Below are 268,264 nucleotides of genomic sequence, written 5' to 3'. Positions count from 1 at the left end.
CCAGTTTTACTTTGCAGAATGAGAAGAAGGAAGGTCAGAAGGAATGGGGCATAGCTTTCCCACACTGCTTTCCCCAGCCCTACAGTGAGGATGGGGGTGAGGAGTCAGGTCCAGATTGCTGGTGGGAGCGCAGGAGCGCCACCTGCAGGCCCTGGGAAACCACACCCTGGGGCAACTGAACCACCTCTTTTAACTGACTATCCTCCCCTGCCTCTCCCCAGGGTCCTCAGATATGGTCTGTGTTTTCAGAAACAACAAAATTCCTTTAGTTTGAGTTTTAGATGGTAACTTAACTGTTTTAAAAAAATACATCCATGGATCTCTTATGTTATTAATCCATTGCTGCATAGTTGGGGCATTGGAACATATTCCCTTTATCAGGAAAGATGTTTTTGCCATATATAGAAAGTCAGTGCTGCTCAATCCACTAAAGAAGCCTGATTGCTAAGAGGAGTCAGAGTTCAAAATAGAGTAGTGAATTTATTGAAAAGTTTAAAAATTGGCCGAAAAGTTTACACAGCGTATTAACAGTGGTTGTCTCTGGTATTTTAATTTTCATCTGCATTTATCTTTTTCCCCCCAGTATGAGCAGGTGTTATTTTTGTAAACAGGAAAAAACAGCATTAAAACATTTACAGAACAAACCATTTTATTTTAAGCAAATGCACTTCAGTGAACACCAGCACAATGAAACCTTTTGGGAAAAAAATCAAGAATAAGTTTGCAGTTGAGAAGACGTTGCACATCCATTTTCACAGATCTGCTGCCCAAGAATTGTGAAAAATTTTGCCCCCTTGAGTAAAGCTTACATCTCACCTCAGTGCTGAATAAGATATTTCCTTATCACATTTGGAATATTATTAATTTTATTACTTTTTTTTTTTTTGCTTTACATAACTCCTTAGAAACTAAATATTGTATTAAGTGGGACTTAGTTTGCAAATTGTTTTCCTTATTAGGAGAAACCCAATTTCCTTGAAATAATAAAGCAATTATCAGGAAAAAGAAGAATATATTATTTCCGACATTACTGTGATATAGTTATCTTCCTTGCTTTGGCTCATTTATTGTAGAATTGTCTAGGTGCCCAGGATTTCCGATGAGTTCAGTTTTACTGTATACCAAATTTCTGAAGATGGTAATAACAACAAGGACATGTGATTACAACAGCAGTAACATGTGCTTAGTGTTTTACAGTTTACGGAGCACTTGTATACATATTCTCAGATGATCCACAATATCGTTATGTCCAGATAAGGAAACTGATTCTGAATGGTCAAAAGGTCGGCCCAGTGTCAGCAATGCATGGTGGGCTGAAAAAAGATCATGCACTTTAGAATCAGACAGACTTGGATTCAAAACCAAGGCCAGGCATGGACTAACTGGCAAACAAACCATTTCTCCACTTAAAGACCCGTTTTCTTCCTTTTTCCTAAGGACGTCTTGAGATAATCAACATGAAGTGCCTACAGTAGACTTCCAGGCACAGAGTGGGTTCTTGATAAATCTTAGCTCTCCTGCCTCTTTCCTTTTACCAACTGCATCCTGGGTTCAGAGCATCATTTGGGAAATGGACCTCTTGGTCATGGAGTGTCTGGCCTCTCTGTTCTTTCTTGTTAATTATGCTGAGGGACTCTTGGGCACCTTCATGCTCTGGTAGACCAGGACCCTAGGAGAACCAGGTGCCTACTCTCAGCACCTTGCACAGTACCTAGCACATAGGTCGTTGATACACGTTTGTTGGGTGAATTATTGAGCTATTGAGCCAATGCATGTTTAGCTCCTGGCAACAGCACTTGGGACACCCTAGGGTGCCTGACCCATTTAGGAGTTTGCTCTGGCTCGTTAGTTGCACAGTGGCCTGTGAAGCAACCCCACCCCCTTTCTGCCTGCTTTCTGCCTTTCCAGTAGAGGTCAGATAATTTCTGCTCTCCATTCCGTCTCCATTAATTTGAATCTCTGATACTGGTGACAACGGCCCTCTTGCCCATGCCCCAGGGGTGGTAGCCCCTGACATGGTGGCAGAGGTGGGATAGATATGAATGTCCTCCATTGGAACAGTCATGAGCAGGAGCTGTAAGAGTAGGGGTTTCTGAGGGTATGTTTCTTCATCCAGGCCTGTTGCCCCTTGTGAGCACTGAGGAAAGGAGAACGTTTTTTGTTGTTAGTTCAATACAAATCTTTCTTCATTTGCCAGTAATCTCCTCCCATTTTCCACTTCAGGACCATTTTATCAGTTTTGAGACCTCTAATTGAATTACGTCTGCTTTCAGCACAGGGCAAAAGGAGTTGGCACAAATACTGATGGAGTCTTGACAGGGACAACCCAAGAGAGAGACCACTAAAGAGGACAGGCTTTATACCACTTGTTTCGAGATCCTTCTGTCGATGTCTTAAATCTTGCCTCTCTATTTAAAAAAATTTATTAAGACTTTTGGAACCACTTTTCAGGCTTCTGTATTTAAATATCTATCAGAATAACAGATTTCTATAGCACATTATAACTTATAGTGTACTTTCATATACATCATCTTGCTTATTTTTTCACAGCAGCCTTATGTGTTAGGTAAAGCAAGTGTTACAAAATCTTCACGTCGTAGGTGAACAATCTGAGCTTCAGAGAAGTTGGATTATTACCCATGCTCATTCCACTATTTTGTAGTAGAGCTTAAATTTGAGTTGAGGTATTTTGCTCCTAGAACCAGGATTACACATCATGCTGTCTCGTGTAGTATATAGTACTCATGATGCATTATCTGTGTTGTTTTGAGATGGCCACCCTTCCTTGTCTTTCTGCCCAAAGTAAAACTAAAGAAAAGTGATAGAACTTTTGAAATCATAGAGAACCTTGTGGAGGAGTTCTGAATCTGGGGGGGCTGAGTATGTGAATGGGAAAAAACTGCAATTTTATATTCACTCACTTCAAACTGGACAATAAGCATTTCCTTCAATTATGAACGTAGGCAACACACCTCAGGAGTTAGCCAAACCTATGATTTTGTGATCAATAGAAATCACGGATATTTTCATGTCATATTACAGTTATTGGTAGATCTTTCAATATATCACCTATACTCATCACTGCTTTGAAGTGATGATTGTTATTTGTCCTGCCACTAGATCTTATTATTTAATGTGTTAATACAGAAGACATATGTTGCCTTATCACAAATTTGTTTTTAAAAAATATTCTGTATTTTAATGTGAATGGTATTCTTATATTATTTTTTCTTTTTAGGGGGTGCAGAGTTGATCCCTAAACCAGAATTCTACCTCCAAGTAATGTTTACTGTCATATATGTGGGTGAGGATATGCGTGTGCATTCACATACACAGGCATGTATGTTGTAGCTTTCCTATTCTCCCTAGAAATACATTCCATGTATTTCAAAAATGCATTTAAGAATATTCTTCACTGGCCTCCCAAAGGGGTGCATGATCCCCAAAAGATTAAGAGCCCCTGCTGCAGTCTGAATGTTTGTGTGACCCTCCAAATTCATATGTTGAAGCCCTAACCCCAATATGATGGTATTTGGAGGTGTAGCCTTTGGGAGGTTACTAGGGTTAGATGAGGCCTAGAGGGTGGATCCCCTGTGATGGAATTATCGCCTTTACAAGAAGAGGAAGATGGCCCTCTCTCTTTCCACCATGTGAGGAAACAGCAAGAAGGTGGCCGTCAGCAAGCCAGGAAGCAACTCTTACCAGACACTGAGTCTGTGGGCGCCTTGATCTTGGACTTTTCAGCTCCAGAACTGTGAGAAATAATTGTGTGTTTCTTTTTAGCCACTGAGCCTATGGTATCTTATTATAGGAGCTCAGAGCAAGACAGCCCCTTGCACCAAAAAGAACTAGTCACACAGGCGGAGTTGGTGGCACAGCGTTCATTGGACGAAATATCCTGTATTCAGGTCTCACAAGATTCTTGTAATACTACTTAGCAACATTTTGATATCAGAATTGTTCCCAACTAGCTATTAGCCCCATATCAGACTCAGCTAGTTCTAAGATATGAGAATTAATAGGTTAAACTATTAAACTATTTAACACAACAAATTAAAGTGCTTTCTTGGGAGCAGGACTCTAGAAAAACTTAACCGAGACCCATTGCCTCATAGGCCTTGGCGCCTTGACAGATAATTCCCCCCTTTGGTAAAGACTCTAAAGCCACAGCGAATGGCTTATGTCTCACTATTTTTATGTCCTGTGGGTTTGTGGGGAGGGATATTTCGTCCTTTAAATGTCATTTTATTTATTTTTTTCTCCACACATAAACATTTCTCTTTGGAGAGATCAAAAGATATAAATTATTATTGATTTATTTACATTGAACGCTTTTATTTGGCCTTGTATTCATGCTGAGTGCTTACAGAAGTTATTAGATTAATGAGTCTGGAGACTAAAGTCTTCTGTTTATCTACGTATTTGGGAAACAGAAGATCTCTAAGACATTTAGTGTAAACTTGCCTGCACTATGTAGCTAATTGCCTCAAACTCGACCCAGGAAACTCTAGAGCTTCATCTATGAGTCTGTCATAGGGCCATAAAAACACTAGCTACCACTCTAAATCATTGTATAAGGAGGCCCTTCCTTTTCCTGTCATCCTTTTACCCTCTCCCCTGGTGTTACCAGGAGGCCACAAATGGGTATTTTGTGACTTTCCCTCTCCCAAATACTTACGGTGGCCATAACCATCTCCTCTCCAGCCTTTCATAAATTCATTTTATTCTTCCCTTTACCTCTTCTCTTAGTCCTTATGTACCTATTTTGCTCTGTGTTCATGGTACTTATCAACTGCTTCCTGAACTAAACAGAAAAGTAGATAAGTACCAGCTTACCCATAATAATAATAATAAATAGTTAACATATGTTAAAAAAAAAAGTAGATAAGTGGATTTCCAGTAATCTTCTGTGAAGCTCCTGTCTTCATAATCTGATCCAGGATGAGGAGTCCCTGGTCCTTCTAGCTCCACTTCTACCAGAGACACTTTTATCCATTATATTTGTCTGAACACTCCTAGTAAAACTTCATTTGAACAGAGGGTTCTGTGGGTAAAGGAGTTTAGAAACCATTGAACTAGAGAATGTTCTTAGCAAAGTTTACCACTACACTTTGGCTCTGGCACAGGCTAGGGGAAAACTTCAATTGTCTAGTTATCCAATGATGTACACCATGATAAGTGTGTAGTAATACCTATTATGTTGGCCTCTGAAGCCGCATGTCTATGTGGACAAAAGGACAGAGCTATCTGGTTAGTTATTCGTCTTTGGGGACTGTACTGGGCTGAATAGTGTCCCTCCAAAATCCATGTCCACCAGGAACCTCAGAGTGTTACCTTATTTGGAAATAGGGTTTTACAGGTGTTATTGAGTTAAGATGAGCCCATACTGGATTAGATTGGGCCCTAATCCAACAACTGGCGTCCTGATAAGAAGAGGGAAATTTGGACACAGACACATAGACATACAGAGGGAGAACACCATGAGAAGTAAAGATTTGGGGAAAGAAGAAGGTGGATGGGCCTATGAGTGTGGGCACAAAAATCTTTGGACTTATAACGATGTCTACTAGGAAGCATTTATGGCAGAGAAGGCACCGGGCAGTAAGGTGGACAAAATGATGCATCTGGCGGATGTCAGCTAGATGCTGTTGGTGCTTGTGCACTGGGCCCATGAGTGCAGTGGCCATGTGTTCCAATGAGCCTTTGCAATGTAACGAAACACACCAAAATTTAAGGGCTTAAAACAACGATTGTTTTGTTTTTTAATTTCTCCTGATTCTGTGGATTGCATAGCTGGTTCTTCTGCATGATTGATTCTGGTTGAGCTAGGCCTATTGTCTAGGGAGCTTCGGAGCTCTTCCACAAAGCCCCTTGCCTTAGCCAGCTTGGGCTTCCTCATAGCATGATGTTCTCAGAGTATCTTCTGGCTTTTTACATGGTGGCTGGCTTCTAAGAGAAAGCATTCCCAAGAGCATGAAAATAGAAGCTACTGGCTTCTTGCTGCTAGTAAGTCATCCCAAAACTTAGTGGCTCAAACTAAAAGTGATGTATCGTTTTTTATCATCCTGTGGGTCAGGAATTTGGGCCAAGCTGTGATGGGTGGTTCTTCTGCTCCCTGTGGTGTCAGCCATGCCCTCTGCTGCATTCAGTGGGAAGCTGGTCTGGTTTTGTGGTCCAAGAAGTCTTACTACTTGTCTGGCACCCCAGTGCTTTGGTGCTTCTCTGTGGCCTCTATTTTAGTTCAGGCTCATCATTCATTCACCTAGATCAAGTTTTGTTTAGCAGAAGATGGGTTTACATTCCCTGCCATTAGTAGTGTCTTATGACCTACGGTACCTGATTTACTGACATGGATTCTCCATAACATTGCCTTGGACCAAGTGACCTAATTTGGGGGCAAAGGACGTGTGTCCATGGGCTTATGACCATAAGATCCATGAGTACTACAATAGACCACATCACTGGGAAGCAACGGTCTGATAAAATGTTGGAAAAATCTATTAAAGGATCAGATAAGATGAGAGCTTGGAGACAACACCCTGTGGGCTTGGGGCACTGTCCCCCAATTCTGAGATGCATAATACCAGGTTCTTCAGAGGGTCTCCAGCAGGACCAGATCCTAGTTACCTACAGATGTCATGAGCTTAAAACAAACCATTTGCTGACTTTTCTTTTTTAACTTTCCATCTCCTATATTATGTTTCCTAGAGTCACCTGTCAAATAAGCCACTTGTCCAAGTCTGTGTCTCAGGCTTTGTTTTAGAGGGAAGCCATATTCAGACCCTTCTTAAGATGTATTACTTTTTGCTAGCATGAAAAAATGGAAATTGACATTGTTAGTATACAACTTGCTTTTCAGATAATTTTTTGGGTAGATTCCCAGAATTGGATCAAGATGTGTAGATTGCACTTAAGGCTCTTGCTATGTCCATTGAAAATAGTGTTATTTCTAGAACAAATTTGATCTGTTATGTCTCGCTTTCCTTGTCAATTTTCCTTTCTGAAGTTGCAAGAAAAAAGCTTGGGAAATCACTGGCTTGTTTCAAAATCATGAAGTAGGAGTGACTTGAAATAATGGTTCTCAGGGCATGTTTCATTAGTCAAGTCCATTTCTCACTAATTGACAAAATACAGCTAGAAACAGCTAAATACAGTTGTCCTTCACAAAAGAAAATTCTCAGAAAAAAATATGTTCATGTGAAAGGAAATTCTGGGACTCTGAACACTTTCTGATAAATCATTTCAATAAAATTGCTGTGGGTGTTAGGGAAACAAATGAAAGTCTCTTCTCACTTAAAGGCTTTACCAGGTAATAAAGTATCACTTAAACCTTTCATCTTTTGATGGGGGTGGAGTTTATGAAGATAGAAAGCAAAAAATAATAAGCTAAATCAGAAAATTCCTTTCCCCCCTCAGATTTATAGTGTTCATTTATCTCTCTCTATATAAACTACATCCTTTGGCTCAAGAAAAATGGACCTTAAAAATAGTTGACTTTCCTGGTAAGTGATGTTTGTTTGTTCAATGGAAAACTCCACTAACTTTGAAGACTGAGAACTTAATTGATATCAAAGTTGTTTTTAATATGAGTTCATGTAAGAAATAATGTGAACATTTTAAGGGGAAGTTCACAAGTGCCCCAGAAATGTATTATTTTAGTGTGTAACTTAAGCTCTGGTGGCTATGACTAAGGTTAACAAATTATAGGGGACCAGATTGTTTTAAAACCAGTATACCACTCGCATATTTCTGATTACGTAAACATTTGTCATTAAAAGAAAGCAGATTTTGGTTCAAATGGACACTAATTCCTCTTCTTCTCAAAGTTTCAAAATAATAGAAAATATACTTTAGAAAAGAATAAGACCAAAAAAATCACTGGAAAGTGAGGAAAAGTACCATTAGCAGCAAACTGGAAGATCTGGAGAATTCCTGATTGAAAGCAGAAGGTGTTTTATTGATGGAAAAGGCACAACAGAGGAAAAACAGAAAAATGCAGTGGCAAAGAATTTAAGGATATTTATTGGTAGAAAAACCTGGTGAAATGCCCAGTGGGGAGTCAGGGCTGTCTCAATGGGCATGTGACCCGCACAGTGGCAAAGTGCCTATGCTTAGAAGAGACCTCTACTTGGTTTAATGCTCTGACATTGTCTTGAAATCCTTAATAATTTTTAAACAAGGGACCTTGCATTTTTATTTTGCACCAAGACCTGCAAATTATATACTGGGTCCTGTTAGTATTGTTCTTCCACCCCCTAAATTGGGGCTGTGAGGAGCAGTTGCTTTACTCTTAGGCCCAAGTTAACAACGGCTTTTAGTTAACAATGGGTTTGCATGAGGCTCCTAGAGAGATTATTCAGAACAAAAAGTAGCACAGAATTTAAGATAACTGTCGACTTGTGAAACAAAACAAGAAGAAGAAGAATGAGAAGGAGGAGGAGGTGGAGGAAGAAGAAGTTTTCTAGGGGTAAAATACACTAAAAAGTCCTTCATCATTTGATACTTGAAAGTGTTCTTGGCTCCTCACCCATATTGGCTGCCTGGAAACACCCTTCTGTCCACTTACCTGCTGTCAGATTTCAAGGGAGAGCCCACTGGAGAAAGGGACCCACATAACTAGAGAGAAAAACTGTCTCAGTTCCCTATGTTAACTAATATCATCCACCATTGATCAATATGAACAGATAACAGCTCACCAGACACAGGAGGAAAGCAAACAATGGGCAGTGGAAGACTAAAGTTGAAACAATAACCAATCCTGGAGAAAACAGATAATTCAGGGAACAGAAGAGAATTTTTAAAATTCTAAAGACTATCCTCAGAGATATTTAAGAAAATATTGTGTCTATCAAAACCAGGCTGCTACATAAAAGGAGAAAGCAGAGTTTAAGAAAGAATACATGGAAATTAGAGAAAGAATGCCCCCCCCAAAAAATGTATGGACTAGCTGAGTTATAAAATTAATGGGGAAAAAGATCACATTGATAGTTTAAGGATAAAATGAGATAAGCTCTTAGAATTTAGAACCGAAAAGAAAAAGAGATGGAAAATATGAGAAATCTTTTCCTTTAACTCTTATGCCCTGCTTCCTTGAGTAAAATAAAAATACAAGTAAATTATAATTAATACATTTGCCTGAATCTTAAAAGACTCTAGTTTTCAGATGGCAAGGGCTCACAGAGCTCCAAGCAAAGAACAACAACAACAACCAAAACAGAACAGAAAAGAACATTAATCTGTTTTGTTCTCAGCTATATTGCTTGCACTCCTATATCACTTGTTTGGTAAAAACTTGTCTAATGAATGAATGGACAGATGAAAACATCCCCATAAAGCCTCAAAATTCCAAGGGAAAAGAGGAAAATCTCGACTGTGACCAGAGAGAATAAAAGAACATCTTACTTCAAAAGAATAAGCATTTGATTGTTAGTAAATGTCTCTTCAACATCTACGGATACTGATGACACAAGCGATACCTTCAAAATTTTGAGGGAAAAAGATTTTGTACCTAGAATTCATTACACAGCAGAATTATCATTCCAATATGAAGGAAAAATAAAGACATTGCCAATACTTTCAAAAGAAAGACATTTTCTCCCATCTGAAAAAATTACCTAAGGATATTCACTAGGAAAAAAAACAACAACTTAAGAGGAAGATAGAGAATCCAGAAGCAGTAGAAGCCAAGAGTTCAATGATAAGTGATTGCAGGATGGCACTTGTATAGAGGCTTAGAAAGAAATAATCCATAACAGAACAGGAAGACAGAGGCTCTGTAAAGAACATCTTTAAGAAGAAAACTATTTCTAACCACAACTGGTGTGATTAAAAACACAGAGCATCTTAATATCATGAAAGCATATTTCTCTTCAGCTGTCAAAATAATGAAAGACAATTAGAAGGTAAAATGCCTTATCCCATACATAGTCCAAATATATACCGAAGCAAATTTTACTCCTCTTTTGGTCTGTAGGGCAATTTCTAGATAGTTCTGCCTGGTCCCATCTTGGCTGGAAGAAGAGGCTTTCTCATTATGTTACTGTCATCCTACAAAGTATTAAAGTCTCCAAAGGTTGATGAGCATTATTGCAACTGGATACTCATTGATGATGAATGGTGCATGCTCCTCGGTTCATGGCCTGAGTGAATTCATTTTGCTAATATTTTGTTGAAAAATTTTGCATCTATGTTCATCAGGAATATTGGCCTGTAGCTTTCTTTTCTTGTAATGTCCTTGTCTGGCTTTGATATCAGGTTTTGCTGGCCTCAGAAAATGAGTTTGGAAGTGTTCCCTTCTCTTCAATTTTTTAGAAGAGTTTGAGAAGAATTGGTGTTGATTCTTCAAATGTTTGATAGAATTTCACCAGTGAAACCAGCTGATCCTGAGTTTTCCTTTGTTAGCAGGGTTTTGATTATTGATTCAGGCTCCTTACTTAGTATTGATCTGTTCAGATTTTCTATTTCTTCATGATTCGTTCTTGGTAGGTTGTATGTTTCTAGGAATTTATTCACTTCTCCTAGGTTATCCAGTTTCTTGGTATATAATTATTCATAGTCATCTATAATGATCCTTCACATTTCTGTTGTATCGGTTGTAATGTCTCCTCTTTCATTTCTTTTTCTTTCTTTTTTTTGGCCACACTGCAAGGCATTCAGGATCTTAGTTCCCTGACCAGGGATCGAACCCGTGCCCCCTGCAGTGGAAGCATGGATTCTTAACCACTGGACCGCCAGTGAAGTCTCTCCTCTTTCATTTCTGATGTTATCTATTTGAATCTGCCAAAGCTCACTCTCACTGCTGCTGTGAGCATGCACAGGGAGCTGGCCATGGGGTGGAAGGTGCGTGTGTGGGTGAGGTGTGTGGCGTGAGGCATGCTGGGGGTGTCTGAGGGCCACTTGGGGACATCTGAGGCAAGGTGTCCCCAGGTGCTTGTGGGCGGGCTTCCTGAAGGAATCTGTGACATGGGTGGTAGGATCTGCTTCCCTTTCATGCCCTCTGAGAGTGTTATCTGCCTCTCTTTCTGTCACTCCCCACTGCCCCCAGTCGTGCATCTCACGACTCAGTACGCTTTTGGTGTGAGCAGGAAATGGGCCTCTTTGGCAGCATCCTGCACAGCTGGAGAAGCCAGGTGCTCACCCACACATTCCCTCCCCCTGCACCGTCCCCCCCACCCCGCCCCCTTGTGGGAGGAGGCACAGCCGAGGGCTCTCAGGGCCTTAGGCTGTGCTATTTTCGAGGAGGGGTGGTGCAGATAAAGTCAGGCTGTTCCTCTTAATCCTCTCCAATGTGTCCAAACTCGGATTGTTTTTTTTTTTTTTTTTTTTTTGGCTTCAGTGGTGTGCTGGCACTTCTCTGCTGAAAACTTGGACTTCCACGAAGACTCTCCCATCTGTGGGTGGCTGTCGAAGACAGTGTTCTCCAGGGGCTCCCAGAATGTGGCTGAGAGTAGCTGGAGCTGGTTCATGGGCCACTTCAGGGTCTACAGCTGGGACCAAGATCTACATGCCTATTACCCAATGCAAAGTGGTGGGAGGTGGGGCAAGAGTGTTCCTGGGTCCCTTGGCCTATGATGCTGAATCCCACAGCTCCCACAAAGGTACTTTTGCCTGAGGATGAGTGCTACCTTGTTGTTGGAGTAGGCACTAGGAGTGGGGGATGGGTTGTTTGGCAGTCTTGCTGATGTCATTCCTAGTTTGAATACTTTTGGAGAGCTCTGGGGCTTACGGGCTGTCCCAAGTGGTTTGGTACTTGGCTCTGGGGTAATTAGGGCAAGGAGTTAGTGTCCCTGAGTGCAAGAGCCAGATAAAGGTGGTGGTGGAGTGTGGGCTTGGGATTGGTTAGCTTGCATATGAAAGGTGTGCTTTGCAGGCCAGTTGTTTGCTATTTTAGGAATTAGCTAACTCTAAGAGGGGCAGTAGGAGGAGAATAAAAAACCTCTTCTTTTATTTTACCCAATTAGGTTCATCCTGTTTAGTAAACTGATGAATTCATATGGTGTTGTTTGAGTCGTGGGCCTGGGTTGGGGAGGAAAGATAGACTTTAATTTTTCCTTTTATACTTTCATAATTATTATCATGTTCATGTATTCCTTTTATAAACCAACAAGTATCATTTCAAGAAAAAAGATAATCTTGCAAAAGAAAGAATAAGAAAGTGAAGAAAAAGGTTGCAGAATCCATATTTTTGGGTTTCCCAATGCAAAAAACTTCATAAAAATTGCTACTGTGTGTCTTGGATGAAAACTTTGCATCTGATCTTTCACCGCTATTTAATTTAGCATTTATCAAACTCTCTGCAGGATGGAAACTAGTTCATTTATTTCGCTCTCTCTCTCTTCCTCCCCCCCTCCCCCCTCCTTCCCTCCCTCCCTCCCTCCCTTCCTTCCTTCCTTCATTCCTTCCTTCCTTCCTTCCTTCCTACCTTTTCTGCTATTTTTCACTTAAGCAGATTTCCAATGACCTGAGTACCATTGGAAGTAGATCTATCATACCTAGAGTGATAACTAGGGTTATCGTTCTTAACCGGGACACATTTGAATGTGAAAACGAGCACTGTTAATTAAGAATTACCCTGGGGCAACAGGCATAAACTGGAATAGTCTTGGTCAGACTGGAACATATGTTCACCCTAAGCAAAGCTCTTCTTCATTGGATCCCCTTGAGTGGAGGAAGAAACTTCAAACTCTACAGAAAGGCACACAGCCCTGTATGATCTGGCCATAGGCTATCTCTCATGTCACTCCTTGCTTCCAGTGCCTACTTGGGCATCATATAACTGCTTGTAGAGCCATCTCTGACCATGTACCATCCCCACCTGCAAGCTACACTCAACTCTATGCTTGCTTTGGGACTTTGCCCATGCTGCGCCTCTCCTGGAATGACCTCTCTCTCCCCACCTATGATGCCTTTTCCTACTTTAAGATTTTGTTAATTTCCTTCATAAAAGCTTTGAGTGCCCTCCTCCATGCTACAATGTGCTTATTTATTTATTTATTTTTATTATTGTCTGCCACATTGTTTATACTTGTCTTTTTGATTCTTTGTCCCTACACTAGAGTATGAGCTCCTCCAGGGCCACAGCTGACTTTGTCTGCTCCTGACACACTATTAGACACTTAAATATTTGTTGAATGAATGAATGAATAATACACTTCAGATGCACTTTCTTAAAAGCACAAGAGTCTTTAGAAGGCAGTGTGACTTATTCTTGCCCAAAAATCCATGGCTGCATCCACCTATAACATCCTTTTTACTTTTTCTTTTGATCTTAATGATATCATTAATGTAAAACATGCTACTCAGATTAAATAATTACTTTGGGAGGATGGGTATTGGAAGCATTGAGATTTGAGACCTAGTTTTCAAGGTCAGTTCTTTCTTTCATATATCTGTGTTCTTTTCTGGTTTCACTTTTTTTCTTTTCTTTTCTTTTTTTTTTTGGCCACGCTTCGGAGCATGCAGGATCTTAGTTCCCTGAACAGGGATTGAACCCGGGCCGCCTGCAGTGGAAGCGCAGAGTCCTAACCATTGGACCGCCAGGGAATTCCCTGGTTTCACTTTTTCTAGAACCCCTTCAAACAGGGTGACTCAGGGCTGGGATTTTGAGTTTTAATTGTTATGTTTTTTCCTGACATCTAGCAGTTTGAGTTGCAATATGCTACCCAGAAGCTGAGTTAGCTATGCATATATATGTGGACACTTCCTGGATTTAAAAGAAGAAGGATTAATGATTCTATAACTGCTTATGGAAGTTGTAAATATAGGACAGGAATTATCATAAGAAGGGTAGAAATAACTACCTTCAGTTTAGAGTAGGGGGAATATTGCCATGTTGCCTAGCCTCTGATTTGGACTCAGGGAAATTAAAATTCTGACCTGATAGAGTACACAGTCTCTAGAAAGAACAACAACCTAACTATCCATCAGTAATGTGCTAACTAAATAAATTATAGTAAATCCATACAGTGGAATATTATGGAGTCATTTAAATTAATAAGCTATATCTTTAAGTGCTGACTTAGAAATAGGTATTAATACAAAATATATTAAATGGAAAAATGTAGATAATGTAAAGTATGACACAATTTTTGTTAAAAATATATAAATGTGACAAGATACAAACATTTAACTCTTCAAGTTATTTTTGAAACATTTTCATTTTTAGGTTATTGTAGAGTCTTATGCAGTTGTAAGAAATAATAGAGGGGGACCCCATATGCACTTCCCTCCATCTTCCCCAATGGTAAAATCTTGTATAACTACAGCACAGTATTGAAACCATGACATTGACATCAATACAATCCATTGACCTTATTCAGATCAAACTATTTAAAATTAATTTCTATTTTAATGAAAATTATACATGTACATTTAAAAAATTGGCATTAAAGACTCGCTATTCTTTAGTACTAAAAAACTTAGGTTCTAGTTATCTATCACTGTATAACAAACTACTCCAATATGTAATAAGTTAATTCAACTAATTTTATTATGTCTCATGATTTTGCCCATCAGAAATTCAAGCAGGGCTTGGCTGGTGAGTTTTCTGTTCCACGTGGCGTTAACTGATTGTGGTCCTCTGGTCTGGGCTGGTCTGGCAGTTTGAAGACAAGCTTCATTCACGTATCTGGTGTCTTGGTGGGGTGGGTAGAAGGCTGGGCTTAGCTGGTTATTTCTCTCTTAATGCCGTCTCAGGGCCTCTGTATGTGGCCTCTCGAGGGAGTGGTTGGTCTTCTTACATGTTGGTTCAGGGATTCATGAGCCACAGTGGAAGGTTCTAATCAGTTATAGGCCAGCCCAAATTCATTCATGGGGATGCGAAATAGACTCCACCCCTCCATGGGAAGAGTGTCAAAGAATTTGTGACCATCTTTAATCCACCATACCTAATAATGAAGAAAAGAAGCTCCCTGCCCCATCCTTTACCTCTCCTGAGGCCTGCTCCCCAGAGGCAACCACTTTCAACTTTTTAACTGTTTTTACAAGTATTTAACTCTGTATTTTTGAACAACGTGGTTACACTGCATTTCCCTAGATTTGTCAAATTTATACATTATTTTTTGGCTTCTTTTCAGGGTAAATGAGATCTTACCTCAATCAATCTCCCCACCCCCACCCCACCCCCATCTTACACACACACACACACACACACACACACACACACACACACACACAAACACACCTATATTTTTCCTTTCTCTGATTACTACAATGGAGCAAGGTCATAATTTGGACAATATTAGATCATCTACTAATTCTGTCTTTTTCCTCTGGAGACAAGACCCCCTTCCCAGAACTTTCTGTCCTCCTACTCTCATCTGGACTGGTTGCTCTAGGCCAGCTGCTGCTCGGCTGTCATCCTGGGACTTCTCTTCATCTTATTCTGGGAAGTCTCTTTGTCTCTCTACTGTGTTGGAGCCTCTGTTTTTCTGGATCCCGCATTTTATCTTTCTTGATTAACCATCTTGTTTTACTAGCGTCAATCTCTCTTGTTCACTAAACTCTCTTAGGTTTATCTTTTCTTTTTGGCATTGGTAGAAGTCATTTGTCTTTCTGGGGATGGGAATGTTTGCGTGACCTTCTCCAGCATGGGAAGCAAAGCTCTCTCTTCCCTTCCAGGAATGGGCGATCTGGAAAAACTCTTCCTGCTCCTGAAAAAAAAGAACTGATGCTATGGGACCTAGGTTCAATGGATGATCATGACTCTACCTATTAGCCATTAATACTGTGTTAGAAAAAGAGAAGAGAGAACTTTTTTGTAGTGGCAACAGGAGAAGAGGGAAATAGGTTTAACTGGGAGAGGCTAAGGAAGGGGGAAGAAGTATATGGGGGGTGTGGAGGTGAACACAGGGCTTGGAGAGCCCTGATCACTGCCAGAGAAGTTCAAGGTCACGCCATCAATGGTTCTGGTCATTGGAGAATTTCATATTGCCGGCCTCAAGTGTCCTGCCCGTAAATCACACAGCCACTGTGGGTGTGGAAGCAATGCCCAGCTGAGTCTCCTCTCCTTGACTCTACAGCACATAGAAGAAGCAACTCTCTTATTTGTACCGTACCTCTGCCTCCAGGACAAGTAAAGATCAAAGGAATCCTCGGGCACCCAATGAGAAGGTTTGTGAGTTGGACTAAGCATGCTTGAGCTTCTCAAGCTGGAACGTTAGGAGGGGACACTTGCACTGTATATACAGAGTATGGTTAAACTGGAATCAATCTAAAGTCACTGTGTGACAAGTTTAGCTTCTCTGTTTCTGTACCTGACTTTGTCTTCCTCTGCACCTACTTAAATTGCTGGTGATTGTAGAAAATCATTTTTTAAAGCTTACAATCAGAAGGTAATTTATACTCATATTCAAGCAATTTAAAATTCAAACTCCCTCCTAGAGTTGTTTCTCTTCTGGAGAGTTTCCCTTCCTTCTCCTTATGCCCAAGATGGTGTCTGGGTGCAAAAGGGAGCTTGTTTATCTTCATAGCTTTGGGGAAGGTCTCCTTGCCCAGGTGTTACCGTTCTCTGTTTTCCTGTTGCTCACCAGTTGAGATACAGCCTTACCTCTGCAGGGAGTGACTTCTGTCTTCGCTGCATCCACTACTGAAATGTCCAGCCTTGTCCTCCTGGCTCTCTGGCAGACTCTGTCTCACCTGTGGTCTTCAGTGTCATTGCAACTCTCTCTCTAGTGACCCAAGGGCAAGCTCCCTCGTCTTGACTCTTGGCTAGCTTTCATGACATCCTCTGGGAGCAAGTGGAACTTCTGTATCCTTTCTGCACTACATAGGAAAGTATGGGAGACTTGAGGATACTTAGTACAATCCTCTCTCTCTAATAACTCATGCCTATTCCTCCTTTGCTGCAGACACCCATGTTGATTTAGGTCAGCAGACACTCTGTGAGGTGGCCTGTTTATGTGTTCCAAATAGGAGGTGTAATGCGCTGGACCTTTTTCTACATAGGGCACGATTCACCATCCTGAGGCTTCTAGCTTGTCTCTCTTGGCCTGGTTTCTGTCTCCATAATCAACAAACCCCTCAACTGGCTAAGTCTTAGGAGTGTAGGGTAGGAGCATTGAAACCCTAAAGAACCCAGGTGGGATGCGCACATAGTTCCCCCCAGACTTTCCCACTGCTCATCAGAAGAGCGTGTATTCTCCCCACGCTGGTGGATACTTCTCTCATTGTGTCTTCCACATGGACTTTTGTTCTAGATGGTATCTGCCCTCCCTTCCCTTCAGGTGATTAAGACTTAATGGTGGAAGGAGCTTCAGGGACAAAGGAAAAAAAAAAAATCTGGAATACTAAAAAGGAAAATGTTCTGAGAGGCATTGAAAATGATTTCTCTCATTACCTCTTTTTAAACCCACTCTGTAAGTTCAGTACTATACCTGTTCTGCTGAAATCTTGGGTCAAGTCCATAATTTTTTGGGTCACTCTTCAACAGTTAAAAAGCCCTTTGTTAACAAGAACAGTCTCATATCAAAGTAAAAATGAACAGGCCAGTGTAAAAATCAAAACCTTTTTCTTTTTTTTGGCCACACTGTACGGCTTGCGGAATCTTAGTTCCCCAACCAGGGATTGAACCCAGGCCCACGGCAGTGAGAATGCCGAGTCCTAACCACTGGATCGCCAGGGAATTCCTGTATTCTTATCAAATTGTCATTATATAGGTTTTAACTCAAAAATCGTCTCCCCAGAAAGACCTTCTCTGACCATCCTATATTAAAAGTAGCCTTAAGGTGGCCTCCTAGCCAGTTTTTATTGTTTCACCTTGATTTAATTCATTTAACATATACATACTGGGGGCTTCCTCTGTGCCATCCAGAATTATTCCAGGCACTGGGTATACTACAATAAACAAGATAGACCAGGTTCTTTATCTAATGGAAGGGACTAGACAGTAGACAACCTTAAATGAGCAGGAAAAATATCATTCAGCGATATGTGCTGTGCAGAGAATTAAAACAGAGTGAACGATAGAGTGAGTGGGTGACTAATTTACATCGTGCGGTCAGGAAAAGTCTCTCTGAGGAAGTGGCCTTTAAGCTGAAATCAGAATGACAACCTTTTTCTTGTTGCATTCTGTGTAATCAACAGAGGCAAGAGCTTGTAAGATCGTACGTCATGCAGCATAAATTTCAGATGAGAGTACTCGAGGGTTACCACACAGTGTTCCCTGGAGTACTGGGACAACCTGGTGGAATGATGACTAATCCCAAGTGTGGTCAGAAGTTACGCCATTATTTTGCCTGAACTAATTCATTGTTCAGTAGAATAGTAGGTTCCCATGACCCTTCAACTTTTTGATTGAAAGAGACCATGGGATGCTGTGCTGATGACAAAAGCCTGTGGCTGGACCAACTAACTAAGCCCAAGGCATTGTGCAATTTACAGTATAGAGCAATTGCTGAATACCTGCAGGTGATGCGGAATCTGAGAAACAGTGGGTCAACGTGGAAGAAGTACTGAACTCCAAGTTGAATTAATGAATTGTGGAAATGGAGCATTCAGTGGAGTGGGAGGACTTACAAAAAGTCTAGCATTTTATAGATTCTCCATGGATACACAGATGAAGGGGAGGAAAATGTGTTAGACCACTTCAGGGCTTAATCTCCACCAGCCATCCTGACTGATCGAATTGGAAGACTGAGAAAGACTCTTTAATGTGGAATAGCTATGAGAGTAGGAAATGTTTGTAAAATAAAGGCTTTAAGGCATAGTTATATGGATAGTATTATTATCCAGCTTAATGAAAATTTATTTTCCCTGATAGATTCTCTGAGAAAGCATGTAATAAAATGATTTTGATTTATCTTAAATACTTATTGCATAACTGTGATGATTAATTTTATGTGTTAATTTTATTTTTACTTGATTGGACTAAGGGATGCTCAGATAGTTGGTAAAATGTTATTTCTGAGTGTGTCTGTGAGAGTGTCCCTGGAAGGGATTAACATTTGGTAGACTGAGTAAAGAAGATTGCTGTCAGCAACGAGGGAGGACATCACCCAGTCTGCTGAGGGCTTGAATAGAACAAAAAGATGGAGGAAGGGTGAATTTGTTCTCTCTGCTTGAGCTGAGTGATCCATCTTCTCCTGTTCTTGAACATTGGAGGCCCTGGTACTCGGGCTTTCAGACTCAGGCCAGGACTTATGCAATCCCCCTCGATTCTAGGGGCTTTGCACTTGGACTGAATTACGTGACTGGCTTTCTTGGTTCTCCAGCTTGAAGTTGGTAGATTGTGGGACTTCTCGGCCTCCATAATCATGCAAGCAAATTCCTGTGATATATGTAGCTATGTATATATGTTCTATTGGTTCTGTTTCTCTGAAGAACCCTGACTAATACAATTGGTACACTGAAGAAAGTTTAGCACTATCATCACCAAAAACCAAAGATAAATTTTCTCTCTTTCTATGTATATGCTGTTTACAGAGCCACACATGTTCATTACAGGGAAGTCATACAGTTTTGGTTTCCACTGGCATCTATGGACAGCCTGGAGTGTGGATGAGATGGTCTGACTCTAGCTATAGGTCAGTCTTCCCTGAGTCCATCTAGCGAGGAGCTGACCTAGCTAGCTGAAGAGTTCATTCAGACAGCGCACTTGGGTGGGTATCTTCCCAGGATGTTCCTGTAAGGTACGATTTAAAAGGGACACTCTTCCACCTATAGTACAAGCAGACCTTTTCTTGTTCTTAATATGGGCAAAGGACATTCATGAATGGAAACTCATAGGAAATCACATGCCTGAAGAAACAGATGTTGTTGATTAGTCAGTGAGGAAGAATCCTTCTTCCTTTCCAAGGCTGCCGTTTGCACCTCCTCTGGGACCTTGATCCATCAGTTATCTTCTTTTTTTCATCCATCTGTGATCTCTTCCTATCACGGGGCTAATTCTACTGTTCTAAAAATGCTGAGGTTGTCTTTCTCTTGAAGAGATAAAAACCTTTCCTTTGGCCCTGCCTTCCTCATGCTGTCATCTTAGCTCTTAGTACTCTCACAGGCAAACCCTTTGAAAGAGTGGCCTGTGCTTGTGACCTGCACTTCCCAACCCACAGCTGACTAATCTTGTTACCCGTCTCATTGATTTCCAGCTTCGTAAATGACCTAAACCTTCATTTGGCGGCCACTTGGGAGAGGCACGTTCTTCTAAGGGCAATAGCAGTGGAATTCTGATATGAGGAATGTTTGGATACACAGAAAAACTTAACAGCCATGCTCCAAAGAGCCTGAAATGGAGTTCCTAAAGTGGTCAATTGGGGCTTCACAGAAAATGGGACTCAGGCTGAGGAAGTCTGGATTGCCAGTTAGCAGAGAGCTCTCATACACACTCAGCTGCCCCAGACAGAGAAAAACTGAAAGAGTGGTTTCAAATACCAGATGCCATTTAGTTTGCTAAAGAACCTGACATGTTCAAAGTCTGCAATTTGCCATTTAAGTTCATCAGTGAGATAGAAATGTGTGCTGTCTTTGGTCAGGTTCTTCCAGAAGGAGACCTTGAGCCAGGGTTTTGGGTGTCAGTGGTTTGTTAAGGCACAGCCCCCAGAAGAAACCAGTGAGGGAGTAGAAGAGGCAGGCTGGGGAAAGGGAATAAGCTTCCTCACCTTTCTTAGGGTGAGGTTTCAGGTGAGGTTGCTCTCCGGGGGTGCCTGCTGTTTACCCCACCGGAGACACAAGAGCTGGGCTTTTGCACTCACACACTGGTAAGTCCTTGGCCACAGGTCATGGGTGGTGATCGAGGTGGATATAAAATTCCCAGGCTCCTCTTCTTCTCCTTCAGGCTAGAGGGCTCCAGTGTCCAAAGGCAGGCCACTGAAAGTTACAGGAGCAAATAGTAGCAAAAACACTGAAGGTGGGGATGGGTGAACAGAGCTGGTATAAAGGATCCAAGAGAATCTGGTCAGTTCTCCAACAGTATCTGCTACAGAGACCTAAAGGTATGTCCCCCTCCAGTGTGATGGTGCCCGTGTAAAGAGGAGCAATTTCAAGGCACCCAGAGCCCTGAAATCTTTAATAATGGATCAATCCAAGACTGGTGGGGCCATTGTGGAGACAATCTGGCAGGATGTATGATTCAGCTGCAATCCTGTTTCTCTTTAATTTTCCTAAAGAAATCACACACGTCTCCATGGAGACTTGTAAAAAGATGTACAGTCAGTGCAGCTTGGTTGTGGTAGCAAAGAACTGGATAAATTAAATGTAAGATATTGAAGTGTAAGACATTATATATATATAAAATGCCCCATGTAGAGGGATTTCTCCCCTTGCATATATGGATTATTCATTAATTATTGTTTTGTTCTGCAAGGACTTTAAATATATCCTACATCTATTTTATATATTATTTTTTATAATTTGAAGAGCAAAAATTATTTTTAAAGAAAAGAATAAAAATCAAGGAATTAACTGAGCTAAAAATGTGAAAAAGCAGCAGAAAATAAGAAGGAGCAGGATATATGAACAGTATCCTTAAAGATGGAGAAAAGAAGTGGTGCAGCTGTTCTTCTTTCCCCCTTTTTCAAAATTAATTAATAATTAATTAATTTTTGGCTGTGTTGGGTCTTTGTTGCTGCACGGGCTTTCTCTAGTTGTGGCGAGCGGGGGCTACTCTTTGTTGCGGTGCATGGGCTTCTCATTGTGGTGGCTTCTCTTGTAGTGCAGTACGGGCTCTAGGCACGGGGGCTTCAGTAGTTGTGGCATGTGGGCTTCAGTAGTTGTGGCTCGTGGACTCTAGAGCACAGGCTCAGTAGTTGTGGCACACAGGCTTAGCTGCTCCGCAGCATGTGGGATCTTCCCGGACCAGGGCTCGAACCCGTGTCCCCTGCATTGGCAGGCGGATTCTTAACCACTGCACCACCAGGGAAGTCCCTCCTTTCCCCTTACTAAGGCCACATGGGTTTTCCTGTGGGAAGTTACTCCCCCCACCCTGCCCCGACTTCAGCTCCAGGAGTTACCCCTTCTTGGCCTAGGCTGGTCAGCAGAATTCCATCCCTCCCAACAGGGTCTTGATTGAGAGTGAGTGATCCAGGCCTAACCCCATTGGGTTGCCTAAAATAGAGAAAAGACTGGACCTGGGAGATCAAATTTTCATTATGTGCGAATGTTTGCCCTGAAAAGCCTAAAAAGGCACATATGTTCCCCTTACTTGATCACGTTTAGTAGATTTTCTCATTTCAGGATACTTTAAAAAGACAAGAATTTAATTGTAGTGAATCCCAATTGTCATACTCTGAGAGAAATAGAGAGGTATAGGTCATGGAGAAATGGCTTATTCTGTAAAAACTTGTGTAAATGGAGGGAGACAAGCTGTGCCTTGTAGGTGCCTGGGGCCTGTGGTTTGGCCTGATCATGTGATACTGCATAGTCTGGCCAGCATCCGTTACTCTCTCCCATCTGGGACAAATCTGTCACACAACACCAAGCACACAGTTGCATCCACTGTCATGGAATCAAATTCAAATAAAAGATGATCAGTTCCATGTACATAAATTAGGTAAGGAGACTGTGAATTAGGACCAAAAAGGAAAAATCTGTGGAATTCTCTACATTCCCTTAGGAAGATTCATGACTCTTCTGATTCTATCTAGGGTGGCATTGCTGTTCCTAATTTATTACCTCCCAGGAAGAAACACAGAATCAACTGAATATTATTGATGCTAAAATCTTGGGAAACCATGAGCTATTAGGACTTCCAGCTTCATCAGATCAAAAGTGAACTCTGTTAGCATGCTTCATGGGGAAAGCTGGCTTTGCAGTTACAATGTTATTTTCAGTTCTTGATTATTCCCTGATTCTAAGAGCTGTGGCCTGTCTCCTTTCAGTTTTAGAAACAAAAATGTAGACGTATCAGTGCTGACCAAATATAGATGCTGGTTTTTCTTTGTTACTACTTAGAGAAGAGTGTGACAGAAGCTTCTCTAATGTAGGATTATTAAGAAACACTGGGATTTTTCAATGTGAAGACTCCATTGGAATTTCAGAAAAGATCAACTGCATGTGGTAGACTTGTACCTTGATTTAACTTTGCTTGTTTGAAGTATGGAGAAAAATCAATAAGTACAGTACTGTGCTAGGTTATGTTATAGACAAAGGAATCAGAATTTCAGGCTTAGAAAGGTTTTGGAAGACTGACTGAATTTTCTTCACTCTACACATATATAGTGTTTAATACACTCTCATGGACTAACAATACTACTAAAAATAACAATAGAGGTAATAGACTAGTGAAAGATTCACATGTGTCTTGGCTGTTTCTTGGACTTAATCTCCAATTTGTTTCACTACTGTAATAATTTAAAATTTCCTGGGTGGGTTTATTTTTGGATGGTGAATAACGTGTATTTACAGACTTTTAAAATCTCCTAATGTAGAGACAATGCTATATTGCTTATTGTAATGCCATTGTCTCAGCAGTGACCTGATTATATTGGCTAAAATAAGAACTGTAGAAGCAAGAGCCCTCACACTGTACTCATTGACGTCACTCGCTGAAGTTTAAAGAATTTTGACTGCTTTTGCCTTTGTGCTATTACTGTCCCCGATGCTGATGGCTACAGATTCACCACTAAGCACTTCAGTGCATGTATTTATTTATACATCCGGTTTCACATTCCCAGCAACTAGCATAGGGTAATATGCTGTTGCTACATCTGTGTTGAGTGAAAAGATAAATCAAGAGGGAGGGGACGAGGGAAGGGACGGTGGAGCACAGGGGATTTTTAGGGCAGTGAAACTATTCTGAATGACACTATAATGGTAGATTAACTGTCACTCTCCATTTGTCAAAACCCATTGAACGTACAACACAAGGAGCAAACCCTAATGTAAACTATGGACTTTAGTTAATAATATCGTATCAATATCGGTTCATCAAATATACCACACTAATACAAGGGGTAGAGAATAGGGGGGACTGTGTATGAAGAAGCAGGGAAAAGAGGGCATATGGGAACTCTCTGGACTTTCCAATCAATTTTTTTTTTGTAAACCTAAAACTACTCTAAAAAACATAGTCTATTAATTTAAACAACAGCAATAAGAAGAGATAAATAAAAATAACTTAGATGAGCTGTTCTTAGACCATGTGATTGTAAGCAACAGAAAACCAAATTTAACTAGCATGGGCACAAAGGTAAATGTGTTCGTTGGCTTACTCAAGTCATGGAAAAGCATCAGGGCAAACTAGACCCAGGGACTTAAATGTGCTTTTTCATCTCTGTTACACTCTAGACTGACTTTCTTCACAATGCCCACCCTCCCAGGCTTGCAACAGTAAGAAAGGGCTCTTTCTTACTTTAGTTGTTAGTAGAAAACTCCCCAGGGGTTGCTGATCAGCCTAGCTTGGAAATGTGAACACCTTTAGACCACTTACGGGGGTTGAGAGAGAGGCTCCAGTTAGAGTATGGTGTTCCCAAGGCTGGAAACAAGTAGGCATGTAGGGTCTGATTGCAGTAATCCTGGCAAGAGATGTTGGTGGTTCAGAAAAGGGAGGTGGGGTGTGTGTGTGTGTGTGGCGGGGGGGGAGAGAGAGAGAGAGAGAGAAAGAGGGAGGGAGAGGGAGAGTCAGATTCTGGAGATAGTCTGAGGATGCGCCTGTCACAATTTATTGAGGAGTTGGGTATAAGCTGTGAGAGAAAGAAGTGGGACAGGACTTCAAGGCTTTTGTCCTGACACCTCAAAAGATGGGCTGTGATGGTTCATCTTCTGTGTAACTTGGCTGGGCTAAGGGACAGACACCCTGTAGCTAGGAATACATTCTTTCTGGGTGTGTCTGTGAGGGTGTTTCTGGAAGAGATTAGCATTTGAATCAGGAGACTGAGTAAAGCAGATATGCTCTCACCAGCGTGGGCAAGCATCACCCATCGGTAGATGGCCTGAAAAGAACAAAAGGAGGAGGAAGAATGAATTTCCTCTGTCTCTTCTTGGGCTGGGACATCCATCTTCTCCTGCCTGTGGACACTGGTGCTCCTGGTTCTCCGGCCTTTGGACCCTGGGACTTACACCACCAGCTGTTCACGGTTCTCAGGCTTTTGACCTCAGACTGGGAGTTATACCATTGGCTCTCTTGTTCTTCAGGCTTTAGGATTTGGACTGAATTATATTCCTGGCTTTCCTGGTTCTCTAGCTTGTAGATGGCACATCATGGCATATATATCTCAGCCTCCATAATCATGTGAACCAATTCTCACAAAGAATCTTCTATGTATGTATGTATGTATCTATCTATCTATTCATCTATCTATCCTATTGGTTCTGTTTCTCTGGAGAACCTTGACTAATACATGAGCAGAGGAATATTACAGCAGCACAGGTTAGAAGGATATCAGGACCTTAGTTTCAGATATAGTAAGTCTATTAGTCATCCAGTTGGAAATGTCAAATAATCAGTTGTATGTAGACGAGTCTTTCCTCCAGGTATCCACCTGACATATTGTTTATTGATCCTAATTGTTTATTGTCCAACTCCTTCTTCTAGAACGCAAGCTTCATGAGAGCAGGCATTTCGCCTGTTTTGTTCCCTGCTATATCCCCAATACCTAGAAGAACTCCTGGTGCATAGTAGATGCTCAGTAAAATTTACAGGAAAGATGAAGGAAGGAATGAATGGGAGAGTTAAGTGTTCAATACAACAAAGTTGGTTGAGAGTAGAGTACAGTTAGGAAGCATCTGTTTGAAAGTAAAACTGCTCACCTGGCTATTACTAGGGAGAGGTTTGCAATAGGTATTGTGTAACAAACATTTCCTACATAGAACTATATACAAATGAAGAGACACCTGCAAGGCTTCTGTAAACTTTTATTTTATATTTATGGGCCACTGCCAGTGCAGGGCCTTGGCTTCTGGCTCATTTCTACAGATTTACTTGAAAAGATGTGATAAAGGTAGAAATTGGAAATATTCCTACTAGTCAACCACGGTCACTTACTGGTCCATAAACAAAATGCACATGGAAGCCTGTGTGGTTATTCAGAAATCTATGACTTTTTGAACTTGTAAAATGCATTTTTAATATGCAAGAGACAAAGCATCTTTAAAAAAAGACAACTGTCTAAACAAAATGGTGTGAACATATGGCTTACATTATAGGGATATTATCACTGCATGTGACACACCAGTGGGCTAATAGAATTTGACTGCTAACACGTAAAGGAGCCCTGCAATTGGATGACTGGAACCTGATATCATTTTATACATGACTGTGCTAAAATACAGCCCAAAGGATCAGCTGAGCTAATTTATCATCAGCAATCTTTCTGGCGAAGTCTGATAGAAACATCTGCCCACTTGTCAGTCTCATCACCACGTTGAGTTGGGAATTGGGACAATATCATACTTCAAATGTTAATGACTTTTGCTCCAGCACAGGAAAAAAATATAACCCCAAATACTGCTTTTTTCTAACCAACCAACCAACGAACCAAAACCCCATTGTCTACCCATGGCTCCTCCTTTCTCATGCTGCCTGCCACGTTCCATTTGTAATGGTAACACTGTCACAAGATTTATGAACACAGATAGATTAAAACTGACTGAGGCTGGCGGTCGAGAGGAACATCTACCTAGATTCCACTTAGAGTGTGTGCTTTGGCACAACTGCTGGGCATTAGTATTAGATTACGTGAAGTCCATACAACCGTCCCACCACGTGCAAATACCACACCCACGAGTGCATTCCATAGAGACAATCACAGAAAATTTGGCTAAAAGAACTGTATGGTTGTTTATATATATATATATGTTTATATACACACAGTAAAAGATTTTCTGCTGTACTCACAGTCTGTAAACATCGTGGAAAATGCCCAGCAGAAATCACCTGTGGGCCTTTTGAAATGGTGACTATGTGAGGAGTTGGGTTGAGGGAGGTGTTTAGGTGCATCCTGGAAATCCAGAGAACCTTAAGTTCATGGTGGCAATTATATTTCACTGACATGACAAACTCAGCTGGCCTCTTTGAAATTATGTTTCCTATATTCCTATATGAAAAAGGGAATGACCAAAAAAGTCTTACTGCCAGTTAACATTTTAAAAGCAATCAAGAGACTATGAGGTGACTTGTATACATATATATGTATATATGTATGTACATTTGCATACATATACACACGTATACATGTTACTAAAACCAAAAATAAACCTCAATGAAAATTTCCAAATCTTCTGAAAATACTCAGTCCTTTTCTCCTGGCTGTGCTGTGGACTTCTGTGCATTGCACTGAAAGTCTTGGGCATAGTTAAATGACACATACATTTAAATTTTAGTATATGGTATTGATTTTACATAACATGCTTCCATTAAAAAAATTGGGCTTATGAAAAATAGAACTATTTCATTCAAGCATTATTTTTAAATTTAACATAAAAATATGCACAAGGTCTCCTGTAATGAAACACCATTAAAAAAGAAAATATAGATTCTTAAAAATTGTTTGAATAGCAGCTATTAAACTGCCATATGTGGATATCGGTCTGTGCTTTAAGTTCTTGTAAGCTCTTGCAGCTTGAGAATTTATGTTTTAAAAATAAGCCAGTGACGTGAGAAACATTAACCTAATTGCTCACCTGAAGTCCATTTTATGTCTTCTTCTTTTTGGGGGGCAAAATATGTGTAAATAAGCTCAAATCATCATTTGTATAGGCAACTATGCAGTTAAAAAATACTGGCACTGAATGACATTTCAAATAAAGGAGACTTAAACCCATACCGTGTTTGGCCAAAAAAAACAAAATTACTTTAAAAAAATAGAAAACCTTGTTATAATTTCTAAGCTTTTTATGGTGACCAGTTCTTACGGAACATTCTACAGAACCGCCACGAAAGCTAGCCACGTACTCGAAAACTCTATTTTCATGCAAAGATAGTATATATCCTTCTGGTTTAACTGAACAATCTCCTTCCCCCCACCAACTCCCACCATTTTTTAGGGCTGAATATAACATGCAGACTATGTAAATTAGATAAATCAAAGTAAGATTCGTTGAATTTGTGGGTATAAACCAGTCAACCCTTCAATGTTTTGGAAAACATTTTTCCAGGGGGTGGTACTGAGTCATGGGAGAAGGATGGAAGAAGAGATTTCTGGAGATGCAGTTGCTGTGTTGATTTTTTTTTTTTTCTCCAATAGGATTTGAAGTATATTGATGAATGTTCCTTAAGATGTTTAGTTTATACTGTCCTTATGGCTGCTCCTCTCTGTGTTATGGTTGTTTTGTTCATGGTTCTTCCATTGGATGCTTGTTCCATTCATGGGGACTGAGGTCATCAGACTCTTGGACTGGTAACAGCAGCAGCAGAGGCAAGACTGGGAGAAGGAATAGACTCGAATTAAGACGAGGCCACCAGGGCTTCCCTGGTGGCGCAGTGGTTAAGAATCCACTTGCCAATGCAGGGGACACGGGTTCGAGCCCTGGTCCGGGAAGGTCCCACATGCCGCGGAGCAACTAAGCCCATGCGCCACAACTACTGAGCCTGCGCCCTAGAGCCCGCGAGCCACAACTACTGAAGCCCGTGCACCTAGAGCCCGTGCTCCACAACGAGAGAGGTCACTGCAACGAGAAGCCCACGCACCGCAAAGAAGAGCAGCTCCCGCTCACCGCAACTAGAGAAAGCCCGCGCTCAGCAATGAAGACCCAACGCAGCCAAAAATAATTAAAAAAAAAAAAAAAAAAAAAAGATGAGGCCACCAACCTATTCCCTGCAGAACCTGGAGGCCTACCAACAAGGGGTGAATGTCTGTAGGCATTTGAGGACAGAGTGTGAGCCTTACTAGTAATGTAGGGTAGAGAGTTTGTAACTTCTAGGGAGAAGTTAAGCAGTTTATTCTAGTGCAAAGCAACAGATCCCTTGTTTCTTGTTTTAATTTATTCACCAAGTCAAAGAGGAAGGGAAGGCAGTGTTGGTGGAGGGAGAGTGTTCAATGATTTGGGGTGGGCATGGGTGGAAAGGGCTGGGAGGGTCCTGGCATTTCATTTTTTTTTTTAAGTGTTTTTAAAAATTATTATTATTTAAAAAAATATCTATTTATTTGGTTGTGCTGGGTCTTAGTTGCGGCACACAGGATCTTTCAGTTGCGGCATATGGGAACTAGCTCCCTGACCAGGGGTCGAACCCAGGCCCCCTGCATTGGGAGTGTGGAGCCTTAGCCACTGGACCACCAGGGAAGTCTCAGGCCTGGCATTTCTTCAGTGTGTACCACCTACTTGGCTCTCTGCATTGGCCACCTCATCTGATGCTCTTAACAACTTTTGGGGGTAGGTGCTATTTTCCTCATTTTATGAATGAGAACAGGGAGGCTTAGAGAGGATAATAAGAGGCAGAACTGAACTTAGAACCCAGGACTCTCTCTATTGGGCTCTTTCCCCTGGGTATGCTGCCTTTTTATGAAGATCAGTCAAAACTGTGTTTAATGTCTGAGAGTTTGCACCTTGATTTTTTCCCTTCCCCTCTAGTTAATATGTAAACTAATTAGCAACTGATATTAACTCCAGATTACATCATGTATTTATTAATGACCTGCATTTTAGTCAATCTTTCTTAGGGCAGAATCTTTCTTAGGGCAGAATCTTTCTTAGGGCATTTCATGACTTGTAAACATGACCCAGTAGACTTCAAAAGTGTGGCAACAAGAACTTCCACACCAGGTTTCATCGATTTCTATGATTTTTTTTTTAATATTTGTCTGTTTCCTTCTAGATTTTAAGTTCCACAAGGGCAGTCGCTTGTGTTTTTTCCTCTCTTCTATCCCTAATAATAAGAAACTCATACTGAGCACTCTCTGTTGTCTCAAGCGCTTAACATATATCAACCCACTGCATTCCACCTTATGAGACAGATACAGTGAGCATCTGACTTTACAGATGAGCAAACTGAGGAAGCAGGAGGGGTACCACTTGGAACTGATAAGACAGTTAGCTAGTGCAGAGCTGTTATCTAAATCAAGATTGTTGGCTTCCAGATCCTGCACCCTTGAACTCTATGCTACTCTTTCTAATACGTACCATAAACTGAAGTTAAACATCCTGGCCAAAGATAACAGAATCCAGTTAGCATTAACTCTATGCTAAAATCATTCTAGGAACTGGAAAAATGACACCTCAATAAGAAGTGCTTGGAGCTTTGGGAGGACATGGGTTGGCTTCGCTACAAGGAGCTTTGAAGAATGGAAGGAAACTGATTTCCAATTAAATTACATTAGTTCAGATTTCCAGAGCCATAAACATTTACTTTCCTTGAAAAGGCTATTATTAAGTGTACTATTAAATAGCATTTAGCAAGAGATTTCTTAACAATGAGTTTACGTTTTGTTGAGATCATGTAAGGCATGAATAAGTTTTATCTATTCTGTTGGCCTAGAGCTCAAGTTGGAGTATTTCTTTTTAAAGCAGGATACTAAATTGGCATGTTATTAAGTTAGTTCTTTTTGCTTTAACCTCTGAATATGTTGTTGTCTGAATAGATATTGCTTTTCTGTTATGCTGACAATTTGACCCTCTTTCTGGGTAACAAAATGTGATTTTTCACTTCTCTACTGAAAAGTACAGCTAATGAGAGTGATATTTACAACTGGAATGAACCATGCCTGTTGGTTACTTAATATACTCATTTGGTTGTTCTTAAAAAATGCTTGCAAAACGTCTTACCTGGAAACAATTTTTAAATTTCTTGCTCACAAAATATAGAGCTATTGGGTTTATACATGAATTCATGGTTGCCAAGTTAATACCAATGTAATCCATGAGCAGCAAGAAACTAGAGCAAAAGAAAATAGAGGAGATAAATTAGAACATGTTTTCAAATCTGCTAACTAGCATTTATCTCTAGAATAAGCATTTTTCTTGCCCAGAAGCCATTTCTTATAGGTGGCAGTCAGAATTTTTTGTTTAAAGTCTTTGTTTAAATGGTAATTTCAGTTCTGCAGAACATTTACGCATATACCCAGCACTTGGTTAACCCAAACTATTATGCACAGCCCCAAGAGGGGAGCAGCAGAATTACTGATACGGCTTGCACAAATTTTTGAGATCAGTTATGGGCTATGTCAGCTAAAGAAAAATAATCAACTTTGCAGTGTTAATTTTCAGGGCTATTGAGAATGTAGAGTAGGTGGTTTTGTAAAAGTCTGATAAATATGAAATCAGAGAAACTCCAATTTCCTCCTGAGTACAGAGGATCATACCTAAGTAATTCACATCGGTTCGTGTCCATTTCATCATACACGGTTTTCTTCAAAATACGGCTTAAATGAAGAGGGAACCAGCACAGAGCGAAAATTACAACCAAACAGAAAACTGTTTTTGCCACTTCTCGACGCTAAAGGAAAGTGAGAAAAAAAAAAAAGACAATAAGTTTAGTGTTTTCCTACTAGAGGAAAGAGCTGCACAAAAGGAAGTAGTAAATTGGGGAAGAGTAGCTCGAAGAAATGCCAGAGCAGCCTGCCCCTCACCATGCCTCCACCTCTTCAAGATTTGGAGTCCAGGGAATTCCCTGGAGAGCCAGTGTTTAGGACTCTGTGCTTCCACTGCAGGGGGCACGGGTTCCATCCCTGGTCGGGGAACTAAGATCCTTCATGCAGCACAGTGTGGCCAGAAAAAAAAAAAAAAAAGAAGAAAACATTTGGAGTCCAATTTCTAAGCAAGGAGTTGCTAGTGATTCTTTTGGGGCAGCTGCCAGGAAGGATGTTGGTCTCAGGCTGGTCATCAGGGCCAAGACAGAGGTTCGATGGTGGGCAGAGGTGAAGGACTGGCTGGGCTTGAGCCAACACTGTGGCTGGGTCTGTGTGTGTGTGTATGTTGAATATGTGGGATGAGGGTTAGTTAAGAGTCTCAACAGCAGTTAATTTGCCAGCATAAATGACAGCATGGCAGTCAAGGTGACTGACCCTAATGTGATAAAGAATGGACAAATCTGGGGAATTCCCTGGTGGTCCAGCGGTTAGGATTGTGTGCTTTCACTGCCGAGGGCTGGGTTCAATCCCTGGTTGGGGAACTAAGATCCCGCAAGCCGTGCAGCATGGGGGAAAGAAAAAAAGGACGAGTCTAAAAAGATATTTGGAAAACAAAACAGGAGTAGGAAACAGAAAAGAAAAAGGAAGAACAACGTGTTTTCTCCATTTCTTGATCTTGGAGAAACCTGGCATTGGGATTTTTTTTGCTTTTAAAATTCTTTCATTAATGACACGGACATGTAGTTTCCAAGGATATATTGTTTGCAAATAGAGGGATGAGGGTAAAGGATTATCAGCAATGACGATTAGAAAAACTGGGACATGTTGACCCTGGCTTGACTCCAATGGCAGGTTTACATGCTTTGGGGTCTGCATAGGATCAGCAAAACCATAGGCTAAGAATTATCTGCAATCAGTCATTTGTGTGCATTGTACTTGAGTATTACAGGGCATGCGTTTGGAAGCCCAACTGGGAACGTAAAATGCAACTTGTCTGTAACTGGAATCACTTAATGTCAAAATAAAACTGATTGAAAACAGGGTTTGGAAGGGTAATGCTGGTTCAACCCGAAGCATATAGCGTTAAGTATGGGAAGCCTACAGTAAACCCACATGATTAATAGAGTCATTTATAAAGATTTCAGGGCAGTTGTCACAAATTGTGGCTGTAGTCCCAAGAACTGGGAGTTCTTTAATCTTTCAGAGTTAGCTGGCTAGTTAGCTGGGCTATGGCTTCAGAGAATGTATAAACTGAACGATGATTGAGAGAAATAAAGGATTCCTTTATTTATTAATCTACAGGAATGGGGGATCATTTTAAAGGGCCAATTTTGTGTACACAGAAAGACAGTGTGCCCAGAAAAATAGAAAAGGAGGGTATTGGGGAGAGGTTATATCCCCTGTGCACATCCTCAAAGAGGATAACTTTTTAAAAGGTAATATTAATACGTTGCCATGGGCTTCCCTGGTGGCACAGTGGTTAAGAATCTGCCTGCCAATGCAGGGCACACGGGTTCGAGCCCTGGTCTGGGAAAATCCCACATGCCGCGGAGCAACTAAGCCCGTGAGCCACAACTACTGAGCCTGATGCGTCTGGAGCCTGTGCTCCGCAACGGGAGAGGCCGTGACAGTGAGAGGCCCGCGCACCGCGATGAAGAGTGGCCCCCGCTCGCCGCAACTGGAGAAAGCCCTCGCACAGAAACGAAGACCCAACACAGCCAAAAATAAATATAAATAAATAAATAAATTTATAAAAAAAAAAACTTAGAAAAAAATACGTTGCCATGACAGTCTGATATTTGGTTAATCAATATCCATTCTTCTGTTTTCCTTATTACTATCAGTCAGATCCTTGATCTTGTCATGGCAGCACGAGAGCCTGGCCTCCTCATCTGCATAGTTCTTACCAATTACATTAAGTAGAAATCGTTGTGTGGAGTTTCTGGAAAAGCTACTTAAAAGTGGGGGATAGGACTTCCCTGGTGGTCCAGTGGTTAAGACTCTGATCTTCCAGTGCATGGGGCACGGGTTCAATCCCTGGTCGGGGAACTAAGATCCCACATGCCGCGGGGCGTGGCCAAAAAAAAAAGTGGGGTATACTCCTTTGGCGCACACACACTAATGTGATCTGTGTTCTTCCCTTTCTTGCTGCCTGGATAGAAGATATAATGGTAGAGCTATAGCGGCTGTCTTCCAATAAAAACGGAAAGGTCAGTACACCAGCAGAACCCTGGCTTCTGAGTCCCTTGACCACTGAGCCAATGACATCTGAACTTCTTGCCATGGGAGAAAGATAAACCCCGACTTGGTCTACTCCCTGTCATTTTGGGTTTTCTGCTACCAGCATCCAAACACAATCCCTAACTGATAAAAGGTATTGTTGGTATAATGAAGAGAAATTCGAGAAAACCACACAAGAAGCAAGACCAAAAGCCATATTGGATATTCGACAGGTTGGCAGGTCTTTCTTTCACTCTGAGCTAGCTCCCCTGCCATCCCACTTGAAGGCCTTCCAGCCGGGCTTGCTCTCCTGCTGTTAGAACCTGCTCTACCTTTGAGTGAGACACGAGGGAATGTCTATTGCATGGGGACCAAGTCTTGGGTTCTAATCTCCATTTGGTTGAGTCAATCTCTTAAACACCTGTATAATAAGGGTAATGCCTGTCCAGCTTATCTCACAGGGTGTTTGGAGGAATCAAATACCAAAGGGACATGGAAATGCTCTTTAAAAACTTTAAAAAATGCTGTGAAAATGTGAAGCAGCAGCATCTTATTACTGCTCCCAAACCCGCTTCAATTATTTTCAGAGCAGTTGCCACTCATACCTTAAATAGGCTCAATCGTGGTGCTAGTGCAAAGTCAACATTTTAAAACACTGTTTTTCACAAATCTATTCTAATTAGTTATCTTCATTGCAGGAATGAGCCATAATAATTGCTTAATATGTTTCACATCTGGAATACTTGAAACATTCATGCCTGGATGATGTCATACATACTAAAGTGTCTCAAGATAATTTTCCTGTTAAATTATAATAGAAGATAATAGCTACCATTTGTATAACATGTTAGATTTTATAAAGTATGTGTTTGCACATTAATTCCTTTGATTCTCATAATAACACTGATTCATATATTATTATGTCCAATTTACAGATAGGGAGCTGATGCTCAAAAAAAATCAGTCCTCTAGCTGAAAAGAGTTGCCGATGAAGAATGATGCTTGTTGTATGGTCATCATACAGGGCAGATTTCCAGGCTCCATCAACAACTCACATTAACTTTTGGTGTGGTTCGTCCTTACATACTTGTCTGTTGAAACTGAAAACTTACCCACAGTCCTAGTTTTACTCTTTGAATTAATATATATCAACATTTTCTGACTAAACTATGAGTTGGGTTCTATTAGACACTGCACATGCATTAGGTCATCCCTTTGATGTATTATTATATACATTTCATTAAAAAATTTTAAGACTCAAAATTAAGTTGGTATTTGTACAGAAAAGTGCAGGTATTATTATATACATTTTCTGAAGAACTAGAAGTTCAGAGAGATTAAGCAATTTGCCCAATGTCACAGAGCCAGCAAATATAAGCGTCACAGTTTTATCTGTTCTGTTTACTGCCTGGGAAGGACCAATAGCGTCCTAATGACACTTTCAGATTTCTTCTAGAACTTTGGGCCCTCCAAAATGTGGCTTCTTATGTACCCAATCCCGTTTCCTATCATGAGTCTTACCTTAGATGTTGCTCTAATGAGGTCCATCTTTTTTTCCAGTTCCCCAAATGCATGGTGCCCAGGCTGTGTTCTACTAGACCCCTGTCCACCCACCTGAAGTGCCCTCTGTCCTCTTCTTCTTCCCCATGGAACCCATTTATCCTCCATGAACAGTTCAATCCCCCTCACACAATTTCTCCATGACTTTATCTCATATCCTCCTTGGCTTTCTATAGCAAAGGCTACTTTTTACCACAACTTGTGATTCTATTTTCCAATTTTTTCATGTTTGTGTTTTATTTCCACAACAAGACTGCAAACCCTACTAGTGGAGAAAGTCATATACTTCATTTTTGGTCCTGGCACAGTTCCAACCCCAGTTCAACGAACTGCTAATCACAAACACGCATGTTTGATACACTCTTGGCAAAATAAATGAATAGTTTCTCTCTGTTTGGGCCCTGCCCGCAGGGTCACCTGTTTCACAGGTCGGATCCCTACTTCACAGAAGAAATGCCTAATACTCTAAAGAAAACAAGACATACAGACAAACAAGACAGTATTTTTATTTTTAGGAAATCAGGCTAAATCTGCGAAATACAGTATTCATAGGCCTTTTGTTGTCAAGGACAAAACAGTCTTGGCCACATCTTCATGATCTTATTAGATTTACCTGTTTCAGGTGTTCACTGAGGGCGATTCTCAGGCTGCCGTTCCTTCTGTTTAGCATCTCACAAGTCATGAGGGTGTAGAAGATCGCGGTGCACACCAGGGGCATGCAGAAGTAGAACCCAAACAGCCACCAGTCCTTAACATCTTGGTAGAACTGGAAAGAGAAGAGAAGGGAGAGAGGAAGAGGAGCATTATAATGAAAATTAGCTGTACAGCGCCTCTGGTGGCTTCAACATTTTCATGCTTGCAGATATGTTTGTATATTCATGCTCTCTGGTTGTGGTAATGGGCTTGGAGATGGTAGTCAAAACAACTAAATTGGAAACTCCAGACATTATCTTGGCGTTATAATAGCACACAAAGAAATTGCATTAAAAATTATCCTGACAAACAGCGCTATTCACCATAGCCAAGACACAGAAGCAACCTAAATGTCCATTGACAGATGAATGTACAATGGAATGTTGCTCAGCCATAAAAAGAATGAAATAAAGCCATTTGCAGCAACAAGGATGGACCTAGAGATTATCATACTAAGTAAAGTAAGTCAGAAAGAGAAAGACAAATATCATATGATCTCACATGTGGAATCTAAAATATGATACAAATGAACTTATCTATGAAACAGAAACAGATTCACAGACATAGAGAGCAGACTTGTGGTTATCGGCGGGGGTGGGGAGGGAGGGATGGATTAAGAGTTTGGGATTAGCAGATGCAAACTCATATATAGAATGGATAAACAATAAGGTCCTACTGTATAGCACAGAGGACAATATTCAATATCCTGTGATAAAACATAATGGAAAAGAATATGAAAAAGAATGTAGATATATGGATAACTGAATCACTTTGCTGTACAGCAGAAATTAACACAACATTGTAAATCGACTATACTTCAATAAAATAAATTTAAAAAATTATCCCAACAAAGATATTTTGGATAAACTGAAGTTGGTTTTAATGACACAGTGCCAGAGCCCTAATCAATAAAAAGGGTTCCCTTCCAAAGCTCATAAAACATGATTTTGAGACATACAGACTCTTATCTTTGTTGGTGATTCTCAACATTTTGCTAGTGCCTGGTTTGCTTCTGACTATTTTGGTTACAGTGTACTTAATGTGCCTATCTACTTTGGAAACAGTGAGGGTTATGAATGGCTTATCTGTGGAGTTTTGGTTACTGGGAATTAACCCTTTTTCTGGTATGTCTGCTATGTGACCTCGCAGCCAGCCAGTTTGAGCCATCAATAACTGTGCCCTTTCTTGCTCTCTTTTAATACTTACCACCTGGAAACTATTGAGGCAGTGTAGCTTATCTGAAGGCATACTGAGCATTATCTCCCTGAGGACAGGATTTGTAAATACCAGGATTACTCAGTTTTATGTGTTCTTGAAAGAGAAAATATAATACCCAGTAAAAATGGAAATTAGACAATTACATCTAAATTCTTCGTCCCACTAAATTAATCACCAGCTTGGGAAGAAATGCTGTTCCTTTTCTTATGCTGTTTCTCCAGATTGTTTATTTACTAAGGATAATGCAGCCTCCTGTAATATCTCAGTTCCCACAGTAAAAAATAATCACACTGCTCTGTGAAAAACTGGAGAGTTTCTGAATATAGAAAGAGGCCCAGTGGGCTGCATTTATAACATGTCTATTAAAATATTCTTTAAATGGTTCCTGAGGAAAAAAAGTTCTGGGCAGGGGTTCTTAAATATTTTTATGCCATAGATCGCCTTCTGGTGTAGACTATAATTCTTTCTGAGAATAATACTTTTATGTGCATGAAATAAAATATGTAAGATTACAATGGAAACCAATTACATCAAAACACAGATATCAAAATATGAAAAAGAAAATTCTGATGTAGTAATATATGTGTTTATTAACAAATTAAATCACAGATCTAATGGTGGTTCTATCAGAATGTAGAAGCAATGATGAATGTAAACGATATTTCGAGATTATACAACTGTTATGTGGTATGAAATGTCTGTTATTTCTATTAGTGAAAAAAGCATGGTACCGCTAAATACTACTGTGGTTTGTTGCCTACTTTCATATTAGAAGGAAATGATAAATTTCAGTTAGAAGTTAATGAAACTAAACATGTAATTTCCTTTCCATTCAAATTTACAAACCTCTGAATTCTAGCCTCAGGTTAACTGCAGACTCCCAAAGGAGTTGGTTTATTCAAATCTGTTTATACAAATATTTTCCTATTCACATCACACTGTAGAAAGATTTTAGTAGTGAACTTAAAAAATCAGAAGGACTCTCTCTTCATTTAAGTGCAACACAAACACTCCTTGGAGGACCCCCTTCCTTTGTACCCCCTTCTTCTGGGTGCATTGCTGGCTGGGTGTGACTGCCTGAAGCAGCTGCGGAGGGCCTGGAAGCTGACCCTACCTGGAGGGGACTGGATGGAGGTCCCTGCCCCTTCCATGGTAGAAGCCTGTCGAGAATGGGGTCACGCATTTCTTTTGAACTGATGTCACCAGCAAGGGTATGGAGGGACCTCCCTCCAGTCTAGGTTAGAGCAAAGTTGAGGAGGAAAGAGTGGAAAAAGAGGGGGAATCACATTAGAAAAAGAGAACAGGAGGGGAAAGAGAATCCTAAAACTTTAGACTTGGAATGAAATCTTCAAAATCATCAGTTCAAACTCATACCCTGTACTGCAACCCTCCGGGTGCCCGCCGGCCACAACACCCCCGCCAGCCTGAAGGGCAGCTACTCTTAGCTTCATGTCTAGAAAGGAGATGCGTCCTTGTGAAGAAACCCATTTCATTTTGTCCAGCTGGAATGGTCAGTAAGTTCTTTTTTTTTTTTTTTTGGCCACACTGTGCGGCTTGCGGGATCTTAGTTCCTTGACCAGGGATTGAACCCATGACCCATGACTTCCATGAGTCCTAATCACTGGACCACCAGGAAATTCCCAGTGAGTTCCTTCTTATGTTGAGCCTCTTCTCTCTAATGTTTTAGTCAGGGTTTTCTAGATTGCTCATTCACACTGCCCAAATTCTGATAGCCTCCTACTACTTTGCTTTTCACCGTGGAGGCTGACTTCATAAAAAAGTCAGTAGATCAGCAGAAGACTTTAATTTTAAGGTTGCTAGTTTGGCTGTGTTCATGAGCACTTTTAATTTTGAAACAAGAATTTCCAAGCAGGATAACTGGTCAACTGTAAAACCACTAATTTTGTGAATTTCCATGGAAGGAAAACATACCTTAAGATGTCTGTAAATGATTAAATGTGGAATCTGAACTGCATGAAACTTACATCAAAGTACTAAATTATGCTGATTTAAGAGAAATAATTATTCTTGGTTTTCCTCCTCGTTCTACATGTGACTAGTTTTGCAGAGGAAATATGCATTTTAAATGTGTTTCCTAATACTCTCAGTTATGTAATTAAGCTTTTCAGAAACATTAATGCGGTCAGGTGTATTAAGCAACAATTGAATTTGTTACACTAAAATGCTTTTTAAAAAAGTTCTGCAAATTTGTATTATTTGGGGCTTCCCTGGTGGCGCAGTGGTTAAGAATCCGCCTGCCAGTGCAGGGAACACGGGTTCGAGACCTGGTGCAGGAAGATCCCACATGCCGTGGAGCAACTAAGCCTGTGAGCCACAACTACTGAAGCCCGCGTGCCACAGCTACTGAAGCCCACGCGCCTAGAGCCCGTGCTCCGCAGCAAGAGAAGCCACTGCAATGAGAAGCCCGCGCACCACAACGCACAGTAGCCCCTGCTCTCTGCACCTAGAGAAAGCCCGTGCGCGGCAACGAAGACCCAATGCAGCCAAAAATAAATAAATAAATATTTTTAAAAAAGAGAAAAGAATCCAAATAAAATAAAATAAAAAATTTTAAAAATTTATATTATTTGTATATTAGACAGAATCTGTACTAACATAAGCACACATGAGAATGACTTCCTACTTTGAATTAGTAAATCTGTCTTTAAAAACTGTGTGAGCAATGCGCATTTCCCCAAGTAACATCAAATAAGCATCAGCGTGTCTGTCAGATGGAAATTGTGCTGTATTCCTTATTATCAAAACAAATAGCACTACATGCATACACATCAATCTCTCTTTCTTAGTAAATCTGTTTCAGAATTCTGAGTTGTTTGGTGCAGAGCAATAGTTGTGTCTACAGTTGTGCTATAATACAAAAGTCAAAACAAAATAGTTGTTTTATTGAAGAAGCTAAGCCCTGGTTTAACATCTGCTTTTCATGCAATTAAAGAATATTTGACTGAACTAACAGAGTAAACCACACTCGGCAGTGTAGAGATATCAACAAATCTTGGTGATGGTAAATGAAGACCTTCTCCCCTCCCCAATTAATTTCCTTTAAACTTTTCATACCTCCATGAATTTTGACGTGGCATTGAGCATACAGGTTTTGTGCTGTTCACCCTTGTATTCAAAGGGCACCATGACAAAGCCGATTGCTTCGGGGATGGCCAGGATAAAAGAAAGGATCCAGATGGAGACAATCTCAATGGCTGTGACCAAGGGAATCCCAATTCCCTGAACACGACTCCAGGAGGCAACTGCTCTGTACCTAAAAAAAAGGGGGGGTGATGGCACCAAGTGGTTAGGAAATTTTAAGTTTATTTCAATTAAATGAAAATTATAAATGCTGGAAAGATCCTTCCTTTGGCCAGTGACCAACCATTAGCTTTTTAGGAATTTTCTGTGAGTCCTGGTGTGAAAAACAAGTGGGGCTATTAAAAATTCTACCCATTTGGAGTTCAACTGGCTGGCAGGCCTGAGTCTGAGATCTTCACTTGGGGCCTATCGAAATCTCATGAGAATTTAGGATGTGGCAGCAGAGATGGGTGTGCTATGTTTATTAAGCTGGGGGGAAAATTGGATGATGGAAGGGGTAGTGAAAGCTGCTGGTACTTGTTATGGTAATGTCTTATTTCTGTTTCTATATTAAAAAAAGTGAAATATTATCTATGAAGTGGATCTAGATATCCTTAAGTGAATAGTGACCATAGATATTCCATTGTTTTCCCCCTTCCTCTACCCTCAAAATATGATCACAGTGGGCTTGTACCAGGTGGCTGTTTTAGTAAATAAATATTTATAATAATTATATTTGAAAATGTCAAAGAATAACTATATCTCTCCCATATGGCCCTGTGCTAGACTATATAAAACTGAGCTAAAGATAGCTTGGTTCCTAAACTTTAGGGTTTACAGTTTAATAGAAAAGAATGGTTCATACAGAAGCATAGGATATAAATATAACTGAACAATCATGCCAATCAAAGCACTAACTGGCATTAAGAAATTGTGTTTGCCTTATATTTTACATTAATATTTTATGATAATAATCACATTTAAATGTTAAGTCTGAAGAACGTTTGGTTTCAGAAACTCTGTGTTCTTTGACCTGAGGTGATGGTCTGGTGCTAACTGCTTTCAGACTTACTATTAAGAAGGGACCTGTGGTACAGTATTTTTGTGACTTCATTCTTGAAATTTTTGCTGCTGTTGTAATGGAAAGGAAACATTCTCTTTTAATAGCTTTCATTAGATAGTGCCAGAAGAAGGCTGTAAAACAGACCGAGGCATTGAGACAGGTGCACATGGGTTTGCAGGCCAGGCAGCTTAATGGGAAAGATTAGTCAGCAACGCCAAGGCAAGATACAAGCTACCTATAGCCACCAAAATGAGCCCCTATCATTTATAGTTAGTGTTCTGTCTCAGTACAACTAAAAGGTACACCTGTGAAAACACAAGTCCTAGGAATTATGCTACCTTGTTCTTCACTGTAGATTAGAACCTATAGTTTTGGTATGCACAATGATGCCACGTGGCATATATACAGCACACTTTGCTGGAGAAATGTTTTGCAAAAGATTTTTAGGGTAAATAAGATTGGTGTACAATAAGAATCTCTGAAAAAGTCCAGATTAGTTCAGAATGGAATAAAATACAGCTATGCAAACAGACCAAGAAAATCCTTTTACGATGTAGCCAACATTGCATTTTAAAATTTATGGTTATTACCAGTGGGATGAAGACTGCTATATATTCTGCTTTCTATTTCTGTTTACTTTTCTTTGCTGCCTTATTAGACTGGCAGCCTGATGTCCAGTAAAAGCTAAAAGGAACGGAGACAGAATGTCTATATCCCAAGGCTGGCGGTGAGTTATATCTGTTTCTTCTCCCCTCCTCTTATCAGGAAAGGTGATGTAAATAAAACACTTTATCTCTTAAGAGAGAAAGCCAGATTTCTTAGGCAGGATTGGAGATAGAAGGTGGTTTAGAAAGAAAATGTGATCTACATGTTCTAATGATGAATATATTCACAGACCAGCTTCATTTTATAATGTGCCCATGAGTTCCCAGAATATTACATATCTATAATCCAATGTGAATTCAACATTTAAAAATAAATAGAAGTAATTTTTAGTGCCTAGTTGAGCAAATGATTCATAATCAGTCTGCTCCTTCATTAACCCACATGACTGAGAATTAGAATATTTCCCATTTGTAATCACACTGATCTTGATAACATCTCCATGAGATGAGAAAACAACCATAAGAGCGATTAGAAACACTCCCTTGTGATGATGGAGGTGCAGAAAGGTGTGGAAAATAAGAAATACTGGATGTTCCCAAAATAATTTCTATTTGGGTGATAATGACACAACAGATAATACACAATATGTTCTCCTTACTAGGTGTGATTATGAACAGCCTGCCAACAGAAACTTTTCCGGAAATAATCCCTCCTCTTTGAAATGCTTTCCTCACTTGGCTTTGACCACATTCTGCTGATGGGATTGACCACTCCATCTCATCTCCTTGGCTGGATCATGGCCATGCCTCAAATTCTTAGTGTTGGATTTCTCCTTAGTCCTCGCACCTCTTTTCTTTTCTATCTACACCCTCTCTCTTTGTGATCTCATCTAGTCTCATGGCTTTAGTGTCATTTAAACTCTCTATATGCTGATAATTAATTCTCAAATTTATAACTCTAGCCTAGAGCCTCACCTCTAACTCTAGACTTGTATATCCACCTGCCTACTTGAGGTTTCCACTCGGATATCTAATAGGCACTGAAACTCACCCAAACCAGACTCCTGGTCTTCTTCCTTGCCCCCTTCCTTGCCTTCTCTCTAGTCTTTACCATCTCAGGCCCAGAACTTTGAAGTTAGCCTTCCCTCCTCTTTTTCTCTTCCACCACACATCCAGTTCTTTAGCAAACCTGGCAACCTTTTCCTTCAAAATGTATCCAGATGCAACCACTTCTCACCATCTCGCCAGTTACCACCTGCCTGGATTATTGTAATAGCTTCCTAACTGGTCTCCCTGTGTCCACTTCGCCCTCCTGCAGTCTGCCCTGAACACAGCAACCGGAGTGAGCCTGTTAAAATGTAAGCCAATCATGTCACCCCTCTGCTCAGATCCCCCAATGGGTTCCCACCCCAATGGGGATGCCTACAGGTGTCCTCAGAGCTGCCTCCTCACTTCCTTCAGATCTTTACGCAATGGTGTCTTTTCACAGAGGCCTTCCCTGAATACCCTATTTAAAACTGCCAGATTCCCCTCCAGATGTACCCTGTCCCACTCAGCCTGATTATTTTTCTCCATAGCACTTACTACTATGGGACCAATCAAATATTTTACTTATTTATTTTGTTTATGGTCTATGCCCACCTCTCCCTTTTGAATATAAGCTCCATAGGGCAGACATCTTGCATGTTGGTCACAAGACCTACAACAATAGGTGCTGAATAAATATCTGTTGAATTAAGCATCTTTCTTTGTTCGTTTCCTTACCATGCATTTGTCTTTATTGGCCAAAGCCAATATACATTCCAAAGAGTTTCTTATTTTTCAAGCCAGTCCTGAATTAGGCAACAGAAAAAGAGCTAATACTTTCAGAATCCTAGAACACAATAATTTAAAACCAAGCAGGACCTCTGGGCTGATCTTTCTCCCTTTGTGTTCTCGTTGGGAACCTGAGGAAGGGTGTGTCACCAAGTCCTCTGCCTGGTCTCCAGTGAATGTGGGGCGCCTGGGCCGGGGCTCTGGTCTGCCAAGTCCCAGGGGAGTCTTTTCCCATGACACCACTGTGAACTCTGTCATGTGACATGCCAAAATACAAGAATAAATTACATGTTTTGTTTATGTAAAGATGTTTGTTACTGTATATGGCTATAAATAGATTTGTACATGTTTTCAAGGCTAGAGGCATTTAATGCATGTCTTTGAATCTTTAAGGTATGATCTGGGAAACTCATTAAACTGAAAATAAATATTGTTGAATGTACTGTAAAACAGTGTAAAAGAAAACTTCAATTCAAAAGATCACTTCAGCAAAATCTATTTTCATTTCTTCTTATTCTTTGCCCATTTCTATTCTCATAAGTATCGTTTGAATATAATTATATTATAATCTTGTCAGTTACAATTTTGTTTTTGGCTTTATTTGCTTTTCATGTTTCTACACAGGCATGGCATTTATTAATTTCATGGCTACCCAGTATAACAAGATATTGATACAATTTACCTAAATCTTCCTCCTATGGTCACATCATTTCTAGTGTTTCAAGGTTGTGGATAACATGCCTATAAATATGTTTGCACATACAGATTTTTTTTTTCTTTTTGAATGATTTTCCTGGGTTAATTATCTTGAGTGACATTACTAAATCAAGGGAATGAAAAAGTAGCTTAAGTACCTTTAAAAAATGTTTCTCCTAAGTGCCTGTCAATGCTTGCCTTCATTAAAATTTATTTTTCTTCAGTTTTGCCACTTCCATAAGGTAAAGTGGCACTTATATCTTTATGTCTGCACATCTTTAATTGAGCAAATGTGACCCTTTGTAATGTTTGTTTATGATGTGTGTCTCCTATGTGTTAGGCAAACCAATTGCCATACAGAGGTGTGGGGGCAAAACGCCAGCAGGAAGAACTTTAAAGAGAAGCCAGGTGAAGTGGATTAAAAGATAGCTGCAGGAAGGAAACCATAAACAAGACGAAAAGACAACCCTCAGAATGGGAGAAAATATCTGCAGACGAAGCAACTGACAAAGGATTAATCTCCCAAATATACAAATAGCTCATGAAGCTCAATATCAAAAAAAACAAACAACCCAATCCAAAAGTGGGCAGAAGACCTAAATAGACATTTCTCCAAAGAAAATATACAGATTGCCAACAAACACATGAAAGGATGCTCAACATCACTAATCATTAGAGAAATGCAAATCACAACTACAGTGAGGTATCACCTCACACCAGTCAGAATGGCCATCATCAAAAAATCTACAAACAATAAACGCTTGAGACGGTGTGGAGAAAAGGGAACCCTCTTGCACTGTTGGTAGGAATGTAAATTGATACAGCCACTATGGAGAACAGTATGGAGGTTCCTTAAAAAATAAAAACAGAACTACCATATGACCCAGCAATCCCACTACTGGAAATACCCCCTGAGAAAACCATAATTCAAAAAGAGTCATGTACCACAATGTTCATTGCAGCTCTATTTACAATAACCAGGACATGGAAGCAACCTAAGTGTCCATTGACAGATGAATGGATAAAGAAGATGCGGCACATATATACAATGGAATATTACTCAGCCATAAAAAGAAATGAAATTGAGGTATTTGTAGTGAGGTGGATGGACCTGGAGTCTGTCATACGGAGTGAAGTAAGTCAGAAAGAGAAAAACAAATACTGTATGCTAACACATATACATGGAATCTAAAAAAAAAAAAAAGGTTCTGAAGAACCTAGGGGCAGGACAGGAATAAAGACGCAGATGTAGGGGCTTCCCTGGTGGTGCGGTGGTTGAGAATCTGCCTGCTAATGCAGGGGACACGGGTTTGAGCCCTGGTCTGGGAAGATCCCACATGCCACGGAGCAACTAGGCCCGTGAGCCACAACTACTGAGCCTGCGCGTCTGGAGCCTGTGCTCCGCAACAAGAGAGGCCACGATAGTGAGAGGCCCGCGCACCGCGATGAAGAGTGGCCCCCACTTGCCACAACTAGAGAAAGCCCTCGCACAGAAACGAAGACCCAACACAGCCAAAAATAAATTTAAAAAAAAAAAAAAAAAAAAAAAGACGCAGATGTAGAGAATGGACTTGAGGACACGGGGAGGGGGAAGGGTAAGCTGGGATGAAGTGAGAGAGTGGCATGGACATATATCCACTACCAAATGTAAAATAGATAGCTAGTGGGAAGCAGCTGCATAGCACAGGGAGATCAGCTCGGTGCTTTGTGTCCACCTAGAGGGGTGGGATAGGGAGGGTAGGAGGAAGACGCTAGAGAGAGGAGATATGGGGATATATGTATATGTATAGCTGATTCACTTTGTTATGCAGCAGCAACTAACACAACATTGTAAAGCAATTATACTTCAATAAAGATGTTAAAAAAAAATAAAAGATAGCTGCAGAGAATGAAATAATGCCATTTGCAGCAACATGGATGGACCTAGAGATTACTAAGTGAAGTCAGAGAAAGACAAATATCATATGATATCATTTATATGTGGAATCTAAAAAAAAATGATACAAATGAATTTATTTACAAAACAGAGACAGACTCACAGACATAGAAAACATATTTATGGTTACCAAAGGGGGAAGGGGGGGAAGGGATAATTTAGGAGCTTGGGATTAGCCGATACAAACTACCATATATAAAATATATAAACAACAAGGTCCTACTGTATAGCACAGGGAACTATATTCAATATCTTGTAATAACCTATAATGGAAAGGAATCTGAAAAAGAATAGATATTTATATATGTATAACTGAATCACCTTGGTCTACACCAGAAACGAACACAACATTATAAATCAACTATACTTCAACAACAACAAAAGAAAAATTAATAATAATAAAGAAGAAAGATAGCTGCAGATATTTGGTCATTTCTTCAGTTGGGTCCTTCATCTGGGCTGGCCTGTGGCTCCTTTGACCAACTGAGCACAGCTGGAATGATGCTTTGTCAGTTTCACGCCTGGCCTCTGAATGGAGCAGCAGGTCCCACCCTGGAGCCCTGAGCCCGCTGGAGGGGTGTTGAACAGCCCTGGACTTCACGGAGAGGGGGATGGGCTCCGCTGAGCTCAGATGTCCAGCTGTTCTTGCCAAGGGGCCAGTCATGTGAGTCTTGGACCCATGAAGCAAGCTCAGCGGCCAGCTGAACTCCACCGTGAGACTGCAGTCGAAGTAACAAGGAGCGGAAGAACCGCCCAAGTCCCTGACCCACAACATGGTCAGATAATAAGAAAATGGTGGTCGTTCTAAACCACTAAGTTTGGGGGTAGTTTGTTATCAACGAGAAATGAGGTAGCAAGATTAACCAGTCACCTGATCTTGACGATAGAAATAAGAGAAAAGAACGAATAACTATGTGCGACAGGGAACAGACCCCCAAATGAGATCACAAGTTGCCCTACACCCAGCGTGAAAGGAAAATCATAGCACCAGGAGAATAAGGAGAAACCAAGCCCAAGTCTAAGTAAAAATGAAGTTTTTTAGAAAATCACTTCCATGCTTTCCTGAGTTAGGATAAACCTTTGAGAATGTCATAGAGACCACTAAGCAATTACTGGAAATGAGGGATGAAGAACTGGCTTTGAGTTTGAGGCAAATCAAAGTGCGTTAGTAATGGATCCTTACAACTTTCCCAGGTATCTAATTACACATCGTCTGGAGTAGTTGTTAAAAGAGTTATATCTTTTTACAGCCTCTTTCCCTAGGCAACTTTTAAGTACAATCTGGAGCTGTACCCAGACCTTTTTTACTGGTCTGACCCCCATCATTTTCTACTTTAAACATGACTGTTAACCTCACAAAGAATAGCATTGAATTCCTCTTCCCAGTCCCTGCCCCTTCTTTTTTTCCCCCTGAAACAAACTCAGAGTAACTTGCAAAGCTTGTCACTTATGGCAGGTAAGAATACCTATTTGCACTATTGGTAATGGCTGGTTATTCATGTTTTGTTGGGAAAAATTCATTCATTTTAGAAGTATACTGCTTTAGCATTCGACAGAACTATTTCACTGATAAAGCTTGGCTAGAGGTCAAAATTTGTTTCTAGATTGCCCCAGTCTTTTTCTGAAATTCCTGTTTTATCTTATTCTTAAGTAACTAATGATGTGAAAAAAAAATAAATAATAGATTTGAGGAAGAAGTAGTGAAAAGCTTTAATAAGACAAGTCCATAGTTGAAATGAACAATGGGAAGTCATCCATTCTGGTACAAGGGATGCACTTTCTCTGTCTTGTTTACCTTATTCAGATTAAAAGCCTGGAGTGAGGAAGCTAGACTTTTTCTTTGATCCTAAAGTATTAGTATTCACTGAGCAATCAATGAAGTAATGGAGAAATTGTATAAAACTTGGATGAATAGTTACGTTCATTACTTTCCCTCAAAAACAACAACTCTGAAATGAGAGATAATCATCATATTTAAAAAACAAAACCAAAAAAATCACGGGAACTCTTCCTGGGCCGTAATTTGATTCAGCTCATAGAACGAAAGCAGGGATTCCCAAGTTGCAAATTGTTTCGTAACAGGTTCCAATTTCCCTCTTTTTACTCCTTGCTTTGTTTTTGGTTTTGTTTTTGTTTTTTAAAATAAAAGCATTTTCTTATTTTTAGAAGAATATAATGCAACCGAATCAAGATTCAAAGCAAATTGTATCTTATCTTCAGAAATCAAGTGTGAATGATTCATTCTCTAGTGTGAAAGCTTTTGAAATAGAAATGTCAAAATAGATTCCCTACATACCGGTCCCAAAGTTGAGAGTCAGTACCAAATGAAATGTAAAAATAATAAAGAAAGGACCCAGGGAACAAAGGACGGTGAGTTGATTACCCAGAAAAAACCTCCTGGATTCAGGCAGATTTTGGCGAAAGTGGAATTTTAAAACGGTTCTTCTCCTTGATCTAAAACTGAGGTTAAGTCTTAATGAAATAAATGCTTGACATTCTTTTTTCTTTCTTTCTTTTTTCAAACCAAGAACATTTCATGTGCTACATAACTGACAGCTTGTGATTGAACACTGAGTTAATTTTTCTCCATGCATGAGGTAGGGGAGGACGTGGTGTAGGTGAGGTATTCCTACACCAGAAACAGGAATCTGTGACCTAATCCCTCCATTTCTCCATCCCATCATCTCCCACCACCCCCTTCTCCCTGCCTACAGGTAAGGTTTATACTGGGGAGATTGAAGCTCAGCAAGATCGTCCTCTGAGGTTCCCCCAAGGAAGAAAGAGGCAGCAGAACAAGGTGAGCTAGAGAAGGAATGGAGGGTTTTGATGATTTAGGTGGCTGGGGAATCCAACTGCCTGAGCACTTCCCTTCTGCACTTCTTTCTCCCTGGTTCCCAGGTCATTGTCTTCATAACCATGGAAACTCCTAAAGAACAGCAGCCAGGACTGATTCTTCATGTCTGTACATCACACCCTTCTTGCTGAGTCTCTCTGTTGAACTAAATTATGAATTATGCTTCTTAATCTAGGGATAATTCATGATACAGTATATCACTGAGGAATAAGTGCCCTAAAGTATTTTTCAATCAAGAAAAAAATTTATTAAATAGATTCATACGAACTACAAAAGGGACCACTATACCATGGCACATAACACTATTCAGAGCATATACTCTAATTTTTGTAACAAGAAAATATATTGCAGGGATGAAAAGTTGCCTATATTTCTTATCAAACCAAACAAATTCTTTCCTCTCCTTGGCCTCTCTTTTCATCAATGCCTCTCTTCTCAGAGGATTATACCCAGCTGCCTTAAAAAAGGTTTTACTATTTATAGGAGCCAAGCATGTTCCTTGTCTTCCTTCTCCTGTTTTTCCTTCTTGTTTGTCATGGGCTGTCCTTGTCTGGGTTTGGTTAGATGTTTCCTCGGAGGTGCAGTTTTCTTAGAACACTGAGTGGCCCTTTCCTCAAACTCATTATCATCCTATTTTTACCTAAACTTTGGACAAAGTTTAATTTTTTAAATAAAATGCTGTTTTCCCAAATTTGATGGTGCTTTTGTAAAAGCAAGAGTAGGCATGGAAGTAACTCTGAGCTGGGCATGTACATGTATTTCTCCACACACACACAGGCCTACATATGCTTGTGTTTTAGAGCTACCCAGTCATAGGAAATTAGTGTTAATTTACAATAAAGGTCATAGGAATGAGCTGGGCAGATGAGAAAAATAAAATGTAGGGAATAGCATGAAGTAAATAAGGAAAATGGGTCACAGAAAATAAAATAAACTTTTATAAGTTGTTTTCTGCTTGCAGAAGAATGTTATGCCTGTTACTCTATCCTTTGACATAACTACTACTACTATTTATCATATTCCTTTCAAGGAATTTTATATTCATATACTTATACATATAAATTGCATTTCATCCCTATCCATTTCCCTAATACAAGGCTGCTTTCAACTTTTTCTTTAAATGATCTTGTAAAGCAGGGGTTCACAACACCTGGGACATGGACGGGTACCAGCCCATGGCCAGTTAGGAAGAGGGCTGCACAGCAGGAGGTGAGTGGCAGGTGAGCGAGAAAAGCTTCGTCTGTATTTACAGCCACTCCCCATTGCTCGTATTACTGCCTGAGCTCTGCCTACTGTCAGATCAGCGGCGGCATTAGATTCTCATAGGAGTGCAAACCCTACTGTGAACTGTGCATGCGAGGGATCTAGGTTGCGTTTTCCTTATGAGAATCTAATGCCTGATGATCTGAGGTGGAGCTGAGGCAGTGATGCTAGCGCTGGGGAGTGCCTGCAAATATAGATTATCATTAGCAGAGAGGTTTGACTGCATAGAAACCATAATAAATCAATTGCCTGCAGACTCATATCAAAACCCTATCAGTGAGTGGCAAGTGAAAACAAGCCCAGGGCTCCCACTGATTCTGCATTATGGTGAGCTGTATAATTATTTCATTATATATTATAATGTAATAATAATAGAAGTAAAGTGCACAATAAATGTAATGCACTTGAATCATCCTGAAACCATCCCCCACCCCCACCCCCGTCCATGGAAAAATTGTCTTCCATGAAACCGGTCCCTGGTGCCAAAAGGGTTGGGGACCGCTGTTGTAAGGAACATCTTTGTACCTGACTTCTTTGTTCAAATTTTGGATCATTTCCATAGAATTGATCGTAAAAATTGTAATTACGGGGTCAGAAGGCAAAAACATTTGTAGGACTTTAGTTTCTTGAAGGGCTGTTCAATTCCCTACTACCACCAGATTTTGAGAAACATGCCTTTTAATGAGAATTTCTTTGATAACGTGAACATGATTCATATGTTAGTCATTCTAATTTCTTCTTTGGTGATTTTTACACTCATGCCCTTTTTATATGGAAGTAGTAAGATTTTAATTACTATTTGTATGGCTTCTTTAAATACCAAGAATATTAACATGTTGTAGTTTTGCTGCAAATATTTTCCCTGGATTACTGCTTTATTTATTTGTTTTTTAATTTTATGAATGTTTGATATTCACGTTTTAAAATTTTATGTCCTGAAATGCGTTTATAGTTTTATTCAGATTTTCTACCGTCCACTTTAGGTTCAAAAAGTCTTCCTTTTCTAGAGATCAGAAACATATTGGTTTATTTTCTTCTATTGCTCTATGGTTTGAGTTTTTGCATGCTTGTGCATAGTGGTTAAGAACACACACTACTTTTATTTGATTATGGCTCCAAAACTTAGTAGCCAAGTGGCCTTGATTAAGCCCTTTCGACCTCAGCTTCCTCATCCGTAAAATCGGGATAATTATAGCACCATCACAGGTGTTGTTATAAGGATTAAATAAAATAATTCTGGAAAGTATTTTTAACAGGGCCTGGTACATACTAATACTCAATAAATGGTAATAATTATAAATATTATTACTGATATATAGTACAAAATAAGACTTTAACATGTTTTTTCCCCCAGATGGTACATAGCACTGTTTATTGATGAATCTTTCCTTTCCCCATTAAAGTGATTTCAGCCTATATTATGTTCTTGTACACTCTGACACCTGTTTCTGTTTTTCCCATTGATTTGTCAATGTGTTTATGTGTGTGTACCACATTGTTTTAAAACTGTAGCTTTATAACATTTAAGAATATCATATAGGAAGAATATGCGTATAGGAAACATAATTCTTTTTAAAATTGTCATGATTATTTTCTTATTTCTTTTCCCCATATGGGTTTTAGAGTTATATTATAATTTAAAATTTAATTGGATATTATAATGAAAATACCTAGCTACATCTCTAAATATACAACTTGATAAATACAGGTAGGAAAAATTTTTCATGTATTAGTAATATAATAGATATAATTTAATGACTTTAATTTTTAGATAATACAATACTTTAGATACAAGAGGAAATGATATTATTGGGGTGCTAGGAGTGGGAACAGTAGAATGAGAATTCATTAGTGAATAAAATCCAGATTATAAATGCTTGCTCAAGTTTTTAGGACATGGTCACAAGTAGCATAATCTATTATTTGTCAAGTGAAAGTGATACAGTGGCCATCTATTGTATGTAAATATTTTTATGCAGCAGCCCTTAACATCTGATATGATGCAGAAGAAAACTATGTAGACCTCAGGTTTTCCTGGGAATCACTGTGAATCCTACTAATAGGTGATGAAATTATTTCTGATCTTTGTGTTTACCACTGCAGTGGTAGCATTTTTGTCAATAGCGTTACTGCAGTTTAAACTACTAATGGAATTTTTTTGTTTTAATTTCAGCAATAAATTTATTTTTAATAACACTACTAAACATTTTGTTTAGTGTTTCACAATTATTATAACCATAAATTTATAACAAGGATACCATTATAATTCTCTACTACCAATGGAATGCGTATTTTTATGTTTTAACAATAACACTTTTGGTCCTGAAAATTAATTGTTAACGATAAATAATAGAATATCTGTAAACACTAAAATGTTCTTTAAGAAAGTGGGCCTTTTATTTCTATGATGATGGGACTTAGGTGCTCTGATAAAGTGATTGTCAGAGTGTGAAAGGAAAAATGAAAACCTCTTCTAAATTGTAGGTAAACCACCTAAATAGGACATTAAACAGCATTTGCAAAGGATTATTTTCAATATAAAAAAGCACCACAAAACGTGTTATAGAGTTCCTAACTTCATTTTTTATAATTCCTGCTATGAAAATTAGAAGGTATAGAAAATACCTTCTAGAAGTTCATGGAATTCAGAAGGACTTCTTTCTTGACGCCTTGACATCCATGTTTGAGAAGAATTCTGGAAAGACTCTGAGATACTTGATGGTTTTTTTCAGAGTTGGATCAAGGGGTGCTTCTGTTGTCCTCTTTTTAAAAATTAGGAGGCATTTCAGGTATTCAGAAAAGCATAGATTAGAACATAATTCTGAGTACTCACCACTCAGTTCAACTAATCAAGCATTAGAAATACAATTGAACAGTATCTTCTGTTTTCTAATGAGAAATCTACCATTGAAAATACAGAATTTGGATGTCCTAGAATTTCCTTTTCCAACATTCATTCCATCTAACATGTTCCTTTTTCCTTCGTTGCCATAAGGATGTCAAACGGATATAGTTGGTGAAATGCTCTCGGTACAAGTTGCCTGAACCAAAGATGGCTGGTAATCAGCAACTGTGGAAAGCAATTCTAAACAGTAGAGCAAGATTGCTAGTATTTTCATTCCTGGGAACTAATGAACAACTGTCTTGAACACCAATTCTCAAGGCTCCTCGAGTTCTCTTCTTTCTGAGAAAACTGCTTTTCTAAACCCAATAACAGAGTAAAGGGAAAGAACCACGTTACCTGTCAACGCTGAGAGCGCAGAGATTGAGGACGGTGATCCCCACTGAGGACTTCTGCAAAAAGGGGAACAACTTGCAGAGAAATACGCCAAAGTCATTGTGATCAAAAGGCCAGCGCCCAGCCAGCAGCTGAAAAAAGGAAAGAGCATGGTAAGAAATGGCAGAGCCAGCATAGGATAAACGGACACATATTTCTAATTAGGCTTCCAGACTTCTAAATTTTATCGTTCACTATGCTTTTCAGTTAGTGTGGTAGCAGTAGAGTATTATCATCATTTTTTTTTCATATTTTAAAGCCTCAGCAATTTTTTAATCCTGAACAATGTGGAGAGTGATAAATATAATAACAAGAGATAAAACTTTGATCTTATAGGAAGTAGTCACGCCGCCTAATTTTCGAAGAGGAGCAAAATTTGGGGGTTTGGATGACAGCTTAACTGAGAAGCAGGCAGTCATCTCTGATCAAGTCTTACTAAATCATGAGTAAAATGAATCATTTTCAGCTAGTGGCATTGGGAGATTATATTATCTCCTGACAATCAGCCAAAGCTCTGAATAAGATGTTCTGGAGAATACTGGGAAAATGAAGTGGTTTAGAATGTACTGGCTTTGCCGGCTGGTTAACAGCTAAAGCCACTTGAAACTCACCTTTTCCTCCATGCTTAACTTGCTGCCCTGCTTCAGCAGGTGTGCCACCAGTGGCCTATCTTTATTTAGGCTCAGATTTTCCTTTATCATACAAGAAAATGTGGTTAATGTGACCTGTTTGTAGCATTTGCAGGGACATCTATTCTTCTACGTTGACAATTTGAAATTTCTGTTCCAGGGAGAGGATGACCCTCTAGTGGCTTTGGTGAGTAGCAAGAACATAAATGCTCTGTGAATTGCTGATATCTAATTAGAGATATCTAATTAGGTATCGTACTAGAAGCATGGCCTTAAATAATAGCTCAGCTACCTAAAAGGAGGAAGTCTCTGCTGAATATCTGTGATGCCTTTTCAAGAGTAAAAATGGTATTGATGTCCTTTCTTATGTTTGCTTAGTGACTCAGAATTTAAACTCACTCCACTCAATAGGAAATAATATTGTACTAACTTGACCAACTTCTTTGTTTTGCAGAGTACCTCTCGCCATAGTAACTCTAAGTTGACCTTCCAATTTCGTTCTACCATTTCTAAAAGAGTAAGGTTTAATTTCATGGTTGGTGTGGTCATTAATATGAGTCCATGGAAAGAGGATAGGAAACTATTACCCGACAAATACAAAATCAGAACTTATGCATTTTGAGAGTTTAGTAACATAGGGCTATCTATAATTCTATTTTTTATGGCTAAGATCCTGTTTGACTTAATTTCTGATGTTCTCTCTTTTGGGTTTTCAAACATATTTCCCTTCTTTTGAGTAGTTTTCTAAAAGACCTTTTCCTTCAATCCAGCCCTACCGCTGGTCTCTTCTTCCTCTCACTCTAACTGGTCTTGATTGGTGTCTTCTCAGAATTTCCATAAATACCTTTGATCAAGGACAACCAGTGGGCTCGTCACAGAAATACTGCCCTAAACTCTGACAGTTCTCACGAAGCTAGAAAATAATTATACCATTGCTGATTGCTAGTTATGAATGCCTGATGCAAGTAAACACATAAAACATTATTTCTGAGATGAATCACCCCCTAAAAAGAAAACCTGAAAATTACTTTTTTACACAGTGAGAGTTTAGTATTTTGTCCCAGAACTGTAATTCTCCACTAAAGACTAGAGAGATGTAATTAAAATGTGTAAGGATTGTTATAGGATAAGTTTTGGAACAGTTGAATTGTTATGGTTGGTTCATTCCCGGAGACAGAGGATCCTGAAATCTACGTGGATGGATTTCCCAATTCACACATCCAACAATGAGAGAAAAGAAAAGGATGTTTCTGGCTTAACAAGGGAGACTCTGAAATCCCGTGCAGGTCTAAGTAACAAGTGCTAAGAAAAATGATCTGGGAGAACCCACAACAGAGCATGTATTGTTTCAGGCCCTTCCAATCTCAATTGAAATATGTTTTTTTCATGCTTGCTTAAACTTTTAATTAGGATTAGGTGTAAAGGAAGCACTCAAGAGAAAGATATCATGGAATTGGTGAGCACCAAATAGATGACAGAATTGTCTTTCTTTGACACAAGTAGATGTTTGGTTATTTTTGTTGTTCTTTTTTTTTTTTTTTTTCTTTGCCAGCATTGATTCTTCTTGGGAATTACTGACAAAGGAGAATGAAAGAAATCATTGGAAAAAAATTTAAGGTACAATCACAGTGTAGACATCCCTGACGTATATCCACTTCATTCTCAAGGGACGTATGGATAGTAACCGTTCTCATGCTGCCAGCAGGAAATTAGGGTCCTACCTGCAGGCAACTTCTCTTTCTGGTTAAAGCTGGCTTCCTCAAAGAGGCCCTGCTTAACTACCCAATCCCAAGTAGGACCTGCTTGTTAACCTCTTTCATGGAACCAATATTGGAGTAATCTTAGATTCAAAGACTCCTTTCAGCCCACTCTGTCTTAGCAAGAAAACATATACAAAAGGAAGACATCAAAGAGACATAGAGTATAGCTCACCTATTTTTCTCTTATTTAGAAGAGGCATTTTGGAGCTTATGAAAGACTACGGGAAATGTATCCTTTCTGTTATTTATTAGCGTTTAAAATGGAAAATACAATATTTAAAATGGTAAAAGTTAAGCTGTATAAAAACTTGTATAATGAAAAGTTAAGTCTCCCTTCTATTCAAGACCCCTTAATTCCCCGCCCAAAGGCAACCACTGTTAATTATAAATTGTGTTTTCTTCCGGAAAACTCCCTATGTACATAAATCCTGTTTGTTTGTTTTTTTTAAAAATCAGAACATTATGGAAATAATACCTTTCAGCAGTCTTTTATGATTTTGTTTCCTAGAGCAGACTTCTGGGAAGCAGTTCTATTGCCTAATTAAAATGTTTTGATTTTTTAAAAGCACGTTGAGGAAAACCACTTAGACTAGGATAGGAAAAGATAAAGAACTGCTTAGCATAAACAGACCATGGTAAAAGAACTAGTTGATTTCATTATTGTTAACAAGCTAATATCAATTCATTGAAAGAAAAACCAACCCAGTCTGACAGACTAACAAGTCGGATTGGTTCAAGGGTAAATCTGGAACCTTGGAGCAGACATAGCTTATTTTTGCCATAAGAGGGTCTGTGCTTTTATGTAACCCTCATATTTATAACTTCCAAGGGCAGCACACAGTACCTCGTATGTAGTAGGTGGTGAACAAATTAATGATTTCAACTCACTAATTCAGGGAAATATTTTCACATTTTGAAATTTGATAGCACCAATTTCCCACAGAAAACACATTCACCTTATAATTTACTTTCTATTTAAAAGTCATTTAACAGTATCTGAAAGTAGTATTTCCACTCTTTATGTTGAAACAAACAATGCACCGTTCAACTAGTTGTTGGAGGAGGTGGGAGAATACAGTTCTGTTGAAAAGTCCACGGTAAAGAGGGGCTGCCAAACACTTTGCTCGGAGAGCCCTCCCTTTGTGCTGAGACTGTCCAGCTTGATAAGAGCCACAGAGCAGGCACCTGAAGATGACGCCCGTCCTATGGTCCAATCGGGTTCTCAAGTGGACCACAGAGGAACAGCCGAGGGCAACCTAGGCAGCAGAGGGTCATCTGCTGAGCATGGATTTTGCTTTAGGACTTTTCTGAGGGGACTTTTCTTCAGCTGAAACGTAATTAAAGTCCTGATCTCCACCTGAAAACTAAAGCACTACTAAATGGCACAAATTAATGTAGAAATTCTGTATTTGTGTGGCTGATTCGGATTGTGGAAAAATCAACATAAAATTGATAGGCTGCATTTTTTAACCTGTCGAAACAGATTTACCTAAGGACTTGTACCACATGATCCACCAATAAGCACCCTGTTTTTAGAATGACTAGATCCAAAAGCAGGATGTCTGGCCACTACTATATATGGTACAAAGCAATTTCTACTTAGTTGTGATCTTTTATTGATAGTATGTACAACGTACCTGCTTATGTCAGCTTTCTGGAACGTACCTGACAACGAGAAAGTAAGCAAAAATGTAAGGCGCCAAATGGTTGCTGTGAAATTTATGCCCTGAAGTTCACGTCCTTGACTTACGGGCGAACGGTCTGAGTCTTCCCCGCAGGTTGATTTGTTTTTACTTTACACCCATTTTTATTGTTCTTTTTAAATGGTTCTGTTATTTGTGCATTGCACATCCAAAGCTACTCATCAATACAAACCCTCCTGAGTAATGGTTCTCAGCCTTGGCTGTACATTAGAATGATTGAGGGAGCTTTTAAAAATACCAATGCCCAGGCCATGCCCCTAGATGACTGCTCTTCATTGTGGGGTGCTTTGTCTCCCAGGGAACATTTGGCAACGTCTGGAGACATTTTTTGTTATTACAAATTGTTGAGAGGCTACTAACATCTGGTAGGTAGAGGCCAGGGATGCTGTTAAATATCTTGCAATGCACAGGCCAGGCCCTCTAATGAACAATTATCTAGCCCAAAATGTCAGTAGCGCTGAGGTGAAAAACCCTGTCCTAGGCCAATTAAATCAGGATCTCTGGAGTTGGGGCACAAGCCCGGAAGTTTTTAAAGCTTCCAGGTGATTCCAATGTACAGCCAAGGTTGAGAATCACTGCTTTAGCACACTTGTTTTCAAGCTTCAGCAGGTTCAGCATCATCTGAGGGCCTATTAAACCACACTGCTGCGTGCCCCCCGCCCCGAGTTCCTGATTCAGTAGGTCTGAGGTGGGGCCTGAGACTTTGCACTTGTTTTGGTTGCGTTGGGCCTTTACTGCTATGCGTGGCAGCTACTCTTCGTTGCGGTGCGCGGGCTTCTCATCGCGGTGGCTTCTCTTGTTGCGGAGCACCAGCTCTGGCGCGCGGGCTTCAGTAGTTGTGGCATGCTGGCTCAGCAGTTGTGGCTCGTGGGCTCTAGAGGGCAGGCTCAGTAGTTGTGGCGCACGGGCTTAGTGGCTCCGCGGCATGTGGGATCTTCCCGGACCAGGGCTCGAACCCGTGTCCCCTGCATTAGCAGGCGGAGTCTTAACCACTGCACCACCAGGAAAGCCCATGCCTTTGCACTTCTAAGGAGTTCCCAGGTGATGCTGATGCTGCTAGTCTGCTTTGAGAACCTCTGCTCTAGAGATGCCATGATCAGTAAAAAACTGATAGATAGTTGACAGACAGATAGTGCAGGATGAGCAGAAAACCGAATATAATATAGACATAAATAAAAAATCATAATGGCTTGGGGCCATGTAGTTTGCACCCCTCTCATGCCGATAGTGCCTAAAGCCATCAGTATAGAAAGGTACAGCTCAGTAGCAGGTGACCTAACTGGTATGCACGACTCTCATGTCCCAGGCCTAATGTCCCAGGCCTCACCAGCTTGGCATTATGAAATAAGGCTGTTCTTTCCTTAAAATCAACTTAGACTGTCAATTCATAAGACTTAGGTTCAAATACAAGATTTATCTGTTAGCAACAGTGACCTTGGGTAAGCCACTTACCCATTGTTATGTCTCATTCCTGTATTTGTTAAATGGGGTGGTTCTCATACCTGCCACAATGGTATGATGACCATCTGGGAGGCTCAAATGGGACAATGCTTATGAGAGAATCCACAAACTGAATGTACACCGCACAGACGTTAGTTATTTTTAACTGCTATAGTTTGTGATCATAAACTGAAGTGTACCAATTATTCATGACCATGAAGAAAAGGATAATATAAATGAATTTACCCCCTCTTTTTATCCATTCCAGATGCTAATGCCATTACTTGGATATTATCTTTGTTATTGTCATGGCATCTTAATAATGGGATAAGTAAAACCAGCAGTGCATTTTTCTTTGTGCTAATTTTCATTCCAGCCCATCCAGTGAGGATGAGGGCTTCTCCTCCTTCCCTTCATCCCAACCCACCCATCTCAGGAAGGAATGAGGGATTTATGAATATAGTCTGTAATAGCTGGAAACCTCAAAGTAAATAAAATGTTCTCTTCCCCTCAACATGGATTATCGTTGGGTCACTTGAAGCTGGGCATGACGGACCAGGTACCAGTCTTCAGAAAGTGGGGTTCTGAGGTTTTCTTTCTTTCTGGGGCAGGGGCTGGGATGTAGAAGTTGGTACATAGTCGAATCAGCAGTAAAGATGTTCTACGTCTCCTGACAGTACAGACTGGGATGGTAATAAAGCCTGTGATGCCCAGGACAGGCCTTCCATGAGGACATGTTTTCTGGCTGTTGCAAATCTCAAATTGGTCACAATAAAATAAGTCACTTTGCGTGACTGAGAATGAATTTTGCCTTTCCCTTATGCTTTAATTGCTTCCGGATTGAGGCAGAGTTTTCACAGAAATCAAATCAAATAAATAAAACAAAACCCATGGCTTCCACCCTACCCATACACTTTTTCCTTTGACAGGCTCCCCCTGCTTCCCGACCAGCCCAAGAATTTGGAAAGCATGACATCCTTAGAGCAGAGCAGACACTCCACAGATGTTCTCGACTCTGGGTGCCCTCTGTGACCTGGGGGGATGGAGAAGAACTCCTTTTAATGAAAGCAAGTGGCTTGGTGTAGTAAAGAGCGTGGGCCCTGAAGCTCGACCTCCTGGGTTGGACTGAATCCCAGCTCTGCTATGTTTCAGACCATGTGACCTTGGCATGTTGGTTAACCTCGCTGCTTCTCAGTTTCCTCCTCTAGAAAATGGAAATGGTGATGGCAGCTACCTCACAGGGTTACTGTGGGTGACAGAAGAGACCATCCATCGAAAGCAGTTAGCAGAAGTAAGTATCTGGAAATGTGAGCTATTTGCACGGCGTGTGGTTATCAGTCTCTACTTTCTGTCTGTTTTTTCCAGTGAGGTTGTGAAGGACGGTCATCCAGGTTACCAGGTCCAGGGGGGTGGCAGACTCCACAGGTACAAAGGGCCCCATTCACAAGGAAATGACTACCCAGAAGATGCACAGATGTGACCCTAAAGAAGCTGCAAGCAACATTCTGTGGGAACTCAGCCAAAGAAGGCTCTGGAACCCGGCTGCCTTGTACCCTACATGACTTACTCAAGTGAACTGTGCCTCAGTGAAAACTGGAGGTGAAAACTATGCCATATGGTTGACGTGAGTGTGAGATGAATTAATCCAGACAAAGTCCTTAGAACAGGGCCTGACCCATCACAGGTTGTAAATGTTAGTTCCTGTAAGAGATGGGTTTTGAGGAACTGCTCCAGCTACTCTGCACTTAGATTAGAAAACTTGAGGTTGTTGCTACTACTCACTATCCATCTATTTCACCATTGAATATTCAGTGTTTCGGTGTCAGCTGAGGTCTTAACTTTTTAGAATCTGAAATACATAGATGTTAATAACAACCCGGTGAAAGAGAGAAAAAACAAAAAAGAGGAAAAAATACTTTTAATTTTTTAAAAATGTATTTATTATTTATTTTTGGCTGCGTTGGGTCTTCGTTGCTGCGCATGGGCTTTCTTTAGTTTGGCGAGCGGGGGCTACTCTTTGTTGCGGTGCACAAGCTTCTCATTGCAGTGGCTTCTCTTGTTGCGGAGCAGGGGCTCTAGGCGACCGGGCTCATTAGTTGTGGCTCGCCGGCTCTAGAGCACAGGCTCAGTAGTTGTGGCTCACAGGCTTAGTTGCTCCGTGGCATGTGGGATCTTCCCGGACCAGGGCTCGAACCCGTGTCCCCTGCATTGGCAGGCAGATTCTTAACCTCTGCACCACCAGGGAAGTCCCGAAAAAGTACTTTTTAAAACCAAGTTCCAAACCCAGGAAGGTTATTTCATTAGAGGAAAGATGGTTCACCCAAGATATGGGCTTATTATCCCCAAGAATCTCAGTCACCTGAAGGCTGGGAATGAAAAGAAATGTCTCTGATAAAGCTGCTGTAAGGATGCCAATCTAGAATCAAGGGATTTATGACTTCTACTTTTTTGGTATGCCTAAAACCAAAGGATCATTGGATGGAGAAGAATTAAATGTTTTTAAAAAAGAAAAGTTAGAAGCACTCAGTATCAAAATTGTATAGGTTAGTGCCAAATATATGTGTCAGTATTTTAGGATTTAATTCATAATGGAGAGAAGATTTACGTTGGAAAGAATGAACCTGGCTTTTCCTGGATGGAGAAAAGATAGTTAATTATAGAAAATAAGTGCGCTGACCTGGACACACAATAAGACCCAAAACCTGTTGAAAAAATGTTACTGTTTATTTTAATCAGCACTCTCTATGGTAGTACATGCTAGTACTTATTTAAAAGAAACATGCAGGCGAAAACAAAGCAGAACAAAACAAAACAAAAAATAAACTGGTAGAGATTTCCACATGTAGATTTAGGTAGTAGCCCCAAAAAACTTATCAGGAAGGTGGTAATAAGTAGAAAAAAGCAAAAGCCAACAGCAGATTTGAAAGCATGCTGCCTATTTAATGATGTAATGTGTGAAATCTTAAGAACTGAGGTTAGTTCTTCATTGTAAAGTACGTCATGTGGTCACAATTATCCTGTGTTGATGGAAACGATGACCCAACTAGGATATGGTATGCGGCATGAAGAAAATGATACCATATGTGTCTTTTGGGGAAAAAAGAACACTATTGATGCTGAAGCTGATGTGTTACAGTAAATAAGGTCGAGGTGATTTTGAATATTTAATAACAGAAATTCATTAGGAAATAAGACAATTTGCAATAGCTGACGTAAAAAGTGAATTAGGAAGACATGCTCAAGATGGCTGAGTTACCAGTCATGTAATGATGCTTCACATAAGAATGACATGCATGTAAACAATTCACCCACTAAAGTTTTAGAAGAAGGAAGGATGTAATATACTGCAGGGAAGTTAGAAATTCTGGCTTCCAGCTCTAGCCCTGTCAGAAATCTTTGGGCTTTGCCTTCCTCCTCTGCCATATAATCTCGTTCTGGCCCAACATTTCTTATCTCTAAATTCTCTGCCAGCTCTTAAATTGCATGATTGTTTTTTTTTTTTCATATCAGAACTCCAGTCTGTAGCTGGTTTCTCTGAAACTATTATCAACTCCATTTATCCCTAAACTCGCTTAACCTCAATCCCTCCCTTCATTTTATATGAATAATTTTGTCTTCCCAATTTCTCTTTTATTCTTCCCAACTATGAGTATTTTAGTCCTTTTTGCCTTTCTTTTTTCTACCCAAAAGGATGAATGATGTTAGTACCTGTGGAATCCCGTAGATGAAGTCTTGAGACTATTTATTTACCTCGAATGTATGAACAGTATTTTATTCCTCTCCAGGGAGAAGCTAAAATATACAGAAAATTTGCCCAGTGAGCTATAAGCACCATACTGTAAATCCTGACTATAAGTAAAATGCAGGAAAAAACAGTAGGTAAGTGGCTATTTTAAGCTTCCAGTCAAGGGTCTGTTATAAATCATAGTGTAAAATTAAGAATTAAAAAATTTGAAAATTAGTTTGATCCTACTTTGTCTTATTTCCAGTCATTTGGAAATGAGATAACATTAAATTGTATAAGTCAAGAATAATAGATTTTAACCTAGTTTTACTTCTCAGTCTTGATATTCGACGCATACTATATCTCCATTATAAGTATTTTGTTTTAGTGCTACCTAGAACAGAAAACATACAAATTTGGGGTCTAATGTAATTAGCCTACTAATTAGCTGGGCTTCCTTTCCTAGACACTTGAGTATTGAGAGAGACTTGTACCATTTCCTTGAGATTAGGGCCAATGTTCTATTTCCTTTTCATCTCTCTCAGGACACTTGGTACATTGTTTTACATGCAGCAATTGTCCAAGGAATATTGACTGCCATGAAAATCAGCGACTTAAGCAAATGTTATTAAGACAAGTTTGGTAAACGACATTTATCTTAGATCTGAAAAATTATAGCATTTTAGACTTTGGACAGGTGCTTAGAGACCATCTAGATCAGTGGTTCTCTAAGTGTTGCCTGAGGACCCCTGGAGATCCCTTTTCATGGTTCAGGAGAACCTTTCATAGGACCTGCAAGATCAAGATAACACTGAGATGACTGCCTTTTCTACTGGTTGACATTTGCACTATTGGTGCAAAAGCAACAGTGGTTAAAACTACCAGTGCCTTAGCATGAATCAAGCAGTGGCACAAAACTCTTCTAAGTCATTGCATTCTTCGCCATCACACACTAGCTGTGGAAAAAAGTTGATGCTGCAAGAGTAATGGTGAGGACTTCAGCAAGGTCATAGGCTACAAAAGCAATATACAAACATTGGTGGCATTTGTATATACTAGAAATGAAAAATACAAAAATGAAATTGAGACAATTCCATTCAAAATAGCATCAAAAAAAGAATAAAATACTTAGGAATAAATTTAACTAAAGAAGTATAAGACATGTTTGCTGAAAGCTACCAAATACTGGAGAAATCAAAGACCTAAATAAATGTTTTTGCATTGGAAGGATGAGTATTGTTAAGATGGCAATTTTCTCTAAATTCATCCAAAGAGTCAATACAATTCCTATGTAAATTCAAGGAAATTAGCAAGTTGATCTTAAAATTTATATAGAAATGTAAAGGACCCAGAATAGCCAAAATTTTTTTGAAAAAAAAAATCCAACAAAGTAGGACTTATAGTACCTGTTTAAAAACTTACTATAAACTACAGTAATCAAGGCAGAATGGTATTGGCATAACAATAGACACATAAGTCATTGGACTAGAAAAGAAAAGACAGAAATAAACCCTTATATTTATCATCAATTAAGTTTTAACAAAGGTGCCAAGGCAGTTCTTTGAGGAGACGATAGTCTTTTCAATAAATGGTGTTGGGACAATTGGATATGTGTATGCAAAAAAGTGAACTTAGATGCTTACCTCATATACTACACAAAAATTAATTGTGATCGTAGATCTAAATGTAAGGGCTAAAATTATAAAACTGTTAAAAAAATAAGGGAATTTTTTTGTGATTTTGGCTTAGGCAAAGATTTCATAGATATGACACAGAAACATGTCCATAAAAGAAAAAAATTTGATAAATTGGATTTCATCAAAATTTTAAAATTTTGCTCTTCAAAAGACACCATTTAGAAAATGAAAAGAAAAGCTACGGAGTGGGAAAAAATATTTGCAAATCATATATCTGATGAAGGATTTCCATCCAGAATACGTAAAGAACTCCTACAATTAAAAAATATAAAGAGAAATAACATAATTAAAAAGAGTAAAAGATTTAAATAGACATTTCACCAAAGTAGAAATACAAATAGCTAAGTACATGAAAATGAAAAATGCTCAGTATCATTCATCATTAAGGGAAAAGTACATTAAAGCCACAATGAGCTACCGCTACACATCATTAGAATAGCTATAATAAAAAAGACTGACAATAATAAGTTGGTGAGGATGTGGAGAAATTGGAACCCTCATATAATGCTGGTGGGAATGTAAACTGGTACAACCATTTCTTTGACATTGATATGATCCAGTGATATTATTCAGATTTCTCCCGTGTTATTCATTGATTTGTTTGTATTTATGCAATTTTATCACATGTGTAGGTTTGTGTATCGACCTCCAGGCAAGACATGGAATAGGTCCATCACCACAAGGACCCCTTAACCACACTCCCTTCCCTTCTCCCTTGAACTCCCTAGCCCCTGGCAACCATTAATCTGTCCTCCATCTCAATAACTCTGTCAGTTCAAGGATGTTATATAAATGGAATTATAGTATGTAATCTTTTGAGATAGGCTTTTTTTTTTTTTTCCACTCACCATGATTCCCTTGAGATTCATCCAATTTGTTGTGTGTATCAATAGCTTGTTCCTTTTTGTCACTGAGTAGTACTCTATGGAATGGATGTACCATAGTTTATTTAACCACTCACCCACTAAAGAACATCTGGGTTGCTTCCAGGTTCAGGCTATTACAAATATAGCTACTATGAACATGCCTGAACAGGTTTTTGCATGAACATAATTTTCATTTCTTTGGCATAAATGCCCAAGATTGCAATTGCTGGGTCTTACGGTAATTGCATGTTTAGTTTTGTAGTAAACTTCCAAAGTCTTTTCTAGAGTGCTTCTACAATTTCTCAGTCTCACCAGTGATGTATGATGATCCAGTTTCTTCTCACCCTTGTCAGTATTAAGTGTTGTCACTATTTTTTAATTTTACCCATTCTGATAGGTGTGTAGTGATATCTCACCGAGGTTTCAGTTCTGCATTTCGCTAGTGGCTAATAATGATGAACGTCTTTTCATGTGTTTATCGACCAGCTTTATATCCACTTCAGCAAAATTTCTGTTCATGTTTTTTTGCCCATTTTCTGCCTGGATTGTTTGGTTTTTTTGCTGTTGAATTTTGAGAGTTTTTAATATGTTCTAGAAACTACTCCTTTGGTTAGACATGTTGATTGCAAATATTTTCTCCCAATCTGTAGCTTGTTTTTTCATCCTGTTGATTGCAAATACTTTCTCACAGTCTGTAGCATGTTTTTTCATCCTCTTAAGAGGGTCCTTTGCAGAGTAAAAGTTTTAAATTTTGATGAGGTCCTATTTATCAGTTTTCTATAGATTGCGCTTTTGGTGTCAAGTGTAAGAACTCTTTACTTAGTCCTAGATCTCAAAGATTTTCTCCCTTTTTGTTGCTAAAGTTTTATACTTCTACATTTTCATTTAAGTGCAAAGTTTAAGATTTAAAAAAATTTCAACTGTGGTAAAGTATACATAACATAAAATTTACCACCTTAACCATTAGTCATGGACCATGTATGTCTTTAGCAAAGAAGAAGTAGTCTAAACAGAATGTGGAGATCCACTGAGGGTCACAGAACCTAAAAAGTGATCAAATAATAGATATTAAGCCCTAAGGCACTTGCTTCTCTCCAGTTGTTCAATTATCCAAAGTTTCTGGCTAAGAAATAATACTTTATTAGACATGTTCAATTCTAGTACCAGCTTTTTCTTCTGGGCCATTTCCACAAACCAAATATTTATCACTTCATGAGAGTTAATCAGAGTTATGGCAAACAAGTAAAAATTTCCAAACCACAGTAGAGGTAGAATCGGGTCTATCAGCTGAGAGACTGCTTTTATTATATCAGCCTGCAAGCAGGGCCGATTTGAATTAGTGTCTCTGTAAAATTATAAATAGCTCCAAGTTCTGGTTCACATAATTGGAACTACAAATGTTGACTCCTCACATTCTGAGAGTCTAGGTTCCCTCCCTCTCTCCCTTCCTCCTTCTTTCCCTTCCCCCCCTTTCTTAAATATATATGAACTGTCTTGGGTGTGCCTGCTGAATTACAGAGTGGCTAAAAGTAGAGTCCCAAGGATGGATCTCCATCACCCAACTTTGTCTTCTTTCTCCCATCCCTGCAGCTCCCCCTTCCTTCACCAACAATTTTAAAAGGTCTGATGTATACAAGTAATACCTGTGCCACAAAATCACATACACACATACACATACTGTTAAAAAAGAAGGAACATGGACTATCTCATATTTTTCCCCACCTCCCCCTTTGTCTATGACATGGCCTTTCTGTCCATTACCAAATATATATTCCTTGAATTTTATAGCCCAGAGATAAAAATTCATCTATCTTTAGTTATGACTGTATAATTTAATTGGTCTATCAAAGAAATATAAAATGTAGTGATTTTCTGATCAAATAATTTCAAGTATGTAAATCTTTTATCTTTAAGATCTCTGGGGAGTACCTCTATTTTTTTTTTTTTCTTTTGTTTGGGATTTCCCTAAAATAAATGGAAATGTCATCTTTACCTTGTTCTTTTTCTTGTTTAACTGCAACATGAATGGCTGCTCAAAGATCTAGCCTCCTGGTTCAGTGCTGCTATTAATTGCTTGAAAGACAATGTTATGGGTGTCTCTAAGCACACGACAAAGAATTTAAAACTTCTTCAATTTTGATCAGAAAATGCATGATTTTGTCCAGCAGGTTTCAAGGATACCCAGTTGCTACGACCTTCAAGGAGGCCAAGTTCGGATGTTTGCTAACATAAATGCAGAAGACAGAGGGAGGGTAATAGACCTGGGCTGTTCATCTCATTTATGTCAGCAGTTACCTCAGGAACAGGCTTACTATGTGTCACTGTGCCTAATGGGATTCCATGAGATGGCCCTTCTTTATTTTTTCATACAAAGATAATGACTTGAAAGATCAAGTGATTTACTCAAAATCAGTCGCAAACCATTTTAAAAAAGAAGCATACTTTGATTTCTTGGGATTATGCCCATTTACTATCTTGGGCGTTGTGGGTATAAGCCACTTAAGAACAATGAAGGTTATGAGGCCTTATTCATATTTTTGAAGCTCAGATCTTGAGCTCTGACCTCCTATAGGACAAAATAGAGGAGAATGAGAGGCGAGGATGAAAAGCAGGGCCAGGGGACTTCCCTGGTGGCACAGTGGTTAAGAATCCACCTGCCAATGCAGCGGACACGGGTTCAAGCCCTGATCCGGGAAAATCCCACGTGCCGCGGAGCAACTACGCCCGTGCGCCACAACTACTGAGCCTGCGCTCTAGAGCCAGCGGGCCACAACTACTGAAGCCCACACGCCTAGAGCCCGTGCTCCGCAACAAGAGAAGCCACTGCGATGAGAAGCCCGCACACCTCAACGAGGAGTAGCCCCCGCTCGCTGCAACTAGACAAAGCCCGCACACAGCAACGAAGACCCAAGGCAGCCAAAAATAAATAAATAAATAATAAATAAACTTAAAAAAAAAAAAAAGTAAAGCAGGGCCAGGGCAGCGGGTGAGATGCCAAAGGGGTGGATAAACTTTTTCTGTAAATGGCCAGATAGTAAATATTTTGGGCTTTGCAGACCATCTGGTATCTGTCGAAACCATTTATGTAATCAATGGGTATGGCTGTGTTCCAATAGAACTTCATTTATAAAAATAGGCTTTGGGCCAGATTTGGCTCATGGCTGTAGTTTGCCCACCCCTGGGTCAGAGAATCAGACAGGATCAAGCCGAAGTGGTGAGTACTCAGTGCTTGCAAATTAGGCCCTGGAATATTACCTTAATGTGCACAACTTCCCCCTGGATTTACTTCCCCTCCTTTACGGTAACCCCGGAGCTGGAGGCATTTTAAGGTCACTCCATGAAACCAATAAAAATATTACTGTGAAGGTAACTATTTCCTCAGAACAAAAAGCAGGAAAAATTTCAACAAATCCTCTAAGTTTAAAGGCACAATCATAAGATTGCAAAGCCCAGTGTTCACACATTTCACAAAGTTCTGAATACCTTCTTGGCAGTATGTATTCAGGGCCTTGTAAGACCGCCATTGAATTCCATTTAAAATCTACTCAGTGGTTTTGATACATAAAATTTCTTTTTAGTGATGTTGCAGTGCAAATTTTGGTGTTGATGTTAGGAAGGATTTTCTTTTAGATCTGTCTTCATATGCTACAATTTGGTAAATTTCTATAACAACCCTCCCTTACCATTTTGTCTTAGAATAATGTAGTTACCAGATTACAACTAAACCTCCAAGTTTTACCTAGCAACTGGCATCCCAAAATATGTCATTTAACAAAAATAACCTCAGAGAGATCGTCTGGAAAATTTCATCAATCCAACTTAAACTCTCAGAATATTTACTGTCTGAAATCAGTGCTTTTTAATCGGTGTTTCATGGGGTGTTTTAAAGTTTTAAAATAAATGGCCATTTACTGCAGCAGTAATGGAAAATGCTGAAACCTAATTTTATTTCTATGTCTCTTGAGATTAATTTGATTAATTTTGGTTTAGCTGTGTATATTACTTTAGGAGAAGGAGAGATGACAGTTTTTCTGTTTTTAAAGAAAATGTTAATAGGTGTTTTACATTCAAAATGTTATTTTTTTCAGTAAAATTGTGTTCAATGGTCTCAAAAATTTCAACAGAACACTGGACTATAAAATTCCCCTGGCATTCAGGCTAACTTGATGGAATATATGTATCCTCACACAGAATGCAAGCCACTCAGAGGCACCGCTGTCCTAGATTTCTTTGTGTTTTCTATAGACACTTAGTAAATGTGTGAGTTGATTTGGGGATTATCCAATATGAAGGCAGATAATAGATTTGCTTGAAAGGCCAAGAAGAATTATAATGAACAAAGTTCAGACATATGCCACACAAGCCTTTAGAGCTTTTAGAAAAGAATTCCGTCTAGGAAATTCTGCCTAGTTCCCAGTACTGCACCATGCCCTGGTGGTTCTCCAAAATTACTGATCAAAATATGAAAGGATTACGATCAAGATTTATGTTAAAAGCATATATTTAGTATATAAATATATATGTTGATATTTAAGTATTCATGATCAAGATTTATATTAAAAGCATTTATTTAGTATATAGGTATATATGTTGATATTTAAGTGTTATATATATTTATATATACATGTTAAGTTTTATATATCTGTATATATTTATTTTTTTTCAGCAATATATATGCACACAAAAAGATGCATGTGAGAATGTCCATAGGTGCACTATTCATATGAGCTCAAAATTGGAAACTATTTAAATGCCTACCTAAGTAGAATGAATAAACACATTGTGGCATATTCAGACAGTGAAGTGCTATACAATAATGAGAATGAATAAGCTACAACTAAACTCAACAGCATGGGTTACTCTCACAAACATAGTGCTGATCAAAGGAAGCCAGACAGAAAAGATTATATGTCATATGGTTCCATTTACATAAAACACAAAAGTAGGCAAACAAATTCATGCTGTTAGAAGTCAGGAAAGTGGTTGCCTTGGGAGTTTGGGTAATTAGTGACTGAGGGACTTCTGGGTGCAGGTAATGTTCTGATTCTTGATCCTGGTTACACAGATGTGTTCATTTGGTGAAAATTCATAGACCTGACACGTAACGTACATTTTTTTTTTTTGCATGTATATTACACCTCAATAAAATGTCGAAAATGTTTACAAAGTATTATGGCTCTTAAATGTTGTAACACTACCCTAAATTTTCATAGATTTAGCTTCTATAAGAACATCAAATTTGTGGAAACAAAGGAAATATGCAGAGAAACACAGTATTTGTGACATATATGACATCATTTTGAAAGAGAAACGCTGGAGTATTCTGAACATTTTTGTTTTGTGAAACTAAGCTAAAAGTTCACAGTGGCCAGATTTTTAAAAATATACAGACATTCTACAGAATTACTTTATCTGACATAAAAGTCATGTGGGATGGGGTGTGGTGGCCCCCAAGCTGTAAGCTTATTCAGCTCTCTGCTTTCCGGAGAACTGCTTGTCTCTTTCTTGGTATGCACTCCTGACGCTGCGGTATTGAGCGTAAAAAAGGAAAATGGCTTGCGGCCAGTTTCGTTCCAGGTGCCTGCTCTGGATCTAAGAGCCCCTGGTTGTTCCCCAGAAGGACGTGCTGCCCTGAGGGGGAAGTCTGTATCTCCAAAGAATGGCCCATAAGGCATGCTGACGCATAGATAGTGGCGCATAGATAGTGGCGCATAGATAGTGGCGCATAGATAGTGGCGCATAGATAGTGGTGACAGAATTATGTGGAAATACAAGGTTTACTGATTTATTGTCTAATATTCGTTCCGTACTAAACCTATATATACATTCATGCTCTTTGAATAAACTTGCCTTGCAACCATCAGTTGTCTTGGCCCTTCTGACCCCATACTGGTGCTTTTCAGTTCCTTACCCCTCACCGCCAGGAACTTCTAGCTTTCTGCAGCCGGTCTGCGGCAATGGGGCATAGTATGTTATTCAATATTTGGCAAAGAGATGTGTGCCCATTACCTTTTATATTTTGAAAGGAATGATTTTGGATATTTTGAACATGCTCAATATAGTTTGCTTTTAAAATTAGGGATATTAGGGACTTCCCTGGTGGTCCAGTGGTTAAGACTCCATGCTTCCAATGCAGGGGGCATGGGTTTGACCCCTGGTCGGGGAACTAAGATCACACATGCCGTGTGGCATGGCCAAAAAAAAAAAAAAAAATTAGGGATGTTAATAAAGTTGCTTATTCAAATAGCTTCAGATTTAATGAAACCATTTCATTAAATTTCATTGTAAATTTTTTTTTAAATTGAGGATTTCTAGCTTATTTTATTTTATTGAAGTATAGTTAATTTACAATATTACATTGGTTTAAGATGTACAGCATAGTGATTCAGTATTTTTATAGATTATACTCCATTAAAAGTTATTACAAAATAATAGCTATAATTCCCTGTGCTATACAATATATCCTTGTTGCTTATCTATTTTATACATAGTAGTTTGTATCTCTTAATCCAATGCCCCTATCTCCCCCCAAACCACTGATGACCACTAGTTTGTTTTCTGTATCAGTGAGCCTGTTTCTGTTTTGCTATATACATTCATTTGTTTTATTTTTTAGATTCCACAAATAAGTGATATTATACAGTATTTGCCTTTCTCTGTCTTACTTCACAAAGCATAATATTCTCTAGGTCCATCCATGTTGCCACAAATGGCAGAATCTCATTCTTTGTTTATTGCTGAGTAATAATCCATTGTATATATACACGTATAACCTCTTTTTTATCCATTTATCTGCTTCCATAACTTGGCTATTGTAAATAGTGCTGCTATGAACATTGGGGTTGCATGTATCTTTTCAAATTAGTATTTTCATTTTTTCCAGATATAAACCCAGGGATGGATCAAATGGTAGTTCTATTTTTAGGTTTTTGAGGAACCTCTATACTGTTTTCCATAGTGGCTGCACCAATTTACATTCCCACCAACAGTGCACAAGTGTTCCCTTTCCTCCACATCCGTGCCAGTATTTGTTATGTGTAGACTTTTTGATGATGGCCATTCTGACAGGTGTGAGGTGATCTCATTTTTGTTTTGATTTGCATTTCTCTAATAATTGCGAAGCTGAATATCTTTTTATGTGCCTGTTAACATATGTATGTTGTCTTCGGAAAAATGTCTATTCAGGTCTTTGGCCCATTTTTTGACTGGGTTGTTTATTTTTTTGATATTGAGTTGTACAAACTGTTTATATATTTTGAATATTAACCGCTTGTTAGTCATATCATTTGCAACTCTTTTGTCCCATTTCGTAGGTTGTCTTTTCATTTTGCTGATAGTTTCCTTTGCTGCGCAAAAGCTTTTAAGTTTAATTGATCTCATTTATTTATTTTTGCTTTTATTTCTTTTTCCTTAGGAGATAAATCCAAAAACATATTGCTATGATTTATGTCAAAGAATATTCTATGTTCTATTCTAGGAATTTTATGGTTTCAGGTCTTACATTTAGGTCTTTAATCCATTTTGAGTTTATTTTTGTATATGGTGTGAGGAAATGTCCTAATCTCATTGTTTTACATATATTAATAGCTGCCCAGTTTTCTCAGCACCACTTATTGAAGAGACTGTCTTTTTCCCAGTTTGTACTCTTGCCTCCTCCTTTGTCAAAGATTAATTGACTGAGTATGTGTGTGGGTTTATTTCTGGGCTCTCTATCCTGTTCCACTGATTTGTATCTCTGTTTTTGTGCCAGTACCATACTGTTTTGATTACTGTAGCTTTGTACAATAGTACAGTCTGCAGTCAGGGAGGGTGATACCTCCAGCTTTGCTCTTTTTTTCTCAAGATTGTTTTGGCAATTCAGGGTCTTTTGTGGTTCCATATAAATTTTAGAATTATTTGTCCTACTTCTGTGAGAAATGTCATGAGTATTTAGATAGGGATTACATTAAATCTGTAGATCGCTTTGGGTAGTATGACCATTTTAACAATATTAATTCTTCCAATTCAAGAGCATGGGGTATCTTTCCCTTTCTTTATATCATCTTAAGTTTCCTTCATCAGTGTTTTATAGTTTTCAGAGTATAGGTCTTTCACCTCCTTGGTTAAGTTTATTCCTAGGTATTTTATTTCTTGCTTCTTTTTAAATATCATTTGAGACATATTCCCAAATGTCATCCATTATGCTTTCACATTACCCTTTTAATTCCTATGCATCTGGTCAACTCCTAAGGAGGAAGATCTAGAAATACAACATTTAGTTTTATCAATAAAACCAGGTGTTTGTACCCCAACCGAAACCTTGGGATAGCCATAGGCACTCATTTTTCTGTCTCATGCCAACAAATTGCCTAGCCTTTCCAATGATAACTGGATGAGACACCAGTTTGGCAAAAAGTGTTCCTCTGAGCAGATAAGTAGATGTATATGTCTAGGCAATCAGTCCATCAAAGAACTTAACATTTCTTTTCATTTTTTAAAAACTTTATTTTCTGGCTCCCTTCTGTCAGTTGATCTCACCAACATGACAATGAGTATGGAATACAAAAATCTGTTTGACAGATGTTCCCATGCAATCTTCAAGACTTACAACATAAATGCTATTCTGGAGAACAACCTCTGTTTCATACACATCTTCCTTTATAGTGTGTCACTTCTGTCTTAAATAAGCAACTAAAGAAGTATTGGGTTTAATGCAGGAGAGAAAAGGGGATGACTATTTTTGAACACAGTCTTTGAAAATATATTTCTGTACTAGGGAGGACATCTGGATGACTATCAAGTTTGCCTAATGAGGCATATGGAAGAGAAGCAGTGTGGCAGCTTAGCTAACAGCATGGCCTCTGGGATCAGACTGGATCCAAATCCTGGCTGTGCAACTCACTAACTGTGTAGGCTTGAGGACATTCCTTAAACACCATGCCTCAGTTTATTCATTTTCAGGCAACAGTCATATAGGATAAGTTTACTGTGAGGATCAAATGAGTTAGCTTGGTACAAAGTAAACACTAATCAGGCTTTAGGTCATGTTAAAAATTGGTATACATAACATACTTTAAGACTGCATACTTATCCTTCATCGATTCAGGAAATGCTTCTCAGAACAGTAGCCAGCATGTTTTTGTTAAAATGTAAACCAGATCGTGTCACTCATCTCCCCATAACCTTCCTTTTTTAAAACAATTAATTAATTTATTTTTGGCTGCTTTGGGTCTTCATTGCTGCACGCGGCTTTCTCTAGTTGTGGCGAGCAGGTGCTACTCTTCATTGTGGTGCACAGGCTTCTCATTGTGGTGGCTTCTCATTGCGGAGCACGGGCTCTAGGCACGCGGGCTCAGTAGTTGTGGCACGTGGGCTCAGTAGTTGTGGCTCACGGGCTCTAGAGTGCAGGCTCAGTAGTTGTGGCACACAGGCTTAGTTGCTCCGCGGCATGTGGGATCTTCCCAGACCAGGGCTCGAACCTGTGTCCCCTGCATTGGCAGGTGGATTCTTGACCACTGCGCCACCAGGGTAGTCCTGCTCATAACCCTCTAAAAGCTTCCTATCTCACTCAGAGAAAAAGGCTAAAGGCTTTATAAAGGTGTATACATAGGGTGACCACGCTTCCTATTTTTTCTGGGAGTCTTGGTTTATACCTATCGTCCAGATGCAATTATTGATAGTGTCTACTTTCACTCTCAAAGCATCTTGGTTTGGACAATAAATTATATGGTCACCTATTGTTAGGCCCCATGTTATCTGCTTCTCCCCATCACCTGCCCTACCTCAGTATCCCTGTGACCTCATCTGTTACTCTTCTCTTCCTTCCACTCAACCACCATGGTTTCCTTGCTGCTCCTTTAACCCTCCAGGCACATTCCTGCCCCAGGGCCTTTGCACTTGCCGTTTCCTCTGGCTGGATGCTCTCACTTTGGATAGTAGCATGGTTTGCTCCTTTTAAGTTCTAGTTTTTATTCAACGTCACCTTGTACTGAGTTCTTCTTCAGCCACTCACACTAAGATGAATACCCTCTTCTTCTTCTTTTATTTCTCTTCCCTATTTTACTTTTCTCCTTAGCAGTTATCTCACATACTATATATTTAGTTATTAACTTGCCTGTTGTCTTGTTCTTCTACTAGAATGCAAACTCCACGAAGACAAGGATGATTGTTTTTCTTCACTGCTATTTCCCCAGTAACTGGTATATAGTAGGAGCTCAATAAATATTTATGAATGAATAAATGAAGAACATTCGGAGAAGAGAGACCTGATGTAACTGAGTAACCAAATGGCCAATCAGTTGACCATCCGCATTACTTTCTAGTATAAAATTTGATCTAAAAAATATGGGGTTGGCCAAAAAGTTCAGTTGGGTTTTTCCGTGAGATGTTATGAAAAACTAAAATGAACTTTTTGGCCAACCCAATAATAGGACTCCCGTGTTTAAGATAAGTGTTATGAGAAGCATGATTTGAGTAGATTCTGTTATCTATCCTAGTCTTCAAGTAAGTCGTGATGGCAAAAAATGTGGATGAAACTTTTAGAGAAGTTTAAATTATACAAAGTAACCTCTAAATTTGCACATCCACAAAAATGGTATTAAATCTGAGGGCACACCTGATTTTTCTTCTTGAGTTCAAGAACACTGGGGATTTCAAACCTTCCAAATTTAAATAAACATTTTAGAGCATGTGGTTTTGTAAAATCTTTGATGTTCAAATTTAAAAATAAGGCTATCAAATATTAACATTGAATGATACATTCAGTTCTATTATTGAGTTTAATTTCAACTATTAACTTTATATTGTAGGAAAGTTTTTCCAAGAAAAACTAGACCTAGTTAAAAATAAAACTGTAGCTATAGAAAGCAGTTACTCTAGCTCTCAAGAGAATACGGTAGCCCCAGAAAGCAGTTGTAGAATTTCTGGCTGTATATCAAATTTATTTTGACAGAATTTCTTAGAACATTCCTTATCTAACCACTCTAGTCTTCAAATCAACTTCAGAGACAGTAAACTTCCTACCTCTTTCATTTGAGTTCACACACGCTTTATACGAACTGTATAAACTTTGTATGATAATAAAAAAATAACACTCACATGCTAGCAACTCAAAAGATAAAGACACTACAGAAATATTTCAGAATAAAATAGCCAGGACATCTGCTTTTACTGCAACATTACACACACACACACACACACACAGTGTATATGTGAAAATTCTTTTCTCAAAAGTAAAACATTTATGCATCACTATTTAAGTGAAGTTTAGAATACAGCAACCTCTTCTGTGATCTGAACTGTTTGATGGAGGAATATCATCAGCCACGATGCTTTATACAGCCCAACACCTTCCTAATGAGAAGGGGACTGAAACCATCTCTCCCTCCTCAGCCATGGGAACGATCTTGCAGTTACGGATGGTTTCCATCCCCCATCACTGAAACGGGAATAACTGTGCTGTGAACCAAATGCTGAGGGTTAGCCGAGTAACCTCACATGAGAATAATTACTTAACAGGACCATGAGAGAAAGCAATGAGGTTCCCAGACACAGGAAACGAAAAGTCAGAGGGGAGGTAGAGTTGGAGAGGGTTCTGAAGCCTTTCCAGACAGCAACTTCCTTATAACAAACAGCAAGTTGGGTAATAAATGTATCACTCTGTTATTTTATATGTACATATATCCTTAAGTCAGCTGGTTAGCATAATGAACTTTTGCAATGTGCTTGTGTTTTAGCCGTGCTAGAAAATCAACATATTTCCTGTTCTCTAGAGAGTAACTAAAATCTTTTGTGATATGAATGCTCATTTTGATATTCCAAATCACTTGTAGGTTTAATATTTCAATCGAAACCACAGTTACAACTATGCTCAAAGAATGCATATTGCACAGAAATCTTGAAAAGTGACTCTTCAATTGGTTATATGTACCAGAGAGAGAGGAAATTAAACAATATAATTCCGGAACCATAGAACAAGAACTCTTGACTTCTAAAGACAAAGGGACAAGGGGAAAACAATCCTGTTATGTGTCACTGTAGGTTGACAGATTTTTCACAGATTTATGGACCCTGAGACATCCCTGGTTTGCAGGAAAAAAGTAGAGATTCAGTAAATTCAAAAAGCAAGTCTGCCTTTAGATCTGGAATTGCATGGGAGAAAAACATTCTTATAGAGGCAAATAGAGTATTTGAGCAAAATGAGTATTTTGCTCATGCATCAAATATTTTGAAAGCTGGGCACAGTGCTGGATGTGGAGATACAATGATAAATGAGAATCATGGCAGCGTGCCTCAGGGGACTTGCAGTCTAGTGGGGCAGACAGGCAAGCGAATTGGCAGGGACAACAGAGCGTGTGTTAGATGCTCTTACGGGGTTACTAGAGTGTGTCATGGGAGCACATGAGAAAGGCACTGACCTAGTCTACGTTAGGGATACTTGCCAGACAAAGAGATGCTTCAGCTGAGATCTGAAGAATAAAGTGGAATAAGCCAGAGAAGGCATGAGGGAAAATATTCAAGGTAGAAGGATCATCTTGGTACTCTTGGTTAGCTGGAGTGAAGAGGGGTAGATGAAAAACATGAAGAGAGAGGTGCCTGGAGATGAGGCAGGGTTAGAGCTATCTAACAAGACACGATGAGCTGGAGTGCAATGCACCTTCAAGGGACAGAGAGCTTGGTGAAGGGACACATTTTCTCTCTTAAAATTCAGGGAATACAGTTTCTATACCTAATTTTACGATTATAGTGCTATTACTGGAATACCTAAGAAAGGCCTGTTTTTATTTGCTTGATGATGAGTAAAAGGCAAATATCTATCACATATGCAACGGTGTGTAATTGGATCAGCTTGAGGGAGTAGTATATGCAGACCACAGATAATACCCTGTGCCTTGTCTGTAAACAAAGAATCCCTCTGACAAATCAACATCATCATCATCATCAATATTTTAATTTGAAGGTCTCAGAAAAATCTGATTACAAGTATATTCTAGTGCTCCCTTCAGGAGCATATATACTAAAATTGGAATGATACAGAGAAGATTGACATGGCTCCTGGGCAAGGATGACATGCAAATTTGTGAAGTGTTCCCATATTTTTTACTTATCTATGAAACAGAAACAGACTTACAGACATAGAGGACAGACTTGTGGTTGCCAAGGGGGAGGGTGAGTGGGGGAGGGATGCACCGGGAGTTTGGGGTTAGCAGACGCAAACTATTATATACAGAATGAGATAAACAAGGTTCTACTGTATAGCACAGGGAACTATATTCAATATCCTGTAATAACCTCTAATGGAAAAGAATATGAAAAAGAATATATATATATAAATGAATCACTTTTCCGTACACCAGAAACTAACACAACATTGTAAATCAACTCTACTTCAATTAAAAAAAAGAAGTTAATTTTAATCATATCCTTTCGATATGATTTTATTAAATCATATCAAAAAGCATTAATTGAACAGCTACTATGTTTGAGGCATACAACTGATATGTTGTGATTTGATGTGTCAAGAAACAACTTTTGTATGGCTGCCCCAACAGGACGGATCCCAGTTGCACAAGATGTCAAAGGCTGTGTGAATATGGAGATAAACTGGCTTTGTGTGAATGTCTCTGGTTTCCACATTGCTCAGATCCTCTGCCAGAGCAACATATTGGGAATCTTGGCTTTTCTTTGCAAAATATTCCTGATAATTTCATACAGAAATTTTGTTTATTTTTCATCGTTGTCCTCAGGAAGAGGTGGTTGCTTAGAGTGGACTAAAGTAGTCAACAGCTGATTACTGGATGTATCACTGGCTGCTTCGTTTGTTCTCAGAGATCTGCTTTACCCTACACACTAAGTGGAGACATTATTCATCTACAGTATTATCTATGACGTCACTGGTTCCAACTCCCTGCTGTGCCGACATTTCTATGCCAAGTCATTGGACTCAACTGCCTCTCTTTTCCCATGGCCATCATTCTCATCCTCTCCATTCTACTTCTCTCCTACATATATTTCTCCACACTTCTGTTTCTACTTAAGAGGCTAAGGTGCAGTGGTTTATGGGCATATCCGTGTGCACATCTGGGTGACGGTTATCTTGAAAGCACATGACACCAAGCTTTGGCCCACTCATGCACAAACATCACTTTTAGGGTTTCCACCCTATTCAAAATTAAAACCCATCTCCCTATAGATGACACTCTAGGGCATAAATAAATCATTAAAGAATATGATTATTAAATTCTATACTTCTAATCTATATTGGCATTTAGTCACTGGGGGGCATTTTTGGATTCTAAACACAGATACAATGCTTTAATTATTTTGCCATTGTAATGAGTGTAAATATTTTATATACAGATTAATCTACTTGCCTAACTTTTTGCATTCCTTGAAAATTCAGGATATCAGATAGTGTAATTTCTTGACAAACTGAATCTATCATCAGTTTAGGTTACAAGTGTAAACATTTGAAAGGTCTACTAACTCCTTTTCCTTCCTCTCTCCTGGTTTTGTCAGTCTGCTCATGAAATTAATGATACGTTTTTTGCACAATTCCAAATTAGAGTAATCCTTTGATAAATAATACCATTTCTTTAACATTGCCATTTGAGAACCAAGAAGGTAATTGGCATTTATTTGCATCTTTTGGTTCCTTCTGTTTTACATTTTATTGTCTCAGACTGTCCGATTTTTATCACCAGGTAGTGTATGTGTGTGTGTGTGTGTGTGTGTGTGTGTGTGCATGTGCACAAGTGTAAGCAAGGGCTAGAGGAATTTCTCTCCACTTTCTGGGTTATTTCTTCTCTATGAAATGTATATAACTCCAGACCTAATTCATTTTTTAATTTAGGATCTGTACATGCTTCAGCAGCAGCAATTCAGTGTCTATATCCAGCCTCTCTGAGAATGACATTTAGGGCAGAGAATGTTACTTAGGGGTAGTGATGACATTTGGACAAGAGCTGCACATGCGTGTTAGGAACCAGTAAGAAGCAGGAGCTCTTGGGGGTTTCAGAGCAGAGCAGCACTCGATAAGTACAAGCAAAGTCCAGTACAGCCTGGCAGAAGAAATCCTGAAGCTATAGAGATCAACTAGGAAACTTGGAAATTCAGATGTAGATGTAGTGAACCCCTCTTCCATGCCCACAGACGATCCAAAGCTACCTAGCACTAGCTGCATGGGATAATGACAGAACAGAAACAGCCTAGACGTCTGATATACTTGCTGCATTGATTTTCAGTTGTGTTTTACAGCATATCAATATATGAAACAGTTTCAGTACAACTCTTTCAAAGTTAGAGAAAGATAATAAAATGTGAATAGAAAGAACACTTTATCATGTGCTCTCTTTTTTCTTGTAATATTACTACAGTCCAATCAGCAAGTCTCACTTGCCCCAAGATGCAATCTTCACACTACTTTCACTCACTCTGACTCTAACCTAGCTCAGTGCAACATTCTCCCTCTGGAGACACCTTAAAACTGAGTCTAAAAGCAATTGATAGAATTGTTAAACACAACGACCTGAAAACTTATCTTTCTTTGACGAACATAGTAGATCCTTTAAACCATTCTTCTTTCAACCTAATTCTAATAATAGGGGAGATAAAGAAGCTTCATGCATCCCTTTAATAGAATGTTCTTCAAGTCTATGCATTTTTCATCAGTACCTAAACATAATGGTAAAGTGAGACTGGATGGCTACTACTTTGCCCTGCAATGCAGAGGTAGCTTGACATGGTCAGAGGAATCCACAGGTCTGATATATGAGACTCCAAAGCATCAGACACTTAGAGCAGGAGGCAGCTGTGCAGAAAAGGCATGAGGACCTAGAGCACACATTGCTTAGAAGGATTTCTCTTGACTCTCCTGGGCAGAAGTCAGAGAAACAGTAACATCTTATGGTTTCCTAACCTAGAGGAATGGACTGCCAGAAGGAAGTAGAAATAACGCTCAAATATTGTGAGGCTTTTCTGTTTGCTCCAATGCTTTTCTCTTTTCCTCTGGAAGAAGATTGAAATGACTAAACAGTATTTCTTTTTTTAACCCCAAAGGTTTACTTTCTAAAATTAATGTTGGTTAAAGGACTCATTACATGAGTTTTAGAAAAACAGGAATTATACAAATGTACTCCCACTATGAAAAAACACATCAAACTGTCCACATTGTTGAGAACTACAACAAGGTATATAAAGTATTGGATTCCCAAGATGGAAGAATCGTAAGGTCAAATAAGGAAGTGTCAGTTTTTGCCCATTGCTGCATGAATGTAAAACAAAGTTTTATTGGAATTTTCACCGAATTTGGAGATATTTCAGATGATCTGACTTAAAATGTTGCTACGGAATAGAAACGAAGTTTAGTCTCGTGAATAGCAGGTAGCACCTCAAAGAGATAAGCAAGTCTCCTTCTCAGCAGATATGGTTATGTCAAAAGCTGCTTTTGCACATGGCCAAATGGGAATTATTAATCAGAGATGGTTATGTTATTTTCCTGAGCCATAATGGGTTGGTTAACTAGTTGTGTAAGTGTAAACAATCAATGTTTAATACTCTGCACCGTGATTGTGAATGAGTCATGTCAACATTTTCAAATCTCTTATTAAAGAGAGATGTCCCAAGGAAGTTGTGTTGAGTACGTGTAATATTTCACAAAGAGAAAATCAAAAATTTTTGAAAAGAAAAAAAGTTCTGTAGCATATGCTAAATATTTAAAATTATTTACATATTTTCAATTTTGCCTCCTAATTTGGTTCTGAAATCCTGCTTTGAGTTCAAATAGAAAACACATGTATTCATGCTCTTCTGTGGAAAGAGATGGTATGTGATTTAAAAATTTTTTCTTTTTTAAAAATTTTTGGCCATACTGCACGGCATGTGGGATCTTAGTTCACCGACCAGGGAATGAACTCATGCCCCCTGCATTGGAAGGTGGAATCTTAACCACTGGACCGCCGGGGAAGTCCCTTAAATTTTTATTTGTTGTCTAATTTCCCCAATTTTGCAAACAGTGTACTGGAATAATTTTGAGATGATTTTTCCTTGTAATGTTCAAAATTTTCATCATTGTTTTCATCTTTATGGTTAGACCACTGCTTTTTCTGGTAGGCTAGTATCATTTCACCACAGTTGGAGTGTATCTACTTGAAACCAAGATGCTATTATTTCACTTAAAACTAATCATGTCTTCAACTGACAAACTTTCCATTTCAAGTCATATTTCTGAATATTTTTGCTCAGAATAGTTTTGTTTCTACAGATAATACATAGAAGACAAAAAACTAAAGGCTGAGGAAAGTGCTTTCCCTGGGCTAGGAATAAAGACATTCTAAAACATCTGACGCAGATGATGAAATTTCATTTGAATTTTAGCTCACTTGAATTCTTGCAGCAATTTCCCCCACACAACCACTAGACCAAATATGGAATAACTAATTCCTTTTGGTTTTAGTTGTTTTGGTACTAACTAGTCCCTAGAGCAAGGTGATCACACCAACAGTGGGTGAGTTCTCTTCCTCTCCCACTCAGGCTCTAACTTTGATTGTCTTTGGATCCTTGTTGCCTAGCTCTGCAGCAGGCACACAGTAGGTGCTCCATGAATGTACGCTGAAGCAATGAGGGAGGCAACGGTAAACTGATGCCCGTTTTAAACAGTTTTAGTAATGCTGCTCAATGAGGTCACCACTGGCCTGCCATCTCATGCACCCATTATCCCTAAGTTGCAGTTGCCCTAACTGCGGAAGCCAGCATGACCTTTGCCTTCAATCATCCAGACAGTCGAAATAAAATAAGCCCTTCTCATTTCAAGCCATACTATGGATATCGGGCTTCCGAAGAGCATCACATTGAAAAGGTAACCGAAACTGAAGATAAATTTATTTTAAGTACTTTTTGGGCTCAGCAGGTCTTACCCTGAAAATGGAATGTCTGAAAAATCCAGTGATCTTCCCCCAGATTGCCCATCTACCCAGCAAGCTCACGGCTGGCACGAGAATCCCATTCATGCAAGACCATGACTTTGAAGAGTCATCCCTGAAATACTGTTTTGTTAACAATTAAGTTAGAAAATCAGTGTCACATTTAACAAACAATAAACATTTCAGATGTCACCCAGTTTTAAGAGAGCAGAAATGGCTCTCAGTCAAAACACAGACTGAAATTCCAAAGGACAGAAAAGTCTGCAGCACCTCTCTCAACTGTGGAATCAGAGCGTATGTTCCAACCTGCAAATGCATTTGTGGTTACTTCCTACCTTAAATACATTGATAGGGAGATCAATGACCACATAGATAAGGTCTCCGAGGGCAAGGCTGGCTATCAGTGCGTTGGGGCCGTTCCTCATGCACTTGTTCTGGTAAATGATCCTCAGCAGGGTGGCATTCCCCACCATTCCCACGATGAAAATAGTACACGATATCACAGTGTTAATGTATTTGAAAGCTGAAGTAATCTTAGTCTGCTGTGGGCAATAGTTGTGCATTGAGCCATTGTTGGGGAGGGCCAGATTCGTGGGTCTATGTGTGGTAACCACGAAGCTGAGTTCTGTCCCACGAAAAGTGGTGAAATCGTCCACATGGGTGCTGAGATTTGTGCTGTAGCTCTCAGGATTATCACTGATGACACATCCAACCAGCGCCAACCCAAACAACACCCTGAGGCAAAAGGTTTCCATCTTGACGCAAATTTGAGGAAAGGTCTCTTATTCTTTGGCTTTGACACCCTCTTTTTTTTTTCTACCTGAAAAGAGAAAAGAGAAAAAATAATTTTGGTTACAAAATCCAGCTGCCAATCAGATTGTAGTCAATGATAATTACTGCTTCAATTAAAAAGCAGGATGTATCTGGTAATTAGATAAGATATATCTGTGTCAGGTTACCCCATGGCAGAACAAAAGAAGAAAAGATCAAAGCTCTACTAGGGCAAGTTATATCTCTGTATCCTGCCTCTGTCTCTGTCTCTGTCTCTCTCACTTTTGTCCATAGCTATACTTACATCTAGATTATAATATGAGGACATGGCAGTTTTTCCTTCAAGTAGTAGAGAAGAAGTTACATTACACCTAGGCTGATAGCCTGAATTACAAAATATCTTCATGAGTTGAGATAACAATATTTTAGTTTTTTTTTTTTCTCCATTACACCTAGGCCAATAGCCTGAATTACAAAAAATCTTCACGAGTTGAGATAACAATATTTCAGTTATTAATGGAAGAGAAAAAACATTATATGCTGAGTGAAAGTTATATAGTATTAAGGCATAAAATCACCAAATTCTGTAATTAACAATTCAGTATTCCAACATGTGTGCTGTTTTGCCAATGGCAAATAATGAACATGAGAATAATATGCAGCTCAGGCAGTCATTTGAAGTGTCATGAAATGTTCATTTAAAAACAGAACTCTGATTAACACCATCAATACATTTAATAGTCTTAGTCATTTAAAATTGAGATAGTTGATAAAGACAAAATATTTATTTTATTGAAAACCTGGATGATTACTGTGTACAATCACCATTTTCTGACAGGAGTTTTTTTGCTTTTCCATTCGTCAGAAATTATTATCAGGATATTTGCCAATGAATGAAACTAGGAGTAATAGACTTTCTCAGGCCAGGCATACTATTTGGTTTTCCAAACATCATTTAAACATCCTTTATAGCTGCGTTGATTATGACCAGTCACCGTACTGAGCACTTCACATGCGTGATGCCCTCTAATCAAGCAGATACATGGTTCCATTATAAACACAGGGAAACACAAGGTCAAGTAGCTTGTCAAGGCCATAGCTGGTGTGGTGCTGCTGTGATTCAAAGGCAGGTTAGTCTGACTTTGAGCCTGAGCTCTTAACCACTAGACCGTACTGTCTCTCATTCTCATGACTTCTTAGCATCTAAAGTGTTTTAACAATGTTTCCAGCGTTTTGAAGAAGCAATAGACTTTGGAGGTTGGTTAGATATTTTCAGAAGACCATTTCATTGTTTTGTTTTGTTTTGTTTTAGTCACTTGCAGAGAGCAAGTGGTCCTTCTTGTTCAGGAAGTCTAGGTTTCTACTTGAAGAAAAGATGCTGGGAAAATGAGGGAGGTTGGTGGTAACACAGCAATTAAAGGTAAATAAAAATGGCTCTTCCCATGTTAATATTTTGTATATTTTCTGTGAATTTTTGTGAATCTTTAAATGAAGGCCATAAGCTCATTTATGACGTAGTGTGTGTGTATGATGAATACACCCAGGTCACAATTTAAGTTTTAAGAATTGTGTCCTTTTGAGTCTATTCACAGTTGATATGAATTTTGATATGAACTTTTAGGAATTTTGACAGTTATCTTGGTTATCAACAAAGTTTAGGGCTTAGTCGATATATGGATGAAATAAGATTTATTCAAGTTGTACAGAAGGTCTAAAATAAATATAAGGTGCAAATACTGCATACTTCTACCTTCCCCAGAGATTTCCCCCCAGGAACCTGAATTAATAATAACATTTTACGTATAGTAGTAATCTATTATATACAGTATTTGTTGTCTGACTTGAGCTTTACAGCTCTAGGTAGGCAGGGACAATATCATGAGGAAACTGAGCCTTGAAGAAGTTGTCACATTTTTGTGGCCAAGAAATGGCAGGACAGGTAAAACACCTCACTCTACTTTGCTCATAAGACTTGACTCAGTCAAGTCTTAAAATATCAATTTTTCTAAGCTAGGGGCATACTGGGCATACAGTTCTGCCTAGACTTAATTATAAATAGTTTGCGGTTTTTTTTTTTTTTTTTCTGCTTCTTACAGTTTGGAGTATTTGACCAAATGTTGACAGACCTACGAAACGCCGCTATTTCCATTCCGCCGTGGAGACCAGAACTCTAAGAACAAAGCATATTGTCATCCTCCCCTTCAGATCAGAGATGGGAAAAAGGAAATCCTTCAGTGTTTTGTGCTGTTTAATGACTAAAGCCTCCCAGTTGCCCAATAGGAATGAACCTTCAGAAAGAGTTTTCTTAAAAGTAAAAGAGAGAAGGCCTTTTCCAGAAATGAAATGGCTCTTTGCCCATCAGAGTCTGCTAGGAGGCTATTTCGTGAACTGACCTGGCTATCTACGGTGGGTTGACACCACTCACAAAAGTACCACTCGGTGTTTGAACGTCAGCACATTGGTTTGCTTGGTGAGCTGATTACCGCAGGAGCTGAGAAGTCTTATCAAATCTGTGGGTTCTTATCAAAGTGTGCGCCAGCTACCATGAAAACCACTTTCTTTCTCCTCCAACAATGACGCCACCACAGAAATCATTTCTGAAGACATCTCTTTCAGCTCTCTACACATATGAAGCTGCAGAACTAAGGGATACCTGGCAAAGGCACGTGGCTGCCATGTCATCATTGGGTGAAAAATACAAAACCAAAGGAAAAAACCCTTTCAAATGCATGTTCCTCCAAGGACGAGTCTGTAGCTCATTTCTCTAAGTCACGCTGTGCTTCAGACCATCAGTCATAATCAGTCATAGCTCTAGTGAAGCACGTCAGGTTCAGACCTGAAGGACATGGTTTATAGATTCAGCATTCTTCATATTTGGGGTCTAAGGATTTGCTGGAGTTCAAAAGCTATCATTAAGGGCTTCCCTGGTGGCGCAGTGGTTGAGAATCTGCCTGCCAATGCTGGGGACATAGGTTCGAGCCCTGGTCCGGGAAGATCCCACATGCCACGGAGCAACTAAGCCCGTGCACCGCAACTACTGAGCCTGTACTCTAGAGCCCACGAGCCACAACTCCTGAGCCCGCGTGCTGCAACTACTGAAGCCCGCATGCTGCAACTCCTGAAACCTGCGTGCCTAGAGCCCGTGCTCTGCAACAAGAGAAGCCCCCGCAATGAGAAGCCTGCACCACAGTGAAGAGTAGCCCCCCACCCGCCTGTACGCAGCAGCAAAGACCCAATACAGCCAAAAATAAATAAATTTATTTTTTAAAAAAGCTATTATTAAGCAAGAGGACTGAATCCTTTGTGCTTTAACAGTTTAACATCTCAGACTCTCAGGATCAAAGTTCACTCGTAATTAGCAATTGGAAATTCCGACCTTACCCACAAGGCAAGAGTTTAGAGCAGGTAATTTACATGAAATGACTGCCAAGGTGTTTCTCAATTACTTAATACAAAACAGAGGGAGTGGGAGGAGTCATAAATATCTACAAGAGGAGAAAAAAACCAAATAAACTAGGAACTTCGAAATAAGTTTTTTTGGTGGGTTTTGCTCGGTGGGTAAGAAATTAGTAACTCTCCTGACTGACAACGCCTGACTTCAATATGCCTCCCAGCTCACCCCCCTCCGCCGTCAGGTCTATCCCGGAACGCCATTAGGATGGTGTAAATGGAGGCTGATTATCGGGAAACAGCCCTTGTTCTCGGCACGTGAAGGGCAACAAGTGTTCACGAAAGGAGGGCACAGAACAAAACGCCCAGACCTCCACGGGCAGGTTTCCAAACTAGCTGCCCTGGGGTTTTTCCAGACACATCTGTTCCTCACACCCAGTGCCCTTGGCTACCCTTGGCATGCCCCGGGCGTGCGGGAGGAGAAGCAGGCTGCGGGGCAAACTTCACAAGTAGGCTCTTGAGCCAACAAGGGCGTGAGGTTCCACAAAGTTCTCGCAAGCCTGGGGGAAAGGGAGACCCGCGGAGAACTGCTGGTCTTCTTTTGACTAAAAATTCGACGCCCGCCTGGGGAGGCTGAGGCGCTTTGGATCAGTTTCCCAAACCCGCAACGTGCCCGCAGCGCACCCCGCCCAGGAAGGCGCCCGCGCCGCCTCGCGCCCTCGGGCAGGTGATGCCAGCCCCGGTGCAGGAGGTGCAGGCGCCGGGCTACAACGCTCCAGGCTCGCCTCTCCTCCCGACCGAAGGGCCCGCCGGCGTCTCCCCTACCCAGCTCGGGACCCCTAAAAGAAAAGAGTTGCACCGACCGTGGAGCTCGGCGGGCGCGGACGGCTGCCCGGTCCGCGCGCGGCGCCTGGGCGAGAGGAAGCCGAGACGGCGAGGGTGGGTGGCGAGTGTCCCGGGCTCCGGCGCGGCAGCGGCCCCGGCTGCACCGCTGCCTCCGCTTCGCAAAACTTCCTGGGCACGGCTTCTCCGGGGAGGTCCTCCCCGAGCCGCCCGCCTCCGGCCACCCGGTGGGATGGAGCGTCTCCACCTCCCGTCCGCAATCGCCAGACCAAAGGGGTGACTGTGCGCGCGCACGAGGGCTCGCAAGAAAAGGAAAACTCCGGAGGAACACGCCTCCCGTCTGTCCTCCGCTTCTCCCAAAGCTCCCAGACCTTCTACTCCACTCTAGGGCGGCAAGAATGTCCAAACCTTCCAGCCCTCCAGGGATGCCGCCACTATAAAGCACTAGGCTGCCGCCCCCTCCCAGGCCCTGAAGGGTAGGAGTCTTTTTAACTATTTCCTTCCTGAAATGAAAGTGGTGGTGAGGGGACGGTGATCGAGGAGGAGGGTAGTTTAACAGACAAGACTCAGAACTGAGGAAGGTCTTGCAGAGAAAACTTTCCTTTCCCAGTTAAGTGCAGGCAGATTTGATCCGGAGGGAGCGACTGCAGAGTCAGGGTCCGAGCGTGGTTTCTGCTTTGCGTCCCCTGCCCCTTTGCTTGTCTTGTACGTTCCCTCTTAAGCTTATAGTAAGTGAAAGAGCCAACGTGGACAGCAGTTTACTGGATCAAGGACGTTTTGTTTCTATCTTGTCCCTTGAAGCCAGCACCCCAGGGCTACCTACTACTGGCCCAGGGCAAAGCAGGAGCCCCTGGAGAGATTGTAGAAGGGTCCAGTATGTGGCTCCGAGAAACCTATGATTCCTCAAGAAATCCAAACAGGGAGGATGCAGATGCTGCAGAAGGTGGGTTTCAGCATGTCTATACCATAGAGAGTTTATCCTAAATGGGGTCGTGGGAGAGGAGATGAGGGACAAAGGCCATTGCCTGTGACAGGTGAGAAAAATTCAAGGCTCCTTGAAAAGGAAACCCTTGTACACTGTCGGTGGGAATGTAAATTGGTGCAGCCACTGTGGAAAACAATATGGAGGTTCCTCAGAAAACGAAAAAATAGAACTACCATATGATCCAGCAATCCCACTCCTGGGTATATACCTGAAGAAAACGGAAAACACTAATTCGAAAAGATACATGCACCCCAGTGTTCATAGCAGTGTTACTTACAGTCACCAAGATATGGAAGGAACCCAGTGTCCATCAATAGATGAATGGATAAAGAAGATGTGGTATATATATATATTATGGAATACTACTCAGCCATAAACAAGAACAAAAATTTGCCATTTGCAACATGGATGGACTTGGAGGGTATCATGCTTAGTGAAATAAGTCAGACAGAGAAAGACAAATACTGTAGGTAATCACTTATATGTAGAATCTAAAAAATTAAAAAAACTAATGAATATAACAAAAAGGAAACACACGGAAATAGAGAACAAACTAGTGCTTACCAGTGGGTAGAGGGACAAGATAGAGGTAGGGGATTAAGTATAAACTACTACGTATAAAATAATAAGCTACAAGGATATATTATATAGCACAGGGAATATAGCCAGTATTTTATAATAACTTTAAATGGAGTATAATCTTTAAAAATTGTGAATCACTATGTTGTACACCTCTAACTTATATAATATTGTAAATTAACTATACCTTGATAAAAATCACAATATGAGACAATATTTAATAACCTGAGTAAATGTTCAATATCAAGAAAAGAATAAAAATAAAACATTCTATGGAAAAATATAATCAAGGGCTCCTTAGAGAAGGCCTTGCCCGGGAGTCCTTCCATGCATTGTTGGTATGAGGCATATTGTGGAAATGTGAGTTTGGAGCACTGGTCACATTATATTACAGACTGTTCTGATTATCAGCTGCAGCTAAAGAAAATCACCCTAAAATGGTAGTGGTTTAAAACAACATACCTTAGTCATCAATCTGCAATTTGGGCGGGACTTGGCTGGGACAGCTCGTCATCTTTGCTGGGCCTGGAGGCTCCACTTCCAAGACAGTTTGCTTTCCTGGTAATGAGTGTTGGGTTTTCTCTATGTGTGTCTGCCTACAAAGTGGTTTATGTTTCCTCACAGCATGGTGGCTGGGTTCCAAGAAGGAGTGTCCCAAGAGACAGGAAATGGTAGCTGCCAGTTTCTTAAAGTCTGGGCCTAGAAACTGATATAGTGTCACTTCTGCGAATTCTATTAGTGAAGCAGTCACAGATCCTAGATTCAAGGTGAGGGGATACAGACTTCACCTGTCAATGCAAGGCGTGTCAGAGGATTGGAGGGGCATTTTGTAATACTATCAAAGAGATCCACAGACTACCACTGTTGAAAGGGACCTTAATAGTCACCTAGTCCAATGGACTGGGTATTACCCTGTGCATTAATCTGTTCTATCTACAGCTTCCTCACGTTGAAGAGTCAGCCAGAATAATTAATAGCTTTTATAAGTGCCTTTGTTTGCATTTAAAAAAAGGTGCCCCTTTAGGCACATGGCTTGGCAAGCTGACAATATTTTCAGGGAAGAAAAAGTCCTACACCAGGGTTCAAACCTTGGCATGTGAAACATGTGCTGGTTTTTAGCCCCCATTCACCCTATGACCAGACACACTTGGACAGTACAACTTGCACAATTGAACATGGCAGTCTATTCAGTCTTTGGTAGAGCACATCCATCAGCCTCTACCTCCTGGGACAGCCCATCCCACTGTGGTGCACGTCTAATTATTCAAAGTCTTTTCTTCACACTCATTAGGATGGCTATTATCAAAAAGCAGAAAACGAGTGCTGGTAAGGATGTGGAGAAATTGGAACCCATGTGTGTCGCCGGTGGGAATGTAAAATAGTGCAGCAGCTGTGGAAAACAGTTTGGCAGTTCCTCAAAAAATTAAACAGAAAATTACTGTGTGATCCAGCAGTTCCATTTTTGAGTATATACCCAAAATAACTGAATGCAGGGACTTGAACAGATATTCATATACTCATATTCATAGCAGCATTATTTACAATAGCCAAAAGGTGGAAACAACCCAAATGTCCATCTATGGATGAATGGACAAATAAAATGTGGTATATACATGTAACCTGAAATATTATTCAGCCTTATAAAGGAAAAAAATTCTGATACACGCTACAACATAGGTGAAACGTGAAGACATTATGCTAGGTAAAGTAAGCCAGATACAAAAGGAGAGCTATTGTATGAGTCCACTTATATGAGGTAGTTAGAATAATAGTCAATATCTTAGAGACAGAAAGTAGAATGATGGTTACCAGGGACTTGAGGGAGGGAGGAATGAGGGTATATTGTTTAATGGGTTTCAGAATTTCAGTTGGGGGTGATGAAAAAGTTCTGGAGGTGGATGGTAAGGATAGTTGCACAACAATGTGACTGTACTTACTGTCGCAACCATACACTGAAAAATGGTTAAAATAATAAGTTTATTTTAAGTATATTTTACCACAATAAAAGATATTCTTCCTGACATTAAGATGAAATCTGCCTCCCCATAATATTACCTTTTGATCGGCCCTATAAGTTCATAAAAACAGTTTTCTGTCTCTTCTGAGAAAGATCTTCAGACATAAACAAATATGTTTATGTGCATCACCAGCATAGATCTGCCTTTGTAAGACATTGGAGTTGCCTCATTCTAGGTGAGAACAACATGAACTTTAGTTGTTGAAGATTTATTTTCTCATCTTCTCCGCTTTACTTTTGGGAAAATGACTCCAGCGGATTTAAACCAGTTGTCATTCAAATTAACTACCTCCAGTAACCCCTCTCCCTATAGCCAAGACTTTAAATACTTGCCTCACTATTGTATTCCCTGCTTTGTACTTTTAATGAACATATAATTCACATATTTGACTAAGTTTCTCAACTCAGCTTCCAAAGTTTATTTCCTTTCCCTGAAAGGTGGGTTGGAAGCAATCTGCAGGTCTTCTGGGTTTCAGGGAGACTTTCTCAATCACACTTGACTTCTAGTTCCTGCAGCTCATTAAGTGGAGCATTACTGTAATGGTATTACAATGGTTTTTCTCAGCATCACATTATCATTATTGATTTCCTGAACAATAATTGCAGAAGATTAAGAAGTACTCAAGATACCACTTAAAAGCCAACTTTTCATGTGTCCTTGGGGGTAAATGTTCTTATGAATTTAAGTTTCTTGATTCAAATGTGCAGATCCATTTCACAATCGCTAATTCCTTAGCTCCTCATATCTGAACTGCAATAAAGGATCTGAATCGCACAGTATTTGCTAGGAATGTTGTGTTCACTTTAAGACTCCCTGGGGGCAATAAAACATGATGGGTTCAGGGAAGAACCACAGAGATAAAGAAAGACTGGACAGCCAGTTGTGAGAAGAAAGGTGGAGAGATTGGGGAAGTGTACACCAAATCCTGAACCTGTCACTGCAGCACTGGGCAGTATCATGGCTGAGACTCACTATTGTCAGAGAACATCACTGACCTGGAGGAGAAAAAACAAGCCTTGTGATTTGAAGGTCCATTTTTAATTAAAATTCACCATAGGCAGTTTGTTTCGAAAAGGAAGTATTCCAAAATGCTAGGTTGTAGAGGGGTTGCTGAAGATTCTAAAAGTTTTCTCACTGCAACAATGTTGCACCTGGTGGTCAAGATTGCAGGGTATCTCATCAAAATATACCGAAGGCATAATTATGTAGCCCAGTGTTTTGTAAACTGCTGGTGGCCTCATAGGAGGGCTGAAAAGTTAGTCAATCTTAGCATCACTAATGACTGGATGAGCAGATATTAGGTGTCCTCTGATGACATATTCCATCTGGCCCAAAATGTTTAACTTGAATCAAGACTTTAGCTATTCTTGTTTACAGGAAAGATAGGAGATAAACACACAATTTGAACAAATACCATGAAGAAGCAAATAGATAAATCCAGAAAGTATGACATTTTACTCTTCAGTGAATTAATCAATATAAAAGGGATATTTTTCTAGATTATAAGAGACTTAAAGGAGCACGACAACCAGTTACACCATCCTGGATTGGATCCTGGTTTGGAGAAACCAATTATAAAGGACATTTTTTTTGAGAACTGGGAAAATTTAGATTTGGACTAGGTATTAGATGTTATTAAGAAATTACTAATTTAATTAAATGTCATTATTTGGGGCATATAGAAGAATGGTCTTATCTTTTTGAGATTCTTTTAGGGGAGGTATAATTTACTTTTAACTACCAAAGCAGAAACAAAAATGACAGGAGTTAAAAATAAAGAGTAAAAAAGTACCTGAAGTCTTGGCACATAACAGGAGCTCAGTAAATGATAGATCTTTTCACTTTCATTTCTTCCTTTCTTGTTTGTCTGTGAGGTGACTGGTAAAGCAGAATGAGCAGCATGACGTGACAACCTGGCTGACTTCAGGAAGGTGTCATAGCAGCAGGGCTAAGGCCAAGGAGACCAGTGGCATCCGAGGAGCTACAAGGTAAAAGCTGGAAGGGGATCTGATGCCTTGCATTGGCCCAGAGGAGACCAACCATCCACAGCAGAATTTAATGTCGATGCTGCAGCAGGGATACTTAACAAGATGGAACGGGCCTGGGACTTCCCTGGCAGTCCAGTTGTTAAGACTCTGTGCTGCCACTGTAGGGGGTGTGGGTTCGATCCCTGGCTGGGGAACTGAGATCCTGCACACTGCGCGGTGAGGCAAAAAAAAAAAGAAAAAAAAAAAGGAAGGGGCCTGAGGGTTCCAAGGTCTGCTAGTGAGGACAGGCCAAAATGCATACTATCATGAGGTCATTATGACTCTGACTCTTGAATGTTCCTTAGGCTGATGTGGGCTTGGGAACTGTGGGTTGCACTTGCAATCAAAGAAGACAAACAAACAAAAAGCCTGATCTTGAATGAAGGAGACAGTGAAAAGAGGTGCATTGGGCTGCTCCCCCCAGGCCTGCAAGCCCTGTACTTGCCCAGCCTTGAGACCGAAGACAGCCTGGAGTCAGCGACAGAGACATCAATAGTTTAATAGATGGGAATCTTACATGTCTGAGCAAAAGGGTCCTGGAGTGATACCCCACCGTGGACAGCAGACAGCAGGCAGGACACGGCAGCAATCTTCACTCCTGGGAGGAATAGGGAGACTACTACTTACAGGGGGAATTGACTCATCGGTTACCAGGTAAATCAGCGGAGGGGCATGGCCCTCTTAGACCCTCAGGCTAAGTACCTTCATGGGCAGAGGTCTTCCTTTTGATAAACTTTTTAAAATTTTTAAAATATTTATTTATTTGGCTGCGTCGGGTCTTAGTTGGGGCACATGGGATCTTCATTGAAGGATTCGGGATCCTTCCTTGCAGAGCGAAGGCTCCTTATTGCAGGGCGAGGGCTTCTCTCTAGTTGTGGTGAGGGCTCTAGAACGCAGGCTCAGTAGTTGTGGCACACGGGCTTAGTTGCCCTGCGGCATGTGGGATCTTAGTTCCCCAACTAGGGATTGAACCTGTGTCTCCTGCATTGGAAGGCAGAGTCTTAACCACTGGACCACCAGGGAAGTCCCTTGGTAAACTATTGTAGGGGAGCCATTCTGATCTAAAGACTAGAACAGTCACTAGCTCAGGCTGGGGGCAAGTATGTAGGTATTTACTGATTAGGCTCTATGATTAAGAGGGAAGTTCAGTTATGTGAGTAGAGTGTAAATGAAACAGGGATGGGTTGAGCAGGGGATGTACAGAGAGCAAGAGAACAGCCATCTTGAATGGCCTGGCCATACAAGGTGACAGCAGATCTCATGTGTAGTAACTTCAGATCAGGAGAGGGAAAGGCAATTAGCTTATAACTTTTGTTTAGATATGTCAGGGAAACATGATAGACCTTGACATTGGCAGAAAAGATTGGTAGGTGTCCTGTCTAGTGCACTCTTCTGTGTTATCTATGCCTTTCCTCATCTTTGAGCTATTTTATGACTCTGTTAATTGTAGAAAACCGACAGAAATGCAAGTGGTTCTTGTCCGTAGAAATGAAAATTAATTTTGACTGGTAGAGATGTGATTCTTGTCTTGTGGATGTTGATGTTGTTAGCTGGGCTGCCACAATAAAATACCCACGAACTGGGTGGCTAAAACAACAGAAATTTATTTTGTCACAGTTTTGGAGACCTGGAAGTCTGAAATCAGGGGACCATTATGCTCAAGATGTGGTGAGAGCCCTCTTCCTGGCTTACAGATTGTTGCCTTTTTGCTGTGCTCTCACATGGCAGAGGGAAGAAAAGTGAGATAGATAGATAGATAGATAGAGTACTCTGGTATCTCTTCTTCTTCTTCTTTTTTTAAAATAAATTTATTTATTTATTTTTGGCAGCATTGGGTCTTCGTTGCTGTGTGAGGGCTTTCTCTAGTTGCAGAGAGCGGGGGCTACTCTTCGTTGCGATGCTTGGGCTTATCATTGCAGTGGCTTCTCTTGTTGCAGAGCATGGGCTCTAGGCACATGGACTTCAGTAGTTGTGGTACACGGGCTCCAGTTATGGCTCGCGGGCTCAGCCGCTCCGTGCCATGTGGGATCTTCCTGGACCAGGGCTTGAACCTGTGTCCTCTGCATTGGCAGGTGGATTCCCTACCACTGTGCCACCAGGGAAGCCCTGGTGTCTCTTCTTATGAGGACACTAATTCCATCCTCAGGGTCCCACCCTCATGACCTCATCTAATCTGAATTACCTCCCAAAGTGCCATCTGCAAATACCATTACATAGGAGGTTAAGGCTATAACATATGAAAATGGGGGTGACACAGACATAAAGCCCATATCATTCCACCCCAAAATTCATGTTCTTCTCACATGCAAAATACATTCCTTCCATTCCAACAGCCCCCAAAGACTTAACTAATTCCAGCATCAATTCTAAAGTCTAAGGTCCAAAGTTTCACTTAAACGTTATCTAAATCAGATATGGGTGAGACTTAAGGTATGATTTGCCCTGAGACAAAATTCCTCTCCTGCTGTGAATGTGTGAAACCAGACAAGTTATGTATTTCCAAAATACAGTGGGGAGATAGGCATAGGATAGACAGTTTACTCATATGTAAGGGGAAGTTGTAAGATCATATTAACTATAGGTGTTTTTAATGCTTTATAATTCTATGATTATCTTATAATGACTTTAGGATCAAAATGGGTATTTAGGATATAAAATAGACTTTATATTTAGGAAATAAGATGTCTTTATCATTGATCAGGATATGTGAAAGAAAAGTTTTTGGAAGATTAATTTGTCAGAAGTGTTTCACATATCTGAATAGTAACTAGTGGCAAGAAGACAGGTTAGGTTGGTGTATTATTTTAGTATGAAGCATGCGGTAGAGAATAAAGTGGTGATGAACACTGCTTTGGTGGTTTGGGGGTAATGTTTAAGGCACAAATCCTAGAGACATTTAAAATGAAGAAGACTGATGTAGCAGCTAGCTTATGCTGTATAACAAATCACCCCAAAACAACCTGTTGGCTTAAAACAACAATTTTTTTACTAGCTCATGATTTTGTAGGTCAGCAATTTGGGCTAGGCTCATCTGGGTGGGTTTTTTGCTGGTCTTAGCCAGGCTCATTCATGCAGTAGAGTGTCCTCACGTATCTGCAGTCACCCAGCATTCTATGGCCTTGCTAACATATTTGGCTCTTGGCTGGAGTAAGGGGTTAGTTATCAGTGTCATGTGTCTTTCATCATCCAGCATGTTATCCTGGCTCATTCGCCTGGTGGTATCAGTGTTTCAAGTGCAGCAAGAAAGGGCAAGCCCCAATGATCATGTACTTTTTAAGTACTGGCATCATGTTTGCTATTATCCTGTTGGCCAAAGCAAGTAACATGGTCAAGCCCAGAGTCAGTATTGGTGGAGACTGGCCAAGGGCATGAAAAGAGACAGAGACAATTATTGCAATCATTTGTGCAAACAATCTAATGCAACCCAGAATTTTTTTTTTTTTTGCGGGGGGTGGGGGGGTGTGAGGAACAGATTGGATCTATGGGATGAAGTTAGAAGAGACTAAAAAATGACTCTAAAATTTCCTGGAGTGAGCTCAGAACGGTTCATCAATATTTATTTAGTAAAACCTGTGTATCAGGTTTTGTGCTAGGAATAGAGATTTGAAAAAGCAACAACAAATAAGACATGACCCTATCCTAAAGAAGCCTCGGGTCTAATGGGGAAAAGATAATCAAGAGCTTAAAAACAACACAGTAAGTGTTAGGCTAGACCTATTTGCTAGATAAGGGGCTGGGAAACATTTTCTGTAAAGGGATATCTAGTAAGTATTTTTGGCTCTGTGGACCCTACAGCCTCTATCACAACCAGTGAACTCTGCTGTGATCGCACAAAAGGAGCCCTAGACAATATGTAAGCAAAGTGACCAGGTGAGAAAGATGGGCAGTGAATCCGTTAGAGTGACTAGAAAGGTAAGCCAGGTTTGGGGGGCAAGAGGGGTTTATGTGGGAAGAAGAAGAATTCAGTTTTTAAATAGCTTGAATCTAAGGGCACATGAGGGCTTCAGGCTTGAAATTAAAGCATGTAGAGATCAGTAACTGAAGCCAAGAGTTGGATGCATTTCATTTGGAGACAGAATGTGAAAAAGAAAAGGGCAAAGAAACGAGGATGAGCTTTGTACAAAGCATTCAGTTAGAAGCTTGTCAAACAGAGAGAATCATCTGAGAAAGGACCAGAGAAGAAGGGCAGTGTCTGTGACACAAAGAAAGAAGAGAGTTTCAGGAATGAATGAATGGTCAAGAGAGGTCAAAGGGAATGAAGAGTGGGAATGGGTCACGGAGATCGGCAATAAGGGGGATATTGTTCTAAGGCTGTCAAGCTGAGCCTTTAGGCAAACTTTTCTGCTTTACACACATTCAAAATAGCTTAGTAATTAGAAACAGTGCAAAAAGACATGCAGAAACATTGCTAAGTAGTGAGTATAAATCTTTTTGCTAAGTTTACTTTCATAATAGGTGGAAGAAAAATCAACACCATCTATAATTAGCATGTGCTACATTAGCCTTTTTTTCAAGATCTCTTGGTAACTTTTGGAAAAGGAAAATTAGTTTCTTGGGAAATAATTCTATTTCTATTTTTATATGGAGGTGAACAATGACAAGGAAGCTTGCATGTCAGGTAAAGCCTTTTATTGATGCTAATTTCTAATTTACATTTTTAAAAGGTGAATATGTTTTCCATGGCTTTATCTGAATGCTAAGTTAAAACAACCTACATGTCCATCAACAGATGAATGGATAAAGAAGATGTGGTACATCTATACAATGGAATATTAATCAGCCATAAAAAAAGAATGAAATAATGCCATTTGCAGTAACATGGATGGACCTAGAGATTATCATACTCAGTGAAGTAAATCAGACAAAAGACATATCATATGATATCACTTATATGTGGAATCTAAAAAAAGGATACAAATGAACTTATTTACAAAACAGAAACAGAGCCATGGACTAAGAAAACAAATTTATGGTTACCAAAGGGGAAAGGTGCGGGGGGGAGGCATAAATTAGGAGTTTGGGCTGAACATGTACACACTACTGTATATGAAATAGATAATCAACAAGGACCTCCTGAATAGCACATAGGGAACTCTACTCAATATCCTGTGACAACCTAAATGGGAAAAGAATTTGAAAAAGAAGCGATATATGTATATGTACAACTGAATCACTTTGCTATACACCTGACACTAACACAACATGGTAAATCAATTATACTCCAATATAAAATTAAAAATTAAAAAAAAAAAAAAGAAAGAAACAATAACTGAGAGAGGGAGAAGGCCAGCAGGCAGAGGCGGGAGAAGCAGCCAACGAAGGTGGGAAGGCTGGGGCCCCAGCGGTGATGAGAAAGGGCCCTGGGAGAGCCACAGGGATGCCCTGATCGAAAGAGGACGCAAGGTCCGGACCTGCACGGGCTTCAGGAAGCCAGAGGGACGCGCGTGCGCGGTTGAGCAGGGAAGCGGCTCTCCCTCGCCCCCTCCCCACGCACCGTCTCCTCGGGTTTCCCTCCATTTCTCGCATCTCCTTTCCATTGCCGGCTCCTCCCGCTTTCTTCTGTGAGGGCTCCAATGGAGGTTCTGCCACCACCCCTGCCTGCCCTCGTGCCAGACTGCAGATTTCATGGGTTCTGAAGTCTGCCACCCACCGTCAGTCCAGAGGAACCCGCCAGGTCAGGACCAGAGCTCAGGCGTGAATCCTTCCCCGTGCTGCCCGCTCCAAATCTCCAAAGTGTGACCTCAAGTTCAGGGCCCTGGTGGGTAACAGGGTGAACCATCTGTCTGTAGGCTGTAAACCAGAGTTGTAAGACAGGTCCTAGTCTTTGAGAACCTCACTTATATGCCAAGGGCTGAAAGAAGGTTTCAACCCTCAGAAAAGGAGGTGGGAGAACTGGACACCCTGCCTTCCCCGACGTGTGTTTGGTGCCTTGGTTGGATTTTGATTCTCAGTGAAACGTGCAGCTGGGGCTTGTTCCCAGCCAGCACGCCCCACCAAGGTTAACAGTTTCAGTCTCCAGTTATGATTAGAAAGGCAACTGAGATAGGACCTTTTTTGTTGAAATTTGATGCTGAATCTGGCCTCTATACCCCGACATGGAAATAAATCTCCGAGACAGAGTTTTGGGTGAAGTAGAAAAGGATAGCTTTATTGCTTTGCCAGGCAAAGGGGGCCACACCAGGCTAGTGCCCTCAACACTGTGTGTCCCTACCTGGAGGGGGTAGTGAGGAGTTTTATAGTAATGGTTCAAAAAGGAAGGTATGATCAGCTCGTGGACGTTCTCCTGATTGGTTGGTGGGGAGGTAAGTGGGAGTCAGCATCATCAACCTGCTGGTTCCAACTGGTCTGGGGATTACGTGCCTGTGGGCAGCATACCGTTACTTCTCTTACCTGGTAGGGGTTTCAGTATCTGCAAAACAGCTTAAAGATATTATGTGTATCCCTTGAGGGGGAACCAGGGCCTTGCCCCAAGGCTGCACTATTGTTTCTTGACTGTTCCTCCCTTGTCTCCTCATCTCCTCCCTTCCCTGATTAGCAACTGTTTGAACCTGCACATTGGAATGCAGGGAAGGTCATGGAGGCTGAATGAAGCCTATTTCCTGTAATCAAGAAATGGGGGGACTGGGATTCCCTGGTGGTCCAATGGTTAGGACTCAGTGCTTTCACTGGGGGGCCTGGGTTCAATCCCTGCTCAGGGAACTAAGATCCCACAAGCTGCACAGAGTAGGAAAAAGAAAGAAAGAAAGAGATGGGGGACACAGAAAGACTTTTGTGCCCAGGAGCCCCACAGGGTCCTGCTTGGTTTCAAAATGAGGAAAAAGGAGCCATTAGATGGGACAGTGAGTTGGGTTACGGAGTGTTAATGGCTGGATCAAATAGATGTGGGAGATGTACCAGTGAACAGAATATAGAATCCAGAAATTGCTGTGTACGTGTAAGTGTTTAATATAATCAGAGTAGCTCACATTTGCTGAGTGCTTATGTGTCAGCTACTGGAGCCATTTCTCAGGTTATCTTATTTAAGTCGCTGTAAGTTAGGCACGATGACTATCTTGATTTTACAGCATTACCCAGAGCCATTACTGGTAAGTGTTGAAGCCAGGCAGTCTGACTCCAGAAGTCTCAGTGGTATCAATAAATTATCTGTTACAAATCATTGGTCAGTGGGGAAAAGACTAACTGAGGAATGACTAAACATTGGGGACATGCTTTACATCTATTTCATTTGTTAAATAAATACTGGATGAATCAAGAGTTTAAATGTAAAGAATGAAACCATAAAAAATACTACAAGAAAAAAACCAATAATTGAGACTTCTTTGAGGCTTTCATGTATATTTATTGATGACATTTAAGTAATCTTTAATGCAGAGTGTATTCTGTCACAAAGCTTTCCAATTTTTTTCATCTTAATTTGTCAATCAAGGCTTTAGGACTACTAGTTAGAAATAGATGTCCAAAACTGGGTGATGGGTTTTGTGCTGTAAAGAATTTAGAATTCAGATTTCAGAATTCTCTCAATGTGCCATTACCAACAGCTCAGTCATCTCTCATGGATGAGGTCTCCTTCTCAGGCACTCTTGTTATCCCTCAACTGGAAGACTTAGAGGTGGCTTTGCCTAAAGGAGGGTGGATGGATTAGACAGCATCTCAAGGACATTTGTTGACAGCTTTCTGATTTGAATGTTTTTGGGCGGACATCTGTATTTGTTTGCTAGGGCTGCAATAACAGAATACCGCAGACTGGGTGGCTTCAGCAACAGAAATTTATTTCTCCCAGTTCAGGAAGCTGCAAGTCTGAGATCAAGGTCTTGGTAGGTTTGGTTTCCTCTGAGGCCTCTCTCTTTGGCTTGCAGATGGCAGCCTTCTTGCTGTGTCTTCACATGGTCTTTCCTTCTGTGAGTATGTGTATGTCTTAGTCTTATCTTCCTACAAGGACACTGGTCCTATTGGATAAGGGCCCACCATATGATCTCATTTTGCCTTAATTACCTCTTTAAAGGCCCTATCTCCAAATACAGTTGTTGGGGGTTAGGAGTTCAACATATGAATTTTAGAGGGGACAAAATTCAGCCCATAAATACATCTAATGCTTGCACTCTGTGTCTTGGAATGGCAGCATGATTTTGCAGCCATGGAACCCCTACATTCCAGGTCTTGCTCCCACTTGCTGCTTCATGTACTGCCCTTTGGGTTTGAGTGATTTAAAGAAAAATGTTCACAGTTTGCTTTATGTGCTTCACAAATGTATATATTTCTGTGGAAGTATTTTAAATTATAGACATCATAACCTTCACTTCTAAATATTTGATTATCTCAACTATAAGAATCCTTTCCTATTATTGGAAGAATTTATTTGCAATTTTATTAAATGTTTATTTCTTCTCAAACATATGAATTCAATTTTGATATTTTCCTGATGCACTCATTTTTTGCTGTCCCCTTTTAGTCAAGTGTGCAGAGTATCTTCTAGGTTGGTGTTTCATCAACATTTTATCATTGGCAAAGTGTTCTGTGGTTAAGTCGCATTTGGAAGTGCTGGTGTTAGGTGAGTCTCAAGGATGTGGTGATGTCATTAGTCACCATTTTAGTCATACTATGTTGCTGGTAGTCACTACAGGGAAAGTTTATTCATGCTATAATTTTGTGATTTCTGTCCGTGTGAGATTTTAAAAAATTATGCCTTGAGGATATTGCATTTTAGACATTGCTTTTTAAAACAGCATTTTAAGCTCTTTTATATTGAGCCCTTGCCTACTTTATTCCTTGGAGATACTCTTTTGTTTTTCATTTCTGGGCTGTGGTAATATTTCCCCAGAACATTAAAAAAAATTTTTTTGATACCTGGTAGGAACTAACTTAAGAGTCATATAGGGCTTCCCTGGTGGCGCAGTGGTTGAGAATCTGCCTGCCAATGCAGGGGACACGGGTTCGAGCCCTGGTTTGGGAAGATCCCACATGCCGCGGAGCGGCTAGGCCCGTGAGCCACAACTACTGAGCCTGCGCGTCTGGAGCCTGTGCTCCGCAACAAGAGAGGCCGCGATAGTGAGAGGCCCACGCACCGCGATGAAGAGTGGCCCCCGCTTGCCACAACTAGAGAAAGCTCTCGCACAGAAACGAAGATCCAACACAGCCAAGAATGAATAAATAGATAAATAAATTAAAAAAAAAAAGAGTCATATAAACGACTCCACCCCATCCCCTCTTCCTGTTTTTATTCAGAGCCAGCTCTACATCCTTAGACCCACATATAGTTAACTTCCATCTACACTCTCATCCCAGGACCCTGTGAGGATTTTCACTGTCTTCTACCTTGAACTACGAGAAACTAAAACACCTTATCTCTTGTCTTATCTCTCCATTGCATTGTAAATTGAAATCCTACTAGTCTGTATTTATCATTTGTTACAGGTCAGACCCTAACTTTTTTTCTTTTTTCTTTTTTTTAACATTTATTATTTATTTTAAACCATTTCTTAAAAATTGAAGTATAGTTGATTTACAATGTTGTGCTATTTTCAGGTGTACAGCAAATTGATTCAGTTATACGTTATATATATATCTATATCTATATATATATTCTTTTTCAGATTCTTTCCCCTTATAGGTTATTACAAAACATTGAGTAGAGTTCCTTGTGCTATACACTAGGTCCTTGTTGGTTATCTGTTTTACATATAGTAGTGTGTATATGTTAATCCCAAACTCCTAATGTATCTCTTCCCTCCCTTACTTCATCTTTCCCCTTTGGTCACCATAAGTTTGTTTTCTATGTCTGTGAGTCTGTTTTGTAAATAAGTTCATTTTTTAATATCCCACATATAAGTGATATCATATGATATTTGTCTTTCTCTGTCTGACTTACTTCACTTAATATGATAAACCCTGGGCCCTACTTTTGAGCCTACATGTTCTCTGAATTTCATCAGACAAATATATTTGACAACTCTCAAGCAAGGCTCTCCATTTCTGCCCTCTCTTGCTGTCTAGCCTTGGCACTTACCAGCCACTCTGACCAGAGTGCCCTCCCGGGTCCTTTCAGAAGCACCCTCATTCTTCCACTGCAACCTCTGACTCACCTCACCCGTGAGCACTTTCCACATGTGGCCAGCTGAGTCCACTTACACTTACTACTGCAGGGGTTAGAATGTATCCATTTTCTCTGTCTTCTAGATTACTTAAATGCTTATTTATTGCCCCCCCCCCTTTTTTGGTTTTTCTTATTTAGGCTTTATAATGGAAAAGAATATAACAGATACAGTCCCTGGTCCCACAAATTTTATTTCATTTCATTTTATTTATTTATTTATTTATTTTAACATCTTTATTGGAGTATAACTGCTTTACATTGTTGTCTTACTTACTGCTGTATAACAAAGTGAATCAGCTATACGTATACATATATCCCCATATCCCCTCCCTCATGCGTCTCCCTCCCACCTTCCCTATCCCACCCCTCTAGGTGGTCACAAAGCGCCAAGCTAATCTCCCTGTGCTATGTGGCTGCTTCCCACTAGCTATCTATTTTAGATTTGATAGTGTATATATGTCAATGCCACTCTCACTTTGTCCTAGCTTACCCTTCCCCCTCCACGTGGACTCAAGTGCATTCTCTACGTCTGCATCTTTATTCCTGTCCTGCCCCTAGGTTCTTCAGAACCATTTTTCCTTTTTTTTAGATTCCATATATATGTGTTAGCATACGGTATTTGTTTTTCTCTTTCTGACTTACTTCACTCTGTATGACAGATTCTAGGTCCATCCACCTCACTACAAATAACTCAATTTCGTTTCTTTTTACGGCTGAGTAATATTCAATTGTATATATGTGCCACATCTTCTTTATCCATTCATCTGTTGGTGGACACTTAGGTTGCTTGCATGTCCTGGCTATTGTAAATAGAGCTGCAATGAACATTGTGGTACATGACTCTTTTTGAATTATGGTTTTCTCAGGGTATATGCCCAGTAGTGGGATTGCTGGGTCATATGGTAGTTCTATTTTTACTTTTTTAAGGAACCTCCATACTGTTCTCCATAGTGGCTGTATCAATTTACATTCCCACCAACAGTGCAAGAGGGTGCCCTTTTCTCCACACCACTTCAGCATTCATTGTTTGTAGATTTTTTGATGATGGCCATTCTGACCAGTGTGAGGTGATATCTTATTGTGGTTTTGATTTGCATTTCTCTAACGATTAGTGATGTTGAGCATCCTTTCATGTGTTTGATGGCAATCTGTATATGTTCTTTGGAGAAATGTCTATTTAGGTCTTCTGCCCATTTTTGGATTGGGTTGTTTGTTTTGTTGATATTGAGCTGCGTGAGCTGCTTGTATATTTTGGAGATGAATCCTTTGTCAGTTCCTTCATTTGCAAACATTTTCTCCCATTCTGAAGGTTGTCTTTTTGTCTTGTTTATGGTTTCCTTTGCTGTGCAAAAGCTTTTAAGTTTCATTAGGTCCCATTTGTTTATTTTTGTTTTTATTTCCATTTCTCTAGGAGGTGGGTCTAGGATCTTGCTGTGATTTGTGTCATAGAGTGTTCTTCCTATGTTTTCCTCTAAGAGTTTTATAGTGTCTGGCCTTACACGTAGGTCTTTAATCTATTTTGAGTTTATTTTTGTGTATGGTGTTAGGAAGTGTTCTAATTTAATTCTTTTACATGTAGCTGTTCAGTTTTCCGAGCACCACTTATTGAAGAGGCTGTCTTTTCTCCGTTGTATATTCTTGCCTCCTTTATCAAAGATAAGGTGACCATATGTGCGTGGGTTTATCTCTGGGCTTTCTATCCTGTTCCATTGATCTATATTTCTGTTTTTGTGCCAGTACCATACTGTCTTGATTACTGTAGCTTTGTAGTATAGTCTGAAGTCAGAGAGCCTGATTCCTCCAGCTCCGTTTTTCTTTCTCAAGATTGCTTTGGCTATTTGGGGTCTTCTTTGTTTCCATAAATATTGTGAAATTTTTTGTTCTAGTTCTGCGAAAAATGCCAGTGGTAGTTTGATAGGGATTGCATTGAATCTGTAGATTGCTTTGGCTAGTATAGTCATCTTCACAATGTTGATCTTCCCAATCCAAGAACATGGTATATCTATCCCTCTCTTTGTATCATCTTTAGTTTCTTTCATCAATGTCTTATAGTTTTCTGCATACAGGTCTTTTGTCTCCTTAGGTAGGTTTATTCCTAGATATTTTATTCTTTCTGTTTCAGTGGTAAATGGGAGTGTTTCCTTAATTTCTCTTTCAGATTTTTCATCATTAGTGTATAGGAATGCAAGAGATTTCTGTGCATTAATTTTGTATCCTGCTACTTTACCAAATTCATTGATTAGCTCTAGTAGTTTTCTGGTATCATCTTTAGGATTCTCTATGAATAGTATCATGTCATCTGCAAACAGTGACAGTTTTACTTCTTCCTGTCTGATTTGGATTCCTTTTATTTCTTTTTCTTCTCTGATTGCTGTGGCTAAAACTTCCAAAACTATGTTGAATAATAGTAGTGAGAGTGGGCAACCTTGTCTTGTTCCTGATCTTAGTGGAAATAGTTTCAGTTTTTCACCATTGAGAATGATGTTGGCTGTGGGTTTGTCATATATGGCCTTTATTGTGTTGAGATAAGTTCCCTCTATGCCTACTTTCTGGAGAGTTTTTATCATAAATTGGTGTTGAATGTTGTCGAAAGCTTTCTCTGCATCTATTGAGAGGATCATATGGTTTTTATCCTTCAATTTGTTAATATGATGTATCACACTGATTGATTTGTATATATTGAAGAATCCTTGCATTCCTGGGATAAACCCCACTTGATCATGGTGTATGATCTTTTTAATGTGCTGTTGGATTCTGTTTGCTAGTATTTTGTTGAGGATTTTTGCATCTATGTTCATCAGTGAGATTGGCCTGTAGTTTTCTTTTTTTGTGACATCTTTGTCTCGTTTTGGTATCAGGGTGATGGTGGCCTCGTAGAATGAGTTTGGGAGTGTTACTCCCTCTGCTATATTTTGGAAGAGTTTGAGAAGGATAGATGTTAGCTCTTCCCTAAATGTTTGATAGAATTCACCTGTGAAGCCATCTCTCCTGGGCTTTTGTTTTTTGGAAGACTTTTAATCACAGTCTCAATTTCAGTGCTTGTGATTGGTCTGTTTATATTTTCTATTTCTTCCTGGTTCAGTCTCAGAAGGTTGTGCTTTTTGTAAAATTTATCCATTTATTCCAGGTTGTCCATTTTATTGGCAGATAGCTGCTTGTAGTAATCTCTCATGATCCTTTGTATTTCTGCAGTGTCCATTGTTACTTCTCCTTTTTCATTTCTAATTCTATCGATCTGAGTCTTTTCCCTTTTTTTCTTGATGAGTCTGGCTAATGGTTTATCAATTTTGTTTATCTTCTCAAAGAACCATCTTTAGTTTTATTGATCTTTGCTATTGTTTCCTTCATTTCTTTTTCATTTATTTCTGATCTGATCTTTATGATTTCTTTCCTTCTGCTAACTTTGGGGTTTTTTTGTTCTTCTTTCTCTAATTGCTTTAGGTGTAAGGTTAGGTTGTTTATTTGAGATGTTTCTTGTTCTTGAGGTAGGATTGTATTGCTATAAACTCCCCTCTTAGAACTGCTTTTGCTGCATCCCATAGGTTTTGGGTCATTGTGTTTTCATTGTCATTTGTTTCCAGGTATTTTTTGATTTCCTCTTTGATTTCTTCAGTGATCTCTTGGTTATTAAGTAGTGTATCGTTTAGCCTCCATGTGTTTGTGTTTCTTACAGATTTTTTCCCGTAGTTGATACGTAGTCTCATAGCATTGTGCTCAGAAAAGATACTTGATATGATTTCAATTTTCTTAAATTTACCAAGGCTTGATTTGTGACCCAGGATATGATCTATCCTGGAGAATGTTCCATGAGCACTTGAGAAGAAAGTGTATTTTGTTGTTTTTGGATGGAATGTCCTATAAATGTCAATTAAGTCCATCTTGTTTAATGTATCATTTAAGCTTGTGTTTCCTTATTTATTTTCATTTTGGTTGATGTGTCCATTGGTGAAAGTGGGGTGTTAAAGTCCCCTACTATTATTTTGTTACTGTCGATTTCCCCTTTTATGGCTGTTAGCATTTGCCTTATGTATTGAGGTGCCTTTATGTTGGGTGCATAAATATTTACAATTGTTATATCTTCTTCTTGGATCGATCCCTTGATCATTATGTAGTGTCCTTCTTTGTCTCTTGTAATAGTCTTTATTTTAAAGTCTATTTCATCTGATATGAGAATTACTACTCCAGCTTTCTTTTGATTTCCATTTGCATAGAATATCTTTTTCCATCCCCTCACTTTCAGTCTGTATGTGTCCCTAGGTCTGAAGTGGGTCTCTTCTGGACAGCATATATATGGGTCTTGTTTTTGTATCCATTCATCTAGTCTATGTCTTTTGATGGGAGCATTTAATCCATTTACATTTAAGGTAATTATCGATATGCATGTTCCTATGACCATTTTCTTAATTGTTTTGTGTTTGTTATTGTAGGTCTTTTCCTTCTCTAGTGTTTCCTGCGTAGAGAAGTTCCTTTAGCATTTGTTGTAAAGCTGGTTTGGTGGTGCTGAATTCTCTTAGCTTTTGCTTGTCTGTAAAGGTTTTTCATTTCTCTGTCAAATCTGAATGAGATCCTTGCTGGGTAGAGTAGTCTTGGTTGTAGGTGTTTCCCTATCATCACTTTAAATATGTCCTGCCATTCCCTTCTGCCTTGCAGAGTTTCTGGTGAACGATCAGCTGTTAACCTTTTGGGGATTCCCTTGTATGTTGTTGCTTTTCCCTTGCTGCTTTTAATATTTTTTTTGTATTTAATTTTTGATACTTTGATTAATATGTTTCTTGGCGTGTTTCTCCTTAGATTTATCCTGTATGGGACTCTCTGCACTTCCTGGACTTGATTGACTCTTTCCTTTCCTGTATTAGGGAAGTTTTCAACTATAATCTCTTCAAATATTTTCTCAGTCCCTTTCTTTTTCTCTTCTTCTTCTGGGACCCCTATAATTCGAATGTTGGTGCATTTAATGTTGTCCGAGAGGTCTCTGATACTGGCCTCAATTCTTTTCATTCTTTTCTGTTTATTCTGCTCTGTGGTAGTTATTTCCACTATTTTATCTTCCAGGTCACTTACCCATTCTTCTGCTTCAGTTATTCTGCTATTGATTCCTTCCAGAGAATTTTTAATTTCATTTATTGTGTTGTTCATCATTGTTTGTTTGCTCTTTAGTTCTTCTAGTTCCTTGTTAAACGTTTCTTTTATTTTCTCCGTTGTATTTCCAAGATTTTGGATCATCTTTACTATCATTATTCTGAATTCTTTTTCAGGTACACTGCCTATTTTCTCCTCATTTGTTTGGTCTGGTGAGTTTTTTACCTTGCTTCTTCATCTGCTGCGTATTTCTCTGTCTTCTCATTTTGCTTAACTTACTGTGTTTGGGGTCTTCTTTCTGCAGGCTGTAGGTTCATAGTTCCCATTGTTTTTGGTGTCTGCCCCTAGTGGGTAAGGTTGGTTCAGTGGGTTGTGTACGCTTCCTGGTGGAGGGGACTGGTACCTGTGTTCTGATGAATGAGGCTGGATCTTGTCTTTGTGGTGGGCAGGACTGCGTCCAGTGGTGTGTTTTGGGGTGTCTGTGAACTTATTATGATTTTAGGCAGCCTCTCTGCTAATGGGTGGCATTGTGTTCCTGTCCTTTTTAAAAAAAAAAAAAAATTAATTAATTTATTTTTGGCTGCATTGGGTCTTTTTTGCTGCACACAGGCTTTGTCTAGTTTCAGCCAGCGGGGACTACTCTTCATTGTGGAGTGCCGGCTTCCCACTGCGGTGGCTTCTCTTGTTATGGAGCACGGGCTCTAGGCACGGGCTTCAGTAGTTGTGGCATGTGTGCTCAGTAGCTGTGGCTTGTGGGCTCTAGAGCACAGGTCAGTAGTTGTGGCACATGGGCTTATTTGCTCCATGGCATGTGGGATCTTCCCAGACCACGGCTCAAAACCGTGTCCCCTGCATTGGCAGGTGGATTCTTAACCACTGCGCCACCAGGGAATCCCCGTGTTCCTGTCTTGCTTATTTTCCAGCATGTGGTGTCTGGCATGGGAACTTGTTTGCCGTTGTTTGGAGCTGGGTGTTTGTTAGCTTTGAAATGGAGATCTCTGGGAGAGCTCTTGCCAATCGATATTACATGGGGCCAGGAGGTCTCTGTCTGTCCAATGTCCTGAACTCGGCTCTCCTGCCTCAGAGGCTCAGGCCTGACACCTGGTCGGAGCACCAAGACCATGTCAGCCACACAGCTCAGAAGAAAAGGAAAAAAAGAAGGAAAGAAAGAAAGAAAAATAAAATAAATAAATTTATTAAAAAAAAATATTATTAAAATAAAAAAGTAATTAAAAAAAAGAGAGCAACGAAACCAATAAATAAATCCACCAATGAAAACAAGCGCTAAAAACTAAACTAAGATAAACATATAAGTCAGAAAGTAGTCAGTCGCACTACAAGCAACTCTATGTCAATAAAATGGACAACCTGGAAGAAATGGACAAATTCTTAGAAAGGTATAACCTTCCAAGACTGAACCAGGAAGAAACAGAAAGTATGAACAGACCAATCGCAAGGAATGAAATTGAAACTGTGATTAAAAATCTTCCAACAAACAGAAGTCCAGGACCAGATAGCTTCACAGGTGAATTCTATCAAATATTTAGAGAAGAGCTAACACCCATCCTTCTCAAACTCTTCCAAAAAATTGCAGAGGAATGAACACTTCCAAACTCATTCTATGAGGCCACCATCACCCTGATACCAAAACCAGACAAAGATACTACAAAAAAAGAAAATTAAAGACCAATATCACTGATGACTATAGATACAAAAATCCTCAACAAAATACTAGGAAACAGAATCCAACAACACATTAAAAGGATCATACACCATGATCAAGTGGGATTTATCCTAGGGATGCAAGGATTCTTCAATATACTCAAATCAATCAATGTGATACACCATATTAACAAACTGAAGAATAAAAACCATATGATACTCTCAATAGATGCAGAAAAAGCTTTTGACAAAATTCAACACCCATTTATGATAAAAAACTCTCTAGAAAGTGGGCACAGAGGGAACCTACCTCAACATAATAAAGGCCATATAAGACAAACCCACAGCAAACATCATTCTCAACGGTGAAAAACTGAAAGCATTTCCTCTAAGATCAGGAACGAGACAAGGATGTCCACACTCACCACTATTATTCAACATAGTTTTGGAAGTCCTAGCCATGGCAATCAGAAAAGAAAAAGAAATAAAAGGAATACAAATTGGAAAAGAAGAAGTAAAACTGTCACTGTTTGCAGATGACATGATACTATACATAGAGAATCCTAAAAATGCCACCAGAAAACTACTAGAGCTAATCAATTTGGTAAAGTTGCAGGATACAAAATTAATGCATAGAAATCTCTTGCATTCCTATACACTAATGATGACAAATCTGAAAGAGAAATTAAGGAAACACTCCCATTTACCATTGCAACAAAAAGAATAAAATATCTAGGAATAAACCTACCTAGGGAGACAAAGGACCTGTATGCAGAAAACTGTAAGACACTGATGAAAGAAATTAAAGATGATACCAATAGATGGAGAGATATACCATGTTCTTGGATTGGAAGAATCAACATTGTGAAAATGACTATACTACCCAAAGCAATCTACAGATTCAATGCAATCCCTATCAAATTATCAATGGCATTTTTTACGGAACTAGAACAAATCATCTTAAAATTTGTATGGAGACACAAAAGACCCCGAATAGCCAACACAGTCTTGAGGGAAAAAAACAGAGCTGGAGGAATAAGACTCCCTGACTTCAGACTATACTACAAAGCTACAGTAATCAAGACAATATGGTACTGGCACAAAAACAGAAACATAGATCAATGGAACAAGATAGAAAGCCCAGAGATAAACCCACGCACCTATGGTCAACTAATCTATGATAAAGGAGGCAAAGATATACAATGGAGAAAAGACAGTCTCTTCAATAAGTGGTGCTGGGAAAACTGGACAGCTACATGTAAAAGAATGAAATTAGAATACTCCCTAACACCATACACAAAAATAAACTCAAAATGAATTCGAGACCTAAATGTAAGACTGGACACTATAAAACTCATAGAGGAAAACATAGGAAGAACACTCTTTGACATAAGTCACAGCAAGATCTTTTTTGATCCACCTCCTAGAGTAATGGAAATAAAAACAAAAATAAACAAATGGGACCTAATGAAACTTCAAAGCTTTTGCACAGCAAAGGAAACCATAAACAAGACGAAAAGACAACCCTCAGAATGGGAGAAAATATTTGCAAACGAATCAACGGACAAAAGATTAATCTCCAAAATATATAAACAGCTCATGCAGCTCAATATTAAAGAAACAAACAACCCAATCCAAAAATGGGCAGAAGACCTAAACAGACATTTCTCCAAAGAAGACATACAGATGGCCAAGAAGCACATGAAAAGCTGCTCAACATCACTAATTATTAGAGAAATGCAAATCAAAACTACAATGAGGTATCACCTCACACCAGTTAGAATGGGCATCATCAGAAAATCTACAAGCAACAAATGCTGGAGAGGGTGTGGAGAAAAGGGAACCCTCTTGCACTGTTGGTGGGAACGTAAATTGGTACAGCGACTATGGAGAACAATATGGAGGTTCCTTATAAAACTAAAAATAGAATTACCATATGATCCAGCAATCCCCTACTGGGCATATACCCAGAGAAAACCATAATTCAAAAAGACACATGCACCCCAATGTTCATTGCAGCACTATTTACAATAGCCAGGTCATGGAAGCAACCTAAATGCCCATCAACAGACGAATGGAAAAAGAAGTTGTGGTACATATATACAATGGAATATTACTCAGCCATAAAGAGGAACGAAATTGAGTCATTTGTTGAGACATGGATGGATCTAGAGACTGTCATACAGAGTGAAGTAAGTCAGAAAGAGAAAAACAAATATCGTATATTAACGCATGTATGTGGAACCTAGAAAAATGGGACAGATGAACCGGTTTGCAGGGCAGAAGTTGAGGCACAGATGTAGAGAACAAACGTATGGACACCAAGGGGGGAAAACCGCGGTGGGGTGGGGATGGTGGTGTGCTGAATTGGGCAATTGGGATTGACATGTATACACTGATGTGTATAAAATTGATGAGTGATTGAAAAAAAAAAAAAAAAAAAGGAAGTAGTCAGTCACATACAGCAAACCCAAGTCTACAGTTGCTCCCAAAGTCCACAGCCTCAATTTTGGGATGATACGTTGTCTATTCAAGTATTCCACAGATGTAGGGTACATCAAGTTGACTGTGGAGATTTAATCCGCTGCTCCTGAAGCTGCTGGGAGAAATTTCCCTTTTTCTTCTTTGTTTGCACAGTTCCTGGGGTTCAGCTTTGGATTTGCTCCCGCCTCTACATGTAGGTCGCCCTCTGGCGTCTCTTCTTTGCCCCGACAGGAGGGGGTTAAAGTAGCAGCTGATTAGGGGGGCTCTGGCTCACTCTGGCTGGGGGGAGGGAGGGATACGGATTGCAGGGCGAGCCTGCAGCCGCAGAGGCCAGCGTGATGTTGCAACAGCCTGAGGTGTGCTGTGTGTTCTCACGGTGAAGGTTTCCCTGGATCACGGGACCCTGGCAGTGGAAGTCTGCACAGGCTCCCGGGAGGGGAGGTGTGGATAGTGACCTGTGCTCGCACACAGGATTCTTGGTGGCTGCAGCAGCAGCCTTAGCATCTCATGCCCGTCTCTGGGGTCCGCGCTGATAGCCGCGGCTCATGCCCATCTCTGGAGCTCGTTCAGGCAGTGGAGAGGAATCCCCTCTCCTTGCTCACCCCAAAACAATGGTCTCGACTCTTAGGCAGTTCCAGACTTTTTCCCAGATTCCCTTCCGGCTAGCTGTGGCTCACTAGCCTCCTTCAGGCTGTGTTCACGCAGCCAACTCCAGTCCTCTCCCTGGGATCTGACCTCTGAGCCTCATTTCCCAGCCCCACCTGCCCCGACGGGTGAGCAGACAAGCGTCTCAGGCTGGTGAGTGCTGGTCAGCACCGATCCTCTGTGTGGGAGTCTCTCCGCTTTGCCCTCTGCACCCCTGTTGCTGCGCTCTCCTCCATGGCTCCAAAGCTCCCCCCCCACATCCCATGCCCCCGTCTCCATCAATGAAGGGGCTTCCTAGTGTGTGGAAACCTTTCCTCCTTCACAGCTCCCTCCCAGAGGTGCAGGTCCCATCCCTATTCTTTTGTCTCTGTTTTTTCTTTTTTCTTTTACCCTACCCAGGTACGTGGGGAGTTTCTTGCCTTTTGGGAAGTCTGACGTCTTCTGCCAGCCTTCCGTAGGTGTTTTGTAGGAGTTGTTCCACATGTAGATGTATTTTTGATGTATTTGTGGAGAGGAAGGTGATCTCCAAGTCTTACTCCTCCGCCATCTTGAAGGTCCTCCCACACACACATTTTAAAAGCTAAAAGGATGACCATGCATAGCAATCATGCTGCCTACCTGAGGATGGAATATTTCCAGGGTAGGGATTGGAATTTTTTTCTTTTTTGCTAGGAGTAATAGTTTGCATTGAATTCACTTAACTTTTTCAAATTGCATTTATAGCCAACATTTTTAAAGCCTCATAGCATTCTTATAAGAAAGGTAGGGCAGGTATAGGAAAATCTTATTTTCTTACCAGAGTTTCTCTGGAAACTGCATCATAAGATGAATCATTGTAAGGACGTCCTATTTCCCCAAAAAAGAAAATGTTAACTTTTGAGACTGCTTACCTTACTAAAAACTCCCACATATCTTAGAGCTATTCTAAAAACCGTATAGTAGCTTCTCAATAAAAAAACCTGACAAAATGCTTTCATATTTTTTTCTCACTGAATTGTTCTTAAAAATAACACCCAGTGACTTTCACCTTTACTCTCTTCAACATCCTCAATTTATTCAAAGTTATAAGTGTGGTTGCTTGATACCAGATAGTGGAGGCATCCATCCTTGAGAAACACTGGACCTCCTAACACTTCATTGACAGCTATCAGATATCAAGACTCCTCACACTTTATTGATATCTATAAATACTGTTACCAGGCTATAAGATCAGAAATAAAAAATAGAGCATTATCACAGCAGTACTACAACTGGAATAAGATAGTATCTTGAGGACTTCCCTGGCAGTCTAGTGGTTAAGAATTCTCTGTTTTAATTAATATTGTTTTATAGTTTGTTTTAATAGTTGCTAGGGAAAAGTCTCTCATAATTATTCTTTTTCAATGTTAAGCTCTTTTTCTGGTCACATTTACTTTACAAATAAACTTTAAAATTGATTTTTCAAGTGTCATTGAAAATAGTTTGGATTTTTGTCAGAATCATACTGAATTTGTAGCTATCAATTTGGCCAAAATGGATACATTTACCAATAGAATATTCCTATGTGTAAAAGAATAAATTATTTTGATATTGATTCAGATTTTTCAAAAAGTTTTTCATAAATATTTAATAATTTTCTTACACCTTTTGGTTTGGTTATTCTTAAAAATAAGAATAAATGTAAGAATATGATTTTTTATTTCATTTAATAGTATTATTGATTTATGGCAATGTAATTATTTTGGTATATCTATGTTATATTTTGATCCTTCAGGAAACTCTCTCATTAGTTCCAATAATTTTTAATTGATTATCTTGAACTATAACTATTCAAAGCATTGTCTATTTTCTTTCTAATATTTCTGCTTCATTCCCTTTCTTGTCTTATTGCATTATCTAGGAACTTCAAGATAAGTTTGAATAATAGTGAAGATTTGTCTTTTTCTTAATTCTTATCTTTTACCCTTAAGAACATCATTTGCTTTATGTTTCAGATACATTCTCTTTATCAAATTAATAGTTTCCAAATAGTTTCCTTCTATTCTTAGCTTACTAAGAGTTACAAAAGAATCAGGAATGGATATAAAGTATGTGTGTGTGTGTGTGTGTGTGTGTGTGTGTGTGTGTCCATCTATCAAATGGTTCTTTAATATGTTAACATACTGAATTCTGTGAATTAATTTTCTAATGATAAACCCGTCCTTATGTAAGCCATATTTAATTATGATGCTTTGTTCTTTTAAATCTATGCTAGATTTGATTTGCTAATATTTTGGTAAGAATTTAAAAATTTACATTCACAAGTGAAATTGGTTTATGGTTTATGGTAAGAGCTGTAATCTCAGATGCCTAGAGGAGCCAAATTTGTCTAAAAAAATTGAGTAGATGAGGCTCACAAAGAGAAGTGGAGACTGTGTTAATAGGAGAATGGATGTTGGGTCTCATAACATGTGTATTCAGCATTAAAAAATGCTATCTAAACATGATCATTGGCAAGACAGGTATGGCCCATAGAACTCAGCTAGTAGCATTTAGTATTTGTGTATGTGTTTGTGCTAGCTTTACGGAATGAGTTAGGAGGCTTTTAAAAATTGTATAGAAACAATTTGAATTAAATAGAGTTTATTGGTTTTATTGAGACAAATTCATCCATAAAATGGTCTGGACCCAGGGCCCTTTTGGGGGCAAACACATTTATTTGATTTGTCCTAAAGTTATTATCTAATTTGGGTTTACAACTTCTTCTGGAACTCTGTACATTTATGTTTTCTAGGAACATAGTGTTTCATCTAGAATTTTAAAACTTCTGTGTAAGCAGACATGCTTTCTTTTAGACTAAGTTAGCTGGGAGCAGCTGTGCAAGCTGAGACCCCAGGCTTGCCAGTGCAAGAAATGTTTGGGTGAGGAAGTTGCTCCCTTTCCTGGGTGTGTGTGTGTGTGTGTGTGTGTGTGTGTGTGTGTTGATTGTGGGTGTCTGGAGTTACCTCAGCCTTGGCTGTGCTTCTGTTTCTTGCCCTATGCAAATAGCCCTGCTCAGTTAGATCTTCTGGAAGCAAATATCCAGCCAGAAGATTTCCATAGACAGCGAGATTCAGGGACAGAGCTGGCTCACGTATTCTATAGGTATTTCTTTAATTGCTTACCTTGATAATCTCCTCATCATCCACTCTGCCCCTCACATTTGTGGATTCAGAACTTACAATTTCTCTGTGACGAGGCCTTAGAGATGAATGTCTCTTTCATGGTTGTCTTTCCCACACCTATTTTGTGTTTCAGTTTTCTCTGGTTTGGATTTCTATCAGTCTGATCTCATCTGCTTTTTATTTCCTCAAAGTTTCTGGTCTACTGATTGTATTTTTTCTTATTTCCAGCGTTGTTAGGGGTTTATTCTCTAAAAAAAAATCTTTTTATATTTTCAAATGGGTTTTGGGAAGGAATGAAAAGTAAACATATGTGTTTCTTCTGTCACCTTGAACTGAAAGCTTTGTGAGTTCTGTATAATTGCTTATTACTTTATTAGACTTTTATTCAGTCTCTTTTCTAACAAACATACACTTTTTTTCTCTAACTGTTGGGAAGTTAATATTAGATAGAGTTTTTTTTTTATGGTTTAACATTATGGTATGAATGAAGTATTGACTAGAGATATTTCTTTTAATCACTTCTAAATCTTTAGACTCCTTATTATGTTTGAACCATGAATTTATTTGAGCAATACAAGTTTTGTGGTTTAAACATTTTTAAAAAAAAATTATAAATGCTATGGTCTTTGCAGTAGTCCATTCAGTAAGGCCAGTGTGGAATTCAATTACTAAATCAGCTGAGAGGGGATTGATATATAACCCATTGGAAACAGGGACTGTACAGGCAGATCCACTGTCTTCTACTCAGATACACAAAGGGGACATAAGTGATGTCATGAAAGGCTGTTGAGTTGGTGTTTGAAATCATATAATTGGGTTTTGCCTCTAGCATTCTGAATTTTGGGACCTCGAGCAAGTCCCTTAAATTTCTGAACCTCAGTTTCCCCATCTGCAAAATGGTAACGATAATATCTGCTCATCCTTATCTCAAAGGTTTTGAGAAAATGAAGGTGAAGCTCCTTTAAGAAACCAAAGTTAAGTAAATGTGAGTCAGTTATTAAGTGTTCTTACACCTTACCAATGACTATCTTCAAAGATGTTTTTAAATCAATAGAATTCTTGACTTCCTTCTAGGTGAGGACAACTTGAATTCAAACATTTATTATTTTTTATTATGAAAATGAGACCTTTTGTCTGGGAAAAAGACAAATGCAGAATAATAAGTTCTTTGTTTAATAAAGTAGAACAATTCATTAGATCTGATGAAAAATAGAGGTTTCATTTCTAATAGAGGTTTCATCAGTGTTTCAAAATTATGTTTCCCAAAAGGAACCAATTTGGAGATGTTTTCATAGAAACATCTGGATAGTGGGTTAGAAATGTTTAGAATGTGCCTTGTCTAAGTGTACTTAATTTATTTTGGCTGGCTAAGCCTTTTCTCTAGAATAGATATTTAGGACTCACCTTTCCTTGGTTAGTTTCTCCCAATAACTAGTGTCATCTGAAGAGACTCATTCTTTTAATCAGAATGCCCAGTCTGGCAGCCCATGTGAGTCAGTCTTCAATTTGAGAATTCTGCCAGGCAGAGACTTGTAAAAGAAAAAGAATTGAAGTCAGGCCATGAAAACTCAAGATTCATTTGTACCCAGCTAATTTGCCAGGGAAAATAACCTTGGGGTATATTTATTGTAGAAGAAAATTAAGCATTCTAATGGATCAGGATCAAGCCTTTGGAAAAAGAGAGGGGTTCATTAACAAAAAGTCCCTCTCTCCTACCCAACCTTCCTGTGACCTGAAGTTATGGAAACAAAATGCTCCAAAGAACAAATACTGTTGAAAGTTTGTTTGTGGTGGTTGAAGGGGAATGGTATGCCACAGAAATGGAAGAATAACAGATGCCTTATGGAAAGTCCAAGATTGTCCTCTTTCTCAGTGGCTAAAATGTTAAAAGTTTAAAAACTGATTTTATTGGTCTAAATAAACTTCTTAATTTGCCAACTCTTTGGGATAATAAATAGATTGCATATGTGCACATTCAAATGTAGAAAATAATAGATTAAGAATGTGAATTAATTTAGAACACCTTCATGCGTTTTTGAGCATCACAAGCTCTCAATTTTTTTTTCTTTGTGATACTTTTAATGTATTGGGGGAATTTTTTTTTTTTAAAAAGGAAAAAAGGAGGATTACTTTATTGACTAATCAGAAAGAATGCAATAACCCTTCTTGACTTAACTCCCCCAGCACCCCCCAATCATAGCCCTAAATCTCTGTTCCATTTACAAAATGTCTTGAAAGAATTGTCTGTACTCACTGTCTCCAATTTCTCTTTCTCTACTCTCTCTTAAATCCACATAATGTGAACTAGCCCAGACTAATTGGTTATATATGATTATTCGCTTCTTTTTGGGACATAATGGCAACCATCAAGACAGGCAAGAAGGGTTTTGCATTCCTCCACCACCTCACTACCAGGTTACAATGAAAACAAATTTCAGAACAAATCCTAACACATGTGCAACATTTATTAGCAAGCAGGCACAAAAAGGGTACATAAATCTCAAATCTTTGTCCACTTTTAGGTGTTCTGATCACAGCTTGTTTGGAAATATCATTAAGGCAAACACGACAGTATTCTAGAGGTACTGTTCAGACAACTAGAATCTCCTGAACTCAAAGCTGGACACAGGACCAATTAGAGATCTTGGCGAGGGTAATATCCTGAAGTGTACAGGCTACAGGGCATGCCAGACTTTTATACCAGCATTCCCCAACCTTATTGGCACCAGGGACCAGTTTCGTGGAAGACAGTTTTTCCATGGACCGGGGTGGGGGGATGGTTTTGGGATGATTCAAGCCCATTACATTTATTGTGCACTTTATTTCTAGTATTATTACATTGTAATACATAATGAAATAATTATACAATTCACCATAATGCAGAATCAGTGGGAGCCCCGAGCTTGTTTTCCTGCAACTAGATGGTCCCATCTGGGGGTGATGGGAGACAGTGACCCCCGAGGTGTGTTGCTTATGTCCAGTCTACTCCGTAATAGTGTTTTGGTTGCTGTCACTGCAGAAAACCCTGCTTCACAAAGATAGGATGTTGGAAATGGAAGCAGGCTTTTCAGTGCCTTTGTGGCAATCTCAGGATACTCTGCCCTGACTTTAATCCAGAACGTATGGAGATTTGAAGTTGTCTCAGACATACTTTTAAGGCCACCGTCATTTGCGATCTCAAGCGGTTGATCCTCTTCTAGCACAGACAAAGTCTATTCAGCTGGGTTATTCACAAATGGGTCGTGGATCCATTCCTTCCCAGTTCGGGGGTCTTTTGTGGTTGGGAAGTAATGCTCAAACTCTTTTGAAAGCTGAGATGATAGGTGATCATGCACCAGCTGGGAGAAAGAAGGCCCTGGCTCAGTCTCTTTCAAAATCTCTGCTAATGTTTGAAACATGTCAAAAATCCCAATGTTCACTCGTCGCCCCCATAATTCCAGTTTGGCTTTGAATGCAGCCACTTTATCTGCTGACTTGAACACAGTTGTTATTCTCCCCTGAAGTGACAGATTGAGTTCATTGAGCAGGTTCACTATGTCACGCAAATAAGCAAGTTTTGCAACCCATTCTGTGTCACTGAAATGTGCTGTCAGTGGTGACTGTTTTTCTAAAAGAAATCTCTGGAGCGTCTCTCATGACTCAAAAACTCTGGCCAGTGATCTACCTTTAGAAAGCCATCTTACTCTGTGTATAAGAGAAGACGTGTGTGCTCTGCGTCCATCTCCTCACAGAGCTGCACAAACAGGCATGAGTTAAGGGCATGCACTTTAATGGGGTTGATAATTTTAATTACATCCTGCAAAATGTTGTTGAGTTCAGGTGACATTTTTTGGCTAGCCAGCATTTCTCTATGGATGACATAGTACATAGACACATTCAGATGCGACCTCTTTGACCTGAGTAGTGAGACCAGAAAGCCGTCCAGTCATGGCAGCCTCTCTGACTGTAATATACCGACACAAAATAACCAATTCAGTTTTCCTGATGTGTAGTCATTCAAAGACTTGAATAGTTCTGCAGCTGTGGTGTTGGCTGGCAACAAAAGTGCACATAACATATCCTCATGCACATCCTCCTGAAAAATATATCGCACAAAAACAAGCATTGTTGCCTTGTTGTCAACATTGGTAGACTCGTCAACCTGGATTGCGTACCACGGGGACTCATTAATCCTCTATAACAATTGTGCCTCAATATCCTCTGCTATTTCATCAATTTATCTAGTTATGGTGCTAGACGAAAGAGGAATGCGTGCCACCTTTTGAACTGCAGCCTCTCCTAAAAGTTCACAACAAATGTCCTTAGCAGCAAGAAGGATCAACTCTTCACCAATAGTAAAGGGCTTCTTAGCTTTAGCAATGCAGTTAGCCAGTAAGAATGATGCTCTCAGTACAGACATATTTGATGGAGTGGTGGCCTTCAATAATTGCTTCTGTTCTTCATGTTCACATTTTTTTTTTTTCTTTTGAAAAACTCCAAAGCCTTGTGTTTTAATGCAGGGTGCTTGGTCTCCATGCAGTGAAGCAGTTTTGAAGGTTTCATGGATTCGTTGGATAGCTGGTCACCACATATTATACAAAGTGGGCTTGGAGAATGTGAATCACCTGTTGAATGAACCAATAACTTAAGTAGAACTCTTGATATTTTCTTTTAAATGCAACTTTCTTTTTGTTGGCAGTCTTAGAGTCTTCTGCTGTCTCATCATTGGGTCTTTCCCCCTTTTCAAAGAAGCTCTCCAGCGATGTTTATTTTTTACTCATTTTGGCTAGGGTTAGCTTGTGGGCTTACCAAAACCATGACTGAGATAAGTGCGCAGTGCAGAAAAGAGGTGTGGCTGGAAGTGGTAAATAAAATAATGGACAGGCCACACGTGGGCTAAAATAAGTGTTGGATTCTGACTTAAAGCCTCCACCACATGCAGCTGTACAATTGAAGTACATCAACTCACTTGCCGCTATAAAGCCTGCCACCAGATGCAGCTTAATTGTCACTTGCCACTCACTGATAGGGTTTTAATATGAGTCTGCAAGCAACTGATTTATTATGGTTTCTGTGCAGTCAAACCTCTCTGCTAATGATAATCTGTATTTGCAGCCGCTCCCCAGCACTAGCATCACCTCAGCTCCACCTCAGATCATCAGGCATTAGATTCTCATAAGCAGCACGCAACCCAGATCCCTCACATGTGCAGTTCACGGTAGAGTTTGTGCTCCTATGAGAATCTAATGCCGTCGCTGATCTGACAGGAGGCGGAGCTCAGGCAGTAATGCGAGCGATGGGGAGCAGCTCTAAATACAGATGAAGCTTCGCCTGCTTGCCCACCGCTCACCTCCTGCTGTGCGGCCCGGTTCCTAACAGGCCACGGACCGGGGGTTGGGGACCACTCTTTTATACCATCTTCATGCAAAGTGGGAGCAAGATATTTTGTGCAATCCACATTATCATGAATATTGCTAATTTCACCTACGAAAACCTATCCAAACCTTCATGATGATCATAAGCAGGCTCTCTGGTGTTAATCAGGGATAAAAATAACTGAAATGATTTTAGTAGCTTCCTTTGTAGTGTGGGCTTTATAGTTTTAGCTGCATCAGAATTACCTGGAGAATTTGTTAAAACACAGTTTCCTAGGCCCTGTCCTAAGTTTCTGATTCAGCAGGTATGTGTGTAGTCCGAGAATTTGCATTTCTAACAAGTTCCCAAGTGATGTTATTTCTGGTCTGGGGTTCGCAGTTTGAGAACCCTTGATATTATGTTTGCAAGTCTATTCCATTTCAGTATTTCTTCTCAAGTTCATTTGGTAAACTTAGAAAATGGTATATTTCATCTATCTTTGGAATCTCAATTCATTAACTTAATCCCAATCTTTTCTAACATACGTATTTAAGATTATAATTGCCACTTTAAGTATCACTTTATTGGCATTGTGCAAGTTTTATATGTAGTATTTTTGCCAACATTCAGTTCTAAGTATTCTGTAATTTCCAGTAAACTTTGTATTTCTTCAATTAATTATTTAGAAGTATGGTTTTTAGTTTCTCATTGTATTTTTTACAGGCTTTTTAAATTAATTTTTAACTTTGTTGCATTGCTGTCAGAGAATACTATCTCTGTAATATCAATCTTTTGTACTAGATGAAACTTCCTTTGTAGTATAGGGCATGGTTAATTAAGATTTCCATGAGATCCTGGAAACATTTAAGGCCTCCAGACATCTTCTCTACTTAGGTCCTTTCTTTCTGTCTATTCTATGAGATTCTTGACCAGTGGTTCTCAAACTTTAGTGTACATCTGCGCCACTTGGATGACTTGTTAGAACACATATTGCTGGGCCCCAATGCAGAGTTTTGCATTCAGTAGGTCATGTGTGGTTGAGAACTTTGCATTTTTAAGTTTCCAGGCGATGCTGAAGCTGCTGGTCTTGGGACCACACTCACAGAACGGTTGGTACAGACCATAATGCCTCCTCTATTTCTCATTACTTTGTTGTCCACTGCCCCTGATGTTCAGCTGACAACTCATTTTTGATGTTTGCTATACTAATAACTCCACGTGTTTGCTGGGACTGTTTCACCCAAGAAACTGAGCTCTGTGCTACAACCTGACTCCAACTTCTGATTGTTCCGTTCCCTTTTTCCAGACCTTGAGCTGTAGCTCTGCTGATCAATCTCATCATGGGTTAGTAATTTCCAACCCTCATTTCACAATAGAAAGACCTTTCCAAAGATATATGTTCAGATTCTCTCCTAGAGATTCTGGGGTGTGGACTGGACATGTGTGAATATTAAATGCTTCATAGTTCATTCTAATGTGTAGCAAGGATCAAGATTCACTGACCATATGGTTTGGCAGTAAAGGCTTGCATTTTTGGCTTTGTTGCCTGCTGTGCCATTACTTTACTTATCGGTGAACATATTAATATGTGATGTCTCAAGTGTCTCCAAGTGGAAATCTTAGCCCATTAGAGGAGATGTTGAAGTCAGGAGACAGACTGAGGCTGGATATAGATATGGAATTAAGGAATTATGAACATACAAATTAACATTGAAGCTATGAGAATGGATGAGCTGTCTGTAGGGTAAAGGATGGAAAAGAAGAAAAGAGGGTCAAAGACTAAGCCTTGGGAAATAGAAACATGGAGTGTTGGAGACAGAAGTAATACAACGAAGAAATCATTTGTGTAGGAGAACCAGTGACTTCAGGGAAATGGTCAATTTAATTCATCATTGTCCTTGTAAAATCAACTCTCCAATTTGTCACTATGACACCATATTCCTATTTGTCCAGGTTGAGTTCAGAGTCATCTTTTGTTCTTCATTTTTTTTCTGACCCCTCAGGTTCATTCAGTGAGATCTGACACTTCTTTTTGTAATGTTTCTCATTCATTTCTTCCTTCTCATTACTGCTTGTCCAAGTCTTTATATCTGCAAACCTGACTTATAATGAAGGTCTGCTAACTAGTCCTTTAGCTGTTTGAATCCATCTTGCACATAATTGTCAGTCATCTTTCTAAAATGTCATTTTGATTTTTCTGTTTCTTGCTTAAAAATCTCAGAGGTTTTGTTACCAATAGCTAATCTTTCCAGTCTTATATTTCTCCACTTCTGGCAAACTTTTCTCACCTTTTTGCTTTTGCTCATCCCTTTCCCCACCAATCTCCTCTCCATTTAGTGAAATCTTATCAGTCCTTCAAGACCCAGATGAAACCTTACTTTCTTTGGGTTTGTACTTTGAAGCCAGAATGTGTGGATTCAAATCTCAGCTTTGGTATAGTACTTACTAACTGTGTGACCTTGGACAAGTCACTTAACTTTTCTGAGCTTCAATTTCCTCAGCTGTAAATGAGGATAATATCACCTGTCTCACTAGTTGTTGTAAATATTAAATGAGTTAATACGTATGAAGTACTTAAACTAGCCAGTGCACATGATAAACACTTTTCACATGTTAGATATATATATGGTGGTGATGGCGAGTTTGATGAGGATGACGATGACACGATGACAGACAAGTCTTCTTTGAGCATCTTACGTCACCCCTCTTAACTCAGCATTTACTGACTAAATTACTCATTTAGTAATTGGCAGAATGATGTCTTTTCTTGTGTTGGTAATTATCTTTTAAACTATTTAAGTATTATCTCCTCTTTTAGATGCTAAACTCCTTCAAGAAAATGGAAGAATCTGCCTGACACTACTCTGTAAAGATTTAAAAGGGTCTAAAAACATCTTATAGCTAGTGTTTGAGGACTGAAAGGAGATTGATAGTGGTCACCAAGTGAAAAGTCAAGAAATCTGGTTAAAAAGTAGAACCAAGTACCTCTGCTATTTTCCTAAGTAGACCTTGGGGCATATGCTGATGTCAAAAATAAACATAAACCAAAATCCCGTTCCAGGTATTTTTTAGTGACTTTTAGTGACTTTTTAGTTTGAACTTTGAAACAATGAAAGAAAGAACTGAAACATATTCTTATATTCCCTGCAAGTATTCAACAATAGGCCTCATTGGCTGGAACATATAATTTTTTTTTCACAAAAAAAGGTTTGTTTTTTTTTTTTCATTTGAGAAATACACTTCCTGGCTGCAATTTAAAAATAACAACCAAGAGTATAAAGCATTGAAAAGGATCTACGTTATTATAGCTGCTAGGATTTGGCTAGAATAAAGGAAAATGTATCAAGAAGCACTGGTTGCCAGGAACTAATGATTCTGGTATTAATTGTCATGTCTGGGCTAAATTGTCTTCAGAGACAGTGGTTACAGTAACAAAGAGGTAATACTTATTTACTTCAAAGAGTAACATGCTCAGTCTTGGCAGTCTTATAATGAATAAAATGTTCAAGAGATTCTTTAGGTTTATATTTAAATAGAATCTGAAACACTATTCCTTACATTTAGGAGAAAGTCTTCAAGTGACTAGGCCAAAAACAAGTAAAAAATTCAGGTAATACATTTTGGAAATTTAGGTCAGCCAGGGCTGTGCTTATCCCCTGTTTATGGTTATAAGTAATCACCCAGCCTTGCCTGACATGAATTTTCTTTTCTAAAATGACTATAATAGATTTTTTTTGGTTTTTTTTCCAGAGAAGAGGTCTATTGCAAACACACAGTGTGGTCTTGAGTTTGAACCACTTTGGGCCTCAGTTTAACTATCTATAAAACTGGAGTTGAATTCAATAATTTCTGAGGGGCATGGCTACTCCGTTATACTACGTCCAATAGTATATAACAGCAGGGGCTTTCTTTGGTATTTTATTTGGCTATCTGTATTTCTTTTCGAGCTCCCTAAGTAGAGATTCCTTTCTTTCTTTGCTTCCTTCCTTCTGTCCCCTTGTCTTTCTTTGTTTCTTTCTCTCCCTTTCTTTGTTTCTTTCTTTCCCTTTCTCTCTTTCTTTCCTTCCCTTCCCTCCCTCCTTTCCTTCCTCCCTTCCTTCCTTTCCCTTTTTCTTCCTTCCTCCCTCTCTTTCTTCTCCATCACTCCTCTCTCCCCCCACCCTTCCTTCCTTTTTTCCTTCTCTAACTCTTTCTCTGTCCTCCCTGACCCCCAGTCCCTGTAAATGTCTCAGTAGTCTTTTTTTTTTTTTAATATTTATTTATTTGTCTGCACCAGGTCTTAGTCACAGCACGCAGGATCTAGTTGCCTGACCAGGGATCGAACCCAGGCCCCATGCATTGGGAGCATGGAGTCTTAACCACTGGACCAACAGTGAAGTCCCTGCCTCAGTAGTCTTTGTGGAAGGCACTGTGCTAGGTATTTTTTTGTATTATGCCACTTACCTCTCCTCAGAACTCTGTTGTTATCCTTATTTTACGAATGAGGAACGTGAAGCTTGGAAAAGTTTTGTAACTTGTCCCATATCACAGAACAGTGAGTGGTAAAAGGGGATTCACATCCAAGTGCGTCCAACTCCAAATCCAGGCTCTTTCTATCTGCTTTTCTATGCTGCTGCTCTGCACTTTGTCTTTCTCTCTTCTTTCCTTATTTCTGTACCGAATCACCTATCCTGTCTATCCCTTTTGTTTCCACTTTGGCTGTGTTAGCAATAGTCACAGGCTTTAAATCCTCATGTGGATGTAATTATTCCTGTTCTTACACAACACACACTTGATCTATTATATATTCTAGAATTATGCCCCTAAACTCTAAGTAACCCCTTGGATCTCCAGAATATCTGTAGTCTTTGTAAGTTTTTCTTCCTATTGGTTCTTGAGTTCTGCTTTTAAAGCAGGATTTTCAGCAACTTTCATTTCTAAAATTTACCTTTTCCTTGAAAATCTACCTGCATATGTTTCTTGTGTCCCTCATAGCTGGCATCCTTTCCCTTGATATCTGCACTCCCTTGTTTTGTCTCTTGCTATAAGCCTTTATTTTTCACTTCTTAATCTTTTCTATAATGCTTTTCCATGTGCCAGTGTTAGGCTTTGATGGAGACACTTTTCTCCATCATTCCAAGGAAGAAGAGTAAAACCATTCCTCTACTTCTGACATTAAAATGGAAACAAACCCACTGTACTCCAAAAAGCTTTGGACTGTAGTAAAATATCTAAGCTATTTTAAAATTCCATTGGAACTATTATTCTCTGGAGAATGCTCACTTATTTATGAAGCTAGAGATGGTTCCTTGTATCCCTTAGTAGATTTGAAGATGAAAACCAGTTCCGCCAGGTGCCACCATGGACTGGCATCTGGCTTTGATTAAAATGGTAAAGTTTGCTTATAAAAAACTAAGAGAAGGAAAGACTTTAAGATATTGTCCACGTTCTTATACATTTTTCTACAATAATACAATTGTAGCATCAGTCACAGACATATTAACCTCTCATAAGTAAGAGATGAATTATACATTTATGCCAAGATAAAAAAATAGCACTCTTTCAGAAATACAAATGCAGGCTCCTTCCACGAGACCTCAACTGTTATCAATTATTGTTTAATCTAGTGACGAATGCCTTTTGGAAAATTTATTACCAGAAACAAAGGTTTTCTCCCTTGAAGCATTTGTATGCTTTCTTTCATTGGCCTTGTATAAATCACTGTGTTTTCCTTTTGGTCTTGACTGCCAAGAAGCTTGGGGCCAGGCATGGAGTTCAATCACAGTAACTGTATTATCCTTTGTGGTTAGGATATTTGTTTCCTTCTCCTTTTCTGGTTTTAATTTCTATTCCAACAGTATTTATGCCCGACTTTAACAAAAAGCTATATCAAATCCCCCCACCCTCTTTTGACTAGGTAAGAAGTAATAATACATAAATAATAATGGATTTACCTCTTCAGATAAAATACAGTCCATTTGGATTTTTCTTTCAGAGTCAAAACTGTGCTTCTACGTTCTACTTGTCTGACAGTCATTTAGAACTTGATTTAACTTTACAGTATAACACACATGTGCACACACTATACAGCAACCCTGTAACCAAGTCTTAAGTTTCTTCTTCTTGATCAGGAAAGGAGGAAGAGGTTTTTCTGTTTAGCTCTTTGATTTAGCCATGGCTTCTAGCTTTTCAAAGACCCCCTCTCCTGAGTTGAAGGGTGATGCTCTTTTCTGCTTCACTTCCTAGTGGCTGACATCTGGGGGTGGTGGGTATGCGAGTGGGTTAGGGCAAGTTCCCTCTTTCAATCTTTCGCTTTAGCTATCTTTTTGGACCAGCCAGGAGAAAATTCCCCTATCAGCATAGTCATTTATTCTTCCCAAAATTTGTTTCTTTAGCTAAATTATTATTCTGTTTAGCCTAGTGAACTCAAAGTTCACAACCTGCTTACAATCTCTGAGTCTTCACCGGTATTCTTAAAGAAAAGTATATATATTATATATATATATATATATATATATATATATATATATATATATATATATACTTTTATATTTTATTATACATAATATACAAAATGAATATAATATAGGTGTAATTATATATATTACACACATGCTTATACATATTCACACATACATATTCCAAACAATATTAGAATTATTTAAACTTATAAAGTGTTCCCAGCCCTACCATCTCAGTATATTATACTATATTTCAATATTTCTATTTAAAAAGCCAAACTTTTTGCATACTTTAAACCTACTGAAGTAAAATGGAATTATATTTAAATAAATTTATGAAATAGTATTCTTACAATCTATGTTAAAGAGTAAAATCTTTTTTTGATGACCAGATGTTCATATTTATAGAGCCTTGCTTTTCTTCTGTCTCAGTTTTCACCCCTTTCCGTCATCTTGGTTAGCTATTTTTCTCTCTTGTTATCAGCTGTATCATTTACATTTGTTCCATGTTGGCTTAATGTATATGTTAATGTTGGCTTCATACCAAATGCCAAAGTCAAAAAGTTTTGATAAATAACCTTGCCTTGCATTGTGGAACACCTTTCCTACCCAGCCTATCACTAGCAGATAACCGTGGTATTGGGCTAATTCCCATCAAATGACACAACATTGAATTCGGCATCCTTGTCAGCAGCTCTTTCCCACAAGAAGTGTCTGCTGGCCGTGGCTGACTGTCGTGGACTTTAGTCAAGGAGATACTTGCACTCTCTCTCAAGATCGAATGTCTCAAGATTGCATATTTTGAGAGATCAAGGGACCCCGACCTTTTCTTTCTTCCTGAGAAATGGACAGTCCCCTTTCCTCCCTCTATGGAGCAATGACTCCTGGATGGGTCCCAGGAGCTCTCTCATTCCAGCCCACCAGTCCTTTACTTTAACTTGACTTGGATAAATTTGATGACTGATTCTCTTTAAAGGGTTTATCTTAACTTAAAAGAACAAAGTTTCTGCTTCTAGAGGAAAAGATCCAACAGACTATCTGAACTTCCCTGATAGAATAAACCCTAATCTCGGGGCTCACCCTCTTCCCTCCTCCCCCCTTCTTGCCTTGCCTGAGCCTTTCCTGCTTCCACAGCTGGAGCTGCTTGCTCCTCTCTGCAACCCCCAAATGTTCAGTGGTAGTCAAGGCTTGGAAATCTTACTTCTACAAAAGCGGGAGTGTAGACAGCACCTCCAATTCTAAAACAGGGATAAAGGAGCCCTGACTTACAGTCCCTGCTCTGCCATAAACTACTTATGGAACCTCAGGAAAATTACTGAATCTCTGAGATTCTCTTTCTTCATCTATAAAATGAGTAAGAACTACCCTCACAAGGTACATAAGAATGGAATGTGGAAGTGTGTGCAGAAGAGCTTTAAACTCAATTTATTCTTTTATTATAGTCTGTGATGGGGCAGGTGGGGACTCATAGTTGACCACTGCACTTGGCTGGGGAAGATTCAGTAGCAGAGTTAGGAGATTCTTCTTGCAAGAATAAGGAATATGGGCTTCCCAGGTGGCGCAGTGGTTAAGAATCTGCCTGCCAATGCAGGGGACACGGGTTCGAGCCCTGGTCTGGGAAGATCCCACATGCCGCGGAGCAACTAAGCCCGTGAGCCACAACTACTGAGCCTGCGCGTCTGGAGCCTGTGCTCCGCAACAAGAGAGGCCGCGACAGTGAGAGGCCCGCGCACCGCGATGAAGAGTGGCCCCCGCTCGCCGCAACTGGAGAAAGCCCTCGCACAGAAACGAAGACCCAACACAGCCAAAAATAAATAAATAAATTTATAAAAAAAAAAAAAAAAAAAAAAAGAATAAGGAATATGAGGCAATTCCGGGGGAGTGAGTACACCTTGGTTCTTGCTAAATTATCCCCTTCACTGAACCCCTGCCCTTTTCTACTTCTCTATGTCATTTCCCTAAGGACATTTCCTCCCTGGTCTTTAGGGTCCCCATGGGCTAATGACATTGTGCTATGTTATGGAATCCCTGAGCCTTCAGAAAAGTTGTTTTAGCAACTTAACCTGGGCTTGTGAAACTGTCCTTCTCTGGAGCTATTGCCTTTTCCATCTCATGACATCTTAAACATTTATTTGGGCGTGGGGCGTTAGGTGTTGAAAAAAACTGACACACAGTAAATTTTTTGAGTCAGAGCTCACAAATAATGAGAAGGATACAAGGAACTCCAATCTGAAATGTGATAAAGGCTCTAATTTGGGTAAAGACAGTGCATTCTGAGAGTACAGAGGAGGAGAGATTAAATTCTCAGTGATTAGAGACATGATAGGGAAATGATCTAGAAGGCTTATGGAAGATATGGGATTTGAGTGGTAAGTACGTAGCAGACAGGACTTTTCATGGGTCTAAAAATGGGAATGAGTTAGATTAATTCAAAGGGAAGGATGAATTTGAGAGGGTAGGTGAAGGTAGCAGGAGATAAGTCTAGAATATAGAAAGGTGGATAGAGGGCCAAGTTGTAGCATGGGCATATTCTATTTTTTTTTTCACCCCATATGAATGAATTTACTACTTGTTTCATTTCAGTGAATTTACATTGACCATTGGAAACTAAGTCCCTTTAATCATATACAATTCTTATACTTCCTATGAAACCCAATTATGGTGACATTTGGTCCATGGAATCTTTCAAAGTCTGCATGGAGTGGAAACAAACCGATGCTTTTATGATTTTAAATAATTGTGCTTTTGCTAATCTTTTCTCATTAGCAACTGAGAGTAACTGGTAATCATGGATTTTAGTGGTGTCTTGTGGAATAAGCAGATGCAAGGAATGTGGCTTGTAATATTCCAAGTGAGGCTCTGTCTCTGACCAAAATGCTTAGAAAAAAAAAAAAAAAAAACGCCCCAAGGATTATGCCAAGGCATGGCAAAAAAACTGCAGTTGGATTGCAAGTTGGATATTAGAACCTGTGATTGACAAAGTTTATGGTTAGACTTTGAAATAAGTGGTAAAGGAAATCAGTCCAGAAACCTGCTCCCTCAATATTTAATATCATTGTGAGGAGGAAGGATTTCTATAGATTTATAACTAATTTCCTCTTCTCAGATAATACCACTGCAGTCTATATATTCATCAGTTCTGAATAAAAAATTAGGAATAAAGGTAGAAGGAACTTTGTAGTGGGAGTATAAACATATCTTTCATAGACCATGAATTCCATCGTCTGAAAGAATTATTATTTTTTTTCTAGAAGATGAGCAAATTCCCTTCTCTTCCATATACCAAAGCCAGGGAAAAATTCAAGTTTAGCAGGCTGGAAAGGCTCTTTTAATGAAAACCCTTTTTTCCTTTCATCAGTGCTTGTGTTTTGAGATGCTCAGAGTAGTTGACAAACATTTATTTTCCAGATTTCCCAAGTGATCATATAATCAGCAAAATGTAATTTCAATTTTCAGTGTCTCGGGTGGGCTTTGGCAAGGGAGAGTTTGGGGAAAGGAGAAAGGCCAACACTTTCCATTCTCCCCTTGTCCTAGAGCAGTCTCAGTGCTGACATCAGGTGTCCCCACCTGAAAGCTCATGGCGACTTTGCGATTGCCCACAAACTGAACTGGACAGGTGACAGGCGGCCCCCAGAGCTGAGTCTGCCTTGATTACAGCATCACTATCATTACAGTTTCCACTGGTGTTGCTGTTGAGTTGGAGAAAAGAAGCAAGAAAGGGAGCTGGTAGGGAGGCCTCAAATGCTAGGCACCCAGAGCTAAAGATTTTATATAACCTCTGTGCCCCTGTACTGGTTAATTTTCTGTGTCAACTTGGCTAGGCTATGGTGCCCAGTTGTTTGGTCAAACACCAGTCTAAATATTTCTGTGAAGGTATTTTTTACATAGGACATTTAAATCAATAGCCTTTGAGTCAAGTAGATATCTCCATAATGTGGGTGGGCCTCATCAAATCAGTTGAGGGTCTTAAGAGTAGAGCCTGAGGCTTGCCACAGAGGAAGGAATTTTGCCTTCAGACTGCCTGCAGACTCAAAGCTACAATATCACCTCTCCCTGGGGTTCTAGCCTGCTGGCCTACCTTGTGGATTCAGACATGCTAGTCCACACCATCACACGCACCAACTCCTCAAAAGAAATCCCCTCTCTCTAATAATAAATCAATTATTCATTAATACATATTAGAATATAAAATTTAAATTTCATATATATAATTCTAGCTCCCTATATATCTATCTATCTATCTCCTATTTGTTCTGGTTCTCTGGAGAACCCTGACTAATACAGTCTTTTTTTTTTTTTGGTGGTTGTTACTTGTATTAAATAGTCAAGAGTTGAGTATTTCAGAGAGAGCTGAACATAATGTGGTGCTCCACATACCTAGACTTTTTTTCTCACTGGTATTAGTTTCCTCATCAGGTCATGAGATAGACTGATAAAAGTTAAGGGTAATGAGAACGGCTTTGGAATGAAGCATGCAGAGTATGGGGCCTATTCTGTTAAGCTTCAGCTGCTCTCTGTTACCCATCTTTCCCTTTTAGCCCATGAATGTCACGTTCCATTTGAGGTTGAGCTGTACTGCTCTTTGCTGGGAAGAAAGAATGTAAGCTGCTTTTATTAATGGGTATCATGTTGTCCTGACCTATCCTTCCTTTTTTTTTTTTTTTTCTTCTGAGCAAAGGTGGCTGGACTTTTACAGATGACAGTTCAAGATTTCACTTTTTGATTTGTTTTAAAGTGGAGTAAACTTTATAGTTTATTCTTTAAATTTTTGCTTGGTAACTGAACCATCTCACTGTTTGATAGAACTTTCTATGGTAATGGAAATATACTTCCATGCTCTCTGATATGGTAGCCACTAGCCATATGTGGCTGTTGAGTACTTAAAATATGGCTAATGTGGCTGAGGAAATAAAATTTAAATTTTAAATCATTTAAGGTCATTTAAATTTAAAATGAAATCGCCACACAAGGCTAGAAGTTACCATATTGCACAGCACAAATCCAACTGAGTCTTCATACATCAATTTCCAGTATTTTTTTTAAAGAAAGAATTGGAAAATTTTATTTGAGCCAAATTTGAGGATTTTAATTGGGGAAGAGCATCTTGGAAAGTTGTGAGATCCAGTTTTTTTTTTAAATTAATTTTTAAAAAGTGGAGTATAGTTGATTTACAATGTTGTGTTAGTTGCTGTTGTACAGCAAGGTGAGTCAGTTATACATACAAGACTTGGTTTGTTTTTACTCAAGTGTATTAGTTAGGGTTCTCCAGAGAAACAGAACCAATAGGAGATATAGAGATAGAGATAGAGATAGATACAGGTAAGAGGAGATTATTATAGGAATTCGCTCATGTGGTTATGGAGGCTGAGAAGTCTCATAATCTGCTGTCTGCAAGCTGGAGAACCAGGAAAGCCAGTGCTGTAATACAGTCTGAGTCCGAAGACCTGGGAATTGAGAGGCTGATGTCCAAGGGCAGGAGAATATGGATGTCCCGGCATAAGCAGAGAGAGCAAATTTGTCCTTCCTCCATCTTTTTGTTCTATCCAAGCCCTCAATGGATTGGATGATGCCCACCTGCCAGGGGTGAGAGGTGATCTTCACTCAGTCTTACTGCTTCAAATGATAATCACTTCTGGAAAAATTCCCACAGACACACCCCAAAGTAATGTTTTTCTAGCTTTCTGGACATCCCTTTGTCCAGTCGAGTTGACACATAAAATTAACCATCATACCAACTAAAATCAAGTCTCCTTCTACATATCAAATTATTGACAAAAATATAATAAATAGCCTTACTCCTGTAATTGAGGTCCTCGGACCTGCAGTGTCAGCACCGTCTATCAGTTTCTGTAAGTGTAGAATCTTAAGCCCCACCCTAGACCTTCTGAATCAGAATCTGCATTTTAACAAGACCCTCAGTTTATGAGTTCATTAAAGTTTGAGAATTACTGATTTAAACCAACCACATAGTCTTAGTTCACAGATGGAGGTGGGGGGAAAGTGGTGAAGATTTTACCCAAATCATTTGTGTGACTTCTTCTGAGGACCCTCTCTACATTCCTCCCAAACTCGATTTTGGAGTTCAGGCACCTCCAATCCTGGTTCTGGCATGACCTTTTAAGGGGAAGTAATAGAATCTCTCTACACATGTTTTTGATTTTTCAAGATGCTACACCTGCTCACAAACATCTTTTTTTCTTGCTGTCTTGGAGTAGGGAGTGGGTAGCATGTTTGAATCTTAGGACTTTCCTAAAGTGAAAAATCATTGCTTCTGAATAAGTTCCTACTTGTGCTATGTGATCTCTTATGCAATGTATCAGTGGTTCATTGATAAAAGAACTCTCCAAAGTACAAATCAACATCTGCATTGGTTTTCTGTTTACTCTCAATCAAATCAATTATATCTTATTAATAGCATTACATACAATACATGTTGAATGCTATATGTTTGTACTGTTCTATCATTATTTTGGGGAGTGAAAATTATAGCATATAATCGAGGCTGGAGGTGGTGAATTTAACATTTACGTGATTTTAAATTAAATCTTTATCCCCTGTAGGCACTGGTAACCACAGCCAGCGTGATAGAAAAGTCAGATAACTGCTGTTAGGAGTCCCGCATGGTCTTTTGGTCCACAAGCCATGTTAATGTATTAGTTAGGTTCTAAAAGCTATTCTGAACCACTAAACTTTTCTGACCTATGATGGGTGTCATGTAAAGCAACTTATACCAAAGCTGTCCTGTCTTTTTAGGACATAACGAGATACTAGGTAGTAAATCATGCTGACTTCGAGTTTTACTGGCACAACTCTAAAACGCCACTGTAAGTTTATAAAAGAACGAACGCCCAAGCACATAGAAGGATGTTGTGCTGTGATTTTGTCTTGGCCTCAATCTTGGTACCTTTTTGTGTCCCTACCTGTGTTCACTTTTCTTTCTCACCTACTTCTAATTCATATTATTTTGCTACACTTTATGCATCTTTGTAAGCTATTTTTTGGTAACAAAGTGGGGCTAAAAATTAACAAATGATAGTTTGGATTACAAGTCAAGATTTAGTTAATTTGGATCAAAATTAGGAATTGCCATCAGGCCCATGGCTTCATCCACTCCATTAGGTTAAGCACACTCTGTATGCAAATATTAGTACAATGCTTTCCTTCCATAATCTTAATAAGGAGCAGATGGGGAGAAGACTGAAAGCCTAGGTTAAAATTTAGCCTGAGGTTTGCAGTCTGACATTTTGAATCCTGGGTTGTTCATGTATTTTTACAGACGAGATAACAACACTGACTCAGAAGTAGCTGTCTCTCAGAAAGGATGAGGTCTCCTATTCTCCTCCTAGGAGGTGGCTTGGCAGGTTAGAAGCACCCATAATGTAAGATTCTGATTATTGTAGCCACATTCAAGGTGAAATGTTATGATTCGGGGGTGATCTGGCCCCAGATGTTTCTTTTTTTTAACATCTTTATTGGAGTAAATTGCTTTACAATGGTGTGCTAGTTTCTGCTTTCAGATGTTTCATATAAACATGTATCAGTGGCAGGTGTTGTGGGTGATATTCTTTAATAGGCCCAATTCCAAAACGACTTAACACACGGAAGGAGCTTAAAAAGACTCTCCTGTGCTCTGACTGGGGGTCCAGTATATATCTGACTCCCCTGAAGTACCTGTAGATTTCCTTGTGAGCTCCTTTCCTTGAGAATTTCAGTGATATAGGTTCTTTAACTGTAGTGTGGTTCTACTCATACCCACAAAACTTCTCCCAGCGCTTGCACCTGTGGTGGCCTTCAATGTGCCATGATTCAAATATGCAATGGCTGCCCAGACCAAGAACTGGCCCAGAAAGCCTGACCTGGAATGTGAGTAACCTCTATGCCTCTTAGTATCAACTGATTTCAGCATACTTATCCTAGGCGCTTGACAACTATGCAGCAGAAAATTAAAGTTATCTAAAATGCCACTACTCAGAGATAATGGTTTAAATTTTTGTGTATTTAATTTCAAAGGTCTTTGGGGGGGGGCGTTTACACATATACACACACATATTCACTTCCATATGCATTATATTGGTATTTACCAATATTCTATTCTTTAGTATGAGAAATAAAGTAATATGGGATAATGAATGTTATTAAATATTTTCTGAAAACAGGATTTTTAATGGCTGTATTCTTTCCTATTAGATGGATGTTGCATTACCTTTTGAACCATCTTCTTATTGTTGGACTTGGGGTTTTTCAATTTGTTGCATTATAAATAGTACTTCATTGCTACTGTTTCACATGATATGAATTCTTTCTTGATACATATTGCTAAATTTAATTCCTGAAAGGCTGTGTCAATAATGTTCCCAGTGGCAGTAGCTGAAAATAGCATCCCAGGACCCTAGCAAGCACTGAGGATTAACATTTAAAAGATGCCCATTTGGTGAAAAAGATGAATTGTTTTAACTGATGAATTGTTTTAGTTGATTGTTTTAGTTTGTACTTTTTTCTTTTTTTTAACTGGAGTATAATTGGTATCTAACTTTATATTAGTTTCAGGTGTCGAGCACAGTGATTCAATATTTGTATATATTGCAAAGTGTTCACCAAAATAAGTCTGGTTAACATCTGTCACCAAAGTTACAAAACAATTTGTACTTCTTTGCATGGTCACGTGGGAATTTATTTTTAAATATTGCAGTGTTGAAGTTTTTGTTTAAATAGAGTTGTCTATTTCCCATAATCAGAGTTACAAATGTTCATTGAAGAAAATCAGAAAACGCAGAAAACAATATAGAAGAAAATAAGTCACTTACAATCCACTCACTCAGGAGTAACTTCAGTTGACACTGATGCCTAGAAGGCCCTTCATATTCTTTTCTGCGCCGACATAAACCCATGCCGCAACCATCTCCACTTTCTTTTCTGTCACCAAAATGGAAGCAGGTACTGTTTTTGTAATCTGATCTTTCTCACAGAAAAATATATTGTGGGAAAAACCGACAGCATGGTGTGGTTAGGAACCTGGCTGTGGAAGTTCAACTCCCTGGGTTGGCATCTCAGTTTTGCCACTTATAAGCTATGTGACCTTGAACAAGTTGTTTAATTACTCTGCATTCGTTTCCTTATTTGTAAGGAAATGGGGACTGGGAATAACTGAGATAATCATCAATGAAAATAATTTACAATCTATTCACAGAATTGTCATCAACAGCAAATGAAATAGAGCATGTAAAAAACACCCAGAACAATGCCTGACACATAGTAACACCCAAGTGAACTTTTATTAACTATTCATGTCAACAATAGATGATGGCTAGGAGGATAATTGCATTCTATTCTATCATTGGTGGTATTTGATTGTATCATCTTTTGTATCTGTATGATAACTTACCGAAACAATCCCCTGGATTGTTTAAAGTACTTTTCGGTTGTTTGTAATTTCTCATTTTAAAATTTTACAATGATGAACGGTGAGTGGAGAGGCACAGAGTGGAAGAATGCTGGCTCTTAAAATTACTATATCCCTGTGAATCCCAGCTCTGCCACTAGACAAACTACTTAACTAAGCCTAAGAATCCTCATGTATAAATTAGATGTAACAAAACTCTCATAAGGTTATTATCTATTTCTGCAGAACAAACTGGCCCCAAACTTGGTGGTTTGAAACAACCATTTCATTTGCTCATGAGTCTGTGGGTCAGCACTGGGGCTGGGCTCAGCTTGGTGGGTCTTCTGCTTCTCTCACCCGGGGCCACTCATGTGGCTAAAATCATGTGAGAGCTCAGCAGTGGCTGGATGGTCTCAACTGGCCTCCCCTCCCCACCATGTCTGGTGGTTGGTACTGGCTGTTGGCTGACCTTGAAATCTTCAGCGGGTGAAGGTTTCTTAACATTGTGGCAAGATTTCAAAAGCAGAGAGAGGGAAATCCTCTAGTTGCGGTGTGTGCTTTATATCTCATTCTCCAAAAGAAGTGACATGGCCAAACCCAGAGTCACTGTGGGAGGGGCGATGCCAGGGCATGGACACAGGGAGACATGGCTCTTGGAGCAGGCCATTGCTGTAGTTAATACCTTAGTCTGGTTGTTACAAGGATTACAAATTAGGTTTCTCGTCCTTAAAATGTAGATGATCGTAATAGTATCTACCTCACAGAATTATCATCAAATGATCCAATGCATATGTACTATTTTTCACAGTGTCTAGAACATTGTAAGTGTTCAGTAAATATTAGTTATTATATTGAGTACTTGCTTGTTTGCTTAGGAAATGAATTGAAGTATGTATTTGATAAAGACATTAGATTCTATTGGCAAATTGTATATTTTCTGTGTTGAAGTTTTTGTTTAAAAAGTCATATGTTTCCCATAATCAGAATTATAAATTTTCATTGCAGAAAATCAGAAAATGCAGAAAACTATATTGAGGAAAATAAAAGTCACTGATAATCCACTCACTTTTAAGGAACTTTGGGTGTCATCACTTTTGAAAATCAATGTCACTCTGATGGGTGAAAACTCATTGTTATCATTTACTCTTCTTTGAGTATTTGTATTATTTTAATTCATAATTTCCATATATTTTTGACCATAAGCATTTTTTTTAGTGATTTGCCTATTTATTTTCCTTGTCCATTTAAAGGAAAATAAGTGTTTATTTTGGAACAATTTTAGATTTACAGAAAAGTTGCAAAGATGGTGCAGAAAGTTCCTGCATATCCCATGTAACATTTTGCCTCACCTTGGTCCATGTGTCACAACTAAGAAACCAACATTAGTACATTACTGTCAACTAAACTGAAGGCTTGATTTAGATTTCACTAGTTTTTCCACGAATGTCCTTTTTCTGTTCTAGGATCCAGTCCAGGGTATCACATTGTATTTAATCTTCGTGTTTCTTTTGTCGCCTCTGATATGTAGCAGTTTTTCAGTCTTGGTTTTTCATGACCTTGACAGTTTTGAGAGTACTAGTCAGATATTTTGTGGACTATCTTTCACTTTGGGTTTGTCTGATGTTTTCTCATGATTCAACTGTGATGATGGGTATTTGGGAAGAATACCACAGAGGCCAATGCCTTTCCCATCGCATCCTATCAGGGGACACATGCTGTCAACATGACTTAGTACTGGGATATTAACCTTGATCACTTGTTCTGGTGGTGATTGCCAGGTTTCTCCATGGTGAAGTTATTATTTTTCACTTTCCATACTCTATTCTTTGGAAGCAAGTCACTAAATTTAGCCCACTCTCAAGGTGGAGGATGAGAGTTTAAGTACCACCTCTGAGAAGGGAGGTATATTCATGTGCTAGGGCTGCCATAACAGAATGCCAGGAACTTAGTGGTTTAAACAACAGAAACTTTTCCTCACAGTTCTGGAGACTAGCAGTCCAAGGTGTCAGCAGGTCTGGTTTCTTCTGAGGTGTCTTCTTGCCTTCTTGCTGTGTCTTCCTTGTGTGAGTACATGTAATCTTCTCTTCTTACAAGGACACTGGTCCTATTGGATTAAGGCCCACCATATGATCTCATTTTGTCTTAATTATCTCTTTAAAGGCCCTGTCACCAAATACAGTTACATTCTAAGGTATTGGAGGTTATGCCTTCAACATATGGATTTTGGGGAGACACAATTCAGCCTATAACAGAGAGAGTATCTATATATATTATTTGGAACTTTTCTGTAAGGAAGATTTGTTTCTTTCCCTCCATTCATTTATATATATATATATATATATATATATATATATATATATATATATATATATATATATATATATATATATATATCAGCCTGGAATCATGTACACTTATTTTATACTTTGGATTATAATTTAATACCATGTTAATAATTTTGAGGCTCAAATTCTTCTAGCTTTGCCACTGGGAAATCTTTCAGATTGGCTCATGTGCCCCCATCCTTTGTTTTTTGAACATTCTTACTTTCTGGTCCTACAAGATGATACAAGCTCATCCTGTATTTGTTTGTGCTCCAGTCTTGGAATCAGCCATTTCTCCAAGAAGTTCTGGCTCCTTTTATGGGAAAATAATATTTAAACACCAAGATCTGGGCGTTGGGTCTGCCCATCTTTTTCTGTGGGAATGAAATAATATTCTTATTGATCGGGACACTCTATGTTAGTGATATTAACTTTTTGCCTGTCTTATAAGTTACAAATGTTTCTCCTTTCATTAATCAACAAATATTTAGCACCTGCTTTGTGTTTGGCATTGGTCAAGATGCTAGATATACTGCAGTAAATAAAACAAAGTACCTGACTTCATGGAGCTTATACTCTAGAGAAGGCAATCAGTCGATGAACAAGTAGGAAGTGAAAAAATAACATAATGTCATAGCATAAGACCTACAAAGAAAAATAAAGCAGGGTAAGTGCTAGAGAGAAACTGAGGGGATGACTATCTTAGATAGACCAGCTAGGGAAGGCTTCTTGGATCAGGTGACATTTGAGTAAAGACTTGAATGGAGAGAGGAAACAAACCATGGGGAGAGCTGAGGGGTAGAGCATTCTAGACAGAAGAAGTAGGACGTGCAAAGGCACTGAGGTGAGTGCATGCTGCCTGTTTTGTAGGGATAGCGAAGAGGCCAGTGCATCTCGAGCAGAAAAAATGAGGGAAGCAGTCATGAAAGATGACATCAGAGGTTGCGAGGGGCCAAATCATGCAGATCATGATAAACACTTTGGCTTTTCTTCTGAGTGTAATGGGAAACCATGGTGGGGGGCGGTGATTCTAAGCAGAGATGTGACATGATCAGATTTATGTTTTAAAAGTTGTACCTCTGGCTTTTGTGTGAACAATAGACTAGAAGGGACTGGGAGTGGAGGCAGGAATCCCACTTAAGAGACTGTGGCAGCAACCCACAGGAGGGGCCTTGTGGGCTGGGTCAGGGTCATAGTGGCGGAGATAGAAGTAGTTGGATTCAGGATACATTTTGAAGCAGAACCAACAGAATTTGTTGGTTGACTAGATGTGAGGTAAAAGAAGGAAAGGAATCAAGAATAACTTGAAGATTCGCACCTTAGCCACTGGGTGAATTAAAGATTCTTTTTTGTTGAAAAAGAAAACTCTAAAGAGGACCAGGTTTTGCAGGGGGAATCCAGAGTTGTCTGTTGGACATTGGATGCCTAGTGACATCAGAGGGGAGACATCCAGTTGGCAGATGGACAAATGAGTCTGGAGTTTAGGGGCAAGGTGTTGGAAGTCATTCATAGGTACACACACACACACACACACACACACACACACAGGGCTTTAGAGATTAAATGTGGTTTTAATATGCACATTTAATTTATACATAATATCAGTCACTATTTCTGAATAGTGACTTTAGCTTATTATTTTAACTTATATAGCATACTATTATAATTTTTCTGTATCTCCAATTTCATTTAGCACTGCTAGTCCTTGAAAAATAATGATTGTATCTATTTTTTTTAAGAGAAAGGGTACTGTATCATACTTTTCCATTTTCTCAACAGTTAAAAACAGATGAAAAGAACTAAGAAGGAGACTTTGGTATCAATGACATCTTAATGTCCACTGCATTGGTTAGGACTATACATTGCAAGTGACAGAAAATCCCATACAAACCAAATATACAAGGGGATATTTTGGTTTACTTAAGTGGGAACTTCAAGTGGTAGGTCTGGTTTCAGACACAGTGAGATCCAGGAGTTCAAACCATCTCATCAGCTCTCTGTCTGTCTGTTACTGTTTCTGTCACTGTCTCTGTTGTCTGTCTCTTCTTGTTTCTCAGTATTGCTTATCACTACTCTGTTTTATCCCTAGACTCTATGGCAACATATCCCTGGTGGCCACAAGTATTCTTACAGCTTGGGATCAAAGTGCAGAAGAGCCATTCGTGTTAATCCCTCAGAAAGGACTTAGATGAACCCTTGTTGGGCTGCCATGTGAGGAAGATAAATTTTTCAGATTGGTCAGCCTGAGTGACATGTCCAACATCTATGGCAGGGGATATAGGGCTTTTTGATGGATGGATTCAACAGAATCACATGGAGAGCCAGGGGACATTTACCAAAAGGAAACTATGCTGTACTGCTGGCCTGCCTGCAGCTCTGAAAGTGATTCCACCAGAGAAGGGGCTGTGTAGTATTTGTAATATAGATGGTGAAGTTCAGCAGTGAGATGACTTTTAGATCCCCGGAGTGACTCTAAACTCCCAGGATTTTTCATTATTCAGTCGATTTGGTTTAGTAATACTGAAATATTTTCATGCCTGGATAAAAGTTTTTTGTCTTGAAATATCTCCACATGAACATGAACACACACACACACACACACACACACACGTAAAATCACAGTAACAGAGACTTAATGAAGACCAAGGAGGTAGTTAGTGGCAGAGGTAGAACAAGAAAACAGGCCTTATTCCTGGCTCTTTCCTCTAACAGCTAGAGGAGAGCTTACCCTGAGGAGCAGGGAGCGGGCAGTCGCATTTGAACATGGGATATGAAAGTCCTTGGTGAGTCAAAGCCTCTGGGACTGTCAGGACTGCTTCAGGAGTGGTGACACGGTACCTGAGCAAGCTGTTTATGTCGGGAGGCAGGAGGGAGTGGGAAGGGACCAGAGCTGGTTTCTGAGCACTTCACTCTGCCCAAAAGCATATCATAGAGGTCATGTTGGTACAGAAATTACGGTGATAGCATACCCTGAAATTTATCAAATTACACACTGTTCAGTGCAATGTAGTGGTTAAGCTGGTAGTCTCTGGGTCAGGGCAGTTTTGTCCATTTCCTCCATTTCCTAACCCTTGGATCATTGTCACATTACTTATCCTCATAAAGCCTTAGTCCCTTTATCATTCAAATGGCAGACAATAATCAAATTGACCTCAGAAGGTTGTGGAGAGGATTGTAAGAGATAACACACACCAAGTGTGTAATACACTGCCTGGAACAATAGTAAATACTCAATAAAAGTTGGCATTTCTTGTTATCATTATTCTATTACTGCAACTATGTTACCGCTCTATATCATCATCATTGCCGCCACACTTGAGTCACCTAGACCTCGTTCTGTTCCAGAATTTAGGCATTTCTATTTTTTTTTTGGAAGTCTTCAACCTTTATTTTTTAATTTTAATTTAATTTTATTATTATTATTTTTTAACATCTTTACTGGAGTATAATTGCTTTACAATGGTGTGTGAGTTTCTGCTTTATAACAAAGTGAATCAGCTATACATATACATATATCCCCATATCTCTTCCCTCTTACGTCTCCCTCCCTCCCACCCTCCCTATGCCACCCCTCTAGGTGGTCACAAAGCACTGAGCTGATCTCCCTGTGCTATGCGGCTGCTTCCCATTAGCTATCAATTTTACATTTGGTAGTGTATATAGGTCCATGCCACTCTCTCACTTTGTCCCAGCTTACCCTTCCCCCTCCCCTTGTCCTCAAGTCCATTCTCTAGTAGGTCTGCGTCTTTATTCCCGTCTTGCCCCTAGGTACTTCATGACCATTTTTTTTTTTTTTTAGATTCCATATATATGTGTTAGCATATGGTATTTGTTTTTCTCTTTCTGACTTACTTCACTCTGTATGACAGACTCTAGGTCCATCCACCTCACTACAAATAACTCAATTTCGTTTCTTTTTATAGCTGAGTAATACTCCATTGTATATATGGGCCACATCTTCTTTATCCATTCATCTGTCGATGGACAATTATGTTGCTTCCATGTCCTGGCTATTGTAAATAGAGCTACAATGAACATTGTGGTACATGACTCTTTTTGAATTATGGTTTTCTCAGGGTATATGCCCAGTAGTGGGATTGCTGGGTCGTATGGTAGTTCTATTTTTACATTTTTAAGGAACCTCCATACTGTTCTCCATAGTGGCTGTATCAATTTACATTCCCACCAACAGTGCAAGAGGTTTCCTTTTCTCCACACCCTCGCCAGCATTTATTGTTTGTAGATTTTTTGATGATGGCCATTCTGACTGGTGTGAGATGATATCTCATTGTAGTTTTGATTTGCATTTCTCTAATGATTAATGATGTTGAGCATTCTTTCATGTGTTTGTTGGCAATCTGTATATCTTCTTTGGAGAAATGTCTATTTAGGTCTTTTGCCCATTTTTGGATTGGGTTGTTTGTTTTGTTGATATTGAGCTGCATGAGCTGCTTGTAAATTTTGGAGATTAACCCTTTGTCATTGGCTTCATTTGCAAATATTTTCTCCCATTCTGAGGGTTGTCTTTTCGTCTTGTTTATGGTTTCCTTTGCTGTGAAAAAGCTTTTAAGTTTCATTAGGTCCCATTTGTTTATTTGTGTTCTTATTTCCATTTCTCTAGGAGGTGGGTCAAAAAGGATCTTGCTGTGATTTATGTTATAGAGTGTTCTGCCTTTATTTTCCTCTAAGAGTTTGATAGTGTCTGGCCTTACATTTAGGTCTTTAATCCATTTTGAATTTATTTTTGTGTATGGTGTTAGGGAGTGTTCTAATTTCATTCTTTTACATGTAGCTGTCCAGTTTTCCCAGCACCACTTATTGAAGAGGCTGTCTTTTCTCTACTGTATATTCTTGCCTCCTTTATCAAAGATAAGGTGACCATATGTGCGTGGGTTTATCTCTGGGCTTTCTATCCTGTTCCATTGATCTATATTTCTGTTTTTGTGCCAGTACCATACTGTCTTGATTACTGTAGCTTTGTATAGTACAGTATAGTCTGAAGTCAGGGAGCCTGATTCCTCCAGCTCCGTTTTTTTTTCTCAAGATTGCTTTAGGCTATTCAGGGTCTTTTGTGTTTCCATACAAATTATGAAATTTTTTGTTCTAGTTCTGTGAAAAATGCCATTTGTAGTTTGATAGGGATTGCATTGAATCTGTAGATTGCTTTGGGTAGTAGAGTCATTTTCACAATGTTGATTCTTCCAATCCAAGAACATCGTATATCTCTCCATCTGTTTGTATCATCTTTAATTTCTTTAATCAGTGTCTTATAATTTTCTGCATACAGGTCTTTTGTCTCCTTAGGTAGGTTTATTCCTAGGTATTTTATTCTTTTTGTTGCAATGGTAAATGGGAGTGTTTTCTTAATTTCACTTTCAGATTTTTCATCATTAGTGTATAGGAATGCAAGAGATTTCTGTGCATTAATTTTGTATCCTGCTACTTTACCAAATTCATTGATTAGCTCTAGGAGTTTTCTGGTAGCATCTTTAGGATTCTGTATGGATAGTATCATGTCATCTGCAAACAGTGACAGCTTTACTTCTTTTCTGATTTGGATTCCTTTTATTTCTTTTTCTTCTCTGATTGCTGTGGCGAAAACTTCCAAAACTATGTTGAATAATAGTGGTGAGTGTGGCCAACCTTGTCTTGTTCCTGATCTTAGTGGAAATGGTTTCAGTTTTTCACCATTGCGGATGATGTTGGCTGTGGGTTTGTCATATATGGCCTTTATTATGTAGAGGTAAGTTCCCTCTATGCCTACCTTCTGGAGGCTTTTTTTCATAAATGAGTGTTGAATTTTGTCAAAAGTTTTTCTGCATCTATTGAGATGATCATATGGTTTTTATTCTTCAGTTTGTTAATCTTGTGTATCGCATTGATTGATTTGTGTATATTGAAGAATCCTTGCATTACTGCGATAAACTCCACTTGATCATGGTGTATGATCCTTTTAATGTGCTGTTGGATTCTGTTTGCTAGTATTTTGTTGAGAATTTTTGCATCTATGTTCATCAGGGATATTGGCCTATAGTTTTCTTTCTTTGTGACATTTTTGTCTGGTTTTGCTATCGGGATGATGGTGGCCTCGTAGAATGAGCTTGGGAGTGTTCCTCCCTCTGCTACATTTTGGAAGAGTTTGAGAAGGATAGATGTTAGCTCTTCCCTAAATGTTTGATAGAATTCGCCTGTGAAGCCATCTGGTCCTGGGCTTTTGTTTGTTGGAAGATTTTTAATCACAGTTTCATTTTCAGTGCTTGTGATTAGTCTGTTTATATTTTCTATTTCTTCCTGGTTCAGTCTCAGAAGGTTGTGCTTTTCTAAGAATTTGTCCATTTCTTCCAGGTTGTCCATTTTATTGGCATATAGTAGCTTGTAGTAATCTCTCATGATCCTTTGTATTTCTGCAGTGTCAGTTGTTACTTCTCCTTTCTCATTTCTAATTCTATCAATCTGAGTCTTTTCCCTTTTTTTCTTGATGAGTCTGGCTAATGGTTTATCAATTTTGTTTATCTTCACAAAGAACCAGTTTTTAGTTTTCTTAATCTTTGCTATTGTTTCCTTCATTTCTTTTTCATTTATTTCTGATCTGTTCTTTATGATTTCTTTCTTTCTGCTAACTTTGGGGTTTTTTGTTCTTCTTTCTGTAATTGCTTTAGGTGTAAGGTTAGTTTGTTTTTTTGAGATGTTTCTTGTTTCTTAAAGTAGGATTGTATTGCTATAAACTTCCCTCTTAGAACTGCTTTTGCTGCATCCCATAGGATTTGGGTCATCGTGCTTTCATTGTTATTTGTTTCTAGGTATTTTTTGATTTCCTCAGTGATCTCTTGGTTATTAAGTAGTGTATTGTTTGACCTCCATGTGTTTGTATTTTTTACAGATTTTTTCCTGTAATTGATATATATTCTCATAGCATGGTCAGGATACTTGATATGATTTCAATTTTCTTAAATTTACCAAGGCTTGATTTGTGACCCAAGATATGATCTATCCTGGAGAGTGTTCCATGAGCACGTGAGAAGAAAATGTATTCTGTTGTTTTTGATTGGAATGTCCTATAAATATCAATTAAGTCCATATTGTTTAATGTATCATTTAAAGCGTGTGTGTCCTTATTTATTTTCATTTTGGATGATCTGTCCATTGGTGAAAATAGGGTGCTAAAGTCCCCTACTATGATTGTGTTACTGTCGATTTCCCCTTTTATTGCTGTTAGTATTTGCCTTATGTATTGAGGTGCCCCTATGTTGGGTGCATAAATATTTACAATTGTTATATCTTCTTCTTGGATTGATCCCTTGATCATTATGTAGTGTCCTTCTTTGTCTCTTGTAGTAGTCTTTATTTTAAAGTCTATTTCATCTGATATGAGAATTACTACTCCAGCTTTCTTTTGATTTCCATTTGCATAGAGTATCTTTTTCTGTCCCCTCACTTTCAGTCTGTTTGTGTCCCTAGGTCTGAAGTGGGTCTCTTGTAGACAGCATATATACGGGTCTTGCTTTTGTATCCATTCAGCCAGTGTATGTCTTTTGGTTGGAGCATTTAATCCATTTACATTTAAGGTAATTATCAATATGTATGTTCCTATGACCATTTTCTTAATTGTTTTGTGTTTGTTATTGTAGGTCTTTTCCTTGTCTTGTGTTTCCTGCCTAGAGAATTTCCTTTAGCATTTGTTGTAAAGCTGGTTTGGTGGTTCTGAATTCTCTTAGCTTTTTTTTTTTTTTTTAAAACAATCACTTTTGTTATTTATTTATTTATTTATGGCTGTGTTGGGTCTTCGTTTCTGTGTGAGGGCTTTCTCTAGTTGCAGCAAGTGGGGGCCACTCTTCATCGTGGTGTGCGGGCCTCTCACTATCGTGGCCCCTCTTGTTGCGGAGCACAGGTTCCAGATGCACAGGCTCAGCAATTGTGGCTCACGGGCCTAGTTGCTCCATGGCATGCGGGATCCTCCCAGACCAGGGCTTGAACCCATGTCCCCTGCATTAGCAGGCAGATTCTCAACCACTGCACCATCAGGGAAGCCCAATTCTCTTAGCTTTTGCTCGTCTGTAAAGATTTTAATTTCTCTGTCAAATATTAATGAGATCCTTGCTGGGTAGAGTAATCTTGGTTGTAGGTTTTTCCGTTTCATCATTTTAAGTATGTTCTGCCACTCCCTTCTGGCTTGCAGAGTTTCTGCTGAAAGATCAGCTGTTAACCTTATGGGGGTTCCCTTGTATGTTATTTGTTCTTTTTCCCTTGCTGCTTTTAATATTTTTTCTTTGTGTTTAATTTTTGATAGCTTTATTAATATGTGTCTTGGCATGTTTCTACTTGGATTTATCCTGTATGGGACTCTCTGTGCTTCCTGGACTTGATTGACTATTTCCTTTCCCATATTAGGGAAGTTTTCACCTATAATCCTTCAAATATTTTCTTCGTCCCTTTCTTTTTCTCTTCTTCTTCTGGGACCCCTATAATTTGAATGTTGGTGCTTTTAATATTGTCCCAGAGGTCTCTGAGACTGTCATCAATTCTTTTCATTCTTTTTTCTTTATTTTGCTCTGCGGTAGTTATTTCCACTATTTTATCTTCCAGGTCACTTATCCATTCTTCTGCCTCAGTTTTTCTGCTATTGATTCCTTCTAGAGAATTTTTAATTTCACTTATTGTGTTGTTCATCATTGTTTGTTTGCTCTTTAGTTCTTCTAGGTCCTTGTTAAACGTTTCTTGTATTTTCTCCATTCTATTTCCAAGATTTTGGATCATCTTTACTATCATTATTCTGAATTCTTTTTCAGGTACACTGCCTATTTCCTCTTCAGTTGTTAGGTCTGGTGGGTTTTTGCCTTGCTCCTTCATCTGCTGTGTGTTTCTCTGTCTTCTCATTTTGCTTAACTTACTGTGTTTGGGGTCTCCTTTTTGCAGGCTGCAGGTTAGTAGTTCCCATTGTTTTTGGTGTCTGTACCCAGTGGCTAAGGTTGGTTCAGTGGGTTGTGTAGGCTTCCTGGTGGCAGGGAATAGTGCCTGTGTTCTGGTTGATGAGGCTGGATCTTATCTTTCTGGTGGGCAGGTCCACGTCTGGTGATGTATTTTGGGGTGTCTGTAGCTTTATTATGATTTTAGGCAGCCTGTCTGCTAATGGACGGGGTTGTGTTCCTGTCTTGCTAGTTGTTTGGCATAGGGTGTCCAGCACTAGCTTGCTGGTCGTTGAGTGGAGCTGGGTCTTGGCGTTGAGATGGAGATCTCTGGGAGATTTTTGCCGTTTGATATTACGTGGAGCTGGGAGGTCTCCTGTGGACCAGTGTCCTGAACTTGGCTCTCCCGCCTCAGAGGCACAGCCCTGATGCCTGGCTGGAACACCAAGAGCCTGTCATCCACACGGCTCAGAATAAAAGGGAGAAAAAAAAGAAACAGAGAAAGAAAGAAGATAAAATAAAATAAAATAAAGTAAAATAAAATAAATTTATTAAAATAAAAAATAAAAATAATTATTAAAAAAATTTATAAAGTAATAAAAAAAAAAGGAAAGAAAGAAGAGAGCAACCAAACCAAAAAAGAAATCCACCAATGATAACAAGTTCTAAAAACTATACTAAAAAAAAAAAACAAAAACGGACAGACAGAACCCTAGGACAAATGATAAAAGCAAAGCTATACAGACAAAATCACACACAGAAGCATACACATACACACTCACAAAAAGAGAAAAAGGGAAAAAAGAATATATATTGTTACTCCCAAAGTCCACCTCCTCAATTTGGGATTATTTGTTGTCTATTCAGGTATTCCACAGATGCAGGGTACATCAAGTTGATTGTGGAGATTTAATCCGCTGCTCCTGAGGCTGCTGGGAGAGATTTCCCTTTCTCTTCTTTGTTCGCACAGCTCCCAGGATTCAGCTTTGGATTTGTCCCCGCCTCTGCGTGTAGGTCGCCTGAGGGCGTCTGTTCTTCGCTCAGACAGGACGGGGTTAAAGGAGCAGCTGATCTGGGGGCTCTGGCTCACTCAGGTCGGGGGGAGGGAGGGGGACGGATGCGGGGCGAGCCTGCAGCGGCAGAGGCTGGCATGACGTTGCACCAGCCTGAGGCGCGCCGTGTGTTCTCCCGGGGAAGTTGTCCCTGGATCACGGGACCCTGGCAGTGGCGGGCTGCACAGGCTCCCGGGAGGGGCGGTGTGGAGAGTGACCTGTGCTCGCACACAGGCTTCTTGGTGGCTGCAGCAGCAGCCTTAGCGTCTCATGCCCGTCTCACGTCTGCGCTGATAGAGGCGGCTCGCGCCTGTCTCTGGAGCTCGTTTAAGCGGCGCTCTGAATCCCCTCTCCTCGCGCACCAGGAAACAAAGAGGGAAGAAAAAGTCTCTTGCCTCTTCGGCAGCTCCAGACTTTTTCCCAGACTCCCTCCTGGCTAGCTGTGGTGCACTAGCCCCTTCAGGCTGTGTTCATGCCGCCAACCTCAGTCCTCTCCCTGGGATCCAACCGAAGCCCGAGCCTCAGCTCCCAGCCCCCGTCCGCCCCGGCGGGTGAGCAGACAAGCCTCTCGGGCTGGTGAGTGCTACTCAGCACCGATCCTCTGTGCGGGAATCTCTCCGCTTTGCCCTCTGCACCTCTGTGGCTGCGCTCTCCTCCGCGGCTCCAAAGCTTCCCCCCTCCGCCCCCCGCAGTCTCCGCCCACGAAGGGGCTTCCTAGTGTGTGGAAACCTTTCCTCCTTCACAGCTCCCTCCCACTGGTGCAGGTCCTGTCCCTATTCTTTTGTCTCTGTTTTTTCTTTTTTCTTTTGCCCTACCCAGGTACGTGGGGAGTTTCTTGGCTTTTGGGAGGTCTGAGTTCTTCTGCCAGCGTTCAGTAGGTGTTCTGTAGGAGTTGTTCCACATGTAGATGTAGTTCTGATGTATTTGTGGGGAGGAAGGTGATCTCCACGTCTTATTCTTCCGCCATCTTGAAGCTCCTCAGTCCAGAATTTAAGCATTTCTTCCAAGCAGACTGAAGATTTAAGGCCTTTGAATTTTTCTGAGATTAGGAAGTCTGACACTCTGAGGCCAGTAGTTTGGATTTCTTGCATCTGATATAGTGACCTTGGTGTATAGCTCTGAACTCTCATATTTCCTGGCTAGATGGAGGTTATGATCATGAAGACTGTTCCAAAGTTGTAAGGATGCCCAGTGGACATTCAGATCATTAAGAGTCAGGGCTCAATGCCTCCCACTCACCAGATGGCTGTCAGGAAGGACTGGCTCATGGAACTCACGAAAATTAAAATAAATTTCCCAGTATTTCAGATTAACACATCCTAGCTTTGACGTATTTTCAGGGAGGGAATATGTAGCTCCCTGCCCTCTGTTTGGATCATGCCCATTGTGATTTCTAGTAATTACACCAAGACAAGAGTTTAAGCAGCAACAGACTTTCAAAAGAACTTGGGGGAAATTATAGCTTGTAATGATTATGAAGTAGAATTGTCAGGGTCATGTAATGGCATGATACTGGGTCTTTAGGGCCTTTGTTTTTCCAGAAGGACATTTGAAGACACTTCTTCTACATAGAGTTCATGCCCAGAGGAAACAGTGCCAGGCCATGAAGAGCCCCGTATGCTAAATTTTCAGGTGAAATACAGTTTCCCAAATGTGCTTTGTGTTTGCAGAGCTCCAGCTTTCCAGGTCCCTCTTCTGTCTAGACTATTCCAGCTGGAAGGTGTCTCAGTACTCAGGGTGCCTGGAGAAATCTTCTAGAAGACAGGAAATTAAGGGCTCTGGGGAAAGTTGCTTCCAATGTAGTACTAGTAAGGAACTACTTCTGGTCAATTCTTTCAGAAAATGATAGGCCCCTATGGGCTGCAAGGAATTTGCCCAGTTACCCAAAGTAGCTATTTGTCTACCCTTCCCTCCGCCCCATCCTGGCTTCAATTCAACATTTATACTTGGAATATAGGATGAGCCATCTCCTTCCTCTCTTACTCCCTCCCTCTCTTCCAAACTTTTTTTTTCAAATTTAATTTTAGACCTAGGAAAGAATTGCAGAGTGATTACTGAGAATTCCCATAGTTTTCACCCAGCTTCCCGTAATGTTAAAACCAACCATAACTGAGATATAATTGGCAAAACTAAGACATGACTTTGATACAGTATTCTTAACTAAGATAAAGGCTTTATTCAAATTTCTTCAGTTTTCCATCAACGTCCTTTTCTGTTTTAGGATCCAACCCAGGATCATACATTACATTTAGTTGTCATTCTGCCTTAGTGTCCTCAAATCTGTGGCATTTCCTCTGTCTTTTGTCTTTTGTGACCTTGAAACTTTTCAAGAGTACTGGTATTTTGTAGGATGTGCCTCAGTTTGAGTTTTTCTCATGTTTCTTCATGGTTAGATTGAGTTTATGGATATTTCCTTCTCTCTTTAAACAACTTCTTTCCTGGCTACTCTTTCAGAAATACTGATGTGGAATGTTGTAGAATCAGTATATCTCTATCAGTGAATGAAAGGTATGTTGTAATTGTATCCCCTTGCAGGAGGAGAATGGATTGGGTTGGAAAAAAGCTTAATGCTCTTAAAAATTTTTTTTAAATGAACGGAAAGCTCTCCTTAAGGAGAATCAGCAATTACCTTTAGGCCAAGACATAATTGTGAAGTTGTTTTGGATGTTCTCCTTTGTAAGAGTCTCTGGTATCAAAGCGTGGGTTGGTCTGTGAGAAACGGAGGTTAATTGCTATTGCAAGCAAATGTAGCCCAGGCAAAGGAAGTTTATAAAGCCATCACGCTTGAGGTTTTTCAGAAAATGTACCTAAATATTGGATTAAAAACAGGTGTATTATGACATCTGTTATTTCTATTTAAGGCATCATTAAATTTATTCAACAGATATTTATTACCCGTTTTTCTTCATCCTAGACACTGTGTTACATCTAGCTCATGATGCATTTAATGTAATATTTGTGGAAAGCATGAGTGAATTGTATATTCAGTCAGTTCTCATTATTCATGGTGGTTATGGTCTATAATGTTGCTGCAGACAGTAAATTAGCAAATACCACAGCAGCACTCCTAGGGGAAATACAAGGTTAGGTTCCTCTGAGCCTCTGGTGGCAGCATTTTTGTCAGTTGATCAACATGTAATCTTGTTTTATATGTGCTTCTGTTTAAAAACACCTTATTTAATGTATATTGTTGATTCATTACCATTGAACTCACAGCCAACAGCACTGTAACTCATGCCTCGATGAAACTTATCTAACACGTGTATTTTTCCCTTAAGGCACATCACACAGCCTTCTTGCACTTAAGAACACTAGATGACAATTCAGCACTACATTAGGTGGCCATTTAATTTAATTTAGTTAACTAATTTATTATTTTAATTTAACTACAGTTGATTTACAATATTATGTTAGTTTCATGTGCACAGCTTCAGATTCTTTTCCAGGTTATTACAAGATATTGAATATAGTTCCCTATATAGTTATACAGTAGGTCCTTATTGCCTATCTATTTTATATATAGTGGTGTGTATCTGTTAATCTCATACTCCTAATTTATCCCTCCCTCTTTTCCCCTTTGGTAACCATAAGATCGTTTTCTAGGTCTGTGAATCTGTTTCTGTTTTGTAAATAAGTTGATTTGTATTATTTTTGTAGATTCCACAGGTAAGTGATATCATATGATATTTGTCTTTCTCTGTCTGACTTACTTCACTTAGTATGATAATCTCTAGGGCCTGCCATGTTGCTGCAGATGGCAATATTTTGTTTTCTTTATGACTGAGTAATATTCTATTTTGTGTGTGTGTGTGTATGTGTGTGTATAGATATATCACATCTTCTTTATCTATTCATCTACTGATGGACACTTACGTTGCTTCCACTATTCTTGGCTATTGTGAATAGTGTTGCTATGAACATTGGGGTGCATGTGTATTTTTAAATTAGTGTTTTCATCTTTTCGGGATCTATGCCCAGGAGTGGGATTGCTGGATCCTATGGTAACTTTATTTTTAGTTTTTTTTTTTTTTAATTAATTAATTAATTAATTTATTTATTCATTTTTGGCTGTGTTGGATCTTCGTTTCTGTGTGAGGGCTTTCTCCAGTTGCGGCAAGCGGGGGCCACTCTTCATCGCAGTGCACAGGCCTCTCACTATCGCGGCCTCTCTTGTTGCGGAGCACAGGCTCCAGACGCGCAGGCTCAGTAGTTGTGGCTCACGGGCCTAGCTGCTCCGTGGCATGTGGGATCTTCCCAGACCAGGGCTCGAACCTGTGTCCCCTGAATTGGCAGGCAGATTCTCAACCACTGCGCCACCAGGGAAGCCTATTTTTAGTTTTTGAAGGAACCTTCATACTGTTTTCCATAGTGGCTGCACCAATTTACATTCTAGGTGGCCATTTTAAACAGTGAAATCACTAACAACAAAGAGCATGAAAATGTGAAAAATGTGGCCTTAAATAGACCATGGAAAGGACACTTGTTCACAGTCTAAGAGCTGAAACAAGAAAGCAGGACATGATCTAGAGGTTTTACCTTAAGCTGCTTTATTTGAGGAATATATAAATGCCTTTAAAAATATATGTGCTCGTACTTTATTTGAAAAAACAAAAGGAAGATTTAAGTTTTTAGAGTGCTTTCTATCTGAAATGCATTATTCAGATTCCATTCCTCCCAGTAGTAGGCTATATGTCCATGCGGTTATATGTACCATATAGTGAGAAGAGAGGGCCACTGAGGTGGACATCCCAGGAAACACCATAGTATGAGTCGGGGTGCGGGGGGTGACAGGGAAGATGCACCCAGGAAGGAGACAGAGACAGAGAAGCAGAAAGGGGACAAGAGAACCTGGGGAGCAGGATGTCACTAGGACTGGGATGAGGCAGTTCCCAGGAACCTGTAAAGTTTCCATTACACAACAGTGTAAGTGCTTCAGAAAGTATTCAGAAAGTCAGGTAAGACAAGAGCTAAAAAAGTGTCCAAGGGCGAAAAGGGAGGACAGAAATCTGGCCAACCGTAGGCTGAGGTGCATGCATCAGCGACGTGTTTTTCGCATGGGCCTGTTTCTGTTTAGTTCCTGTTGGACTTTTTGGAGTGTGTGTGTGGGGAGTGATTGTACAAACATGAATTATTCTGGAAGCAGCTGGCATGATTTGCTTCAGGCCAACTGCTTTGGGGAGCAGCAATTCCATAAGTGCAGAGAAGCAAATAATTGCAGATACTATCTGCCTGGTTTTGAACTGCCATAAAAGGCCAATTCCAATTTTGTTCTAAAAATGGGCAAAAGTTTTCAATGGACCCATCTGGCATGAGACATTTTAAAGACTTTTCATCCATTCAGTAGCAATGTAAACCCTTGGCAGGCGGGAGTTGGTTATTCCAGCAGTGAGTTGGTGGTCTTTCATTTTAGTACAACCCCTGACCTGTGACAACAATTGAAATGGCATTTTTTGTTGCTGTGAGTGGCGCAAATTTGCATTTGGGGTTGAATCCTTTCTTCACAAGCCCGTTTAGAAGGAACTATGAGGACTTGTGCTTTTGCAACAATGGAGCAGGCGGTACTAGGGTTAAGAGCAATGCACTAAATCCTGGTGCCCGCTTTGATGCTTCCTGGTGGTGAGGACATCCAGGTGAAAGGAACACCTTACACTCCGAAGTGTCTCTTGGGACTAACTGGGAAGAGCTGACTTAGATCTTAGAGTTCTTCCCATTCTGAGCTTTCTCTGACTTTGCTTAGGAAGAGAATGTGAAATAATGCAACAATGATAATGGCAGTGCTGCTATTAATAGCAAATACTCGCTGAGCCACCCCTCTGTTCCAGTCTATGTGCAAAGCCCTTGACAATGTTATGTAATGCAATCCTCACCATGGTCTTTATGAGATATGAGCCATTAGATTTTACAGATGAGGAAAGTGAGGTACAGAGTGGTCAAGTACCATGCCTGGAGTTGCTCAGGTGATGAGAGGTGAAGTTGCGTGTCACACCTTGGTCTCCCTGACTCCTCGGCCCTCCTTGCATCCATTGCTACTTTTTTTTTTTTTTAATTAATTAATTAATTAATTTTTGGCTGTGTTGGGCCTTCGTTGATGCACGCGGGCTTTCTCTAGTTGCGGCGAGGCGCAGGCTTCAGTAGTTGTGGCACATGGGCTTAGTTGCTCCATGGCATGTGGGATCTTCCCGGACCAGGGCTCGAACCTGTGTCCCCTGCACTGGCAGGCGGATTCTTAACCACTGCGCCACCAGGGAAGCCCCCATTGCTACTTCTATGTCTGTAAAGTACCCGGCACAGTGCCTGGCACTTAGCAGGTGTTCACTGGATGGTCCTTTCCTTCTTTTCTGGGTGGTGGTGGGCTGGAAGGGCAGGCGTACTTTTTCTTGTCAGACGGATGGCGACACACCACGAACACCACCCAGACACTGGTCATTCAGGCCGGAATGAAAAGCATGAGGAGGGCAAAAGTTGCAGGACTCTCTGGACCCCCTAGGGGATTCGAGAACATTATATAACCTTCTGAGTCACTCTTTGTCATATTGTGGTATTTCTTGATCACATCCTTAGCAGTGGTTCATGATATTTGTTATTAAGTATCTCTTAGAATTAAAAAACAACAGCAACAACTAGTTTTTCTTTACCAGTTGAAGACTGATTGCTGTGGTTTGGGGAGAATGAGGCGGTGTTTGAAAGGAATGTTCTTTTTATCTAAAATTCTAACATATGCTGTGAGGTCAGGGAGAGGAATTTTTTCCTATCAGTTTGGAGCTGAATCAGGAACGGAGTTTCAAGTTCCAGAGGTAGAGGAGAAAATGGCTCTTTTTCTCTTTACACAGAGACACGGAATTTTACTGCTGTTTTCAGTGCTCAGAGACCTGAGGGAAAATGGAGAGGGTCCAAAGAGGAAAGCTGAAGGTTATGGTTTCTTTCAACCCTGCTCAGATTTTGCCTCTGTTCATGGGGGAGGTTGGTGGAGACATTCAGAGTGTCAGAGCTGAATCCTTGCTGGATGGTGGGCGCGGAATGGCGCCTCCTACAGGAGGGAGCAGTATTACAGGTAGCAGGAAGCCACCCCGGCTTCCTAGGGCCTGACCATTGGACCCTCCCATTACCCACCCAGCAGGGATGAAGGGTGCTGGACCCTTACTGAGAGTGGAAGTGCATTCAGGGGCACATATAACAACAGTTCTTTTAAAACAAAGCACTAAAAGCCTAATCACACATTTATATTTTAAATACAGCATGAGTGCCTGAGTTTGAACTCTGTATTGTAATTCAGTTACATTAACCAGGTTTATATCTATCTAGAAGGCCTCTGGGCTTCAACTACTTTGGGGTACAGCTGGCAACGAAAGAATAAAATGAACTCCAGTGTCAGACCAGCTGGGTTTGAATCACAGCTTCAGGATTTACTGGTTGTAGAGCTTGGACAAGTCACTTGCGATCTTAGTGCCCCAGTTTCCTCATCTGTAAACTGGAGCAAACAATAATATCTACCTCATGGAGTTGTTGTGAGGGTTGAGTCTTGATAAAATAAAACATGTAAAGCAACCAGAACTATGTAAATATCAGCCAGTCTCATTTTTATTATTGTTGTTGTTATGGTACAAAATGGCATATGCTTGGAGGTGTGGAGACTCCTTGCAAGAAACCAGCAATAATTGTTTGTTAAGGAAATTAGTTGATGGATTTCTCTGTGTTCAAGCTTTATGTAAAAACAATGGAAAGTCCACAATGAGATATCGCCTCACATCCACTTGGATAGCTATAATTAAAAACAAAAACCAAAAGCAAAATGAAAAATAACAAGTGTTGGCAAGGATGTGGAGAATTTGAAACCCTCTTAACATTGCTGGTGAGAATGTAAAATGGTTCAACTGCTGTGGGAAATAGTCTGGCAGTTTCTAAAAGAATTCAACATAGAATAACGCTATGACCCAACAATTCCACTCCTAGCTGTATATCCAAAAGAAGTAAAAACAGTTACTCAAGCAAATATTTATATGTGAATGTTCACAGAAGCGCTATTCACAATAGTCAAAAGATGAAAACTCTCTGAATATTCATCAATGGGTGAATAGGTGGACAAATTATGATATATACACACAATGGAATAGTATTCAGCCATCAAAAGGAATTAAGTACTGATCTGTGCTACAATACAGATGAACTTTGAAGACATTATGTTAAGTGAAGGAAGCCAGATGCAAAAGGTCACATATTGTATGACTCCATTTATTGATATATGAAATATCTAGAATAGGTAAATCCATAGAGACAGAAAGCAGATTGGTGGATGCCAAGGAATGGGAGAAGAAGGATTGGGGAGCATCTGCTTAATGGGTACTGGGTTTAATTTTGGGGTGATAATAATTTTTTAGAATTAGATGGAGTTGGTGGTTGCACAACATTGTGAATTTACTAAATGCCACTTTAAAATGATTAATTTTATGTTATATGAATTTCACCTCAAAAAAATGAGATAGGCTCTTTTGGATTATAGGAAACAATAATCTGGTTCACGCTATTTAAAAAATTATTGTTAAAATTTCTTTCTTTATGGTTACCATAAAAATCAGGAAAATGTTTTATTTAGGTGAGTGATGGAATTGATTGGGAATACTATTTTTTGACCTGTATGGTAGATACATAGGTATTTTCTGTATAATAATTTTTTAAGCTGCAAATTTTTGTTTTATGCACTTTTCTTTATTTGTATTATATTTTACAATAATAAAGTAAAAAGCAAACTTGGTTAGACTGTTTTCTGAAAGAGAACTGAAACTTTCCCCCTTCTATTGAGTAAACACCCTTACTTCATAAACTTATTAACTAGTAAATATAAGTATAGACTTCTTCCTAGAATCTCTTTAAGAGATATATTTTGAAACCTAGGAAATGGGCCTTTTCTCAGACATAATGCTCATTTGAAGAATTCTTTAGGGTTTAGCACAGCGCTAAAAATTTTACTGAGTAAATAAATTAATGAATGGGAAAGTGACCAATGTAAGAATACAGAATGAAGAGAAAATAGAGAGTAGAATATGTGATGAATCACTAATGCTTTGTTTCTTTCGATGGGGATAATTGAAATTCTGTGCTGTCTACTTCAATGTTGCCTACTCTGTGTTTAGAAGGTAGTTAAAAATTTTTAGAAAGGGTTGAATGGGATCTTAAAGTCATCCAGTCCAACCAATTACTGACAGACAACCCAAATCAGATGGCTGTGCACCTTATGAGCACTGCCTTCGAGGCAGTCCGCTTCTTCTTTGGACAGCTTTAGATATTTTCATGTTCTTTTTGGCATATAGCTGCATTCTATCCCTCGATTTCCAACCAAAAGAGGTTTTGAAGATATGAGGAAGGAGCACCCTTACTATGAAAATATATTTGGGAAAAGGCATGTTCTCTTTTAGCATCATTTTTTATAATCTTGTGAGCAGGAGGACCCTGCATAGCATGTTCATCATTGTGTGAGCAACTCAAAATCTCAGATACTCATTGGAATTGAGTGACCAAATTCTTGACTGCAGTAAAAATATAGACTGTCACATTTATGTGTGCTTTCCCATCCTCCTAATTGTCCTAATATTTTAGTAAAAGTGATAAAACTTAGCAGAGTGCTTACCTGAAAGGCAGGGTGGATTTTGTATTTAAACACAGACGCACATACAGGTGAAAATGTGGCAAGAAGCCAAACTCATTCCTCTATGTCTAGTGGAAGTCTTCCCCACAGGAATATGCAGCCAGGGATACAGAGGCTCTTGTCCTGTTGCTCAGTTAACTCAACTCAAGACAGAGCAAATGCCCAACAACACACACACACACACACACACATTCACATCCACCCCTTCCAAGCCAGTACGCCATGTAAAACCATAACACGAGTGGTGATCTAAATAATGGGCATTGTTGTGATGACTGCTAATAAAGTTGACCTGTTAGTGAGGAAAAACAGCTGTCAGTTACTCTTAACACTAAATTAAGTGAACTTGGATTAAATGCCAAAGAACACACTTTCATAAAGTATTGAAAAGATTTTGGATATCAGCCCTGTGAGCCATCTATCTTTTAACTTTAGAGCCTGAGCTCTCCCTTTAAAAATAATTTTAGACATATATAATAATGTAAAAACTTTTTACTCGGACATTTATTTATGGCAGTTTAGTTCTACAGCTCTTTTTACAACATGTCCTGTCTTTCTTCAGAAAGGTAAACCTGTAGTAAACGCTGAGTCATGACACTAACAAAGAGCTAACAGAGTTTAATTGGCAAAAAAAATCAGTCACTTGAAATATGTTAATGTATTTCTGTTAAAGTGATAGCCAGGAATGTCTAGATTAATATTAACCTCAATGAAATTGAGATTATCCAAGAAAGTTGATTCTATTTTCAGAGAAATACTTTGTTTGCTCTCTTTAGAGGCTAGGAAACCGTAGAAGTTACTATCTTAGAAAGTCTCCCTAGACTAGAGCCAAAAACAGTTCCAGGATTTTTGACTCTCTGGTTTTCCTTTTTAGTGTCTTACTCTATGTAATATCCCAGACAAGCACTTATCAAATGAATCCTCTTCTGTTCTATGTTAAAGAAAAGACATTATGGACTTACATGGGGGTGAAAATCTCATTATTGCCAAAGTTGGCCCCATTTTCTTTGTTGTTAGACTAATATGACAATGATCGACTCAGTCTTAAATGTGTATGTGTTGGTTGCACCTTTGAGGAAAAATAGGCACGTAAGGTCTCACTGGTGAGGGTAAGGGTCATCATGTCATTTTTGCAATACAATTTTTAAAGATCAAAGTATAGTTGATTTACAATATTGTGTTAGTTTCAGGTGTACAACAAAGTGATTCGGCATATGTGTGTGTATATATACACACACACACATATATATCCATACATATATGTACACATATGTATTCTTTTTCAGATTCTTTTCCATTATAGGTTATTACAAGTTACTGAATATAGTCCCCTGTGCTCTACAATAAATCCTTGTTGATCTATTTTATATATAGTGGTGTATATCTGTTAATCCCATACTCCTAATTTATCCCTCCCCCACTTTCCCCTTTGATAACCGTAAGTTTGTTTTCTATGTCTGTGAGTCTGTTTCAGTTTTGTAAATACGTTGATTTGTATTATTGTTTTTTAGTTTCCACATATAAGTGATATCATATAATATTTGTCTTTCTCTGACATACTTCACTTAGTATGATACAGTAATCTCTAGGTCCATCCCTGTTGCTGCAGATGGCATTATTTCATTCTTTTTTTATGACTGAGTAATATTTCATTGTATATATATATATATATATATATATATATATATATATATATATATCTCCACATCTTCTTTATCCATTCATCTGTTGATGGTTGCTTCCATATCTTGGCTGCTGTAAATAGTGCTGCTATGAATATTGGGGTGCATGATACCTCATTACAGTTTTGATTTGCATTTCTCTAATCATTAGCGATGTAGAGCATCTTTTCACATGCCTTTGGCCATCTGTATGTCTTCTTTGGAGAAATGTCTATTTAGGTCTTCTGCCCATGCAGTACAATTTTTAAAGCAACAGAAACTAGCCATGTACATTTGAGATGAGGTTGAGAGGGTCAGTTTGCCTGCCAAAGTTTAAGGGTATTGGAAGATCAATCTGAGTCACCAAATTACCACATTTATCTGAATATTAGTTTAGAGTCAGGTTAAGGATTTAGCCTGTAAATGGGGGCATAAGGCATGTTGAAGCTGGAGAAATCCATTTGGTAGAGGAAAATGCTAGTTAATGAAAATGTTGATTCCTTGCCCATAATATAATGTTTTTTATAATCCATTTACTGGCTAAACTTTTTTCCATTTGGCAATTTGTCAAATTTCCCTAAATGTGAAGACATTTACGTCAGTAGAAACTATTTCTCTTTTATTTATTTTATCACCATTATTACTATTTGTTAAATGCTGGTCATTAATTCCTGAATGTTTTAAATTCTAAATAAAGGGGAATTTCAATTTTTAGATGATTATTTTTAGTGTATGTGAATAAGCATTTTAGATAAATCATAAATATTTAAATTTTCCTCTTCATGAAGTAGCAAAATGTATTATATATATGAACACAACGATTTGAATGGTACTGAGTTTCAACAAAACAGGCATTTAGCTTTAAATTGGATGGCATATGTTTTGGATTATTGAATTTCTATATGTGGTATTCAATAAAATAAAAATATTTTTGCCTCCATAAAATAAAAAGTCAGGTCGCCATTATGAGTGGCTTTTCTTTAAAGAAAGAGGCATCTTTCTAGTTCAAACACTTTGTTATATAACATGCTTGTTTTCTTTGTCCTTCTGGCTGGGGCCATGACTCAGGATATGCCCATTCTGCAGCCTACAAATCCTTATCTGTATTTTTATGTTAGGCATATATTTCCAGAGAGAGAGAGGGCGGGGGAGAGAGGTGAAGGAGAAAGAGAGGGAGAGAGAGAGACGACAGAGAGAGAGAACATGCGAACACGCAATAGAAATTTTCAGAAATTAATCAAGATTAAGTAGAACCAAAGAATGTAAACTGTATACATTCAATTTTTATACCTGGTGAACTGCAAAAATAGTCTTTGGAATACATTAAATTGAGAAAACTAAGAAGTGCTTTCTTATGTAGAAATCCCTTTAATTATGAAGGGAGAAAGTAGGTTGTTACTATATTATGGATTTCTATTTGTTGGCTTCTATTCAGGAATATCATTTCTTGGCACAAAGAGGGAAACCTAGAAGTGGTAATATAAAGAATTTTCTCACTTTTTCATTAGCTGGAGTTTGGCTAAACATAAGGTTGAATATCAAGGCTAGAACTTTGTTCCCAGTGTCATTCATCTCTGCTGTAGAAGACTGCTGATTTACCATAACTCCTGGATAGGTTTAGAATGCGGGGCTTTGCTATAACTTTCCTAGAAAGCATTCATTCACTCATTCATTCATCCATTCATTCTTATAGTTATTTATTTATTAATTCATTCAAACAGCAAGTATTTATTATTATTTTTTTTATTTTTTAAAATTTTTTTTATTTTTTATTTTTGGCTGTGTTGGGTCTTCGTTTCTGTACGAGGGCTTTCTCTAGTTGTGGCAAGCGGGGGCCACTCTTCATCGCGGTGCGCAGGCCTCTCACTATCGCGGCCTCTCTTGTTGCGGAGCATAGGCTCCAGACGCGCAGGCTCAGTACTTGTGGCTCACGGGCCCAGTTGCTCCGCGGCATGTGGGATCTTCCCAGACCAGGGCTCGAACCCGCTTACCCCTGCATTGGCAGGCAGATTCTCAACCACTGCGCCACCAGGGAAGCCCAGCAAGTATTTATTGAGAACTCTGAATTAGGCAAATGTTCAGTTCTCTGGAGATATGTTACTGAACAAGACAGACGAGGTCCCTGATCTTGGGGTGCTTATATTAGATGGGGAACACAGACAGAAAACAACTAATCAAACCAATGAGCAAGATTTTTCAGAGAGGGAAAAGTGCCATGAAGAAAACACAGCTGCAGGAGAGAGGGATTGATAGTTGTGGAGGGAAAGTGCCATTTAGGAGAGTGACCTGGGAAAGCATCTCTGAGGAGGTGACTTTTCAGCTGAGTCATGAATGACAAGTCAAAGTAAACTGTGCATCTAACCTGGGAGCAGGGTGTTCTGGGCAGAGGGAGCAGCAAAGTACAGTGGCCCCAGCAGGAACAAGCTCGGTTTATCTGAGGAACAGAAAGAAGGTTGAAGAGAAGAGCCCTCATGTAAAGGAGTGTTAGGAGGGAAGCCCAAAGGAGGCTTGGCCTTATCACATGGTATCTGCAGGCTGTGCTTTATTTGATTTAGGACACAGACTGTATCCTTTGTATTTTGCCAATATAGCATCAGCATACACAGTTGTAGAGTGAAAAATCTGCTCCCTTCATGGTTTCTTTCATTCAAGGAAAAATAATCAGGTTATTTTTCTCTCATTGATTAAAAAAAAAAAACCCAATTATTTATGCTTCAGATGGGCAAAGCCTGAAGAACCTAAAAAAAAAAGTAAAGAGTACAAGTATTTTAAAACTTCATGCATCACCACGAGGAAACTTGGAGGCTACAAGGCGGTCCTTCTTTAGCTCCCCTGAACTTGAGGTGTGCCTTTGGTCAAGTCCACGTGGGCCAACTGTAACATAAGGCTTAGCACGTCTTGCTCAAGAATGTTGGAGAACCTATAACTTCATCATGTGTCATTCATGTTCTCATGATGGAATTGCCATTAAATTTTGAGGCTCGTGAAACATGGACAAAAGCCCAAGAAAGTTCAAGTGTGGGCGTGTCCCACGCAGGCTCTCGCCTGTCACGTAGGGAGAGAAGTTCAGAGGAGCAGCTGAGGTCCGCCCCTCCACCAGGTGTTCAGTTAACAGCACAAGCCCTGGGCTGCTCAGGGGTCACCTTCTGGGGATAGTGAAAGTACCTCCTTTTTATATAGAATCTTTTTGACCTCAGAGCTTGGAGAGGAACCCATGACTTGTTTAAGTGTGAAGTGAAGTTTGACCTTTGTTTTCCTCAGAGTAGCTCTACACTCATCTCTTTTCGTTTTTGTTGACTATGCATGAAAAATATAGGAATTCTGTGGGGTTTAGTAAAAGGATATACTTTCAACTTTGAAACAGTAAAAAGGAGTCTTTCCCTAAGACTTGTTCCATTTAATATTCCAATAGCTTGATCAACAAATATTTATTTTTAGCGAGCAGCTCCATGGCAAAATCCACCTCCAAGATCACCTCCTACGTGAAGCATTGCTTTATAACATGTGGGACAAAGGGCTCTCCGAATTACAGTCCAACACAGCACACTGTTTGATGGTTGTGTTTCCCGTGAGACGTTTTGGTGGATTCCATACAGAAAGACAGTGTGGGGTGGTGGAAACTAGACAGGGCTAGTTCTCAGACAGCTCCTTACACTTGCTGAGGAGCCCCTGCTTTGACATTAGTAAAATGGCAATAATACCAATCTGAGGGGTTTTGTGAGTTTAAACCAGGTTATGTGCATATAGTGCCTGGTAAATAGAAACCATTAGAAAAAAGGCAGCTGTTATTTTATTCTGGGTAAACTTGATTGCCAGTATTACTGACCAAAATCTTGAGGTCTTTGGTGGGGAAAGATAGCTTCTCTCACTCTGATCTCTTTTTCTCTTTGTAAGGTAATATTTCTCTGCTTCTGCCTTCTTTAAAAAATAATTTCACATTTAAATGGCAAGTCTCAGGCATATGTAACTTCTCACTAGAGTGGATTTTTCAATCTAGTACAAATCAGTCAAGATGTTTCTTAAAAATTGATCATGAACTTGACTAGTTACCAAATTTATTGCTTCTAAATTCGGTATCTTAAAGGTAGAAATGATAATTAATTACACACAGTTTTCAGAAAAATCACATAAATTATTTTTTGTTGTTGTTTTTGGCTGCACCGTGAGGCATGTGGGATCTTAGTTTCCCAACCAGGGATTGAACCTGTGCCCTCTGCAGTAGAAGCATGGAGTCTTAACCACTGGACCACCAGGGAAGTCCCTCATGTAAACGATTTATTTAAAAATATCCTGTCTCACAGGTAGAAGTGAGGTGGAGGATCTGGAAACATTTTTCTCTCTGTGCTTCACAGTGAGATGTGTGAAGACCTTCCTTTTTTTTGAAAGATTCTAGCAGGTCTGTATGTTAACCTTGTCTGATAAGCAACCAGCTAAATCTGTGACCCTAGGAAGAAAGAGCTAGAGTGAGAGGGGCCGTGTGGTCTGGTGAGTTATATGGACAATATCGTAGTTTTTTTTTTTTTTTTAAAGGTTTTATCTTTTTTTATTTATTTTATTTTTTTTGGCTGTGTTGGGTCTTCGTTTCTGTGCGAGGGCTTTCTCTAGTTGCAGCAAGTGGGGGCCACTCTTCATCACGGTGCGCGGGCCTCTCACTATCGTGGCCTCTCTTGTTGCAGAGCACAGGCTCCAGACGCGCAGGCTCAGTAGTTGTGGCTCACGGGCCCAGTTGCTCCGCGGCATGTGGGATCCTCCCAGACCAGGGCTTGAACCCGTATTCCCTGCATTAGCAGGCAGATTCTCAACCACTGCACCACCAGGGAAGCTCCCAATATCGTAGATATTTTGCCATCTGTCTCACAAAGTCTTCACTTGTGCAAAGAACACTGATGAGTGTGTCTGGAGAGGGGGGACAGACACATTTTCATTTAGTAAGAATAAATAATTGTTATGGACTGAATGTTTGTATGCCCCCAAAATTCCTACGTTGTGACCCTAACTCCTAATGTGATGCTACTAGGAGGCGGGGGCATTTGGAAGATAATTAGGTTGTGAGGGTGGAGCCCTTGTGAGTGGGATTAGTGCCCTTATAAAAGAGACCTCAGAGAGCTCTTTTACCCCTTCTGCTTTGTGACAACACAGGAAGAAGACAGCTGTCTATGACCAAGAAGCAGCCCCTCCCCAGATATTGAATCTGTCAATGCCTTGATCTTGGACTTCCAGCTTTCAGAACAAAATAAATATTTGTTGTTTAAGCTACCCAGTCTATGGTATTTTTGTCATAGCAACTTTAATGGACTAAGATAATGATGTGTACCTATAATTGTTTTATGAACTGTGGGATCCTTATCTAAATTTTACAATGGATAACAAAAAGACTTGTATGTAGGAATAATAGTGAAGAATCCTATTTCAGTGAATAGCACCATCATGCATCCAGTCTCATAAACCCAAAATCCTGTCATTCTTACTTCCGTCTCTCACAGCTTTCATATCCACAGTATCATGAAAATCCTGTCTTTTTTATTTTTGGCCACGCCCCACAGCTTGCAGGATCTTAGTTCCCGCAACCAGGGAATGGGCCCAGGCCCTTGGCACTGGAAGCTCAGAGTCCTAACCACTGGACTACCAGGGAGTTCCTGAAAATCCTGTCATTTTAATGCCTATATATCTTTTCTCTTCTCCACCACTACCACTAGTCCAGAGTACCATTACCTCTTTTTTAAAAAATTGAAGTACAGTTAATTTACAATGTTGTGTTAGCTTCAAGTGTATAGCAAAGAGATTCAGTTATACGTATATTTGCAGATTCTTTTCCATTCTAAGCTATTACAAGATATTGAGTATAGTTCCCTGTGCTGTACAGTAGGTCCTTGTTGTTTACCTGTTTTATGTATAGCAATGTGTATATGTTAATCCCAAACTCCTAATTTATCCCTCTCCCCCTCCTCTGCCCTGGCTATCCCCTTTGGTAACATAAAATTGTTTTCTATGTCTGTGAGTCTATTTCTGTTTTGTAAATAAGTTCATTTGTATCATTTTTTTAAGATTCCACATATAAGTGATATCATATGATGTTTATCTTTGTCTGACTTACTCTACTTAATATGATAATTTCTAGGTCCATCCATTTGCTGTAAATGGCATTATTTCATCCTCTTCTTATGGCTGAATAATACTCCATTGTATCTTGCTCAAACTCCTCATTAGCCTCTGGACTTTTCTATCTTTTCTGTCACTCTTGATTCAGAATATTCCAGTTGGATATCCACATTGTAGCCCTGTGATCTTTACAAAAGGCAAATATGAGCATATTATTCAACACCCTATTACCACCACTTAAAACACTGTGATTGAGTTCCTGGGCTTCTGGGATAAAGTGAGAAACTCTTTAAAATAGCCTATACAGCCATGGACTACAGAGCCTTCCCAGTTTCACCTTGCTCAGCAATCCCTCTCATTTTTCAATCCACTCACAGTGGCTTTCTTCACATTCATAAAATAGACCCAGTTCCCTCCCTTTCCCTGTGCAGTTCCCTCTGGAAAGTGCACCGTCTGATCTTTGCCCTTAATTTCCTTTTCTTCTAATCATCATTCAGAATTAAGTTCAAGTGATCTCTCTGTTGAGGTGAAATTCCTGTAATAGCAGAGGGCACCTCCCTCCTTCCTGGCACTTTTTCCCGTTTCAGTTTTACACTTACTTGTGTGGCTTGTGTATTTTGTAGTTGTTAACTTCTCCCGTACACTCTAAGAACCTAGACAACAAGAATTTGCTCACCATTTATCCCCAGTGCCCATCTCAGTGCTGGGCACATAAAAGTCACTCAATAAATACTTGTTTTAAGACTATAAGCTCCATGACGGCAGAGGTGATGCTTGTATTGTTCACATGTGTATATCCGATGCAATAACTGTTTCTTGGATGAATAAATAAGTTTTCAAAGCATTTTCCCATTTGGTATCTTATTTGAGCCTCCCAACCACCCCTTGAGATTAAGGTATAAGTGAACAACTCAAGTTCGCACTTCTCATAATTACGTGGCACTTGACCTTGAACACAATACTTCTCTAAACCCATTTCTTATTTATTACCTTGTTCCCATTAAAGGCATCAAATTCTGTTTTCCTGATTTTCAATTCATTCTGATATTTTACTATTATATCTGAGTACAAGTCTTTTTGTTACGCATTGTAAAATGTAGATAAGCATTCCACATCTCATAAAGCAGTTATAGGTATACATCATTCGTTCTTTTTGTCTGTTCCCATCGGATACACTCACCAGAGTGTTTCCTTACACTGATGAAAGTTTCACAACACACATGACAGAACATCTACAGCATTGTCTGTATAACTCACCAAACCACATGGCCTCCTAACTCATTTTCCCTAAGACCACAGTTTCAGCTCATCAGACAAGTTTAACGTATAAAACTGCTGTCATCTTTCAAAGTGAAGGAAGATCTTCCCACATTCGACTGCAAAATTAACACCAGGCCCAAAGAGAAAAATTTTTCCAGATTCTTTTGCATGATTTTAGGTGTGAGGGAAGAAGTATTTGAGCCTTAGTGGTCTCCAGTTACCAAATGAGGATATTAATAGCCATCTCATAGGGTTATTGTGAGGATTAAAATGAATATGACTAAAGTGTGTGAGATTACTTTACAAATCATAGTTTATAACTATAAATTATTATTTCAGGGGTATGTACAGAAATTAGCTAAAGTTTGTTTGTTAGGTAAATCATTATAAAGTTCAGGATCATTTCAGACTATTTCCAAACTTTTTTCTATTCTCTCTTTCTTCTCTCCATTCTTGTCATCACCCAGTGCCTCCTTCTTGGCCAATTTCCCTAACTTTATAACTCTACCCGTTAAAATCTCTCTCCTTTTCTCTCTGACCTATTCTACTTTCTATTTCCAAAGTAATCTCTCTCTCTTTTTTTAAAAAAATATCTTTTTTGGAGTATAATTGCTTTACAATGTTGTGTTAGTTTCTGCTCTACAACAAAGTGAATCAGCTCTATGTATACATATATCCCCATATCCCCTCCCTCTTGAGCCTCCCTCCCACCCTCCCTATCCCACTCCTCTAGGTGGTCACAAAGCACTGAGCTGATCTCCCTGTGCTATGCGGCTGCTTCCCACTAGCCATCCATTTTACATTTGGTAGTGTATATATGTCAATGCTCAAAGTAATCTCTCTTAAACCTTTTATGCTCTTTCCTGCTTTTAAACCTTCTTCAAGACCAGTGACCTGACCTTGTCTTATTCTTTTTTTTTTTTTTGCATCCATCCCTAGTTCCTGGAGTGCAGTAAGTGTTAAATAAAGTTTTAGTTTGTTTAAACAACAAAATCTTGTGGCCTAGAGCACAGTAGTCTCCAAATTTGGACTCATCATCCCAGGAAATGCTTAAGACCATCCACTGGGAAATGGAAAGAAACTATTTGGACTTTATTCCTAATTAGTTTTCAGATCATACCTTTCAAAATTTTAATTTATATTTTGTGTATATTTTGTAGTTGTACATGTATATACATCCAAATAAATAAGTATATGTGTGTTGGGAATGTATGCTCAAAAGTTTTTCTGATTATATTGAATTGTTTTTTGCTGCGATAAGGCTGTGACACAAATAATCCCACAATCCCTGTGGCTTCCAATAATAAACATTTACAGTAAGTCCCCTACATACGAACCTTCAAGTTGCGAACTTTCAAAGATATGAACCTGAGTTCAATCCTCTACAAATGGTTGTGCTTTTGTGTACTTTACTCTACAGCACTGTGTAGAATACAGTAGTACAGTATCTTCATTTCAAGCCCAGGATGTCCGGAAGCAAGTGTAAAAGCAGTGGTGATGTGGCTGGTACTGTAATGTACTTTTCAGGGTACTGCACTGTAAGATTAAAAATGTTTAGTTTTTGTTTGTTTTTATGTATTATTTGTGTGAAAAGTATTATAAACCTATTACAGTACTGTACTATATAGCCAATTGTGTTAGTTGGGTACCTAGGCTAACTTTGTTGGACTTATGTACACATTGGACCTACGAATGCGCTCTCGGTATGGTACTCGTTCATATATAGGGGACTTACTGTACTTCTTACTAGGTTGGCTGGGATTAGCTGTGGGGCCCCTCTGGTTGGTTGTGAGTTATCTGAGGCTCTGGTTTGGATTTCTGCATTGGATTTAGGGCTGCTTGATGTCTCTCTTATTCTAGGACTATCAGCTAGTCAGGGAAACTCTTCTTGTGGCAAAGCACATGATTGCAAAAAGCCTGGCAGAATCTCGCCCTGCCTCCTCAATCCTCAACCAGGACTAGCACTTTGTTTCTTCTGCCCACAGTCTATTGATCAAAGCAAGGCACATGCCTAAGCCCCATGTCAGGGAGGGCAGGATCGTATATTCTCGCCTGGAAGGAGAGGAGAGAGTAAACATTTGCTGAACAATAATCCAATTTACTGCACTTATAAAAAGCATGCAGTAAAAGACTTTGTGTGTGTCCATTGGCTTTGCCCCAGAGGATGAAGTCCAAATGTCATATGGTGGCACTCTGGGACCAAGTCTACCTTTCCAGTCTCATCTCCCAATGCTGCTCTTCATATACACTGTGATCTTGGGTGTCTAGGCCAGTTGGGTGCTATCCTCCAAATGTGCTATGAAAGTTTCCACCTGTGCCTTTTATGGACAATCACCCTGACTATGAAGCAGATTGCTACTGGTAGGGATGAGAGAGTTCAAGTCACCACATCCAAGGGTTACAGCAAGGGGTAGTCTGGGCTGGGCCAGAATCGGGATCCTGGAGGTCAATTTGACCTGAGAGCATCAATGAGGGATACTTTGGAAGGGGCCGCTCTCAGTTTCAATAGAGTTTGAGTCATTGGTCAAGGAAGTCCAGAGTATCCATGCAAGGGATTCAGGCCTGGCTCAGGAGTACAGTACTTGGCATCTGGCAGGCACTAGGGAAATGTTTGTTAAGAGCTTTATGTATTCATGTATGAGCCCTGCAGACCATCTTCACCGCTGCCACTCTGGTCTGAGCCACTATCATCTTCAATCCAGAGTTTGGAGATAGTTGCCTCTAATTGTTTTCCTTTTCCCTGAGAGATAGCACCCTCACAATAGTCTACAGGTCCTATGTGATCTGGCCGCTCAGTTTCTCTCTCTCCATGTCTCCTACAACTCGGCTTCCTCTTCACTCCAGCCACACTGGCCTTCATGCTGTTCTCTGAATGTGTAATTCCTCCATTCCACCATTCATACTCTTGCACAGGCAGTTGGCTCAACCTGCATGAGATTCACAAGAGTCACATGAATCTTTATTTACCTCCTGGCCTCCTTCAGGACTTCCCTGAAATGTGGCCTTCCTATGGAGGCCTTCCCAACTACCCGATCTAAAATTGTACTTCTCCAATACAACTCCAGTTCTCTGCCATTACTGTTCTCCAGAGCACTTTGCACTGTGTGAGAGATGTTTTAATTTTTAGCTGTCTATGGTCTGCTTCTCTCCGTAGAGGGAAGCTCTGTGAAGGTGATCGTTTTTGCTGTTTTGTTTGCTCTAGTACTAAGAATAGTTCTTGCCCATCAGATCCTCAATCCATGTTTGGTCAATATCAATTAATGAAAATTTCACCATTCTTCCTCTTCTATTTCCTCAAAGCACTTTCTCTGTACCCATGTCATAGTATATGTCATTTCCTAGCAGTATAGAATTAATCTGTGTGTTGCTTATCTCTCCCACCAGGATGGGTATCCAATGCTGAATTCTACATGTGCTTAATACGTTTTACCCCCCAATTTATGATGGTTTATTGAAAGCAAAACAATAATGCAAATGTAAAACTTTTTCACAGTCCTCTTGAAAGGCCACTAATGACATATTCACCAGGAACCATAATTTCTCTCTAAAAGAATCCTGATAGGTGTCATTTGCCCATACAGAAACAATTCACCTTACCTTGGTGATGCTTTTTATTTTATTTAAAAAAATTTTTATCGGAGTCTAGTTGATTTACAATGTTGTGTTATTTTCAGGTGAATCAATTAAAGTGAATCAGTTATACATATACATATATCCACTCTTTTTTAGATTCTTTTCCCATATAGGCCATTACAGAGTACTGAGTAGAGTTCCCTGTGCTATACAGTAGGTCCTTATTAGTTATCTATTTTATATATAGTACTGTGTATATGTCAATCCCAATCTCCCAATTTATCCCTCTCCCCTTTTCCCTGGTAACCATAAGTTTTAATACTTTTTAAAAAATGAATTATATTTATGCTTTTAAAGACATTGCATTATCGTTTTACTTTCTCTTGCTGAAGGACTATTGTTTCACATTCAAAATCAGTCATTTCTTAAACACCAAGTAGTTGCATTCTAGCTATTTATGTGGACAGCCCATTCAAATACAGAATTACTACATTTCTCAACCTTCCATATTTTAAAAAGTTATTCTTTCTTTGGGCTTGGATGACCATCTCGTTGAGAGGCACAAAATGCTTGACATTGCTCAGAACAATCTCACCTTTCAATAATGATTTAAGTTAAATGAAGAAGGTTTGGGGATCCAAGTTCTATGTCATAACATTTAAAAGTGACTTTCACAATGGGAAAAAAAATGACAAAGATGGTGGGGATGGGAAAGAGAAAAAATAAAAAGTAGACATAGATTAGGCACCAGGTGCCATTCATTCAACGAATACAAGGGTGCCATAGCAAATGGGATTGTATTCACATATAGGCATCCTTATTATATTGAAAATATAAAATGGTTTTATCCTAATTGTTGACTCTAAAGAGGAATGGCCTGCATATTAATTATGACAAATTTCTGGCCTGCATATTAATTATGACAAATTTCTGGCTTTGATAGGAGTTTTTCCCTATCAAAACCAGCATAGTATGACAAATTTCCACGTGATGGATGTATAGTGGCTTACTATATACAACAGAGAAAATAAGTATCATTCTGCTTTACCTTACAAAAGACGAATGAGTTTAATAATAAAAAACCTCTTTGATCCAATAACCTGGGCCTATAAACAAGAACCTTCTTGTTAAATATCTTGGTGAATATCTTTTTAAAAAGTCCCCTATTGGTTTTAGTACACTGGCTTAATTGGGTATCATATGCTACAGTTTATACTATCTGCTATTTGTTTCCCGGACCAGAATTGTACTGCCAAATTGCCAATTAATCTACAGACTCTTACGTTATGACACAAATTTTTAAATAATGATTCAATTTCCATTAATAATCTACAAAGTTGTTTTATATAGACACAATAGACACAAATTAGAGTTTACCATGTAACAATTTGCTAATTATGTTATAGTATTGGCTTTTTTGTTGTTGTTGTTGTTACTATTGAACTGTTGTTCAAAAATTAACTACTTAAGATTTGGAGACATAATATTATTTTTAAATGTTACAGAATTTTGAAAAAGGTGCTATTTTCCTTCAGATATTGAAAAAAATTTTTAAATAAATTATTGGTATCAGAAAAGATATAATTGGAAAGTTGTTAGAAAAAAAGTAAAGAAAACTTTGGCTGGTTAAATAAATTTTTTTGAGAAATAGGTGGAATGACAGAACAAAAAAGAATAGAGTTTCAGAACTAGAATATTCAGCAGAATGCAGCATAGATATATCATTAATGGAGCAGTATGTAAATTTACCTTCCACCTCAATGTCAACTCTAAATGAAGAATTTTAAGAACAACTTGAATGGGTAAAAACAGTAAAGAATTCTTTAAACTGAACATTCTATATGCCATCCAGGTTCATGGCCATCTAATTTGAATATGCAACAAAAGGACATGCCACTCTTGTAGAAAATTATCCAATTTTTGTAAGAAAGTATAACATTCCAAAAGCAACTGCTAGGCAAGAATATTTCAAATATGATTATGTACAAATTCTCCCAAATGTTGAAACTGATTAGATTATGGTTATTTTACCTCAAAAGATTCTATTTTTTGTCTATATTATACGTACTTGGGATAGAAAAAAATCCACTAATGAATGAGGAAGTATTCAGTGACTGACAGCTTTTATTACATATTCTTACTAAGCATGAAAATAAATGAAATGCACATCAACAGTAATGTAAGTATTCAAAATTGAAATCTTATATGGAAAAATTTTATAACTATCAATGCTACCAGAGATGATTTGGAAAAGAGAAAAATATTGGCGTACTATGAAGGCCTCTTAATATACATGATTCAGTTTTTGGCAAAGCTATGTTTTAGCGTTAAGAAGATTATTCAAGAAACTTTGTGAGTGAGATAATGGTAATTTGCTGAATTTTGCAGAAACTATAGCAGAGTTTTATATTATGGAAGACATATGCCCAGAATACAAACTTTGGCAACATAACATCTTAGGGGATGGAATGAAAAAACCAAAATTGTAAAATTATAACAGAATCGCTTGGATAAAAAGAAAAAAAAAGAAATGTAAAACATAATATAATTATTATAGATAAAATCCCTAATGTAGGCCAAGTAGAGTAAAGAGAAGTTATTGTTAGGTGTGTGGATTATAGAAATGCACATATTTTCATATGTGAGCTCTTGGATTGGAATTTCCCATGTAAATTAAATAACTAAAGAAGAATTATGTACATTTCTTGTGGACTAAACCACTTGAAAAAACAATAATAAAGGTAAAAACAGTTTGAGGGTCCAGGGATATACGTATATGTAGAAAACATAACAGATTGCACAAAAGTGCCTTTATTTCTTGATTTGTACATTCTTTATACCTGATAGTTAACAATGCAGTTGAAAAACATTTTTTGACACTGTTAAATTTTCTATCTTTTGAGAACTAACTGACTACTTTTTGACTTCAATCAAACATTGAATTGTATTTAAAACACATTTACTAAAGATTAAAAAACTTAAAAACCTTTGTCAAATATGTGATGGGGAAGAAAACTGATAGCATTATGTCACTAAAAACTAAATTACAGGCAGTGTGTTGTGCACTTTTAGAAATTGCTGATGATGTAATTAAAGATACATAAATACATATATATACTAACAGTAGAATCAATAAAGAATAACATGCAATATGAATACAGTAAATCTAGATCATAATAATACACAATAATAATTTGAAATAATGATGTCATAATATAACCATTACTAGTGATATATAATAATGACGTATACTTCTCATTTTAAAAAGTTTTCAGTATCAAAAGACTATCTCAGCCATCTTCTAGTTTCAGATCAGGGGTTTGCAGAAGGGTTAGACAGTAAATATTTTAGGCATTGTGGGCCTTTTGGTCTCTGTTCAATTACTCAACTCTGATGCTGTAGAGTAAATGTTGCCATAGACAATACATAAGCAAATGAGCAGGACTGTGGTCCAATAAAATTTTATTGGTGGATGCTGACATTTTAATTTCATAACATTTTTAGGTATGATGCGATACTATTAACATTTTTTCCAATCATTTAAAAATGCAAAAGCTGTTCTTATGGGCTGTACAAAAACAGATGGTGGATCAGATTTGGCCCTGGAGCCACTGTTAGCTGACCTCTGTTCTAGATGACATATACACTTTGAAATCTGTAGAAATGAATTAGTACAAGTACATAAAAATTTACAACTGAAAGTTACTGACGAACATGCTAACGAATAACATATTGATGGGACATCATCATGCAGCATTAATTTACAGCACACAGTTCCAAATACTTATCTGGCTGTCAGTTTACATTTAACTCTGTCAATATCAGTGCCAGTGGAGAATTTATTCTCAAACTGAAAATTTATTAAACATGATTTAACGTCTACAGTATTACAAGAAATGTAGTCTAGTCCAGTGGCCATTTCTATAGAATGAGACACAGTTACAAATAAATATTGGAATTGCTGTAATAAATTTGCCATGGAAGAATGATGTGTAATTATTTTAAACAAATTACTATATTATAATTAGTTAACATTTTTTATTACTGGGATTACAATTTTGAATTGCGTATTTTATGTTCAGTAGTTTGATTTGTGAATTTTATAAAGAATGACTTTACACCTGTTGCAGTTGTTATAACTGGGAAATAAACACTATACTGACTTAAAAATTTTTACATGAGTAAGAGATGTCTTTTTAAAATTTGTATGGGTGCCCTGTGTGGACCAGTGGAAGCCAGTCCTTGGTAGGGATGGAGAGCCCCATCCAGGACAGTCCTAAGGGAGACAGATTACAAAGATGAACAAAACATGACTCTTGGCCTTAGGGTGCTTCTGGCCTAGGGTGAAGCTATATGTTTTGCAGTCCTAACATTTATTTTAAAACATCCCTCCCTGTTATTGTTTTCTTCCATTGCTGTATTGCAGTGCAGTCCAGGGTTTTACTTTAAAACAAAAACAGCAACGTAAAATTTACCCTACCTAACAGCAATAAAGCAAAAAAGGATGAAAAAATGAAAGCCACTCTGTCAGTATGCTGTGATGTGTAAAATCTTACATTGTGTGAGTTTTTGATTGTTTATTCTACCTCTTATCTTTAACTGCACTTGGTAGAGTCAAGAAGCTTCACAGACCCTGCTGCGATTAGCCTCATGTCTTAAGGACAAAGATTAGTCAGATTGACAACTTGTTATTTTTGACAGGACCTGTCAGCTCTATGATCAGCAAAAATATACACTGAAGATAACTTCAGGTACAAAAAGAAATTCCTCAAAGCCAAAGCTCATTGGCTTTTAGACAAAAATATGAAATCCTCTAGAATTGTAGAGTCAAACAAAACTTTTTTTTAGAAATAAACTTTGAAATTCGTGGAGGCTGTTTGAAGATAAAAGAAAGTTGTTTATGAGCCAGTGATGAAAGTGTGTAAAGGGCCACAGGTATTTTGCAATGTCTATCTGGAGATCTCATTAGAATTTGAAAGCACCTTGAGGAAAAGAAGTTCTTTAAAGTATGAAAGGTTGGCTGAGCGTGAGTGAGGTGAGTCACACCTGGAAGCAAGGATCTGAGGGAAGTTCTTGCCCTGGTGGTGGTGTGTAGACTGATAGGAGTCAGTCCTGTATGTCAATCTAGTTATTGGTTCTTATTATGAGCCTTTTGAAAGCATGACTATATAAAAGGCGGAGACCCAATGCAACCATGCCTTTTATTCTTTTTATTTAAAAAAAAAATATTTATTTATTTTATTTTTGGCTGTGTTGGGTCTTTGTTGCTGCACACGGGCTTTCTCTAGTTGCGGCGAGCAGGGACTACTCTTTGTTGCAGTGCTCGGGCTTGTCATTGCAGTGGCTTCTCTTGTAGCGGAGCATGGGCTCTAGGTGCACGGGCTTCAGTAGTTGTGGCACGCAGGCTCCAGAGTGCAGGCTCAGTAGTTGTGGTGCACGGGCTTAGTCGCTCTGCTGCATGTGGGATCTTCCCAGATCAGGGCTTGAACCCATGTCCCCTGCATTGGCAGGCGGATTCTTAACCACTGCGCCACCAGGGAAGCCTGACTGTGCCTTTTAAATGTTCTTGGCATTTCCCTGTATATTTGAAAGCTTTTTTTCTCTTCCAGAACTTGTATGATAAATAGGTCAGTGATAGAATATCTAGTCTGACAACTGTTTATTGATTTGTAGTATCTTTTTCTCCACCCTGGGTAAATTCATTTTCACATAATATGATGAACTTGTTGACCCTTACAGGATAAAAAGACAAAGCTATATGAAGCATATTGGAGCTATTTGGCTTTCTTCCTACAGAAATGGCATAAGCTACCCTTAAAATATGATCTTCTATAAAACTCCATGTAATTGCAAAAGATGCTGAAATAAAACTAAGGACTGAAATAGATAAAATGAAAGATTAATAAAACAACATTAAGATCAAAGTTAGTTCTCCAAAATAACGAATAAATTGAGTAAACTACTGACATGATTTATTTTAACAACTTGTTCTACTTGGTAAGAAAAGAGAGTAAATATTAGTCAAAATCCAGAATGCAAAAGATCATTGAGAGCACGTTTTAAATAATTTCTGTATTATTATTCCCATTTTATACTAAGAACTTTGGTGACCAATTTAAATGATTAATTTTAAAAATGATGTAACTCAAATAAGCACAAGAAGTAAGGAACATAAACTATTAAGAGAGGAAGAAATAGAAAAGGTTACTATGTGATTTAAAATTGATATTTGTTCCCAAGTGTTATGAAACTGTGAAATTCCAAATTTCCAAAATTTCCAAAAATATATTCTTAGGAAGATACACTTTTCTAAAATATGTTACCTGATTTATTTAATAGGGCAATATAGTTTTGACTTTGAATATATGAACACTATTAAAATGTAAAAGAAAAAAGTAAACATAGGCAAATATTAAAGATAAACTATAGGAAACTTAGCAAGCGAAGTATAGTCATACAGCAGATGAATAATATGCTCTAATCAAATAGGGGTACTGCAACAAAGTGAAGAGTCTGTGTCACAAAGATCACTTATCAGGTTAACAGGAAAGAAAACAAAAGCCCACAATGTAAGCTCAATTGATTCCATGAAGGTATTCAATGAAATTTACCATCTTTTCTTAAGTCACATAATAGGTAACTAAACTGTTAAAATTTTAAATTTATTTATTTACAATTTATTTAAAGTAATTAAAATAGTTTTTTAATAGTATGCACTTAGAATGAATAACTATTACATTCACTTCAGAAATACTAAAGCTGTTTCCTTGAACCAGGAGTAAGATGAGGATATGCCGTTGTCACCATTGCTATTTAGCATAACACTTGAAATGCTGGCAATAGCTCTTTGAGATGAAAACAAAATCAGACATAAAAATAAAGAGAAAAATATTTTAGGAATAATTTTCATATGAAAATACATACATATAAATTAGAAAAGTCAAAGAAATTATGGAAATAACTGACACTATTAGAAGTTACAAATGAATTTAGCAAATTTTCAGAATATAAGAAAGCTCCAAAAGTATTGCACATTAATTACTATTTAGCTATTACTTATTTTTATATATAAAAATATATATACTCCATAACGAGGAAAAGATTTACTAGAGCCTTATCCCACCTGGGGGAAGTGCATTTCTCCTACTCTAGCCCCTGCAGCCTTCCTTTCTCCCCTCCTCATGTTGATGTAAATAAATACTTGAATAAATATGTACATGGGGATAAAGAGACAAATCTTTCATACAGAAGAATTCCAAATAATTTATGTAGATATTTTACCCTCACAGAGGCAGAATCTCACTCCTTACTCCTTAAGTGTGGGCTATGCATAGTGACTTCCTCCCCAGAGGTACAGTATGGAAAGGGAGAAAATGATAACTTCACTGTAGAGAAACATGACAAACACTGCTTTATCCAGGTGATCAAGGTCAGTATCACCAGTGATGTTATGTTGATAGTATGTACTCTTGATATGATGTAGTGAAAATGGCACTTTACTTCTGTGGTCTGGTTCCCCCAAATGCAAAACATGAATGTAATATGAGAAAAAAAACATCAGACAGATCACACTTGAGGGATGTATTAGTCAGCTTTGGCTGCTATAATAAAATACCATAGACTGGGTGGCTGAAACAACAGAAATTTATTTTCTTATAGTTCTGGAGGTTGGAAGTCCGAGATTGGGGTGCCAGCATGGTCAAGTTCTGGGAGGGCTCTCTTCTTGGTTTGCAGATGGTGCCTTCATGCTGTATCCTTACACAGTGAAGAGAGAGATCTGATGTCTCTTCCTCTTTATATAAGGGTTCCAGCCCTTTTAGATTAGGACCCTTATGACCTCATTTAACTTTTATCACCTCCTCACAGGTCCTATCTCCAAATACAGTCACAATTGAGGGTTAGAGCTTCAACACATGAATTTCAGGAAGATATAATCCAGTCCATAGTAAGGGACTATTCTACAAAATAACTGACCAATACTTCTCAAAAGTATTAAGGTTATCAAAAACAAGGTAAGCCTGAGAAACAGTTAAAGTCAAACAAGAGTCTAAGGAGACATGATAACAAATGTAATCTGGTATCCTGGATGAGATCCTGGAACAGAAAAAAGACATTAGTTAAAACTTAGATTTAAATAAAGTATGAAAAAAAAATAAAGTATGGACTTTGGTTGATAATAATGAATTGATATTAGTTCATTAATTGTAACAAATGTACCCTACTGATGTAATGTATTATAATAGGGAAATAGGTATGCGGGAACTCTGTACTATCTCTGTAATTTTCTGTACATCTAAAACTGTTCTAAAAAATAAAGGTTATTATTTAAAAAAAACCTTTATGTCATTGGATTAAAAAGAGAAAACATAATTACATTGAAATTTCAGAGGAATTCACAGACTATTTTAAAAGAAGAAAGATGACAGATCAGAAATACTAGAACAATAGAGAATGGCATCACTAATTATTAAATATATCAGGGACAACTGACAACTGGTATAGAGAAGAGCTGAATTATTGACAAAAGCACCACAGATTACAATAAGAAACTCCAGATTTATCGAAGAGTAAGGCACTAAACGGATAAATAACAAGATCCTCCTGTATAGCACAGGGAACTATATTCAATATCCTGTGATAAACCATAATGGAAAAGAATATGAAAAAGAATGTATATATAACTGAACCACTTTGCTATACACCAGAAACTAACACAATATTGTAAATCAACTATACTTCAATTAAAAAAAGCAAGGCACTAAAAAGCAGAAAGGACACAAGATACTTATCCTAACTCCCTTTAGTTTTTTTTTTTTTTAACCTGATCTTGATTTACCTGATCTATTTCCCCTTGGCCTAATTTCCAAATTCTATTTCTATTTTGACATTACTATATTGTGTGTATTTCTATGTAAACTTTTTCTACTACTTTTGGAACAAGAGAGGAAATTTATAATTGCAATTAATTCCCAGCTATTGAAGAAACAGAATATCATGATAGAGGAGAGGGAAGGTTCTGATATGGTTCTGCCTTTTTTCTGACCTATCCCAAGCTTTTTTTTTTTTTTTTTCCCTCACAAACCACGCAACAACCACATAGAGGTAAGAACTAGTGGCAGTGTAAATTCATCTAGGACTGGCCCAGATCACTCTCAATTTGATCCACCTCTGGCTCTTCCATAGCAATCTGACCTCAGTGGACCCAGCCCTTCCAGTGTGCACTCTGATTGGCCAGATTCAGTGGTTCTCTCAGACTCTCTGTCATCATGGGTTGTGTGTGTGGCTGTGGTAAGCACTCTCAGCCTCTGCCTGCATCCCCAAGCCTAGACCTCAGACAAGGGGATTTAAATACATCACGCTAAAAAAGTTCTATATAACAATGATAGGACAAAATTTCAAAGAAAACAACAGAATAACAAAATAATAGATAAAATCTGTTAGAAAAAAAATATATGCTATGTATAAGAAAAATATGATACAAAAGTTATAGAGGTGCTACATGAATTTATACGTGTCATACCAATACTAAAGGCCAATTCAATATGGAGATGAGAAGACAGTATATGTACTCACAAGAAAAGGGAGAAAATCAGCACGTGCGTGACAAAATGCTTTGCTCAAAATGGAGGGTATGGATTTTAAAACAGTATTGGGGTACCATTATATACCTATTTAAATATCATAAATCAATAATTATAGCAAAAAAACCAATGGTGGTTGGTGGGCTTTGGGGAAGGCACAATTGTAAAGAAGTGCCAGCATTGTAAATTGCTTTAGTCCTTTTGGAGAGTAGTATGGCATAATTTAAAAGAAAAGTTTTAACACCGTTCCTTAGTTTTGATGTTGTGGTTCTACTTCTGGGCCTCTACCCATGGAGGTGACGTGGTGATATTCAGACCAGGCTCTAGGGAGTTCCAGAAGAAAAGAGGGTGGGGGAGGTTAGGGTTTAGGGATTTTCCTTTGTTACTGCTCCTGTGTGTGTGTGTGTGTGTGTGTGTTTTAAATTAAAATTTGGCTAAACAAAGGGTTTAGATGAAGCCAAAATTTAGTTGAAGCTAGTGCTCTATGCAGGTATCCCTAAAGAGAACAATGTAAATTACACGACAATATTAAAAATAACTCATGATCATTTCCATGTGGGAGTGTTTTAGCATTTCAAAGTCAACATCCAAAAAAAATACACAGATGTATATGCAGCTGGAGAACGGTCCTATTTTTCTTCCCTGTTCTGTAATGACATTTAAATTCTCAGTTTTTGTCTGCATTGGTTGTTGGTTTCCAGCATGGTCTTGATGAACCGTGATTTTAAGGTCTTCAGAAGGGTACACGTGGTGACAAATTAATCTGACATTTGAAAATGATGAAATGCAGTGGAAAAAAAAAAACCACTCAAGATAAAATAGTGAAAGTTGTGATAAGATAACAGAATAATGGTGGTAGAGGGTAAGGTTCAGTCAGAGCCTTTTTTTTTTTTTTTTTTTAAACTAAAAGAGTCCGAAAGCTGCAGAGGACGAGATGATTTGGCAAGTGCCCAGGTTAGGAGACAAATCTAGGTTTCTTTGTAGAAGGAAACTGAGGCATAGTCTGAGGACTTCATTCCCACATCCAGGAGAGCACCCGGATGGAAAAGAGAAGAATCAGGTGAAAGCTGCCAGCACAGACTGTGGACTCTTGGTGGAGAAGAAGGAGAGAAATGTTCGTTCATTCATTCACTTTCTGGCTCTAGGATCCATGTCGAATTACCTAACTTCTCTGTGCATTGGTTTCTTCATTTGTAAATGGACAGAACAATTGTACCTACCTCACAGAGTTGTTGTGAGGATTAAATGAGTGTGCACAGGCCAGGCACAAAGTATGTTTTCAATAAATGTTAACTGTTGTTATTATTGGCAGAAATGTGGATTGCAGGACTTTGCAAAAGACTGCAAAGTTCCATCATAAAATTGAGAGCTCTCCAGATAATCTGGGTTACAGAAAATCTCAGAGCCTGCTAAGTGGGGCTGCATTCCTACTTAATTAGGGCATGCAAGAGATTGGTGGAACACAACAAAACTGTTTAACCAAATTGCAGAAGTCGAGTTCACTGAGATGCAAAGGCTGGCTACAGGTGTATTTCACTGCGTGTAGCATCTTTGTTATGACTTATGAGGGTCCTGGTTTGGTCTTGATCCTGACCCCAGTGACTTGCAATAAAAATGAGCCCAAAGCACATGGCTGGCCATTTGATCCACACTGATAGTGTTCTTTTGCTAAAGCTGGGGAAGGAGGGATGCAGAAGGGGAAGGAAAAAGGATTGCTACCATTTCTTCCCTGACTTTGGAAAGAAAGCAGAGCAACGTAGAGAAATAAATGTCCAAAGACTTAAAAAAATCTTAAATATAAAAGAAAATAGGAAATAATTTTTTAGCTGGCAGTTTTCATTTAACCCCAAAGTTCCCACCCACATTCTAATCTTGGACAGTAAAACTGACAGTTGGGAAACTCACAGCCAGACCAGTGGTCAGTGTCTTGGCTGAGTGCATTAGAACCCTTCTCTGATGACTGGATTCCCATTAGCGTTTATTTCTTTTCTTCTTATGATCATCTTTATCCAGAGTCTTTTATCTGGCAATATCAAGATTCTCCTTAATATGATTTTCTTTACCCTATTTCTCATATTTCCATTAATTCTGTTCCCAGGCCCTATGCTCCAGTGACGCTTCAAAAATTATCATTCCTCTTATATACATTGAAATGGCCTACTAGGTGAAAAAAATTTTTTTTCACTTCCAGGAATATCCAGCCCTCTGTCCCATCCTGCAGTCCAAATACAAACAGTCCCACAGGTGTCACTTCCTCCATGGAGCCTTTCACACACCACCTCCTGACCCTCCCCGAGCTGAAAGGAATGGCTGCCTTTCTGGAACTCCCTAGAGCAATTAACCTGAATTCATTTTCTGGCACTGACCTCCTTCTTCTGTGTGTTTAAGTTCTATTTTTTTTTTTAAAGGAATTCCTTTATTTTTATTATTTATTTATTTATTTATTTATGGCTGTGTTGGGTCTCCGTTTCTGTGCAAGGGCTTTCTCTAGTTGCAGCAAGCGGGGGCCACTCTTCATCACGGTGCGCGGGCCTCTCACTATCGCAGCCTCTCTTGTTGCGGAGCACAAGCTCCAGACGCGCAGTCTCCGTAGTTGTGGCTCATGGGCCTAGTTGTTCCGCGGCGTGTGGGATCCTCCCAGACCAGGGCTCGAACCCGTGTTCCCTGCATTGGCAGGCAGATTCTCAACCACTGTGCCACCAGGGAAGCCCCTGTTTAAGTTCTTTATGTTCATCTCTTCTCCCTCACTACACTGTTAAGCAAGCCGAGGGTATAGTCCATGGCTTATTTATCAGTATTCGATGAATGAATAAATCTTTACCTAAAGCGATACCTAAATTATATTTACTGTACAAGGTATTATGCAAAGTAAAAGAAATGGACATGGGTGTCATGTGTGCAATTGTTATTGCCCCTTTAAAAAAATCACTGATCCATCCATTGTATACAAATGTCAAGGCCTACAGAATAACAGAGATTTTATGACTGAGAGGAAATGCAACTTTTACAAATTTTATTAACCTACATAAGGACAAAATAATAAAGTATTTCAATTTGGATTTTCCATTTATAGTTTCTCTTTATTCAGAAAAAGACTGGGAAGCTGTAGCTGTAGCTTCATACTTCTGCCATTCACCTGTTGTGTCATCTTGGGTAAATGATAATAGCAAAATCTATTCATAGAAAATCCAGTCACTTCTCTCCAACCCTGCTGGTCTGGGTCACTAGCATCTTCTCTTTCTGGAACACTGCAGGCACCTCCTACTGGTTTCCCACTTCCTGGGAAGGGCCCGCTGTGCTTTGTCTCTTCCTAACACAGTAGTTAGAGCGATCCTTTCACAGGGAGAATCAGATCATGTCACCCCGCTGGAGTAGCTGCAATGGCCCCTCATTTCACTCTAAGAAAAGCCAAGGTCCTGCTTAAGCATCAAGGTTCCACATGATCTCTCTGGCCCTGTTTCCCCTTTGACCTCATCTCTTGCTGCTCTCCCCTCACTGCTCCATCCACATGGGCTTCCTGGCTCTTCCCCTAACTGGCCACGCACTTGCGCAGACTTGGTGTCTCTTCTTCTGGCCTCAAATGCTTTTCCCCAAACATATGAATGTTTAGCCTCCCCACTCCTTCAAGTCTTTGCGCAAAAGTCACCTTTTTGTGAGGTCATTCTTGACCAACTTATTTAAAGTGGCAAGCACTATCCCACTTCCCCTTCCCAGCAGTCTGGATCTCCCTTCCCCTGCTCTATTTTATTCCATAGCACGTGTCACTTGTCCCTTTTAATGCACTGAATTTTTAATTTAGTATTATTTTATTGTTTCGTGTCTATCTCTCCCATTCTACGAAGCTCCATGAGGGTAGAGACCTTTTACATTCACTGATACATCCCCAGTGTTTACTGCGCTTGATGCAGAGCATGCACTCTAAATATATGTTAAAGGAAAAGAAGAGGCCTTATAATGTGCCAGGCACTGCTAATCACTTCCTAGCCCTTTATCACTTAAGCCTTGCAGCTGCACTCTGATGTAAATATTTTTATAACCCCCATTTTAAGTTGAGGGAACTGAGGTTTATAAGGGTTAAAATGCCCAAGGTCCCGTAATTTGTGAGGGGGCAGAAGTAGGATGCAAATCAAGGTTATCTAACTTCAGATACTATCCTACTACTTTCCTTAGCTGTGCTGGGCCTCAGCCTCTTTAACATTTATTTATTTCTTTTGTGTATTCTCAAAAATTTATTTTTTTGAAGTAGAGTTGATTTACAGTGTTGTGTTAGTTTCTGCTGTACAGCAAAGTGATTCAGTTATACATATATATATATTCTTTTTCATATTCCTTTCCATTATTGTTTATTATAGGATAATGAATATAGTTCCCTGTGCTATTCAGTAGGACCTTGTTGCTTATTCCCACATTTATTTTAATCAACATTATTATTACTCATAATTTTAAGAGTCAAAAAGGCCTACAAAATTAGTAATGAAAAATGATTTCCTTGTTCCCTCCCCCTCCACTTCCCCCTCCCCAGAAGCAAACACTGATAACCCTTAGCTGATTTTTGGTTTTGGTATTTTCCTCCGTATTCATGAATAATATGCTACTGTTTCTACTCCTTGATTTTTCCCTCCAGTTTTAGACATTATCTGTTGACTTTTCATGTTGGAAGATGAGGATTTTAGCCCTCTTCCTTCCCCTTCCTTCACACCACACACACACACACACACACACACACACACACACACATTCCACTCACATATTTTTTTCCTAACTCCCTGACCTCCCAATATAGTTATATTATACTTTTGGTTAGATCAATAGAAAGGTTTATGTTGTTATTACCTCTGTACTTTATCCATAGATGAATTTTATGCATGTCCTATTTTTTTCCTTCTTTGCATAACCTTCTGTATTCCCTGGAGTTGTCTTGTTTGAAATTTGCTTACTTGTAATTAATTGTACTTATCACTATTTGAACCCCAAGGCCTTCACCACTTGAAAAAAAATTTTTTGAGTCCTTGAATATCTTTAATATCTGTATTCTGTCCTGACACTTGAATGATGGCGTGGCTGCTAATAGAAATTTAGGCTGGAAATAATTTTCCTTTAGAATTTTGAAGGCATTCCTCCATTAATTTCTAGTTTTCACTTGCTTTTATGTCATTTGAGGCTATTTTACTTTCTGATTCCTCCATATATTGAGGAATTTTTTTTTCTTTCTCTGGAACTGTGTTTGCTCTTCTCTTTACACTCAGGGTTCTAAAGTTTCTCAGTGATGCGCCTTTGTGGCTCTATTTTTACCCCCCATGCTAGACACTCAGACCCATGTTCTTCAATTCTAGGAAATTCTCTTGAGTTTTTCAATTGATGATTTTCTCCTTCCATTTTTTCCTTTGTCCTCTCTTTCAGGAAACCTAGTATTCCAATATTAGATTTTCAGAACGGGTGTACCACTTTTCTTATCTTTTCCCCTTGTATTTTCTTTTCTTGTTTTGATTCATTTTGCTGCACTTTCTAGAGATCTCTTCATCCTTCTCACCCAACTATTAAACTATTGAGTTTTTTATTTCCACTTAGGCCAGAGCACAGGTTCTCCCTCTTACCTGGGAAGGAAGTTGAGAATATTTTCCTAGAGGAAGTAGACTGCTGGCCTCCTGAAGAAAGTGTCTGGATTTCTGTGTCTAGCTCTCAGGTGGATGCATAGTAGGTATGCAATAACAGACAAGGAGAGAGCTGTCCACAAGAGCCAGGTGAAGGTAAATGAGTACTACTGGGGCTATAAGCCAGGGCAGGTCTGGGAATAGATTGCCTGGCAGGCATGTCTACTTGAGACGCTCAACTAGAGCCCCTTCAACTTCTTCTGATTAATGATAGTATTGGATTGAGATTCTGGGGAAGGGTTCAACCTGAAAATGCATCAAGACGCCTTAACTTTGAGTAGGGAAAGTTGCAGGATCTGGGAGCCTGATGGAGCACTAGAATGTCAATTTCTCTGGCATTGACACCTCACTTCAGAATGCTCCTCCCCACTCCCCTCTGGTTTCAGAGGCATTGGTGGGATTACTACTAAAAACCTGTAATGTATTTTCCCAGTTACTTTAAGTGATCCCTCTCCCCCACCTCCCCATCCTGCTAGTAAAATGTAGTGGCTTGCTAAAATGATGGAGTTTGCTGCCAATAAAATGAAACAGGTTTGTAGACCCCAAGGAAGTAGCTAGGTCAATATTTACACATGCAACTGAATTTTCTAACTGTTGTGTGTCCCTGATCTTTGCGGAATGCTGCAACTATTTGCTCACAGTTTAGCATATTGTGGAGATGTGAAAACAGGCAGATGTTTACTTCCTAAGACGGTGCCTTGCTGCTGGGCCTTCTGCCAGTTGGCCTGATGGGTTACATCTCAGCTGCTGGATTTCAGTCCCACGTCTCACTCATATTTTTTTCATTCTGAAAGCTCTAGAGAATTGGATTGCTTCTATTCCTTGGTTCTTTTTCTCCCAGGACTGGCTGTTGAGTAAGATGCTATCTTCCCATCTCCCTCTTTACTTGTTGTCCCCAAAAATAAGCACTTGGGCTCTTTTTATTAAAAAATTTTACAGCTGATCCCTTCTTGTCTTGGGGATCAGCCCACCCAGCCGATCTGTAATAAATTCAGTGGCTCATTTCTACTTAGAATATTAATAAGCCCCATGTGGATTTGTGTTTGCTAAGTGAATGAAATCATTTGTAAAATTGATAATTGTCATATGATCTCTAAAAGTTTCCCCCGGAAGCTTCCTACCAGTTGGCTCTTCCATCTTTCCTTAAAATCTCTTTGACTTGGGCCCCTGAAAATCATTGATTCCCTGGTCCGTGTCTTCCTTTTTTTTTTTTCAGGTTTGCTGGTAACACTTTCTTTAGAGCAGTGCTTTTTAAACTGGAGCATAGGGCTTCCCTGGTGGCGCAGTGGTTGAGAATCTGCCTGCCAATGCAGGGGACATGGGTTCAAGCCCTGGTCTGGGAAGATCCCACATGCCGTGGAGCAACTAGGCCCGTGAGCCACAACTACTGAGCCTGCGCGTCTGGAGCTTGTGCTCCGCAACAAGAGAGGCCGCGATAGTGAGAGGCCCGCGCGCCGCGATGAAGAGTGGCCCCCGCTCGTCCCAACTAGAGAAAGCCCTTGCACAGAAATGAAGACCCAACACAGCCAAAAATAAAAATAAATACATAAATAAACTGGGGCATGCAGAAGAATCGCCTGGAGAGCTGGCATAATCACAGATTCTTGGAGCCACCCCCAGAGATCCAGTTCTGGGATGATACTGATGCTGCTGGGCCAAGGTCCACACTGGTCTATAGCATTAAGAACTGTGGTTCTGATGTTGGATAGACAGGCTCCCTCAGCAATTTCCTGAGCTACTGTTTGGGCCCAATCTTTCCAAAATCCTCGAGGCGGAGGCTGAGTGGAGTGGATTTGTGGTACGACATTTCTCTCCAGCAGTACTGCCAGGCCGCCATTCCCTTAGCTAAGGAAAGAGACGAGAACTCTGTTACAGAGGATATAATTCACGTAGGCTCTGGGCTAGGTACAGTCATGTATTTCCTTCACTGAATGTTCACAAGAACCCGATGGCATTAGTACGGCTGGTCTCATTTCATAGAGAAGTTCAATAACTTACCCCCTATCACCAAGCTAGGAATCAGAGAACCAAAATGTAACCCAGGCTCTGTACTAATCACCAGAAGGCACTGTCCTCCTGATCCAAAACCACTTGTCTTGTGTTAAACCTCCCTAAATGTTCTCTTTCAATTCCGAGCTATACCTCCAAGGAGACCAGTAACTGTTCAGGCAAAGAGCTTGTTCGGACATAGCGCTCTGCTTTCCTCCTTAGAGTCTCTGTGATTCACTGGGTTGCCCTCTGCCCCCATGAAAGTGCTCTGCAGAATTACAGATCAGCAATGCCAGAAATAGCTCATTTCCAGAACATAGTTACAGGCAATTTCTACCAACAGAAGAAAGTGATTTTCTAGTAGGCCTACAAGAGAAATTAGATTAAATCTAAGGAAAATCAAGAGATAGGTCTAATGAAATGTAGTGTGTTTTATTTCTTCCTTGCAATTCTTTATTTCCTTTATATTAGATGATCCTTTGAGGATGAAATTGCATTTGTTTATGAAATACAAGAGCATATAATTGCTATAATTATTTTGGTGGAAGAGAGTAGTATTCAAACAAAGATAAGAGATGATTACAACTGTTTAAGGCTGGCATGAGTCATGATTTGTTTTGAGTCTTCTTGTGTCCTGACATAGTAAGCTGTGTGCTTTCTGTGTCCAGGGATTGAGTGTGGGGCAGTGTTTTTCAGCTTCTTTAGCTGCCAGGATGTCTTCGCTATTTTTGATTTAGGGAGATAAGTAATAGTCTCCCCAATATTCTCTGTTTCAGTCATTGCACGGAGCCAGAAATAAGATGCTGTTTGATCCTCTTGTTCTTCCCCATCCCTTCTGAATCCCTTCCTTGCCCTCCCTCTAGTTTTTGAGTCAAGTGTAAATTTCATAAGGCTCACATCATCATAAATTATTGCCTGATCATAGAATAAAAGAAGGTCCAGTTTTAAGAGTCTTAGGATTTATTTTTTCTCCTAGTCCTAGTTTTGTCATATATTTATGAACCTGGGCAAGTCACTTCTTTTCACTGGGTTTTACTTTTGTTATCTGTAAGGTGAAGGAGTTGTACTAAATTATTTCTAAGGTTTAAAGTTACATGAAACTAAAATTGCTATAGAGAAATTTAAATTTCATTTTGAATAAACCATTCATTCAAATTGTGACAACTTCCAGGTGGGTGCCTAAAAGAATTTTTCTTAGGCTCTAGGGAGCTTAGTAACTTCAAAATCAACTTTAAAAAAACAAAAAGCCCTTGCAGGTAGTTAATTGAAGTATTCTAGTCTGTCTCTTAATTATTAAGTGTTTGGGTAGAATAATGGAATAATGGACAAATTGATTCTTATATTTCTCACTTAAAAGCATTGCTATCAGGATGTGAAAACTTTGCCATTTGCCAGTGGTGAGAAAAAAAGACATAGTGCTTTCAAGCAATTTCTTCAAATCAAAATCTAAGGCTTCAGGGAATCAGACCACAGGACAACTCAGTGGTTCAGCTGTGCCTTTAGGCACCACTTCCTGAAGGGAATCTGCAGATGAAGGTGAAAGGAGCTCTGAATGTGGGGTGGGGAAGATTGGGAAAAGCTGAACAACCCAAGGAAACCACACGTATGATTTCTATCTTTCCATGAGATCAGATAAGCTCTTAGGGCTTCTTCTTTTTCTAAGCCATTCCAAACATGGACATTAAGTAAATAATGATTATTTGGAGCGGTGCTTCCATGGCCTACTTGAATATGATGGCTGGACAGGAGTATCCCTGATGCAGGGGGCCAGATAGGATTGCTGTCCTGTAACCCACATCCTGAGGGAGGACAAGATGGTCCATTCCAAATGGAAAGCCCACTAGAATCCAGGTCAGTTTAATGGTTAAAAAAAGCCTGCGTGCTCTCCAGTGTGAGTCTCTGTACATTTCACATTTCATTTAAATTCGTGTGACTGCCACAAGATCCAGCAAAGTCTTCTTGAGGAGCCTGGCCTGGCAGCAATCAGAACCTCTACCTCGGTTCTAACTTAACATCTCTGGGAGAAGACTGAGGTTTAGGTTAGAAAGCAGTGGAAACTTGGCAGAGTTCAGGGGTTCTGGTCAAGAATTGCAAAATGTGCTCAGGTGTCAGACTTCGCATGAGATCCAGGAGGCAGGGCTTCGATCAGTGGACATTTTCAAAGGAGCACTTGATGTTATTTTAAGGAGGGCCGGAAATTCAAAGCCAAGTTAGTGAACAGATGGCGAAGTACAATCCAAGCCAACGGGATGAAAGCAGGGAAGGAAACAGATTAGTCAAATATCACCGACAAAGAAAGAGGAGGAGAGGGTGAGGGAAAGGAGATCCACCCAAAGGTTGGCTGCTCTCTCGGTTGGATTTTATTGACCCACCCGTGTGTTGGGCAGCTCTGGGAAACCACCTCTGAGAGGGTATTTTTAAAAAAATGTTTTATGGAGATATAATTCACATGCCATACCTTTTGCTTTTTTAAAGTGAGCAATTCAATGATTTTTAAATGATATTCGCAGAGTTGGGCAACCATCAACACAATCCAAGTTCAGAATATTCTCATCACCCAAAAAAGAAATCCCATATCCATAGCAGTCACTTGCCCTTACCCTTCCCATCCCCCATCCTGCAGCCCTAGACAACCGCTAATCTACTTTTTGTCTCTATAGATTTGCATGTTCTGCACATTTCATATAAATGTGGTCCTCTGTGACTAGCTTCTTTCACTGATGGGGTCATTGAAATTCTATTTTCTCTACAGAATTTACTTTCCTGTTAAAACTATTTTGCGTCTGTGTGTGTGTTACTGAATTTAGAGTACTTTTTCCACTTATAAAGTATGTATATACCAGGAAGTGTCCTTGTTATAGTTAATTGAGAGTTATATTGATCTCCAGTTTAAAAAATTTTCAAATAAAGTATGTACACATAGCATTAAATGAATTTGTTCTTTTTTCAATGGTTCCTGTCATGAAGAGCCTCAATATAATTATATGATTGAACATACATACCATTATTATTATAAGGATATAAGATGTAGGCGATTGGTCTAATATGTACAGTTCCTATAACCTACGCTAGGTAGAAAAACAACAGCACAACAACAAAAAACCTCCAAGTCTCTGTTATCCATTTGTTTATTTGTTTTGCCTCTTTTTTACTGAAGTAAAATATGGAAAAAAATTCCAGTTATCTGAACTTTTTGGTTGTTTGAATTCTGGAAAGAGGCATTATAGTAAGTTAGGGAAAAGGCATCTGACAATGGTTTATAAAAGAAGAGATAAAAACATTGGCCTTTCTATCAGCTGGATCTTTGGGTGTGGATATTTGAGTTGGGTGAATCCTAGTTCCTGTTTCCTGCATTCATCTGCCTCCTCAAGAAATCATATCTCAGTTGAAGCTTTTCTTTTTGGAAAGGGACAGGCAAGGAAAGGCAAGACTGGGAACTGTGTTTCAGAAAAATTATCCAGCCCGTTTAGAAATAGGGCTTAACCCATGCAAATTAATATACGTCCAAGAAAACCAATATACAATCAAACAAGTTGATCTGGCAAAAATCTTGCTTTGGCAAAAAAGAAATATTTACTTTGTAAATTAAAGCAATTTAATTAATCAATTGTTAACTACAGGAAGCACTAGCCTGAAAAAAGTAAAATATCAGGATAGTGATGAGGCATTTAACACCAGAACAATCCTGAGATATGGCTTGGTACCAGAATGTATAAAGGAGAAGATTTAAATGGTGGGAAAGTCATTGTCCCATGGGACCCATCCCATCTGTTTAAGACATAACTTTCTCGGTTATGCCTTTCATTCCTTTACATCCTTGAGAGATAAATCATGCCTTTGTTGTTAACAAGAACAGCTGGACTCCTGTGACTAAGGGATCAGCCTGCAGGAAACATTGTTGATATTGGACCATCATTTCCTGCAGAGAGAAGACTGGCTTATGTGGTGGATCTTCTTTTCTACATACATTTGCTAAACGCCTGTTCATGCATTTTGCAAAGAATTCCCATGAGAATTTTTTAATGGGGCATTTTGGGTTTTTCTGCAGATTCTGGCCTTGAACCTTTGCATGTGCTCATATCCTACTGATAAATGCCGAGAGTGAGCTGCTTGACCCAGAGGAGAAATAAGAACAAGTTCAGAATGGGTCAAGAATGACAACACAATCTGGAATACATTGTTCTTTAATCTCATTAGCTAAATTTCCTTAAAAAGTGTTTAGTTCTTTTATGAACAACGCTTAGAACCCAACTGCCATGGTCCAGGATGGAGTCTTTTGTTTTTTTAACTGAAGATTCAGCGATGGGGCATCTCTTACTATTTCAGTGATGCTGAAACAGAAAGCGCCTGCCCTGAACGCTCTTGAACGCTCAATCCACTGTTTTCTCTATCTGTTTTGTTCACATTACCATGTATACAATCAGCTGACTCGCCCAGGGTCCTGGGAACATACTCCCTTTGTTTTGATCTCTCTTTATTAACTGTTTGTACAATTTCCTTTCTGACTTGAGTTTAATGAACCTTTCCCTTTCCTGGCTTTATGATCTCCTTTCTTCTACCCTCCTCCCTCTCCCACTATTCTTGTCCTTCCCCCAGACCGCTTATCTAGCTGGAATTTGTTTGATTCCTCTTTCCCTTCCCCTTGTTCTATGGGAAAGCTCAAGGCTAGGCTCCCTTAAACATTTATGAACTTGGTTCGTGCTCTTGAGTCCCTTTGGATAATTCAAGCTTGACCCCATCACATATCTTTTAAACAAGATTTGCTTTGAGTGCTGTAGTATCACGCATGTAACATCCCCTTTAGACTGTAGGGCCATACATTACACTCAAGATGCAGAACAGAGAGACTGACATATAGATTATACGTTTCATGTTCAAAGTCTAAGGAGTAGAAATACTGGGATATTCTAGGTGAGGAACATACCCTAGCTTCTACAGTGCATGTGATTTTGGTTTTAATCCACATCATCATTACTATTCTTATTACTTCTCACCCTTCAATCCAGAGAGGAATAGGAGGGGAGGAAGAAGTGAAAAAAAAAAAAAGGAAAACAGCTTGTGATGTTTCCTATTAAAATGCCGTACGAACTTGAATTTGGAGTTTAATCGATAACTCCTAAGACATCATCTGCCTTTCATATTACACGTCTGATTCTATACATCTAGCTATACATTATATTTATTTGGTCATGCATCTTGGTTTTCTTTAAAACTGTTGACACTTATTCTCTTGGAATATGTACTGTTTTTGGTGATTGATCACAGTGTAACTTGGCAGTGGTAGGAAGCTCTTTATTATGGGCTCAATTTTTTTTTTTTTTTTAAAGTTCAGGCAATGAAGAATGAGTCTCTAGTGCTGCTAAGTATTTTAGGGGGTGGGGTGGGGAGTGAAGAGGAGAGTTAATAAAAGGTCAGCTAGCTTGAGTCTTGCAGAGTGCAGAGGCAAGAAAGGGGAAGAAAGTTTCCTATTTCATAGAGAAATTTTGGACAGAGTTTGAACAGGGAATAAGCAAAAATACCCAAATGTAATTTTATAGCCAACTTCCCATGTCTTCATGTCTGCAGGATAACTTAAAATCATTTCATTATATTTCCCTTGCAACTCAATTTGCTGATGTTCCAAGAGAAATAGGAGGAAGGGTGGGAAAATTCCTTTTTATAGTTGGAATACACAAGGTTTATTACACTTTTTAAAATTGCAGTGCATTTATACCATAGTGTTAGCCATTATGCTATATATATATATATAATATATATATATATTTGTGTTTTGAAGTTTCTTTTTTTATTGAATGAAAGATTCTTTAAATTTTATAGTGCTTTACGATTTTCAAAAGTTTCACATACATGATTTTATATCCATTATGACATTTTTGATGACCTTATCTGGGTAAATGAAATGTGAAGATCACAAGCAGAATTTCTAAGCTGTATGTACGTGATCAATTGTATGGTGCATCCAGCAAACATTTCTGTTCACAGGAGGCCACCAGATGGGCACATTCCCATGGAATAAACTCCTTGAGTTAGGCTCACCTTCCCTGCCACTTCACTGCCCCAAGAGACAGAGTAAGACAGCAGTGAGTAGAGAAAAGTAAAGTTCAAGTGTCTTGGCTTTTAGAAGTGAGTGGATGAGGACGAGCCTAAAAGTTGGCAAAGCGGCACCTTCTCACCATATGCCACCTGCATGTCACCCTCTTCTGCTGTTGCCTCTATATTCTGGCACCTCTTCTTCCCCCAAATAGGGTTGGAATGAATGCAGGATGCCCTCTGGCATGCTTTTCCTTTTACCCCAAGATAAGGCTCCCAGGCCTGCCCTAACTCCACGGTATCCACACTGATATTGACCAAGTTTTGCTAAGGACAATTCAGGACATGAAACTGTGACAGATAAAAATGTGCTTGTTGACAGCCAAAGAAGGGATTGAGGCCATTCAGAAACAGGATTAAATGACAGTCTAGATTTTGACCACCAGACTCCCCTGCCTTCATTCCCTGCTTTGCACCCAGGACACTGGCAGGGAAAGAGTCATAGGCACTGGAGGTCCTAGGCATCTGCCAAGCATCCTACAGCAATGCCCATCATTGGACAAACCACGCACATGGAGCTTCCAGTAAGGATTTGGTGGTTGACCTTTAAGTATAAAGAGCTAACCAAGAGGAAAGGTGATTTTAAGACAGGAACCCAAACGAACAAATGAACAGAAAAATAAGTGAGGGGAAAAAATTCAATGGAGGGCTCACAAAGATATATATATATATATATATATATATATATATATATATATATATATATATATATATATATATGAGAGAGATTAATATCCTCAGAAAGATAATCAGTTTATATACATAAAACAAAAATAAGAGCATCCTAAGAAACATTTATTAGGGTACTAACTCATGGAAAATAAAAATAAGGCAGAAAAACACAATTCAACAGAAGATTTAAAGGATACATTTGAGGACTTCTAGAAAGTAGAACAAAACCAGGAGTGAACAGTGGGATAGAAAGATAAGGAAGTTAGAAGGTAATGGAAATCTGACGTTTAAATAATAAGCATTCCATCTAAAAAGAAAAAAAAAAAGGGTTCTGAAGAACCTAGGGGCAGGACAGGAATAAAGATGCAGACATAGAGAATGGACTTGAGGACATGGGGAGGGGGAAGGATAAGCTGGGACAAAGTGAGAGAGTGGCATGGACATATATACACTACCAAATGTAAAATAGATAGCTGGTGGGAAGCAGCCTCATAGCACAGGGAGATCAGCTCAGTGCTTTGTGACCACCTAGAAGGGTGGGATATGGAGGGTGGGAGGGAGACGCAAGAGGGAGGGGATATGGGGATATAAGTATACATATAGCTGATTCACTTTGTTATAAAACAGAAACTAACACACCATTGTAAAGCAATTATACTCCAATAAAGATGTTAAAAAAATAATAATAATAGGCATTCCGGAAAAAAAGAACAAAAAAATGAGGGGAAACATTATCAAAGATTTATACAGAAAATTTCAGAATCGAAGAACATAAGTTTTTTGATGCAAAATGCCACTGAATACCTAATACAATGATTGGAAAAAAGAACTATTCAGGGCATATGATCATGAAATTTCAGAAATATGGATATAAAGATCATATGTTTTTGAAATTTTAAAATAATTAATTTCTATTTATTTTTTCTTTGTACTTTTTGACCCCCTTTACCCTTGTCTCCCACCTCCCAACCCCCTCTGGCAACCACCAATCTGTTCTCAGTATCTACGAGCATGGGTTTTTGTTATTGTTTTTTTGTTTTTTGAGTTTCACATATAAGAGATCATACAGTATTTGTCTTTCTCTGTCTGACTTATTTCACTTAGCATAATGCCCTCGAGGTCCATCCATGTTGATGCAAGTGGCAAGATTTCATTCTTTTTTATGGCTGAATAATATTCCATTGTATGAATATACACGATTTCTTTATCCATTCATTCATGGATGGACACTTAGGTTGTTTCTGCGTCTTGGCTATTGTAAATAGTGCTACAATGAAAATGGGAATGCATATATCTTTTTGAGTTAATATTTTTGTTTTCTTTGGATAAATACCCTGAAGTTGAATTGCTGGATCATATGATGGCTCTATTTTTAATGTTTTGAGGAACCTGCATACTGGTTTCCATAGTGTCTGCATCAATTTATATTCCCACCAAGAGTGCACATGTGTTCCCTTTTCTCCACGTCCTCTCCAATACTTGTTATTTCTTATTTTTTGATAATAGCCATTCTAACAGGTGTGAGACAATCTCTCATTGTGGTTTTGATTTGCATTTCTCTGATGGTTAATGATGTTGAGCATCTTTTCATATACCCGTTGGCCATCTTTGGAAAAATGTCTATTCAGATCCTCTGTTCACTTTTTAATTGGGTTGTTTGTTTTTTTGATGTTGAGTTGTATGAGTTCTTTATATATTTTGGATATTAGCCCCTTATCAGATATATCATTTGTAAATATTTTCTCCCTTCCAGTAGATTGCTTTTCATTCTGTTGATAGTTTCCTTTGCTGTACAGAAGCTTTTTAGAATGATGTAGTCACACATTTATTTTTGTTTTTGTTGCTTTTGCTTTTGGTATCATATTTAAAAAATTATCACCAACACATGGACCTATATTCAATATCTTATAATAACCTATAATGGAAAATAATCTGAAAAAATATATATAACTGAATCACTTTGCTCTACACCTGAAACTAACGCAATATTGTAAATCAACTAAACTTCAAAACAAATTATCACCAAGACTTATATCAAGGAGTTTACTATGTAGATTTTCTTCTAGGAGTTTCAAGGGATTCAGGTCTTATGTTCAAGTCTTTAATCCATTTTGAGTTAATTTTTGTGTACGGTGTAAGATAGTGGTCAAGCTTTATTCTTTTGCATGTGGTTGTCCAGTTTTCCCAACACCATTTATTGATTCAGTAGGTCTGGGGTGGGGCCTGAGAACTTGCATCTCTAAAAAGCTCTCAGATGGATGCTGATACTGCTGGCCCACCAACCACACTTAAAGTACCATTGATGGAGCTCTTGGGAAAACAGCTTTAAGGGTCCTTTGGGCAGGATCCAATTCACTGCAGTATTTGACATTTAGTAATACATATCTATTTGTATTTTTTTCTTTCAGGATAGATAGATAGATATGTAGATAGGATGACGGTTGATTTTATGTGTCAACTTGACTGGGATAAGGGATGCCCAGATAACTGCTAAAACATTATTTCTGAGTGTGTCTGTGATGATTTTTCCAGAAGAGATGAGCATTTGAATTTGCAGACTGAATGAAGATTGTCCTCACCAATGTGGGTAGGCGTCATCCAATTCATTGCCATCCTAAATAGAAGAAAATTGGAGGAAAAGGCAAATTTGCTCTTTTTGCTTGAGCTGGGACATCCATCTTCTCCCACCTCTTGGTTCTTGGGCCTTCAGACTCAGACTGGGACTTACACCACCAGCACCCCTCCGTCCCCTGCCCTCCTCCCCCGCCCCCCGATTCTTGGGCCTCTAGACTCAGACTGAGTTGCACCACCAGCTTTCCTCGTTCTCTGGCTGGCAGATGGCAGATTGTGGGACTTCTTAACCTCCATAATTTCATGAGCCAATTCCTTATAAATCTCCTCTTATATGTATATATGTATGTATCAATCAATTACCTATCTATCTATCTATCTATCTATCTGTCACCTATCTATCAATCATCTTTCTATCTATCCTATTTATCTGTTTCTTGGGAGAACCCTGACTAATACAGATACATAGAGAGATAGAGAGACGGATAGATAGATAGAGAGATGAATGGGTAGATTGATAGGTAGATAAAATACTCATTGGAGAAAAAAAGAGAAGGAGGAAAGAAAAGAAGGAGTAGGGAAAGAGAAAGAAAAGGAAGGGAGAAAAGAAGGAAGGGAGGGAAAGAAAGAACTCAGGATATTTTCTGACCCCTTACCCAGTCATGCATGGTGAATACTGTTGACCAGATTGCCACCTCCCAAAGATGCCCTTCTTCAGGGTCCAGGTCTCTAGAATGACCTTTTTAAATTTTTTTTCTGGCCTCGCCGTGCGGCTTGCAGGGTCTTAGTTTCCCGACTAGGGATCGAACCTGTGCCCTCGGCAGTGAAAGTGTGGAGTCCTAACCACTGGACCACCAGGGAATTCCCCTAGAATCGCCTTTTTTTTTTTTTAACATCTTTATTGGAGTATAATTGCTTTACAATGGTGTACTAGTTTCCACTGTATCACAAAGTGAGTCAGCTATACATATCCATATATACCCATATCCCCTCCCTCTTGCGTCTCCCTCCCGCCTCCCTATCCCACCCCTCTAGGTGGTCACAGAGCACTGAGCTGATCTCCCCGTGCGACGCAGCTAGAATCGCCTTTCTTATTGCTCCCTTCCTGCCCATCGCCTAGTCTGATGACATCTCCACCATTCCTGCAGGTGACCACAAACACTATTTATTTGACAGAAGGACCCACAGTACTGCAGGCACCCAGGAAATGTCTGTGGACTAAGGAGCACATATGAGGAGCCTTCCAGACAAAGTTTCTCAACATCTCTGCCTCCCCCTGGCTGCTGCCCTTCAGTCCTGCCTGACACTTGTGCAGGCCAGCTTTCAGAGAAAGTTCTGGGAAGTTTTGGAGACAGAGGGGAGACTGTGGGACACTTGTTGTACCTGGGTTTGTGGATTGTTGCAGTAGTTTAAAGATGAACTATCTCAGTGGCATTTTGTGAAAGTTCATCATAAAGATTTCAATTGCTTTTCAATTTTATTTTTCAGGTGGTGTTGGATGGATGTCCATCTGAATGTGAGATCACGTCAAGACGTGCTTCCAGCCAAGACTGTGCTTCCCTGTGGGAACTGTGAGGAAACAGGAACCAAGGTTTGCCTGTTTCATATTAGTTAATGATGCTTCTTTTGATTTGCTTGTTTTTTGGTTGTGGTTACTGGGCAGATCTGTGGAGAGGTTCCTCTCTGATTACAGGGTCGTGTCAGTGGACAGTACATGACACAGCTGGCTCTTTGTGTTGTCATGGTCACTGCTGACTCAAGACTCAAGGACACAAGATTATCAATACACATTATTTTTTATTTTCTCATCGAGCATGGTTTCCAGGATCACTCCTCATCTTCACCATATATACATATATATATATACATTTTTTTTTTTGTGCTTTCACCATAGACACTCACTTCTGTGGACATGCCTTGGACCATGTCCCCTCCAGAAACTGCAACACCTCTGAAATCTCAAACTTTACATCATCTTTTATCTTCCTAGCACATTAGATGAAGAACCTCCTCTGCAGGACATCTGTCTATCAGCAAATCCAGCAGGTGCTCCCTTCAAGGCACATCCCCAACCTGGCAACACCTCCCCGTCTTCATTGTTAACATGTGGGTTGAAGCCACCGTCATCTCTTGTTTATAATAACTGGTCTCCCTACTCCTGCTCTCACTTCCCTAGAGTTTATTTCTTACAGCAGCCAAAGTCATCTTTTTCCAGAGTAAATCAGATCATTTTACATGCCTATTTAAAATTTTCCCACAGTTTTCCCAAGTCCTTGGAATTAATCCAAAACCCTTACAGTGTAGCCTATAAAGCTCTATCTGATCTAACACTTGGTTTCCTCCCTGACTTCTCTATCCTCTGCTAACTCCTTGTCCACTATTCAAATTTCTGGGAAGAAATTTGCCCTTCTTGCTTTTCATTAAACCAGAGTCCGTTACCTGTTTTTGTAAATGAAGCTTTATTGGATAATAGCTATACACAATTATTCATATAGTGTCTATGGCTGCTTTTATGCTACAATGATAGAGTTGAGTAGTTGTAACAGAGATCTAATGGCCCATCAAAGCCTACATATTAACTATATGACCCTTTACACAAAAATTTTACCACTCCCCACCTTAAGCACATCAAATGTGTGCCTGCCTCAGGGCCTTTGCACTTGCTGTTTCCTCTATTTTAAACACAATTCCCTCATAACTCAAATACCTCCCTCTTTTCACTTCATGCCTTTACTTAAATTTCACCTCCACAGAGGCCTTCACTGATTATTCTATTTAAAAAGCAGTTTGTATCACTCTCCATTTTCTCATCTGATGTACTTTATTTATTTATTTATTTTTGGCTGTGTTGGGTCTTCGTTTCTGTGCGAGGGCGTTCTCTAGTTGCGGCAAGCAGGGGCCACGCTTCATCGCGGTGCACGGGCCTCTCACTATCGCGGCCTCTCCTGTTGTGGGGCACAGGCTCCAGACGTGCAAGCTCAGTAGTTGTGGCTCACGGGCCTAGTTGCTCCGTGGAATGTGGGATCTTCCCGGACCAGGGCTCGAACCCACGTATCCTGCATTGGCAGGCAGACTCTCAACCACTGCCCCACCAGGGAAGCCCCATCTGATGTACTTTAAATCTGCCTGACATTTTGTATCTCCTTGTTCATAGATGTGATAGAGACAGCTATTTAAACACCAAAGATTCATGCTTCTCTTCCACATGTACCATTCTTTCTGGAAGCAGCCGCCCAGGATTATATTTTCCAGCCTCCTTGTTTCTAGGTAGGAGCATTTGACTAGTTCTCACCAATGCAGTGTGAGCACAAGGATGTATATCCCTTTCAGGCAGAGATGGTAAAACATCAGGATGCTAGCTACTCATTCACTGTCTCTTCCTCAATAACCTTGGAGGTCATAGGTCATATAGCAGCATCACAAGGTAGGAGGAGTCTGGATCCTTGAGTTACTCTTTGGAGGAAAACTGCCAGACCAGAAACATTTACTTTTGATTTTAGCAATTTTGTTAGTGTGAGTCTGCTGCCAACAAATTCCCAACTGCGTTGATTGTCTCCCTGCCAAACTAATGGTCTCATACCAGCTGAACTACAAAGTAATCCCGCTACTTTTGTCTACTAGGTGCATGCTAATTTTAAAGGTGACTATTTCAGACCCCTTCATCTTGTGTAGACCTTTTAGCTGCAAATGCCACTTTTAGCTGATGAGCTAGACTTATGTATGTTTGAGAAAAGAAAATCAGTCAACCAGGAAAGCCCTAATCTTCTTACCACCAAGCCCCTAGACCCACCAGAATGTACACCCACCAACGTCTTCTCTGTTCCCTCATGATGAAACTGATAAGGTGTCATTATCTTATCAATAGTCGAATTTTCCCATGAGCTCTGGACCCCATCCTCTGTCAAGAACTTTTGTCCTTTGTTTATTTTTCTTCTCTCCTGCATGATCAATATTTCCATCTCTACTGCCTCACTCCCAGGAGCAAACAAACTTTGTATGTCTCAACCTAAAATACAAAACAAACTAACAAAAAAACCTCAAGCCCCCTCTTGAGATGTCAATCTCTTCTAGTTATCATCTCATTTCTCTGTCCCCCTTTACAACAAACCATTTATAAAGTTATTTCTACATGGTACCTCTACCTTCTCATCTTCCATTTGTTCTACAGTCCTTTCCAATTTGGTTCAATCCAGAAAACTTCACTGACACTGCTTTTGTTAAGACCATCAGTAGCCTCTATGTTGTCAAATCCAATGAGATTAATAAGTTCTCATTTTATTTGATCTTTCAACTGTGTATAGCCAGTTATCTGCCTGTGTTTTCTTAAAATACTCTCATTTTTTGGTGTCTGTGACTTTACACCCTGGTTTTCCTCTACCTCTTTCTTAGTTTCCTTTATAAGTTCTCTCTCTTCCTGACCTCTAAATGTAGGGCACCCCTAGGCTCAGGTCTTGGCCCTGTTTTCTACCCCATCCACATTCTCTAATTAGGGATTAATTTCCAAAATATACAAACAGCTCATACAGCTTAATATCAAACAAACAAACAAACAACCTAATCAAAAAATGGGCAGAAGACCTAAATAGATATTTCTCCAAAGAAGACACACAGATGGCCAACAGCTGCATGAAAAGATGCTCAATATCGCTAATTATTAGAGAAATGGAAATCAAAAATACAATGAGGTATCACTTCACACCAGTCAGAATGGCCAACATTAAAAAGTCTACAAATAATAAATGCTGGAGAGGGTGTGGAGAAAAGGGAATGTAAATTGGTGCAACCACTATGGAGAACATTGTGGAGATTCCATAAAAAACTAAAAATAGAACTACCATATGATTCCAAAATCCCATTCTGGGGCATATATCAGGAGAAGACCCTAATTTGGAAACATACATGCACCCCAATGTTCATTGCAGCACTATTTACAATAGCCAAGACGTGGAAGCAACCTAAATGTCCATTGACAGATAAATGGATAAAGAAGATGTGGTATATATAATGGAATATTACTCAGCCATAAAAAAGAATGAAATAATGCAATTTGCAGCAACATGGATTGACCTAGAGATGATCATATTAAGTGAAGTAAGTCAGACAAAGACAAATATCATATGATATCACTTATGTGGAATCTAAAAAAGTGATGCAAATGAACTTAACTACAAAACAGATATAGGCTCACAGACATAGAAAACAAATTTATGGTTACCAGAGGGGATAGTGGGGGAAGGGGAGAGATAAATTAGAAGTTTGGGATCAACATATACATACTTCTATGTATAAAATAAGTAAACAACAAGGAGCTACTGTACAGTACAGGGAACTATACTCAATATCTTATAATAACCTATAATGGAAAAGAATCTGAGAAAGAATACATATATGTATAACTTAATCACTTTGCTGTACACTTGAAACTAACACAACATTGTAAATTAACTATACTTCAATAAAAAAAAAAGAAAAAAATTTTCATCTATATTCTGGACCCATCTATCCAACTATATACTTTTGACATGTGTACTTGTATGTACTCTTGTTTCCTCTCTTTCTTACAGTTATGTCATGAGTCCTGTCAATTCTATATCCAAAACAAACCTTGAATTCATCCTTTTCCCCAATTCCATTATCAAAACTTGAATCCAAGTCACCATCTCTGACTTGGACTATTAGAATAGACCTAGTTTTTGGTCTCTCCATTTCTACTCTTGGCACACCCTACATGAATCTTATCTTCTATAGTAGTGATGACCATGTACTTTAATGTCCATGCTTTTAGATATGTGTGCATTAAAAGAATAATATGCTTTTGTGAAAACATGGTCCCCAAATATATAGACATAGCATCCATATTGTTCCAACCTCAAATCAGAAGACTTACCCTAATAATACACAGTTTGATGAGAAAATTTGAACACAGGACTAACCTGGGAAATCTAGGCCAACAAGTTTCCTGCCATCATAAGCAAGAACTATGTGTGCACTGGGCTGTTGCCAGGAATCGTCTACTTGAACTATAACTTGCTCCTTTTAAAAGTCAAAATAAGAACACTTATTTTAGAGAAAGAAAGCTTAAAGCCTGTTCTACCCAAGAGGTAAAAATGGAACTGTTCTAGGTCTAGGCTCCATCTCCCTTTTCTCAGAATTCCTGAAAGGACTTAGGGAAGTGCAGTGTGAACAACCATAATTCCCGTGATTTTTCCATTTTGCTCTGGTGTTAAGGAGATTATATACCTTGAATCTTATATCAACCTTTGCTGTATAACAATCCACCCCAAAGCTCAGTGGCTAAAACCACCATGTATTAACCTCACCACCCTGGTGGTTACCAGTTTTGGTTGCTCACAGTCGGGCAGTTCTTCTGGACTCTCCTGGGGTCACTCATGAGGCTGCACTTATCTGATGTCTTGACTAGAGCAGGATGATCTCCACTGGCCTCACTCACATGTCTGGCGACTAGTGCTGACCATCAGCTGGGCCTCTTCTCCAGCCGGCTTCTTATCCTCATGAAGGCCAGCCTGTACTTTTGCATGTGAGGGCAGTCCTGTAACTAGAACATGAGAGCAGAAGTTGCAAGGCCTCTGGAAGCCCAGGTGAGGAAGTCACACACATCACTTCTACTGGTCCAAGCTGGTCACAGGGCCAGCCCAGATTCAAGGGAAGGAGAAATTTACTCCACATCTTTTTTTCTTTTTTTTAAATAACCCATTAACTTTAATTAATTAGTTAAATAATTAATTTATTTTTGGCTGTATTGGGTCTTCATTTCTGTGCGAGGGCTTTCTCTAGTTGTGGCAAGTGGGGGCCACTCTTCATTGTGGTGCACGGGCCTCTCACTATCGCAGCCTCTCTTGTTGTGGAGCATAGGCTCCAGACACGCAGGCTCAGTAGTTGTGGCTCACGGGCCTAGTTGCTCCACGGCATGTGGGATCTTCCCAGACTAGGACTCGAACCTGTGTCCCCTGCATTAGCAGGCAGATTCTCAACCACTGCGCCACCAGGGAAGCCCTACTCCACCTCTTGATGAGGGAGTGGAAAGTCACACTGCCAAGTGCTAGCATACAGGGATGGGAGGAATTGTTGTGGCCATCAGTGCCCACAACCTATACAGCCCCAGTACTTTACTTCCTTAGAGAAATACTTTCTCTGAGTTACTTCATGTGTATATATACCTGTATATGTATGTCTTAGTCAAGTTGGGCTGCTATAACAAAATGCCATAGACTGGGTGGCTTGTAAACACAGAAATTTATTTCTTATAATTCTGGAGGATGGAAGTCTGAGATCAGGATGCCAGCATGGTTGGATTCTGGTAAAGGTCCTCTAGCATCCTCATGTGGTGGAAAGAGGGCAAGAGAGCTCTCTGTGGTCTCTTTTATAAGGACACTAATCTCATTCATGAGGGCTCCACCCTCATGAATCAGCTCCCAAATGCCCCACCTCCTAAAACCATCATACTGGGTGTTAGGATTTCAACATATGAATTTTGAGGGGACAGAAACATTTAGTCCATTGCACTGTGTGTGAATATATATGTAGATATGTGTGCTGTAACTTGGAAATGTACATGTATGTATATATAACATACTTATAATGTACATAAGTATAATTTACTGATGTGTAGGTATATTTTGGTGAACATATAAACAACATCTGGACAGGAGTTTTCTGTGGATTGTTTATTATGTTGTCCAAAGTCATTTGTAAAAGGATTTCTGCAATAATACTTCTTAGAGGTTGCTTAACTCCTAAATAAATATTTCTTTTGTTCAAAAAAGAAATGCATAATTCATCACTGACCTTTGTTTACTTTGGCTTCTAGAAAGTAGCCAAAAGTTCAGAGTTGAACCTAAATGTCACCACTCATTTTTGATATTAGCTTAGATGTAATTGTTTTCTACTTAGAATTAGTTTCCTTTTGTTTTTAACTTCCCTATTGTGTCCATGTATTTCTTATAAGCTACTTTAGTCATTTTTGAAATGAGACAAGGTGCAATCCAAACATTTAAAAATACATGAATGTGCTTTTTGTAGTTTCACTTCAGAGAGTGATGTTAATGTATTCTAGAAAGACTGGAGAACCACGTTAGGATTATTTCACATTGTGAGATTTGTAAGGTTAGTTTATGCAATAAAATAGTTCAAATAGTGGAGGCGAGTTCCCCAGAGAGCTACTGGGCTCAAATGCCTATGGTTTAATGCATTCGTTTTCTCACTCTTCACAGTCAGTCATCTACAAGAGCTCATGGTGAGTCATCCTTAAAAAACAAACAGTCATAGACTTCATATCTCCATTTTCAATCTGCTCTCCAATTAACCCCTTTCTCCTTTCTAACTCAGAAAGGAGTCTTCATGGAGGAAAATATCATTAATTTGGTTATTGGTCAATATTAGATTATTATCTCACATATAAAAAGTTTCCTTAAGCAGAGATATTTTTTTTCAGCTTTGATTCTTGACATTACTTTCAGGTATGTTTTCTGAGTTATCAACTCACAATTCATACTTTTGGCACGTAATATTTTTCTTTGATTTTCTTTTTCTCTTCAAAAGAATCAATCCCAATATGTTTTTCCATGTAACATTGGCATTTATATTTAAATGTGCATTCTCTCGCCCCTTTTAGAATGGAAATGCAAAGAATTCAAATGGGTATGGGGGTGAGGGGAATATTGTGATTTATAATAAGAAATGTAGTGCTGTACATTGGGGTGTATCTTTTTGAATTAGAGTCTTCATCTTTTCTGGATATTTGCCCAGCAGTGGGATTGCTGGATCATATGTTAACTCTATTTTTAGTTTTTTATGGAACCGCCATACTGTTTTCCAAGAGTCCATCAGCAGATGAATAGGTAAAGAAAATGTGGTATATATATATAATATTACTCAGCCATAAAAAAGGATGTAATATTGCCATTTGCAGCAACATGGATGAACCTAGAGATTATCATACTATATGAAATAAGTCAGACAGAGAAACACAAATATTATAAGATTTGTCACTTATATATGGAATCTAAAAAATAATACAAATGCATTTATTTACAAAACAGAAACAGACTCACAGACATAGAAAACAAACTATGGTTACCAAAGGAGAAAGGGAGGTGGTGGGAGGGAGAAATCAGGAGTATGGGATTAACAGATACACACTGCTGTATTTAAAATAGATAAGCAACAGGGACCTACTGTATAGCACAGGGAACAATATTTAATATCTTGTAATAATCTATAACAGAAAATAATCTGCAAAAAAATACAACTGAATCACTTTGCTGTGCACTGGAAACTAACACAATATTGTAAATCAACTATACTTCAATAAAAAATAACATATATATATTAATACACAAACACACGCACACACACACACACACATTTGGTCTTCGTGGCACACAGCTCCTAAAACCTTTGTGATTTCTTAAATGATAAGAGCAAGGGAGCATTTTCTGTATAATATTTGGTCTTTTGTCCTCAGATCCTGAGATAGCTCCAGAGAGATAAGATGAAAAGAATGTCTTTTGTTTTTCATAAGCCCCTTTCAACCACATCTGAGTTTATGTTAATGAGGCGATTTTTGGAAAGCACCTAGATTACCATGGGATGGGGCTAGTTGCCAGGGGAAACAACCTTGTGACTAGAGAGTTGGAACTTTCACCCACCCCCTCACCCCCCTTCCAGGGAGGAAAGAGGGACTGGAGGTTGAACTAATCACCAATGACCGATGATTCAATCAGTCACGCCTATGTAATAAAGGCTCCTTGATAATCCCTGTAGCACCGGGTTCCAAGAGCTCCTGGGTTGATGAACACGCGGAACTGCTGGGAGGATGGGGAGCCTGGGGAGGGCATGGAAGCTCTGTACCCCTTCCTCCATACATTGCTCTCTTTGTCTGATCCATCTGACTGTTTCTGAGTTGTATCCTTTATGATAAACCAGTAATCTAGTAGGTGGTCAACCTAAATAAAAAGTCAAATTACCTGAAATTGACTTTATTCGGGAATAGCAGAGGAATTGCGATTCGGAAACAAATGCTGCAGCAAGCTCCAGGAGGGTCCTTTGAGGATGTGGGGCAGGCTGTATTTATAGGCAAGGAGTGCAAAGAGGAGGAAGTCCAGCCAGAGGCCAAGGAGTGATTTCATTGGCTAAGAGGATGGGGAGAAATTCTTGGCGGAAGTTCATTGGACAGGAGACAAGTCTTGGTTTTAAGGCGTTTACAGAATATCAGTCTCATCTCTTAAGTTTCGTTTCGTTAGGGCGCATGCATGAGATTCTCCATTTCACATGCTCTGGTTCCATTTTATATTGAAATCCTTTCACAAAGTAAACTGCTTTCCGGAGTTCTGTGAGCCATTCTAGCAAATTATTGAACCCAGGAGGGGACTGTGGGAACCTCCCATTTACAGTTGGTCAGTCAGAAGCACAGGTGACAAGCTGGACCTGCGATTGGCATCTGAAGTCGGAGTGTGGGCAAGGGGGCAGTTTGTGGACAGAGCCCTTAACCTTGGGATCTGACGTGAACTGCAGGTAGATGGTGTCAGAATTGAGTTGAATTGCAGGACACCCAGCTGGTCTGTAGGGAATTAGAGAACCGCTCGGTGGGGAAAAACCCTCACACATTTTGGTGGCCAGAAGTATTGAGAGTAGAGTCTTTGAGGGGAGATTTTTTTCAGGGGCTACAGAAGTTTAGCCATTTAATAATTTGAGCACACTTTGCATATTCTGGGGTGATTTATCTGGCAAACTCTTCGGTCAGGAGCAAAGTTACTAACCTGTAAGGAAGCAGATTGTCTCGATTGCCTAACATAGATACAAGTCTCCTCCCTGGATTCTCAAACAGGCATTTGACGAGCCCATCTGCTGTTACTTTGCTCACATCTCGCCAGGATTGTTGTCTAATTTCCCAGCCCGGAAACAGATTAAAGTGGCAAAGTAGAACAAGGCTGTGAGTGGCTTAAAGAAGGTTCACTGAGAAGTTCAAGAAGTTGGTTTGATGGCCTGATGATGACAGAAGCAGAAAAACCAAGGAAAGCAGACATACAAATGCAGAAAGCATAGCGACCTCAGGCAATGAGAATGATCACAGATAACCCTGTAGTAGCATTAATCTCCCAGGACGGCATTCCATTCTCTAAGGCACACAATTTACTGTTCATTACTGTGGTCCTGAGTTGCCAGAAAAATGTTATGCTGTATTCACGTAGTCAATTTAAAGAGACATGGAAATATTTCCATCAAGTTTTTATAATAATAATAATAATTATTATTATTAGTCTCTGTGCCTTAAAGTCTGAAGTTCAATTAATGGGAACATTCACTGTATTTTGTGACTCAGTTATCATCCTTGGCTCACATTTTAATGGTGCGTCTGCTATATGCCAGGCACTGAACTAGGAGCTGGATCCTTAGTGGTGGACAAAACACGTGCCACTGCTGTCCGGGTGGAACCTGCAGGACAGACAGTTATTAAACAGGCAAACCTCCCAAAACAACAACACGTAATTTAACTTGTGTAAAAGGCTAGAAGAGAAAAGCACGTGGGTTGTAACAGAGCACCCCAAGGGTGGGAATGAGGAGGTATAGAGCATGATTGTTCATTTAGAGTCACCAGGGAGGGCCAGAGAATCCCGCAAACAGGGGGAAGGCAGGACTGTGAAAAGGGGGAGGAAACAGAAACAATGGGCAAGGGATTGAGATAGTAAGAGGCTGGCAAGGCAGAGGAGCAGCAAGCAGGATGGTGTGGCAGGAGAAGGTCACACAGAAGGTCAGAGGGAGAAAGGGATGACTTGGATTTGGAGAAGATCATGGAGGGCTTTGCAAACCACACTAAGGAGTTTGGGTTTAATTCGGAGTATCAGGGGAAGCCTTTGAAGGATTTCAAGCATAGCTGCTGGATAACCAGCTCGACGTGTTTTAAAATACTTTAGTTATTTGTGTTTCTCTTTGCTTTTGCTTGTGTTTGTAGAAATGATGAAGGGATACTTCCACAAATGTGTGGTGCAGAAATGAACCCAAATCTGGGGGGCCCCCAATCTTAAACAGTTTGGGAGGGCCTCTTTAAGAAACAGAACTCAGAATTACAAATATGAAATGAGGGATAGAGTTGTCCTTGGAAGGGCCCCATGCAAGTGAGGGGCTCTGGAGCTTAAGCTTCATCATGTCACGACGTATCTACTCACTTCTGGTATCATGCAAAGGGTTTTTATAGATATTCCTGGCTTTAGGTGGTAACCAAAGTCAATTATCAAGTTTGAGAGTGGCTTGAAACACCATTCTTCAGAAGTCCTGTCCTTTTTTATCCCTTCTTTTTTTTCCCCCTCTTGTACCCCATCATCCAATGCCCTCTGACTTCAACAGCTCAGATTAAAAGCTCTTGCTTTTGTGATTGTTTTAGAATTGATTTGGAGTTTTTCTGTTGAACTATTTCGTCCTTCCACACACATGTATACATCCTTTCTAATAGTATCCTCTGAGGGTTAGCATGAGTGGGTATCTGAAATGGTATGGGACCGGGAGATGGGATGCAGAAAAGGTGATGAGATTCATGTATGGTAAGAGTCACGTTTTAGAGGTTCCATTTTCCGAAAAAAAAAAAAAAAATTACTGGAAATATTCCAGGAGACTGTTACAGTGATGTTCCAAAGCTTCACTTTTTAAGATCAAAGATCCTGGAAAAGTGCTTTATTGAGTCAGATCCCCTGCCTTTTCTTTTGTTCCACATTACTGTCTCCTTTGAGATCTTATTGAACACTGTTGCGTATCTCTTACCCTATTTGTCAAGCAGTTTTACTGCTGGAAATGGTGTCTATTCCATGAAATGCTCTCTCTACAGAAATAGTACTCTGTTTTTTCTTTTATGAAATAGAGGGAAAGATGAGCTGGCTAACTTATTTCATTCCAAACGCTTTGTAGCAAAAGTTGAAATGAATGAAAATGATTGAGTTTGTAGGCCTGGTCTGCAGATACGAAAAACTGCTGGAAACCACCGAGTGTGGAATGGCTTTAATTTACAGCGTGGATATCAGCCAGCCCATGATATGCCTGCTTTTGGTTAACTTTTATAGAAGAGAAAGAAATACAGAGAGCAATAGCTTTCGGAAAGGCTGTACTTGAAAAGAACCAGTGCTTGAAGCCCTAAGATGCTTATTTACATTAAACAATGGGGCATTGTTCTGGAGGCATGGGAGAGGAGGGGGACAGAATGGTGGGGAGTACGATGAGTTAGACTGACATACCCATTAGTGAGAACTCAGATGGATCGCGCCCTATCAGATGGCTTCCTCCATGGGCAGGAGGGCCTGGGGATGCCCTGGGACCACCAGAGCTAGGACTTGGTGTGATGAATAAGGAGGTCATGAGAATACAGTTTCACTCTCTACTCTAAGAATACTGTCCCTAGATTTGCGCTGCGTGACTTAAATATCAACGTGTTTAATACTGACTGGATTGAAGAATGGTGGCTGTCGTTTCTTCTTTTATCTTTCTACTCCGATGCTGATGGTTCATTCAATGAATATAATGGGGTCCCATAGCGGTGCCCATCAATACAGGAGGAGAACATCCTTTAGTACACAGATTCTTCCACCGAAAGAGTGACCGGCTCTTCAGTTTTCACGTTTTTGCTGTAATCAGGCAGCCCGGCACTGCTAACTGTGACCCCAGCCTCCTGGCAGAGTACTCGAACAGGGCATCCTGGATGATTTACAGCAACATTGAATCATCCGGCATTTGGGTTTCATGTCTTGTAAATGCGAAGTGGAAGAAAGCAGTCCCTGCCCCCATCCCATCCTTGAGAGGACAGAATGGTTATTCATGTCTTATTATCGTGCCTTTCATCTTCCTTTAAAAAAATTTTTAAGGTAATATTGAAACCATCTGGGCTGCTTTGAAGTCAGTTTATTTTACTAAATTAAACTTTCCTAGATTGTGCCCTTTTTCTTTACACGATGCCATGTAACATGTGATTAATTCTGGCACGAGTACACCTGTGTCTATAAATCTGACCGTTTAGTTTGTAGATGAAGGAAGCTGGAGTCAGAAATTTGTGCCAAATTCAGTTTTTTTCTTCTTGGTATGATTTTATATTAAAGTTTCCCCGTGTGGATAAATTATCTTCCGCTTTAAGTTTCAGGTTATTTACAGGGAAAGTATAGTATAGTGATAAACACATAGGACTTAGAGTCAGAGAGAACCAGGCTCAAATATCAAGTTCACAACTTACTGTGTGACCTTAGGAAAGTAACTTTACCTCTCTGGGACCCAGTAACCTCAGTTGTAAAATGGTGATTGTGGTAGCCAGCCTCCAAGATGGCCCCAGCGATCCTGGCCTCCAGGTGTTCATGCCTGTGTGTAGTCTCCTCCCATGCTGAGCTGGGTTGACTTGCGTAAACAATAGGGCATCGTGGAATTGATGGTGTGTGACTTCTGAACCTAGGTAATCAAAGACATTGTGGTATCTGCTTTGCCCCTTCTCTTGGATTCAGTCTTGGGGAAACCAAGGGCCATGTTGTGAGGGTAGTCAAGCAGTCCGAGGAAAGGCCCACTTGGCAGGAACGGAGGTTTCCTGCCAACAGTCAGCACCGTATGGGTGAGCCATCTTAGAAGCACATCTTCCAGCTCCAGTGAAACCTTCAGTTGTCTGCAGCCCTGGCTGATGTCTTGACTGCAACCGCATGAGAGATCCTGGGCTAGAAACACCCAATCAAGGTGCTCCCAAATTCCTGACCTATAGGAACTGAGTGAGATAATAGATGTTTATTGTTGTGTTGAGCTGCTGAGCTTGGGATAATCTGTGATTCAGTGACAGATAACTGATACCATTATAACGATTGTACCCCCTTGTAGGATTGTGAGGAGGAGTAAATGTGACAATGTAAGGGTTTGCACAGAGCCTGGCACGTAGTAAGTGTTATTCAGAAAGATAAAAGCATTGGTTATGGATGGAACTTGACACCAGATGACGAGTTCTCCTCGCCAGCACCTGGACTCCAAATGTTTTATATGGGCTCTGCGTTTAGTTGATGAAGAATCCCAGATTTATAGTAGGATCCTGAGTGAGTGGTAAATGGAGTGGCATATCTGGTACTTCTTGTGTCCCACCTCATAAGCTCTTATCCCACTTTTTAATTTCAGCCTTGCTGTGGCAACCAGCTGCAGGGCAGTGTTAGCCTGATGGCACCTGCCTCAGCTGCATGGGTGCCTCTTGCTCCATCATGGGGCTGCCTTGTGGCACACCCACATGGGCCCTTGCAACCATTTGGATGCATGTGCAAACCTGGACCCGTTAGGAGTGGGAGGTGGTGGGTGAATACTCCCCTTTTCATCCCTTGGCTGGATGATTCTAAGGCACCTTCCACCTGGCTCCTAGGAGATGTCCCCTGGGGGGTGGAGACCTACAGCCCACAGCAGAGATCTGTGCAATGGTGCATCTTCAGATTGGCTTTTTCTCCTTTGTCTCACTCCTCCCACTCCCCCACGCCTTCTCCTTGGGCTCACTGCCTAAAATAAACTAAGAGCTCGCCAGCCCTGCATGTCTCTGGCTCCATTCCTTGGAGGTAAACTTAGGCCAAGACAGATGGCTCTAATAAGAGTTGGCTGAGTGTTGTTTTCTTGATGTGTGTTCATGAAACCATTACCGTGATACCTGGTTTACTCCCTGCACTAGTTTCCCACTGTTCTGAGGACAAAGTCTCAAACATCTCACGTGGTGGCAGCGGCCTCCACAAACTGAGTCCTGCCCACACATTCAGCTTCCTCTCCCATCAGGCGGTCCCACGTCTTCTCTAGCTTGGCCTCCTTGGACTTTGTTCAATTCCTTTTATGTGACAGTCTCCCTGTTGCCTCTGAACCAAGCGCATGCTGTTTCTTCTTACTTTTGCTTGGCCAGTTGTCACTCTTTGCTCAGGTCTCTACAGGAGACCTGCATCCCCAGGAAGACCTTGAAGATGTCACTTGAAATATCCTCATATCAAAATGAACTTCTCTTTTCTTAACACCTATTGCACTTGTAAGTATTTTCCTAATGTTTTTGTTTCCCTCTCGAGTGTAGACTCTATGAGGGCAGGGACGGTGACCATCTTGTTCTCTATTGCTTAATGTTTGGCTTAGAGGACATTTCAATACATTGAGTGAAAGAAAGAATTTACCTGGGCAAAATCCACTTGGCTGAGGATTTTCTGTGTTATTTTTTTAAAATGCCTTAATCTGTCCCTTTAAAACACGAATCATTTCCAAAAGGGCCTCCTCGGGCTGCTGAAAGAAAGCATTACTTCAATAACACAAATGACAGATTTTTTGGTAGTAGAAGAATTTACTTTTACATTTACTTTTTGTCACTTTGCAAAAGGCAATATCATAGGCTCACACCAACTGACAAGCTGCCCCAGTAATTTAGATTATAATTCAGTTTACAAAATAAGCTTGACAGACAACTATTAGAGATCATCTCTTTTGCGTAGAGTCTACCCCTGCTTAAGTGAAACTTGTAGTTTCAACTCTTGTAATCTAAGCTCTACTGGAATAAAAAAAAAATTAGAAGTTGATGCTTCTAATATATGTTGAAAGAACACTCTATCAATGAGTCATTAGGAAACAGGAGGTGTCCTTCCTAGGAAATCTTCTAACCATTTCAGACACTGCAACACTATTCAGATGGCAGAAGGTCATATCAGAATTCTGCTTGTATATTTAAGGATGGAGAGTTATTTATGAATGAGATCATGCTTCAAAATATATTAGGGTAAAGTCTAGGACCATCTTGTATTGGCATCAAATGGCCTAAGTTTGTCAAGTCATACCGAAAATCTGGAATTGTATCAGAATTGCATTATGGTATAGGTAAGAAACCTCTGAATAATGTTGAATTTAAAACAAGGTGTTTTTTCTTGATGAATATGTTTGCAAAATGGAAGTGTTGACTGAAAAAAAAGCACAACCTAAAAGTTGAGAATTGTTTTATTTGGTGAACAAATCTGAGGACTTAAGCCCAGAAGACAGCCTCTCAGCTCTGAGGGATGGCTCTGAAGTGGTAAGGAAGGAACCAGGATGTATAGAAGTTTTTGCAACAAAAACCGGGTAGTCGGAACATCAAAAGATTACTGTTAGTTAAAGAAAACCAGACATCTCAAGTTAGTGAATTTACTGCTTTTCTGTATATGGATATATGCAAGAGTCTGGGCTCATTGAAATCATTCCTTTGATATGCATCTTAATTATCTAGGACTAGTATCCTGTTTTTTTCCATCCTGAATCCCCTCAGCGTGCACAGTCAGGTGGCTGCAGTGACTGAAGACTTGATGGCCACAACATCCTTTGTTTTCCCATATGGCAGGCAACACTTTTCAGCCACAGAAGTCAACGTTGTGGTAGATCAATAATGCACAAAGATAGCTCCTTTGATATTTTACAAAGGGCTGCACACTAAGTTTATGATGTCCTTCACAGTTTTAAAGATCACACACTTTATGTGGCAAGAAACCATTGATTCAACAGCTATTTATTGAATGCCTACTATGTCCCAACCCCTTCTCCAGGCATGTGAGATATAGCAAGAACAAAATATAGCTTAGCACTTTCTCTTCAAGAACAAATTTTGCCATGGCAAAGGGCTTTGCAAAACCTCATGGAAAGGAAATGGTTGACATCATTGAGAATTAGTTTTGTCAGCCTACAGGAAATTGGCAACAGATTTCCCACGGTGTTTTCTGAAGCACTAGGATCTTCCAAAGAGGAAGCAGTGTCATGTATTTCATTGAGAGCCAGCTGTTCCAGCAGTTTATTTGAAGGCTAGAAATGTTCATTTTCTTGAAGGAAATGGAGATAGCATTGAATTAAGCTACTTGAACTCACTTCTCACTCAACCACACCAGTTCCTCTGGTAGGGCTGACCCCTCTTTCCTCTCCCTAGGATCAGGGGAAACTCAGCCAGCCATAGTGAGTTGTTGCTAAAGACCAGAGAAGAATCATGTACAGAGAAGACAAAGGCCATGGACAGTCTTAGAAATTAAGGACCATACTGTGATCCAGATTTGATAAGGCAAGATACATTAAAAATTAATATCTAGGACAAAATGGAAGAGATCTTGAATGAGCAATCTAGATCATGATTCTAAAGCTTGAGCAGGCATCTGAATCATCTGTGAAACCAGATTGATAGATACTTCTACTCAACCACAGCAATTCTAATACATATTGAGATTTGAGAACCACTCACCCAATTGTTAAAATCCATTTGGTGATGAACTGTCTGCCATACTTTCTCAAAGATTTCCAGAGTCATTGGGTGAGAGAGCAACTTTCTATGGTGCCTTAAGTAGAATCCTTTTATTTCTGAAAATCTGTAAAACAAAACAAAAACAAAAAGTCACAAAAGTTACATTGTAAATTCTTGTTCCTTAGTAGATTATGTGAACTAGGGAAGTTGTATAGGACTATGGGTGCTGTGGTTGAATTTTAGATCAAGTGTTCCTTTGACTAATTGGGAAACACTGTGAAATATTTTCATTTGTTGTTATTCAAACACTGCAATTAGGGCCTGAGTTTGGACCCTTGCACCATTGACTAGTGAACTAAGGATCTTTAAACCTTAAAAGAGTTTTTATTTTATTTTATTTTATTTTATTTATTTATTTATTTATTTATTTTTTTAATGTCTGAAACATTTATATTAACATATTTCCATACAAATAACCCAATGAAAGTTTAGTATTAGTTGTTTTGTTTGTTTGGTTTTTTATACTGCAGGTTCTTATTAGGCATCAATTTTATACACATCAGTGTATACATATCAATCCCAATCGCCCAATTCAGCACACCACCATCCCCACCCCACCGCAGTTTTCCCCCCTTGGTGTCCATATGTCCATTCTCTACATCTGTGTCTCAACCTCTGCCCTGCAAACCGGCTCATCTGTACCATTTTTCTAGGTTCCACATACATGCGTTAATATACGATATTTGTTTTTCTCTTTCTGACTTACTTCACTCTGTATGACAGTCTCTAGATCCATCCACGTCTCAACAAATGACTCAATTTCGTTCCTTTTTATGGCTGAGTAATATTCCATTGTATATATGTACCACAACTTCTTTTTCCATTCGTCTGTTGATGGGCATTTAGGTTGCTTCCATGACCTGGCTATTGTAAATAGTGCTGCAATGAACATTCGGGTGCATGTGTCTTTTTGAATTACGGTTTTCTCTGGGTATATGCCCAGTAGTGGGATTGCTGGGTCATATGGTAATTCTATTTTTAGTTTTTTAAGGAACCTCCATATTGTTCTCCATAGTGGTTGTATCAATTTACATTCCCACCAACAGTGCAAGAGGGTTCCCTTTTCTCCACACCCTCTCCAGCATTTGTTGTTTGTAGATTTTCTGATGATGCCCATTCTAACTGGTGTGAGGTGATACCTCATTGTAGTTTTGATTTGCATTTCTCTAATAATTAGTGATGTTGAGCAGCTTTTCATGTGCTTCGTGGCCGTCTGTATGTCTTCTTTGGAGAAATGTCTATTTAGGTCTTCTGCCCATTTTTGGATTGGGGTGTTTGTTTCTTTAATATTGAGCTGAATGAGCTGTTTATATATTTTGGAGATTAATCCTTTGTCTGTTGATTCATTTGCAAATATTTTCTCCCATTCTGAAGGTTGTCTTTTCGTCTTGTTTATGGTTTCCTTTGCTGTGCAAAAGCTTTGAAGTTTCCTTAGGTCCCATGTGTTTATTTTTGTTTTTATTTCCATTACTCTAGGAGGTGGATCAAAAAAGATCTTGCTGTGATTTATGTCAAAGAGTGTTCTTCCTATGTTTTCCTCTAAGAGTTTTATAGTGTCCAGTCTTACATTTAGGTCTCGAATCCATTTTGAGTTTATTTTTGTGTATGGTGTTAGGGAGTATTCTAATTTCATTCTTTTACATGTAGCTGTCCAGTTTTCCCAGCACCACTTATTGAAGAGACTGTCTTTTCTCCATTGTATATCTTTGCCTCCTTTGTCATAGATTAGTTGACCACAGGTGCGTGGGTTTATCGCTGGGCTTTCTATCTTGTTCCATTGATCTATGTTTCTGTTTTTGTGCCAGTACCATATTGTCTTGATTACTGTAGCTTTGTAGTATAGTCTGAAGTCAGGGAGTCTGATTCCTCCAGCTCTGTTTTTTTCCCTCAAGAGTGCTTTGGCTATTCGGGGTCTTTTGTGTCTCCATACAAATTTTAAGATGATTTGTTCTAGTTCCGTAAAAAATGCCATTGGTAATTTGATAGGGATCGCATTGAATCTGTAGATTGCTTTGGGTAGTATAGTGATTTTCACAATGTTGATTCTTCCAATCCAAGAACATGGTATATCTCTCCATCTGTTGGTATCATCTTTAATTTCTTTCATCAGTGTCTTATAGTTTTCTGCATACAGGTCTTTTGTCTCCTTAGGTAGGTTTATTCCTAGGTATTTTATTCTTTTTGTTGCAATGGTAAATGGGAGTGTTTCCATAATTTCTCTTTCAGATTTTTCATCATTAGTGTATAGGAATGCAAGAGATTTCTGTGCATTAATTTTGTATCCTGCAACTTTACCATATTCATTAATTAGCTCTAGCAGTTTTCTGGTGGCAGTTTTAGGATTCTCTATGTATAATATCATGTCATCCGCAAACAGTGACAGTTTTACTTCTTCTTTTCCAATTTGGATTCCTTTTATTTCTTTTTCTTCTCTGATTGCCGTGGCTAAGACTTCCAGAACTATGTTGAATAATAGTGGTGAGAGTGGACATCCTTGTCTCGTTCCTGATCTTAGAGGAAATGCTTTCAGGTTTTCACCATTGAGAATGATGTTTGCTGTGGGTTTGTCATATATGGCCTTTATTATGTCGAGGTAGGTTCCCTCTATGCCCACTTTCTGGAGAGTTTTTATCATAAATGGGTGTTGAATTTTGTCAAAAGCTTTTTCTGCATCTATTGAGATGACCATATGGTTTTTCTTCTTCAATTTGTTAATATGGTGTATCACATTGATTGATTTGCATATATTGAAGAATCCTTGCATCCCTGGGATAAATCCCACTTGATCGTGGTGTATGATCCTTTTAATGTGTTGTTGGATTCTGTTTGCTAGTATTTTGTTGAGGATTTTTGCATCTATATTCATCAGTGATATCGGTCTGTAATTTTCTTTCTTTGTAGTGTCTTTGTCTGGTTTTGGTATCAGGGTGATGGTGGCCTCATAGAATGAGTTTGGGAGTGTTCCTTCCTCTGCAATTTTTTGGAAGAGTTTGAGAAGGATAGGTGTTAGTTCTTCTCTAAATGTTTGATAGAATTCACCTGTGAAACCATCTGGTCCTGGACTTTTGTTTGTTGGAAGATATTTTGTTTTATTTTTATTGAAGTATAGTTGATTTACAATATTATGAGTTTTTATTTTAAATGTATACCAATAGTATATGGAATCAAGAAATCAGTGAACAGTGGGGAGATGTGAGTTGTGTGGATAGGACTGCTACTGCTATTTGGCAAAGCCATGGTTTGAATGGCTTAAATCCAGAGCCTGATGGGTTTTGTTTTCTCTCCTTTGAGTGTTACTCAGTTTAATGTATTTCTAAACTGAAAAACAAATACCTTTAAAAATACTAGATTATATAAATTCTTGGTTAGACACATTTGCAAAGATTTCTTTCTGAAAGATGGTGGGAGCAATTTTTCCTTTGGTGCTTTCTCCCGACATTCTGAACTTGCTGTATGAATTGTATGTTTTGTAGCACATCATTCTTTTCCTAAAATTCTTTGAGTTTTTCTTTACAAAAAGCAGTGGAAATTTACCAGAGTAAATCATAAATCTTTGCTGCAGTTGTCTCCAACAAACTTGAATTACACAACAAAATGAACATACAATTAAAAAAAAATTGGCAGATCTGGTCATTGTTTTAAGTATAGTTCAGCCCCAAGGAAAAATGAAAACTAAGTTATGAGTTGAGTTGTATATGGTGTAATAGAATGAGGCTTTGAAGTACAAACAGAATTTATAATTCTCACAATCCTTGCCTAACGCAAAAATCTCTTTTGCACTGTTTTCTTGAATTAGAAACCTATGTTTACCAGCTGCTATAAATCACTTCTTCTTTCATTATAGAGTTGGACACTGTGATACCTTAAAGTGGATGTTGCTTGTCTTGGGAGTGGTGTGGAAGCTGAATGAATAAGGGAAGGAATTATAACTATTTAACAACTGTTTGCAAAGGTTCTAGGGTTCTTGGGAGGGAGCAGGAAGTATTAATTTAAAAATAGTTCCCAAAGCCAAGAAGAAGAGGGAAGAAAAAAGCATTTTATTTCTTAATTTGTTTGGATTATCTCTAAGGAGATGAGTAATGAATGAAATTTGGGATTAGTACACAGGAAGGGCCCCTAAGAGACTGTCTAGACTCTAGGCCATCTTTCTCTTTTACAGAACTCCTCCTGACATTTTTTAGAGAGAAAATTCTCTGCCATATTCTTAAGTGCTTTGAAGGAAAGGGAATTAAGGAACTCTGAATAATCAGTTCAGCATCTAACTAAAACTTCATCATCAAAACAAAAATTTTTTTAATATTTTAAAAAATATTTTAAAAATATTTTAAAAATACTTTAAAAATATCTCTAATTGCAATTTGTGTTTTCTTAAGTCCTATAGACTCAGTCATTTTACATTTTGGATTTATATAGTTTATTTTTCTGCCCATTAAAAAAATTTTGGTCAAAATTATTTTAAATTCTAAGACACTTTGCAAAATCACTACCCTTTGCCTTAAAATTTCAAGTTGTGTGTTAACTTAACCATGGTATTTCTCTAAGTCAGCAGCAGAGCTATCTTTATTGTCATTGACACATTTTAAACTACTATTGGGGAAAATTTCCTAGTAAAATTGTTTTATGTCTTCCACATCTCTTTCATGGTAGTTATGAAAAGTTCAAACATAGAATTCAGCTAAGATGGGACTTCCCTGGTGGGGCAGTGGTTAAGACTCCATGCTCTCAGTGCAGGGGGCCTGGGTTCCATCCCTGCTCAGGGAACTAGATCCCATATATATGTGACAACTAAGAGTTCACATGCCACAACTAAGGAGCCCCCATGCGCAACTAAGGAGCCTGCCTGCCGCAACTAAGGCTCGGCACAACCAAATAAATAAAACCTAAAAAAAAAAAAAGAATTCAGCTAAGGTAGCCCTGTAACAAAAGGATGAATTCTCTATTTATATCTGCAACTCCAGTGCTACATAAAGGAAAATAATTTTAAAAAAGAAATTTGTTTATGCAACTCCTGTAAGCAATATAAATGAAAATATTTTATAACTGACCCTGGTGAGCAGTTACAAAAATTTCCTTATACTTCAATACTGGGATTGAAAACTCACTACTTTTCCTTTTTCTTATGACTCCCAGGCTGCAGAAGATGGCTCGCTCACTTTACTGCATTTCAACACTTTGGGATGGCAGAATTTGTCACTGCCACTTGGCTCTAAAACTCACCCTACTTTGGAAGCCATTTTCTGCTGTTGTAGGAAATCAGGTTTTCCCTGAGAAGCATTTCTGCCTGGCTGTGGAATGGGTGGGACCTCTCTAACTTACTTACCAAAAGACCCATTTTTTTTTGATGACCATGTCTCCATTGAGGCGGACTGTGAGGCCTTTCCCTGGGACTCCTATTTGCATCTATTTCAAATAGATTTGGAATTTATTTGTTGCTCTTCATTGTTCCAATTCCATCTCCATATATCACAGTTCCTTCCAGTGATGAAAGCTTTATGTGCTTTACACACAAATATTAAAATTGTTTAACAACTTACTACTTAAAATGCTTATCTATCTGGAGATGGCTCTGTAAATTTTGGTATACGTTTGTTGAAGAGTATGCAACCAATAAAAATATAGAGTTGGGAGTGACTTGGAAAAATGCTTATGTTAACCTGCCTATTAAGTGAGAAAAGCAGGATACAAAATTGTATATACACTATGACCAGAGCTAAGTAAAAAAAGAACTCTGCTTCCTTCTAAAAAATGTATGCTTAGAAAAAGTCTGAAAAAAAAAGTTACTAAGTCACGGTTGATAAAGAGTGGTGAAACCAATGGCAATTTCCTCTTTTCCACTTTGTTTTCAAATTTTCTGTAATTGAGATGGTATCACTCTAATAGTATAAATAAAAATTCAGTACCTTACCTTTTAATCAAAGCAACCTAATCATTATTATCTAATGGGTATCTAATGATACCCATTAGATAATACCTTTTCAGTACCTTGAAAGAGCAATTCCTCATTCTATAAGTGATGTTGGTCATTGGGAGAAATAGAGAAGAAAAAAAGATATATAAATAAAAGTAATATTGAATTCACCTAATTTCATTAGAAATGTACAGACTAATACATATTTAATGAGTAACTAAATGATTGAAATAATTCAGTTGACATCCAGCTTCTTACTTTAAGTAATTTCACTTTCCAATTCTGTCTCTGACAACAGAAAATATAGTTTTAAATAAAGCCCTTTCTTAATGTAAATATAAATGAAGTTGTTGAAGACTTTAATCTGATATGGCGTACTAGTGATCATCAAAACTTAATCCAGGATAAATTCTTCAGGTCAGAGATGTAGACATTGATACTCAGAAAGCAGAGTGATTTGCCACATTGACAGTGCTGAGTCTAGAACTTCCACCTCCAGCCCGCCATTAGAGCGTCCTTCCCACCATGACTGTGTCTCCCAAGAGCCAAACTAAATTCAGAGTCTTCTTTGGTCTGGAACAGTTTCAGTTTTGGACTGCTGTTTCATCTGACATGCAAAGCGTAAGAGCTAAAGAATATGAGAAGAACAGTTTTCCATATGTCTGCTCTGCCAAAACTAACACACACTGGCAATTGTACCACCAAAGCCATTTAGAAGTCTTCATTGCTGGGGCAAGGCCCTCTTTCCAACATGAATCACTTGAACATCGTGCTTGCAGACAATGACCGTGCGCTGTTTGTACTGGGGAACAGGAAGTGAGCTTGGGAAAGGATATTTACAAAAATGCAAATATCCACATGCAGCTAATAAAGAGACCTTGTGGGAAATAGCTCCCCATCTAGCTTTTGTGCTGCTTTTCCCCCTCAGCACTAGGGCACGTTTTCATGCTTCCATTTTTGTTCGTGTTGTTAACACCGTTTTGGGGCAGCTCTGTCTATTACTGCTTCCAAAAAAAAATTCCTTACCACAGGACAATTATTTTGGCTAGTTGGAAGAAAGTTTGCATTTTCTATCTCTAGGAGATGGAGAATAAGAAGAGTATTTTTTAAGGGACATATGACATTGCTTTGTGTTTGGCAGTCTCTTGGGAGACTACTCAGCCTTGGGGCTTGTGCAATTGATGCCAAGACTATAGCAATGGTTGTAAAGTTATACATTTTTATGTTATGGTCTTAAACAATGCTCTCTGCACTTCTGCCCTCAGCGAAGCTTTGTAAATGAAAATAAAGTGGAGTGTTTATTTCTATACCGCCTCTAAAAACATTTGAAAACTCACAAACTTACAAAAATGCTCTTCAGATACGTTGTATCATGTATTGAATTTGTCTAACACCCCTTTGGGAGTATGTATCATTTTTCATATTTTATTTTATTTTAAAGATTTTTTTTTTGATGTGGACCATTTTTTAAAGTCTTTATTGAATTTGTTACAATACTGCTTCTGTTTTATGTTTTGGTTTTTTGGTTGAGAGGCATGTGGGATCTTAGCTCCCCGACCAGGGATCAAACCTGCACCCCCTGCATTGGAAGTTGAAGTCTTAACCATTGGACCACCAGGGAGGTCCCATTTTTCATATTTTAAAGATGAAAAAAAAAACCCTCCTGACTGCAGCTAAAAATTGGCAGTACAGCATGGTCTTCTTGTGATCTCCAATCTAAAATTCCGTGTCCTTTCCCTCATCCTCTATGATTTATGACCCCTCTGCTCTAGGGGCCCCATTCCATTTACAGGACAAAAATTCACTAAAACTTTTGCCCTTTGTGTAACACAGCTGTTCTGAAATTGTACTTCATTGCTTGCGTGAGTCTCCATCTTTGCATCTTTCTCAGTGAGGGAAGGAGTAATAGAGCAATGATAACTTTAAAAATTTCTCTTGAGATAGTGTTTTTTGGTAGTTCAGTTCAGTTTGCTTTGTTTAAACCCTGGAAATAATTATAAAATGGTGGTTGAGTTCAAATAGTGGTTTTTGTTAGAAATATCTGTCTGTTCTGATTTGATTCATTTTTAAAAAATAGTGCATGTGTGAGCACAGACTTAATAGCATAAAATAGTGGCATTCTTCACTCAGGTTTTCTACCTGCCTACTTAGGTGATTTTTAGCCATCAGAAAGGAGAGCATTTGCACTGAAAGAAAGCTCTGCAGTTTGTTAGTGGTTTTCATAGGACACTCCAAGCTTTCTGTTCTTAATAGTGTTCTTTAGCCTGTGACATGAGTCAGTAATTGCTGAATGTTTGTTTCATCATGATTTTTTTTAAATTGAGATATAGTTGATGTACAGTATTGTATAGGTTACAGGTGTACAACATATAATGATTCACAATTTTTAAAGGTTATAGTCCATTTATAGTTATTGTAAAATATTGGCTATATATCCTGTGTTGTACAATATATACTTATAGCTTATTTATTTTATACATAATAGTTTGTATCCCCTATCTTGCCCCTCCCCCTTTCCCTCTCCCCACCGGTAACCACTATTTATTCTCTAAATCTATCTATCTATCTATCTGTATATTTTTTGTCGTTGTTTTGTTTGGGTTTTTTTTTACCCTAACTCTATGAAACTGGCACAAATGAAAAAATATGATGCTGTTTGTCCATCTTCTACTATAATCCTCCTCAACACTCTTTCTGCCTTTGCTCATTCAAAAAATATTTATGGAGAACTTACTGTGAAGCCTGGACACAGAAGAGTCAGTGACTTGCCCAAGATCTCAGGGTTAGTAAGTGCCAAGGTCAGGACTTGCATGAAGTCTATTTGGTTACAAAGCCACACGCTTAACTGCTAAGCCATTATAATATGTGGTGTGTGTGTGTGTGTGTGTGTGTGTGTGTGTGTGTGTGACAGAGAGAGAGAGAGAGATTGAAAGAACACCTAAGACATGGTCTTCCTTCTCCCAGTCCTTACAGAGGGCAGCACTTTGGGAGTCACGCTTATTCCTGTCTTCTGTATGAGCTCTGTGCTGGCTAGACATATATCTTCATTATTCCCTAATGCCAAGAAAATATGGCTTGGTAGCATTTCAATGGGAGAACATAGATGTGTAAGTGAGAATAATCACTCTTTCTGAAAAAGAGACATTTTCTTAGTGACCTATATTTTCTGACTTTTGACAAATATTTTAATCTTCAGTATTTTAAAAAATAACCTCTTTTATGCTTGAAAAATATGGGAAACTAATCTCAACAACACAGAGTGATCTTTCGCCTCTGCAAAGATCTTAGTGCTTAGTGTTATGGGCAGAAGGTGCTATGAAACAAGAACATACTCAGTGACTGCCCTACATCTGGTCAATTCAGGACAAGAAACAAGATTGGTCCTAAACTAATGGGACCCTTCGTGGGATTCACAGATTGGTACTGCTACCCAGACTGATTATGAACAGTCTGTGACCAGATAGATACAAAAATTGAGAGTGCTTAGCAACTTTGTGGCTAACTGAAAGAAACTTGACAGTGTAATATTATGTCTGCTGAACCTAATGATAAAAACAAGGGCGTTTGTATTTTCTATATTTTTGTTTTTCTTTTCTCCCCACCCCACCGCCAGCTTTATTGAGGTATAATTGACAAATGAAACTGTGTATATTTAAAGTGTAAAACTGATGATTTCTACAATGATGATTTGACATATGCATATATTACATTTTGAAAGATTACATAATCAGGTTAATTAACAAACCCATCACCTCATGTAGTTATCTTTTTTTTTTTTGTAGCGAGAAAAGATACACTTAAGATATGCTCTCTTAGCAAATTTCAAGTATGCAATATAGTATTATTGACTACAGTTACCATGCTGCACATTAGAGTCCCCAGAACTTACCATCTTATAACTTGTACCCTTTGACAAGTATCTCCCCATCTCCCTCACCCCTGAGTCCTGGTAATCACCATTCTACTCTGTTTCTATGAATTTGACTTTTTTTTTTTTAGATTCCACATATTAGTGAGATTGTACACTATTAGTCTTTTCTCTGGCTTCTTTCACTTAGCATAATGTCCTCTAGATTCATCCATGGTGTTGCAAATGGCAGGATTTCTGTTTTCTCATGGTTGAATAATATTCCATTGTTGTCTGTTATCTATCTATCTACCTATCTATCTCACATCTTCCTGATCCATCCAATGAACACTTAGGTTGTTTTCATATGTTGGCTATTGTGGATAATAAACATAAGTGTTTTCATTCTCTTTTTTTGGTAATTCATCTCTGTTTTATGTTCCAAAAATGTCTATTTTGGATTGAAAATTAAAAACAAATAAACAAACTGGTCTTCCACCACAGATTGTTTGAGAACACTGTGCTAAACCACAAGCAAGTCAGGTTTGTTACTGAATTGAAAAAAAAATTTTTTTAAAACACACTGAGTATAAAATACCAGATTAAAATGTGTAAATTATAACGTTATGCATTTTTTAACCCTTGGTCAACTAGGTGAATAGAATTGAAAGGATTCTGGAGATTTGCAATCACATGGCAATTTTTGCTTAATTCCAAGTGAGAAGTTTTGCCAAAAATTTGGGAGAAGGCAGGCCCTACTAACTAGCCTAATAGTTGAATATCTTAACAAAGATATCATGAGGGTATCTTTCCTCGGTCTCTCACACAGGAACTACTGTATAAGCATTCATTCATCCAATGGCTATTGAGCAGCTAGTAAGTGCCCAGGGTCATTCCCTGCATATCATGAAATGCTTCAAGAATAATATAAGGGGTTGTCTGTATACATACAAACATTCTTCGAGATGATTTAAATCCAAGCCCTTTGAGTTCCTTGAGTAACCCTTGAGGAACTCAGGCCCACTGAGCACATTTGCAAAATGTTCATAGCTGACTAGATTTCATTCCTGCTTTATCTATTTTCCTGGCCTCATTATCTGTCACCCCAGCTTTCTTTGCTCCTACTTTTTGAATGGACCCAGAAGATAGCAAGTCAGACAAGACAATGGGAATCACAGAAGAAAGTAAAAGTTAAAGCTGGGACATACCTGCAGAGGCAGTCTCCACCACAAAAGTAATTGGCTTTGGTGAATAGGCAAGTAGGTGTGGTTGGTATGAGACCCCTGGGGACACGGTGACCTACATGAACACCAATGTCATTTCAGCATAAAGTTAGCAACATATGTGTAACATTGAAATCCAGGTAAACAACAAGGTACTACTGTATAGCACAGGGAACTATATTCAATATCCTGTGATAAACCATAATGGACAAGAGCATTAAAAAAAAGAATGTCTATATATGTATAACTGAGTCACTTTGCTGTACAGCAGAGACTGCCACAACATGGTAAATCAACTCGAGTTCATATAAAAAAAATAAAACTAACAGTAAATCAGCAAAAAAAACCCCAATCATCAAGATTTTAACCCTCAATCAGCCTGTTTGATTCTCTATCTAGAAGGAGAAGGCAAGACTACAGTGAAATTCCTGCTAGAATCCTATTTGGTAAAGTGTATCCTCTGACATTCCACTGCATGATCTTTGGGAAGTTCTAAAGATGGAGAATGCCTTTAGAAAAATCACATACTCTTTTTTTCTTTTCATTTTGACGTCCTCTTATTTTATTTGTCTTTATTTATCACTAATAGGTTTGTTGTTATAAAAGAGAAAGTTTCCATCATAGATGTCTTGGGTGATGCCAAGTTGTAAAACTGTCTGTTTTTCTGATGGATGTCCAGATAGCACTGAATGAGGGAAGCCTGATCGTTCAATCTCTGTCAGCAATTAGGCTGGACCCATAAACAGGAACACATGTTGAGGCTGAGGAATTGACTGGAACAGTTAGGCATTTCTTAGCAAGGTTTCCTGAGTCTTGATTTTTCTCCACATGGTGTGCATGGGAGACGTTGGGGAGGTCAAGAGAAAATAAGCAGAAGTCAAGGGGAGACGTGTAAAACAAACAGAGACATCTGGCAAACGACTTCCTCCCATGGACGTAGGAAGGACTCTGATTCAGGAGGGCGAATGTAAAACGTTGTTCTTGGTAGTGTGTTAGCTTAATGTCCGTCAGATCTGGGAATGAGGTTCGCTTAGGTTTATAATATTTCTCTTGCTCATGGTGTGGACCTTAAGATCTGATGCTCACCACAGCCAGTATCCATTTGGCCATTCTTCAGAATCATTAGGTTTCACTTTGAAGTGTTTTCAAAAGAGATTTAAACATTAAAGTCCTTATAATTCTTCATTATCTAAACTTCTGTTTATCTTCTTAGGGAACTGTATTATTTATGTTGGACAGGTCTAGTACTGCATCTCTCTTTGCTCAATAACAAAAAGTACATTAAATTCTAACAATTCAGTATGTCACTTCAAACATACCAACATAGTAGAAGCCCTCTGTAATTTCTTGATGCGTAACTATTCACATTAAATGATTAATAAGAAATTTAGCTTTTAATAACTTATAATGTGTTATTCTGTCTCATCACTGGCTTATTAAGAGTAATTTCAGGAATTTTCTTACAAAAATAGATGTATTTTTATTGTTTTCATAAGCTAAAAAAAGAACAACATGCATATTATGTATCGATAAAATAAAACAAGTTTATAAAATAGAAAATGGAGTCTTTCACCCAGGCTGCATCAAGTGACAATTCCGTGGTTGTATAACTCAGAAATGAAGTATTACACAATTTTTATTTTCATATGACATTCACTATTTTTAAGTTAATATAAAGATAGCAAAACTTTCCAATTTGATTGTGGGAGTTCTGAAATGTATTGCTTCTCAGTGCAATAGGGAAAGAAGTGTTTTCTTTGTCATGGGGAAGAGAATGGGAAAATAGTACATTCCTCTGGAGGGGACAGTGGGATAGATGTCCGTTTAATTTCCCATCTCACTTTCTCTTCCCTGCCTCCCATTTCTCAGTCATTGCCATTTATGAAAAGCAGATGGAAGCGAAGTGATTTACACATAGAATAATCCTATTTTATGTTATGGGAAATGTGCTTGCCTTGGTTTCAGGATTTTTCTGACGATGTTGTTTTTTTAGGTGCAGGCCTTTCACATAGTGAAACCATATGTTTTTCTGAAGCCAGGCATTTCTTGATGCAAACGCACCAAAAGGCTCACAGACTTCAGGTGGGGATCTGTGTCTATGATCTACAAGGAAAAGTGAGAAATTCTGGGCTTCCCAAAGTGGGGAGGTATCTGAGTAACAGTGATCTGAATAGCAGGTCTACCATGACTAAACCACCTGTGGAAGATGGCTCAGCAATCCTATTTGAGACAAACTGTCACTGTACACTTAAATTTGCCACCTCTACCCCGTGTTGTTTTTTAAAAACAGCATAAAAACTATAATATACCTTTTTGAAGTAATTATAGTGGAAATTAGAGAGGGGAGAGGCTATTTCTACCTGATGACATTTGAGGCGAGGCGTAACTTTGGAGTTAGTGATTAGGATGTTGGTAATTCTATGAAGAGGTAATCATGTGCAACAGTCATTCCTTTTTTAAAATGTTGAGACGCCTTGTGCTCCTGACTCTGTACCTCTCTCCAGAGCTCCAGACCCACACGATCGGCTGGCCACTGCACATCCCTCCTTACGTATATCACAAATTACGGGAATTGGTTATGGTACTTTAGAACAGAAAGCAACTCAAGGAAGTTTATTACAGAGATCCAGTTAGTCCCAAAGGGAGACACACAACCATAAGAAGACAAGGCAAGCAAGGTTTGGTCCACGTTTTGGGACTTTCTACCTTGCCTCTGCTCCTGGTTTGTATTAGCAGATGTACTGTCTCTGCACAGCTGTGAACTCGCCAGGCAAATTTTTCGTGCCTCTATTGCTCATATGTTTATATATCATAATTCCAGCAACATGGAGGGACTGAACCAATTCTCTCTTGGTCTTTATTCCTCCTAACAAAGGCTAGTAAAGAGTCAACCTATTCTATGCCATTGTCTCAAGCACTAACCTATAGCAGTGAACAAAGTAATCAGTGACAAAATATAGACCGTAGGACAAATTCTTGGGCCACTGACGAAGAAGAGGGAAGAGGCAATCGCATTTTGTTTGAAAGATCAACATGCATCGTGGCCGTGGTTTAATTCTTGCCCAGTGAAAATAGGCCAGTAGCCTGGGGGTGTCGCTTCCTGTGACATGATGGGTTCTGGGCAGGTTAATTGCAGAGGGATAGGAAAGACCAGCCTGGAAGTGGGCACACACCCTGGGGCCAGGATTGGCAAAGGCAAGACAGGTTCCTAGTTCTGGAAGATCTGAATTCTGAGTCATTTACTGAGTCACAGATAAAAAGGAGCAAGGCAGGCAATTAGGCGTCAACGAGGTTGTGGAAGTGAAGCCTTAGTTTTGGGAAGTGGCAGTAAATGTAACTAAGGTGTGGTTTTTAAGGACTGATGGGTCTCAGAGGCTGAGACAAAAATCCAGCCACAAGCTCCTGTGAGGGGAAGAGGGCTTGGGGATCTGGGAATGGGGGTGGGGGGAGTGATTTGAGGTGTGTCTTATAAATAGGTAGTGAAGGCTTTTGACTCTATTCACATGAGAATAGGTTTGGTGAATGAGAAAAATGTGTGAGATTTTTGTATTTCTGTGCTTTATTAGTCAAGATCAGGATACAGAGAATTTGTGAGAAATTGCTTCCATAATCATCTTAAACTTAATTTACCAAAAATACTAACCGTAAATTGCCTCTTCTCACTGATTTACATAATAACCTAGAGAGAGTTTCTTCCACATAAAATATAATAGTACAACCAGGAAACTGATAATCAGCAGTAAACTGTGGAGAGGAAAAGCCTTATTCAAATAGGGAATTCCCAAGTTAATCTTTTTCTTTCGTTTTTTTAAAAAATTGGGGTATAGTTGCTTCACAATGTTGTGCCAGCTCCTGCTAAACAGCAAAATGAATCAGCCATATGTATACACATATCCCCTCCCTTCTGGATTACCCTCCCATCCAGGTCACCACAGAGCATCAAGTAGAGTTCCCATAATCTCCAGAATATACAAACAGCTCATGCAGCTCAATATCAAAAAAGAAAACAACCCAATCAAAAAATGGGTGGAAGACCTAAATAGACATTTCTCCAAGGAAGACATACAGATGGCCAAGAGGCACATGAAAAGATGTGCCTCTTGGCCACTAATTATTAGAGAAATGCAAATCAAAACTACAATGAGGTATCACCTCGCACCAGTCAGAATGGCTATCATCAAAAAATCTACAAACAATAAATGCTGGAGAGGGTGTAGAGAAAATGGAACCCTCTTGCACTGTTGGCAGGAATGTGAATTGATACAGCCACTATGGAGAACAGTATGGAGATTCCTTTAAAAACTAAAAATAGAGCTACCATGTGACCCAGCAATCCCACTACTGGGCATATACCCTGAGAAAACCATAATTCAAAAAGACACATGCGCTCCAATGACCATTGCAGCACTATTTACAATAGCCAAGACATGGAAGCAACCAAGTCAATCTTTTTATTAAAAAAATAATGTGCAACCAAAAACACCTGTTTTGAATAACCACTTCCCCTGTTCCTTTTGCCCCTTTCATTTCTCTTTCATTTCTGAAGGAGATGGCAATGAACATTTCTGTGGAAATGGAGTGCTCCATGCTTACATTTCCTATCTCTTTAACAGGCAGTGTCCTCAGTTATTTCTTTTCCTGACTCTGTATTATCTTGTGATGCTGAATACCAGAATACCTGCCTTCCCTCTAAGCCCTGAAGGCTCCCAGTGGGATCTTATAACCTTCATGAAGCCTTTTTAAGCTATTCTACCACCCAGTGAGTGGTATCGTAGTCATCACTACACACCCTAGTACTTAATTTTTATTTATGTGTTTTATGTAAAGCTATTCTTCCTCCTCATGGAGACTGTCAGATTCCAGGTCCTTGTGTTCTGCAATGTAGAGATTTGTCTTCTTATGGAGCATATCTACTTTCCTCTTGCCTCTGAAAAATGTCCCTTTTCCTCTTGTACCTTGAATCACTAACCCAGTTCCCCATACCTGGGTCCTTTCCTGAATAGCCCGTAGGCACCAACATTGCATTGCTAATGCCTGTCTCATGGGATCTTGCCCAAGATTTACATTATGTTTTTTACCTGCCTGTCCCTTTTACTCTCTCTACTACTCACTCCACCTGTTTGAACACATGGCCTTTTGGAGCCTGAGTTAGGAAACACTGACTCTCCCTCTTGTGTGTCTCTCTCCCTCTCACACTCCTGCCACACTCTGACACCAGATTGGGGGGGGTCGGTGGTTCCCACACCAAGCAAGTCTCTGTGATACCAGCTGAATGTCCAACATTTCAACTCAATTCTGACACTCCCTACAGAAAGTAACGTCAGATCTCACAGGTCAAATGCTGACCTGAGAGTGCCCCCCACTTCAGATGCCAGTCACAAGTGGTAGGTCCCCAGCTTACCCACAGCTTCTGTTCAACTTGGCTGCAAAGTGGAGTTTTCCACGACCTCCTCCCCCTTGGATTCGATTATTTGCTAGAAGAGCTCACAGAACTCAGGGAAACACTTCCATGTATCATTTTATGATGTAATAAATGATGTGATGAAGGATACAGATGAACAGCCAGATGAAGAGATGCACAGGGCAAGACATGTGGGAAGGGGTGCAAGACTTCCACGCCCTCTCTGGGCATACCACTTCCCCAGCACCTCCACGTGTTCAGCAACCCAGAAGCTCTCCAAACCTCAAACTTTGGGGATTTTTATGGAGGCTTCATCACATGGGCATGATGGATCATAAAATCCATTTCCAGCCCCTGTCCCCTCTCTGGAGAATGGGGGGGGGGGGAGGGACTGAAAATTCCAAGCATCTCTTCATGGCTTGGTCTTTCTGGTGAGCAGCCCAGCTCAGAGCCCACCCAGAGTCACCTCTTTAGAACAAGACACTCCTATCACCCAGGCAATTCCAAGGGATTTAGGAACTTGGTGGCAGGAACCAAAGTCAAAGACCAAATATTAGAAAAAGAGATGCTTCCGATGCTCTTATCACTTAGGAAATGACAAGGGTTTTAGGAGGTCTTTGCGGGATTTGGAGACAGAAACCAATATACGTATTTTCTATTTCACAGAGCGCCTACTAGCTTATCCTCACGCGGCACGTTTTCTAGGCAAGCCTACAATACTCCTTGCCCTGATGCTTCCTGCCACCTGCATTTTGGCTTTTAATGATCTTTAAATATTTTCCCCAGGTTGTTGATATTTGGGTCTATGCCTCATCTCTGCTGCAATATTTAATGTAATATTTATGGCCACTATGTGAGAAAAAGACTGCTGTCCCCATTTTACAAGTGATAAAATGAAAGCTTTAACAAAGGATATCATGCCCAATGCCAGCCACTCATAGGTGGAAGCATAATGATTCAAACCTAGGTCCTCTGTCCTCCATGTCACAGAGAAAGGGAACAGAGAGGCCTCACAGGTCAGACATTGATCTTGTCGCTGAGGACATGCAACTCATGGAGAAGCTTCTCTTGTAGTGTGGGAAATTCTCATGACTGATGAATACTTAAGAGTTGCTTTGACAACGATGTTCAGCTTGTTAAAATAATGGATTTCATTGTTACTAAGACAAACATATAATTCTAGTTACCAAAGGAATCTCAGCTCTTTTTATTTATATTCTTTCCTTTTGTCTATTCGAAGGGAAGTAAACTACCTGAATTTCACATTGTTCCTGGGAGAACATTTGTCATACAAATACTGTGGGAAAAGGTCATTATGACTTAGAGAATCCACAGTTGGAGGGGTAGCATTTAGAGCTAATTTTCTAAGGAATTATTGCTTCTTATTGGAAAGAAAGTTCAAAAGTATCTCCTTACTGTTGTTTTTCATTTAATCTTCTCCAAAATGTCCAATATCCAGTTCCCTATCACCTGCAGGTATTACAGTGTGCCATTTTAACTTAAGAGGGAGCATATATAAACAGTCCATGTGAATGAAAGGGTATTCAAATATTTTTTAAAATTTATTTTATTTTATTTTTTAAACTTTTTTATTTTTATTTTTTTAACTTCTTTATTGGAGTATAATTGCTTTACAATGGTGTGTTAGTTTCTGCTTTATACAAAATGAATCAGCTAAGCATATACATATATTCCCATATCTCTTCCCTCTTGCATCTCCCTCCCTCCCACCTTCCCTATCCCACCCCTCTAGGTGGTCACAAAGTACCAAGCTGATCTCCCTGTGCTATGTGGCTGCTTCCCACTAGCTATCGATTTGAGTGATCAATATGTTTGTGGTCAAAACACAAAATTGCAAACTTATACTACAAGGTGATAAAAGGGGCATGCTAACTTTGGGTTTGTCAAGGCGAACTAAATTTGGATTTGTTAAGGGGGAATTTATAGATTTGATAAGTCGTGCAGAAGATTGTCATATAATAAGAATTGAAAATGATTATAATAAGACAACCTAAATGATATTAATTTATGTATACAGCTGATTTTAAAACAAATATAAATACAGAAGATAATGTATATTTACAATCTCTTCCAGCTCTAAAAATGTCAATAACAGTAACAGTATCTCTCTCTCTTGCACATTTGTGCAAAGGAGATGGAGAAGGATTAGTCAGAGAGATAGAAGGAAAGCCAGAAGAGTGAGCATAATTAGAGCCAAGGGAAAAGGGTACTTTAAGTTAAAGAGACTGGTCAACAGTCTTGAAGATAATAGAGCAAGGAAGACAAAGTCGAAAATTCTTCATTAGGACTGTAAGACATCAGAGCACTTAGCGGTCATGGTCAGATTGAAGTGGGCTGAGGAATATGTCAGTGGCAAGTAAATGGAACCAATGAGTAAAAAATCTTTTGAGAATATTTTTGTAAAGGAGAAAAGATATCTAGAAAGGAGATGAGAAAGAGATGTAGGTTAAGAAAAGTTTTGTTTGCTTTTTAATGGAAAAAACTTGAGTGTGCTTAAAAGCCAATGACAAAGATCCATTTCATGGGGGGAATTGAATATTAAAGAGAGAAAAAAGTTAATCAGTCGTTCCTGAGGTTCCTGAGAAGGTGAAGAGCATAGCATTCAGAGCAAAGTGGAGGGATTGGCCTTATACAATGCCAAGGTCAACTCCTTCACTGTCGCAGGAAGGAAGATGAGAATAGCTGTAGGGAGATTTGGATATTGGTAATGCATCGCTAGGCAATTGGCAGCAATATTATTGGAATAGGATAGAGCACAGAATCTAAATTTGATAAGGAGAGAGGTTAGAAAGATCAATGAAGTTGTGGAAGAATAGTCGCAGCAAGCATAACCTCTTTTAGATGATAAAGAGGTTATACTCAGAAAGTGGGGTGCTTCAATTAGAGCTTTTGGGACTGGAGCAATTCCAGATGATGACAAGGTTCCAGGTGGAACACAGAAACACGTGCTGATGTGAAAAATGTTGGAGAAGGTTACTGGAAACAAGTGGTTAAGAAGATGAGAGGCCAATTGTTAGATTGTCCCTGTGGTTGTTGTCATTCTCCAAAGAGATGGCAACACCTTGGGAAGAAGAGGTGGCAAAGGCTGGTGGGTGAAGGGGAGTGGATGAAAAATTTGAAGCCCAGAGGAACAAGGAGTAGGAGAAAGTTGTAGCATCAAATGGCATGGCCCCAAAAGAACAGAGTGTTTTGCTAGCAAAGGAGAAGGACCGCAGCTGGGAAGAGGGAAGATAGTAACTTCACTTCCTAACCCTGATGTCCTTGAAGTGTGGAAGAAGAAGCAGTCATCATTGCAGAAGTTTGCGGAGAAAATTGTATGTTTAAGGGAAAGCTGGGGTTCAGGTGTGGTAAGGGGATGCGGGAACATCTAGAGAAGGTTATAGAGAGTTTGTTGATTTTGGAACAATAATTCTAGAGGGCATAGTGGGAGGGCAGCTCTGGGGAAGGAAGTATAGCTATTATGGGCAGATAGTGTGCCAGAGTAGCACTTCTCAAATTATAATGTGTATCTAAACGGCCTTGTTCAAATGCAGGTTGTTATTCAGTAAATCTGGGGTGAGGATAGAGATTCTGCATTTCTAAAAAGCTCCTGGATGATGTCAATGCTGTTGGTCTCAGACATCTACTTTCTCAAGGTATTAGGGAACACATTTGTTTTATTTGATGGGTGCTACAATTTTGGTGGTGACTGATGAAAGTAGGGATATATTAATTAACATTTATTAGATTTACTATATGCCAGAGACTCTTTCCATATGTGTTACATATATAAACTCATATAATCTTCCTGACAACCCTTTGAGGTAGGTACTATTATTACTCCCTTTTACAGATGAGTAAACTGAGTCACTTGCCCAAGGATAAACAGCTGGTAAGATAGAGCCAAGATGTGAAACCAGGCAATGGTGACCAGGGCTGACATGCTTTGCTATTTATGAGAGGAATGGAGGTTAATTTCAAGGGTCTGTATGAGAAGAATGAGCACTGGGGCCAGTGGCCCGGGGGTCTTATCTCTCTTGGTAGGTGCTTTGGAAAATTTTGAATAAAGGAATACAGTTTTCCTTTGTTACAAACATCCCACGGGGTGCACAGCACAGGGTACCATCTCTTAGATAATTTTGAATTTGCAATTTAGGAATTTGCAATGATTTGTTAACTTCTATTTTCATAGACATGTGAACATAGCTCTAAATTTAAATTAGTAGCTGTAACGACGCATCTACTGACGTAATGCAGTCATTTGCTTATTGATTCTTCCAGATCTTGCTTGTGTGTTGGAAGCAGGATGGTGGCCAGTTCATCTATGCCCCACCATATTACACTTGGGTAAATAAAGACTCATCTACTATTTGGCCATCCTTAGTGCCCATGTGTGGGTGAACACTTTGATACCTGTAAAATCTTCCTTGGCCTTCTTGAAGAGCTTGGGGGCACTTAGAAGGACTTTAGAAACTAAAATCTTACTATGACAGCTGGAACATAATACCTCCATCCCCATCAAGTTGGCAAGCTCGTCATATTCTTTTGGCAAACTGATCACATTCCTTCCAGTTCAGCTTTCACTGGAGTTCTTCCTAAGGGAACCTACAAAGAGAGTAAGGAATAGAAAGATTCTTTATCTTAACAAAAAGAAAATCCAAGTTGTTTTCTCTTTTTCAAGCCATTCACTCATCTAGAAAGGTGGTATTGCCTTAAACCCGTGGATTCAAGTGGGGATTGAAACCCAGGACAGTGAAAAGATCATCCTTTAATTCATACAATATTTAGCTAGAAATGTCTTATTGTTGGTCTTATACCTAAAGATCAAGGACTTGAAGGAATTTCAGGGCTCCTATTTCAGTACTAAACAATCTGGTCTCAGGTCTCTGCCAGAAAATAGTTCATAGATTGAAAGAGTAGTGGCTCAAGAATTGTTAAGTTCTTAAATTGTGTCCGTATTAAGTTTTAGATCAGTCACATTTCTAAAATCAAACTCTGGAAAGAGTCAGTGGAGTGAAAGATGAAAACTAGGGAGAAAATTCTCCTTTGGAAAATACCTTCTGCCCCCAAATTGGTAAGTTTCTGCCTGGAGCAGTATCTCAAACACCTCTGTAGGTTATCTTCATGAATGGCGACTTCAGCCTTTAGAGATTCTAGATGAATTAAATATGTTTTAAGGGAAATGAAATATATGCTTTAGATGACCAGTGATAATATGTGAAGGGCGTGCAATTGTGTTAATATCAGTACTCAAACTAATGCTTTGTTTATTTAAAGGATAGCTTGCTGTCTTTATTGGGCGCCATTATCTTCTACTTGGAACGATCCAATAGCCTCTTAACTCACTTCCCATTTTCTATTTCACTCTGCTACAACGCATTCTCCATGCAGCAGTCATAGAACTTGAAAAAAACAAAAAAATACATCAGTTCGCATTTTTGCTTGCCTTAAAACTTTACAGTGTTTTCTCTTTGCAATTAGAATGAAATCCAAACTCTGTATGTGATGCGACCCCTTATTAGTTATCCAATCTTTCTCATACCACTGTCCCTTTGGTCACATCATGGCGGCCCTGACAACTGGCTTGGGTTTGTTTCTGTCTTGGAGTCATGGCATTTGCTCCCTGCTGCCTGGAATGCTCCTTCTCAGATCTTTACGTGTCTTTTGGAATTCTCAGTTCGCTAGATTTTTGACTGTGTTTCAATTTAATATAAGCTAAGTGCCATGATCATTTAGTTTTTGTTTTGTTGACATAGTGATCCACTTTACAACAATGTTTAGTATTTTCAGGGAATCATGAAAAGTCCTGAAACCTTAATATTTTTATTTCTTTTGATAAGAATATATTTTGCACTTCTACACCTTAGAAAATAGGATTTATGATAATAAATGAACCATTTCTTGATGACCCAGGGCCATTAGTATATATAATTGTTATTATGGTCTAATATAAAAATGTTCTCTGGGACTTCTGAGGATCTCTGTCCTTTTGCTAAATTATTCCATGCTGCATTTTGGGTTCTAAGATTTTTTCTTATAGTTCTATTAAAAAATCTATTCCTCCCTGTTAAGCTATGTCAGCTAATATATTTTATTGCTTTCAATGACTCTCCCAAACTCTACTGCCCCTTTCTAGTTTTCTGCTTTTATTATATTATGTCTCAGAGAAACAGATTACTGAGCCAAATAAAATTGTGCTCAAAGTAAGAAAAATTGGCTCGGAGTTACTTTTATGTGCATTTTTACAAATGAAGTGCTCACATATCAGTGCGAGAAGTTACATCTATGTAGTTTGGCTTTTTGGAGGTGTGTCCAGTTTATTTCAGGTTTTTGATTACATGACTATTTCTTAGCTATATGAGAGCTAGATAAGAGCCAAGTGACAATTACTGTTTTCATTTTTAAAAAAGTTTCATACAATTTTGGTCCTTTCATCATCTTGTGATTTTGATCAAGATCAGCTCGTGAATTTTTAAACTTTGTTTTTCCAGCTTTATTGAGATATAATTGACATATAACATTGGGTAAGTTTAAGGTGTACAATGTGATGATTTGATACACAAAAATATTGTGAAATGTGTACCACAATAAGGAAAGTTAACACATCCTTCACCTCACATACCATGTTGTTATGGTAGAACATTAAAGCTTTATTCTCATAGCAACTTTCAAGTATGCAATATAGTATTGTTGACTATAGTCACCATACTATATATTAGATTCCTGGGACTTATTCATCTTAGAAAGTTTGTATCCTTTGGCCAATATGTCCCCATATTCCCCACCCCTTTGCATCTGGCATCTTCTTTATCCATCTTCTTTACTCATTCCTCTGTTGATGGACATTTAGGTTATTTCCATATCTTGGCTATTGTGATTAATGCTACATGTTCATAATAATGAACATGGGGGTACAGATATCCCTTTGAGGTCCTGATTTCATTTTCTATGGTTATGTACTCAGAAGCAGGATTACCGGATCATATGGTAGTTTTATTTTTAATTTTTTGAGGAACCTCCTTACTGTTTTCCATAATGATGGCACCATATTACATTTCTACCAACAGTGCCAGAGGGTTCCCTCCACATCTTTGCCAGCATCTCTCTCTCTTTTTTGATAATACCACTCTAACAGATGTGAGGTGATACCTCATTGTGGTTTTGATTTGCATTTCCCTGATGATTAATGATGTTGAGCATCTTTTCATGTACTTTGGAAAAATTCTATTTAGGTCCTCTACCCATTTTTTAAAATGAGATTGATTTTGTTTTTTGTTTATTTGTTTTTGCTATTGAGTTGAGTTCCTTATATGTTATAGATATTAACTCCTTGTCAGATGTATGATTTGCAATCTTTTCTGTCATTCTGTAGGTTGCCTTTTCATTTTGTTGGTGGTTTCTTTTGCTGTGCAGAAGCTTTTTAGTTTGGTTTAGTCCCACATGTTGATTTTTGCTTTTGCTGCTTATGCTTTTGGTGTCATATCCAAAAAAGTAAATGCCAAGACTGATGTCAAGGAGCTTCCCCACTATGCTTTCTTCTAGGAATTTTATAGTTTCAGGTCTTATATTTAAGGTCTTAATCCATTTTTGTGATTGGTTTAAGATAGGGGTCCAATTTAATTCTTTTGCACATGGATATCCATTTTTCCCAACACCATTTATTGAAGAGACTGTTCTTTCCTTATTGAGCATTCTTAGCTACCTTGTCAAATCTTAGCTGACCATATATGTGTGGGCTTATTTCTGGGTTCTCAGTTCTGTTTCATTGGTCTATGTGTCTATTTTAATGCCAGTACCATACTGTTTTGATTAATATAGGTTTGTAATATAGTTTAAAATTAGCAAGCATGATGACTTCAGCTTTGTTCTTTTTCAAGATTACTTTGTCCATTTGTGGTCTCCTGTGAGCCTATACAAATTTATAGATTTTTTTTTTCTATTTCTTTGAAAAATGCCACTGGAATTTTGATAGGGATTACACTGAATCTGTAGATGGCTTGGTGTAGTAGCACATTTTAACAATATTAACTCCTGTGATCCATGAACACAGGATATCTTTCCATTTATTTATTTGTGTCTTCTTCAATTTCTTTCATTAGTGTCTGATAGTTTTCAGTGTATGGATCTTTCATTTCCTTGGTTAAATTTATTTTTAAGTGTTTTGTTCCTTTGATGCTATTGTAAATGAGATTGTTTAACTCTTTTTCAGACAGTTTATTGTTAGTGTATAGAAATGTACCTGATTGTGAATTTGATCATATACCACAACCTGATTTCAAAAAGTACAGATTTGACCATGATAATTAGTCCTCCTAGGGAGAATTTCTATGAAAAACCATCAATAAAATCTCTTGGAGCTTCAAACAGAAAAGCCTTGTCAATGAATTGGAATATTTGTGAAGTGAGCACCAGGTAACCAACTACTGCCCAACATCATATTATTTCATAGGGTAAAATTTAAACAGTGTCTTAGCATTTAGGCTGCAGACCATATTTTAAGCTATTGCTCTAAAGTATGTAGCCCAATTTGGTGCTTCATTTTGAATCATGAAGGATTTTTTTTTTTAATTGAAGACATGCTTTACTTATCTTAATTTACCTGTAATGCACTAAGGGATAAAGCTGGCAATCTATTTAATGTAATAGAAAGTAATGTGGACTTAATATCAAATGGTAAAGAAGCACCACAGAAATTTTGTGGATATGATGCTGAAAGCTCAGCTTCTCTGTACACCGGTGCCAAATTGAATCTCGGAGACCGAGTTTTGGGTGAAGTAGAAAAGAATAGCTTTATTGCTTTGCTAGGTAAAGGGGGCCACAGCAGGCTCCTGCTCTCAAAAACTATGTGTCCCCACCCGGGAGGATTTGATGAGGAGTTTTATAGTAATAGTTCAAGGATGGAGTTGCTGACAAGATTAAGGTGCGTGCAAGGTCTCAGGTTGTCGGTCTCCTAATCTTGATGAGCCTCTCTGGTCCCTTTAATCTGGCCTCAGGCCGATTCTTGGCTGCTCCTCCCTTGTTAGCAAGTGTGGAATCTGCCCTTTGGCGCTCCAGGAAGGTCATGGAGGCTGGAGTCTTGCCTACGAGAAACGGGAGACAAAAAGGCATCCGTGTCCAGGAGCCCCACAGGGTTCTGTTCGGTTTCAGATATAATGAAGAAAAAAACTCTTGAAATAGTTTATTTTAAATTCTCTTAACTACAAGTCAGTAGGCTTATATGTTCACTTCTTGGTTTAAATTCTTCATTAGGGTTGGAGTTGGTCACAGTTGATGGCAGTGCCTCAATGCTTATTTCAGAGTTCCTGAAAGATCATTCCCTGCAAAAAAAATTTACTGACAGGCTATAAACACAAAAAGGCAGTCTTTGGAGGTTAAAGATAGTTATGAGGAAGAGAAGAAATAAAGAATAAAAAATTGCAGCTTAAAAGTTTGTTTAGTCACGTATATTAAAAAGGTTCTTTATCAACTCTCCTAAGTAGTTTCTGAAGCCTTATGATTCAGTCAAAAGAACATATAATTCTTTGCTTTTAGCAAAGGTAGAATTACTTTTGGAAACTTTCCTGAAGAGTGTTTTTTTTTTAAAGAACTACTCACATGTCTTCCCTTTTACATTTACTTCAGGAAGCGAGCGGTGGATGAGCAGAAAAGCGATCAAGAGTTGGAGGAATCTCAGTGTAACCTTGTTATGCATGAGGTGGTGGAGGCGAGTCTCCACTGCACTTCCTGCTCTCAAAAGTTATCATCTGTCTAGTTATTTCCCTGTCTAGTCATCCTATAACAGATCCTTTCTTGCCAGGTCATTAAGATCCCCTGCAAGCCTCCGTGACAAGCTCTGCCTCTCAGGAACTCAAGATTAATACTTTAGGGAGAGTTTGGGAATTCCTTGTAATCAAATTGATCTATGAGAGGTTTTCTTTATCTGCTGGTGTCAGGAATGCAGGGTAGGCGTAGAGTCAGTCAGGCTAACATAAACATGTGCCTGTATACACATTTTAAATCCATTACATCCACCAGCTTTTCTCTCTTCTATCTTATTTACCTAAGTCGTTAACTATCTCTCTATGAGATTAGTTTGTGTTAAAGAAAAATAAAATTCAACTCCACGTGAGACTAGGGCTGATACTGTGGTTCGGAGTAATATTTCAATTTGATTTGGATAAAGTTGGTGTTACCCCAAGGTGATTTTCCTATCAAATCTCTAGAAATCTTCCTAACTGACTGCAGTTGTGTTTAAATCAAGTACTTTCCTTTTCCACACATCGCCTTTATTAGTGGAGAGAGCCATGAATGGGGAGACGTGATCTTTGAGGAAGCCACTTCATCTTTCTGGGCTTTGGTTACTCTATCTTAAGGTAAAAGTTTGGATTAGATGATTGCTAAGGTGATCCCACCCAGCTGTCTGGGCTTCATAAATCACCATTTCAGATGCTCTGTAAGTGTTGCAGGAAGGGGGACCCCTTCCAGGGTCTGAGAGTGGGCTCTTGTCTAGCACTCGGAAATGAATTGTCCAAGGAGACACACGTGCTGACAAAGCAAGAGACTTTACTGGAAAGGGGTGCCCGGGCAGAGAGCAGCAGGGTAAGGGAACCTGGGAGAATTGCTCTGCCAAGTGGCTCACAATCTCGGGTTTTATGAGAATGGGGTTAGTTTCCGGGTTGTCTCTGGCCAATCATTCTGACTCAGGGTTCTTCCTGGTGATCCATCACTCAGGCAAGATGGATCCTAGCGAGAAGGATTCTGGGAGGTTGGTAGGACATATGGACTGGCGTCTCCTCTCTCCTTTTGACCTTTCCCAAATTCTTCCGGTTGGTGGTAGCCTGTTAGTTCCGCGTTCCCTACCAGGAGCTCCTGTTGTAAGATAATTCGTGCAAGTGGTTACTATGGTGCCTGGCCAGGGCGGGTGGCTTCAGTCAGTGTTTCCCCTAACATAAGCACCACACTTATGTTCATTATTAGGGTTTTCAATATGATGTATATGCTGGTCATGCCCTTAAGCCCATATATCAGTCACAATATGTTAAAATAAATAAGATGATCTCTGAGACATATTTGTTTGGTAAAGGTCAGATGGTTTACTAACTGTACAAGAGTTCCTCAGGATTCTCTGCCTTCTACTTAACACTGATGCTGATAATTATGATGAAAAATCAGGGAGCAGGATGGCTATCAAGGGGAGGATTGTTCCAAGTTAAATGACACTGTTACATTAAAATCATGATTTTTATGATCATCACCACCATGTACTAAGTGCCTATTTGCTTTTTGTCCTGCTTAAAAGAAGATTGGTAGGTAGAGGCCAGAATCCAGGTGACTTGGCTAGCATCTTGGTGGCTTCTGTGCTAAGTTGTGAGAGGTTTGGTTCAGTGAAGGGAGAAAGAAGCATGAGATGTCAACCAAAACACAAAAGGCATTGGAGAAGCGCTAAGGAGGACGAGGAAGATTTTAAAAAGTAGGGCACCTAAAGAGAACAGACTTATTCTGTGCACTGTGAAAAACTTTATCTTGATGATGAGACAGGAAATAGCACAACTTATAAACTGTCACAGGTAATCATTACTAGTTTGGGGCTGTTCCCACCAATGAGTTAAGAGCAAATATTCAAATAGAAGGTAATTATTCCAATAGGACTTTCAGATGTTCTATTAAGTAAATTGGAGGAAGCACATGGGACCCAATAGACCTGTAAGGAGGGTACAGTTATTCTACACTAATAATAATAGACAGGAGCCTATTGTGGGAAGGGTCCAGGGGTAGAAGGTAAATTTGTCACCTTTTGGAGATGGATTAACTCCTTTAGGCCCCTAGGGTGCCATTCAGTACATACATTTTTGCTCTAATTAACACCCTTGGGTCCAAGTATTAATGCAGACCAAGAGGGAAATGGTTTGCTCCCCAGGCATCAGGAACATAAGGCCCATTATTAGTGTTTATAATAAAATATTATACTTACCCCACATTTTTGATCAAAGCCTTGTTTTTCCTTTTCTTTCCAAAACACTCTCATTAATCCTAGCACCATCCCTGGGATTAAGTGGCTGAAACCCTGTATCATTATCTCCATTTTGAGAGGAAGGAACTAGCCCAGGCAGGCAGCAACTTGCTCAGGCCCCGGTGAGTCAGATATAGAAAAGGGACAAAAAAAATCAGAATTCCTGGCTTTCCTTCTTGGGCTAAAAATATCTTAGCTGATGAAAAGATGTCAGGAAGTGACTCCAGAATTCAGCAAATGCTTTTATTTCTCCCACTCATCTCCTCCTTACCCATAGTACTTTCATTTGATAGAGTTGCCATGGGGAGTTTCTCCTTTCCTCAAGATGATTGAAGAGGGCCATTGGTCCACTGTGCATCAGCATTTTTGTTTTTTTAAAGTATTGCAAGTGTAGTCCTCTTGTGCCATTTAAAAATTCAAAGAAGTGACCTGACAATACATTCTACAGGAAAATCCACTTGTGAAATAGCATTAAAAAGAAATCTATCGTCTAAGTATTTAACAAGACAAGGGTCCATTTCAGCAATGGGAACAATTAAGTATCATGAAGGTCATAGAACATCTAGGCATGTGAGTGCTCAAGACCTGGAACTCCCACAGAGTAGGTAAATGATGTCTAACACATGTCATTTTGTGCCTTATTCTCCCTATGGATCTTTGAATTTTCCTCTCCACTTTCTGAACAAAGTCTTCATTTCCTCAAATTATGGGATTCGTCTGAGAGCTGATTTGTAGTAACAATGTTGTGTTAGTTTCAGTTTTTTTTTAGATTCTTTTCCCATATAGCCCACTACAGAGTATTTAGTAGGGTTCCCTGTGCTATACAGTTAGGTTCTTATTAGTTATCTGTTTTATATGTAGTAGTGTGTATATGTCAATCTCAGTCTCCCAATTTATCCCTCCCCTTCCCTCATCCCCTGATAACCATAAGTTTGTTTTCTACATCTGTGATACTACAGTAAATCTTAACTTTGCCTGTCTGTTAGAATCATCCAAAGATGATTCTTAAAAATCCCAATGTCCAGGCTGCACCCCAAACAATTCAACAGAATTTCTGGGTGTGGGACCAGGCTTTACTCTGAAAGCTCCTCAGGTGTTCCTATATGCAGTTAAAATTGGGACTCACTCTAGCTTTGGCCCTACACTTTGGCAAATGTCAGGATTACAGGGAACCTGGTGGTTCTAGGGCCTCACGCTCAGAGATTCTGTATTCAGTGGGTCTAGGTTAAGGCCTGTGGATTTTCATTTTTAACAAGAGCCCGCTATATCCTCTTCGCCTTGGGGAGGCTGACTGAGTAGCCTTAGGACCGCACATTGGGAAACAGTGGTGTTGACTGGTAATCCATTTAGAGTGATCCCATTTTAAATTCATAAGGTTCTAACCCAGAGTAAAAACCTCATCAATATACATTATTTGGTCTCTTCCAAGATGCCATATAAGGAACTAGAGCTTGCTTTCAGATGTGTGGTAAAATTTTAAATTAGCACCCCAGTTTTGGGTTAGCTTTTTGTGAATCACTGTGAAGCTGCCTTAATTCACCAGACAAGAGGCAAGGGGCTGCCTCTGACTTGTGGAGATGGGCCTGGGAAGGTTTCCAGAGACTGTGTCTGTTGGCATGGGTGGATTTGCCCCTTGGGGTTCAGCCCATTGTTTTAGTCAATTTTATTAAACTTTAAAAATAAGCTTTTACCATAATTATCTTTTAGGTTTTCAACCATCTACTGAGATCTCTATAGGTTTACCAAGCATTCATTAAATGAAATCTTTTCTGATGAGTCTCATGTGATGCTGTTACATTTAATGTTGGATTTCCTGTTTGCTTTGTAATAAAATACAACTAAAATTTGCACTAGTTGAATTTTTCTCAAGTCTCCTTTCAGCTTCTTGGGTTTGCCATTCCTTGGAGACACACCATGCATTTCCCTTCTTATGAAATCTGAGCTGTGAGCATACTCTGTGTTTAACCCCTGCAGCCAACTCCAGTATAAATTATTCTTGGGAAAGGCCAACGGGGAATGACATTTTGTAAATCTTTGTTTCATTTTATTGAGTTTCAAGCCAAGTATACTAAGCAAGTATCAAAAAAAAAAAAAAAAGAAAAAGAAAAAGAAAAAGAAAAGAAAAACAAAACCATATTGTTAGAGTCCTTAGGTTTTTAGGGCAAAATGAGTATGTTTACTAAATAGCACCAAATATACAGGAATGGAAATTGGCTTTTAAAAGAGTTAGGGTGTTCACTAATTAAAATGGCAATGTAATGATATCCTGGGCCCTTTTGAAGCAGTCAACCTTATAATTTATGGCCGGTGGGACTAAAATTTTATAATCTGAAAATGATAAGGCAGATTGAGAATAGCTATTTCAGCCCTTTATCCTGGATTCTGAGAAGTGGACTTTAAACACTGGTGACTTAAGCAGCTGTTCTCATCTCTACCATTCATAGTATGAGAATCGTGAACATTATTCTTGTCCTGAGCATTACTCTCAGTGCCTGGGCAGAGATGTCCTGGTAAGAACCAGCTTCTGGCCCAGGGGTAATGTGTAACTCTGGAATAGACATCTTCCTGATGACCCACGGGCCCAAGACCAAGGAAAAGAGGTCCCACTGGACTGAGATGGGGCTTAGCCACTACAAGAAAAACCCAACTTTGCCCAGAATGTATCACATTACCGAGTAGTTGTACAGTGAAGGGACTCGGATAGAGGTAGACTTATCTTCTAAGGCATCCATTCATTCAACAAATATTTTAGATCCCCTACTGTATGCCAGCTCTTGTTTGGGTATTGGGGATATAGCAGTGAACAGAAGTCCTTATCCTTGTGGAGACTGCATTCTAGTGGGAAGAGGTGACAAAAAGTAAAATAAAATAGTGAACTATATAGTATGTAAGATAGTGATAAGTGCAATAGAGAAAAATAAAGCAGCAAAGGAGAAGAGGAAGGATGCAGGGAGGTAGGTGTTGCTGTAATTTAAAAAATAGAAATCAAGGAAGTTCTCACTGAGAAAGTAAGATTTAAGTAAGGTCCTGAGAGAGGAGAGAGTTATGTGGATATATGGAAAGAGCAGTCCAGGCAGAGAAAAGTATGTGTAAATGTCCTGAGGTAGAGAGTACCTAGCCTGTCAGAGGCAAGGGATCTGGATCTTTAAGGTTAGGTGGAATATACTTGGTTGGGGTTAACCAAGTGGACCTAATTATCCACTAATTAAAAATGCTTATTTACTAGGCTTGGAAATAGAGGCCCCTCTTAACTCCCGACTTCTCCTCATCTTCCTCTGCTCCTCCTCCTCCTCCACTCTTTTTTCCTCGTCTCCCAGACTTGTTCGTGGACCTATCCTCTGTTTAAAGTTTTCTTCTTATAGATATCCCATCAAGGAGACTAGAGAATCAGAATTAAATGACCATGAACTTGTCCCCTAAAGTAAATTCCACAAGATGGCCCTGACACCTTATATCCTTATATGAAGACACTTCTAGCCACATGAAAGCCACATGCAAAAGATAACTGCATTTCCTAACCCATCATTATATGAAAATTACAAATACCAATTTACAAGAGAAGACTAGCCTGTATTTTGGTCTGTTGAGAAAGGGATTGAGCTGGTTTGGATATCTCTAGGAGGTTACACGATGGTGTGGGAAACAATACACAGGCCCTGGCATCAGACAGATGTGGAGTTTAAACTCTAGTAGTGAAATTGCCAGAACTGTGTTTTTTTTTTTATCATCATTACAAGTTTTTGTGAGTTAAATATGTGGCAAACACCTCATTCATAATTGGAGGCCAATAAAATGTAGGAGTACCTTTATAAACAGTGAAAGAAGGAAAACAGTGAAAGAGCATATTTGTAGGGTGAAGCCAAGAAGCCAGTAGAGATTAAAAAGGTGAAAGGTCCTGCCCTTTCACTTTTGCACATTCCTGCAGGGAAGGCTGTATATAGGACACTGTTGTCATCACTTCCCTATAAAGCTGCCTCTGTGCCTCCTGGCTGCTGAGGCAGTCATGAGTAGATGTGGGGTGGAGTGACAGGGGCCACTGGGATCCTGGCAGCCCATGTTTATCAATGATTACCTTCTGGGTGTGGACTCAGTTGCTGATAACAACCGTAGGTTTAACTAATGTGATTTATGGCCTGTGAACGTGATCTGTCATGAGAAAGAATTAGTGCAAGTCAACTTTGATGAAGAGGTGACTTTCAGTTTGGCCCCTTTGAACCTTGATGACTGTGAAAAGGCGTCGCCAGATCTCTTACAAGGAAATGAAAGAATGAATAGAAGGCACATGTGTAATATCTGGCACAAAGGAGACTTTCAATCAATTGCTGTTGTCTACTGTGACAATCTCAATAAACATAGCATCTACTTATATTTAAATATTATTGGGTTTATTTTAAATGTGGTATAATATTAATACATTTAAGAGTCAAGTAGGATTCTGTGAGAGTAAAATTATTACAGCTGTAAATAGCAAAACAGAAAGTGATAATTCATCTCGATAGTTTTAGGTCTAGGAGAAAAAAATGTGTACGAAAACCAAAACACACAGATGAAGTTTTGCCTAGATGAAAGAACAATACAAAAAGCATCAAAAGCAACTCAGCACTTCTTTGATTCTACTCTCTCAAAATAAAAATGTAACTCTTTAATTTATCTTCTGGCGTCTTTTTTTTAAAAAAATTGAAACTGGTTTCAACTGTAATTGATCATCATTCATGTGAAATGAAATGCTGCTGCCTCTTATAATAATTGAAATGATTCCATAATCATATACATGCAGGAATGGAAATGAAATCCAGAAAGAGAAATGCAGCTTACTGTACTTGAGAACTGCATGTCACTGGAAATCTGGTCAGGACATGCTGACATCCTTCTCCTTGGTCAAGAAGATCATGCTACTTACCGGAAAAAAGACAACAGAAATTTGAGAAAATGATCCAAGCTTTTCCTTCTATGCTCTAAAATTCACGCACCTGTATACAAGAAACTTTTGTATTATTTTATTGCTTCTTACTCTGTGCAATAAATTTTCCACATTGAATGCACTCAACAATCCCATGAGAAAAGCATCACTATCCCCATTTGTAGATGAGAAAAGAGTTCATAATATATACCTTGCACCAGATAGCACAATGCATAGCACAAGAGATGAGATTTGAACATGAAGCTATTTCCAAGTGACTAAACAAATAAGTGTTCTTTCTACTTCCCCACTTTGTTCTATGTGCCTAAGATGTTTTCTCTTCTCTTCCTACTTGGTTTCTACCCACCAACCCTTCTTTTGCACTATACGCTCTGCCTTCCAATCTACACTAGCCTGCATCTGCCATCTACTACTCAGGTACCTCTTCTATAAAGATGTCTAGGGGTCAGGGCAATTGTTGACAAAATACACTGTCATGCAGTAAGTTCCTCTAGCGTAATATGGAGTGATTGTTTGACCAGTATTGTGGGCATTATCTGGTAACTTGTTAGATAGGCCTTCAAATTTAGGAACTAAACTTGGCAATAAAAGATGGTTGCACCCGTTCACAGCTAAACATCTCAGTTTCATGGGAAACACTGATGGGACCCTGTAAAATGAAAATCAGAAGTCTTAAGGAGTTGCACTGGGTCTTAGCCCTTTTCTATTTGCTCCCCTAAACATTCCTATCTCATATTCATGAATTTGATGTTTTTCAGTAGTTTGTTTTTTAAAGGGGACATATGTTTTTCATCATGATTCATTCAAACCACGGCAGGATTCTCTTTAGAACTTAGAACTTCTTTCAGAGTAGATTGTCCTGATGAACAGTTAGAGATTTATTTGTGTGCAATATGAATCTTTATGCTAATAGTAAAAATTTATTTTCTAGCCTGGACTGAATATCTTCAGAAGTGTTTTCATAGCTTAATGGTCATAGAAAGCTGTCCCCTACAAATCACTCATTGTGGGCTCCTTGCTGTCTAGTGCTCCAAGGAGGGAGAGCTGTTAACAGGAGCCATTTCTTCCTGCATAGAGTAGGGAGAAGGCTGGCTATGGATAGTCCCATAGTGTCCTTGAAAGATGGTGATTAACCGAGAAGTCACTTGAGCTGCAGATTGACTCTCATTTGTAGATGGTTGGAAGGAAGTTTCCACACCTCTGAGGGTTGGAATTCATCACGAATGCCTCTGGCTTTGTCTCAGCTCATGCGGACAATACAGAGACGTATGTGAGGAAAGCATACTCCCTTTCATTTCAAAGTTATTTATAAAGACTGAAAATCCACAACTTGAAAAGGCTCGAAAGTATGTATTCCCCTTTGAGAGAACATAAACATTTGACTTTTCTTTCTGGAAGAAATAAAAGATGAAAAAACCTTATTTCAGTCTTCACCATGGGTTTAATTACTTTGGAGCCTCCTCCTGTGCTTTTGGCCTATTTGGCAATCCACATTTATGAATCATCTAAAAGCAAGTGGGCAAGCAATTATGAATGATTTTGAAAAACAAAGATAGGACTGTGAAGCATTTGTTCTCCGTATATTTTGATTTCAATATGTGAAATTTCTTGGTTTGGAGCATTGTCATATGTAAAAATTACTTAGGAAGTATAAAATGTTTTGTTTTTAATGATTACATCTAATTCTCTGTGTTTCTCATATTCTATAATCATTCTGGGTGGAATACTAAACATGATGGAGAACTGTTTTATGCTCTGGAGGAACACAGTTTTTCTATCTCTTTTTGTGTTTTTCCTATCTACCCTATCAAAATGTAATCACAACTATAAAGCTGTGTGTAAAAAGTACACTGTTCTAAATGGTACACTAAGTGCATATCCTCAAATTTTAATGCACATTTAATTTAATCTATTCCAAAGAGTAGAAGTATTGACACAAGGAGCTTGTTCTCACCTTCCTTGAATGATAAAAGAAAAATTCATTTAGCAGATTAAAAAAAGACTCAGAAAACATGAAGATAAAAAATCAGCCTGGTGAATCAATGGATGAAGTAGGGTGAAACCACAAATATCTAAGCAATGTACGTAGATTTTTCTGCAAAAGCAAATATTTCTACTTGTTGAGTAAGCCTGCAAATCAGGTGTTCTGCTTTAGGCTTGGTTGCCTCTTTCTCTTTGATTTTGTAGTCCTCAGAGATCTAAGCTGTGCAACTGAGTTATCCTAAAACTCTCCACAACGGTTTTCTCTTTAATATATAACAAATATTAACTAACTATAAAAAACATCGAAGACATTCTGGATTAATATTCAATATGTATGGCAAGAGGAATTCAAGAAAGTGTTCTTATATATCCACATGTACACAGAATGGAAATGAGTGAAAGCCAGGGAACTAATTACTAGATTTTCATTGTTGTTGTTTTTTGGTGTGTACATGGAATTACATTTTATAGTGGATGTCGTTTCAGGCAGTCAAAAAATAATAATTTACTTCAAATGAGATTTAAAAATAGAAAAAATACATATTGTTGTGTGATGTCTTTGCTTAAAGAAAGTAATAAGAGCTGAAAAGCATGTATAATGTTAGCTGAAATGGTCAAGGACTGAGAGGGGCACTGCTGACATGGCACTTACGTGACCCTCCTTGCTGTCCTAGTGTGACAGTTGTACAAATATTGTAAATTGATGTACAATACATCATAAAAAGCTTGTCATTCGATGACTGACAGGAACAGACTCCTGGGTCAAATTAGCACTATTTCAGGAAGGGAGGCAATAGTTGGAAAACATGCAGAATTGGGAACTTTGGCAATATCAAAACTTTGGGAATATCTGGCACAAAAAATGAATGCTTTGTTGACAGGAGGAAAATCTTCTTAATGTGTGACTTTAAACTGCTTGCAGCAAGTAGGCAGAAACCTAATCATTTTAACCTGGATTATAGCATGGCATGTGTTGAGAAGACCAGAGGGGTTAGAATGAGAATAAGGCTTGTGTTCCTCTCTTCTCCATGCACAGGTACCTGAAGAATAATACAACTAACATGTTCATCGTTGGAAATACCTGTATCCCAAATCCCAACACACAACGCTTATTTTCTTTGTGATGGGGAGGTAAAGTAGGGATAGATTTAAGTTTTGATGGAGGCAAATTTACTGATATGTTTTTCTCTTATTGTTTGTGCTTTTTGTGTCATACTTAAGAAATCTTTGCCAAACTCAAGGTCACTAAGATCTTTCCTTACACTTTTTTGGAGAAGTTGTATAGTTTTAGCTTTTACTTTTATTCTTTGATCTATTTTAATTCAAATTTTGTAAATAGTGTGAAAAGTCAAGGTTATTTTTTTTTACATAAGCCTCTCCCATAATTCTAGCACTATTCGTTGAAATAATGTTTCTTTCATCAATGAATTGTTTTTGTTCAAAATGAATTGACCATGTATGTGTGGGGATATTTCTGAATCTTATTCCATTGATTTATATATCTTTCTTTATAATCTGTCTTGATTATTGCTACATTATCTGTCTTGAAATAAGTAGCGGTGTGGAAATATTCCAAATTTGTATTTTTTCAAAGTTTTTTTTACTATTTTAGGTACTTTGATTTCCCATATAAATAATAATAAGCTTGTCAATTTCTACAGAAAAGGCCACTTGGATTTTGATTGGGATTACACTGAAGCTATAGATCAATTTGGTGAGAACTGATGTCAGAATAGAGTCTTCTAATCCTTAAATATGGTATATTTCTCCATTTATTTAAAAAAATTTCCCTCAGTACATTATTGTAGTTTTCAGTGTACAAGTCACACATCTATTTTCAGATTTATCCCTCTATATTTCATATTTTGCTATTACTGTAAAGACATATATCTTAATATCAGTTATGATTGTTTGTTGGTATTACTTAGAAATACTGTGGATTTTTGTATATTGACTTCATACCCTGCAACATTCCTAAATTTATTTATTAGTTCTAACAGTTATTTTGTAGCTTCTATAGGATTTTCTACATAAACATTTATGTTTGTGAATAAATTTTAGGTTTCCTTCCAAATTATTTAACTTTTTGTTTCTTTTTCTTGCCTTATTGCACTGACTGGAACCTCTAATGTGTGAATAGAAGTAATGAGAGTGGACAGTCTTACCTTGTTACCTATCTTAGGTGAAAAATAGTATGATGGTAGCTGTAGATTTTTTATAGATGCCCTTTAACAGGTTGAGAATGTTCAGTTCTAGTCTTAGATTCCTGAGGGATTTTTTTTTTTTTTTAAATCAAGAATGAGGTTGGATTTTGCCAAATGCTTTTTCTGTATCTATTGAGAGAATCACATGATTTTTCTTTTTAGTCTACTAATGAGGTGAATTACATTGACTGGTTTTTGGCTGTTAAACCAACCTTGTATTCCTGGGATAAACACCCCTTAATCATAACATATTATCCCTTTTATGTATTGATGGAGTTAATTTGCAAAAATTAAAAAAAATTTTTACATCTACATCCATGAAGAATATTGGTTTGTAGTTATCTTTTATTATAATATCTTTGTCTGGTTTTGATATCTGATTAAGGCTGGCTTCACAGACTGAGTTTGACATCTTCCTTATTCATTATTTTCTGGAAAAGTTTTTGTTTAGTTAGTATTCCTTTTTCCTTAAATGTTTGGAGAATTCAGCAGTGAGCCCATCTGGGCCAGGAGTTTTCAATGTGAGAGTGTTTGTAACTACAAATTTAATAAATATTCAGACTATCTGTTACTTCTTGAATGAACATTGTCCGTTTCATCAAAGTTTTAACTTTAATGGCAAAATATTGTTTAAAATAGTCCCTTTAATCATTTTAAAATTTGTGACTTTTATAGCTGTGTCACCACTCTCATTCCTGATATTAATAATTTGTGTCTTCTCTCATTTATTTCCTGATCAGTATGGCCAGTTGTTCATCAATTTACTTATTTTCTCACAGACCCAGTGTTTGTTTTTTAGAATTTTCTCTATTGTTTTTCAGTTCTGTTGATTTCCACTCCTCTCTTTACTTTAGATTTAATGTCCCCCTTGCCCCCAGTTTCTTAAGGTAGAAATTGAGTGTAGTGATTTGAGAGCTTTCTTCGTTTCTAATATGGGCCTTTACTGCTATAAATTTCCCTCTAAATGTTAGCTTCGCTGGATCCCACACTTTTTCTATGTTGTGTTTTCATTTTTATTCAGTTCCAAAGTGGTCACCATTTGGAAAAGGACTCTGTGACTAATTAGGCTTGTATCTTTCACTCAGATGACAAGTGAGGACATTTTGTTTTAACAATAATGGAAGCCTAAATTATCATATAGGAGTTGTATATTATGTGAGAGTATTGAGCAATGCAAGGGGGTGGGATGTATCAGACACCTTTTATGTATCTCAGATCTTTTGGTTTTGCCTCTTTCTAGAGTCTTTGGGCACTTGTTGCACTGAACGGTTGCAACCACTGATTTCACAAGGGCAAAGTATTACATTTCTTTGCTTTATGCCTATGCATCTCTAATCCTGTGATGCTCTTGTTGCTACTGAAGTGTGAGACTGCAGGACCCACTTGGTCCCCATGCATGTGCAACCCAGAGGTACAGGGGAGCCAATGTCAGTGGGGAAAAACTTTGTTCAGTAAGAGATGTTACCCAGTGGGTAAACTTTTCCTCCTTTCTCCCCTTGGATGGATTGTTCTGAGATAGTAATTTATACAGCCTGTTGGAAGATGGTTACAGAAGACAGAATGATCCAAGAAGCTGTATAAACTACTAGCATTTCCTTTCCCTCCTCTTTGACTTTTCCCCTTTCCCTCACTCCTGCTTTCCTAGGATTGTACTCTCTAATAAAAGAGTGGCATAGCCTTTTGCCTTCTATTCTACTTTCTGGGAAACCCAGACTAAGGCAGAAAGGGATCAATAAATGATAAATCAGTACTTATTATCTTCAATTCATTTTACTTAAAATTGTTTTATTTTCATCAAGGTCTACTATGATTGAGAAAATCAAGATAAGGATATACAAAGTTTTAACTAAGTTTTAACTTAGCCACTGTTGGAGGAGGTCATGGAGAGGATGTGACCTCTGGTTGATCCTCAAGCTGGACTTGGGCAGTCAGAGGCTCCTCACCCTCTCCCGTCTTTGGAATGTATGTTCCACCCACCATTTCCACATTAGCAGCTGTTTCAAAGACTCAGCCTTGAGAGAATTAGGTGTTGTCAAGACCATCTGGACTAAATATGTGATTGAACCCAGTTAAGCCTTCTATATAAACTTCTAAGAGTCTGGCAGGCGGGTGCAGAGATCTGCTCATCTGGAGGCCACCCAAGCCAAGCCTCGGATGTAAGTTCCCTTGATTAGTAAACCTGTCACCTACTGATCTGGAGAGGTCTGCCTCTTTCTTTGGTCTCCCCTTGCCCTCTCTGTGTGGGGGCCAGTTTGCGAACTGACAGCCAGTGTTATTCTTTTGAAACTGAACCATTATTACAAGTTTTTTTTTTCTCCACTCAATATTGATTCAACAGTTGCTTTCCTCTGATGATTATATTTCCTTCTTATGTATAGTGTTTTGCATTTTGAGTTTGGGTGTCTGGCATCAGGGAGCAGGTGTTAAGGCTTTCAAAACTCGTTTTGGTGTTAGAGCCCTTGTAGTTTTTTGTATAAATTGCACTGTCTGAAAGGTGAATACTCATTGATCCTGAGTCTACGGTAACCTGTATTTTTTAAAAAGTCATCCTTCTCTTTAACCACCTCCATGTCAGCTCCTTCTCTTTGCTCTGAGCTGCTTGTATTGATATTGGAAGAAGGTAAGAGGAACTATTTGTGTTATGAATAATCTCTGTGGAGAGTCATATATTGTCACTTGTAAACTAGTGTATGCTTGACTTGATTTCTTTTGTAGTTGCTAAAGTTCTTTATGGGTTTGCTTATTTGCTCCTTTCTCCTTGTTCAGTGAGTAAAATCTTGTAAACCTCTGTCTGCTGGCAAACTCTTCTGTTGACAGCCAGAGCCAAGATTTCATAAAATGCAACTACTGCTAATCTGGTATTTGAGAAGCATAAATCATGGGAGGCAGTGGTATGTTTTATATTACCTCGTCCATACAAAATTAATAAATGCTCATTATGCAAAATGTAAAAAATTGGAAAAATAGAAGACAATATCACCAGTAACTCAACACAAATGTGTCACTGTTGGCATTTGGATGTATTTCCTTTCAATCATTTTGCTGAGCATGTTATTTTTATATGACTATTATTACATAAAACTAAATACATCAGTGTTTTCAAGAATATACTTTCTGATTTGAAAAGTAATACATGCGTGCTCTAGCAAATTTGGAAAATAAGATATTTTTGATAAAGAAGAAAATTAAAGTAAATTATGTCACCTGAAATAATCACTTTAAATATTTAACTTATTTCTTTGTAATGTTTTTTACATGCAAAAGATTATTTAAAAATAAGCATTTCTTAAAAGTTCTAATAATACTCTGGATAAGAAATATCAACAACTTTACCTAATAGCTTTATTTTCTTTTTTGCTGTTTTATGGAGTTATTTACTGTAGACTCATAACTTTTTATTGTTATTATTTTTAATTTTCATTTTATATTGGAATATAGTTGATTAACAATGTTGTGTTAGTTTCAGATGTACAGCAAAGTGATCCTGTTATACATATACATGTATCTATTCTTTTTCAAATTCTTTTCCCATTTAGGTTATTACAAAATGTTGAGCAAAGTTCCCTATGTGATACAGCCAATAGCTTTTATTAAATCTGAATTATCTAAACTTTAACAAAAGTGAACTTAATTTGTTTTCTCCTTACTTATTATAAATATTAAGTTGTAAGGGCAAATAATTACTATCAGGCTAATATTTTTAAAAAAACAAAAATAACATATGCCTGATAATTTCTTAATATGAGCAATATCAAGGAAGAGATCAGAAAACCAGGTGTTTCCCAGAAAGAAAATACATTAAAGTTTTCAGAGGAAACTTGAGGAGTTAATGTTGAAATTCACATGAATAAAAGGCTGAATTAATAATAATACAGTCAAGCTGGTTGATGTAGAACCAGAAACAGGAACACAGCTACACCATAAGACAGACAGACAGACAGACTAAAGACAAAATAGACACACACACACACTCTTGTACAGACTGAAGATAAAATTAGCTTAAAGTGACTGCCTAGAAAATTTATGGAGGTAGTTCAGGTCTTAGGTACACTTGCATAAGTAGGCTGGTTTTAAGCAAGCTGTTCTAATTTTATTTTATCATATATATGATAGTTACAGAGTCACAAGAAGTTGCAAAGATGGTACAGAATAGTCACGTGTACCTTTTACTTAAATATCAAGCAAACGCACAAAATCGATGTTTTACAATACATGTATAGTTCTATGCTATTTCATTACATGTGTAGATTTATGCAATCACAATTGCTGACTATGGTCGAGTTTTATAAAAAAAAAATTTTGAAGGAGTGTGAAATATCCATGGAGAAAAACCCAATAAATATTTTAAAATGTTGCGGTGGTTTTAGATGTGTCCACAAATTCTTTGATACTCCTCCCTTCCCATCCCATCCTACTGGGTGTGGGCTCTTCTTAGTGATCTAATTCTGTCAAAAACAATAAAGTGGGAGTAATAGTATGCAACTTCAGAGACTAGGTCATAGAGGGCGCCACTCTCTGAGTTGGAATACTCACTTGGTGGACGGTAGCTGCCATCTGTGAGCAGCCACATGGAGAAGCCCATGTGTTGAGAAACTGAGGCTTCCTGCAAATAGCCATGCAAATATGCCATCTTGGAAGTGAATCCTCCAGCCTCAATAGAGCTTTCTGTTATGGCTTTAGCTGACGTCTTGACTGAGATCTCCTGAGAAAGCCTGAAACACAACTGCCCAGCTAAGCTGCTCCCAGGTTCCTGAACCCAGAAACAATGTGAGATAATACGTTTGTTTTCTTAAGCCACTAAATTTTGCAGTAATTTGCTGTGTAGCAATAGATGACTAATCCAAGCATCAGTGTGTAGGAAGGAATATAAAATATGTTAGAAAATCAAAAGAATATTTTAAACGTCATGGAAAATTCCTACAGATCACCTTTGATTTTATAATTACAACAACATTATGGGCATGAGACAATTAATGTCAGGCCAGGAGACAGATCACTGGTTGCCCCAACTATGAAGGATGTTTGTTTTTGCTGTTTCTAATTGGGGTAGAGGAGAACCTAGGTCATGGGATCTTCCAAGTTTCCATCCCACACACTCCTTTGTCTTTTTATCCCCTGAGGCTGCTGGCTATGTGGTACCTTTTGTGAGGTTTATTTGCAATGATTGACCTTGGCCATAGATGGAGGTCACCCAAAAACTTTGTGCTAGACCGAGACACAAAATAATTATCCACTGGCCAGTCTCTGAGATGATTTATTGTTAGAATTTGAAGCCAAAACTGTTTGTCTTTTGAATCTATTATTTGCTCAGTGCTCCAATTTAGTTACATTAAAAAAAAAAAAGAAAAAAAGAGACGAGAGTCTATGATTTATAATATAAACAAAGCTAGAACTAATCACTCACTGTCAACTATCCTGTTTGGTTTCCACAGTATTTGTGCTCAATCACCCTATCCTTATTTTGTATCTATTGGGTTGCCCAAAAGTTGGTTTGGGATTTTCCATAACATCGTACAAATCACCCGAACGAACTTTTTGGCCAGACCAATTTTAACAAATATTTTCTGATTATAAATATACTATCTTTGAAGCTTATGTCATCAGCCTATGTAATAACTACGGCAACCCTAGAGCAACCACTGGCAGGTTCAGACTTTTTTAATGAAGGTACTTGTTGGAGGAGTGTAGCAATCTAGCGGGAATTGGGGGATGGGGGCATTTGTCTCGAAGCTACAAAGTGCCAGGAGATTACAGGGGCGGGGTGGTGGTGGTGATGAAACTTCCCTCCCTTCCAGGCACTTGTTGGCAGTGCCATTGAAAACAATAATCTACTGTGGAAACTTTCTTTCTCCATCTCGTTTGTTGGCAGCTCTTCCTCCACCAGTCCTTTAACTGCTATTCCCTAAAGCAATGTTTCTCAAACTTCTTAAGCATGCGTCAGAATCGCCTGGCAGATGTGTTAAAACAGATTTCTGGGCCCACCTTCAGAGTTTCTGATGCAGTAGGTCTGAAGTGGGGTTGGAGAATTTTCATTTGCAACAAGTGCCCTGGTGATGCTGGTGCCACGGCTCTGGTGACCACACTTAAGAACCACTGCCCTCAAGTTCTATGCTTGAGTAGTAGTGGGGACCCAAGGATGTGGTGAAGACAGGAGCCAATTCAGTGAAGGAGAATGCCAAACTGCTCCGCATGAGGCAGCAGAAGGAATATGTTTTTGCTCTTGAGGGAAGAAGTGAAGAGGAGAGAGAAGGAAGAAGCAAGGTGGCATGAGCAAGATAGCTTGAGGCCGAGGGATCAGATAAAGATCAAGGCGGCTCTAGAAATATGCCTGGTAGAGAGGTCCTTGGAGATCTTTATAAGTTTCTCCTCTAATCTGGAAAATTGTTACAATATAACAAATTCACTCATTTTCCTAGCAAGGGGTGTGTTTGTGTGTGTGTGTGTGTGTGTGTGTGAGAGAGAGAGAGAGAGAGAGAGAGAGAGAAGGTACATGTGCCTTTGTGAAGAAATTAAGACAGATGCTGATTTTCTGCTAAGGGTTGATGCAGCGCAGAAGAGAGAGAGCACCTTTGAAATGGTAGTGACCAGCAAACTAAGTAAGCAGTAGGTTGTAGCCAGAGGTGATCCAAACATGTTAGTCTCCTGCACTCCCCCCTTCCCTTCACTGGAAGTTATCGTTGACTTGGAGAAGGATTGGGGCTTGCTCAACACATGAAAACAGGGGCTTGAATCAATCACATTTAGTTCTCTAGGGGCCAGACACGCCTCAGCTAACATACGGGTTAGTTTCTCTTGCAGTTCTCATCTACTTTGTGTTTATTCTTAAGTCTTTCCTTCAGGTAAGCAGAGTGCAATGTACTTCTTCAAATCACTGACTCCAGAGGCTCTGGTTGGACTTCTCCTCTTGAATTCATTGGATGGTATAGGGAGATAACAGCTACATGCTGCAGGTTATTTTTATTCTCACCTCCAGATGAAGGCTGGATATTCTCCAGCTTCTGGGAAGGGAGGAACTGCCCCATCTCCATTTGGGGGAGACCAGGAAAACAGGGACTGTAGAAACAGGTCCATCCCAGCTGAGGGGAACAAGAAAGATGTTGAGGGGCCCCACGGGCATCTTGAAGTCCCATGAAGATGCCTACAACTTCCTATCACTTTCTCAGTTGTGAGGAAATTCAGAGATTTAGGGGTTTACACCTTCCCTGTTACAGTTCGTCTTCAAATCCTCTTCATACAGAAAACTGTGAGCATGTGAGGGAAGGAAAGGAAGAAACAGCTACCTTGGGATTTGAGACAAACAGACCTGCCTCTAGCCCCTGCTTCCTTAGGTACGCATGTGGTCCACGCTTGTGCATCCTTCTAGGAATTTATCTGTTGGTTTCAGCACTGACGAGTTCAGACTGTTTTCAAGCCTCAGAAGAAGAAACGGCCAGTTAGAGGATTTCATTTGAGGCTAATGGTGGACCTCAATGTGGTGCTAGTCAGAGGAAGGGAGAGTGTTGTTTCTCCATATCTTGTTCACCCAGACAATGTTATGTTCTGAAAACTTGAGGAGATTAAACATTGAAAACTTTTATGGTGGCGATGGTGGTCGTGGTGGTGAATCAGACCATTTTTGCCTGTAGGAATCCTGCATACAGTCTAGCAATCCCCCATAGAACAGTTCAATGATTATTTTTCTCTTTTTTCACTTTATTGAGATATAATTGGCAACAAAAAATGGTACCTTTTTAAGGTGTACAAGTTGAAATTTTGATATATGTATACATTGTGAGATCACTACAATCAAGGTAATTAACATATCCAGCACCTCACATAGTTACCACTTTTTTTTTTGGCTGCACCTCCTGGCATGTGGGATCTTAGTTCCTCAACCAGGGATTGAACCCCGGCCCCTGGCAGTGAAAGCACAGAGTCCTAACCACTGGACTGCCGGGGAATTCCCTAGCTACCACTTTTCAATTTCAATTATTGATGCAGCGCCATACCCTGAGTTCCTGCTCAGGGTAAAATATCTTTTCCAAGCACCAAAACTTATGTCAAAGATGGAATGTTGGCATAGTCCTCCAAGTGGAGGAGGCCTCATTTGAACTGCTGGATCAAGGGATTATTTTTCCTGCTCCAGGAATCCCTACCCTTCCCCTTCCTTGCTGATTTCCATGCTGCTTCCTCTGCTCTCCTGGAGAACCTTTCCAGCATGTTTATGACTGTTCTCTACCCACAAAGTGGAAGGTGCGTGAGAACTGAGCTCCACCGTGACTGTCAGTTCTAGGCATTGTATCAACACCAACAGAATCCCTGTCTGGGCTCTTCCCAGAGGGTACAGGAATCTTCATTCAACAGACAATAAACAATAGGGAACAAGAATGTTGGTCATTGGTGTTGCATAAGAGGTGCCTGTTTTCATTATTTATACTCTGTCACTAGCTCATGGAGCCTTTATTCAGAAATGGTAGGCAAAACCAAAAAAGGATTGATTCATGGAGGAAATTGCTCTTGAAAATAAATTATGAATAAAAGCATTTCTGATAATTCTGCAAACTTTGGAAAAGAATAGATTATTGGAATAATATTGGCAGCTTACAGTATGGGTGAAAGAACTAAACAACTGAGCCTGGGGAGGCGTGGGAAATAGAGGCCTTGTCTTTATTCATGTTTTTAAATTTCTGGATGAGAGAATTTGACTGGAGCAGATAGAGACTATTATCTCGACGTTGGCTCCAGCATCCATATTGCCAGGAGATAGGACAAGGAGCACAGCTGCTGTGATTGGGAGAATCCTGGTGAGCTGAGCAGCCCCTCCCCCCAAATATATGTGTTGGATGGGTCATTGTTATTTATATATATATATACATACAAATACACACACACTTCTATCTTCTTCTTGTCTTCATCGACATCAGCATCACTATCATCATCATCTAGCTATCAAGACTTTATTGTTTTAGAGAATTTTTAGGTTTGCAGCAAAATTGAGAAGAAGGTACAGAGATTTCCCATATACCCCCTGCCCCCATACATGTATAGCCTCTCCCATTATCAACATCACTCAGCAGAGCGGTACATTTTCTTTTTACCAAGGATGAACCAACACTGACACATCATAATCACTCAAAGTCCATAGTTTACCTTAGGGTTCCGTATTGGTGGTGTACATTCTATGGGTTTGGACAAATATATAATGATATATATCCATTATTATAATATCATACAGAGTATTTTCACGGCCCTGAAAATCCTCTGTGGTCTGCCTATTCATCTCCTCTCCCTGCTACCCCTGGCAACCACTGATCTTTTTATTATCTCCATACCGTAGTTTTGTTTTGTTTTTTTTAAAGATTTTATTGATTGATTGATTGCTATGTTGGGTCTTCATTTCTGTGCTAGGGCTTTCTCTAGTTGCGGCAAGCGGGGGCCACTCTTCATCGCGGTGCATGGGCCTCTCACTATTGTGGCCTCTCTTGTTGCAGAGCACAGGTTCCAGACGCGCAGGCTCAGTAGTTGTGGCTCACGGGCCTAGTTGCTCTGCGGCATGTGGGATCTTTCCAGACTAGGGCTTGAACCCGTGTCCCCTGCATTGGCAGGCAGATTCTCAACCACTGCACCACCAGGGAAGCCCCATACTGTAGTTTTACTAATTCCAGAATGTCATCTAGTTGGAATCACACAGTATGTAGCCTTTTCAGATTGGGTTTTTTCACTTAGCAATATGAATTTAAGATTCCTCCATGTCTTTTCACAGCTTGATACCTCATTTCTTTTTAGAGCTGAATAGTATTCCATTGCCTGGATATACCATCATTTACTTATCCATTCACTGCTGAAGAATATTTTGGTTGCTTCCAAGTTTTGATAATTGTGAATAAAATTGCTATAAGCATGTGTGCAAGTTTCTGTGTGGACATAAGGTCAAATATAATTTTAACCAATCAAGTTAGTAGCTATTCAACAGAATGTGCCTAAACTTAGATTCTTACCACTCACCATTTATCTTAAAATATGAATGATTTATTACCAAACTGGGGTCAACACAAAGCATTCTCCAGTGAAAAGCAATTGTCCTCAAAGTGTGGTCTCCATACCATCAGCATGAACATCACTGAGAACTTGTTAGAAATGCAAATTCTTTTTCCCGCTTCAGACCTAGTAAATCAAAACCTCAAGGTGAGACCCAGGAATTTTGTTTAATAAGTGATTAAATTATGATGATTCTGATGCATGCAAAAATTTAATGTGCATATGAATCACCAGGGGGTGTTGTTTAAACACATATTCTTATTTAGTAAGTCTGGGGTAAGCCTGAGATTCTGCATTTCTGACAATCTTCCAGGTGATTCCATTGTTGATGGTGCAGAGATCAAACTTTGAGAAACAAGACTTGAAAGATATTGAAGGAGAAAATTTTTAGATCACTGTCTAAAACTGCTGAAATCTTGTAGACAAAAGAGCTACAAAACCCAGAAAGCTCTTTATGAATACATTATTCTTATTGCTGTTGGATGATGATAATTCACATAAACCTTCAGAATGTTGTATGTTGTTTTGGGGGAAAGGGGAACTCTTATTTTCAACTGGCAGGTCTGCAAACAGAATTTGTTAAAAAGTTTATGTACGAAGTCACCTCTAAGTCAAATGTGTAAATGCTTCATCATGTCTTAATCTCAACATGCAACAGCATGTACCAAGAGCAGAATCTACATCTCCAGCTATCCTTTATTTTGTCTTGTTCATGACAGAAATACTATGTTCCACATTATTTAAAATGATAACTCAAAGCTTAATGCTAATGAAGTTACCAAGCCATGACTTAAAAGAAGGGAGAGTCTGGCCGGATGGCTCAAGTCACTGATTATAACTTCTTAGGTCTTTCTTTCCTGTCCCAGATTGATCATATCTAGTGTTTTTAGTCTCTGGCTATTTGATGACTAATCTTGAAAGCTTTTGAGAATCTGGTCCAATCAGCAGTTTGCTATTAGTGCCACTCAAATCTGATTACATTTGCTTGACACATTTGACTTAATGGAAGTGGGGAGAAACTAAGTGGGTCTATGAACCTTCCCAGGTGAGGATTCTCTTAGACTATGTTCACAACCAGTATTTTCATGTCCAATTTTATTGCTTTCATTATCAGATGGCTGTTCTTTGAGTTTTTGCTTTGGAAAGGTTACAGATGGTTTCATTTCACATAATGAATTCAAAACATTTAAGAGGATCTCTCCTATGCCAAACTCTCCCAAGAGGTTTAATCAACATAAGTGTATATGAAAAAAATCTCTCATTACAACCGAAATTAAAACAAAAACTAAGATTTATCTGCAGAATAATTTCTATTAGAATTATTTGAAGAGGCCAAATGAGCATGAGAATAAAGATAAACCAGGATACGTAATTTATTTAATCTTTGAAAAATACTCATAAACTTTAGTAAGAAAAATTAAATCATCCTTGATTGAGGGGTTCCTCCTCCCCATAAAGTCTTTGTTTCCTGTCAAGAAATAAAAGGCAGAGATACAGAGACTTCCCTTGTGGTGCAGTAGGTAAGACTCCATGCTCCCAATGCAGAGGGCCCGGGTTCAATCCCTGGTCAGAGAACTAGATCCCTCACACACATGCCACAAATAAGGAGCCCGCCTGCCGCAACTAAGACCCGGCGCAACCAAATACGTAAGTAAGTAAATAAATAAATATTTTTTAAACGGCAGAGATAACAGTGTTTTTCTGAAGAAAGAAATATTGACAGTGTGACGTCCCATAAATTACTTCTGACGTGTCTAAATTAACATTTTTATAAATGACCTGGATGGTCAATTATACATAGTTAAATGGCAAGTGATGAGTACAATAATAACATTCGGGAACCTAATGGCTATTTCTGGTTCGAATTTAAGGTGTGATTGCACCTTAAATATCACCGTCTGATCACTCAGCTTACAGGCTTGGAAACTTGGTTATCTTTTTATTGAAAGGCTTTCTAGAAAAATGGCTTCCTTAACTTGGAAGAGGCTGATTAAAGGTAAGAGAGTACAGTTTTTATAAAGACTTTTTCCTCATTATAAAAATCTATAGATGTTGCTTGTAGAAAACTTAGAACATATGAGGATATTCAAATTTTAAAAAATTCCCCTTCACCCCAACCGCACTATTGTTAATATTTTGGATTTCAGTCTTTTAGTATCTGCATATACAGTAAAATTTTACTAACCTTGCATGAAAATCTTTGTATATTTAAGTGTGTTGTCTGGTTCAATAGATACACTAAAGTTATTTTTGTAGATTTTTCATAATTACCCTCCATAAATCTATAAATTTGCATTCTCTTCTGTTAGATATGAGGGTGCCTATTTTCCTACATTTTCATCACCATAAGAGATGTCATCCCACTTGCTTTTGGCATTGGCCTCTTTCTCATGAACCTGTTACTGACATGCTTGGTCCTACCTGGTAGTTGGGCTTATGATACCACCTGCTATTGGTCATCAATCATTCTTGCCTCTGCCTTGAATTGCTGAACCTCAGAAATATTTATTTCCTAAGATTCCAGGTCTCTTTTATGGCACCAGTCTTCCCCCCTGGGTAGAAGTATTAGAAAACATCTTGGTTTCCTTCATACCACATACAACGTGGGAAAGACTTTTCTATACAGTTTCCTCTGATAGTGCAGCACTACTGCTGTTAAACCATATTGAATGTGGCCCCAGGCTGAAGGCAAGGCTTCTGAGAGAGTTTGCAGCCTCTCCCAAGCAACACCTGGAAGACTGGAGTGCTAGCTTTGATGTTCTGCTATTCTTTGATATTTATCTGAGTGTCTCTGCAGTTTATTCCCCCTAATCCATGGAGGTTTGGAATTTGACCTCCTTGCTCTAACCCTATAACTTCCCCTTTCTTTCAGACATAGAAGTGTTTTCTTTTTCTTTCATTTCCTTTCTAGTCTGGCTGGGATTTTGTCTACATAATGTTATTTTTCAAGATGTTATGATGAGAAGCATGTAGAGAATCATGATTATTTAACTTATGCCTTTAACATGTGCCTTTATAGCACTGATTATGTGCAAGGCACTATTTTAAGTACTTCTCAAATATTAATTCATTTAGCCTTCATTGCAATCCCACAGGATGGATTATCCCTATTTAACTACTGAACTGAGGCACAGAGAAGTTATGTAACTAGTC

The 268,264-nt window shown here is 39.1% G+C and overlaps 1 protein-coding gene and 3 long non-coding RNA genes across 4 annotated transcripts; 2 read left to right on the top strand and 2 right to left on the bottom strand.

Moving 5' to 3' along the window:
* Positions 1-25,765: 25,765 nt before the first annotated feature.
* EDNRA (endothelin receptor type A) lies at positions 25,766-88,850 on the bottom strand. Its single transcript, XM_082463427.1, has 8 exons — positions 88,448-88,850; positions 83,763-84,247; positions 53,676-53,803; positions 40,197-40,395; positions 35,824-35,976; positions 31,164-31,297; positions 30,628-30,736; positions 25,766-28,289 (listed from the first exon to the last, which is right to left on the bottom strand). Exons 2-8 carry the CDS (start codon positions 84,180-84,182, stop codon positions 28,149-28,151), a joined length of 1,284 nt encoding a protein of 427 aa, XP_082319553.1. The 5' UTR covers positions 84,183-84,247; positions 88,448-88,850; the 3' UTR covers positions 25,766-28,148.
* Positions 40,404-197,203, top strand: LOC309661629. The gene is made up of 2 exons (XR_014264117.1): positions 40,404-45,586; positions 197,086-197,203. It is a non-coding gene; the product is annotated as an uncharacterized lncRNA (long non-coding RNA).
* On the top strand, positions 84,255-87,455 carry LOC309661634. The gene is made up of 2 exons (XR_014264122.1): positions 84,255-85,618; positions 86,295-87,455. It is a non-coding gene; the product is annotated as an uncharacterized lncRNA (long non-coding RNA).
* Positions 197,204-244,519: 47,316 nt separating the features above from the next.
* On the bottom strand, positions 244,520-253,718 carry LOC309661621. The gene is made up of 2 exons (XR_014264106.1): positions 245,948-253,718; positions 244,520-244,845 (listed from the first exon to the last, which is right to left on the bottom strand). It is a non-coding gene; the product is annotated as an uncharacterized lncRNA (long non-coding RNA).
* Positions 253,719-268,264: the final 14,546 nt, after the last annotated feature.

The sequence above is a fragment of the Balaenoptera physalus genome, assembly GCF_965194825.1.
Source record: "Balaenoptera physalus genome assembly, chromosome: 5".
In the NCBI taxonomy this organism is placed as follows: domain Eukaryota; kingdom Metazoa; phylum Chordata; class Mammalia; order Artiodactyla; family Balaenopteridae; genus Balaenoptera; species Balaenoptera physalus.
This window is presented reverse-complemented; position numbering and strand designations above follow the sequence as displayed.

Coding starts and splice junctions, on each gene's coding strand:
- EDNRA (XM_082463427.1), bottom strand. CDS start 84,182: ATGGAAACCTTTTGCCTCAGGGTGTTGTTTGGGTTGGCGCTGGTTGGA. Junction 53,804..83,762: donor TCCCTATCAATGTATTTAAG/GTAGGAAGTAAC, acceptor TCCTTTTTTCAG/CTGCTGGCTGGGCGCTGGCC. Junction 28,290..30,627: donor AATTTAAAAATTGTTTCCAG/GTAAGACGTTTT, acceptor TCCTTCTCCCAG/TCTTGCCTCTGCTGCTGCTG.